The sequence below is a fragment of the Xiphophorus maculatus genome, chromosome 4 (genome assembly GCF_002775205.1).
Source record: "Xiphophorus maculatus strain JP 163 A chromosome 4, X_maculatus-5.0-male, whole genome shotgun sequence".
Lineage (NCBI taxonomy): Eukaryota > Metazoa > Chordata > Actinopteri > Cyprinodontiformes > Poeciliidae > Xiphophorus > Xiphophorus maculatus.
In genome coordinates this window covers 33,794,417-34,082,774 of record NC_036446.1, presented here as the reverse complement: position 1 = coordinate 34,082,774, position 288,358 = coordinate 33,794,417, and the positions used below count along the sequence as shown (strand labels likewise).

General features: G+C 39.1%; 13 protein-coding genes across 27 annotated transcripts; 5 read left to right on the top strand and 8 right to left on the bottom strand.

Moving 5' to 3' along the window:
* The first annotated feature begins 49,824 nt into the window (after positions 1-49,824).
* Positions 49,825-68,487, top strand: bnc1 (basonuclin 1). Of its 3 annotated transcripts, XR_002752671.1 has the most exons (6): positions 49,825-50,165; positions 56,119-56,221; positions 58,156-58,391; positions 61,728-63,811; positions 65,681-66,925; positions 67,053-68,487. XR_002752671.1 is itself a non-coding variant. In XM_014474377.2 (5 exons), exons 1-5 carry the CDS (start codon positions 50,151-50,153, stop codon positions 66,474-66,476), a joined length of 3,234 nt encoding a protein of 1,077 aa, XP_014329863.1. In that variant the 5' UTR covers positions 49,825-50,150; the 3' UTR covers positions 66,477-68,487. The 3 variants fall into 3 exon arrangements, 2 of the variants coding, with proteins under 2 accessions (XP_014329863.1, XP_023188630.1); XM_014474377.2 differs by having other exon boundaries at positions 65,681-68,487; XM_023332862.1 differs by lacking the exon at positions 49,825-50,165 and adding an exon at positions 50,176-52,426 and having other exon boundaries at positions 65,681-68,487.
* On the bottom strand, positions 58,271-76,627 carry rwdd3 (RWD domain containing 3). Its single transcript, XM_014474378.2, has 6 exons — positions 76,316-76,627; positions 74,229-74,461; positions 73,927-74,157; positions 72,042-72,160; positions 71,828-71,937; positions 58,271-58,358 (listed from the first exon to the last, which is right to left on the bottom strand). The coding sequence occupies exons 1-6, from the start codon at positions 76,398-76,400 to the stop codon at positions 58,339-58,341; spliced, it is 798 nt and encodes a 265-aa protein (XP_014329864.2). The 5' UTR covers positions 76,401-76,627; the 3' UTR covers positions 58,271-58,338.
* Positions 76,628-80,010: 3,383 nt separating this feature from the next.
* plekho2 (pleckstrin homology domain containing O2) lies at positions 80,011-96,229 on the top strand. 3 transcript variants are annotated; one of them, XM_023332903.1, is made up of 8 exons: positions 80,011-80,306; positions 87,574-87,681; positions 89,226-89,375; positions 89,490-89,612; positions 91,940-92,044; positions 92,877-92,975; positions 93,723-93,953; positions 94,083-96,229. In XM_023332903.1, the coding sequence occupies exons 1-8, from the start codon at positions 80,298-80,300 to the stop codon at positions 95,223-95,225; spliced, it is 1,968 nt and encodes a 655-aa protein (XP_023188671.1). In that variant the 5' UTR covers positions 80,011-80,297; the 3' UTR covers positions 95,226-96,229. The 3 variants fall into 3 exon arrangements, with proteins under 3 accessions (XP_023188671.1, XP_023188673.1, XP_023188674.1); XM_023332905.1 differs by lacking the exon at positions 87,574-87,681 and adding an exon at positions 84,081-84,357; XM_023332906.1 differs by lacking the exon at positions 87,574-87,681 and having other exon boundaries at positions 80,013-80,306.
* A 3,227-nt stretch (positions 96,230-99,456) lies between these two features.
* znf414 (zinc finger protein 414) lies at positions 99,457-106,319 on the top strand. 4 transcript variants are annotated; one of them, XM_023331818.1, is made up of 6 exons: positions 99,457-99,705; positions 100,609-100,630; positions 100,756-100,872; positions 103,479-103,584; positions 103,658-104,121; positions 105,731-106,319. In XM_023331818.1, exons 3-6 carry the CDS (start codon positions 100,839-100,841, stop codon positions 105,898-105,900), a joined length of 774 nt encoding a protein of 257 aa, XP_023187586.1. In that variant the 5' UTR covers positions 99,457-99,705; positions 100,609-100,630; positions 100,756-100,838; the 3' UTR covers positions 105,901-106,319. The 4 variants fall into 4 exon arrangements, with proteins under 4 accessions (XP_023187586.1, XP_005813724.1, XP_023187588.1 ...); XM_023331820.1 differs by lacking the exon at positions 99,457-99,705 and adding an exon at positions 99,720-100,487; XM_023331819.1 differs by lacking the exon at positions 99,457-99,705 and adding an exon at positions 99,720-100,507.
* A 2,373-nt stretch (positions 106,320-108,692) lies between these two features.
* Positions 108,693-122,255, bottom strand: mtch2 (mitochondrial carrier 2). Its single transcript, XM_005813665.3, has 13 exons — positions 122,017-122,255; positions 121,273-121,357; positions 118,095-118,201; positions 117,453-117,479; positions 116,537-116,593; positions 115,796-115,853; positions 115,650-115,701; positions 115,511-115,570; positions 111,323-111,416; positions 110,187-110,234; positions 110,038-110,105; positions 109,895-109,970; positions 108,693-109,073 (listed from the first exon to the last, which is right to left on the bottom strand). Exons 1-13 carry the CDS (start codon positions 122,182-122,184, stop codon positions 108,987-108,989), a joined length of 987 nt encoding a protein of 328 aa, XP_005813722.2. The 5' UTR covers positions 122,185-122,255; the 3' UTR covers positions 108,693-108,986.
* A 2,519-nt stretch (positions 122,256-124,774) lies between these two features.
* On the bottom strand, positions 124,775-129,336 carry LOC102231118 (high choriolytic enzyme 1-like). Its single transcript, XM_005813664.3, has 10 exons — positions 129,231-129,336; positions 129,051-129,081; positions 128,842-128,907; positions 128,543-128,695; positions 126,999-127,116; positions 126,715-126,893; positions 126,510-126,591; positions 125,564-125,688; positions 125,305-125,366; positions 124,775-124,943 (listed from the first exon to the last, which is right to left on the bottom strand). Exons 1-9 carry the CDS (start codon positions 129,276-129,278, stop codon positions 125,314-125,316), a joined length of 855 nt encoding a protein of 284 aa, XP_005813721.1. The 5' UTR covers positions 129,279-129,336; the 3' UTR covers positions 124,775-124,943; positions 125,305-125,313.
* A 6,260-nt stretch (positions 129,337-135,596) lies between these two features.
* LOC102230858 (low choriolytic enzyme-like) lies at positions 135,597-140,840 on the top strand. Of its 2 annotated transcripts, none has more exons than XM_023332629.1 (9): positions 135,597-135,779; positions 136,091-136,094; positions 136,180-136,257; positions 136,369-136,524; positions 136,640-136,760; positions 136,996-137,174; positions 137,977-138,058; positions 138,719-138,843; positions 140,364-140,840. In XM_023332629.1, coding segments are annotated over exons 1-9 (852 nt in total). In that variant the 5' UTR covers positions 135,597-135,674; the 3' UTR covers positions 140,366-140,840. The 2 variants fall into 2 exon arrangements, with proteins under 2 accessions (XP_023188397.1, XP_023188396.1); XM_023332628.1 differs by lacking the exon at positions 140,364-140,840 and adding an exon at positions 139,417-139,589 and having other exon boundaries at positions 135,598-135,779.
* Positions 140,841-141,172: 332 nt separating this feature from the next.
* fadd (Fas associated via death domain) lies at positions 141,173-144,064 on the bottom strand. Its single transcript, XM_005813662.3, has 2 exons — positions 143,287-144,064; positions 141,173-142,327 (listed from the first exon to the last, which is right to left on the bottom strand). Exons 1-2 carry the CDS (start codon positions 143,585-143,587, stop codon positions 142,038-142,040), a joined length of 591 nt encoding a protein of 196 aa, XP_005813719.1. The 5' UTR covers positions 143,588-144,064; the 3' UTR covers positions 141,173-142,037.
* A 400-nt stretch (positions 144,065-144,464) lies between these two features.
* On the bottom strand, positions 144,465-208,509 carry ano1 (anoctamin 1). Of its 7 annotated transcripts, none has more exons than XM_023331882.1 (26): positions 208,431-208,509; positions 198,652-198,806; positions 177,754-178,119; positions 175,278-175,376; positions 174,996-175,147; positions 172,662-172,716; positions 172,092-172,143; positions 170,453-170,508; positions 169,561-169,602; positions 167,667-167,731; positions 167,201-167,335; positions 164,870-165,030; positions 163,026-163,111; positions 162,182-162,193; positions 160,960-161,031; positions 159,913-159,987; positions 158,538-158,739; positions 157,989-158,100; positions 157,785-157,842; positions 157,107-157,207; positions 155,775-155,917; positions 153,870-154,022; positions 152,895-152,947; positions 152,534-152,709; positions 151,958-152,063; positions 144,465-147,099 (listed from the first exon to the last, which is right to left on the bottom strand). In XM_023331882.1, the coding sequence occupies exons 2-26, from the start codon at positions 198,742-198,744 to the stop codon at positions 146,866-146,868; spliced, it is 2,859 nt and encodes a 952-aa protein (XP_023187650.1). In that variant the 5' UTR covers positions 198,745-198,806; positions 208,431-208,509; the 3' UTR covers positions 144,465-146,865. The 7 variants fall into 7 exon arrangements, with proteins under 7 accessions (XP_023187650.1, XP_023187646.1, XP_023187648.1 ...); XM_023331878.1 differs by lacking the exon at positions 208,431-208,509 and adding an exon at positions 205,859-206,417; XM_023331880.1 differs by lacking the exon at positions 208,431-208,509 and adding an exon at positions 205,859-206,416 and having other exon boundaries at positions 177,754-178,101.
* Positions 208,510-218,977: 10,468 nt separating this feature from the next.
* Positions 218,978-226,393, top strand: LOC102238210 (apoptosis regulator BAX-like). Its single transcript, XM_005802684.2, has 6 exons — positions 218,978-219,223; positions 220,922-220,970; positions 222,186-222,347; positions 223,281-223,413; positions 224,257-224,361; positions 224,448-226,393. The coding sequence occupies exons 1-6, from the start codon at positions 219,157-219,159 to the stop codon at positions 224,541-224,543; spliced, it is 612 nt and encodes a 203-aa protein (XP_005802741.1). The 5' UTR covers positions 218,978-219,156; the 3' UTR covers positions 224,544-226,393.
* A 3,581-nt stretch (positions 226,394-229,974) lies between these two features.
* On the bottom strand, positions 229,975-235,374 carry fgf19 (fibroblast growth factor 19). Its single transcript, XM_005802683.2, has 3 exons — positions 235,109-235,374; positions 234,922-235,025; positions 229,975-230,756 (listed from the first exon to the last, which is right to left on the bottom strand). The coding sequence occupies exons 1-3, from the start codon at positions 235,311-235,313 to the stop codon at positions 230,442-230,444; spliced, it is 624 nt and encodes a 207-aa protein (XP_005802740.1). The 5' UTR covers positions 235,314-235,374; the 3' UTR covers positions 229,975-230,441.
* A 13,428-nt stretch (positions 235,375-248,802) lies between these two features.
* Positions 248,803-259,765, bottom strand: fgf4 (fibroblast growth factor 4). The gene is made up of 3 exons (XM_005802682.2): positions 259,422-259,765; positions 258,182-258,285; positions 248,803-249,091 (listed from the first exon to the last, which is right to left on the bottom strand). Exons 1-3 carry the CDS (start codon positions 259,705-259,707, stop codon positions 248,915-248,917), a joined length of 567 nt encoding a protein of 188 aa, XP_005802739.1. The 5' UTR covers positions 259,708-259,765; the 3' UTR covers positions 248,803-248,914.
* A 4,716-nt stretch (positions 259,766-264,481) lies between these two features.
* fgf3 (fibroblast growth factor 3) lies at positions 264,482-267,188 on the bottom strand. Its single transcript, XM_005802681.2, has 3 exons — positions 266,779-267,188; positions 266,062-266,165; positions 264,482-265,612 (listed from the first exon to the last, which is right to left on the bottom strand). The coding sequence occupies exons 1-3, from the start codon at positions 267,020-267,022 to the stop codon at positions 265,214-265,216; spliced, it is 747 nt and encodes a 248-aa protein (XP_005802738.1). The 5' UTR covers positions 267,023-267,188; the 3' UTR covers positions 264,482-265,213.
* Between the last annotated feature and the right edge of the window lie 21,170 nt (positions 267,189-288,358).

The following is a 288,358-nucleotide window of genomic DNA, read 5'->3' as shown; positions in this document are numbered from 1 at the left end:
GAGAAGGGGAAGGCATGCGGCAAAGGTCGTCGGGACCAGGAGTCGAACCTGCAACGTCCCCGTCGAGGACTAAGGCCTCCAAACGTAGGGTGTGCTAACCCCCTGCGCCACCACAGCACGCCCCCTGTGATCTGATTCTTGACTGAATGCTTGTTTAAATTTGAGCAAAAACTCTAATCTTCAAAGGAACAACCAAAATTGTAATGGGCAGAGGCCTGAAAGCAAGCCTCTACCCACTCCAAAGCTTTACCTGTGAGAAGTCCAATCATATATGAAATTCTAGAGCTGTCATGAGAGAAACAATGAGGAGAACAAACTGTTGAATATGAAGTCTAGATCTTGAGAGGTGAAGAAGTCATGTAACATAGAGGTCTTGACCTAACATTAAGCGAAACCATGCGGATGAGGGATGGTGGGATGGGACAGGTTGAAGAGACACAGTTCAGCCACTTTAAGTTCCTGTGCCAGCGGGATTAAAGTGAGGACGAGTGAACAGCTTGAGTCCAGCTTTTCAAAGTTATTTTATTTAGAGATATATTTTCTAATGGCTGCACTCTTTATTAATATTTGTCTGAATGGTTTACTTAGACTTAATATTTTTGTTTTGAGGTTCTGCAAACACAGAAGCCGAAGGAGGAAGCTTGGAACATTAATTTTTTTCCAAAAGACAAAATTTGTTAACAAAGTTGACCTTAGTTATTTAATTTTGTCGCTTTAATAATATTCACTTACTTGCTAAATTAATGTTAGCTTTGCTTTAGTGGTTATTTATCAATTGACTTATTTTGCATTGAAGTTTGATGCTTTGTTAAAGATTTTTTTGGTATTATTAAATTTACTTTTTTTGTTGTTGTTGAATTTTTGAAGACCTTTTGTCCTTGGTTATGTCTGGTCCCTTACAGTTGATGTAGGAAGAGTCAAACTATGGGGGGAATTTTTCTGCCATATTTCGAGAACATACATTTTCAGACTGAAAGCAGGATTTCATGTCTTCTGTTCTCAAAACTTTTAATACTTGTATATGGGGGAATTTTCTGCTGTTGAATGATGACAGAAAAATTCCTCCAGTTAAGTCTATTCTCAACCTATCATAGAAGGTAAGCAGAGTCAGTCCTGGCCAGTACTTGGATGGGAAACTCCTTGGAATTCAAGGTGATTTTGATCATGGTGAAAAAATATTCAAGGATAATGTAAACTGTAACTAATCATAATGTAAATTACGAGAAAAAATAGTAACACGATGTGGAGGCAAGAGCATCCACCACAAGAGGGATTGTTATTTTTTATTTGTATATTTATTTTTTATAAGTTGTGTAATGCTGTATAAGCAACCATTGGCCTACAGCATCTGGCATTCTTGCTCACTGGCAAAGCTGTTGTAGTCTGTATTTTGTTCTCCCTTCTCTCAGCCCTGGAGGACAACAACAGGTCTGTAAACCCAGTGGCAGCCGAACTATGCAGTGGGAGAGACTGAGCGCTGTGCTAAACAGGAGAAGAAAAGAAAAAAAAGAGTGTGTCGGTTTGCTGGGTGGGTTCAGCAGCTCTGAAGGTAGCTTACCTCTGGGAAGAGTATTGGTCTCAGCTTGACAGCCAACTCTGTAATTCCTCGTTGTGACCCCTGAGAGGCAGGGTCACAACAACATCACGGTCACACTGGCTGCTGTGGACCATCCTGGGGCGAGGTGGGGTTTGTTCTCCACACCCCACAGACACAATGTGAATCCAATTATCTGTTTTGTCTCTGGCCAGAATGTAATCCTACAGGCAGGATAGGAAAACCACGGCTAAACAAGTCTGCTTCCAGGCCAATCACAAAATTATCTTCAGAGATGAAGAGCAAAAGTTTTCATCAATTTTAATTTGATTTAATTCAATTGCAGTCATGTAACATTGACATTTTTCATTGTTTACATTATTGCACATAAATTTAAATCAACTACAAACTTATCCTTTTATTTGTTAATATATTCAACTGAGCTTAGTTGATTCTCTTTTATTTATGCAGTCACAAATCCCAACAAGTCATCTCAAAGCTGTCTGTAGGTGTAAGTCATTTACTTCCGGCTCATGTTCCACACAAAGACTAAAAGGCAAGTCGAATTTAATGCTTTCTTAAAATAAATCCAAATAATATCAATCAGTTTTCTAAAGAAGTCATCAAAATGCAATGAAAAGGACTTTTGCAGCAATTTGTCTCCTGAGTTAACAGCAGGGTACAGCAGAGAGGATCTGCTTCCTTTAAGCAGAAAGACAACTCCTAAGCCAAAAAGAAAATACATTCTTCTTTTAGATAACTGGCGCCCTATCTGTCTGTTAAATAATGATTATAAAATAATTGCTTTAGTGTTGGCCAAACATCTTAAAAATGTTTTAGATTATATTATTGATGAGACTCAGTCAGGATTTATGAAAGGACGTCACATATCCAACAATATAAGGTTGGTCCTAGATATAAAAGATTCTTCAGATTCATTTCTCGGCTTCAAGAAAAGCTTCTGATTCTCTAGAACGAGACTCTTTATTTTTAGCTTTAGAAAAATTTTGACTTGGTCCCTTCTTCATTAAAGCTTTTCAAACTCTTTATGCTAATGGCAACAGTGCTATAAAGTTAAAATCAGAAACTTCCCCTAGATTTCAGTTACATTGAGGCATCAGGCAGGGCTGCTCTGTTTCTCCGTATCTCTTCCTCCGAGCTGGCCAACTCTGTTCAACCCATTTTAGGGCGAGGCGCACACAAGGCATCAACATAGCAAATAGGAATAGCAGATGATACTACACTTTTTTTTGCATAACCGAACAAGTTCCTATAGCTTTTGATATTAATCAGTCCTTTTCCAGAGCCTCTGGTTTATATCTAAATGTCAATAAGAAGTTATTCCTATTAAGGATTGTGTTGTATCCTTGATGAGCAATATACCAAATAAGCACAATGTTGTACTTAGGAATCACCATCACCAAAAATGATAAAAGTAGATGTGTTGAAAACCTACCTCTTGCTATTAACAGAATAAGAACCTCTGGCTGCATAGAGATCTAACTGAGGGGAAGGACCAGGGCCGGCCCACACCTCCATGGGGCCCTAAGCAAAATTTGGTTTTGGGGGCCTCTAGTTCTGCTAACAATGTGAACTGGCTGCAATCAGCAGTCCAATCATTAGATCATTCACACACCTGCTATTAACTTATTTCAGTGCTGTTAACATTATATATGTATAATGTAGGATACATTTTATTGGCCAACTGATTTATCGACCAGTTGATTTCTGGGTGCCGATTTCCTTCATTTTGGGGGATCATGATGGGCCGATACTTACATGTGAATCCCATCTTATCCCTTAATCTTATCAGTCAGCAAAGGTTTAAAAATCAGCCTCTGTCCTCTTCTGCTGTACAGTGAGAGGTTTGACTAACAGACCGACCCACCAGGTAAGGTCTGAACGTTTGCAGTTAACAATATTTACAACATTGTTGCCAACTCAGTGATTTTCTTGCTATATTTAGCGACATTTCAGACAAAGAAAATTCATATCAGCCAAAATCAAAATCGGCAGGTCAGACTTTTTAAAGATCAGCAACCAGGGATCGGCCAGAAAACTGCAATAGGTGCAGCCCAACTTAAGATGGAATACATACACGGATATTCATGACATTCTTTGAATAATTACATTTTTCTTAAGTATAACTCCAAAAGCTAAAAATTTAATTTGTACCAGGAGACTTCACATTCTCAGGGAAGACCCTGAGAATGTGGATTGGTACTAGATTGATTCTGGGCCTTCAAATGATTTTAACAGAAGTTTCACATAACTTAGAAGTTGATGTAAAAATAATGTTTGTTTTAGCCACAAAATTATTATGTTCAGCAGGAAACAACATATCCCCAACTACAGCATAGAGTTGCTCATCGATGTAGCAGCTATGTAGCCTGACGTAAAACATTTTGCAAGACTATGTCAAACATTGAGAAGTTTTAATTATTGTTATCAAACATTATCAAACATGGCGTTTTGAAGCCAAAAACACCTCAGAAATATACAGAGCCAAGCAGGAGAATCAACTCATTTAAAGTTTAAACTCAGTTTCACACAAAGACTGGCTGTTGAACTGGACCATTCCTGGTCGCTATCAAGCGAATTTTCTATTAGCAGCTTACTAATCTTTTACATTACATTATGAAGGCACATTAAAACAAACCTTTATCTTGGCTTTTTTATATTCTCCCACTTTCATTTCTCTCTCCCTGAAGGATAAGTCCTTTTTTGAGACATTGTTTTGCTTACTTACGTTCTGACTGGAGCTTTGGACGTTTGGATGCGCCCTGCACATTGCAAGTCAGCTCATGTTGCCGGCGAAGTGTGCAGTACCTACCGTGGCCACCAGGGGCCCCCAAGAGCAATGTTTTTTCTTTTTATCCATAAAATAATGATTTCTACATGTTATCAAATATATATTATTGTAAAAACAAATCACCTCATAGTGAAATTGTGTGTTTTTGATATTATAATGACATAGAAATTATTACTTAAAACAAATATTAAAAAAATAAATCAGCTCAACTGAGTGGGCCCCTTAGTGGGCCCTAAGCGGCTGCTTAGTTTGCTTATGCCTTGGGCCGACCCTGGGAAGCACACTGCTCTGTAAGGCGGAAGGCCTCTCTAGTTTGGTTTATTTGGCCTCTTTCTGTATGTAGGCAACAATACTTTTACAACATCACTTGTAAAAGTATTGACCAGAAATTATTCAATATTCTTTGGATCACAAAATCCATTACATTAAAAAGTCTATTATCATTAGCCCAGATCATATGGGGGGGCTAAATTTACTGGACTTTTCCACTTTAAATAATATTCTAAAAGTCAGATGGATAAAACAATACCTGTCATGTCCCACCTTGTGTTGGAATTTCATTCCTAATTATATATTCTCTCAATTGGGTGGTCTTGATTTTCTCCTACTCTGTAACTTTAATCCTGAAAAAAATCCCAGCCAAACTGTTCACATTCCACAAACAGTGTTTGCTACTTTGGTTATTAAGCACAACTATTCTCCTTACAAATATATAATCTGGCATAATAAGGATATTTTATACAATAATAAATCACTCAACATTGACTCCTGAAAAAATACAATTCATTTAAGGCAGCTTTTTAATAATCAAGGGTCATTGTTCAGTTACAGTGAATTTCGGTCTCATTTTTATATTTCCGGTAACTGCTAAGGAATTTGTAGTGGTTCTTGATACCATTCCCCCTGGCTTCTGTGTCCACATTGTAAATAAATCACACATTTGTAAAGCTCAGTAACGCTATCAAGCAATGCTCACCAGTTGCCATGGAAACCCTTGCTACCTAAAATTTTGACTCGCCCAATGGTGAGTCAGAATTTTTATGTTTTGCTTTTGCATTTTGCACACAGGTTTGTGGTGCATTTCTGTCTTACAGAAAAACAGATAAAACTTCTGATATCTCACAAATGAGATATTAACATACATGGAAAAACTTTACAGAAACGTTATATTATGGCAGAAAACCAGTGGCAATCAGAACATTATTGTGAGGGAAAGCAAAACGTATTGCGAGAGAACGCAAAAGTTATGCGAGAGAACGCAAAAGTTATGCGAGGGAATGCAAATGTTCTGCGAGGTAACACAAAAGAAAAAAAAATCCTCCATGTCCCCTCGGGGGCTCTGTAGAGCAGAGATTTGATCTGTCAGAGAGAGGTTTTGAGCGAGAGGAGAAAGGTTTGAGAAAGCACAGAGAATATTTGAAAGAGAGCAGTTTTTAATACAAGCATTACAAGTTTTGAAAACAAGAGGAATGAAATCTTCATTTTGGCTGAAAATGTGTGATCTTGACTTATGGCAGTAAAATTCCCCCATACTCCATCAGCTGAGAGGACCAGAACAAAACTCAGACATGCAATGCACTACCGATAACTTAAAACAGGCAGAAAATCAAATAAAATTAACAACAATACAGCAACATTAAAATTGAAGTGAAAAATTAAGAACTGATGCTTGGTGCATCTTAGGCCCCAAATACATTTTACTTGTTAAGTTAGGAATTACAGAATCAGCAGCGATTCTTCGTTATACGTTCCAGCATGCAGCACAAAAACAAAAATTTTATTCCACATTTCATATGATTGGTTGAACATAAACAAAGTCAGCATAAATCCAGCCTTAGTTAATACATTTAGATTTTATTCAGTTACAGACTGAATCCATACATTTCAGAAAGTATTTATTTGGGACAAGTTAAAAGACGTTTTGGAGATTAACACATGCAGAGTTCTAAATATGGGTTTCAATAGTGTTAAAAAATAGTGAGTCCCTTATTGTTGCAGAAAAGGTGACTTAAGGTGCAATTATTGGCTTATTTATGTCTTGCATCCAAACATATTTTTGAAGCATTTTTTTTACATGTTCTCTGAACATGATATGCCTAACAGCAAAGTAAATATCACAAGCTCATGTTTCTGCATCTGCCTCTCTCCAGCCTTACTTATTGATTTTCCCCTTTTGAAAAATACATCTGAAAAAGCCCTAAGCTATCTGACACTGCTGAGGGCCCTGACAGACACTAGTTAAGCTCATGGTCCCCTCGGTTGTTTGGGAGACCCCAAGCAGCTCTGGCAGTGAGAGAGGTCAGGGGTCATTCTGTTAGGGTACAACCTACAGGTGCCCCTCCCCAACACCATTTTCTTCAAATAAGTCTCCAACTAACCCCTCTCCCCCATCACTATATGATATTGCAACATGAACGTGGCCAGAGCTATTACCAACTGTTACTACATCAGATAAGCACCACCTCTGTGTTTATGTTGTACTCTGTCTCCTCTTTCCTCCAGCTCATGTTCTTATCAGCTTATCTCTTCTCTGCTGGCTTCACAGCTGTGTTTCTGTCCGGTGGCTGGAGAAATGAGTAAAATGGAGCTCTTCTAATCACAACATGATTTACTGCAGCTCAAGGCTTTCTACTCCATTTCTGAAAAGCAGCACTGCAAAATTTGTCCCGACTAAATTCTTAAATTCTTTCATCCCACAAACCATTCATGAATGTTTTCAAAACTGACAAATTATGTGCACATTGACTGAGCTGACTGACTGAACTGTTGTACTGAAGGACTAACTGGATTATGTATTTTTCTTGAAATAAAAATTAAATGAGTTTTTAAGGTAAAAGGCCAGAAAACCACAGACTTTGAACATTAATTTTATTTTTATAAGAGTATACAATACATTTTTTTTCATTTATTGGTTGGTAACTGGTGTTGTTAAAACATATTTGCTTATCATTGTCCTGTGTGTTCCTAGAGCACAAGTAACACTATTACTGAGCTCACTGCTCATTCGGTTAAGTAGTGGTTACACTGGCATTATAAAGTTGGAAAAAACATTCAGAAGTGTTAGTGTTCTACCTCTGTAAACTTTACATATGTTTGTAGCTTTTGCCACAGCATGCCTCGCTGGGGTTTGGGGTTACATATTGACCTAGATGGCTACAGGTGGTTGATTTATATTTGACTGACATTACAGACACAGGTGAGTAACCAGGCAATCTGTCCAATGTCATTAAGCTGCTTTTTACATGACAGTGTCAGGTGTGCATTTATTGATATTTGAGGTTGGAAAGTCATGCATCACTGGTTATCTACTCTACATCTCATTTTTGAATTCAAACTAATTGCAATCTTTTGCAAATTCTGAAAAAAACTAAACAAACAAAAGAAAACCTGTTAGGTTGTAGGTGTGTAATAAGTTTGGTTACTATGCAATATACACCCTTCAGACCATGACTATTCTATTCTATTCTATTCTATTCTATTCTATTCTATTCTATTCTATTCTATTCTATTCTATTCTATTCTATTCTATAATCTTCTATGCCAATCAAGTATTTTTTTAACTTCTTGGTGACTAATTTCCTTTACTTTTGAATCCATGTTTCACTTTTAAGGTAATCCTTCTGCTTTGAGGCTTTCTCCTGCTTACCTAGAAAGCTGCCTTTAACTCCAGAGTTCTTCCCTTTTTCTTTTTCCATCATGTTTTAATTATTAGGAGAGATCTTTATTAGTAAAACAATGTGGAGAGACATTTTAGTACATAAATAGTAGTAACTATCCTGTGAACATCTAGTTGTATTTTTGGTCCTCTGGTTTTATCAGAATCAACTTTATTTGCCATGTTTCAGGCTATAAAAAAACGTTTGATATATATATATATATATATAAAAAATTCCCTTCTCACCCACCGCGGGTGGTTCTTATCCTCTGAGCTCGGGTCCTCTACCAGAGGCCTGGGAGCTTGAGGGTTCTGCGCAGTATCTTGGCTGTGCCAAGGACTGCACATTTCTGGACTGAGATGTCCTGGGATCTGTTGTTCCTGGGATCTGTTGTAGCCATTGGTCCAGTTTGGGGGTGACTGCCCCGAGGGCCCCGATGACCACAGGCACCACTGTGGTCTTCACCTTCCAGGCCCTCTCCAGTTCCTCCCTGAGGCCCTGGTATTTCTCTAGTTTCTCGTGCTCCTTTTTCCTGATGTTGCAGTCGCTTGGTATTGCTACATCTACCACAACGGCTTTCCTCTGTTGTTTATCCACTACGACAATGTCTGGTTGGTTCGCCATTACCATTTTGTCTGTCTGGATCTGGAAGTCCCACAGGATCTTAGCTCTGGCGTTCTCCGCCACCTTTGGGGGTGTTTCCCACTTTGATCTCGGGGTTTCCAGTCCATGTTCTGCACAGATGTTTCTGTACACTATGCCTGCAACTTGGTTATGTCGTTCCATGTACGCTTTCCCTGCCAGTATCTTGCACCCTGCTGTTATGTGCTGGACTGTCTCAGGGGCCTCCTTGCACAACCTGCATCTTGGGTCTTGTCTGGTGTGGTATATGTGGGCCTCTATTGCTCTGGTGTTTAGGGCCTGTTCCTGGGCGGCCAGGATGAGGGCCTCTCTGCTGTCCTTGAGTCCAGCTTTTCCCAGCCATTGGTAGGATTTACTGATATCAGCCACTTGGGTTATTTGCTGGTAGTACATCCCATGTAGGGGCTTGTCCTCCCATGATGTTATCTCGGGCACCTCAACCTCCGTTCCCTGTTGTCTGAGACATTCACTGAGCACATTGTCTGTTGAGGCTTTGTCCCTGATGTATTTATGGATCTTAGTTGTTTCGTCCTGGACTGTGGTTCTCACACTCACTAGTCCTCTGCCTCCTTCCTTGCGGCTCGTGTACAGTCTCAGGGTGCTGGATTTGGGATGGAACCCTCCATGCATTGTTAGTAGTTTTCTAGTCTTAATATCCGTGGCTTTTATCTCCTCCTTTGGCCAGCTAATTATTCCAGCAGGGTATCTGATTACTGGCAGGGCATAGCTGTTTATCGCACAGATTTTGTTCTTGCCATTGAGCTGGCTTCTCAGGACTTTCCTTATTCGTTGGAGGTATTTAGCTGTGGCTCCTTTCCTTGTGACCTCATCGAGGTTGCCATTTGCTTGTGGTATACCTAGGTACTTGTAACTGTCCTCTATGTCTGCTATTGTTCCTTCTGGGAGTGAGACCCCGTCTGTGTGGATGACCTTCCCCCTCTTGGTGATCAGCCGACCACACTTCTCTAGTCCGAATGACATCCCAATGTCCGTGCTGTAGATCCTGGTGGTGTGGATTAGTGAGTCGATGTCTCGCTCACTCTTGGCATATAGCTTGATGTCATCCATGTAGAGAAGGTGACTGATGTTGGCCCCATTTTTGAGTCGGTATCCGTAGCCAGTCTTGTTGATAATTTGGCTGAGGGGGTTCAGGCCTATGCAGAACAGTAGCGGGGACAGAGCATCTCCTTGGTATATGCCACATTTGATGGACACTTGTGCAAGTGGTTTGCAGTTGGCTTCAAGGGTGGTTTTCCACAGCCTCATCGAGTTTGCAATGAAGGCTCTCAGAGTCCTGTTGATGTTATACATCTCTAAGCATTCAATGATCCAAGTATGCGGCATTGAGTCATAGGCTTTCTTGTAATTAATCCAAGCCATGCACAGGTTGGTGTGTCGGGTTTTGCAGTCTCGGGCAACTGTGCGGTCTACGAGGAGTTGGTGTTTGGCTCCTCTGCTATTTACACCGATACCTTTCTGTGCCGTGCTCATGTGTTTATCCATGTGTTTGCTTATCTTGGCCGCTATGATGCCTGACATGAGCTTCCATGTTGTGGAGAGGCAGGTTATTAAACTAATATATTATTTAAAGCTGGCTGGATAGCTCAATATATATATATATATATATATATATATATATATATATATATATATATATATATATATATATATATATATATATATATATATATATATATATATATATATATATATATACACTGTATATATAGATATATATATAAACAGCCACAAAACAGTTTGTGGCTGTTTTTTGTTGCCACAAACATGGCAAATAAAGTTGATTCTGATAAAAACCGAGGATCCAAAGTACAGCCATGTGTTCACAGGATAGTTACTACTATTTATGTACTAAAGTGTCTATAGTACACTTTAGTATAATATATATACCGGTACATATATAAACGTATGTATATATATGTGCATAACCAGTTTATAAGTCAAACAGCTCTGAACAAAGAAAATTAGCCATTTTTCTTGATGCTGGTGAAAAAATTCCACAAAGCAATATTTTGGAATTTGATTCCTTTAATAAATAGAAAGCTATTTATAGAACTTGAATGGTACATTTCCTGACACCCCTGAATATGTTTCTCATGTGTTTCCCTTGAGTTTTTCCTCCAACAGCAAATGTTCATGTACACTAAGAGAGACAAGTGTTGAACAGTACACAATAACAGAACTCACGCACAGTTTCTGCCAGAGTCAAACCTGCATAGAACCCCTGTGCTCTCCCTAAATCTCAGAGGAAGTTCCCCCCTTCCTGAGCCTGTCATTTCTGGCACCTTTAGGTCATATGACTTATGAGCTCAAACAGGGCAGGCTGTGCAGCTTGTGTTTTTACAGCAACTAAGACTAAACATATGGCTGAGCTATGCCAATTGCTGTCCTAATGTACAGAAGAGAGACCAGCAACCATGTATGGTAGTTTCTTTATTGCAACTACATTCAGTTGCTCACCTCTTGTTGACACAACTTGCTTTTGTTTATTACTTTTGTCTAACATTAGGAAATAATAAATTAGGAATAAAATTGAGTATAAATAAAGGCAACGCAATGTAATTTTATTTATATTCCACCATTGAGACAGATGTGCTTTACTGAAACCAAAGAAAAGACAGAACTAAACAACAAAGCAGAAGCACAAGAGCAATACAAAAAACAAATTGGTGTTAAAATACAGATATTAAATCCATAAAAGAAAAAAATGTTTCAAAAAGGTCATTACTCACATAGTTTGATCAAAAGCTGTATAAAACACCAATGTTTTTAGTCCTGATTTTAAAGAGAAAACAGTTTCTGTACACCTCAGGTTTTCAGGTAGTTTCTTCCAGATCTCAGGAGTGTGTGAACTAAATGCCACATCACCCTGTTTAATTCTGGTCCTGGGAACATTGATGTATGTTGTTCAAAAGCTCTACAATGTAGTCTCAGTGCTGGGTGGTCTTAGGAAAACTTAACATAAATACTTCATATGGGAAACATTTCCCATGTCTTGCTTACTTACTTTTGGCATAAAGTCATTTAGCTGTGCTTGGGAAAATATCTTAGGTGAAATAATCTACCAATACAACAAGTACTTTTTCATCAATATCAAGGAATTATTGACTTAAAGCAATCTCTTAGTTCTTGCAGAACAGTTACTTTCAGTTAATTTTGTTTTATCCTATCATACCAGGATAGTTGCACTAGAAACTAGACAAAAATGCTTGGTAAGATTTTATGTTTTGCATTAAGCATTGGTACATTAAGCTTAATGTGCCAACGTAAATGCATTCCTTGCCAAGCCCAGGAATGCATTCACTAACACAGCAACAGCTGGTCCTGTTGTCGGCAACAGAATGTGAAGTACCAATTAAGCTTGGGAAGGCAGGAAAATGTTTCTTTACTCCAATAATCTTCTGTTTCACTTCCAGTGTTCTTCAATCCACTCATTCCACCTGAGTGAAGGAGGGAAGAGAGAGGAGCTTATCCATTTTTTTTTACCTACACGCTAAGGGCCTTGGCTATGTGTCAACAAGGGTGGGGGGAGTTGAGGTAATTGATGTTGCCTCTGTTAGGGGTTGGGCTTCAAGGCGCATGTCATATACTGTAAATCAGAGGAGATCAGCAAGCCAGCCAGAAAGTCAGATGACACCAAGCACATGTACAGAGCTGCTGACCCCCTCCCTTTGCTCACCACTCATCTAATACTGTCCTTTTCACTGACCCTTACCAGATGATCCCAGCTCACTTCATAAAGGATTCAACTATTCTAATAAATGAAATAATATAAATAGCCCACACATTTTTCAATGTGATTGTTTAGAAATGGCAATGTGCTGCATAGGTACCAAAATATAAGTGTGAAAATCAAGACTCAGTACATGGATGTCATGAGTGTGTGTGAGTGAACCCAAAATACTGCATCTGACTCTGTAAATAGTTTGTATAGTTTCCAGTTTATGGTGGTTTTTTGTCAGTTTTGCCCAAATAAAACGGACATTTTACTTTTTTCATATGTGAGAAACATGACATTTCACAGGCATTTGGCAAATGTGTTTTAGATAGAAAGTGTATGGTGGCCACAGTTGCAAACATGCAACAAACATCAAAACGAGATGCAAACAGGTGTATGATGCAAACTCCAAAACACACAAAAACAATAAACAAATGGAAACAAAACTGCTGCAACCACAATCAAAATGCTGCAAACACAAGAAAAGAAGCAAGAGGGAGAAGTGTTGCAAACAGCAAAAACAACAGCAAACTCGCTCCATAAAACGGAAGTGCTTCAGACCAGTAGGGGGAGTCAAACAAAAAAACAAGTCATATCGGACCAGACATTCAGCAAAAACAAGAAGTATAAGAGTTAAATGGAGGTGAGTACACTATTAATTTGTCATAAAAAGTGTTTAGGTGAGAAAGTAGTCCTCATCACCTCATCTATCCACTCATTTCATCCAAAATGAGGATTCTTTCAAATGTGCTCCAGAGTTTTTGGAGCAGCATAGCTCTGTTTTACCCGCTAACCGCCTTCTGATCTTGGCAAGTTACTCTGTCGTTTTCCGCTACCGATTGTCTATTTGTGACAGCTGTCTAACAAAATATAATATTCTTCTCTGGAGATTTCAATACTTCTGAAGTTGTTATGCTAAAGTTTGCCACAGTGTTTTCTTCTCATACTAATTACTTATAATCCCTTCCTTGGAATTTTTTTGCTACGTAAATTTGTAGTAAGAAAAATATTTTAACTTACCCCTATTTTGAAGGGGTAATGATCAAACATTACACTTTCACTCTTGCTTGTATATGTGTTCCATCTTCATGATTTATAAAAGGCGCATGTCATATACTGCAAAGTTAAAGTCTCCGGTGAGGAGACGCTTGACCTCGGGTATTACGGCTGTTGAGAATGCCGTAGAGAGCAGACATAGTGTATGAGTGCAGCTATCCCATGTTGTTACATCATTGGATTACTTATTTTTCACCAGTGTGGTGTATTAAAGAAGTGGTTGTTTTGTGTGTGTGTGTGATGCATCAGATTCTGTAGTTTGAGGAGGGGAGGTGGTGGTGACCCCATGATTGAGGTCCCAAGAAGGGATGCATGTGCCCGTCTGCCAGAGCCTGATTTATGTGTGATAATATCATAGAAAAGCAACATAGAAGCTGTGACATAAAGTGCCAGTTTGCATTTATTTCAGCCCAATTTCCTTTAAAGTTCTTTTTAATCTTTTTGCCAAAGTAATTGTCACAGACCTTTCGTGATCCATAAATTATGGATAGATTACATTATGCTTTGTAGTATTTTGAACTTGTGATTTTTGTAAGTTTAGTTTTTCTTACATTGTGCAACATATGTAAGGTGTGTGGAGGGTCTTAATATATGTTCTTTTTTGCTTAACGTGTGTGAGCCTGCAACATATAAGTGAATCCTTTGTTTATAAATGTTAGCTGCTTATTGTGCAGCCCTGCACCAAGGACTAGAGACCAGCTAGACAGATGAGTTCTCCCAGCATCTAAAACATTAATGCAGAAATGTGATTATCCATGCCATCACAGGCCTCTTGGTTCTTGCCTATTGATTTTCTTTCCGCTCCCCTCCCCCTAAAAAAAGCCAAGAGGGGAGTTTCTGCAGAGCTAGAGCACCTCTCCTCTCTCCAAGGCCTCCTTCAGCCCAGGCCTTCTCACCATTCCAGCCTTACTGATTTCTTCTGAGACTTTGCAGGGGCAATAGACTTCTGACGATAACCCAAGGTTCTGTAGGAATGGACTGGGAGATGGAGTATAGAACTAGTGGGGGGAGGCAAGGCTAAAGTCAGGCCTACAAGCTGCAGTGATCACAGAAGCCTGAATCGGCCTAATCAGTATGCCAGAGTGGAGAAGTGTACACTCCGGAGAGAAAAGCTATGTAATCAGAGACTAAAGTTGTTCAGGGTCTGGTCAGCTTGACTCTTCCTCTCCTCTCTGATTTCACTGACCTGGAGCACTTTGACTAAAGGGAGAAATGAGCATCTCTCATGGCTTAGCCCAGGGACATGGTCCATCCATGCGTATGTCTACGTCCACACTGCTGATCAGGGAGTTCTGCTGATGTTGCTTGGTAAAAGGCAACAAAAGCAACCCCATACTGAATTCAACCTATGATGCCGCAGAACCTGTTTTTTTGTAAAAAGAAGCCACAGACTGAAACCAATTTTTGTTTATCATAAACATAATCTTGTGTTTAGCTTAAAAGAAATAATAAAAAACAAATAAAAACAAAAATAAAATACTGATTTGCTTCCCCCCTGCACTCCAGAGCTGAAATTTTCACAATTGCTCCTATTTATTCTATAATATTACTTAGCCTTCTGTTCAGCCCTCAAAATATTTGACAATAACCAGTTACAGATGCATATAAAAAATTGAACGGTTTAATAAAAAAAATTATGAAAAAGTTTTTTTTTCTTATAAAGTGAAGCTCATATTTGTATAGATTCATTACACATGTAAAGTGAAATATGTCAAGCCTTGAATTTTTGTAGTTTTGCTCAATATGGCATTCGGAGTGTCTTTTGGACATCTGTCCAGTCAGCAGTCTTCGCCAGATTTGTTCTTACTGATCCAGACTGAGACCATTTAAAGGCTCAGGAAACGTTTGCAGGTGTTGTTCATTAATTAGCTGATCAGGGTGTGACACCATGAAATTACTTTATTAAACTTCTTAACAATTTTTACATTCTATGAACACTGAATTCTGAATTTTAGGTTTTATGTGTGGTGCACATGTAAACCAAACTCACTGCAAAGCAAAGTGTACTACAAATTTCACTTTGAAATAACCACAGTAGTTCAAAAACAACAACGTAGGGTAAACATGATGACTTTAAAGTTTCAACAACACAGTTTTGTTTTTTACAAACTTTTCCCTTTGCCACATTCCCCCCCACTCCAAGTCATTAAGCCAACCTTCATGTAATATTTCCTCTCTACTCTTCTCACACTTTTTGGATATTGACCAATAACTGATCAGTAAATTTCTTATGCTCAATACTCATAATTTAAAACCACAGCTTATGGACTGGATGTGATACAATATATTACTTTTATTTGTAACAAAATAAAAATTATAAAAACTTTCTTCTGTTTTTGGGATGGGCTTAAGCCCTTTATGCTTTAGAATCCAAACAGCTTCTAAATTCAGATCTATTAATCAGTGTCTCCTTTTGTTTTCTATGTTACAGTCTTACTTCATATTAATATGAGTAGTTCTTAATATTAAAATATCTATGACTTCTAATTGAACAGAAAAGATATTTTAAATAAAAATTAGAACAACACCCACACACTCATGTGTTGCACATTATTAAAAGTCTGATGCTTGAGTCACTGATTTTGTTATTCATTAATGCCAGCACTGACCCTACTGCTCATGTGGAATTCATTCATGCATCTGTTCATAGAGTGAATGTGCTTTAGAAGCATTCAGTGCGGAAAGGTTGCTTCACTGAGCACATCAATTATCTTGTTCCCTCATCTCATATATTCAATGAAAACCATCCAGCCAATATACAAAGAGTTCATTTTCAATGTGATCATTCTATAACATGTTTTGCATTAAATACACAGAAATGTTTACCTCAAACTTCTCAACATACATTTAATTAGCAATATTTTCTAAAAGTGTGAATTCAAAACACAAATCCTAGTAGAAGGCCAAACATGAAGAACAATCTATGGACTTTTCATTCTTAGATAAATTCATCAAGCTGTGATTTAAGTAAGTAATATTTCTGTGAAGACATGGCATCTAAATCAAGCTGGAGACTGTTCTAACTACCATGCCTCTGTAGCATACAGGAAGACTTCTTAATAAGCTCAAGTTTGATAGCTTAATGTGAGACTGAAGATAGCTCAATGGAAATGTTGGAATTGTCTCACATATAATCAGACTGTGTATGTGTGTTAAAATAGCTACTACTTTTCTCTAGAATGTGATGAAAATGCTAAAGGCTCTAACCTTTACACAACCATTATATCCTGACCTCTTCCGCAAGTATTCCTACATAGGAATTAATACAAAAAATTACTGATCAAGATTCAGATCAGAAATGAATGTCTGTGTGTCTAGGAGGGATTGAAGGACAGAAAGGAAGACAGCCATTGAAACTTATACAAAAGCATCAATGTCCTTGATCAACAGGTTTTTTAAAATCCAAATAGTTAAACCACTTGTCAATAAATGGAGATATTCTAAAAATGTTTTTTTCATTCTGCTTCTTCTTCCCTGTTCTTATCATTCACCTACACTTACCAAGCAATGCAGCATTTGCAGCCCACCTGTCCCTGCCAGACTCACTCACCTGTGCCATCTGCAATTTAAGCTCTTTCCAGCCACAGACGATCCTCCAGTTTATCTAAAGTTGTGTCAGTATATGTCCAACTTTCATTCCATGTCTGTTCTTGATCTTACATTCTCAACCTTGTTTTTGCACAAATAGGGCAATTACAAATGATAGCAGAGATATATAAACCTATTGAATTTGTTGGGAAAGTCTTATGGCTGCTGGGAGGAAGGATCTGCTGTAGCACTCATCTGTCACTGAAGGACCCATTAAATGAACTTAATGAAGCTTAGAAGATTTTGAGGTTCTGCACTGGCTCTAATTTCTTATGTGGTTTTATTAAGGTTGTGTTTACAGCTCAGACTAGTTTCTAAATAATTTCAATTGGACATTCATGTGGGATGCTCTTAGAATAGCATGACTTCCACAGTGAGTTCAGTTCCATTCTAGAGAGCAACAACTGAGTGGACACTGTGTTATCAGGAGCTGAGATATCAAGGTTTGCAGTCAGAATGCTTTCACTTTTAAATAATAAAACTGTTATTCTCACAATTATGTGCATTTATTAAGGACATGTAGCTCTTCATGTTTATAAGAAGGACTATGTGTAATTCATATAAACACACTCATCAAGCAAAACAAATGCTGGTTTAATAATAAAAAAAGGTGTGTGTGTAATATTACAACACTTTAAAGATTTTCAAGGATCCCGTGTTGTAATAGTTCAATAGTTCTTCTCCTGTATCTGCCTCCAATGGCGCTTTTATATCCTTAAGTAGAGTGAAAAACTCACAAACAGTTTAATCAGACCCCGCAAACAGCTGTAGTTGTAGCATGATGAGTGTGGAATCAGGATGTCTTCCACCCGTCCTGTAGGCAGGCCTTGGTCTTAATTGGTGTTTCATGTTTTTATGTGGAGCTCCACGTGGAGGGAAAGACGGTAGAGTCTTTTATTCTAATTCTTCCATAAGTTCTTCGTCTTTTCTGATTTGCTGATTTTATTAAGCTTATGCTTATTAGTTATTTCACTTAATTCTTAAACTAACTGTGTGTGTCTTAGTTACTTTTTGTTAAATTTGTGAGTAGATGTTTCCCTTCTACCTTCTCCCTTCTGTCTGTCTGGTCTGATTAGCCAGTATTTCAGCTCTTTGAGCACTTATGAGGGTTTCCTAAGATAAATCATGATTTAACATAGCTTGAGTCTAGTTTTCTTTTTTTGACCGCTTTTAAAGGCCCTGCAATAATTGTTTGAATTTTGTTACTTTGGGAATAAAACCAATTTTCTTTGAACAACTACTGCTGTGTCCTCATGTTTTACCAGCTCAGTCCCTCACACAGCCTCATCCAATTCATCCTTCATGAAAATAAATATTCAGTTAAAATTGTTGCTGTCAACAGGGTCACTACAAACACTAAAAATGATTATGTATTTTATTAAACTCTACATGAAAAAGCCAGTCTTATGTTCTTCTCTCATGTCATACTTCTTACTTTTACATCGACAAAATGTTTGAAGATTGTGTGACTGGAAATTAATATTGGATTACTTACACCTGTGGAAAATGCTGTAAATTATGTCAGTTTAATTCATAAACAGTCCACTGTAAATAACCATACATCTTATTTTATTGCTGTTATACTTGGACAAGGCAAAACTGCATCAGGTTTTTATCCAAGAAGTTGCCTGTCTTCGCCCTCTCTGAGGGTTTGAAAAACATCCTTGTTAGGCAAGAATCCCCACTGACCCCCAATGACTCTATCCATTAATTGGCCGTGCTGCATCCCTAAATGAAGCTTCTTTATCACGCATAATGATCCTGATGATTCCTCCACAGAAACAGTTGTATTTCTCTGACATGTACATTTCCTGATCCTTTGTCGGCTTGGACCTGCTGTGGACAGCCTCCAGTGTGTCACTGTGTCTATGAAGTAGTCTGCAATTACTCTTGGGTACCTGTTAATACATTTCCATCCACATTATGTGAAGAATAAATCAGTCAATACAACCATTAACTGCAACGCCATCCAGCTTTAGTTGATCATAAATATATTTAATCCACAGTGCGTTTGACCCTCTGCTATTGTACTGATGATGCCGGAGATGTCATGCAAGCCAGAGTTCCACTCCATCTAGATCATTGATGATGGTCATCAAATCTTGATGACCATCATCAATGCTTCCTGAGAAACAACAAAATCTCTTTCAAGGCCATGAAGATGTAACCGCCTATAGCCTTGTAGTTTACCAATACCAAGTCTTTTTCGGCATAGAAGCAATTTTTTCCAATTTTTTGCGTGTGGTTCTTTCTGCAAAACACAGTGTCATTTGCACAATAATTTCACCGGAAAAGATCTAAGCCAGAGTGACTTAAGAATGTATGCTCCAGCCTCCTGGATGAGGACTGCCAGCTACAGTCAAAATATATGCATTTTGGGGCTTTTTGAAGCTGAGTTCTACTCTTGGCTACTTCAAGAGGTACACAGGAAGGAAATTTTGCCATCACTGAAATACACAGAGCCAATCAATTGCTCCCAGACTGACTGTGGGGCAGCGGCCAGGAGCGGTTACTATTATCACTACCAGAAGAAGGAGCACCTCTTCAGAAGAGTATGGTGCAGGAGGAGTCTTCTACTTCTACTACTGTAAAGGAGTCTTTACAATGGTCTTCTACTACACTGCTCAAAAAAATAAAGGGAACACTTAAACAACACAATATAACTCCAAGTAAATCAAACTTCTGTGAAATCAAACTGTCCACTTAGGAAGCAACACTGATTGACAATCAATTTCACCTGCTGTTGTGCAAATGGAATAGACAACAGGTGGAAATTATTGGCAATTAGCAAGACACACTTAATAAAGGAGTGGTTCTGCAATTGGGACCACAGACCACTTCTCAGTACCTATGCTGTCTGGCTGATGTTTTGGTCAGTTTTGAATGTTGGTGGTGCTTTCACACTCGTGGTAGCATGAGACGGACTCCACAACCCACACAAGTGGCTCAGGTAGTGTAGCTCATCCAGGATGGCACATCAATGCGAGCTGTGGCAAGAAGGTTTGCTGTGTCTGTCAGCGTAGTGTCCGGAGGCTGGAGGCGCTACCAGGAGACAGGTCAGTACACCAGGAGACGTGGAGGAGGCCGTAGGAGCGCAACAACCCAGCAGCAGGAACGCTACCTCCGCCTTTGTGCAAGAAGGGACAGGAGGAGCACTGCCAGAGCCCTGCAAAATGACCTCCAGCAGGCCACAAATGTGCATGTGTCTGCACAAACGGTTAGAAACCGACTCCATGAGGATGGTATGAGGGCCCAACATCCACAGATGGGGGTTGTGCTCACAGCCCAACACCGTGCAGGACGCTTGGCATTTGCCAGAGAACACCAGGATTGGCAAATTCGCCACTGGCGCCTTGTGCTCTTCACAGATGAATGCAGGTTCACACTGAGCACATGTGACAGACGTGACAGAGTCTGGAGATGCCGTGGAGAGCGGTCTGCTGCCTGCAACATCCTTCAGCATGACCGGTTTGGCAATGGGTCAGTAATGGTGTGGGGTGGCATTTCTTTGGAGGGCCGCACAGCCCTCCATGTGCTCACCAGAGGTAGCCTGACTGCCATTAGGTACCGAGATGAGATCCTCAGACTCCTTGTGAGACCATATGCTGGTGCGGTTGGCCCTGGGTTCCTCCTAATGCAGGACAATGCTAGACCTCATGTGGCTGGAGTGTGTCAGCAGTTCCTGCACTTTGAAGGCATTGAAGCTATGGACTGGCCAGCCCGTTCCCCAGACCTGAATCCGATTGAGCACATCTGGGACATCATGTCTCGCTCCATCCACCAACAGACACCACACCACAGACTGTCCAGGAGTTGGCGGATGCTTTAGTCCACGTCTGGGAGGAGATCCCTCAGGAGACCATCCGCCACCTCATCAGGAGCATGCCCAGGCGTTGTAGGGAGGTCATACAGGCACGTGGAGGCCACACACAATACTGAGCCTCATTTTGACTTGTTTTATGGACATTACATTAAAGTTGGATCAGCGTGTAGTGTTATTTCACTTTAATTTTGTGTGTGGCTCCAAATCCAGGCCTCCATTGGTTAATAAATTTGATTTCCATTGATGATTTTTGTGTGATTTTGTTGTCAGCACATTCAACTTTGTACAGAACAAAGTATTCAATGAGAATATTTCTTTCATTCAGATCGAGGATGTGTTATTTGAGTGTTCCCTCTATTTTTTTGAGCAGTGTATTTAAGAAGGAGTTTAGGTTTTCCTGAGTTAGATTCTCTATCTAACTTTTTCTCCTTAAGTCTATATGTGCTATATATGTTTGTTTCCTGATTCAGCTTTTCAACTAATCTGATGCTTTTTAATACTTTTCAGTGGACCCACAGAGGTATGAAAGGTAATCAGAAAACAAGAAAACAGCAATTAAAAAGTTTTATTACAATGTAGGAAAGAACACAGCTCCTGAACTTTTCCAATAGTGCCATCACATATGTTCTGATCAAAAGGACACAGAACCTTTGGGTATCCTGCCACATTTCTGTTTGTCAGTGTGTGTGTTTCTGTATGTTTGTGCATATGTGCATGTGTGGTTGTGTAAAAATATATTTTTTATTTTATGATAGTATCTGTCATTCCCTAGTTGTGATAGATAGCTGTGGTGAAACTTCACCCCCACCACACAACCTCACCGGCCCCACTGTTGTACCTCTAGCAGTAGAGTCCTTCGGCTGTAATCAATGACATGTTAAGCTAGCAGGCTTTTGAAGTGAGGGGTTCCAGACTGGTGCTGTTGGGGTTAAAGGGCGGTTTGTGTGTGTGTGTGTGTGTGTGTGTGTGTGTGTGTGTGTGTGTGTGTGCGTGTGTGTGTGTGTGTGTGTGTGTGTGTGTGTGTGTATGAATATGAGTAGGGTATGTAGAGGGGCACAGGGGAGTCGAGGGGTATTGATGATGCGCGGAGATGGCACACAAGGGAAAACAGCAAGGGAGGATGGGATGAAGAGAATCCAGTTCCAGATCGTGATGTGTGTGTCTGTGTGTGTGTGTGTGGAGGGGGTGGGGGAGTGGTGGTGAGTGGTAGTGTTGTTGGTCAGACAGACAAGAAACAAAAGCCAGTATTTCGTCACAGAGATACTGGCAAGGTAGAGTGACTGATGGTTGCCTTATGGTTTACCCTAAATGGTCTGATGAATCACTTCAGCTTGTCACCAAACACAACTATTTTTACTTCTCTTTCTACTTCTGCAGCAACATTTGATCAACCTAAGAAATAGGTTCGTCATCTCCTCATCACTACCTCCAGTGTTTTCTGTGTTCATTTAGAGTTTTTTGTTCCTCGTTGGGTCCTCGTCAATGTCTAGTCCGTTCGTTGTCAGTGTGTCCATGTACCTACTGCTCGTTGTTTGGACTGAGCTTTCATCATTAAATTCACCATTTACCTTACCTGGGTCTGCTGCGTCTGCCTCACCGCACCGTTCCATGACATTCCTGTCAACAAACTCAAACAAATTTTCAAAATGAACCTTTTAGTAAAAGTGGACAAGTTCAGGAAGGAGGCTAGAAAATGGAGGACACTCACTCTCAATTATGGGCCACATAAATACTCTTCTTGCCTAAATTTTCTTCCTATATTTCTTAACAAATGCCTTTTTAAAAATCATTAGACTAATAATTTTGTCTAGTTTTGGTTTTAAAGCCCACCAAATTTCAAAAACCCATTTACATAACCAAGACAGACGGGCAGACTGGGATTACTATGCTTTCAAGACAACAAATGCAAGGGCCCTTTTTTTTTTAATTGGTTGGTGACTCCATAATTTGAACTCTCAGATTTATTACTGCCATCATTTCCAGCAGCTGCCTTCCCTGTTATTCTGGAAATTCTTCCAGGTTTGCTGTCAGAAATTTGGAGTGATCACTTGGGCAGTTGGGCCATGTGGGATTCTTTCATCACACAGAGCCCTTTTAGTCAGATTTTTGATTTTCCTAGAGGCAGTGGAATATGTGTTTTTATCTCTGGTCTGATTCCAACAGTAAGTGATCCATGCTCTCTCAATTCCAGATAGATTTTATCCAAATAAACATGGCCCTCAAATCTACAGTACATCCCAGTGGTCCACACCTATTTTATTATTTTTTTGGCTGTTTCATAATCTTAACTTTAACTTTCAGGGCCCTTCATGGTCAAGATCCTTCTAATTTTACTTATCTGGTAAAGCCAGATACTCCAACTCAAGCATTCAGGCACTCACACCAAAATGTAATCATTCTGCCAATGACCAGACAGAAAGCTTGAGGAAATTGTTCCTTCTGCACTACTACGTATACCTCAGCTGTAGAAATGAGCCTCCAGTCTTTAAAGTCTGGACTCCTTCAAAAAAAAAACAAAAAAAAACAAACAAAGACATTCTTATTCTAACGTGGATTTGAATCAGATCAGAATATTGTATTCTTTTAAATTATTGTTTTAATTTTTTTTTTGCCCTGTCCTCTTAGAGCACCTTGTAAAAGGTGTTATATAAAATGTAAAACCTTTCATGTGTTACACTTTATATAATGTAACACACAATTCAATAAGTAATTGAATAATTACTTATTCAATTTGTCCTAGTAACTATCTGGCTTATATACACCATAGTTAGCAAATCCATGTAGTTATTTTGTCTTGCAACTGGAAACTGATCTAGTTTGACAGAAAATTATCTTAAACTTCAAGGTTTGACTTCAAAGAACATACCATTTCACAAAAGATATCACAGAACATTCAAACTTTTTTGGTTTATGTATTGAAAACAGAATTTCACTATGAGATTGGATAAACTGATGCATTACTGTAGTGTCTGAAAACAGGTTATATCTCTATGTCTTAATAACACACCTAAGCTGGGGCCTTCGTGCGATAAGTAATGTAGTGTCTGGACACACAAAAGGGTTTTTTGTGAATAATCTGAAAAATGGGTCACAGCACAAAAGATGTTGCGTTTGAAAAATAAGTTTATCTATGGAGTTGGTCTTCCTAAATGCCCAAGAAAGATTTCAGAGACACAAAGAGAGAATATGGCCAGAACCCAAACAAGATATCAATGTGAAACAAGCAAATGTTACAACATGATACAGGATACCAGGGGGGACTTTATCTATTGGCTTTGTCCCTCCAACCGGTCTTCAAAGTTTGACTCACTAACTCTCTAAATTTGACTAATATCTGTCTATCTCCTCAAAAATATACTTCATTATATTTCACTATTTTTTCCTCCCCTCCAGGGGGTCTTTTGTGGGCTCTAGTGTCCCTTATGACAGTAGGCTGACAGGAAAGGGGAAAGACATGCGGCAAATCGCCGGGTCCAGGAATCGAACCCGCGACGGCCGCGTCGAGGACTCAAGGCCTCCAAACGTGGGTCGTGCTATCCCCTACGCCAGTGGTTCTCAAACTTTTTTCAGTGATGTGCCCCCTTAAAAATATATTTTTAGTCAAGTACCCCCTGACACGGGCAAAACATTTTTGGAATAAAAAAGAGGTACAGTGCTGTAAATACCCTGTAAATACTGAATATAAAATTCAGTGCATGAACACACATTTATATTTTATTGAACTTTTTACAAAATAATTTTTCCCAAGACTTATTATGAGGAGCCCACTGATTTTTTAAAGATATATTGAAAAGCTTCACGTACCCCCTGCAATACCTCCACGTACTCCCAGGGGTACGCGTACCCCCATTTGAGAACCACTGCCCTACGCCACCACGGCACGCCCCGTTTCACTATTTTTATTAAAATGAGAGTTTAAGCTAACTGACATGGTGGGACAACTATTTAAAGTCAGCTATAAGTAGAATGTAATTAGTTCTCTGAAATAGATAGCATTAACAAAAGTTAACCTTTAAAATGTATTGAATTCAGTATTCACACAAAATGAATCAAGTTGAAGAGCTTTTTTTTTTCTCCTTTCATTGTTTAATGATCTGAAGCAGCATCAGCATCACCAGCTTTCCCTGATGGAGCTTCTCAAAATGGATATTGATTGATTCTTCCTAAAGTGGTTGTGATAATGTGACAAGCAGCGGTCATTTCCAACTGAAATATCACTTTGGCCCTCCAGTGAAGCCTTTATCACAAGAGTATATGAGGCTTACTGGAAATGCTCTTCCGGCACTAGAGACCTGCCCGACCAATGAACTACTGGATCGTATAACACTCTGGAACTGTCTTAATGACTTTGTGGTGGCTCCAGAAAATGACTGTGACATGTCTTAGCACCAGAAAAAATGAGATAATGAATATCTGGGCAAGTGTAAGACCAATGGAGTTTAGATGTTTAGAAGAACATTTTCTACTCTATTTATCACAATTTTATATTCAAGAGTCAGCACCTGATAATTTGTAGGCTGAAGTACATTCCAAAGAATATTCATTATAATTAGAACTTTACATGTGAACCTAACAAAGTAGGTTTGATCAAGATATAGTGAAGTTGGGTCACCCATCCTGGATGAGCATCATCAGCTAGTTCATCTGTACTGTTAGGCATTTATGAAGAGTGGACATGCTCTTTAGCTGGTAGCAGTGGATCATATCAAGGCCAGGTCCAGTTTAACCTTTTGTACTTAAAAGATTTCTGCCACTATGAGTTTCGGAATTTTGAAGTAACTGTGGTCAACCCTTCGGTTCGCTAGCCATTGCCTGTTGGACTTATTTGATTCCTCCTTTCCTATGTGCTTCTCCAGGAGTGTTTAGTCTTGGCTCTGGGTGGGCCCATATTCATGTTGTTAATCTGCCACTGAGAATATCCTTTAGATGGTGAAAGAATGCCCTGTTTTTTCTCTTTGCTTCTGCTTTTCTAATGCACAACTTGAGTAAAGCAGCTAGAGCTATGATGGATTATTTGTCAGTCTCTAGAGCCACTCATACAGACAACTTTCTGTTATGTTTCGGGAATGCTTTGTGCCCACATTCAGAAACCTCTCAGGAGACAGTTGGAAAAAGCGAATAAAGTTTATTTTACAATAAAGAACAATGGATTGTGCATCATTGACAGGACACTAGAAACAAAGAGGTGGTGAGTAACTTCAGCAGGTTTGGAGGATGAGATTAGGAATGTACAGTTCAATGTAGTTCTTACTGATGATGAAATGGGTCCACCAAGGGGAGGAGAGTGGGTCTTGGGCTTGGATTTTTGTGTGGGGAAATGCTGAAGCCAAGAGCTGATAGTTCTTGGAGTGATCATGAAGGTGTAATAGATGGAGGGTGGACAGGTTTTCGTTGAGCCGATGTGAAGCAGGAGGAATGAAACGATGCCAGTCATGGAACTTGAGCAAAGACACTTTATTGAAGGTTTTGAGAGCATGAGAAGATGCCAGACAGACACACGGAACTTAATTCAGGAAGCCATGGAAAAAAACACCTTTAAGGGAAACCACAAGTATATGGTCACCAAAAGGGGCCAAAGAGTCTCAGAGGACACAAACGCAGATGGCTTGAAGTACCATTGAAGGCAAATACTCAGGCACCGGAAGACTGGCAGCAGGCTTGTCTAATACCCAGGCAGATGAAGCTGATAGATTGCAGTGCATTTGATCATCCACTATCCATTGGATCAGCAGCTCCCTGGATTCTTTTACGGTGTTTGGAAATGGAAAGTAGCTGAAGAAGCCCAGCTGGAGGTTGATGTGATGATTTATTGTGGGCACAGATGGGACAGGCAAGGACATATTCTCTGACGTCTTGCTGAATGGTTGGTCACCAGAAATGACGGTTAATTAGTGCAGTGGTGCGGCTTATTCCTGGATGTGCTGAAAATTTCGCTGAGTGAAACTAGTGAATAAGACGGGCTCTGGCTGAGGTGGGGATGTAAGTTCTGTTGCATGGACCAGTCTCAGGATCAGGTTCTGTTTGTAGGGGTTGGTTGACGACTTTTTCAGTCTCCCATGTAATGGAAGCAACGGTGCAGCTGGGTGGTTGATGGGAACTGGAATCTTTTCATATACAGTCTGGAAAGGACATCAAGTTTGAGATTCTTAGAACCTGGACGGTATGAAATGGAGAGATTAAACTGGGAGAAAAACAAGGACCAGAGGCACTGATGAGAGTTGAGGCACTTGGCAGATTGCAGATAAGACAGATTCTTATGATCAGTCCAGACCAACAGTGGTTTTAAACTTATGCACTTATAAGGAAGGAAAAATGGTAAGATTGAATAATGTACCAGTTTAATAAACCATACTGGTCAGTAAATAAACCAAGGGCAATGCACCAAGAACAAAGAACTGTTTACTTTCAGCCCAGTAGAACCATAGTACAAGAATGTATTCCACTCGTTAATTGGGTATTAATCACATCAAGTGCTACAACAAATAAATCCCACAACCCAAATAGATGTGTACAAGGAAACTTAGCACACTTAGTGAAACCTCACATTCACAGAACTACACACACACACACACACACACACACACACACACACACACACACACACACACACACACACACACACACACACACACGCACACACACACACACACACACACCCATGCCTACACACACACATATATATATATGTATATTTATTAAAAAAGTTACAAACAGGGCTGGCAAATTAATTTACCAACTTCATGTATTCAGTCTCTTACAGTCACAAAGCAGTCTGTTAGCTTAGTTAGCATATGTTCACAAAATAGCAGTCTGTTATTCCCGCCATCATCGGGAATGATGATGGCTAGAATAGCATCATCAACCACGAGGAATCGGTTACTCACCTCACCATGGATAAAACTGCTCCAACTCTGATTCAACAGTCCGTTCTGGCTCACGCGCATGGTTCAAGTCTGTGGCTCCAAAAACCAGGCAAAAACATCCTTGTGAAGTTTACAGTTTTAGCCAGGACACTACTGTTTTTTACTCCCCTTTCCAGCCGTGCTCCCATATTAGTATTTTTCTGTCAATATCGCTGTGGAGAAAAACACCTTTAAAGGAAACCACAACAGTCAAGTATATGGTCACCAAAGAAAAACACAGAGTTTCAGAACACACAAAGGCTGGTTGAAATACCATTGAAGGCAAATACTCAGACACTGGAGGGCTGGCAACAGGCTCCTCTTATAATCATGATCAGGTCATTATCAGCCTCTTTTGCTCGACGGCTAGTGTTTAATATTACTAACCATAGTAAATATTATGGTTATTAATGTATTAACAGAATTAATCAGCCTATCAATAACTACAGATAATCCCTCCATAGACCATGCTGATGTGAACGGCTTTGAATGGTCTGATGTTACACTAATTTTTCTTAGTTGAGTGGCATTCATCATCTGGTTCTATAGGACACTGTATGTCATCGGTGTGGGATGTGTCCAGAGGACTTCAATACCTCTCTATGAGACTTTTAGTCTCACTGTATCTCTGTTGCATACTATTGATGACACTCTGTGACACTCTAAGCACAGCAGCCACTTCCATCTGAGAACATTCTCTTTGAAATCTCTAAACAGCAAGCTGCTGTTGATGTCGTCTTGGCCTCATGATGCCAGAATGTGAACATCGTAATGAAGAGGACTGTTTGAAAACTAATTCTGACTAAACCAGAAAATGTTTTGGATTGATTCATGGCTCAAACACAAGTTGAGCAAAAACTACTGAAACATTGAACAGTAGGATATGTGGATTCAAAGGTTTATAGAAGGTCACATTGTATTTACCTGTAATGGCCATAGTGCATTTTATTGAAATTTCTCTGAGATTTCACCCAGAAGGCAAATATTCCTAACTATTAATGAATATAAATCTTGTCCCTGTGCTTAACATGCCGTACATTGTATACATTAAAATGAAAAGATAGAACTTTATACTGTATGTTGGCAAAACAGTTTTCATAGGAGGCAAATTATCTGTTTTCCTTGCTGTGTTGTGTTTATAATTGTTTTCAAAACCTGTGAAACAACATTATGTCCCAGCTTATTTAGACACCAATAGTCTAAGAGCCACTCTGCTGTAGACAGAAACAGGGACACATTGAGTGTGAGTGGGTCTTTGCATGTATATGCATGCGTCTCTCATTCTGCGCTATTCATTTCTGTGTGCTCTGAATGCTGATTGACGTATCTTTGGCTTTGTCAGCCCTTTGGCATAGGTGGAACAGGTGTGACTTTGCCACAGAGTGAAGCTCAGACAAGCCATATCATGGCACAATGAGGTCATTGTGCAACATGCACATTCCTACACAGGGCTCTTGGACTTTTACAGGCTGCAGGTAGCCATCTGTGTATGGGTGTGTGTGTGTGTGTGTGTAGCTGCAGGTGGGGGGGATTTGGATGGGATTCTTCAGTATGAAAGAGATGTTTGCTCACCAGCTGCAAGTCTCTACACTCTCGGAGGAACCTCCAAGGCTTACACACAGTTACAAACATTTTGCAGGGACTCTTCATCACTGCTAAATCAGATAAATTCTTTCAGGGGTTGATAGTTGTCGGGTTAAGTGGAGCTGGATGATTTTTCTCTGAACATGTTGCTTTCCTGATTTATTTGAATTGCTGAGTCATGCTTGATGAGGAATTCTTGTCTTTTCTTATGAAGGTACATTGAAGTAGATTGTTCTGAAATATAGTTGTATAAAACTCATAGTGCCATAATTTAATCAATTGAAGCAATGCAAATTTTTAAAGGTAAATTAAACTACGTCTTCTGACTCAGGCAACTAATTTAGTGTTTTCTGAGCAATTTAGTGTTTGCTCAGATCCTACTTGACACTCTAACCTTTGAATACTGAGAGACCATCAAGTCACTTTTCTATTCTTCCTCGTTTTCACCTTTCTATGTTTGGTTTCCATTTTTAGTAGGTGGGGTGGGCCATATGTGTGTCTGGATGAGTGTGTTGTGCGTTGCTATCCCCAGGGTTGGGTGTCTGGACTGGGTCCCTCTTAGCCGCTTCACAGCTTAACCAGCCTTGACTTGCTGTGTGGTGACATGTCTGCACTACGCTGACTGGATGACTGGGAGGAACTCTGCTCCGTGTGTGTGTGCGTGTGGGGGTGTGCGTGTGAATCAGGTTCTTATATCCTTGTGTGGGGGAATGTGTGGGGGTGTGCATGCGTGTGTGTAGATCAGAGTGGTGCACGGCTGCAGGCTGACTGCTAGGCTATGCTTGAAAGACTTCTGGCATGTGCTGGTGCCTGCATTTTTCACCCTTGACTGGAAGCATATGCTGAAGCACAATCAAGACAGTGTTAGACAGGCTTAGTGTGAGGGACCCAGACGGCTTCCTCCACATCTGGCAGTGCTTGGCCCTCCTTCCAGGTGAGTCACGTCCCATGGGAGGGTGGCTCTGCTGTGGCCCTCAGACCCACTGTGCATGGGCATCTGGAAATATCTGGATACTTCCCACAGTCACATCTTTCTCCACATGCTTTTTCAATTTCACCACCCCCACTACAGTCACCACCTCTTTCTCCTCCTTCATTGCCCTGAGCAACTCTTACTCCTGCTGTGTACCGATTACCCCCACCTCCTCAGTCCAGGGGACAAGGCTTTGTAAAACCTGAAAAGAGTTAAACAGTTAAAAAGACCACCCTAATCTCTAAAGTAGTGCACAGAAAAGAATGCCACAGACAGGGCATATTCACTGCCTGACCAAAAAAAAACATCATTACCAAAAAAAAAGCTCACACATAATCAGTAATACTTCAGCTTTGATTATGGGACGCATTTGCTGTGCTTCTAGAATGTCACAAGATTTATTTGTATCCTAGCAAAATGAAGTCACCCACTGGAAGGAAACCAACACACCCTAGGGAGACTCCCGCTGCCCATTATAACACTTTCATTCTACTGGCTAGAATGTCACCAGGTAACAGTACTTTTTGGGTTGAGAAAGAGCAGAAAAGAATTTGCAAATGAGCAGAGAGGTTTGGGAACGGAAGATTTGCACAAGAGGAGAAAATCTGAGCATGACCACAGAGATTAGAAAGCACAGGGAATGTTTGAAAGAGAGCAGACGTTTTGAGTACAAGTATTACAAGTTTTGGATAAAAGAAATTAAACTCTGCTTTCAAACTGAAAATGTGACTTACAGTATGTCAGTAAAATTCTCCCATAGTTATAGTTGGACTCACCTCTAGCCACAGCTTGGGCTCTGAAACATGTCATAGACTGATGGACTTTCTCATATAAGAGGGTTCACATAGTTTATGTGATACAAGGCCACTGTGTGCGGAAGGGTGGTTATCAAAGACACCTCCTCATCAGACCCATTGCAATCTTGCACCCTGCTGTTATGTGGTGGACTGTCTCAGGGGCCTCCTTGCACAACCTGCACCTTGGGTCTTGTCTGGTGTGGTATATGTGGGCCTCTATTGCTCTGGTGTTTAGGGCCTGTTCCTGGGCGGCCAGGATGAGGGCCTCTCTGCTGTCCTTGAGTCCAGCTTTTCCCAGCCATTGGTAGGATTTACTGATATCAGCCACTTGGGTTATTTGCTGGTAGTACATCCCATGTAGGGGCTTGTCCTCCCATGATGGTATCTCTGGCACCTCAACCTCCGTTCCCTGTTGTCTGAGACATTCACTGAGCACATTGTCTGTTGAGGCTTTGTCCCTGATGTATTTATGGATCTTAGTTGTTTCGTCCTGGACTGTGGTTCTCACACTCACTAGTCCTCTGCCTCCTTCCTTGCGGCTCGTGTACAGTCTCAGGGTGCTGGATTTGGGATGGAACCCTCCATGCATCGTTAGTAGTTTTCTAGTAGATAGATAGATAGCATTTATTGTCATTGAACAGAATTCAACGAAATTTCCATTGCAGCTCCCGTGCAAAAGGTCAAATATATACAGTATAAATAAGCAAACACACAATAATAATAATAACAATATATACAACTAAATTAACTAAAGGCACTCAACCACACCAAAGAAGTAGCAGCAGGTCCAATTATGGCAAAGTACAGATAATGTGACAGTGCAAAGTGCAGAACAATATGACTGTGTGGGGGTGGGGGATATGTATGTGTGACTGCGAGGTTATGATATGTGTGGGAGGGGGGGACGGCAGGGAGTAATGGCTCTGACGGCTGTGGGGAAGAAACTGTTTCTCAGTCTATTTGTTGTAGTCCGTATATTCCTGTGCCGCTTGCCTGATGGCAGCGGCACAAACAGTCTGTGGCCCGGGTGGCTGGAATCCATGGCTATGGATCCAGCTCTCTTCTTGACCCGGTCTGTGTAAATGGAGTCCAGGTCTGGGAGGGGGCATCCCACAATGCCTTGTGCTGTTCTCACCACCCGTGTCAGTTGTTTCCTCTCCAGTGCTGTGCAGCTACCATACCACACAGTCATGTTGAGGCAGAGGATGCTCTCGATCATCGCCCTGTAAAAGTTCACGAGCAGCCGTGAGGAAAGTCCAGCCCGTCTCAGTTTCCTGAGGAAGAAGAGCCTTTGTTGTGCTTTCTTCACCAGGTGGGAGGTGTTTGTGTTCCAGGAGAGGTCAGAAGTGATGTGGAGGCCCAGGAACTTGATGTTGTCTACACGTTCCACCACTTCTCCATCTATGAGAAGGGGAGTGTGAGCCGTCCTCCTGGACCTTCTGTAATCCACAATGACCTCCTTGGTCTTCCCTGTGTTCAGCACCAAGTTGTTGGCTGAACACCACTGAGTGAGCTGCAGAATCTCCTCTCTGTAGTGGGTCTCGTTGTTGTCTGAAATGAGACCCACTACTGTTGTGTCGTCCGCGTACTTCACGACTGTGTTGGTGGGGTGGATGGCCACGCAGTCGTGTGTAAACAGGGTGAAGAGAGCTGGGCTGAGCACACAGCCCTGCGGCGTGCCTGTGTTGAGGACCAGTGGGGACGATGTTGAGCCACTTATTCTCACCACCTGAGGCCTGTTGGTGAGGAAGTCTCTGATCCAGTGGCACAGTGAAGCGGGCAGCCCCACCTCGAGTAGCTTCAGCACCAGCTTGTCTGGGATGACGGTATTAAATGCTGAGCTGAAGTCTACAAATAGCATCCCGACGTAGGTGTTGGGATGCTGCAGATGGGTCAGGGCTGTGTGCAGAGTGATGGAGACAGCATCCTCTGTTGACCGGTTCGCTCTGTAGGCGAACTGAAGGCTGTCCAGGTTTGCGGGGATGAAGTCTCTGATGTACCTCAGAAGAATCCTCTCAAAGCACTTCATGATCACCGGGGTCAGAGCGACGGGCCGGTAATCGTTCAGGCTGGTGATGGACCTCTTCTTCTAGTCTTAATATCCGTGGCTTTTATCTCCTCCTTTGGCCAGCTAATTATTCCAGCAGGGTATCTGATTACTGGCAGGGCATAGCTGTTTATCGCACGGATTTTGTTCTTGCCATTGAGCTGGCTTCTCAGGACTTGCCTTATTCGTTGGAGGTATTTAGCTGTGGCTCCTTTCCTTGTGACCTCATCGAGGTTGCCATTTGCTTGTGGTATACCTAGGTACTTGTAACTGTCCTAGTGTACAGTATAGTGTACAGTGGCACAGTGTACAGAAACATCTGTGCAGAATATGGACTGGAAACCCCGAGATCAAAGTGGGAAACACCCCCAAAGGTGGCGGAAAACGCCAGAGGTAAGATCCTGTGGAACTTCCAGATCCAGACAGACAAAATGGTAATGGCGAACCAACCAGACATTGTCATAGTGGATAAACAACAGAGGAAAGCCGTTGTGGTAGATGTAGCAATACCAAGCGACTGCAACATCAGAAAAAAGGAGCACGAGAAACTAGAGAAATACCAGGGCCTCAGGGAGGAACTGGAGAGGGCCTGGAAGGTGAAGACCACAGTGGTGCCTGTGGTCATCGGGGCCCTCGGGGCAGTCACCCCCAAACTGGACCAATGGCTACAACAGATCCCAGGAACAACATCAGACATCTCAGTCCAGAAATGTGCAGTCCTTGGCACAGCCAAGATACTGTGCAGAACCCTCAAGCTCCCAGGCCTCTGGTAGAGGACCCGAGCTCAGAGGATAAGAACCACCCGCGGTGGGTGAGAAGGGAATTTTTATATATAGTTTAGAATTTTTTTCAGGTGAGGAACTGGGATCACCAAAATTTTTAAAATTAATTGACAAGTTTCCTCAGCTGGTGAAATGCCAAAAATGTTATTTTTAACAAAGACAACTATTTTTATTTGGAGTTATAAGCTGATAGAACAGAACAAATCTCTCTCTCCCAGTCCTTGTATTTCTTCATTTAGTTTCTCTGTCTTTGACTCCTGCATCTTTTTTCTGAGGGATCTTTATATGCCCAAACTCATATTGAGCTATGTAATGAAGGTCACCAGTTAATTCTAAGACATCTTATTTTACAATTAGTTGTATTTTTATCACCTCGTTACAATTTCTTCCACTTTCTCTGACTCAAATTTCAGCTGCTCCCTGTGCTCTCATTTTGTCTTTTGTTGTTCTGTTTGCTTGCTTCATAGTTAGAAACCAAGCTAAACCAAGATTTTATTAACAAAGATCAGTGCATACAAAATAAATCGATAGACACATAACGTATTACAGTAAAGTTCCCCTTCAGTGGCCAGTAGCTGGCGCTCTGCTCTTTTGTTCTAGCTTGTTGTTGTGTTTAATTTTTAATGCCAGCATGTTCTACTCTTCTACTGTCTGTAATGTTAGCTGCACCACCAGCTACCTTTACAACTCCTGTTGGGCACAACATGCTCATTAGCACTTTCTACCCTCTGTTATCATAATAACAGTCTGCACACAGCATTTATTGTCTTATTCATGTATATTTCTGAGAATAGGTAGTTTAAAACGGGGACTGTCCCAAGAAATTGAGGATGTCTGGTCATCCTAAGCTAGCTGACATGTGAGGATAACCTATTTATAGCCTGCTATAGTGATCTATAAATAGACAATAGGCTCAAAATACAAAGAATTAAATGTTGATGATATTAGGAAATGTAATATATATGCTGTGTCAGATGATTGTCTTGCAAAATAATCACAGTAAACCATCAATCTGGACATTTAACTTGATTAGTTGTCCTGGTTTTGTGAACGCAAACTGATGTGATATATGTTGTGTTATATGTTGTTTACCACTGTGCTTTCTTGGTTCTCTTTTTTCCCCCTGCACTCCTCTATTGTTATCGCCTTTCTCATTAAACTTCTTCCCAATGTCTCCCTTTCTTGTTTCTATTTTTCTTTTCTCCCCATCTCAGTGCAATGTGAAACAACCCCAAAGCAATTTCTAATAACATTTTATATATACATTTTATACATACACATATAAATATTTATATATGTGTATCTATATTTGTTATTTGAGTACTCTCTACACTTTCCTAACTTTGTAATTTCTCTTTTCTTTAAAGCCAAGCTTTGCTTCAAACAGTTGACTATATGCTTCTTAGGTGTGACACTGATATCGCTCCCAGTTAGAGGAAATTTTAAGTAATTTTGGACATAAGCACACACATTGAGGGTATAGTGTTAAGACCTCATATTGCTTTGTCCTTAGTGAAGTTCCTTTGATTCTGAAACTAAATACATTTAGATAAAAAAAAAACATGACTTGTGTCTGACATATCAGAAGATGAAAGTGGAACAGCTTTGACTTTTGAACCTCAGAAAAAAATGGTTAATTATGTCCTATCTGAATGTCTGCTGCAGAGGCTCAGCTGTGAAAAAGAGGAAGTGGAGATTGATCATGACACAAACAGATGTATGTTGCTGAAAAGCATGCCAGGGTTCATGTAAAACAGGTCTGTCGGGATCATTAACGAGATAAAAAAAATACACATCTTGCTCTGATTAATAATGGCTATCCCAGTGGACTTGTCATCCCCACCTCAACGAGTCATGCAGACATCATACATATGTGGGTACAGATTTTTGTTTTACATAAATGTGGTCCTATGAAACAACTGGTGAGTGGTGTTACAGCTGTTATGACTTCTATTAGAACCCAGAGTTTAATTTCTATTTGAATGAAGATCCAGAGTAAATAATATATTTCTTAGCGGAGGGAGTAACACACATAAAGCATTTCTCTGCCTCTCATTTCTGTGTTTTGCACATTCACCACATCATCACACACTGCACACACCTAGTCTGTTTTATAGGGAACGGTATTGTGTCACGTTTTAGTAGATTATAAAGTATAGTAAGACACCTAAAACTAAAAGCTGTTGTTCTGTGCTGCTTTTATAAATTCAAAGCTGAAGCCCTAATTGGTTTCTTTATAAAGGACATTAAACCACAAGAATTTAGAAAACAGATGAAGTCTAACATGTTCCTCTTTCATTTACTACATGTGTCAGATTCTGATGCTTGGATGCTTGTTCTTATATCTAGAATAAATACCTCCCAGCTTCCCAGCTTCTGGGCTCCACAAGACAGTGTGAGTATAACAGAAGAGTGAACAATTTATTATGCACTCCTGGGATCACCATTATCTCTTCTCTTTCAAGTTTGTAGGCTCTGGAACATATTTACCCTTGCTTTTAGTAAGGTGAACAAAGTCAAAAACTGGCTGTGGTGGGTCCTGCAATCCCTCCCTGAAATCTGTCTTGTTTTCTGAAAACTCTGAGGTCTTCTGTTCTGCAACACCAGCCTTCCTAATGAGGCACCGCCTTGCTCTTATGTAGAAATGATAGCCTAAGAGAAGATGTTATGAGCCATCTAAGCATTGATCAGTTGAGACTTGTAAAACAGCTTCCACGATCCAGTTTGCTACCTTGGAGTATTAATTTCACACTGTCTCACTAATACTGGAGCCAAGTTTTATTTGAAATAATACACTGCATAAAAGTATAATTCCTGAAGAATACTGTCAAATATTCTATCTTTTAAAATGAACAAGCTAAGGTTAATCAAAAATGTACAATGCATACACAATGAAAAATTTCATTTACAGTCTATAACACATACACATCTCCATTATGTGAGCTGTGTTCATATTTCTTGATTTTGAAGTCTGTAGGTTTTTACAGACTGAGGCCTGCACTGAGTGATCTGTACAAGGACAAAATACAAGGTGTAATACTTGTAAGGTATCATTGAGATAGTCTAGCAAATTAACGCTTGAATATGTCAGTTCTAAGACAAAGTTGTTTGGTCTTTTTTTTCTCTTTATGTTTTCAAAGGAGCATAAATTCAAGTTAAAGATCAGTAGAAAGTTCTTTTCTGAGCTGTGCAGCCCCCTTCCAGTCCTTCAGTCTGACCAGAATGGCAACCTGATACCTGGCGGCCCTGTAGTACTAAGGATCTGTTTTACAGCTTTATAGTATAATTTGATAAGTCATTTCAACTGAAAATAATTTTGTTAGAAAGTGACAATATACAACAAAGGTCCTGGCAAAAAGGGTAGTGTTAATATGTTTTAACTTGATATACTCAACAAAGTAATTGCATCAAATGGACATTAATGACATTGTCTTCTCATAAGAACACTTTCAAAATATGATGCTTTGACATTTTTAGTTTAAAAGTTTTTTTTATTGTTAACATGTTTCTCTTTTACTGTGATATTGAGGGATTTCTTTTTTCATCCCAAACTTTGTGAGTTACTTTAATTATAATTTAAAATATAAAGGAGCTTAGTTTAAACAACTAATAACCAGCACATAAACCCTCCCTATTTTCAGCACTTAAAATAACCTGGATATCAGTCCCTGACCCAAGATGAATGACTTGTTGTCTAATTGTTTCCCGACACAGGCTGCCATCGCATGCTTTAGGGTCCTCAGGCGCTTCTGGTTCTCAGCGCTGCAACAAATCCAGACAGCCTCAACACATTCATGTCACAACACAGGCACCATGGTGAGTCTGTAGTCTGTGCCTGACTGTGTTTCTACATGCAAAGCTTAGCAAGAGGTGGACGGATGAAAATTCTGTCACATATTTAGAAAAATGTATTTTATCTCATTTAGAGATGTAGCTTATGCTACATCTAAACTCCTTAAATTGAACCTGAGTGCCAACAGCCACTCAGCTCTCACTCTCAGTGGCTCCGCCCTACTCACAGCAGAATGTGTTTTCTTATTAGTAGCTCTGGTTACTTTGTTTCCAGTCACATGTGCAGTTTGAATCACATCATTATGTGAAAAAATTATGTGAAAAAAGAATAAAGGATAAAGTCTGTCTGTTCTAGTAACAGAAGAAATACGTAAAATTAGGCAAGAAAACTCGTTATGAAAAACACTGAATCCAAAGAGGATTAATCAACATAGAAACCATTCACATTTACCAAGTTTGGATAAAGTATGGGGCTGTAGTCAATAATAAATTAAGTGCCATTTGGGAGCCAAAAGAACCGGCTTTCTGAAAAGAACTGAACTTCACATCACTAATTTCCTGGGAAACCGATTGGACCAACTGATACCATCCATTTATTTGTTTGTATAGACCTGGTTTGCAAAAGTATGAACATTCAGAAAATGAAGTAGTCTTTTTTCAATCAGAGCTGTGTGTATTATTATTATTATTATTATTATTATTATTATTATTATTATTATTATTATTATTATTATTATTATTATTATTATTATTATTATTATTATTATTATTATTATTATTATTATTTATCAGAGAATTTCACTTAACTCATACTTAACTCATTAATTATCTCTCATGTTTAGATATATTACTTATGTCCAGTTCATCCATAATGTTCTGAAAGTGAAATAATGTAAACTTCAAACAAAGTCAGTGAGTTAACATACTGCAGGCACCAATGTCATATCATAAAAGGTTATACAGTTGTGTATGTTTTATTTAAGAATACTGAAAATCTTTTTAACACATCGATTTATTTATTTTGTTACTCACAGCTAAAATCATTTGGTGGATCCCGTAGATCAGAGTGAAAAGCAGCAGATCAAAGATGAACATTGCCAGGGGGTTCAGATGCAGTTTGTTTGGAGCAAAGTTTCAAGAAAAGTAGAAAGTCTAGCTGTGGTTAATTGGTGTGTTTAGGTCCGAGGTCATGAGGATAGCAAAAGGAACACACCACTATGCCCTGAGTGGCACATGGATACACAGCCACCACAGAGATGCTGCTATAACTAATCACAACTAAACACTGTGAAGACACGCACAGACCCAGTTTTCTTATCTTCCTCTCAGACTCTGCCGTCTTTCTGTGCTTCTTACCTCTGCTTTAAGTTCTTGTGGAGCCCAAAAGCCCAAGGGAGACCATAATGTGTCACAGCAGCAAAGGCATCTTTATGAACCTGTTGGCAAAATCCCATCCCACACCAGACCTGCAGCACTGGAGGGTTCAAAATCAAGTGAAAACCAAAAATTAGAAATACCAAGTCTTATCTTTTTTTTTATTCTGTGCACAAACATTAAGTTTATCACTAAAGTCCTGAATTGAAATACCACCAGAACAAGTGCCCATCAGGATTTGTATGAAAAAAAAACAGCAAAAGGAACTGTAATTACTGCGGAAAGAAGACACCGTACAATTTAAAACAAACTCAACATTCAGCATGCTGAGTACTCTTAGCAGGATTTCAATCTTTTACTGCAGCTCAAGTGCTGAATTTGGGACAACATAATGTCTAAATATTACTGTTAAAATGCAGTAAAAGATTGTTAAAAGCTCTGCTGATACTAAGACAGAAACAACAGTCAGTTTCTACTGTGTTGTAAACACATGCCATGTCTGTTCATGCCACAAACAGGCAGCAGACTACCAGCACTAAAGATGTGTTACTATTGGTAATAATGATACCAAAAGGCCCACGTGGTACTTAAAGGGATTGATAAATAGTGCCGCACGTGCTATTTTGAACTACTAATTCTGTGATGTCTGCTGTTAACCAGCTAAATTGTAAGTCTACATCAATTTTAAGCTGCCATCTTGGTAGTCCATCTTTAGATCCTATCAGTCAGTGTGATAGTGTTAATACAACGCTATCACAATACAAAGCAGTAGGGTGGATGATTTTACCACCACTACATAGTTTTAGTGTTGTTTCTTTTTCTTAATTACAAGGTTACCAATAACCTGTAATCTGTAACCAATAGGGTTACACATTACCCTATTTAAACAGCCTTTTATTATTTGTTTGCAGGTCAGTTTACTTTCAGTTACTGTTCAGTTGACCTCATTTTTCCCCAAATCTGTTATTTGTCATTTATTTTGCAATGACATTTGATGTTTTAACTCATTTTGGCATTATTAAACTGAATGTTTTTCAAATTTTTTAACACCTTTTGGCCTTGTTTAAGTCTGGTCTCTTACACACAGGTTCCATCTTGAAAATCTACTACAAGAGCTTGTAGTCTGTTATCTTTTTATTCATTGTTCCTGCACTGGAGAATTTGTCTCTGCCTTGCTGAGAGGTTCCAGAGGCTTTCTCCTGGCCTCTCTGGACCTCTGGGTCACTCGTTTGTCATTGCAACCTTTGACCCTTGTAGTTCAGCGTTCCAAGAGGAATGTTGAAGATGTTTACCTTCGGTGAGACTGATGGTGTCCAGGTGGCTTTTTGTCTCTTTTTTACCCCCTTCTTTTTGGTGAGCCTTGCTTCTCCCTCCTGTGTTTGGTGAAAAAGGATGGAGCATTTCCTATCGTAGTGTTTAGGTTTTTCACTTTTCAGTCAAAATACCCTGCTTGCAAAATACATAAATCTTCAAAATGACCATGAGCTCATTTATTTGCTAGAAGAAATCTCTACTGTTTTGACTGAAATCTAGTAGCAGAGAAAGCTATTGACTCCTTGTCTGGGTCTGGTAAGAACACATTCGTGCTAAGCTCCACTTCCCAGTCTGTTAGCAATCAGACATCCAGCTGAGTGACCTGGCTAGACATAGTGGGCATACAGTAACAGATAATGGCCCCCACTTCCAGCTTCCTCCACCCTCCACTTGAACATAGTGCCATCTATCACTATCGTGCTAGACCTCCACTGTGGCTCCTTGCTGGATCCTCGTCTACTGGAAACTCTTGGACCCCCCGCCCCCTTCCCCTCTCCCTCCACTGGCCCTCCCCCTTAAAAAGCCCATTAAACAGTGTTGTAATGCAAAAAGTAGGACTGAAGAGAGAGCTGGCCAGGTGTCGGGTGCGTCTGGGCTGAGCGTCTAATGCAGCCATTATGAGTGGCTGGTAGGGTGGGTGGATTATCATAAAAGCATCTCCCCTCCCTCTAATGTGAACATGCCTGATCAATACTAGACTCCTGGGAGAGGATGGAAAAGTGGATTGATAAAGTATGTGAGGAAGGGGGGCAGCTTTACTTATTAGCCAAGCGCTTTGTCACTACAGGCGGCAAGGCCCTGATGGGTGAGAACAGTGTACAAAAACATGAGAGGTGGCAATGGAGCATTTAGCTCGTATGGCATTTTGAATCAGAAGTGCTATTAACAGCCGAGCCATTTATTTTGAGCCCCAGTTCAATACAAATGTTGTTTTTTGGTTATGTGAGTATAAGATAGGTTTCAGGTTAGCATTCTTTATTATTACCTAGCATTATGAGAATAAAATTCATTATTACTGCTAATATAAACTCTGATTGTTATAAATTGGGGTGAGGTGTAAGAAATGCTTCTGGTTGGACAAAGTTTACACCATGTAAACAGTGTCCTAGCTTTTTTAGTTTCCAGTTCCACCTTTATAGCATCTATATTCCAAACACATTCTTTGGGAACATAATTGCACAATTTCAGCATCAGTTTTATTTGTCAATTAACTTATCTTGTTTCTTAAATTGATCAGTTTTTCTTCCAGGAGCCGATCATTTTCAACAAATCCATTTTCCATGATGGTCAGTGCTTTAGTAGATCTTTATCAATGCACACTTGATGACTGCTATAGCTAGGTAGAATATGCAGTTTATAGCACTTAAAACTATATGGTTGAAATCTGAACTTATTATAGTGATGGGAATTTCGTCTCTTTTCAGTGAGCCAGCTCTTCTGGCTCGACTCCCAAATAAGAGCTGGTTCTTTTGGCTCCCAAGTAAATCTTTCATCTATTATCAGCTGCAGCCCCATATATTAATGTAGCTTAGCAAATAGGAATGTTTTATATGATAAATCCTTTTGCATTCAATGTTCCTTGTATGAGAAGCCTTATACTTCCTTAATTTTAAATATTTGTTCTATGAAAGCAGACATTTATACTTTTGTTTATTTTAATAAAACTTTAAATTTTTTTAAAAAGCGAATGAACAAGACACTCCAAACAGACACATCCTGGAAACAAATGCAGGATGAGCCAAACATGTTGTCAGTTTCTTCCTGTTAATGGGGATTTATCCTCTCCACTGTCACCACATACATGCTTGGTATGAGGGATTGGTGTAAAGTCACCGACACAACGCAAGTGACTGTCAACGGGCACTAGATGCTTGCCCACAAGGAGTGAATAATAATAATACTAATACTACTAATAATACTACTACTACTAATAATAATAATAATAATAATAATAATAATAATAATAATAATAATAATTGTAATTATTATTATTATAACGGGCACATTCACATGCTGATGGTAGCCTGGGGCAGGCTGACAGAAGTGAGGCTATAATTTTGTGCCATCTGCGCTTATGTCCAACAACAGCAGTGACCAGGCCCAGGCCACTGCTGTAAATGTATTGATTGGAGGAAGGATTTGCAGTAATGCTGCTTTGTGCACCTAGGATACAGGAGTCTGTCCCTGAAGAAGCTCTCCTCTAGAGCAACAGCTTCATGGATGGGGTGGGAGACATTGTAAAGGAGTGATGTTATTTTGGCCATAGTCCGTCGGCCCCACCACCTGCAGTGAGTCCAGTAGCAGATGGTAGCTGATGTAACTGCAGATTCAAAGAAGGTCTTCAGGAGTGCCCCTTGTACTCCACAAGACTTCTGTGACGGCAGTGTAGACAGAACTAAAACAGAGTCCAATTGTCACTGAATCAGTGGATATTACAATATTTTATCACAAACTGATTCCAAAGAAGCTTTATAATATATCAGGGTTTATATCTGACAATAGCTTTGTTCATTTTTTAGCTTTCACGTGTGGTTACACACAAACTTTTTAAATATATGAATTACCAAGATTTGATCCTGAAGCTCATCTGATCAACTGGAAGTCCAAACGTAAAACATTTCCATACTGATTGTGTCTTAAAGCTTTAAAAAGTTTAAAGAAAGTATGTCAAATTTGACTTTATTTGAAAATGACGAGTGGAGCCTTAAGAGCAGGCAAAACACACCAGATTGTTTCCTGATGCAGAGTGGTAATCAGGTTCAGCATTTACAACCAAAGTTTCCCTCCAACATCTGTACTCTCGGTTCTAACACTGCTTTATCTAAGAGCTTAAGCAGTGTGCTAATTTATTTACTAGTGCTCTAAAAATATTTGTTGAATTTTAAGTGTTACCAAAATATCATTATTGTTTTGTTATTTAAAATTTAATGTGTTTGAGGGGTGAGGAGGAGCATCCTGGAAACATAGAACAGACACCATCAAACTATCAGACACCTGTCAAACACCTTCTACTACAGCATCTTAAGCCTCCTCAGAAGCAATAAGCCCGGCCTGAAACTTAAACCTCTCCCTAATTTCCTGTTAACTTATTCGTTAAGTCATTCCATCTGTACTGGGTGGAATGCTGTTATACGTTGATCACATCATTTGGCAGCAACATGTTATTTACTAGGAGTTTTCAGAGCTTGGTTCAGCCACTTTTAGAACCATTTGTGTTTCCTTAATGTATACACTGTTCATTTTACTCAGTATCTGAAAAGCAAAGAACTTACTATGATGAAGTGTGAGAATAGTGTGGTCTGCTAACATGTGAAGTGCACTCAGAGGCTAACACTGCTTTCACTAGTGCTGGGATTTGTTGAAAACCAATCTGTATGAAAGCACTGCACCACCCACACACACACACCTCTGACCTCCCTTCACACTGCATGGTGGAAGTGGACTCACTTTTTCTTGTAACAAGGTTTTCTGTTACCATCTCACAAACATACATCTGCATCTTATACATCACATATTATTTACAGAATCAAATAGATCAGTCTCATTATGTTCTGGCTTTCTAAAAACATCTCCAACATTTTTTATGAGGTTAAAACCTAATGGTTGCTTCTTGGTGTACAACATCTGCTCTTTGTGATTTATAGGAGCAGAGGGAGAGGGTCTGCACTGAAAAACTGCATGGAATGCCAAGGAAATTTCAAGCCATTTGCTGTGTTGGCCCGAGCCTGGTAAATATAGTTTATAAAGAATGGTGAGGTAATCACTGATCTTTTTCCCTCCGTTTACCATCAGTTAAAGTGAGGAAAGGCACTCCAACACCTAAACACCTTAACAGCCTATATGCACAGCCAGTCAACCAAAGTTTACCTCCAACATTTGTACTCTGGGTTCTAACACAGGATTTCCTCCTGGTTCTGCTCCTGATGGAAAAACTGTTTTTTTTTTTTTTTTTGTCCCCTTCAGGCCATGTCCAAAGGTTCTCTGACCAAATCGACTTGCTTCATCGCCATGCTTGCTAAGCAATCTTACCTGGCCATTTTGAGTCTTCTGCTGGGTGAGGCCTTCTCCCTTGAAGTGAGACAATATACTCTGGTTATTGGAATTTCTGATTAGAATCCCAAGATGACAAAGCAACAAAAGAAAGTGGTCCCTGGATTCTTTAAATTTCAAAATATGAACAGAAAACATAATCCCCTTTTCTTTTTATGTGACCTAAAACAAATGAGGAAAAACTTTAATTTAGATAATTTTCAAAATGAATGAATTCATGCTTTTGGCTTGTGAGTGCACTTGGTGTGTCTGTTTCCTTCTGTCTTTCAGTGGCAGGTTTCCACCTGAGCATGTGGCCTTGGCTCTGGGCTGCAGTCATACCTGAAAATAATCTTCTCATCTCCTTCTGAGTATTTTAGGAGCTACGTGACAGCCAGTAATAGTCAGCCTTTCCCAGTAGAATCAAACCTAAAGTCTGATTCATCTTTTGCAGTTTCATGTTCCCTATATTCTACATCTTTTCAGACCTGCTGAATTTCTGACCTGGTTCCTAGAGTCATCATTTAGCTGGTGAGGAAACCTTCTCTCCATACTCTCATGAGCTTAATGCCAGCTTTCCAATCTGTATAATTTCTGGCCCATATTCCATCCAGGAACACTGACCACACCTTACCTCCAGTTCTATTGGATTCCCTTCTTCCAAGCTGCTTCCACTCATTGAGTCAGTGAGTCAGCAGCATGTATTTTCTTCAAACATTTTCATCACTATTCTTGGCACTACACTAACTTCTCCCTCTCCTCCCTCCCAGTAGTTGTGATTTTTTGCATGTGGGTCAAACTGCAAATTTTACTGATTTTATCCATCCTAATTTAGATGAAGAAAATGGATGATGAAAAACATCCAAATTGTGTCTCTAGGAGACACGATTTCTTCTATACACCTTGACAGGCCTTCAAAAAGAAATCTAAGTTCACCTTTGTTTGAAAGCACATAATCCATTTTCTTCAGTATATGTGGAGAAAACAGCTTGGTGCAAATGTTGTACGTGTCCATATGTTAATTAAAACACAAACTTCTCTTGGACTCTTACAGCCAATGATCTCTCTTCTACCTTTTCATATGTAAGAGAGATAGAGCAGTGATGTAAACCAATGATAAGCAGCATTTAAATCAGTGATTCCCAAACATGGTCCTCCACCCTGCACTGCATGTTTTAGGTGTCTCCTTGCTTCCAAACACCTACCTTAAATGAATGGGTGACTAACAGACTTCTGCATCATTTGGGGGCTGCAGAGGAGGTCATGCAAACATTTGAATCAGGTGCTCTGGATCAGAGTAACACCTAAAACATAAAGAGTGGGGGTACTTGAGCACCATGTCTGGGAACCACTGGTTTAGACAACAGTTAAAGGGGGCATTGTCTTTCTTCGAATTTATGAACATACTCAATAAATTGTCCCACAGTGGCATGTAATGCAGTCTTCAAGATACCAACAAGCACTATTCAATCAGCCAGAGTTCTATAAAGTGAGACAAGGGAGAAGGCCACACCCAGCCACAGTCTCAAAATGGCCAGGTAAGATTGCATAGTGAGTATGGCAATGAAGCAAGTTGATTTGGTCAGAGAACCTTAGGAGACATGGCCTGAAGGGGACAAAACACCCACCAGTTTCTCAGAGCCAGGAGGAAATCATGTGTTCAGTTTATCTGTTACCACTGTGGGAGGCATTGGTTAGTTTCTGTACCACCGTATATGAACTATCGTAGGATGAGTTCAGCTTCAACTACCTTTTATATGCTCAGTTATGACTGATTTTCTAATTGTGTTTGGTAGTCAAAAACTCCTGAGAAAGAAATGATGAATAAACCATATTTGTAATGAAGAAAATGTATGTACTGCAAATGCTCATCAAACTTATTTCCATCTCCTATATATAAATGATGCTGTCATGCGTGTTATTGAGGATTATGACTAATTCTTTTATCCAACCTATGTACTACTTGCATGAAGCCATTAAGCATATGAAGCCATGGTGTTATCATGTTCTTTAATATTTTAACTAAGAAAATAAAATAAAACTAAATCAAAATTTCTCTCCATCATTGTTTACCAGAGCAAAGGCTGGTTCACATTTCAATTTTTATGACATTTTTGAGTTGTGAGGAAAACATTCAAATAACTAAATAATACACACACACCATAAATAATAACCCCAAAATTAGGCACCTGCATAATTTTTTTTCTCTTAATATTCTAAATACAAAAATAAAATCTAATTAAATGCATATTTCTCCTCATCATTTGTAAACCGTAACGCATTTTACAAACATCCCCTGCATTTCTCTATCTTTGGAAATATAGAAAAATTCCATGAAGTGCAGTTTAATTCTGTCTTTTCAGTGGTTGTTATAGCATTTTGAAGGTAAACCAGTGAAATAAAATATCATACAGTTATGACAGATCTGTTAAATAAAGGTCAGGAAAACTAACCTAGTGAAGACCTTACTTGGCTTCATCCCCAAAACAAAGTGTGAAGCTGTGTGTGTGTGTGTGTGTGTGTGTGTGTATTGCTTTCTGTTCATCTCTACAAGTACTCCGTCCACTTCTCCTGTGCCCTTCAGGAAGGCTAATGATAGATATGTAAGTAGGCAGCGTGACCTGTTCTGCTGCACATGGAGTTGATTTGCTGTGGTTTTAGTTGTAGCTTTCACCCTCAGCCCCCAAGGCACAAATACGTCTGTGGTACTCCCTCCCAGAGAGCAGCAATCTGACAAGCAGCACAGACCTAATCCAGGCCAGGTCTGGGGCTGTGTTTGGTATGCATCCCCTAGGTATGGAATAAATACAAGGCCAGTAAGTAGATCTGCTTGCATGAACAACCGCAGGGAGTGGAGGGCTTTCCAAACTTAAGATACACGCCTTGACGGGATATCTCTTATCCTCATATGTAACCTCATAACATTTAGGGCTTTTCACAAATAAGAACACCTTTGATCTCCTGTGGAAAGTAATGTAGTTTTAATGTCAGACTTTAAGGGCCATTAGCTGCATTTTTATCTGGTAGCAAGGCTACTTGGCAAATTTTTGAATGTGAATTCAAGGGGTGTAGCTACCCTTGAGGTGGGAAAAGCAGGCTTCTGATTGGAGAGTTTTGCTCTGAGGAAGAAGGTGGGTGGAGAAAGTGGATAAGTAAGTCTCTTTTCTACCTCACAGCACTTCAGCTGATTTATGTACCTCTGAGCAAGGCACTAAGCCTCCCCCAGTTGGCAAAAAAAGATATTAGACTTTTCAAAGCAAATATCTCCCTGTAAATGGGGTGTGTTTATTCTAAATGAGGAAAAGTCCTTTCAAATAATTTTTTCTCTTTTTTTTTTCAAGCATTTTTTTCTAAGATTTTCAGCTATAGTGGAATCCCCCAGCCCCCACTCCCTTCTTTTTTGCCTCCACAAGTAGAGCACATGAGACATACTTGTCCAAACTTGCTGTGTAATTTGTGGATTAGCAGTTGCCTCTAATGGTTGAAATCATCTGAGCTTTCCCTCTGCTGCTCAGGGGGAAAAAGGCAGAAAGGATGAGAAAACTGACCTGGAAACCCATCAATAAAAGGGAAGGACGTTACAGGAGATAAACTTATTATCTTTAACGTTGGGAACTTTTCAGGAAGCTTATTTTACTCCTTTCTTAAATAAGAAATTAAAACTATATCCTTGCTATTAAGGAATAAGGAATCAGACTCTAATATATTATATTACTTTAGTTTTACTTCAGAGCTTAGAGGAAGAAGAACATCAAATATTCAAGATAAATTATGATGTAATGAGTTAAGGTTCTGTTCAGGAAACAGAAACCGACTTTCCAAATTTTTTTTATGATAAAATATTGGTTACTTTCTGTTGGTGTTCCTGTTAAATTAAACCCTGACCTTGTTAAAGCTCAGTTCACTACACGTCTGCATTAAGGTGCATTTTCCTGTGCTGGTCACTGCAGAGTATTCAATACGAACAAAAGTGAACCAAAAAAAAACCGTCTTAATCCTTTAGTGTTTATGGTTGACCATGAACACTTAAATTTATCAAAGGGTCCACTACATTAGGATCGGGTTCTGGCCTCCATAGGCCCATCGGTCTGTAAAGATTAGGAAGATAGCAAAAAGGTCCTGAATAGATAACATAAACGAGTACATGCAGACCCCCTCTCCCCAATGTTTACACTAAGAAGTGCAGTATACTCCCAAGCAGACTGCTGTTTGTTGGTGTCAGGAGGAGCTACATTCATTCTGGTTGGTAGTATAAAAATTGTTTGATTCAGTTCAAAGTTCTCAGTTTCACTCAACATGTTCATGTCCAACAATACTTCCTGCTGCTCAGGTGAACTAAGATCCATCCTCCACACCACAACCCTGTCATCCAGATCCACAGTCTCTTTCCATTTTTAATTGCTCACTTTTTATTTGTGGAGGAATAATGATTCAATATTGAATTATATATTAATTCAGATAATTATACTATTATTACAGTTTGGTTTATGTGACATAAACATGCAGCTAGAATGTCATCATTTATGAATGTGCTCTGTAACATGTTCCACAATCATTCACTATAGCCCACCAAACAGAAAATCTAATTGTTGCCATGGATACTGTAGTTTTTTTATATATATATATATGAAAGATGTATTAGGATTTTTTTATCAGTTGTTTTTTTTTGTCTGTTGGTTTTTATTGTTAAACTTTTTTTTTTGACTCTCTAACAGTTGCTGACATCTTTTGGTTATACATGACAATATATGACAACATCATTTTCTCTGTCCCAAAAGCAGACTGGGCCGCTCCTGAGCTATAGTACACATTTTCGTAAAGATAAGAGATGGAGTGTGGGTAATGTGTGAAGTCCCCCTCTTGCTTAAAAATGCTCAGCACAGACACCTACACATTCCTGACGGCACAAGGCATAACTTGTTATGGAGGCTCTTCACAGAGCTGTGTTAAGGTGAACGTAGACACACACACTGGGCTGTGTGCATCGAGAGGGGCAGCGTTGATTTAGGGCATTACTCAGAGAGAGGGGGCAAGGGAGGGGGAATAGGAGGGTCTCCCCTGGCTGCATTAGGAGAGCCTCTAGCCTTTGTGATTCCTTTTGATCAAATCTCTGTGAAAGATGAGTGTCATGCCCTCTTCCAGCCAGCTGTGAGGGGACTGCCCTGTGACTCGGAGGGGGTAGACATGTCTGAGTCTGCGCGCGTGAAAGGACACACACACCTCTGTGCGTGTACAGTTGTGTGTGTATTCTGTGTAGGCTAGGGAGGGAGCAGGCAGCTCCTGAGGTGAGAATGCTGAGTGGGAGGATCTCATTCCAATCCCCTGTGCCCAGTTTCAACACACACACACACATGCACACACTAAACATCTCGAGTAGTTTAGTGGGAGTCCACTGCAACATTAGGGGCGAAACACAGAGAAGGCACATGTGCATCTGTGCTTCCAGAATAAAGCATAGTGACTTTTTTTTTTCTTTTGGGCAAGCGCATATGGCTGTGTATGAGTGTGTGTATGTGTGCGTGCATGAGGGTGTGTATGTTCTTATGAGAGAAGAAGGGAGCGAGTGTGTCTGTTGCTGAAGGAGAAGCTGCTGGAAGTGATAGCTCTTTTGCTTTCGTACTTGTGCGGACAGAGGAGTTGGAGGTAGTTCTTTTGTGGAACTCTCAGAGAATGGCAAACTCCTCCGTATCCTTGGAAACATCCCACTAAATGACAATGGCCGAGGTAAGAGACGAACTGCTTTTCATTTCCACTTTCTGTCAGTTCTGGCACCTCTCAATATGCCTGCACACATGATCAGGATTTGCTTGAGTTATAAACTGGAATGGTGTAGTCTGGACAGGTTTCAGGAGAAATCTAGGCATTTTGTATCAGATGATTTTATATCTGTCAGCGATTCTGAGGAGGTGTACTACTGCATATTATTCTGACATCAGTGTTGGAACTCAGTTTTGGTTCTTTACAAAGAACATTATTTATTAAAAACTTGTTCTTATGCCAACTTATCAAATATCAAATGCTTCCTTAAAATGATCAGCTTAATAGGGACTTCTCTAACTAGAAAAGAATAAAAAGAAGGAAGCATCTAATTGATGCAGCTCACTTTGAGGACTTTATTTTTAAAGTCTTTAAAAATTTTAAATTCTTTCTGTGTTAGATGCTCTTACTCTTGTAAAATTTTAGATACCAGAAAGAGACAAAAAAAATAAGATGAATAGTTATGTACAGATTGAGTTCAGCTCGCCGACATTTTGTTTAAAAAACTATTAAGTAACCAAAGATGACAGAAAGAAGAAGGACAATAATGTTCTTTTTTGTCTCTGACTAAATTTAATCTACTCTCTCTGCTCTGTATTTTCCATTCATTCATTCACTAAATGTGTAATACATGATTTTGTAGTTATGTATTTCTTTATTAGGGGAGTATGGCAATGTTCTACGGTTAGCACCAGTTCAGGTCAGTGTTTACAGACTTACTGCTGAAAAGGAATCTTTTTTGTAAGATAGAGGAGTGTAACACACAGACTTGTTACCTGTGTCTGGTCGTTATCCTCCAGATCGTCTCTCGGTCGGCCTTCAGTTGGGGAAGCAGAGCCACTTGACCTCCTGCTGCCTCCTGGCCTCTGAGCGCAGCCTTTTGGAATGTGTTTAAAATGTTTGAATGCAGACATAATACAACATCTCTGAGTTATCTGCATGTTAGTGAGACACTGCTTATGTGCATGTATGTTTGCTGACAGATTAGTGCATATCAGAACAAAGATTTTAGAAGAAAAGGTTGGAATAATCACTGAAAATAAAATATTCTTTGTTTGATTTCTCTGAAACACTTTTAATTCTTCAATTATAAATGTAAAATATTATAATTTAAATTCCAGATATGCTTCATTTGAAAAACATTTTGTTTAGAACTGTCATAAAGATATGATATTTTTTGATATGATATGCCAGATGAAAGTGAAGGAATACTTATCATTTTTCAGAATTTCTGTGATATTCCTTTGACCTCCAAAATCATAAAATCACAAGAAAACCAAAATGCATTCTGGTCACAAGGCTGGCTTTTCCACTTTGATGAGTGAAAGTTTAATTTTGCTCCAGTTCACATAATCGTTATATGTGCGTGAAATGTTGCCACAGCTGCCTCCCATCTTTTATTCCTGCTGTGCTCTCACTCTTTCCAGCTTTTATGTACTATTTTTAATATCACTATTTTCTAAAAATGAGTCTTCTCTTCCGCTGTACTCACATACACAAACGCAGACACACACACACACACAAGTCATAAAAGAGAGATAACTAGAGAAGGACTCAAACTTGTGGCCCTTGTTCATTCAGATGGAAATTATCCTTGCTTTGCGTTTTCTACATAGGTTCTGTTGGTGTGGATGAGCGAAGTGGCCGATGTCAGTGTGAACTTCATCAGCTACCTTAGCTTTGTGATGTTTCGTCTGAGAAGGGTGGTGGGGGCCTGGGAGCATATTTGCGCCAGCCTTTTACCCCCTTGAGCGTCTCCTTAAGCTGTGATCTGCCCCTGCTGGCCCCAGACTAACTTTGTAACACCCCCAAAACCCACACACTAAGCTCCACACTGTGTGTGTGTGTGGGGATGTGTGTGTGTGTGTGTGTGTGGGTGTGTGTATGTCCATTCGTTGCATATGCTCTACGCTGCCACCAAAAGGCTTGTAAGGATTTGTCAGCCAGATGTGACAAGATTGTCAAGAGGCAGGCGTGGAGAGGGGGAGATCTGATATTAATCAGAGCATAGCTGGAAGCCAAACTCTATCAGACTCAGTGTACTAACATGTTCCCCTCATTTACTCTCTCTCTGAGCCAAACACTCCCTCTGCGTTCCTAACAGCAAGCAACCAACACCAGAGAGCCATCCAAACTTTGGCTTGCTTCCTCCATCCTCACGCTCACATTTTTGTCTCCTTCAAACTTGTTTCTGTACAGAGGGCAGCGTTTTTCTCATGGATCTTCAGGTAAACCTGTGCTGTGTTTTGTCTGTTTTGGTTGTGGATCATGTAGAGATTGATTTGTGTGTGTCGGCTGGTGATTGACTGCAGGATGAGTTTGAAATAATGAGTTTTTCACGCTGTCTTTAGGCTGTATGGACTCTTAACAGACATAAATGCAGCCTGTCTCTACTTGCTGCTGCTCATGCTTTCACTGGTTTTGTCTTCTTCTCTTTGTTTTTCTTTTTTATCTTTTTGGCTACCATTACAGTATTAGATGACTTTTTTTCCTAATTTTTTATGTAGTTGTTATGCAGGTCAGAGACAGACAGGCTGCATGACTTTTTATGTATATAAATTAAAACGGTTGCAGTGAAGCAGAGGGTTTTTATTACTGCGTCCTAACTGTGACAAAAGTAGAACGAAATACAACTTGACTTCAGCTGCATCAGTACAATAAATTTCTGGTGGCAAGTTCCACTTCTCATTTAAAGGATGATAATAATGTTTCTGAAAGTATTTTTTCTTTCTTTTTTTAATCATATAATTATGTTTTATGCAGAAAAAATAGACATTTTCTCCACAAGATCATAATATGATGACTTGTAGGTGATTTAAATGACATTTTAAGTCTGACTAAAATGTAAACATTATTTAAAATTATTTAAATTTAAATATATAATTGATATTTTATACAGACTTTTTAACAGGACTTGGATGAGCTTTCTAACACATTCTAATACATAACATAACATGCTTTAGAAATTAACATTTTATATTTTATATTTATATTTTATATTTTCATTTTATATCATCACTCAAAACAGTTTGGTTTTATAATTTGTCGGGTTGCCTCCTCCTTCACAAGTAATCAGTTATATTGCAATTATAACTTGTTATGTATGGTAGAAATATGTAAAAATATCTAGAACTCTATATTAAGTTCCATGTTTTATACAAAAATCTGCAGCTGTACAAAATATCAAAACCTATTTTTAAAATATAATTAAATTTTTCTGTTGCATGTTTAATTGCCACTAGGTTGGCAGTAAATGTGTGTGGTTGTGTTAGTATTCCTGTTCCTCTGAACTGCCAGTTGCTCTGGGGTCATTTTTTCTTTGGCCTCATCACCTTTGTTTTCCCACAGAGACAAAGGTGTGAAGCTGCTGCTAATTGATTAGCGTTCCACCACATTATGCCAACAAGTTCCTGTCCGTTCCCCAGCGTTCTCTGTTTTATCTCGCTTTGCTCTCTAAAGCTGCTTACAGTGGTTTTAATAGACACATGCAGCTAGGGGTGGGTCATGAATACACCGGGACTTTTTATGCCATCCCTGCCTTTTCCACCTTTGACACTAGTTTTTAATCAACCATGTTCTCCGGCCATCCATCCGGCCGTCCGTCCTACACATTATGACCTGTGTGCAGTCTCTCAGAAAGGAAGCTTTTGCCTGCAACAAAGACACAACCACCAAAAACTTTAAGATTAGCAGCATAGAGGCAGAAAAATTCTGGATACTTTTTCATCTTAGATAAAAAGATAATTCTAAGCCTTTGGAGTGAAATCGGCCAATACTGAGTAACTTATTTCACATCAAAAAACTATGGAGACAAACACATTCATTAAGGTCAAGGCCATGACTCCACATAGCATGAAACACAAAACAAGTACTGACAAAATGGCGTTTTATTTCTCCACGTCTTGAACAGGATTTCAGTCTGAACACTTCTCAGTGTCCACTCGCTCACACACATACACACCCACGCCCACACCCCCACGTGCACACACACACGTAGACAGAAATAGGTGGTACACCCACTAGGATATTGCATGGACTAGGAATTATCGACTCTACTTGTACTTAACAGTGATACTTGGCCCAACCGTTCTACTTCTGCACTGTTGCGGTTTTTCCCTCATTCATCACAGATTTATTGCCATCACTGATTGTCGTTTGCTAAACAACCTGTAGACATGTCAGTGATTGGTAGTACAATCAGACATGTTTAAAGTGATCAAGGTGAATGGGAGTACGGGGGCGAAAAGAGGGGGGTTTCTGATGTACATCAGTGATGTAAAGAACACTGCACCATGCTAGCTTTGGCTGTGAGAGTGCTGAAGGACCTGCATCATTTTGTGCAATTAGCCTTCTTGTCATTGGCTTCATTGATGCATACGAACAGCTACGGCTTTGTTGTGACAATGGCAAAAAGAAAGAGACGGGGCAGGGCACTGGCTGCCATACATCATCCCTGTCTTCATCTTCTCTTTCTCCTTCTTTGTCTTCCTCTGCAAAGGAACTCATGAAATGAATCACTAATTAAGACAAAATAACTGCAAGCACACTGAATTATAATTTATGTGTGTGTATGTGGGCCTGTGTGTGTGTGTGGGAGTGCATAGCACCTGATTGAGATGTACATTGGGGGGAGCAGCAGCAGGGTGTGTGTGCAGCCACAGAGGGACAGGATTAGTCTAATTGGGCTGTGTTAGGTCTGGCCGCTCTGTAATGATGGGATTAAGGCTCTGTGAGATGAGAAAAGGTGTTTTTACACCTCAGCAGTTGGGCTGAGGAACCTCGGCTTTCCAGGCCCGACGCAAAAAGTGATGGTGAAAACAGCAACGCCAGCGGACATCTGACGACCGAAGGTTACTGGTGGTGTATCAAGGCCAGGCAGCTGCCACCAACTTCATCCCTGGTCAGTTTTATTCGCACTAATGATGAGAGGTTGGTGCAAGGTGAAATCATGTGCTTCCAGATTACAAAGACAAGCCTGGCTTCAATCACACAACCAAGTGACTGACTAAATGAAGAGGGGGCGGCTCGCAACCCATCACCCACACTTTACTCCTTCTCTGCCTGGCAAGAGAGATCCAGCAAGGAGCTAAGCATTCTGCTCATGTATACTAAAACTCAACTGATCATCTATTATAGATGCAGAGGGAGAGAGGTGCTGGAGTATAGCCATCCCAAGGTTTGCAGCATGAACCACTAAGACAAGCAGCTTTGATCTCAAGTATGATGATGCTATCTCTGTTCCTGGTCTGGCATATTTTTCTAATGCAAAAAATAAAACATATTTTATTTTTATTATTATTATTTTATTAGAATTCAATTCTGGAAAAGTTGCTTGCATTGGTCCAGCTACACAATGGCCTCATCGTTGTTATGCATATGCATCACTTTTATTTCTGTTTGTTTCAGTTCTGTCTGCATAGCTTTTCTGAGATAACTTCCTGAAATTTCAGCATTAACCATAAAACAGGTTGGCAGAAAGGTTGAAAGTCAGAATGCTCTGCATGTATGTTTGCGTGTCCAGGGGTCTGGTGTCTGCTTGTTGCTGCAGAGACTTCAGGTCCTGAAGAAATCCTGAAACAAGTCTTCTTCCGTCCTCAGAAAACTAAGAAATGAGCGACCCACAACAGGAAACCAAATGACCTGAAGCATTTATGTTCTTCTGTTAGTCAATCTGTTAGTCACTTACATATCACTTTGCAGAGTGAGAACCGCTACTGTCGCACACACACATACACACACATTTTATAGGAAAAGCAGGAAAGGACTTCTGTCATGTTTTATTCCTCCATCTTTATTTGTGTGCCTTCTGGATTCATTTTAAATCAATCAACAAAAAAGCAATAATGAAGTTTTTAGACAAAGACAAAAACATATTGATTTTGTATATCACCCTTTTTGTTGTCCTTGTTATAATTTACAGGCGATCTGCTGCACCTTGGTAAACTGTAACTGTGACAACTTCAAGCCTGGGAAGCTGAAGAGGAGGCAGTGTGAAAACTGCAAACATGGCTGGGTAGCACATGGTAAGAGCTGGAGCAAGTTCTCTCACCAGAACACATTCAATACACTTCTAATTTATAGTTTGGTTTTGTTTTCAGATCTATTTTGTTTTTTTAAGTGCCATCAGCTTGAATGACTTACTTAACACATCAGCAGGTAGAAACATTCACCATGAACCCAACATGAATGAAAGGACAAACTCTTTGAGAATACAATTTAACATTTAATATAATGCTGATGTAGAACTGTAGATAATTTAGTTAATGACTCTGAGCAAGAATTGGAAAGTAAACAAAAGTGACAGTAAAAGTTAGTGGAAACATGGGTTTGTTTCTGTTAATGCATTTTTCTTTTTAAATCCTTCGTTGTTTTGACTGTTCAGCCACAGTTTCATCAGAACTGATCATTTTTGGGCTTCATGTTTGGCACTTATGAGAAGTATTTGTGGGATTTTACTGGTAATATGTGACAACCCATACGTCTACTGTGCTAATATTATATGTGACATAATCTCATTAGATGCTGGATAGAACCATATGAATGTTGCTGTATTTTTAAAAATTACTCTACAGAACTCACCAACCATATAGTATTATGAAATTAATAGGTTTAAGGTTCAAACAGCCTGACTATAAAAAGATTATGAAAAAAGTAAAAAATCTATTGGGCTTGTTGATGAGAATGGATGAGATGTGTTGTTTAGCATTTACAGTGAGCTCAGAGCAGAGCAGTGTACAGAGAGAAACGATGGACATGGATGGATTATTTTTCTACTAAGATCTTTTGTCTTGATGAGAGCATCCAAGTATCAGCTTTCAATCAACCTAAATGTTAGATGGACTTCTGTAGTATTTCTGGACTGTCATAAACATAATGTGATGATGGAATCAGTTAGAATGGTTTGTTATGTTCTAGTTTGATTTAGTGCATAAAAATAGAAATAAATAAAATGACCAGCAGTCTAAGTACAGTTCCGTGTCATTCCTTGTCTTCTTTTCCTGAAACTGTTTGATGCTGTTCAGAATTACATGAAGTCAAAAGGACTAAAAGCAGGAGACGGCCTGATCTGGCATTCAAATCAACAATAAACCAAAAAACAAAAAACTTGTTTTTCATGCTGGTATAAAATTCTTTCATTTTGTGGACACAATTAAATAAGGTCCATTTAGAAGTGGTTGTTATTTTCAGGAAATTAAGAACTCCTTGTGGGAGATCCATTCACTCATTCATTGTTTCTACTTACTATAAAGACAGTAGCCTGGTAAAAACCAGCCCCTTGTGCTACACTTTGCTTCGTCCAGAGCAATTTCTATTTTCTTTTTGCTTCTTGTCCATATAAAGAATGATTTCTACATACATTATCAAATATATATTATTGTTTAAAAAATCACAATTTTATAATGAAATTGTGTGTTTTTGTTAATATAATCACAAAAAAATTATTACTACAAAAAAAAAAGGAAAATCAGTTCCAATTCCCCCGAGAGGCCCCTGAGTTTTAAGGGGCCGGCCCCATAGCTGAGACCATTTATCTGTCTTGATTCACACAGTACACTGTAGGATGTTGGAGCTTTGTTGATTTGTACAGTGATGCAAATCACTAAATTTAAAAACTGTAGTTTTTAAACATGCAGTTTTTCATGTTAACAAACTGTATTATCATTTTAACATTGTCTTGTTATCGATGTTTATTTTTCACTGGGGTTCGGAAATTATACAAAAAACTTCCTTAGTTATTCAGTGGCAAAGTAGAAATTTAATGTGTACCTTTAGTTCCTCTCTTAAATTCAATGAATTTACTTTTGCTTTGGCAGTTTATGTTTTGGTATGAACTGATTTCCCACCTCCAGACTTAAAATGTACTCTCTGTCTCTCTTTACTTTTATTTGATGACAGTATTTATTGCAGAACCATTTCATCCAGTCTAATCTAATAAAATCTGGTCCATTTTTTCCAGCCTTGAGCAAGCTGAAGGTGCACCATATGTTCCAGAGTAGCCAGGTGGAGATTGTGCATTCCAACGTAGTGTTTGATATCTGCAGCTTGATGCTGTACGGCACCCAAGCCATCCCGATCCGGCTCAAAATCCTCCTGGACCGCCTTTTCTCTGTCCTCAAACAGGAGGAGGTCATCCAGATCCTCAACGCATTGGACTGGACACTGCAGGATTACATCAGAGGATACGTGCTCCAGGTGAGACAACCTGTCCATGAAATCTGGAACTTGATTCATTCTGTCTGTCTGTCCAATAATGTTTCAGTTTTAACGAGGCCTGATGGATTTTAGCTGCGACTGTTCATGTGTTAAAAATTACTTTTTCACAGCCTTTAATTGGTGTGGATTGCTTTTGGTTTCTTCTCCATTAAAATAATTTGAACGGTTAAAACTGGGCTGAACAACTGCACACAGCAATGAGACGGTGTGTAACTCACAGCTGAACCTGAGTTTTCCCCTGAAAAATCAATTAATCAATAATCCTTATTTATTAAATAACTGGCTACCAACTGTAATACAATTGTAACTGTAATATAACTCTGTGTATTTGATGGAGCGCATTTTAATTTTTTTATTTTAAATCTTTTGATGTCTGTAGCAGACCAGGTTGCTGGTGAAGAGAGACTTTTAGAAAACTGAAAATGTTATCAGTGGAATTTGAATTTATGTTGGATAATTATTATGTTCCATTCTCAAGACTGTTTAACCAGAAACAGATACGTGTTGTTAAAATTTTGCAGTCCTGGAGGTGTTAGCTGTATTCAGGTTAGCAACCAGAAAGGATGGGAGCAGCTCTCGGCCTCAGGTTGTCTCTGGAGGGTCTGCAGACCGAGACGGCTGTGCGGAGCTGGAGAGGCTCTGAGACTCTGATCTTTTTCATTTAAGACGAAAAATCAGTCAAAATGACACCACTGAGAATATGTGAATGGATTATTCTCAGATGAATTCAGACAGACATATGTCATGTTCCCACTGAGGTTTGCTCTGATTAGCTGGACCAACTTGCTGCTATTTGTTTCTGTTAAAAATCCTGTCTTCAGCTGGTTTTATTGTACAATTTACTACCTTTAACTTGACAACAAAACAATGTGCTTTTGTGACATTTGGTACAACTAGAAAATCTTAAGTCATCTGTTTGGGTTTGTGTATGTTGTGATTCTAAAAATATATGATAATATAAAAACTAGGGCTACACCAATGATTTTAGTAATCGATTATTCTGATGCTTAATCAGATTTTTTAAAATGACACATTCTGCAAATTTTTCATTTAACCACTTCTTTATACAAGATTAGAAATATTTATTAATAGATTAACATATTTGCATGTGTATACTTGTTATTTATTTGTTGAATTTCTTACATCACTCTTAGATATATGTATCTTTCTATAAACTTTCTCTTGTATGTTCATATTTGTATTATTAATATTTAACACCTTAGATAGAGTACATTGTCAACTAACATGTAATTTCTCCTTGTCCTCAATAAAGTATATTCTATTCTATCCTATTCTATTAAAATGCAAATAAAGAAACATTTCCAATATTTTTCTAAATGAGAAGATAAATATTTTTATAGCTTAAAACGAAATGACAGCATTCTTTTAGTGAAGATTTGATCATTTTTTGCAAAGGATGCATCTGCAGGCTAAAAATTCTTCTGACATCAACATGAAAAGCTGAAACCTTCCTGCTTAATGTCATTACAGTGTAAGGCTGATCTGGTCAGTATCATTTTGGATGGTAGGGAATTTTTTAAACAGAATTTGAAATGAGTGAAACTATGATAAACGAGCTTTAGTTTAGTTTCACCCATTTCAAATTCTGTTTAAGATATATATATACTGTATGTATATATATATATATATATATATATATATATATATATATATATATATATATATATATATATATATATATATATGAGTCTGTTCTTTATACTCTGGTTAACTTTTGATCGATTACTAAATTAGTTAGGAGTCATCTCAGCTCCAATAAAAAAATATTAATAAAAAATATAAATAGTACATTAATAAATAATTAATACACAAGAATTCTGGCTTATGTATTGTGTCATCCACATTTCCAAAAACTAGTCTGCAGGTCTCCTTTCAAAGCTAAAAACTTCTTAAATGGCCAAATTATCATTATAAGAGCATACTGTAACATTTTGAACAGAACCATCACAACTAATTTTTTTCTTTATTGTTTTTCTTTATTTCTTCTTTGGTGTAGTCCGGTAGAGCAGAGTTTAAGATTACCTAGGAAAAACAACAACACTCATGCAGTTCATGCAGTCTAGAGTATTTAATGAGAGAGAAATTAAGAATACACATTTTCTGCTTAAAGTACAAATAATTTCCAGATGGACTGGATAGATTATATGGTTTGTCTGACACCTGAGAAGCATCAATGAGCAGCGTGAGGCCAGGTAGCAAATGAGACTGAAATCTTCCTGATAAATGGGGGTGGAGGGGGGGGAGGTGGAAAGCCTTTGGAGATGAAATGTAGCCACTGGTTGCAACAACTCCCTCGACCCCAGAAATATGGCACTGCCTGTTTATTGCTATGCTACCCTCACTTCAGACAAGTCTCCATACTGAGTAGATAGATTTGTAAATATTATGTCTTTTGCTCCAGAATTTGAGTGAAGCTGATGCCAAGCCGACCGAGAGCCAGCCTGCAGGCTCTGTGACAGCACAAGATCTCACTTCAATTTGTGCATCATCAAGAATTCAAGCTGGGCTGCATTTCATTTATGTTCGCTTATTTAATAGCAAATGTAGAGTCCGAATCCTCGACAGACACCCAACGAATGCTGTGTGATAAAATATTAATCCTGGTTATGGCATGAAGCTGCTCTTGACTTTCAAAGCCTCTCAGAGTCACATGTGATTAATGCTGGCCTGACCTGCTAGATCACTGAGACTGTGTCTGACACTCCATGCAGTAGAATGTGTATGCACAGTTATAGTTTTGCATGGATTTTGGAGTGTGTGTGTGTGTGTGTGTGTGTGTGTGTGTGTGTGTGTGTGTGCGCATGTGTGTGTGTGTGTGTGTGTGTGTGTGTGTGTGTGTGTGTGTGTGTGTGTGTGTGTGCGTGCGCGCGCGTGTGCGTGTGTGTGTGTGTGTGTGTGTGTGTGTGTGTGTGTGTGTGTGTGTGTGTGTGTGCACTGACATGGAGCAGTGTGCCAGTGAGGTGGTTTGCACTTCTTGCAGATTCAGAGCAGGTAAAAGTGAAGAACTAAATGAAGACAACAGACCTGAAGCAGGTTGTGTGATGAGGGCTCTCAGGGTTCTGCACCGCTCACTTCTATTCACACTTGTTCTGCTTCCTTCCTTCAGCCTTGCTGTCAATCTATTTTATAAGGTGTGTCATACAAGCTGCTCTGTGAATATGTATGAGCAACTCAACATACAGCTTTAATGTTGCTGATGAAATTGCTCTCTCTCCTTTTACTTTCTCATTCAATCTATGTCATGATAACATCCTCACACATTTCATGCACCTCATTTTTCTTCTCTGTCTGCAGGATGTTGCTGGTAAAGTGTTGGACCGGTGGGCCATCATGACCTTTGAGGAGGAGATTGCTACTCTGCAGCAGTTTCTGCGTTTTGGTGAAACCAAGTCTATAGTGGAGCTTATGGCTTTACAGGACAAGGAGGGGCAGGCGGTGTTGGTTCCCAGCACCCGCACAAACTCAGACATCCGCACCTTCATAGAGCGGAACACTCCTCGCTCCACTGCCAGTCTCTCCGCAACTAAGGTTGAAAAGATTAGCGGCAACAGCATGCACCACTTTGAGAACTTCATCAATAGCATGGCCTTCATGCTTCCATTCCAGCTGCTAAGCTCTGTGCCTGCACCATTCTTAGGCTCACCACCAGGGGCAATGCAACAACAGCACCAGCAGCACCAACAGCATCAACAGCACCAGCAGCACCCATGTGGTGCTTCAGTTGAGCAGCAGCTTCAGAGAAAAGATGATGTGAGAGACAATATTGGCAGGGACAACCCCCTCCATCTCTCACATCCTTCAGAGAGCAGCCTGCTAGGTTCTAGCTCCATCTCATATGCTTCTGATTTGGACCAAACCGGTGAAAGAACAACGGACACACATTCCACAACAGCAAAGATTGAAGCAGAAGACTTCTCCACCAGTGACAACTACTCAGATGGCTCATCGACACCATGCACGCCATCTATGACCTCTGATGTCCCACAGATGTCTCCTGAGGGGAAGCTGCGCTCTCTGGACAGGAATGGAAGCGGCAATGGAGGGGCATCGGGGGGTGGAGGCTCTCTGAAAAAAGGGCGTGTATTTTGCAACGCTTGTGAGAAAACATTTTATGACAAAGGCACACTGAAAATTCATTACAATGCAGTTCATCTGAAGATTAAACACAAGTGTACCATTGAGGGGTGCAACATGGTCTTCAGCTCACTGCGCAGTCGCAATAGGCACAGCGCTAACCCAAACCCCCGGCTACACATGCCCATGAACCGGAACAACAGAGACAAAGATTTACGAGGGAGCTTGTCTGCTGATGAAAGTTCACAAGGAGAAAAGAGAGCTGAATATAGCAATACAATTTCCATCTCTTCCTCGGAAAGCCATAAGTCTGCTCCCAGCTACATGGTGAGTCATGTGGACACTGCTCCTAAGCTCCACAATAGTTCTTTCTCCAGCATGGGCCAAACTGGCATCCTCTTCCCTAACTTGAAGACAGTACAGCCAGTCTTGCCTTTCTACCGAAGCCTGGTAACCCCAGCAGAACTCGCTAACACCCCAGGGACACTACCTTCTCTTCCAATTTTATCATCTTCTGTAACTGTCAAACCCATCACAGCTCCGGAACCTTGTATGACAGATCCTATACCAAAGAAAAAATCACGTAAGTCAAGTATGCCAATAAAAATAGAGAAGGAGGTAATAGAGCAGGATGAGGAGATGGATAAGGGAAGCCTCTCTGAGGAGGAGGTTCCTCTGAGATGTAGGGAAAAGGATGACTTTGAGGGTAACCATGAAGGAGAGCATATGTGCAATGAAAAATCTGAAGAGGCAAGAGAAGATTACATGGATAAAGAAAAGGAAAGGGATGGTAGCAAGTATCTGATAGACCAAACCTTTGCTGGAAATTCAATTGAAAGGAATGATGAACATGACAGACCAGAGCAAAAAGAAACGAGGGTCATCACTGTTTCACCATCCCTATTGGAAAAGAGGCCCATGGCTAGCAACAAAATCTCAGCTAGTAAAGAATCCACTTGCACTGAAGATAGAATTGACATAGGACATTCAGATTCATTGCAAATAGCTGACAAGATCCCAGAGCATAAATGGGATGAATCTGGGCACAGGCTGACCAATGGGCGTGGTCTCCTGTTGGATGAAAAGGAAGGACTTGACAGATGTGAAGAAGATTATGGGATCTCAGGACTGTCTCACCTTGAACCTGATGCTAACCCTCCACACCACTGTGAGATCTGCAGTAAGACCTTTAAAAACCCTTATAGTGTCAAGATTCACTACCAAAACATCCACTTGAAGGAGATGCACATGTGCACAGTGGATGGCTGCAATGCTGCCTTCCCGTCCCGAAGAAGCCGAGACAGGTGAAGTAGCTCTATGTTTTTCTTAGCCTCCCAACAAAAGAATTCAAATGGGTTCAGTTTTGGGGTTCTCATTTAGTTTTTTCCCTGTTCTTGTGCACAAAACACAATATTCCTTGCTGGTAGGCATAGGATTTGTTTATTTTTAATGTATTGCATTACATTATATTGTTTGGCTCTGTGGTCTACAGTTTCCTTCCAATTCTTAACAGTAGGTGAAAAGGTTAAGTACCACAGAAATATTTTCAAAATTACATAATAACGACAAAAGTTAATTTTATACAACATATGCATCTTTACTAAAGATTAGCTTATCTGCGTATGCTGAACAGTTGAACTTACAACAGCAAATTCTAGTTTCTGATACATAAAGCTAATCATCGACTGATCTGGGACCAGATCCAGTTTAGGTCCCAATGATCAGTTAACCCAGAAGGTCAACTGATCGTTGAAAAATACAATTTTAAATAGAAAGTGATGTCACAGCATAAGCAACCTGTCCTCAATGCACAAGAACAATAAAGCATTTAGGCACACCAAAGGGGACACACACATATTTCAAAGAAATGACTGACCAAATGTTCCACAAAACACAATTCTCTTCCTCATGTTCACTAAAAACCAGAGACAGCTCCTTTCCTGAACATTAAGACTCTGAGATTATGTTCCAAACTGCATTAGAGGGGTAATTGTGGTAGGTTAGCTTCACCCCCACCTACTGTTTTGTGTTAATACCTTTAACCTGCTCACAACCCATAAAGAACGAGTTGATTGTGGATTGAAAGGGCAATCTGAAGGGGCCTAAGAAAACTGTACACTCTGAAAATATTGCCTTGCACATGACTGGATGTACTTGGAGGTCCCAACCCTAACCCTAACCCCAGGTCTGTAAATCAGAAAATGACCGAAAAGTTCATTTATTTCAGCCACTCAATTCATTAAATGAACAATAGAAAAAATAATATTCATTTCTCACATATGGATGTATATTTATTTTCTGCTTTCAGCCTAGTAAAACACCACATTAAGATTAGAGTAATAGATCAGACCAATAAAAAACATTTTTAAAACTTATGTGGGCTTAAGAAAAAGTATGTCTAATATATGCTAAAAGGTTGTTATTTTAAAAGGTACGTTTAATCTGACAGACAGGCCTCATTAGAACACATCCATCCATCCAACCATTATATTACATGATTATCCCCAGTGGGGTTGCCCTATCTCCTGAGGTCAAAGGGCGAGAGGCAGGGTCACCCTGGACAGGTCACCAGTCCATTGCAGGGCAACACAGAGACAGACAGGACAAACAATCATGCACACATGCAAATCTAAAGAGAATTTAGGTAGACCAGTTAATATGACAGTCATATTTTGGTCTGTGGGAGGAAGCCAGAGTACCCAGCGAGAACCCACCATGCACAGGGAGAACACACAAACTTCATGCAGAAAGACCCCAGGCTGGGAATTGAACCCAGGACCTTCTTCCTGCAAGGCAGCAGTGCTACCAACTGCACCATTGTGCAGACTCCATTAGAATATATATTCTAGTGTATTGAACATGACTATATATGTGCAAATAAAAGAAAAACATTATGCCATATTGATATTACATATATTGAATTGTTTTTTTCATCTGGTAGTCAAATTAAATATGCTATACTTCTGTAATATGTGAAACATGTTATTAATCTACATCTATAAAATGTGATACATCCAGGATGTATCCTGCCTCTTACCCATCGCTGCAGATAGGCAGTGAAAAGAACTAAACTAAAGTAAACTAGTTCTGTTTCATCTGCACAGGGTTTAGTAAGGAAATATTCTCCAGCTGCTACAGAAACACCATAATGACGTTTATTTCTTCTTCTACAGACACAGTGCAAATCTGAATCTACATCATAAGCTGCTGACCAAAGACTCCCTCAGCCCAGCCGCCTCCCCCTACTCCCCATCACACTGCAGAGACAGAGACTCGGAAGGCCTGGAGCCTGGACAAAACCAGCAGGACAAAGACGCGCTGCACCGAGACCCAACCAGCCAGACCTCAGTCATCTTCCGAGGACACAACCGCATGGGACTGGTGTTTCCTATGAGCAAGGCACCTGCTGCACTTAGCAGTGCTGAGACATCCCCCCTACAAGAGTTGGAGGGATTAGGAGAAGCAGACAGAGGTGGAAATGGGAATGATGGAACGATCCTTGACCTGAGCACCTCAACCTCTCTCCTACCTTGTGGCAGCGGCAGCGCTCAGTCTTCCTGGGACTCAGATGAAGCTGAGAGTGATGAGGAGGCAGGGGATGAGGATGAGGAGGCCCTCCCCATAGAGGACAGCGATGAGAGCTGTGATGGGCTGGGTGTGAGGAGGCCAGAGGGTGAGGAGGGGGCAGCGGGGAGACACAGGAACACAGGCTGTAGCAGGAGCGGACAAAACAGACATCATGGGGGTGGGTCTCCCATCACATGCCACGTCTGCCAAAAGGTATACAGCAACAAAGGAACATTCCGCGCTCATTACAAGACAGTCCATCTGCGACTGCTTCACAAGTGCAAGGTCCCAGGATGTGACACATCCTTCTCCTCTGTACGGAGCAGAAACAGACACAGTCAGAATCCAAACCTACACAAGAACCTTTGTGTTACCTCAGGGGCCACCGCCGAACACGAATAAAGATCTGGGTTCAAATGGCAGCAAGCAGGTGATGGGGGCGGGGGGGCAGAGTGAAGACTTACTAATTAGCACTTTTTAAATATGAACACAATCCACCAAAATACTGTATGTTTGGAAAAAAAGGAAAAATCATGCAAAAAGAATATACAGTTAGAAATCCATGTGTTGTGTAAAATGAAACGACATTCCTGTCAGTGTTTACTCATTAAAGTACAATCAGTGTGTGTGTAAAGAATCGTCTACATTAATGTAAGTTGTCCTGTTGTAAAGTGGAACTGATCTCGTTCTGTTTTCTTTAACCCTGATGTTCCAGTTCAGACCACAGAAACATTTTCCCTTTTGTTCTCCCTGTGATGGCAGAATCAGGAAGCTGAATATTATGGATTTACTGAATACTGTCATCAGATAGATCCTACATATGGCGCTTAATTTATCAGAAAAATACTTCAGTAAGTACCATTATTTAAAAGTTCTAGTGTTGAGTGTGACCATATTTACTATTCTCTGATCTGATTTGATCTTTCCAGTTCTGTTTTATGCTGCCAATATTGACCAAAGATTTTCCTCCCTTCCTAGATGTGTGCAACATCCCGTTTCTGTTTTCTGACGGATATGCAGTATAAAAGGGGCTCACCACGGTCACTAATTAAGCCTGAGCACACAGGGCCTGATGAAATGCAAAAGTTTATTTACTTTATGATGAACAGCGGTAAAGTGTGACTGTGGAACAATAAAATTGAGAGAAAAAAATATCTAGAAAAATGGCCGAAGACTTAAAGACCTTCTCAGTTTCTGTGGCTTGCTTGTAAAGAAATGTGATCTTGGGGCTGTTGTTAGCAGAGCTGTTGCTCTCATATTGTTTGTGTTTAGGAGGAAGTTGACTGAGTGTAAAACCCACAGCCAGGCGCTGGTCTGGAGCCTGGAAGCATGTACTGTGAATGAGTCAAACACTGATAATAAATACGGGGAAAATAGCAGTCATTATTGACCAAACTTACACTATAAATAACAACTGTTGAACAAAATTGTTATTGAACTGGATATTATGTGAATAGAGTAAACTCTCTCAAGGAAGTTAAACATTTACTGTATCAAATAGGAACATTTCATGACTGTCTGTTCCTTTTTGAATAAAAAACAAGAACGTGTATTGTTCTGGTAGTTCAGCAGATTTGCTCTGTATCACAAATGTTTGTATTGTGTATTTAAATTCAACAGGTTAGATTGAGAAACCATTCTTTTCTTTACATTGATTTGTTTAAAAAATGAGAGAGCAAAAACAGTTCATTGTTAATAGATATTTCTTTTGGTTTATTGTCATAATATTTGTTTGCAGTTAAATAAAGAGCCATATGTTTGGAGGACTCCGTTTATTTTTTTTATTCATAAGATCCTAAAATCAAATACACACCACTGCCCATGTGCACACAGGCATGCATTCACACATGTCAAACACACACATTTAAAACATACTGTTTGACAAAATTAAAAGCGCTCCTCTTTGGGAGCCTTTTAATAGTTTTATATCACTTCTGTTTCTGTTAAACTTTTCCACAATCATTTGGTCATCTGTTTAATGAGTCTAAACTAGAAAATCAGTAGCATGATGCCTTAGGACACCAAACAACAGCCAGTCAGCAGTCCAATCACATTTGTTTGGCTATTTCATGAAAAATTGACCCTAAAGTTTCAATAGAACTTCAGGTGAAAAGAAACATTTCAACGTCCATGTCCTGCTTCTAGATATTGTACTAACAAAATGCTGGTAAACAAATACATTTTCCTATCAATTTGAAATCAACAGATTATAACAATAATGGTAAACATAATAATTTGTGGCATTAGGGGCTCTTATTGACAGCAATTAGAAAACAAGCAGAGAGAATGAGAAAAACTACAACTGATTGAAACCCCGGATAAACAGACACCGCCCTGCTGTTACACCATTCAGGGCCCCGTAGGTTTTATTTTTAACATCACTTTGAAATTTGCACTGTTGTTCATAGAATGTTTTTTTTACCCTTAAAAAAATCAAAAATATATTTGTTTGTTTTTATAATTGAAGATTAAATTATAAACCAGGGAACAGGGCAGTTCAGCTGAGACATTTTACAGCTTTCCGACTGTAAAATGTAAACTGACAAGAACAAGAGGAGGTTGTGATGTTCAATCTGACTGGCACTTTCTGAGCTTCTCCAGCAGCCCAGGTAAGGCAGATGTAAAATCTTCTTATTGCTCACACACAACTAACTTATGCAGCAACAAGACTTTGTTGTTTATTTTATTTTCCAGGACTAGAACATCCATTGGGTAATGGTTGGATTCTTTTTATTAGGCCAAAAACAAGCAAAGGCTAAAACAGAATTCCCAGTTTCAAATTTGAACTGCTGAAAAATGGCACACTTAATATAATCAAAAAGTTTGAAAAAAAGAGACAAAAACTCTCACTACCTCTCTTTACTGAAGAGGTGAATTAATCACTGCAATACTGCAAGGGAAGGTTAAAGTGCATGGATGCAAATGGACCAGTGACAGTGAAAGTATCTATGGGTCCACTTTGAAAGGCGGGGGGGGGACAAATCTGTTACACAACATTCCTGAGTATTGTACCATTATAGAGAGCTGAAAGCCTTGCATAACTCAACAATTCAACCTACCTAGCATATTTACTGTACATTAGTATAACCGCAAAGCTGTTCTTTATCACTTTAGAACAGAAAAAACCCCGTTCTGACAAGTGGCAGAAATCTAGTACCACTCAGAGACAGCACCATGTATTATTTCAGTCCCTCTGGTTCGCTGTATGTAGGCGACATTATTCAACAGAGAAGCAACATGATCTCTAAAGGTGGAACACTCACTTCCTCCTCACAGCTGCATTTGTATCTGGATTAAAAGGAACCTCTTTACTCACTTGTAGAAACTGTGAAAAGCTTTTTACATATTGCAGAAATAAACTTACTAAGCACAGGATGAAATGTGAAAATATTTTAGTTTTGTATGCATTAATTCTTTTCTGTCCATAAAAACTCTTAGCTTTTCAAATATTTGAAAAGTTCGTTTTATTTACAGGTCTTTCCCAATAATAGCATAATAGTTTTTATTTCTATTCTTACAGTGACACATAGTACCAAGAAAAAGACCAGCAGTACAGTTATTAACTTCAAAATTCCACTGGCAGATTAAACTAGGAGTTTTCCTTTTATTAATACTGTCCTGCCTGCTTAGTTGGGTCTGTTCTGCCTGGCAGGTCCTATAGGATCCAGGATGTGTGGGGTCTGCAAAGATAATAGCTGCACATTTCCTGACCCTTGACCTGAACAAGTCCTGGGTTGAGGGATTCTCAGCCCTGGTGAGCTTCCGGACAAACACCGGACTGACTGAATGATGGCTGTGCAGAAGATGAGCAGTAGCTCCTGTGGCAAGTTCTAAGGACCCGTAAAGAATCCTCAAAGTATTGTTGAGGATGGTAAAGGACAATTCTTCACTATCCTCTGGAGTGTTCTATCTATCTATCTATCTATCTATCTATCTATCTATCTATCTATCTATCTATCTATCTATCTATCTATCTATCTATATATATATATATATATATATATATATATATATATATATATATATATATATATATACAGTATATATATACTGTATATATATGGGGGGGGGGTGTGCGTGTGTGCATATATATAAGTGTAGGTCAAATTTATCTTGTACATGATAATACAGGTGCATTCACTTTGATAAGCAGTTCAAAAAAATTTTCTGTTTCCCCTTCATCGAACTGAACCACGATTAGATGGATCTGGAGACAGTGACAAATAGCATTACTACTCCCTCTACTGCTGACAAATTGTAATAACACCAGACACATAAAATGACTCCACCACTGGCTCAACTTCCCCTAATCATTCCTGGGCGAAACAATTTAGATTAATCCCTAATGAAGTTTCAACTGGGAAATTAAATTTCCACCAGCAGTCCATCAACATAAAAACAGCTTTAACAAGAAAGTTTTGGGAAAAAAATACAAATAAAAAAATAGACATAAAAGGAAAAGAAAACAATTCAAGCAAAAAGATCAAAGGAATATGTGAAGTATGACAGAACTCTTTCTAAAAAAGATTTTTTGGCACTACTGGTCTTACTTAAACAGAAAGTTCATATGAAATAGGATAGAGACATACAGCTGAGTTCAGGAGTATAGCCTTTTCACACAGTGCACATGGTTCACCAACAGCCATCCTGCACCACATAACAGCAGTTTTCACATTAGATCTTAATAACATAGATATAATATCTTTATGGGACAGATAAGGACAGATACACTATTGCCAAATGTATTGGCTCACCTGTCTTGACTCACATATGAGTTTAAGTGACATCCCATTCCTAATCCATATGGTTCAACATGACGTTGGTCCACCCTCTCCAGCTAAAACAGCTTCAACTCTTCTGGGAAGGCTGTGAATAAGGTTTAGGAGTCTATGGGGATTTTTGACCATTCTTCCAGAAGTGCATTTGTGAGGTCACATACTGATGTTGGACGAGAAGGCCTGGCTCTCAGTCGCCACTGTAATTAATCCCAAAGGTGTTCTATTGGGTTGAGGTCAGGACTCTGTGCAGGACAGTCAAGTTCATCCACACCAGACTCTCCATCCATGTCTTTATGGATCTTGCTTTGTCCTGTGGTGCACAGTCATGTTGGAAGAGGAAGGGGCCAGCTCCAAACTGCTCCCACAAAGTTGGGAGCATGGAATTGTCCAAAATGTCTTGGTATGCTGAAGCATTCAGAGTTCCTTTCACTGGAACTAAGGGGCCAAGCCAAGTTCCTAAAAAACAACCATAGACCATAATCCTCTCTCCACTAAACTTTACACTTGGCACAATGCAGTCAGACAAGTACCATTCTCTTGGCAATCACCAAACCCAGACTTGTAACCCACCAAGGACCATTTCTTTCTTTTCATGTCCATTGCATTTGAAATGAGCTCAAAGCTATTTCTAATCAACTTTTTTATAATTATATAAAACTCCACTTGTGAAGGTAAATCTATTGGGCCTTTCAGTAACACTCAAACAACAATTCTGACTTCTACAGTATCAGACAGAACACATTCAAAATGATAGAGGTTTGAAGAGGAGGGATGTTCTAATTCCCGTTTAATGGTAATGTCTTCAAATGTAACAAAGACTAGATTAGCAGGACAAAAGGTAGGACAAACGTTTAAAGCAATACAAACTTATTGATATAAAATGAACAGCTCAAATAAAAAGCAAATATTAGATGTAGGTCTGTGAATCCAATATAAATAGACATAAAAAGCAGATATGACAGTTCTTCTCCTAACCGCTTAATGTAGGCAGCATCTGTTGGTAAAGCTCAGCCAGGTTCAGCTCCTCAAAGACAGCAGTCAGCTCTGATAATGACTTGTAGTCCTTCACTATGAATCCCTGCAGACTGAGAGAAAGGAAGGCCATGAGAGAAGTGTAAATACTACTGAGACATTAAACACAGAGTCACAAACTATCTGGATTTCTCTGTTGCAGGTTTATGAGACGTACCTATGTTGACAGAGGGAGGAATATGGGGTCTCAGCAAGAACCTTCATCATCCTCTCTTTGCATTTCTTACCTGAAGAGTCCACATCCACCTTAACAGTCTTTAAATGGTGACAAAACTCCTGAAGAAAAGTTTTTGCAGTCAGAGTGGATATTGACATGGGGGAAAAGACGTCACTTTTAGACAAGTAAAAAAATATTTTTTTTCTGCCTCATCTTCAGATTAGTTTTTAAGATCATTTAATATATTAAATTCTTCCAGTTCTCATATTCTGTAGTCGCTGTAGACCCGTCACTGCCTTCCTTGACGGGTCACATGAGGACGATATTCTTCAAACATGGTGCTGTCATAGACATCTCTACTTTTGTCTCTATTCTTTGAAGGACATTGTTTGAGACACTTTTTCATTGTTCAGATGAAACTTTACAAATATTTCTTTGGGACTTCTCCCAAATTTTATTTCTCTCTCAGCTATTCTAAAGAAGCCATACTCAGTTTTTTCCCCCCACAACTTTACCAACATGAACCTGCTAACTAATTAATCTGCTAACTCAGCTCACTACCCGGCTAATAACTTGTTTATTATGTTTAGTTGTTTTCCACCCAGGTTTCCCTCAATGATTTTGCTTTCTGGTTGTAAACCATTGATCTCACTCTACATTACAAACTTAAATTGTTTGGAAATGGCATTGCTACCTTTTCTAACAACAGTTAGAAAAAGCAGTCCTTACTGCTCAGTGCTAACACACAACAACAGGGGCCTCATGCATAAAAGAGTGGGCAGTTTTCACAATAAAACTTGGCGTACGAAAAAATTTATGAAAATGCGGCGCACAAAGAAAATTGGATCCACAAAGTCGTGCGCACGCATGTGGCTGCACAACTTTCCTTTATAAATCCTAATATGAGGGAAATAGAGCGCAGCTGCTGGTCCGCCCTGTTGCCACCCTTAAATACATATGTAAATTAGTAAAAATACCCAGAAGTCTGCCACCACGTGAAGCAATGACCATGGCAACGTCCTTGTTTGTAGCAGTACAAGTATTTATAATAATAATAAATATATATTTTATTTAAAAGGTGCTTTTAGGTAACATAAGGTAACCTCACAAAGACAAAAATAATAAATTTTAAAGAAAAAAAATCCAAATTAAAAAAAGAAATAAAGAGATTGTGCAAATGCCTGTTAGAACAGTAGAACAGGGATTTCAAGAATGACAGCGTGGCAGAGAGTCCTTTGAGTGGGAAGGACTGTCTCTCTACTATTTATTTTATTCTAAATAGTAGAATCATGTACATAAGTTGTACATTTACAGAATAGAGAAGATTTCTGTCCATAAAGGCGCATTCAAAAAGCGGGCGGCTCAACTGAAGGATGACTGCAGCTGGACCGGTACTGGTACCGCATGACTCCATCTTTAAGTTCTGCTCGGAGCTCCAGGATGATCAGTCCAGGCAATCTAAACGCTAATAAACCATCATCAACATTTCCCAGGAGATCAATCTGATCTCTGATCAATCGCTCCCTCTGAATCCTGTGTGTATATTTTCTCAAACTTTGATGCAAAGTTAATTTTTATACAAGCCAACTTGTGCGTAAAATATGGCGCCACACATTTTTTGTGCGCACACACGCTTTATGCATGAGGCTCCAGGTCTGCAATCTCTCAACAATTTGGTTCTTTTAGAAAGGATCTCTCACTTCCAAATGCTGAATACCAGCACCTGGCTACTCAAATGATCTAGAATTGCTTCAGAAATTCAAAGCATAAGTTTAATTTTCTCCCACTGTTTCTCAGTTTATCTTTAATTTGTTGAATAAATAATATAATATGGCATAGTGTCAGTCTACATTTAAAGTCGATTCAGGAAAAAAATACCATGTACCTTGATGTTGGGTCTCTCCCCCAGCAGAATAATCAATGGATTGCGTCCTAGTAAAAGTCTACAGGTGAGCTGCAGCTGCTGGCTCCAGCGCTCCAGGAGTCCGATATATCGGTTTCGAGATCTGATGTGGTCAAGCAGCAGAACCGCTGTCCATTCCTGCTGGTTGTTTTTCTCTTCCCCTGTTCCGTCCTGTTCTTCTGTCTGGTCCTCCGTCTGTTCCACACATTCCTGCTGTGACCACAATACATCTGGACACTGTCGCTAAAAACATTCAGGTATTATTTACTTTTATGAGCCTTTACCTGCAAGTATTCCACCAGCTGGAGCAGCATTGGTTCTGGGGGAAGTTCTGCAGCTCGAGTCATCAGCTTCTGCCTGATGTTGTGACACTGAATCTTAGACAGGCCGGTGGTGGAGATAGAAATATGAGGAGGACAGGAAGGGTAGCTGGGGTCTAGATGGAACACTGCACTCACATTCAGCTTCCCGCCTCTCCCACCAGTGCAGTTGAGCTGGACCACCAGCCCATCCTGTGCTACAAAAAGACAAGGCTGTCAGACTTGGATTCTATTTTTTTATTTAACCTTTATTTTACCAAAATAAAAACCCATTGAGATTAAAAACCTCTTTGTAACAGAGTAAACGAGGAAACAACAAATACAACACAAAAAATACACAGAACATCAGCTTTGCTTTTCAATATAACGGCTTTGAAGAGAAAATGAAAAAAAAATGTGAAAACAGCTCAAAAATTAACATACATGCAACAATTTACTGCCACTATTGTAGACAAACAGGAAGAGCAGATACTTTTAGATTATAATAAATGCTCATATGGGAGAGTACTATTAGTATGCAATCTTTGAGTCAGATAATGATTTAAGGTTAAGAAATCATAGGTATCATGGAATATAATTTTTGTTGATATTTTTATATTTTTAAAAGAATATAATGTTGGAACGGTAGTCACCAATAACTAGTAATAACTCCAAGTTGGCGGTTTGGCTTTTTGCCAACCGCCAAACTGTTTAGTTACTTCAAATTAAAAAAAATAAATACATTTTTAAAAGTTAGCATTTTTGATAAAAATGTGGCCTATCCTTTCAGAACCTGCATTTTCCCTCATTACCATTTAATCTACCACAGCAGAATTCGTAAACGAATACATGTAATGAACACGTAATGCACTATTATTTACACTTCTGTTAGTGGGGCACATTGTGTTCCAAAATAAATATTTCTAAGTGTGTCCCTTTCATTTCTTGTACTTCAACAAATATTATTTAAAAAATATATCGTCAGCTTCTTTTGCAAATAGCCGTTTGCCAACCCACATTTTTCCCACTTCTACAACCTTCTCGAGTTGAGAATTAGCACTTTCAATTCGTGGCTCGTGCTGATTCTGCCTTTCTCGGGCGTGACGTGAAAGGCACACCCGAGTAACAACGTCAACCCGAACGAAGCAACTACCGACAGTATGGCAGGCCGTTTTAACATAACTTCTGTTTTACCCCCCAGATATCTGAAATTGGTTTATGATAATACTTAAATTAAGAAACCTCCAACTATATTTGTCTCTAACTAGACAAAATACCTATTTCTATTTCTCTAATTACATTCTGACTAGTCGAAATTGCGTCATATTTGCCATTGTTGCATGGAGACTTCAATTCAAGGTATATAATTAATAGCTGATTATCTGAAACATACATGTCAGATATCTACAATTAAATTATGACATAATGCATAAAGTCCAAGTAAATACAAGATATCTCGATTGTAGTTTTGACTAGTCATCATAATTCTAATTAAGGATATCTTGAAAGACACCATATAGATATCTTAAATGTATTTTTAGATAGGAGATACGGCAGGCCGTCCCTCCTACTTGGTTAAACCAAAATAGTCTTAAAGTCCATGAAGTTTTCTGTCTCTTCATATCCAACATTGCCCTTTCTACATTGTGCATATAATTTTGCGCAGAAAACATAAAATTATGCAGGCAACTGTTTGGGCAGCTCAGTGGCAGCACAAAGGGGTTTATACAGAATTCTTAATTCAAATATCTAAAATTGTACATTTATCTAGTCATAATTACGTTCGAGATGACTTAAATTGTAATTACGGACATGTGTCCCGTCAGATCCGGTGAAGTAATTGAGATATCTTGAAATTAATTTTGTATTTGAAGACATTTTGAGTTATTATTCTTACCACTCAGAGTGTAAATGCAGATATTTTAAATTCCTATTCCGGATAGTCAAAATGCAGTTTTGTGTAGTCAAAATAAATTTTTAGATATCTAGAATGTAATTAGGGATGATCAGACAAAACCGAATTTATGTTAAAACAGCCTGCCATACTATCAGAGCAAGAACAACCAACGTACCAGACTGTTGAACAATTTGGAACTCTCCGTCTCTGCAGTAAATGGACGATAAAACTGAAACTTCCTCAATAGCTGCGTCCGACATGATCAACGTTCACACGCTCTGTCGCCCTCAGCAGCTTCATAAATACCCCATATTTTAAAGCACTACATTCGATTGGTGAATTTTTAAAAAATTTTTTGCTCACGTTCGCTTCTCATTACTGTCCGGTTTAATGAATTGAGTTGTTTTAGTGTTTACTGGTAACCAGATTCCTTTAACTTTGGTGGCTGATGCTGGTTATGTTTATCCCTGACGTTGCAGAACCAAAGGACCCCAAATAGCTGTCCTCGGTGACGCCTTACTCTAAACGTAATACTACAGAATGGGCAATTGTAATATTGTGTGGGAAAAATGTCTTACAAAAGTCGGGGACGTACTGATTTAATATATTGATTTAATATCAATATATTCATTGAAGGAAATAAAAGACAACTCACCAGTTTGGATGTGTTTTAAATGCTAAATATCATTTGACAAAATTAACCATAAGTTTTGTTTGTTCTTAAATTACAAAGTAGATGAACACCGCATATTTATTCAGGGTCTAAAATATTTGATACTTTCATCAATCCATGCAAAGTAAATTGGGGTGTCTAATTGAATCAGGGCTTCTCTGTGTTGACTAAACGCCTGGAATATAGAGAAATAACCCTAACCTCCTTACATCAAACTTTTGCTACATGAAACATAGCCTTGTATCCAATGGGGAATTGCTTTGTCTGTTGTTTCAACATTGCCTCACAAACACACAAATTCAGTCCAGAACAATTCCAGTGGCTGTAAATAAGACTTTTTGAAGAGCACTTTTCAAAAACTTTCTTACATTTATATATACATTTCCAAGCCTTTAGAGTGTTTCTGTGCTGTTATGTTGGAGGTACTCAGTGTGATTAATATGCATCATGTTTTTTATTATTATTATTTTTTGCTTTTACTTGAGTAATATTATTATGAAGAGTTGCTACTGTTGCTTAAGTAAAATTTCTGGAATAACTTCACAGAGTGGAAAAACAAACATGTTTTAGGCAAAAATGCACCAGACATATACACACCTGCAGTTTATGTTCAAATGAGACTGTTTGCTATTATATTATAATTTAGTCTGTCTGATTGCATCAATTTAATGATCAGTTGCTCAGTACCTAAGTAGCTTGTTTTTTACCAAATACATTTTTACATAAAGTTCTTACTTGAGTAACTTCCTACTTGGTTGATTTTTATTTTTACTTGTTTGTTTTTTTGTTTGTTTGTTTTTTGTTTTTATTTTTATTTGGGGCAATCTGACAGAAGCGAGGTTGCCATTCACCATTGCCAACAGGTCCCCTGACCACTAGGCCTTCTGACCACCACCAGTAGACAAGGCAGGTGAAGTGTCTTCCCCAATGACACAACGCAGAAGTGGGTGTTGACCTGGCAACCCGCCAATTGCAGGGCAAATTCCTACTACAGTCACCATCATTATCCCAATAAAATGTATCTGTTCGCAGAGGCATACATATATATATATTTTATTATTCCTTTATTTAATCAGGTAAACCCCGTTGAGATCTAGATCTCATTTTCAAGAGGGATCTGAGCAAAAACTTTGCAATACATAGCAACCTGGTTGCAAGAAGCTTTTTACAAATACATTTGAAATGGTTCATATTGCTAAATTGTATCTCAGCCAAAACAAACTTCCTCCCTGCTTGTAAATTCAAGCAGAGGACCTGAAACCTTACAGTACAGAATCCCTGTTTCCCCATCACTGTGCCTGTTTGCTACATCCTAAATATTAATATGGAAAGATGCTTATTGAAATTCTGAGCATCACAAAAAAGCAATTTGAAAGAACTGCAGTAATAAAGAGAACTAAGTTTTACTCAGTTTAGAACAAAGGTGGGAGAGTACTCAAAAACTTTTCTCAAGTAAGAGCAGCACTGCTTCAACAGGCAGCTGTGGTTACTAACCAGTAGCCACCACCAAGCTACACAATAGCTTGGTGGTGGCATCAGCGTGTGAATGCGTGCGTGAATGACTGACTAGTGTGAAGTGCTTTGGGGTCCTTTGGAATTTATAAAATGCTGTACAAATACAAGCCATTTACAATTTTACTATTTTCTAACTTGGGGTTGGGGAAAGAGTGTTGTTTTTTCCTCAGGATGAGTCACAGACATTGTAGAGTAGTTTTTGACGCTAATAATTTAATCAGATTGTTAAGGAACATTCAAAGTGGTAATAACTGAAGTTGTGCATTAACTGTACATCGTTCCTCTTTAGGTCCAAACATAATAACTTCAGTTTTGTTTCTGATCAACTGACAAAAGTTATGGCACATCCAGACATTTATCTGTTCTAAGCATTTGATCTAACAATATTCTTTTATTGAAGGTTATGAAATTAAGTTCACCAGTTTAAGGTTTACCACTACTCTGAATAAGATTATAGGTATTATGCTGCATGCAAACATTTTCAGAAAATACATTTTCATAATAAATAATGAGTCTTTGAATGTAAAATGTTATTGGACCCATTGCAGTTCAGTGTGAAGAGTAGTTCTCTTCCAAACCAAATGCAGTGGGCTTGAATTTGAAACTTAGCCCCACACCACAAACTCTTTCATAAAGACATTATAAAAGGTTTGAACCAGTTAGGGAGGTTTGTCTGGGATCAGTGATATATAAAGTTGATTTTGTGGAGGACCATCTTAATTACTACCATCCTTCCAATAAATGTGAGGAAGAGGTTGCTATAGTGTTAAGTTATATTTGCAGTTCACAGAATTTCAGAGGGTGTGTTCAAGGTTTTCATTCCTGTGTACTTCTGTGATGGACTTCTCTGCATCCTGCCTATTTCCCTTTTTAAAAAGGACAAATTAAAAAAAATGTAATTCCAGGTTAATGGTTATTCTACTCATCACACATACGCTTTTGTATATTATTCACTTTAACCCATTTTTGGGGCTGAAAACCAAACACGGTATGTTAAGACAAATCCATAACCTGTTAAATTCACCTAGGCTGGATTTGTTCATATTTGTCCTAGGAGTTATAAAAATAAATTGGATGCTTTTAACCAACAGATCGATATATATCAAAAAAATATAAAAAGCATTTTTCATTAATCTTATTTCTACAGTCCATGAAGTAATCAAATAATTGTAGCTAACATTCCTATGTTGCTTTCAAGCTTTATTTTTATAATCTGCATTTTGTTCCATTTATGAAAGGATAACACCTGGTTATCACATGCTGGTCTCTGTAATATGTAAAAGCTGCATGTGTTTAAACGGAATAACTGATCGGTTAAGTAACTATCAATTTTTATATGTCAAGGCCAGTCAATCCTATCAGGAAGTTAATTAAACCAGAGCTAATAGCATCTCAGCTTATATTATTTTCTTCTATATTATCTTGATCTTATAGATATTATTAAAATACAGACTTCTATAAATAAATAAATATATAAGTAAATAAAACTTTTAGCTAGAATGCTCACTTCTAGTAAGCTATCTTTGAGAGGAGTGTTTTCTAGAAAGTCCCTGGTGGTTGGTGCTGTTGTTATGGCTGTTATCTGAAACAATCAAGCCGTCGTTCATTTAGATGAGAAAGGAAACAAGTCGCCTGTTAACGTGCTGCGATGGGACGGGGTGCCCTAGCAACCAGATACAGGCTGCTGGCCATGTTGCCCCTCCTCACAGATTCACGAGCGTAAAAACCGGACTTGAACCGGAAACCAAACTTCTTTCTTGAAACTTTTTTCTCCGAGGCAAAAGAGGAAAACCTTTGGTGTCAGACTGCACAGTTCCCCCTTTTCAGCATTTACGACTACTGCTGGAAATGTGTCAGCTGCTCACCAGCAGGCAACCGTTTCACAGCGTTTCTGAGCAGAACACTGAGAGCGACGTCGTGTGATTTTTGGGCTAGTCTGCAGCCACATAACGGACCCTGCTGCTTTATCATGGAAGATGTGAGTACTCGCCTCCTCTACCATGTAGTGATCTCTCTGCTTTAGCGTGTAATCATCCGGGCTGAGACTTTGACGCACTTTGGAGAGATTTGAAAGAATTTGTGTTGGGATGATAGACACCTCAAAAGTTAAACGCACGCACACACATCAGGGCGCGACCAACTTATAGCTGTAAAGTTGGGGCCCAGAGAAGTGAATTCTAATAGGAACCATGTATCCCAGTGTTGTTTGTAGTCGGCTGTTTCCTTTATTTAAACCGACTCACTTTGTGTCACAGAGGGAGCTGCCCACCTGTCAACCTGTTGCATCAGTTCACTGGTAAACTTCCAGACAGGCAGCAGGATCGGAGGAATGCCCGTTTAAAAAGGGAGCATTTTTACTGTGTCGCCGTGTGAGAATGGAAAAACTAGAATCTTTTGCACTTTCGGCTTGAGTTAAACTCCGATTGAGTTGGCATGCAAACTGCCATTTTCAAAGCCCAGCGATTTATTTCATCAGGTGAACTTAGGGGAAGTTTTGTTCCTGCACAAGATGGGGAACCTCGGTTACAGTTGGTGCCAAATACTTCCTAGATTACCCTTCATCAGACACCGTGATGATAAGCACATATATCCGGAAGAGTTGGACAAGTTTTTAAATAAAGCTCCGTGTTTTATTAGTGAACAGCCAAACTGAGATTTGATGTGTTTTGGGACGATATCTGCAGAAGAGCAGAGAACTTGTGGGTTTGTTCTGTTGAATAGAAACTGATGAGCTGCAGGCCACACAGCAACATGACATTTTGAGGAAGCAACTTATTAAAAACGGGAAGTCATGCAGAGACGTACTAGGTTCATTTAGCGTATGCAGTGGGCTGCTTTCATCCACTTTCATGTGCAGAACCACACCCTGAGATGAAAAGTACAGACAGAAACCAACTCCAACAGCATGGAGCTCCCACATTCAAACCCAGGCACAGTTCTTATTCAGCAACTATTTTCTGTTATGCACACTGCTGTGCTAGCAAGGACTGAATGGTGACAGTAACATTTTATCTTGTAGCTTAAAAGCCATTTGACAGAAATGAAAATATCAGCAAGAAAACTGGGAAAACTAGCCCCACCCTCATGTGACACCAGCATTTTGTTCTGATGAACTGATCAAATGATCACTAGTAGGCATAAACACCTCTATAAAAGGAGATGTTCTATTTAGAGCAGGTGTGTCCAAAGTGTGCCTAAGGGGCTATTTGTGTTCCTCAGAATGATAGTCCTGTGGAGAACAATTCAAGAACAGTTCAGATTTGGTGCTCTACAGCGAGGTGACAGACATACCTTTATTTTTAATTGGGGGAAAAATTTTAAATAAGGCCAGGTGTTTCAAAATACTTGTAATTAAGTAAGTATTTCCTAAAATGAAAACAAAAGCTATTCATCTATTATTAACCCTAGCTTTTGCTTTCAGTTTAATATGATATTAAATAAAACCCTTGGGCTCAAGCATGTAATAAACTTGGCAAAATAAAGCAAGTTTATTTACCTCAGAAAAAACAGGTAAATAAAGAAAAAAGAAAAATATTACAGTAAAATTTATTTTGTTCTTTAGTACATAAAGAAAAACAAACAAAAAGCTTTTTGCTTCACTATTTTGGCCTCTGTGGTAAAACCTTTGAAGAGCTTTGAGCATAGAGGCATAGACACGACATTTTGAAAGGCTGCCCTTCTTTCTGAGAAAAGCTATAAAGCCATTTCCAAACATTTTTGAGTTTTATATTCTAATATCAGGAAGATTATTTACAAGTTGGAAACATTCAAGATAGCTACAAATCTTCCTAGGAGTGGCTGTTCTAGAAAAGTTAAAGAAATGATTTTTAAAAAACCTTGAGGTTCCCTCTGAGAGGTTTCCACTCAGAGGGAACCTGAAGTTAATTACATGTGATGTAATTAACATTACATGTATCAAAAAATAACCGTTAACGATCAGAAAAAGCCTGAACCCGTATTTCTGCTCTGGTCTCTTTAAAAAGAACATGACAGCAGCACTGAGACACATGACATATTGAACAGTGAGGTTTGGACAGACGGTACCAGAGTAGGCAGACAATGCACATCAGTAAAAACACCTTGTGAAGCATGGAGGTGGAGGGCTGATGATCTGGGCCTGTTTGTGCAGAAACAGAACCTAACAGCTGAAACTCGGCCCAAACTGGGTTGATAGCTGGATAATAATCGAAAATACAGCAACACATTCCAAACAGAATGAATAAAAATCAAAATAGCAATCCAAAGTCCAACTTTGCTTGATTTGACATTTGACTACTCACAATGAGCCTGAATTGAAACTGTGTGAAAAGGAACTAGTGACAGGTATGTTGGTTCTGAAGAAGAGGAACATTGATTTGGAAGTGTGTTTTACCCAGAAGTTCTCATACATTTATTAATATCTTGGCTTCTCACTTTGAGACTGTTACGGTTTGAATGTTGGACTATTCATTCAGTGCATGTCTCCATAACACTTAATTGATCTTTGGAATGTGGCAAGTCTAACTGATACACTGTGGTGGTTCCCTTTCCCCCAACTCTGCTTTACTTTTTCCCACCAAACGCGATGCGACCCTTCCAGGCTGCTCTTTGTCTCGTCTCTGCAGCGCGCTGACCTGCAGTGCATGGTGTGACGTGTCTGCCTCACTCGTTAGAAAAGAGCCAACAGACTGCCACCCTATGTGTTGGCCAGAAAACAATTAACCCTCTCTTGGGATCAGCCTCTACCGCACAATGGAAGTGTGTGTGCAAGAGGTCTGACTGAGACTCTGCTTCCAGTTTCTGGGAAAAACAAGAGGATGAGCAACATGAACGATCTGTGTCAGAGTCTCTGATTCTAGTCCTGGGTTGAATGGTGCAGGCAAGGAATGCTTTAGTTCCTGTAATGTTTAGTTGATGGAGAGTTAAACACTGGAGTATGAATACACCAGTTAATTAGCGATACAAATGTCCCTTGATAATTTCTGAACAGTGATCAGCAGCTCAAATGCTGAAAACGCAGATCTCCTGGTAAAGATTTGTTAGAAAATACAAAATACTAAAAGAAACAGGTTTTGGATTGCTGTAGAATAATCAGACACTGAAAAACTTGTCATCTAAACCTCTAATTACAACGCTCTCATCCAGTGGGGGAAAATACATTGTGCAAAATCAGCTTTAAATAAAATCAGCAGTGAGACAGTTATTGCTAGTCCTGCACATAATACCTTTTTTAACCTCTTGTTTGGCTGTCTGACAGCCTTCTCCTGCAACATCTCCAAAAGTTGGAGCACACTTTTGGAGATGTTTTTAAGAAGTGTTTCTTAGATGCATTTATGGAGTAATGGTGAAACCAACATGTTGCTTTCTGCCCCAGTGCTTACCTATCTATAAATATTCGACAGATCAAATCAAGCTTGTTCCAATTTAGGCCAAGTCAACAAAAAATACTTATTATTAAACTCTGACAGGGAAAAGTTCTGTTTTTATTTATTTGTGCTTATAATATTGTTTGTAAAAGCAATATGTTGTGATAGTTGATTTAGAACCAAAAGGAGCTTCACAATATTGCATAGTACATTTTGCTAACAGAAGTTATTAAAATAAACACTTGCATTTTGACTGAATAATAGTGACCACTTGCATGTTCATGTTTAAATCTGGAAATTTTGCACGTGTACACAACGATGGAGGGCAAAAAGACTGTTCTTTTACATGCCATCCAAAGCCGCTCTGCCATGGTAGGACAATTCAGTGTGTTTTTGTGTTTTTTCAGTGCAGCCCCAGCTGAAAACCCACAGCTGTGAGGACAGAACCGAACCCAGAACCTTCTCTCTCTGAAGAACCTCAGGGATTATTAACACAATGTTTTGGAATATGATTGGATTTGAGCCTGTCAGCTTCCGGTGGCTCTCTTTCTGCTCCAGTAACTGAAGCTAGTGGTTATGATGTCATCCACTGGTTTTCATGTTCCTGAAGAACTCAGCATTGTACTGACCTTTGACACCTCTGAGTATAATCTCTGGGTCCTCTACTCTCCTATGCCAGTCAGAGTAAGTCTGACAACGTAGGTAACTTTTTAACCATATTTAGCTGTTTTTCTGATGCCATAAGCCTTTTGAAGGTTGGGAGGCAGAATGGACAGCTGAGTCTTAGTGAGCACATCAGATATTCTGTAACTCATCCAAGGTGGTTCAGCGGTGGTAAAGGGGTGTGTGTGTGTTGGGGGGGGAGGGGGGTTGGTGGAGTGACTGTCAAACGACCTTGAAATTATCAATGCAGGAAACCAACAAAGCAACAACAAGCTCACAGAAACCCTCCACTGAGCTTCTTTTCAGACAAAAACTTCATGACAGACAAACAGGAAAGAGTAAGAGTAGCACTACTTTAGCATAGTTTTGCTTAAGTAATTACTGATGTAAGAGTAAAAAAACGTATTTGGCAAATAGTCAACTCAAGTACTGAGTAAATGATCAAAACATCAGTTATTTAATGTTTAAAAATTACATCATCAGATAGAGCAAAATTATGTGGGAATTTTGGTATTTTCAGGACAGAAATACAAATAATTAATATAAATATTTACAAAATAATAAAATTATGCAAAATAAATATTTTTCCAAATCCAGTTCATTAAAAAAACCCAAACAAAACCTGCAGGTGTGTATCTGTCAGGTGAATCTTTGGTTAGAACAAGCTTGTTTTTCATTCAGTGAACTTAAGTAGAAAGGATAAGTACAGTATAGTAAAAATATTCCTAAAAGCAAATTTTCCCCCAAATAACTTACTCACATAAGTGTAACTGAGTAATTTTCAACTCTGCTGACAGGACATGCTACTGTTTGTCATTTAGACAGTTAGTGCTGGTTCCTATCAGCTGACTGAAAGTGTCTCTATCTGTCACCAACACAACATCATCCAGCCTCATTCATCCCATCTTTACATTCACTTCAATCAATCAATCAATCAAATTTTATTTGTATAGCACATTTCAGCAGCAAGGCATTTCAAAGTGCTTTACATTCACATCTCAGTCAGGTGACTAAAGAACTGCAGCCTTTACCAGAATGTTTGGGAGGGAGGATCAGTGCCCCCAGTGCACCGCTGCTCTTCTTAAATGTTTCTTCACTGATGTTGCACTGTTCCAAAAATAGATTTCCTTCCTGACTAGTTGATCTGTGACAAACCACAACACCAACTACCTGATGAGGTTAGTGCTTTTGCTTTGAATATTTTACCACGTCACAAAGTTTTACTGGTCAGGAAGAGGCCGAGGCCATATTTCACACACACACACGCCCCCACATGCACGCACACACACACGGTTTCATTGCGAATGAAAGGGGAATTTTTGATGATGCATTCTATTTCTTTATATTGTATGTGGGTCAAGCATGATTTCTGGTGACCTCAGTGTCTTTTCTCTGATTGGGAGCCATGTTCTTTCTCCCTGGAATTGTTTAGTATTTATTGCTGCACATTTGGCTACATTAATACACATCACTGACACAAAGCAGGAAGTTGATCTGAAAGATGAACTGTAACATCTCTACAAAACAGGAAGTCAATATAAAAAAATAAGTTTAGCATCTTCCCACTTTATGAATTTTCTATTGTGTTTCTACTAAAGAAATGCAGTCACTGGAACAGTGTTGTAACATATACAGTAGGTATAGTGTTTAAATCCTGCCTGACTGCCTCAGGTTTGCATGTTTTTTCTGTTCATGCATGGGTGCTGTTACTGTCATTTTGGGTTAATTGGTCAGACTTCTGTCAGGTGTCTGCCAGCAGGATTGCCGGTGCCGTTTATTTCTATGCTGGGCTGTAATAGGCTGGTCCAGGTGGTACCCTCCCTCTGTTCCTGCTGGAGGTCCACTCTATGTCATGATGGACACCCAGTGGCAAGTGTAATACATTCACCAGCTTTGTATTATTCTGCAGATCCTTATCTACAAACAGGCATCCAAGAAGTGATTGGTCAATGGTTTAAGATATTCTGTGTCCACTTGTTGAAATAAAACAACACCAGATGTGTGAACTTGATGATAACAGAAAATGGGTTGAAAAACAACACCCTACACATTTTTAAGTGTAGGGTTAGTTTATAGAAAATGATGAATTAATAGGCACTCTATTTCTGGTTATTAGCCATTAATTACAATCTCATTTTGCCATGTTTTTAGTGTATCTAAAATAGTGGATTGATGTAAAATCTGGTTCTTGAAGTAACCTGCATACCCATAAATTTAAAACGCATTGTTGTTGTTATTTATTTTCAGTTTTTACTGCATCTGAAGCTTTTGTCTGGCAGGAATTGTCAAAACTCCTGGATGACCAGCAGCTTTTGTTCCACATGATGTTATTAACATTTTACCAGCATTATTGGTGAGGCTTCTCAACACTTCAAGGCATTCTGGAGGGGAGTCTGCTGCAGTGAGCTGGGCAGGTCAGCAGGAGGATCAATGAGCTCCAGATGTTTGCTGACCTAAACCTTCATTAGAAACACATGTCCGCTGCTGAACCCTGCTCTCTGTTTGCTCCTCCTTTAGAAAGGGTTACACCCGTTAGATTTGCTTCACGGTTTCACTGCACAACTGCTTCGGCGCTCATTTTAGTACTCACCACAACACCACAGACAAGACAGAAAAACGTCTGTGGCTAGCTGTATATCTAGAGGTTGGTTAATGCTTGAGCGCAGAGTGGACTTCCTGTGTTTTGACCAAAAATGTGATGTGTGATATCACTTCTGAAGAGTTTTGGTAATCAACCAGAGTTTGACTAATGGTTGCTGTTTTGCACCACTGTGTTCGCTATGATGACTTAGTAGGTTGCATGGTCAGCATGTCCAGGACTGATGCAGTGTCCTTCCTTACTGACCGGAGGCTCTTCTGGATCCTCCAGCTCTAGTTTTGGGATGCCTCTCCTCCCTGCTTGGTGTCCCTCTCTGCTGCGGCTGCAATGCTGTTCACCACGCTGAGGAACACTCATACTTACAGTAAAAGTGGAAAATTGTAAGACGACCTAATGCCAAAAAGATATATACCCTTTGGAAGTTCCTAAAGGAGAAGCAAAGTCTGAAGATTCGCAGACATCTGCACCTACTGGTGGGGTAGTCATCAAAGAGAAGGAGTGTGTGGCTAAAATAGGAATTACATATATAAAATAACTGCACTGAATTAAATTGAATTAGAAATGCAGAAAATCTTTATCTACCTGTTATATGACCCAATGATCTGGTCAGAGAGCTCTTTGCTTCCTCATACTTCCAGCATTGTGGGTCGCTGTTGGTCAGCCAGCTCAGAGGCTCAGTCCACCAGTCTACATTCTGGCTGTTCTGTTTCTCCTTTGTGCTTCAGCATGAAAGTCCCAGTATCAGGGTGAGTCCTAAACTGTTTAAATATGGTTCCCAGAACCTTTCAAAATTTCAAGCCCATCTTATAATTCACTGTAATATCTAATCTACACCATAGCTCATTTGCCCTGAAGACTTAGATAGTGGTGTACAGGAGACACTACATTTAATTTCCTGAGAAGGTTTGTCAGCATGTGGCTAAACCACAGCATTGCATAGTTACTAACAGATATTTGCTGCTCACAAATACTTATGATAGCATTGCTTAATAAACATAGATGGAGATATAAAGCTAATAGAGTTCCAGACATTGGACCACATCAAGCCACTAACACAACTGTAGCTGTGTTCAGTTTGTCCACTCATTTCTTCTGTTATTTACCAGGTTGGAGTGAAACCATTAGCTAGTATTAAGCTGTCCTGCTCTAACTTGTCATCCAGAGTATTCTGACTGGAACTGTAGAGCTTAATATTTTTTACTTGTCCCGCTTGGATATAAAGGATCAGGGAGATTTTCGGGAAAATGTATTTTAACTAAACTCTATTTAAAGATACCCTGAATAGTATATATATATACATGGTGAACAACTCCATGGAGTTGTTTTCAAACTCCACTGAAGTGTATTTCACACTTCAGGTTGCAACAAAACACACTATAAGCCATCTTTACAGTGCAACACTTTTGGTGACTTCACTGCAATTCCAATAAAAGTTCACTGCAATTCCAGTGAAATTCCACTGTGGCTCCAGTAAAAGTGCACTGCAATTCCAGTGAAATTCCACTGCAATTCCAATAAAAGTTCACTGCAATTCCAGTGAAATTCCACTGTGGCTCCAGTAAAAGTGCACTGCAATTCCAGTGAAATTCCACTGCAATTCCAGTGAAATTCCACTGCAATTCCAGTGAAAGTTCACTGCGATTTCGCTGAAATTGCACTGTGGCTCTGGTGAAATTTCGCTGCGATTCCAGTGAAATTCCACTGCGGCTCCAGTGAAAGTTCACTGCATGTTCCAGTGAAAATCCAGTGAATTTACGGTGAATTCACTGGAAGGTGAATTAATTAAAACGTACAGTAAATGCACTGTGCATTTATCTATTTATCACTGTTCATCAGTGTCTTTTTGAATTTTGAAATTTATATATATTTATTCATATATATGAATCACATGTCACATCTGAAGTCATTTCCTCCATAATTTTGTTGTTTGCATTTGAAATCAAAATTGACATAAACAGTCTTAAACAATCTTGCCAATACATTTTTGGCATTAATCTGAGTTTAACTGTAACTCAATGCTCCAGGTGTATCAACAATGGTTTTAAATAATAGTTTCCATTTTCCAACATGCAGATCCTCCAGATTGGGTCTAGGAAATCCAAGAGGTTCATGCTTGAAATCTGGAGCAAACCAAAAATGCAGTTGTAAGAGGTTGATTTAATTGTGAAATATTCAGCTCTTTAGTCACACAACAGGAATAGAGTGCATTCTGCCTCTATGTTTAGCTGCATTTGCACTCTGCTAGTCATCTGATGTGTATGTGTGACTTCCTTCCTCTGTATCATTGCAGGGTACAAAGGAGGACACTGCCCAGCAAAATAAGCCAAAGTTCCTGAGTAAGGCTGGTTGGGTGAAGAAGGCCCATGGCCGCCTGCTGACGAGCTACAAAGACCGCTACCTCCATGTGGAGAAGACCGAGGTTGTGGTGTATGAAAATGAGGTACAATACAGCAGTGGCCTGCTTCAGTGTTGTCACATGACCCCAAAGATGTCATTATTCTTTGGGTGACCCTGCTCCAGATTGGTCCATACAGAACTTTACTTTGTGTTCCAGGATCTGCAGAACTGCCTGGAGCGGCTGGACTTGGAAAACTATGAAACATGCCATGAATTGAAGAGTACCTTCAAGAAGAAGCATAGACTGATTCTGATACGGTCTCCAAAGTCTGGAAACAAGGTGAGCTAAGACACACTTTAAGAGGATGTTCAATGGAAGAAAGACCGGTTCATTTATTTATTCAGAGCACCAGTTAACATGGTAATAAGTTCTTGCAGTGTGTAACATGTTGTGTAGGCCATTTTCATTGGGTGTGGCATATTTAAAGCATCCAGTTTGAATTCTGTTCCAAAACCTTAGGTGAGGAGATCTTGGTGGTGCCTCCATATTTACTTTTTAAGAAACTGATTCTATCTAGCAACTGGTCCTTAGTCCAGACATATTAAGAACACATGGAATTGTTGTCAAATTCCTGCAACTGCTTCAGTGTTGCTTCAATGTTGTGTAGGCCTCTTCACCAATAGTTGATGACGATCTGTATTGGTTCATGGTATTTAGTGTATCTAGAATGGTGATGAACTGAAGCATCATCAGTCAGCTGATAGTTGACTGTTAGAACAATAACAGTCAACTATTAGACAGAAACAACAATGATGTATTGTGATTTAAAATGAATGAGACAATTGTAATAACGGCAACAGTTTGTAAATTATGACATCGTTCAACATTTTATTTAATTAAATTAGAGATATAAAGTCTTTATATCTTTAAGTTATAAATGATTTAGAACTTAAAGATATAGTATTACAATAAATTATTGAACATTTGAATCATTCAACATATTAAAATGTTCAATTATTATTGGCTAAATATGTATACAATATGACACGTCATTTCTTCCAAGTCTAAATCAATTCTCAGTTCTTTTGCCCCAAGGTAGAGTTTAGTCTTTAAAGAAAATACATTTATTCTCATCTAATCAACAACATCAAGGTCACCTCTAACTCTGTCACTGTGTTTAAAACTTATTTAATTATATTATTTTGAAAATTCAACAAATTTAATTTTTACCCTATTGGAAATAGGCAAAATAAATCTAGAAAGATGATAAAACCTATGAATGTTTCATTTTTGAATTAATTCATTAATTTCTTTTTGTCTTTACGATAACCATTGTTCATCCCTGTTGTCATATTGTTCTCTCCTTTATTGTATATTGCACTACATATGGTTTGGAGAGTATTTTCCTCCTCACTGACCCGGCAAAGTTTTATGAAGTTTGGGAAAACATTTAACAAATCAACATTTAATTGATTTATTAAATGTTTGTTATGCAGGTTGAGAAGAGAGGAAGGGAAAGAACAGATAAAATGGAACAATCTGACACCACTGAATTATCTGTTGTCAAGCCAATCGCTGAGCTAAAGCTAGAAACACCTGCAGCCTCAGCTACACCTGGAGATACAGCTTCAACATCAAAACATAGCAAAACACAATGAAACAATAACCTGTTTTATCCTAAACTAATATTCTCTGCCCAGACACAACCTCTTACAGTGAACCCTTGTGATGAACAGGAGCACATTGAGATCAGTAGCTTCTCATGAACTCTTCACATGGCGTTTTCGTCAGGCAGTGGAAGGAAAAGTCTTTTAGGATTAGAGACAACCTGTCTTTTCTCAGAGAATATTTTCTGCCAAGATTCATCTGGCAGAAATGAAGCCAGTGTTTTTTCTTTGAAAATGCAGTGTTTTTACTCAGCCAGCAAGATCGAGATATTCTGGGTGCACACTCCCAGTGCAGCCAGTGGAGAACTGCAGGCAAAGAGAAAGACATTGCATATGACATCATTGTTCATGTGATTCCTCCTTCATGTTCTCTGTGTAGTTCAGTCCGTATTTCATCCCATGGCTCTACCCAACTATCCAAACTTGGCCGAATATCTGATTGACACAATCAGAATGTGTGTTGCTGCAAGTCTGACCCAATGGGCAGCTCCATATTGTCTGTTACCTCAAATAAATGTAAGTGGTATCAACCTGAATTAGCTTATGATCAATAAAAACAGTTGTTGTGGATAGAGGCTGCTGAAAATGCATTTTCCACAAATTAATGATGCTACTATGTAGTTTCTAATCACTGCTGGGTTACCTGCTCGGTAGATGAAGATGCAAAATTGGCAAATATCAAACTTAATACAGCTGGTTGTCTCATTTGTGTTCTTGCTAGAATACTGAAAGTGAGTGAATGCAACCAAGGCTTCTGTTGTTTCATCTGAATGATCAGGATGTGAAGAGCTACTTGGCTGCCTGTACCTTTCTCCAGGGTAACCCTTCTGTGTTGTAGGGCTGAATGGTGGCAGTAGAAAAACCCTCCTGGAAGTGTCCCAGCTGCAGCAGTGTGTTCCTTACATCATGCTGCTGTGCAGTTTCAATTCCCCTTCTAAGAAACAGTGGAATAGCTTTGGAATTAAATGTAAAGAGGTGCCTGCTTTATGCCACTGGCAGATCCATGATGTGAAGTTCCAGACTCAGACTGTAGAGGAGAAGGAGGCCTGGATCAAAGCACTCAGTGATTGCATCAGCCGAGCTAAAAACAAAGTCTTTGATGAGGTAAACAGAAATCTCTTGTGAGGGATGCTTATTTACAGTACCTCCATCTTTATCTTTTAGCTTTGCCTCCTAGCAATCTGTTCCCATCCCCACTTATCTGTAATCGCAGCTGATGGATGCATATCCTTCTCAACTACTCCATAAACACTATCTTCTTCATCTATTGCCCAGTCATCTCTAACTTGCCTCTCAAGCTGCTCCAACTGAGCTGTCTCTCACATCATTTCTAGTCCTGTTCATTTTGTCACCAAAGCATCTCCACTTCTGCCTTCTTTCTGTTAGTTAGAAACAGAAAGAAGGATACACTTTCCTAATCATAGTAAAATGTTATTTTTTGTATTGTGATATATAAAAAATACAAGTGTTGGAAATGGGTGTACAACAATAATAGAGAAAATAAAAAAGAAAAGGAGAAATAGGAGAAGAGTCCAGTATGGCACTTAGGTACTTCTAGTGTTGTTGATATGATAAAGGAAAAATGAAGGTAATGTTAAAATTACTGATCAAATAATATAGCATTACTACTGCTAAGTAATGTAAGAAAAGCTAACATTGTTATTGCTTTATTATTAGTTGATTTTTGTTTGTTTGTTTTTGTTTTGTTTTAGTAAAATGTTCTTGCACCAGTTCTTCTGTCACAAATATTTTGTCTCCATCCACTCCACCCTCACTACCCGTTCTTCTTCCACTCCGTTGACCCCTGCTGCTTAAACTCATCCACCATGCATCTTGTTGCTTCACTATCCCACTTCTCTGTTGCTCTTATTCACATATCTTTTTATTTACCTTCTATTTGTCTTCGAAAATTTAGAATTTGGCATGTTTATTATAGGTGAAAGTTGATGAAAGCAGCAATTTAGAGCATATTACCCGAACAAGACCTCAAGGAAACCGCAACCGGCGCCCACCAACCAGGATTCACATGAAAGAGGTATGGACTCGCACTGTAAAGATGGACTCTTTCATCAAAGTGCAAATTAAATTCTTGTTCTCCAGTGTTTTCTAGAATCATAAGACATAAATTAAAAAAAAGGTTTAGACCACATAGCTGGTCTCTGCCAAAAGGTTTGGCCCTGATCCTGCACATAGCTATTTAACATACTGAGAACATACCAAAGTCATGAATGCCATCCATCTATGCATTTTCTTACACCCTTATCCCAATGGGATGGGGAGGGGTGCTGGTGCCTATCGTTAGCGGTCAATGGGTGAGAGGCGGGGTACACCCTGGACAGGTTGCCAGTTTATCGCAGGGCAACACAGAGACAGACAGGACAAACAACCATGCACGCCCACACTCACATCTAAGGATAATTTATACAGTCATGTTTTTGGACTGTGGGAGGAAGCCGGAGTACCCGGAGAGAACCCACGCATGCACACGCAGAACATACAAACTCCATGCAGAAAGACCCTAGACCAGTAATCGAACCCAAGACCTTCTTGCTGTATGGCAACAGTACTACCAACTGTGCCACTGTGCAGCCCATTATATGTTTTGAATTCACAAGGACACTAAATCCATGAAAAAAACGTATCTCTACTCCTGAAACCGTTGAGGTATTCATTTGCCTGTTAATGTGATATTTCCTCCTGATATTTCACTCTTTGGAAATATTTATAGCACATAGTTTAGAATTTGCAGTGTTCTTAAAGCTTGTATTGTGTCCTGCTCTAGGTGGCAGAGGTGTCCTCCGATGGTCTCCTGCGTTTGGATCTTAATCTTGAGGATGCTGTGATGCCTAATGGGACAGATACTGCTAAAACAGACAGTACTGAAAGTCCTGAAACAGTGTTGACAACAGATGAGGAGAAGAAACCCATCAAACCTCCCATGCCTCCCACCAAGGAGGCTAAATCCAGTGTTGTACCTGAGAATGAGCCTAATAAAAAAGATGAAAAAGAAAAGGTTTGTTCATATGTTCCAAGCAGAAATACTATATACTATGTATCTATACCATATAATACTACTACATACAATTGTCTCAAAGTAAATTTGAATATAATGGTCTATAAAACCGATTTCATGTTTTTCAAGGTCGTGAAACCGCCAATGCCTCCATCAAAAGAATATAAACCCAGTGTTACACCTTGGGAGGTGATTTTACAAGATGAAACTACTGATGATAAGAAAAACACAAACCCACCACCAACACCTCCCAATAAGCCCAGCTCTGGTGGGTCATTGAGCAACCCTGTAGAAGTGTTACCAACCTCACCAAACCACCAACCCCCAACACCACCGTCCAAGGACATGAAACCTTCGCAAATGGTTGTGGAGCCCAAACAACAGACACAAGATACAGCTACTGAACAAAGTGAGGACGAAACAGCAATGATCAATGATGAGGTAGACCAGTCTGAGGAAACTGTCCAAAATCGTAAACCCAAAATGACCTCTAACAAACCCAAAGTTCTGGCAGAAGTTCTGTCAGCTGTCACTCAGCCAGAGGGATCACACTCCACTGCTTCTGATACCTCAGCACGTTCTCTTAAAGGAGAGGAGGCTTCACTGCAGAGCGTCCCCTCAGTAGTTGTCTGCACAGACAACCCACTCACTGAGACCCTCAACCTGAGTCCGCTTCTCCACCACCTGCCAGGAGAAAAAAAAAAGAAGGCCGAGGAGAAATCTGTAGACAGTGGTCAGCACTCTGACGATGAGAGTGAAGGCTCGGTGAGTGAAGACACGCTGGCAGCTTCCACGGCTGCTCTCCATGGAAGCCATGCTGGCCTGGATGTGTTGGATGGCACTGAAGATGAAAGGGAAATCTCTGTTAACTTAAGGCCATCAGCCAGTCTTCAGGTTAAACCAGATGTCACTCCCTGTCGGCGCTCAGAGCCTTTCCAGAAACCTCTCAAATCGTCAATCAAGGCCAGGTCTGCATCAATCGGAGATCTACTGTCCGACTCCCTGGGCTCCGGTCAGCTGAAAACCACCTGCAAAGCTGAAAATGAATGGAGCATATCACCCTTTCAAAATTCTGTAACAAAGCTTGAGACCGAAGTGGCTCTGGAGATGAAAAATACAAGTGAGCTCCTCAGTCAGGCTCAGGAGAGAAGTTACGCTGAGGTAATGCCGGAGGATCTGCTTGCTAAAGCTCTGGAGAAGCTCCAGAGGGCTGACTGCGTCCTCAGAGAGGTCAAGAAATTGAAAATTACAAAGAAGAGGATGAGCTGGTAAATAAGTAACAGCCAATCAACTAGGAATTAACTGATTGGACAGTTATTCTCTGGTCAAAGGATGCAAACCCAAAACATTTAAAAAGGATTAAGTTGGTTTGGGAGCATAAAACTCTGGTCTTTCTATGGAACTGAGATTGACCTGCATATTTTGCTGTTAGATATTGGCTGACAGTCTTCTGAAGTTGGGTTAAACTCATTCAGTCTACTTAGATATGAAATAAATAAGCCCTTATGGAAAAAAAACAAGTTAAAGATGGTTTTTACTGGATGTGTTAGTATTTTACTGAAGACAGTTTGGTAAACTAGCATAGGTCAGGTTGGAGGAAGTAGTCCTTTAGTGGGCAAATGTATCTCTTTTTTAACAGATAGAGCATCCCATGCAGCTTCTTATAATCAATACAGTACCATTCTTTGCACATTTACTGCTTCAGTTCATTTTGCTAAATCATAACCTGAAAGAAAAGAAGATTTCTTTTAACAGCAAATTAAGAAAAATGTTATGATTTCCTCTGGGAACCTTAGCTTTTCTTTCAGATACATACACTGTTTATTTGAGGGAGTGTATGATGTATATACTTGATCATTTTTCTGCAGCATATGTTTTATTGTTGATAGTGGAATTAAAATGCACCTATATAGCTCAGGAGTGTTCAGACTAACTACATGAATAATGCAAATAAAAATGTTTCTGTTTCACATAAAGGGATCAGTTTTTAACAGTAATATATATTTTTGTACTGGTATTGTACTTTGCACAGAGCAAAGCTCACTTTAACCCATTTTATAGTTTAGTCCTTCATAAAAATGAAATTTATGAACAATTTCTTCCATCATAATCTAAACAGATACATTTCTATTCAGTACATTCTTACCAGAAAACAATTTTAAATATGTCTCAACATATGTATGTAAGAATATTTTCTAATAATGGTTTTGTACACTGATTAAAAAAAACTTTTGATAATGCTGATGCTAATAAACCAGGAGAAGCATTTTTCCTTATGTCTTGTTCTTTAATTGAGCTGCACTGGAGTTTTCTGTGTGAAATTCAGTCAGTTGAATTTCAGTCTTTAGTTACTGTATCACATGCACAAAAAGAAAATAGATTTCTGCTTAAAGTGAGTGAAGATGCTCAGGTTGTAGCATCACGAACCATTGACTTGACTCTAGAATATTTGCTCTTACTGCCGTGTCCTGTAAGACATTCCTGCTTTAAGAACTACAAGCTGTCTGACCACTGTTCCAAATGTGACAACTTGCTGTTTGTGTTTTTCCATTTGGAATTAAGATGTAAAGAGTCAGTGGACCAGCATGGTCAACAGAGCCTTGTCCTCTAAGAGTGTAGCCTCATGTTGAATGTTGTCTCTTGATTTAATTAGACCCAGACTGAGACTCTGTTTATGAGTCTAACCTGCTCTGAGGTTAGAGTTTCTAGTTGGTTGATGGGAAGTTCTTCTGATTGTTCAAGAAGAAAAGCCTTCTTCAAGTTCACTTTACAACTGAGACATAAGAAAACCAGTTGAAGTGATGTTCCATAGGAATTATTATAAAAGTAAAATAAACTACGTTTTCTGTTTAAAGTGTGTAACTAGATGTTCCAAGGTGTTAAATGTTGCTGTTGGGGTTGAATTAGACAATCAGCCCTGAGTCAGCTCTAAAAGTCACAGACATGAAGTAGGAGGATGTGTAACAATTTTAAAAAGGCAAATTCAGTTTAGGCTTTTAGAAAAGTTGTTGAAGTTTGGAATAGGAAGGAAATCATCCGAATTATTAATTATTATTACTACAATCCATGCAAAATGCTCTTATATGAATCAAAAGATAGACTTGAAATCAACTTAATTGGAAAATATTTTGGTGTGTAAGTTTAATAAACACAACTCATTATGGGATGCTAATATTAATCAGAATGGAACAGTAATACATTAATAGACAATAAAAATATTACCTGTGTAAATGATGGGAGGAGCAAAGGAGTTAATATGGAAATGGGTATGGAATAAACAACTGATCAGTTGTCCTTGAACAATTGATCTCAGTCAGTTGTTCACAGGTAGAAATACAAAACTCAATTTAAGGGAATTTAAATGACAAATGTGTGATAATCCTTACATGTGGGAAAACAGAAATAAAATACCCATTAAAACAGAGAGAGAGAAAGAGATCATTTCACATCTGGGATCTGGACACACTGAGCTAAACGGGACTCTGTTCATTTTAAGGAAAGACACACATTTGTAAAGATACAATACAGAACAATTAGACTGATAGAAGTATGAGGAACAAATGAAACAATGGATTCAAAACCTAAACAGAAACCAGACAAAACTAGCTTTAATTGATTTAGTCATAAATCCTTTAAGAGATTAAAATTATTAGCAGAAAATATTTCCGTAACTTAGATTTAAGGGACTTCTATGACAATGTAGTCCAGCTGTAGGTGGTGGTAAGCCAAGCTGTTGTTTTCCCACTGCAGATAAACAGCAGGAAGAAGCAGCAGCAGCTGCTCACCATGTTTGTGGAAAAATTTATATTATTTATAGCATATGTGATTAATTGCACATATCAAGCTAAGCACAAAACAGAAAAGATTAAAATAATAGTAAGAGGAGCTGAAAAGTTTTTGGGGTTTAGGGAAAGATCTTTGGAAGATATTAATAAAAGGTTGGGATCAGATGGGATACCAGGAGCCCCCGGTGATAAAAACATATAATATTGCAGAAGTTTAATTGCAAACGACAGGAATTTAAAAGATATATAGATGGACTTGAAGAAAACCCAGAGATTATATGTATACAGAAAACGTGGCTAAAACCAAATCTAGATTTTGTTATAAAAGGATATAATAGTATAAGAAGGGACAGAGAAGAGGGAAGTGGAGGAGGGTGTGGGATTTTTGTAAAGCAGAGAATACAATATGAGATTTTAGGGAAAGTAGAACTGGAATATATTGTAGTTGAACTATGATGAGTAAAAGGAAAATCTAAGATAATTAATTTTTATAATCCATGTAAATTAATGACATTTGAAAAGATGGAGGAATTGATGGGCTATTTGAAAGGGAAAGCTATATGGTGTGGGGATTTGAATGCAAGTAGTACACTATTGGGTAAATGTAATGGTTAAGATGGACAAGTTATAGAAGAATTAATGGAAATGAAAAATCTTGTACTGCATGTATTAATGATGAGAGTGGAACAAGAATTAATATAAGAACATGAGTTAATAATTGATTTAACAATTGTTTCAAATTTTCTAGCTGTTGTTTGTGAGTGGTTCATTAATAAAAATTCAATAATAGGTAGTGATCATTACAACAAGAGTAGGATTAACTTAGGAGAAATAGATATGACAATGAATATAAATGATGTAAATTTTGAAATTTGTAAAGTAATAGTGGAAGCAGCTAAACATTCAATAAAGAAAGAAGATGTAAAAATGATAAGAAAATGGTACCATGGTGGACGAACAAATGTAAAGTTAAGAAATAAAGAATTTAAAGTACTAAAAGGTAATTCAATTTATAAGAATTTAATGGATTATAAAATAAATCATGCAATAGTAAGGAGAACTATTAAGAATGCAAAAAGAGAATACTGGAGGTTTTTTTGTTGTACATTAGGGAGAGAAACAAAAATTGAAAGAAATTGGAAAATAATTAAAATAATGAATTAGTTGCTAGTGGCTCCAAATTTGAGTCCCACAGCACTTCTACCAACGAGATCAATCTAGGCACATGCTATATAATAACCAATATAGGCATATTGCATATCCATGTAAATGGGCAAAAGCTCATCAAAATGATAACAATATCATATTGATATATAGAGAGATATATTTCTATATATGTATATAGATATACAGAGATACAGACAGACAGACAGAGATGGATGGATGGATGGATGGATGGATGGATGGATGGATGGATGGATGGATGGATTTATTAAGTATACGTATAGATCAGTGGGGCATCCTGCATGTTTAGTTCTCTCCCTGGTGGTATTAACAACCTCCTCAGCATCTCAGTGTTCTTAGGGCTTCTAATGAGCCATCATTGGATGCAGGGGCTACTAAAGCTACTGAACTAAAACATTCAGGATGCCGGGTGGCCCTCCAGCACCCACTTTGGGCACCACTGATATAGTATGAATTAAATCCTTGTGAATTACACTCCATAGCAGTAGGTGGCGGTAATGGTACTAAATGTTTTTTTGCCAACCGCCAATAAAAATAAATAAAGAAGAAGAAGCTGCAGCAGAAGAAGCTGTTTAACCATTTGTTGGGAAACATAGGGTTTATAGAACTTAATATTTTCTGTTCTGGGACTGAAAACTCGGAGTTTATCCCAGATCCGCGGTCTTCTTGTGGCATTCACCCCATCGTCTTTTTCTCGTTTTTCCTTCCAACTTCTTTTGTTGTCTCTGAAATGATGTCTCCAGGCGAAACTGTTATGCAGTCCTCTAAGAATGAAGACGGAGGTTTGTTATTTCACTTTACTCCAGACGGGTTTACTGTTCTGTTTTTGCTGCCTTCGGCCTAAACTTTGCTGTGCTTCAGTCGTTAGCAACGCAGCTAACTGACTAGCACAGAAACATGGGGAAATAAGTATTTGATACACCGAAGATTGATCAAGTTTCCTCTTGTAGGTGTGCAATGTTTCATCGCTTTCACCTCAACTTTAAGGGACGGTATCTAAAAAATTGCATTGTATGATTTTTAGATAATGTTTTTACATAATAATAAGTATTTGATCATCAAACAACCAGCAGGAGTTAACTGTCCTACCCTCCACTCATTACCTGGTATAAAAGACACATGTTACTAAGGTAACCATAACTCACTACTCCATCATGGGTTAAAATCCTACAGTGTATTTAAAGATTCCAAGCTCGTGTCCAGCCCCGTCTGAATTAAGATGAACATCTGGACAGACCAGATTAGGCTTGGAAAGGTCATGAGGTCAGATGAGACCAAAACAGAACTTTCTGGAATGAAGTCCACTCACTGTGTTTGGAGGAGGAAGAAGCATCCCAACTGTGAAGCAAGGGGGTGGAAGCATCATGCTTAGGGGCTGACTGTCTGTAAAGCAGGCAGGATGGCTGCAGTGTACTGAGGAGAGGCTGGACGGGTCATCTGTTCAGAAACAGAACATTTGGAGGGAACTAGCAACAGGCCCTGAAACCTGAGCAATCTGAAGATCAGTATGTAGGAGTGGACCAGAACCACAGGAGACATCTGACCTCTGACCTGGAAACAAAAGGTTCTGGAGCAAATATTAAGGTCCATTTATCTATTGTAGTAAATACATATTTCTTGCGATAAAATGCGAATTATTTAAAAATCCTACACTGATTTTAAAAATTTTTTTTTTTTTTTTGTAGATCCTGTCTCTTCAATGTTGAGGTGAAAATCAGACCTTTCATCTGTGGAAGTGGCTGTTCAGATACTTATTTTCCGACTGTATTGAGTTGAACTGTGCCAAACAGTCAGCTCACTTCACTACCTGTCTATTCTATTCTATTTGTCAGCGTTGGGAACCAGAAGACTTCTGTGTCCGATTCACGGCTGTAAGCGTGTTTACAAGGAGCAGAGCGCTCTGGAGAGTCACATCATGGACCACGAGAGCCCGGCTCAGTCCCTGCCTGGTGAGCCCACAGTCTGACTAACTCAGTTTCTTCTTCTTTTTCCAACAACTTAATTTGTTGTTAAACAATACAATTGCAAGTTTAAACAAAGAGAAAATGAAATAAGTGAAAGGTTAAGGAAGAACGAATAAAAAAAAAAATTTGTTCGTTCAGTATTCATAAGCATAGTGCTAGAGGTTTTCCATGAATTTCAGGTCCTCTATCATCTTGAAGATGTTAGACTTAGACTTAGACTTAGACTTAGACTGACTTTATTGTCATTTTGCATGCACAGGGTGTATACAGAACGAAATTTCGTTGCATACGGCTCAGGACAGTGTTTTGAGCTTCCAATGTTGTGAGGTTACTCCAGAATAAAATAAAATACAGTATAAAATATGAATATAAATCTAAATATAAAGTGCAGAAATGACAGTAAAATAGAAGTTATTTAGCTCTGTACATGTGCAAGGTATAAAGTGGAGACCAGATTTTGAGTGCAGTCCAGTTAAGAGTTCAGCAGTCTGATGGCAAGTGGGAAAAAGCTGTTTCGGAACCTGGTGGACCTGCACCGGATGCTGCGGAACCTCTTTCCAGAGGGCAGCAGGGAGAACAGTCCATGGTGGGGGTGTGAGGGGTCACTGATGATGTTTCGGCCTCGGGACACGCAGCGCTGGGATGAAATGTCCTGAATGGAGGGAAGGGGGGCCCCGATGATCCTCTCTGCTGTCCGCACCACTCTCCTCACGTTCTTCCAGTCGGAGGTGCTGCAGCCTCCACACCACACAGAGAGGCAGCTGGTCAGAATGCTCTCTGTGGTGCTTCTGTAGAACGTCTTGAGGATGGGCGGGGGCAGGTGTGCTCTTCTCATCCTCCGCAGGAAATACAAGTGTTTCTGTGCCCTCTTGACCAGAGACGTGGTGTTCACAGTCCAGGTGAGGTCATTTGTGATGTGCACCCCCAGGAATTTGGTGCTGCTGACCACCTCCACAGCCGAGCTGTTGATGAGCAGTGGAGCGTGGCTGGGCCGGTTCTTCCTGAAGTCGACGATCATCTCCTTCGTCTTGTCAACGTTCAGGATCAGGCTGTTGTCTCTGCACCAGTCCACCAGCTGCTCCACCTCCTCTCTGTAGTCCAGGTCGTTGTCGTCTCTGATGAGGCCCACCACCGTTGTGTCGTCCGTGAACTTCACGATGTGGTTGGTGGCGAACCTGGGGACGCAGTCGTGTGTCATCAGAGTGTACAGCAGAGGACTCAGGACGCAGCCCTGAGGGGAGCCTGTGCTGAGGGGTGATGACATCGGAGGTGTGTTGTCCGATCCGGACTGACTGAGGTCTGTCGGTGAGGAAGTCTAGCAGCCAGTTGCGCAGGGGGGTGCTGAAGCCCAGGTGTCCCAGTTTTCCTGCCAGATGCTGTGGGATGATTGTGTTGAACGCTGAGCTGAAGTCCAGGAACAACATCCGCACATGAGTGTTCTTCTCCTCCAGGTGAGCCAGGCTCAGGTGTAGGGCGGAGGAGATGGCATCCTCAGTGGAGCGGTTTCGGCGGTAGGCAAACTGGAACGGGTCGAATGTGGTCGAAGATATTCACAAGACTTTTTTTTTCATACGTTTTGTCAAAAAGAAAGTGCACAGTTCTTTGTGGAAGGCAATAAAGTTTGATGTAGATTGAAGAAATCTATTCTTGTGTATAATAAACATTCCTAGAATGACAAAGGTGTTAATTATCAGGCCATGTAGTTTTTTTTTGATAAAGCCATATACATTTTGTATTTCTAAATTTGGAATCTGTATGTATTTAGATAACCAGTAATGGAAATCTTCCCAACAGGCATTAGCAAACATACAATGATGAGCCCATTGTGGAGTGATTTCTGACGGGTGCAGATGATTTCCTTACAACTCTTCTCATTATGTTTCACTATGTTTTTCTGATAGATCATGTATTTTGAGGTTCCAGCATCTCTCCAACTCTGTTACATTTTCATTTTGTTCTTTATTTTCTTTGGTCAGTTGAGGTATTATTTTTCTCTTACAGTAGCTTTGCACTTTGTGATATTAGATGTATCATTTTCCGCTAGCTTAGCAATGCTAGCTACCATTGTGGAGGTTTTTGTCAACTCCTCCTCAAAATAGTCAATTCTTGCGGTCAGTTATTCAGTTGCTTCAACCAGGCTCTCATTTGACTTGTCCTGGGTTGTTTTCATGTTAATAGGTGGAGTTGATGGTTTGATTGGAGTAACGGGGATTTCTCCTCTAACCAGAGGGATTAGAAGTCTCCATTGATGCATAATCATGGTTTCCCAAACTAGCTTGATTTGAGGTTAGCTTAGCACCAGCTTTTCTGCTCACCATGTCTTGCTTCTCCTAGTCTAAGTAACTCTGGAGTAACTACTAATTGTTTGGGTTTTTTTGCACAAAGTGGAGGAACTTTCTTGAAGACACTCACCTTCCATTAGTCTAATGTATTAGTATTATTGGTATTATGTGCAAAATCTGGGGCAGTAGGGTGCAAGCTCATAAGAGGGCGTCTACTTGCTCAGCCATTTTGCGGTTCCTCTCTCCTGTGGTTCTGAATTGACCCAGGAAGTGTTCTCTGAGTGGCTGAAGGCTGTTTCCTCCCTCCAGGTAAGAAGCTGCTGTGCTCCACCAGCGGCTGTAGTGCCTCCTTCCCCAGCATGCAGAAACTGATGGAACACACCAGGCATCACTACAAGCCTAACATCTACTTCCAGTGAGTTGAGTCTAACAACTGACGTGTGGGGGTGTGTGTGTTGGAAATGACAGAGTGTTTTCTGTGTGCGAAGGTGTGAGAGCTGCCGCACCAAGCTGCGCTCCTACCGGGGCCTCCTGGCCCACCTGCACACCTGCTCCAAGGTGCCGAGGGCCAAACCAAAGGCTGCGGAGCCGGTGCCCCCCCTGCTGGCTGCTGTGGCTGCCTCCAACCCAGTCCCCAGGACCTCTGAGCTGGCCCCCCCACAGCTGGAGTCGGTGTCTCCACAGCAGGCTCCCATCCAGACCACATCAGTCCCCTCTGCTGTCCCTGTGCCGGACTCTGCTGACCCTCCTGTGCTTGGGCCCCCCATGTTGACTCTCCAGGAAGTCCCCCTTCCCCAGCGCGTTGAAGCCCCCCCACAGAGCCCTCTCAGGGATTCAGCCACTAAGCTGCCGGCCAGCTTCAGGCCCATAGCTCCCAAAGCGGCTGCAGACCCGGCTGCTCCAGGATCAGCTACTCACCCTGCCTCCGCTGCTGTCTGGAGGAAGAATCAAGGTGAGCCTGTCTCCATGGTAACAAACACAAAGCTACTGTGCTCAAAACACATGTTCTGTTTTGAGTGTCTAAAATAATTTTCTCTTCATTTTCCGTCTTAGATTAGTGCTGAAAGTTTTCAATAGTTCTCCAGTCATATGTCCAACAGTTAACTCCAACATTATTCACACCCTGGCAGATTAATGAGGTTTCTTTTGACTGGAAATAATCTGAATGTTTTGGTCTCACCAAGCCAGAGAGCTGAGCATTAGGGTGGTGGCCCAGAGGTGCTTCCAACTCATCTCCAAACATCATTTATCTAAACATCAGGAACTGGCAAAAATCTGCTCCGCTATTAGAACAAGGTGTGATGGCAGAAATGCAAAGAATGATTTTTTAAAATTGAATAAATAACTTTTAATATGCATAAAAAATGTACTAATGTAAAAAAATACTTTGAATAATTATTGTTCCCCTCACATTGTTATATTTTCAGAGATGCCTCTTATTAGCTACAAACTTCTTGGTTAAATGAAAATAACTTCTTTCCACTTCTGCCATGGGTGTGAATAATTAGGGCCTTAAAAGGAACCTATTGTACAAAATTCTCCTTCTGCATGTTTTTTGTCTCCATCTGTATTTGTACTGCCTGGAAACAGTCCAAGCGCAAAAAACACCCAACCGTGTTGTGGGTGCAAGTTAATGTTTTTTGGTGGCTGGAAAACAAGCTGTTTCAAAATCATCCCAATTATTAAGTCACTGCCCTGTTACCTGGCAACCCCAGCAGAGCCCAGGCCCTCAGCAAACCAAGCGGAGCCCGGCTCACTTCATTATTGGAAGACAAGCATGTTGACTCAGCTGGTTTTACTGCTGTACAGTGGCTGCTGGAAAAGAGGTGTTTTGTTGTTGACAACAGTGAAAGTGTTCTCCCAATCATGAAGAACAGATCTACATGGCTTCAGTTTATTTTTAAAATGTGTTTATATCAACATTTTGGAATGTTGGATTAGGAAACATTGATGCAAATGGCAAGAGTCAAAAATAACCTTCTCCGTTTTGCAAAAACTTTTACACTCTCTTGATCTGATTTCTGTTGTTCTGAAAGAGAGAATTCCTTAAAGGGGAGATGGAAAAAGTGAATGCTCCCATCCTGTTGGGTCTGTTGACAGTGTTCAGCCACATTGCCAAAGAAAACTAGTCACTTCACAACCTACTTTTTTGAAAACTAACTGCCGACAGTCAGTCCGACAGTCCACAGCAGGACTGAAGGAAGGTTCTGTCCCACCATTTGTTACAAAGCTGCAGGTGGAACATGACACACCATCCAGAAACCACTGCTGCGTGCTTGATGGTAGTGCAGGAGGCTAGGCAATCTATTTTTATGTGTATAAAGTGTAAAGATGTAGGGGGCATGGCCAGCAGCTGCTTATTTAAATACAAGTGACAGCTCACTAAAACGACTCATTCTGAAAGCTCAGAATAGGCAAAACTGAGCAGACTGAAATCTCATTATCTGAGAATGGTTTTGTACACAAACTGTAATGAACATGTCTTGTAGAGTATAGATCTATCCTAATCTGTTCAAGGAAGAATTATAGGTCATCTTTAACTGTTTGTCCTTTTGCCTCAGCTGTGTCGAGCCACAGACGTGTCCTTTGGGAGCACACCAGGGGGCGCTACACCTGTGTCCAGTGTGGTCACATCGTAACCAACCGCAAGGAAATGACTCAACATATCAACAGTCAGCACCATGGCAACAAGTCTGGAGAAGAAGCAGGAAGTTCTGTCCCCAAGTCTTAGCTCAGGTTTTCATCAGTTCTACAGCTGGGTGAGGAGAGGCGGGGCTAATCCAGACAAAAACCTAAACATCTGCCTGATCACCGTTCACATGGCTACGCTGACATCAGTCAGTGAATATTGACTAAATGTAATTCTTACTGCTTGAACTCCAAAAATTTACATTTAAGCAAACTGATATTTAGCATTAGATCTGATTCAATGTTAGTAATTGACTAATACATAATGCAACAACATATTGTGATCATTATTTTCCTGGTAATAAATAACATGTCTTGGTTTGGCTCCTAACTTCTACTTTTGGCAGTGCATTGTCTGGTGAAAGGAAGGTGTAATATACCTTTAAGAACATCTGCATGAGACAGATATTCTTATGTGAAAACATGTTTAAATACTGGCAGTAAAAACAGACTTAAAATCTGTTCCATGTTTATTATTCTTTGTCACTTTTCTTTCAAGTCATAATCAACATTGTGGTGTGTGAACCATGGCGGTACGTTCTGGTGTGTACTGCTGGTACTCATGTCTGTCTCCCATTATGATGCTTTAACTATACAGATCCACATGTTGGAGCAGCTCTATTCTTTCCTCTGGTTCTGGATGCAGTTTAGCTTGAGGGATTTTTTTTGTTTCCCTTGTATGTGTAAAAACAAGTTTATTTATGTTTTTTTACAATAATTAGAAGCTTTTTAGCACCTGAAAAGCTTAAAACCTGAGCTCTAACCTAGAGATACACTGATCTGATATTAATATAGAACTCCAGCTTCAGTTAGTGACTTTGTTTTGCACAACTTAGCTTGCTTATGATGCTCTGTACCAGAGGTGGTGCTAGATTTTGTTCCCATCATTTTGACTGACAGAGTCAAAAAGAGAATCCATCATATTCTATTTTGTCAAATTCTAATTGATGTTGACATAGGCTCTTTAGCCACAATTTCTATGCAGTTTAGTTAATATTCAACGAGCTGAACCGTGAATGCAGATCCCATCACACATGAAGCAGATGAACACATATTTTTCTCCTCAGTGTCAAAATACACTGACTGTGGTTCCATTAACTTATAAATGAAATTAAATGAATCCATTTAAATTATGAGCACTTCACCTGCTGTGGTCTGAACACACAGCCTCACAGCTTCCTCCTGGTTTGCATCTGGAGGAGAAATCTGCTCTAGTTTTCATGTGAATTTATTTAGCTCCACATTATTTTGTCTAAAAACTCCCTTCAGTTGAACGGTGTCTGAGCAGTTAAATTGCATTTATTGTAATGGCATGGCTTCATATCACTCAAGCACCTTTGAAAATATTAATGGAAGCTTAAAGGTCAAAACGTCAACCAGCTTCTCACCCCCGTATTACCCCAACTGAACAAAATTGGTGTCAAACATTGTGATACATTTGTGCTGGTATGTGCAGTAAAACATTTCATTTGTGCTGCTATTGTTTCCAGAGGTCAACCACTCCGCACTCCTTTTTCCAAAATGAAACAAATTTGGTGTCAAATTGTTTGTGTAGCAAAAGTTTCTGTTTGTGCTGCTTTTGATTTGAAGATATTGATGATCTCTGGAAACTTTTTTATAAATATCTTTAAAATGATAGTGGCACAAAGTCTTACTGCACAAACCAACACAAATGTTTGACACCAATTTTGTTAGATTTGGACAACTTCTCCCAGGTTTTGTTTGAGTGGCCTTAGGAGTTAATGTTGCCATGGTGAGCATTGCTCATGTCATTACTCGGCTTTAAAAATGTGATTTATTTGCGGTGTGGACACAGTGTTTTATGTGTATAAAGTGTGAGTGTAAACATTTTATACACATGTTTACACTCACACTTCAAATCTCCAAACAGAAAAAATAATTTCCAGATTTGACAAGTTGTTTTTTTCAGAAAAAGTTGCTAAAAATGCCTGGAAAGTCACTAAATATGGCAAAAAAGTTCAAGTTAGAAACAGTGCTTCTTTTATGGTGACCACAGCCCTGACACTCAGAGGGCCTTTCAGTGTCTCCTCACTCCGCCCACTTTGCTAGAATTTTTCAACATTTTTCTCAGGCGGGGTTAAGCTTCACACAGGACTTTAACTTGCAGCTTTATTTATTTAAACTGCCACTTTGCTGTGACAGTATGGTATGAAACAATTTGTGGGAAAAAAAAAATATCAAGTTCCTCTCCCTTCTCCCAATCAAGAGCCAAGAGGAGGGTCTTATTGCTGTCAATCACACTCATGTACAGGGCTCATCCCTCCTTCACCTCCTCTGCCCTCACACCTTTGCTCCCTGCTATGCTGCAGCTTCTCCCTGACAGCAGAGCCTGCCATGAAGGCTCAGGCTAGTTACCATGGCCACAGATGATGGCAGAGTAACAGTCTTCCTGTTTGGCAAGTTGTTTCTCGCCATTAGCACATTTAGCGGTGAGAATCTGTGATTGGCTGACAGCATTAAGACACTCCTGGCTCTGATTGGTTATTTTTGGTCAGGGCGCCATGGGAACGGTACATTTCTTAGCTCAGGCAGGAGGTGAAGGAGCTTGGTCTTTCCACAGATTGTCTGTCTCATACCAAACTGTCATGACATGGTGACAGTTTTAAACAAGCAAACATTTTTTTTTTTTTTTTATAAAAGTCACATATTGCAGTTTTAAAGGTCTCACCTTGGGAGATTAATAATAATCTGGCTCTAATGTCCCAAGTTTATTGAGGATAGGAATGTTTTGGAGTGGAACATTCAGTCTGCTGTGTTCAGAGGCTCCTCCAGCACTCATTAGCTAACATGTAATTATTTACTGTACAGAACAGCTGAAGTCAAAAAAGGGTTTTATTTGGGTCAATCAGAAGAAATTTATACAAGCACCTGACTACAGAGTTAAGTTTTTCTCTCCATCCGTCCACAATCAGCCTTTAGAAACATCACTTAAATAAAGGTTGGTCAAAATGAACGACATTACTTCAGATGGTGAGAGGCGGGTAAAGCAAAGACCCACAGTAAACAAAGCAAGATTAAGTGCCAACAGTTGGGCGTCCTGATTAGACAATGTTTTTTATTTTTACAGTTTGTTTCATTTTATTATTACAACTATGTGAAACGGGGTTTTCAAAAAAATCTCTTCTCATCAACAACGTACTTCTTTCCAGCAGGAAGCTTCCGGAAAAACAGGCTGTTGCCTCTGCCCAGATTCCCCTGAAAGAGAGAGCAGAGAGATGATTCTGCTCATCGGGTCAGAACCAAACAGGAGGAAAGCTTTCTTTCCAGCAGAATGTGGAGGCTGAATGTTTTAACGATGGCTAGCAAATTTTGCTGGACAATAAATTATACCAGAAGTGATGGTGTTAAATGATATTGTCGATTTGAGACTATTTTCAATTAATATAATGGTAATGACATAATAAAGCAAGAACACATTCTCAGCAATCAGTAAACTAGTGAATGTTTAACAATGGAACTGGAAGACATTTTAAATATCCAAAATAAATAAAACAACAGAATCAACAAAATGAATTATAAAGTGTCTGTAACTGTCCTTTTTTTTTTTAAAAAAAAAGGCTAATTGAGACTAAACACCAAACTGGAGAATTTGTCATCCAGTTTTTGGTAGATGCAAATGAAAATTATTGAGCTCTGCGATTCATTTTTTTACTGCTTGTTGCGACAGGCCTAGAGATGGATACATGGAGCAGCTGATCATGGCTTGCCATGATTATTATTTGGATGTGGTGGGAGCATTCTGGGTATTTATACTACTTTACATATGTGTTCAGTGCAGTCCATGCAGCTGTGCTCTCTTTCATGTAAATCGGAATAGGTGCAGAGAATTATATATATACAGTATATATAGATCTATAGATATATATATAGATCTAAAGATCTAGATATATCTACATCTATCTATCTATATACATATTCTTTCTTGTGAGCTGCACATTTCAAAAGTTGTTGAGTGCGGCGCCCTCTGTGATGCAAGGGCCCCCAGCTGCTGCTGCATGTTGTGTTACAGCTCTTACCTCCCTGCTCAGGTGCTTCCAGCAGTCCACCCAGGTGGGGTATACAGACGCATAGGGCGGCATGCCTCCAGCCAGCCTGACAGGACGACACATCAGCATCTCATCTGATCGGAGATATTTCAGCAGCTAAGTTGCCAACTTACCCGCAGTTATTGACAGCCATCAGGTGGGACACCAGAACAAAGGGGTAGGTGAGCATACTTGCGAAGAACTGGAAGGCAGAAGAACACACACATGCACATTACACTCTGCATATGCTGCAGGCATGTTCTGCAATGTGTGTTATACTCACCCCGGTCACCGCCTGAGAGCAGTTCCTGATCTCTCCTGTGTGACTCATCTGGAAAACACAACAACTGGGTGATGACTTAAAGAACCACCTCAGCTGATAGCAGCTCCATGTGGAACCGACACGGCTGCTCTCAGTGCAACGCTGCACTCCATTGGACGTACATCAACAACATGTTTTCTTGCTCATGTCTGTTCAGAGTGCTAAATGACCAACTAACTACTAAAACCTGAAGCAGGTTTTATGAAGCTCTCCAAATCCAAGATTAGAGCTCAGATGTTTGGATTATAGAGACAGACACGCCTGTAGAACTACAGCTCTGTTCAAACTAAACCAACAGTCTGCCTTCATGTTCCACCAGACCTCTAACTGGACAAATGTCCATCATATTATCCAGGACGAGGAACATGTTGACAGGAAGTGATGACTTTTTGTTTTTATCTGTCAGGAATAAACATAGGATCTGCTTTCAAATTAGGAATATCAAATTTGTTTATGACTTTATATTAATATGCAGCACTAAAGGAGAACGTTTCATTTCCACTGACTTTAACTAGGCCTGTAATGATACATTTTGCTGGATGATAAATTGTCCCAGATGTTATTGCAATAAATGGTAATATTGTTTTGAGATCATTTTAAGTAATATAATGGTAATGCAAGAACACATTCTCAGAGGTCAATAAACATTTTAACAGGGGAACTGGAAGACATTCTAAAATATCCAAAATAAATAAACTAAATTAAATGAGTTGTAAAGTCTCTAAACAAAATTGTACCAGACTGGAGACTTTAGTCATCCAGTTTTTGGTAGAAACAATAACAAAAAAATCATGCAAATGGAATTTATTGAGTTTGCTTAAATTTCATGTGACATCATGTGATTTATTTATTGCTTATTGCAACAGGCCTCAATTTAACTAACGTACAAGCTTTTTCTAGAAAGAGAGCCAGAAAAACAGCTTTGACTACTTGCCGAAGGTTTAAGTTAAAGGTCCTTATAATGAATTATTTGTGTATTTGTGAGTAGGATCTCTAGCTTGTAATCAGGCCCTTCGGTGGCCTTAACCTCTCCAACAGCAGTAAACGCAGCATGTGATTCTGTAGATAATGTGCTGATGCGATGCAGAGCAGCCTACCGAGTCATCGATGGCGTAAGTGTTGATGACATGAGCCAGGAGGTTGCAGATCCATAAGGACAAGACGTCAGCCAGCAGGCGAGGGACCAGACCACTGAGGACACATTCAATGTACATTTCAACTGAAATTACATTTACACCATCTCAAAGCACATATTAACAAATTTAATAAATGGAGCTATTCAACGTAAACGCTCATCAAACCTGCTCAAGTGTACATATGAGCTGAGTTAGTTCTGTAACGGTCCACTAAAGTACTGGTTCGGTCCACTTCAATCAGGTGAAACGGACAGAAAGTGGATTCTATAAAATTGATTGGAGATTAGGTCTGAGCTTTTATTTTTCAAAAGAGCTAAGCAAGTTTACTGATGGATTCTACAACAATAAAACCACTTCAATGTCTGTGTTTAAGGATTGTTGACTCACTTTGAAAATAAAAAAGGTTGTAAATCACTTTGGAGTTGTTCTGATATGCTAAAGTGTACCAGGTGTTCTTGAATGCCCCATAAAACCACGATGCCTTCTAGGTTCCAAAACCAAACATTTACAACAAGGGTTGTGGGTGGTAACAGGTGATTTGATTCTTGCACTAACTGCCGACTTGATTGTTTGAAAAAAAATATGTGCTTTATTTCTTGTAAAAATATCTACAAAATTATTATTAAAAATCTCTTACAACTTAGTTGAAAACAAAAGTTAACTTAATCTGACATTTCACGTTCAAAAAGTGGTTAAAAAAAAAAAAAATCATGTTACAAAAACCTCCCATCATCACACCGGACATTTGCCCAAATGTTAAACCTCCAAAAAACACCTGGTGTGTTCTTAATTACTCAAATTAATGGGAGGGTCTAACAGTTACCAAAGTAATCCAAACAATTCCAAATATAAAAATTAATTACAGATTTTAGTTCTAAACTAACGTAAACATATTCTAACTGCCCAAAGAAGAAAACTAAAAATTGGTAGAAATTACAATTCACAAAATTTAACATAAATGGCCACAACATCCCAGCCCCTAATTCATGTACAAGAATTACATCTAATATCTGCATAAGTGGCCATTACCAAATGCAATATTAATATTAACATGAGCAGACTTAGCTCTTCAATAACTTTCCATTATCAAAATATTAATTTAAAAACATCAACTTATGCAGTAGTCCATGTTATACATAGATGTTTTTGTAGTCCATATGTCCTCTTTGATAAAAAAATAAAAAAGCAAAAACAGTCAATGCTCCATGACTTCAAGTTCTTCTTGTCCATGGTGTGTGTGTGTTTATAAAACAGTGTATGTAGCAGAATGAGATGTTCAGCATGTCAGTAAATGAGTATCAGTGTAAATGTAGAGCTAGAGGTTCCAGAACTTGGCTCAGTTGGAGGCAAATATTTGTTGTTCTCTATACAGCATATATATTTGTTGATCGGCTATTGTTGTTGTCTTTGACACACCATATAGTCTCTGATTATCTTTCTAGCTGCTAAATTAGCATGAGGGCTCCAGTACTGACATCAAAGGGTAGAAAGCATCGGACTTCTCCCTCTGTGTCCAACCTTTTCATGCATATGTTGAAGAATGAGCTTTGAAACATGGTTTTCATTAGGCAAAATTGCAAGATGATTTGTTTCTTCAGGTATTGCTGCTTTGCTCAGTCTGCCACCCTCTCTCAACACACCATCAGTAACAACAGGATCAAGCTTGTACAGAAGACTTGACTTCTTCACTGCACTGGAGCTCAGGGCAGCCATTTCATCGCCATAATGTTTTCTCTGCATAAAGCTCACTATGGTTCAATTTGGACTTCAGCTGATCTTGGCTACTGATCTTGACTCTTCAGCAGTAAGAGCCATTAGGAGCTGAGAAGCCGCTCCTAACACACGTTTCAACAGTACACACTGTTAAAACGTGTACTCACACAGTTCTGGTTCGGCCCACCTTGCTGGCTCCACTGTAGCTGCATGAGAACCCTTAATGTTCCCAGACAGAGGTTAGTGACAGCAGGAAGTTCTCTCTGGTTTGTTTTGGTGTCACGTCTTAAACCTTCCCTACAGAATGTTGCATCGCTGCTCGTGGTTCCCCGCGTTAACCTTCAGCTGGTGTTCAGGTAAAAAACGACACTGATCAGGTCCCAATGCACAGTGTGCACCCTATTCCCCTATGCCCCTCTGTGAAGTGTGGATCCAGTCGAAGTGCCCATAAGGGTTCGAATTTAAAAGCGTGCAAAAATGTGAGAACTGGGACAGTACGCCTGTGTCGTAACTCCAACATCCAAAATGGCAGGTCTGGTTATTGTTTAGGCATTTATGCTGCTAAAAAGTACAACTACAACAAAACAAATTGTTTTAAATGTACAGTAAAGGTATTTTTGCTTTCCTAAGTCATTGTTGGAGGTATTTGTTGGAGCTCTACATTTACACATAGCTATTTGTTGGAGCTATGTGTTTTGTTATGACTTGTTGAATACAGAAAATTCTATATAATCACACATGTTCAGTAGAGTGAAACCAAAATTATTTCAATACTTTACTTTTGAAAACTGATTTTATTCTATTTTTTGCAACAGACAGCTTGCTCTGTGAACTTTGCCATATTTCGAAGATGGCAAAAAAATACACATTAAAATGTACAAATATTCAATTTAACTGTCTGCCATTTGACTAACGTCCTAACAAAGATCAAGTTAAGGACAAACATACAACATAATCAAAAATAAAAAGACTAATTTAACTAAAATATCCTTTTTAAAATAAACTATGAATGTTGTGATTTTATAGACCAAAAATGTTACAAGAAATTCACCAGGAACTCTGACATCAGTTTTCTTCTCCTGTGAGAAAAAACTTTTTTTTTTAAATCATGATGATATCTCTGAAGAAAATAAGAACCAAAAACCTTTTTATTCCACTCTCACAAAAAACTTATGTTAATTTCATAATTATGTATAAAGTTTTTCATATGACTTTCTGCAAAGAAATTCAAAATGACTATCAATTCCTGTGTGTTTTGTGACTGAGATTTTGAGACAATACACCTTTTTTTAATTGCAACTTCATTATTATTTTTAAAAAGATTTTCAAAAGTGGATATTGTACAAGAAATCCATTCTATCTTTAAGTTTTAATGTAATAAAATGTGGTTTTCTGGCAGGGGATGAAGAATTAAATTATGATATTAATGTAATCCTCTGGTTAAATTTTTATTCACAAATGCTGCTTTCTAAAAATCACCTCTATTTCTAAAGTGAAATAATTTTATTTAAGAGAGTGCTTAAACATTGCATCACAAAAGCCCAATCTATATATCAATATGTTAATATCTTAATTTAAGATCTGAAATTTGCCTTGCATTTGTAACATTTTGTTTGACTTTCCTCAGTTAGTTTGTCACTATTCTTTATTCTTTATTCTGGATGTCCCAACACATTTCAACATGAACGCACATTTGAAGGACATAAGGAGGAACGAGGGTGCGAGTATTTGGACAGGGCCACTGGGCAGGGTTGTACCGTTTTACCTCTGACCTGGTCAAAGGTCAACTGCAGATCAGATTATTTATTGATCACAGCAGTGTTAGTGCAGCACTGCAAAAATGATCAGTTTATATCAGTTCGGATGCAAAAATCGGTATCTTGAATAATCTTGTTTTAGTATAGATGATCTAAACATCAATTATTCTGACAACCTTACCATGAAGTGATCATATCATGAGTAGCTGATTGGACATTCTAACAAAAATTCAAAGTAAAAAACAGATTTCATGTCCCACATCAGGTGAACTCTGTGCTAAAACAACCATAACTTCACATTGTGATCCCTTTTTCAATCCAAACTGTTCACAATGTTGGATTGTGAACAGTTTGAATTGCTCACAACCAAAACTAAATTGTGTTATGATATTCATCTCAACATCTGCCTGTTGAGATGAATATGTAGAAAACATGTTGACGGTGTGGTTGGGAGGAGGGCAGGGGGCACTGAGACCACCAGGTCACTTTTCTTCCATTCCTGGCTATCCAGAAAGAGTTTGCATTCCACTTTTAAATGAACTCTAGTGTTGGTATGAGTACAATGTGTTCAGACTACAATAGATAAAATGAAATAATAAATAAAATAAGTGAGATAAAAGACCTCTGCATTAAGGATGGGTCAAATATTTGAGGGTTTACCAAGCAACGTAAAACTTACGCAAAGAAGCCCCAAATGCCTTCTTCTCTGTAGATCGTAACAATGGAGTCAAGCATGCCGCTGAAACCAGAAGGAACACATGATCATGGAGAAACATCTTCTTATTATGACTGTTTCCGTATGAAAAATCTGACATTACCTGTATTTTGTCTCTCTCCCAATGAACTGAACCATACACCTCAGAGTGATCACTGGAAGAAACGGCCAGTCAGGTCAGCTCAACATACAGACTAGTCCTCAATCTTATGGGCATTAAGCTGGTTCCAGCAGAGAAACAGGACCTACCGTGAAACGGGTGTGTGACGATGGTGGCACACGATCGAGCAATCATCTCTTTGGTAGTCTGTGGACAATTCAGGGCAAAAACACTAGGCTAATTACTGGAGAACGTCACTACAGTAAACACTGCTACTGTAAATTATTTCACAAAGAATACTTAAAAAAAACAGCTAGAGCATCACCTTGCAGAAGCTAATGTAGAGTCTGAACTCCCAGACGTCAGTCAACAAAATGTTCAGAGGAGAGGTTCAACCAAACACACTGCCTCCGCTGGTAACACGCCAAGATCAGGCCAAAATAATCGAACATGTTGAATATGAATATTTTAGATCAAAGCGGTCCTGATGTCCTACAGACTGGACCAGATCAGTCTTAACACACCATACACAGCAGGATTATCGTTACCATTAACTTAAGCCATAATCTTAGAATGCCAAACGTTTTAAAATTGTCAGAATGGGGAAATTGTGACAAAAAAGATTCTGCAGTATCAACTAGGCTTTAGTGACTCTGCTGAGCCTGATGGTAAATGAGTGAATCACTGCTGCTGGTCAGCGGTCAACCTGACCATATAGACTGATGTCTAGTGAGGTGGAAACAGAGGAGTTGTTATGGAGATGATTGCCTCTCAGTGAGTGGCTCCTTCATATTTTGACCATCAATGTTGTAAACTATGAGCTGGGCTATAATTAAAACTAAACTGAGTCAGTTAAATGAAGAGCTTGGACAGAACAATACAAGTCTTACCTCTTCAGCAACACTTTTCAGAGCGTTCTCATCTGCTTTCGGCTTGCTACCTGGAAGCTGTACGTCACACACACGTTCACACACACAAACACAACACACCAAGCATTATTGTTATGCAGGGAAGAATATGTAATGACATATGATCAGCAATAAGTGTTAACATCCAGGTAAAGCACATGTTCTACTGGGATTCATGTATATTAGAAGCACTTTGAAACTGGTTCACCTCCAGGTTTATCACCACTGTGACCTCTACTCACAGCATGGATGTGTCTGGAAATGCACCATTAATACAATGACATCTCATTTATCTCAGAGGGAAAATGTATCATCCAAGTATCTTCAAAGAGTGGTTGTGGATGGTGATGCTGTGGGCTGGAAGGATCTCCAAATTTGATGAAGTCTCTCACTGAAGACTACTGCTGTATCTCAGTCTCATGACCTTCATGTCATGCTAACAGCTCAATATCCAGGCAACAGAGTTGATGTTAAATAGAAACATGTCCAGGATGACGCCATTAGTTGCTTCCTTTTCACCTCCTCTGGGGGTGGGGTCAGAGTTCAGGTATAATTTGAACTTTTGAGCTGTTAATCAGCTGCTCCCAGTTGTATAACCCATACATTATTGTCATGGTTACACATCATAATAACGGCCCTGAACCAGAAGTCAGAACAGAAATCCTTCCAGCTGAACAGCATGGGTAACCAGAGGGAGTAACTGTCCAAACATTCAATGATTCCACCAGGCACATAAGAACAAATGTCATAGAGCTGCTCTAACATGTTGCCACCATCAGAGGCATAAACTCCAAAAAGTGAATATTGTTATTATTGCTTCATAATAATCAACACTGCAGGTGAACTTATAAGTCTTTGGTTAATTTAAAGCTAGTCAGTGAAAGCAGGGCAGTCTTACCTGAAGTGAGCTCTTTTTCTGACATATCTAGAAGAACATGAAATATCATTAACACCACTAAAGATTAAAAATTACAGCTTTTTCCAACCTAGTAAAGTGTGGCATTAGTAATTTCAGCAGATGAAAGATGAGTGACAGAAAAGGCTGAATTGCTGTTAGGTCTGTCGTAATAAATCTAGTAATTGCATAATAAAATAAAACTAGCTCAATAATTTCCATTTGCCTAATTTATTGTTCGTCTTTTCTCTCTTAATTTCTACCAAAAACTGGGTAGCAAAAGTCTTCAGTCTGGTGTTGTGGTCTCAACTAGCCCTTTTCTTGAAAAACAATTTTGTTTCCAAAGACCTTATAACTTATTTTATTTTTCAGGTATTTATTCATTTTGGATATTTAACATGTCTTCCAGTGCTAAGCGTTCATTTGAATTTAAAGTTTATTGATCTTTGAAAATGTGTTCTTGCACCGTTTTGCCCTTACAATTATAGAATTTAAAAATGCTCTCAAAATAACAATATATTGTTTATCGCATTAACTTCTGTCTGGCACAATTTATCAGCAAAATGTGTTATGGTGACAGGCTGCAGTTTAAGGTTTAGATGACCAGAATGAGTTTTACTGTGCAGCTGAAGTCTTCAGGCCTACCTGTCGAGCTGTGCTGTGAACAACGGTGCCTATGGCTCCGGCACACAGCCTGGGAGCAAGTCCATTGTAGAGTCCAGCCTTCCCATCTATCTTAATAATGTGCTTAGCTGCAATATAGAGAAAATGACAATATAATAGATTAGAAAACACATCAGACATGTGCAGAAACCTTAATGTGAAAACATGAACACGACTGAGCTTTAAAAATTATGAAATGTAAACTTTAGTAAATAAACAGAAAATCTAATTTCTGATAATTTTATTAAGCTATAGTCCTGCTGCGCTTAGAACAGGGCCACATCTATTACTCGATATGTTTAGGGACGTAATTATGGATATATGTCAGTTAATTGGAATATGGCCTCTGATCAGGCTCATTTATCAGAATAAAAACTTGAATGTAATTTATGTGAATTTTATATAATACAGCAACATAAAGCAAAGAATAGCTGTGAAATAGAGAGAAATGGCTGGTTTGCAAACCTAAATCTTGTCATGAATTTCTCTCCAGCTCATGGAGTTGTTACGTTACAGAACCAGCTCCAGCAGCTGATCAGGTGTTACTTTGACTCGCATTTCCCCATCAGATACTGATTCCCCTCTGTTAAACTGGGGTGACGGGACCTGATGGGTGAATTTTAGTCATCAGGATGCGTTCCCCCAGTTTAACACAGGGAGAACTGCATAGGTGTGTGTGAACGTGACATGGATGATAGAGATATACATGTATGTACACACATATATACACACACACTCCCATATATATCCACACATTCACATATACAGACATACAGTACAGACCAAACATTTGGACACACCTTTTAATTCAATGAGTTTCCTTTATTTTCATGACTATTGACATTGTAGATTCACACTGAAGGCATCAAAACTCTGAATAACACATGTGGAAATATGCACTAAACAAAAAAGTGTAAAACAACTGAAAATACCCCTTATATTCTAGTTTCTTCAAAGTAGCAACCTTTTGCTGTGATTACTGCTTTGCACACACTCTGCATTTTCTTGATGAGCTTCAACAGGTCGTCACCTGAAATGGTTTTCACTTCATAGGTCAACCTGCCCTGTTAGGTTAATAAGTGGGATTTATTGCCTTATAAATAGTCATGAAAATAAAGAAAACCCATTGAATTAGAAGGTGTGTCCAAACCTTCGGTCTGTACTGTATATACACACATGCCCTCAAAATTACTCTATATACATCTATTAATGTCAAAACCGCCAGCAACAAAAGTGAGTACACCCCTTATTGACAGTTCCTACAGTGTGGTCACCATTATTTCCCAAAACTGCCTTATCTCTCCTGGGCATGGAGTTCACCAGAGCTCAAAAGTTCACCAGAGCCAGTGGCTCCCAGGCTGTGTGCCACTGGAATGATTTTCCACTCCTCCATGATGACATCACAGAGCTGACTTCAAGGCTTTGCGCTCCTCCACCTTCTGCTTGAGGATGCCCCAAAGATGTTCCATTGGGTTTAGGTCTGGAGAGATGCTTAGCTAGTCCATCACCTTTACCCTCAGCCTCTTCAGTAAAGCAGTGATCATCTTAGAGATGTGTTTGGGATCATTATCTTGCTGGAACGCTGCCCTGTGACCCAGTTTCCTGAGGGAGGGGATCAGGCTCTGCTTCTATATTTCACGGTACAGATTGGAGTTCATGAAATGTAACTCCCTAACACCTGCTGCACTCATGCAGCCCCAGACCATGGGATTCCCATCACCATGCTTGACTGTAGGCATCACACACTTAACTTTGTACTCCTTACTTGATTGCCGCCACACATGCTGGAGACCAAACAAATTAATCTTGGTCTCATCAGAACATAGGACAGGGTTCCAGTAATTCATGTCTTCAGCAAACTGTTTGCAGGCTTTCTTGTGTACAGACTTCGGAAGAGGCTTTCTTCTGGGGTGACAGCCATGCAGACCAATTTGATGTAGTATGTAGCGTATGGTCTGAGCACTGACAGGCTGACCCTCCACCTTTTTAATCTCTGCAGCAATGCTGACAGCATTCTTGTGCCTATCTTTCAAACACAGAATTTGGATGTGATGGACGTGCACTGAGCTTCTTTGGACAACCAACGCTAGGTTTGTTCCAACTGGACCCTGCTCTTTTAAAACACTGGTGATCTTGGCCACTGTGCTGCAGCTCAGTTTCAGGGTGTTGGCAAACCTCTTGTAGCCTTGGCCTTGGCCATCTTCGTGTAGCACAACAATTTGTCTTTTTTTTTTTATCGCCCCGCAAGGGGGCTCTAGTGTCCCTTTTTCAAAGTAGGCTGACAGGAAAGGAGGAAGGAGAGGGGAAAGACATGCTGTAAACGTCGTCGGGTCCGGGAGTCGAACCCGCGACAGCCGCGTAGAGGCTACGTTGCCTCTGAATGTGGGTCGCGCTAACCCCTCCGCACGCCCCACAATTTGTCTTTTAAGATCCTCAGAGAGTTATTTGCCATGAGTTGCCATGTTGGAACTTTCAGTGACCAGTATAAAAGATTGTGAGAACTGTACTACAAAACCGAACACATCTTCTCTCTATGCACATCTTAAACCTAGTAACATTAACAAGTCACATGATATTTTGGAGGGAAAATGACAAGCAGTGTTCAGTTTGGACATTTAGGGGTGTACTCACTTTTGTTTCCGGTGGTTTAGATATATGGGTGTATTTAGTATATAGTTATTTTGAGGGAAGAATAAATTTACACTGTTATATAAGCTGCACAGACTACTTTTCATTATGTCAAAGTGTCATTTTGTCAGCGCTGTCCCATGAAAAAGATATATTTAAATATCTGCAGGAATGTCAGGGGTGTATATATATATATATATATATATATGTACACACACGGTGTCAGTTCTCTGGATAAGAGCGCGTGCTTCTTATGAGCGCTGAACAAGCGTATTTTGCCTCCTGGGCGGTGAGGAGCGGCGAGGAGACGCTGGGGAAACAGTATCCAACCCTCCAGACAGAACGTCACCGTACTCACATTCAGGCTGATTAAATGAAGAACGTCTGAGCAGAAATGTTCAGAAATTCACCTGGAGAAACACCTGAGCACTCACCGGCTTTGTAATAAGCGCTAAGACACATGATTATATAATTATACTGATAAGTCTTCAGAGTCAGTGTAATAAAGGTGAAAGGGAGTAGACAGGCTTACCATAAGCAAACAAACCCGGAAGCTGTTGGACCTGTCGGCCGAACAGGTTCCTGCCCAGAGTGGGAGGCAGCGGCTCATGTCCGACCTGCGGACAGGAAGTAGACTGTGATTAGCTGGTACACACTTCCTTCTTTTAGTCTCCCAACCTGTTGACATGTTGCTTCAATATTACGTTCACTCCACAAAAACACTAGAACCGTGTGAGGTTGGTTCGGTTCTTCCTCACTGAATCCAACTCTGGTTAGTTGACGGACATGTCCCTGCTGGGGGACAGCAGGACAACACGACGGCCAGGTTAGCTGTCAAAGCTAGTTCTCCAGTGTTCGCAGGTTTGTTCTAAAACAAACGGTCCTACCGACCGTTCACTCGTTTGTCTGTCCCTCCCTTCCACCAGAACCTAAACGAAGCAGAGGAACTCCGAACCCGACCCACGGTCTCCGGGGTTCCGCAGAGAACACCGAGTTTGACAACAGAAGGTCACGCGGACACCACAGGAGCAGAGCTGGAGCTTCTCCTGGACACCTTCCATCATGTTAGCTTCAGCATAACCAACAGTTATTTTATTAAATCCTCACAGATCAGCTTTTACACGACGAAGCTCATTTCCAACTGCAGAAGACATATTTAGCTGCGTTATTAGATCGAGGAGCCGGTTCGCTCTTCGGATCGCCAGGCTCTGAGGCGGAGCTTCTACTGAAAGACCATGTTGGACCGACAACTGGTCATTGAACATGTCCCACTTACCTGGATGAGGACTTTAATGTACATCACAGGGTGAGACAGGACGGTGAGCCCTGATCCCAGCAGGACCTGTCCGCATGTATCCGCCATTTTTGAATAGACGGGATACTCTCTTCTTACTTTTGGAACACTAATAGCAATTATTTTATCGAAGAATTGTGCTACCGCCATCTAGTGTTTAGAAGTGACAGGACGCCCTGCAGTGGGAGGAGAAGGCCTTTTCACTGGGCTTCGAGACAGAAATTGCTTCACAAATATGAATCTAAAAATTAAGGTGATAGGATGTGTATTGCTTTACATGTTTCGGAATTATGTATAAAAGTAAATAAAATAATAAATAATGAAACAAAGTTGAAATGCTAACTTTGTTGCATTCTATAGCACTCCAACAGATGGAGAAAGTAAGAGCACTTAGATATTCAGAGTGCAGTTTGTCATTAACTAATTAAGTGTATTACAAATACACTTTTTCAGAGAGTAGATTACACATTCTGATAGAAATTAATTATTGTTTCAAATTCAAACGATTCATGTTTCTGTTATGTTTTTATGATTCCCTGCACACATTAAAAGGAAATGAAACTGCATGCAGATGATGCATGGGTTTCCCCACAACAACAAAAAGTAAACAAATAAAAAATATGGTTGCAAAAGGTTTCTGTAGATAAAACATCATTTGACCAAACACTATATTTTTGTTGTAAAACCCAAAGTAAACTTCCTTAATTAAACAAATAATCTAAAGCAAACATTGTAAAATTATTATTTCCCAATAGTTTACAACATTTTTATTTGATGACACATCTTGCTCGTGAAAAGAAAACATTTATCTTTAAGGAATATGTTGAGAGTATTCATATTTAGTTAACAGGTTTTCTTAATGGTGTGCTTATACAGCAAACGTTCTTTTAGTTTTAGTTCTAATGCAATTGGATATCTACTTGGCATAAACGCGTTTTAGAAACACACTACACTACTTTTTCCACAGTAGGTGTTGTTCACAAGCAGAACCTGAACTTGAATGCAACACTTCTGCCAACACTTCTCCTTACTGAGTAAAAGAGAGCATGCAGCAGGAATCTACTAAAGAGCCTATTTTAAAATTTTGATACTTAGAAAATATATTTTCTAAGTTAAGTAATTTCCTTACAGAAATAGAAACAGAATGTCTTCTATTATACAGAACATGTAGTTAAACTGAGAATGTCTATGGGGGAAGCGGTTTTCCCTGTTGTCACATGTGGATAAGCTCCTCTGTAACATCTTGACATTTTCAACATAAAAAGATGGTGGCATTTGGTACAGACAGCATGATGGACTGCTTGTTCATACATGCAACAAGAAAGATTGATTTTGATCAGAATACATGGCCCTGACAGCCCAGATCAGCTCTGGCCACTTGGTGGGACAGGTAAACAAAAAGAAACTGATAAATTACAGACACATTTGAAGCAAGAAAGTATTGCTTTTCTTTTCTAACATGGGCTGTATTTTTGGTAGAGTCTACCAAATTATATGTTTATTCAACCACATATACCCAGGTCTATGTTCAGGTGTTTCAGAAACAAACCCATATTTCTCTATGACCGGACTAAGTGTGTTGCAGCAGCTCTGTGTGTGTCTGACCACAAAAGAAATAAATTACATTAAAAAATACTGAAAATTAGCTAATGAATATCATATATTGAGATTGAAATGTGTTTGAACAGAATCATTTAAAAATGAACTAATGAAAGTCCTGGAGAAAAAATATGAAACCTCAGAAAAGACTGACGATAATGTGACTACATGAAGATGTTAAACTGAGGTGGGTCCTATAGTTAGCGCCACAGATGTCATAAAGCTTCTGTGAGAATGTTCTCTGGTAAGACATGAGAAAACTGGAGCTTTTTGACACAACTACTCTTTGTTCATAGGAGTTACCAAGAAAAGAACTCCACTCCTATTCTGTAAGGTTTGGTTATGGCCTGTGGCTGCTTTGCCCCAGAGCATAAACCATCACATGGTGATGGGCCTTGTGATGGCAAATGCATATTACTACAACTGCAAGGACACTTACAAAGAAAATATGAATGAAAAATGGTTTTTTTTGTAACTTTAATATTAGACATATGTTTTCTTCACAAGAATGCTTATTTAAAAACAATAAAAATTCTCGTCCACACTTTAACAAGTAACCCTATTGCCCCCTCCCCTCCATGTGATTGGGAATGTTATTGGTGACTGTCAACCAATGTCATACATCTCTGTTTCTATAATACTCATGTATTCAAATATTCTTGTATTCACTGTGACGTATTCATGTCACGTTTCCCCACTTTACTCTGCAGAGCAGTTTCTTTACCAAGTCGTTTATTCTCTTCTTACTTTAGTACAAATATTACAACCTAAACCATATTCTCCTGCTTTTAACACTGTTTCTTATAGCATAATTACAAGTCTTTCTATTTTGTGACAATTTGCACAAACTTCAACATAAGAGTCTTCAGTTCTATGAAAAAAAACTAGTACTTATCAAAGCCTAAGCTAAAATAGTTATTGATAGTGATTATTTAAACTTCTAATCGTACCAAATGTCACATTCTCACAGATCTGAGTTGAGCTTTCGGATCAGTTCCACCTTGAGGCTTATCACTGATACCATTTCCTATGTTTGATCACCTGTGTTCGTCAGAGTTGATATGGGCCACATACAGAAGACACATTGCTGAATCTGATGTTGTATTTTGAGTGAAAGAAATAAGCACAGTGAACATTTAGGTCGCTTTGACTAGTTTTATTAATATTTGCATTGCATCAAGCTGGAAAGCATCCGTTCTTGTGTATTTGTGGTAAAATGACAGTGACAGTTCAGTCGTTTTAATTTCTCACTAGGTCAACAAAGAAGCCAATAAAAGCAAGCAGCTTCCTCTGTATGTCTGCTACTCGTCCTGTAGGGTTACAGAAAAAGATGCAATGAAAAGAATAGTTATCACCAGAATAATTTAAAAGCTAAGTTCAAGGACACACACAACAGTTTTAAATCATATGGTGTGTGAAACTAACAACTAACATCACCTACAGTCTCTGCAGAGATAAAATAAGACATTTCTGTAGGTCAATGCTGATGAAGCAACATACGTTTTTAGCTTGTATATTTTGGATGTGCAAAAAATATTCCTTCATGTATCATCAGTAAAATGTTGTATAATATTCTTAGAATTGCTCGTGTACAGTTATTGTAAAATATCACATGTTGTGTGTGACTGAGAATGTTATAGGTACCGCTGTGTAATGAAACATTGAGCTTACTTTGAACTCTCAGAGGAACTGCATTCCCAACGCAAATCGTTTATTCTTAAGAACAGTTGAATCTGCAATGAAATAAAAGAGACATCAGTAAAAGCTGATAGATTTTCTGTCATAAAACCCACTGGACTGACTGATCACTCCACAGTTTTAACTTGTAAGATTCGGGCCAAGCGGCTCATTAGGGATTAAAAACGACCTCTGGTATTTTGTTCCCTTCGTCCAGGAAAGGTGAAGGCAAGATTTTGGAAGAAATACTCACTGCATTGGTAGAGGCGATTCACCCGGAGGATGTCATTCTGACTCATCTCAGTGGCTCTTCCAATCTCTACGTTTGGGTCGGGGATGGGAACAATGGTTGGCTCTCTGTTCCTAGAGAAGGCAAACCTGCCAGAATAGAACCAGAAATTTTATTTCTCTTCTCAGCCACTTTATTGAATCACTTCTTGCTTCTATTGTGCAGCATGAAGGTTAGAGGTCTAAACTAAAGTGAAGAATGGTGTGGTACTGAGGAGGTTTAGACTTCTTCAGGCAGTTGGAGAACAAAAAATAAATAAAAAATACAGAAATAAAAGAACTTAATATTGGATAACCTGTTCTCCATCTTTGAGAAGACAACCATAAAAATATTCCTACTCTCGCTCTAGCTCTTTGTTCAGGCAGTCTGGCTTTCTGCTGCTGCTGACAATGTTTGCAGCACAAGTCTTGAACAGGTTAAGAAAAAGTGTCAGCTGAGTGACAGGCCAAGACCTAGCTAGTCCTACACACACAAGTCACTCACTACTACTACCCCCTAGCATTTTATTCAGAGGAAACTGAAGAAAATGAAATCAGTGATCAAGAAGAAACAACAATTTCAATGTGTTGTTTCTCAGGATGAATGTACAGAGCAGGCTAGCTCATCATAAACACCGCATACTGACATACAAGCATGTACAACCATTCAGGGTTTCATGTAGAACTGTGTTCAAATAATTTATGAAGATTATATAAAAATGATGGTACTTCGACAAAAAAAAAAACCCAGCTTAGGAACATTCTCTCCTGAAGAATCCCACTCTTCCAAAGGTTCTTGTAGGGCCAAAGTGACATTTAGATCTTATATTTGATTTTACAAAGTTGTCATTTCCCTGAACAAAGAATCCAACCAGCAAGCTAAGACAAGATGAAAACCTTTCAGAGGTTAGGATAATGAATGCAGGCATTACCTTCCATAGTGCATGACAGAGTTGTAGTCATAGGGAGTGCCAAGGTTATTGGTGTCGATTTTCCTGAAGTTATGCTCCTGTCCTGTAGGTGGGGAACATAACTCTATGATTCCTCTGAATTATATATTTAGACAAGTTAAGTTAAAAAATTCTTATTCCATATTTATTTGAACACAGTTATAAAGGAGTGTGTACGGCGGCTCACCACGGATGACGTTCTCCAGAAGGATGCGGACATGGCTATCCCTGTCCGAGCGGGTCTGTTCATGGTTGAAGCCCAGAGCGTGTAACAGCTCATGCTGGACGATCTGGTGGAAAACACACCCGTTGCGACTCAGCGACACCACCTGACCGCCACCAATACGGCCAACAAAAGACCAGCACCTGGATTGATACAACATGACTACATCACACCACAAACAACTATCTGCCAGCTGACCTGGTGAAGTGGGAGAGCACTGCATTGGTTTTATGGTGCGTGGTTGTTACCCAGAGCGGGATTGGATGTCCACAAAGTCTCTTTCCCTTTGGCGGAGCCTGAAGCGGAGGCAAGTAGAGCCATGAAATGACTCCAGACCTCTCACGATGATGCTTCTTTCTCTTTGAGCTTGGAAAAAATATGACAGGAAACATTACTGCTGTAACTGTAACAATTAATTGTGTGCAAGGATATGTGTTGTTGTCATTACTCTGTATGCTCTCGGGAGCAAGCAAAGGGGCTGTGGATGTGAAGCTTCCTACAGCCCTGAAGCAAAACACACTGCTGAGCTACGATCAGCTATCAGGAGTTTAGATAAAACTGTAAAAGAAAGAAAACTCAGGCTGCTGGCTCCTCTCTGTTGGACATGCAGGTACCAAGTTCAGGTAAGCTACATTCTATGTCCCAAAGACCATAAACATTTCATATTGAGATATGATGAAAAGTTATAAAGTAGTGTAGAGTATATGCTTACTGTTCTAGGATTATGTTTAAATGTTTAAGGCTTTTAAATTCTTGAGTCATTATTATTTTAATCAGATTGCTTTTTATTGATATAATGTGTTAAAATGTGTTGATTAGGCCAGATAGGTTGTCTCCCTCTGGTAGTTGCAACAGAAAAGTTCCTGTTTCTTTTATCTACACACTCATATACACATGTTACATTACACAAGTAGAAAAGCAGAATTCAGTTGCTGAAGCACTGAAGACAGAAACGCCCTTTTAGGGCGTAGCTTAGTTTAGATGCCTAATAGGAGTTGAATCCTATTGTTTGGTGCCACAACATGTTTGTTACCTTATTGATGCACATCAGTGGTCCAGCACTGAAATGCTGGACCACTGAAACTATTTATCTGTTCTTATTATACATTGTATTGTATATTTTTCGGTAATAAATTGTATTGTTGATTCTAACTTTGTTTTCTTGGTTATTCGAGACAATCTCTCCCAAAAGATAGTCCAGGTGGAACATTACTCAATAACTTGAAGCCATGTTGGGATTATGAGCTGTTTCAAACTGTATGCTGTTATATTTGTGTCACCAACCTGAGTGTGCAATGACGTGAATGCACATGTAAACAAGCTAATAAATCTTTCTCCACTCTGACAAACTCCTGCTCTTACTGTTCTGTTCTCCCAACGTAACCACCAGCCAATCACAGACAGATCTTTTTCTTCCAATTAGAGTATTTCTAGCTATTACTGCATATGCTTAGATGGAAAACAACCAATCACTACCAGCAAATCAAAACTGCAGCAGCAAGCAGCAGGAATGATAAAACAGAACAGTATGATTTATGAAAAACACCATAAAACATGATCAAATGAACACTTCTGTGGCCTTAACATATTCATTACATTTTAACTAATATGTTTCAGTTTCTTGAGCTACATGTGAAATATATTTTATAATTTTACAGTAGACTTTTAGAGATAGACTGAGTCAAATATCTCCTGCCCTCTCCCCCGCCTCTTGCTTGAGCATTGACAGCGACAATCCACTCCCAGTCCACTCACACTCCCACACTTTTGAAGAGTTTGCTACATCACTCACAGAACTGGTTGGAAATACTGTACGGAATGTAGACGTTGCCGTCCTGGTCTTTATTCCACAGGCAGCCTCGAGCAGTGCAGGGATCAGCATTCTGTAGACCCGTTGGCACGGCAATGTCTCCAAACATCACCAGAGGGTCATCCAAGTTCTCCCCTGTCAAATATAAGAAGAGGAAAGGTCATTGTGTACTTCCTGTCATCAGATTTGATATAAAGGCTAGCAGGTTTGATGTATTGTTAGTATGTAGAGGTGCTTATATTCAAATCTTTTACAGCATAAGTTCTAGATGACATGCATACCCAGGTTAGTATTGGCCTTTTCCAGCAGGGTGGAGACACTGAAGTCATCGTCCTCAATGTTGTTGCCTGTGAAACAAAACACAGATTCAGGGAAGTAAGGGAATGAGTAGTTGTGATTACAACAAAACATATGAACTAATCAAGAATTAAAATGTCATTAAAGATAATGTTTTAAGAGACATATTTACACAATACAAGTCAAGTCTTACCAGCGTTGTCATCAGTCTTTACAAATAAAGGCTGCAAAAAAGCAGTCAATTAGTCTGAGACAGTGTAAGTCAAACACAAAATAATCCACAATTTTTTCTAGTTTTAGTAGAAGTCATTTTTTCAGCAGAGTGAACTAATTGTTACAGCAAAGCCTTATAATAATTAGACTCTAATCTCACCTGTGATGTGGACAGAAACCCACAGAGGAGAGCAGTTAGGAGCATCATGGCTGTTGGATTAGCAGTGACTCACTCAACACTCAAGCAAAGAGCTGGAGCTTAGGCCTATATATATATGGGAAAGCCAACTTATTCTGATCCTAAAATGGGAAACTGCTCAATAAAGACAGTTATTACTCAACAGGTTCTGTGGTATCAGTAAACTGTGACACACTTTGCAGTTTTGATGAAATTTCCTCTTGTCTTCTCAAAACACCAAACACAGCCCCCAAAATACAACCCATGACTGCTTTCCAATGCAAACGTAGTGGGACTCAATGAATCTTTTGATAAAACATTATAAGTGGCAGACCCAAAAAATTTGACATGGGGGTCTAAAGAGTGGCAAGATATTTTGGCATGGTGGACCTCTTGATGTAACAAGCCAAGTAATTTAAAGTGAAAATCCCTTAAATGGAACTGACAAAATATCCATAAAAACATTGAAAAAGTATGTATTGTTTCTTCAAAGAAAATGAAGACAAGTCTTAAATATAAATGTATCTCATCTCCCAAAATAAAAAAGCCTCACCACTTCTTTTACCTCCTTGTGAATACTCTCTCTTCCCATTTCAGCATCCAAACATCCCAGAACCTCATTCTGAGTGTTGTACTCATGAGCATCAGGTTTGATCTAAGAACTCATGAAATTGATCTTGTTCTGTGAGGTTTTTTTCCATCACATTGAGAAAAGTTTTGAGTAGCTATCAAAAGATACATTTCTGCCTGAGTTTTCATGTAATACTGCTTTTTAACCACTTGGTATTTATTTCAATCTTCCTTCATTCTAAGTACAGATGTATTTTTCATAGCCATACATTTGCTCTCACTCTGTCTTCTCATGACCTTCACATGTCATCTGCAATGGTGGGTAGTGACTGTAGTTACTTTATCTAAATTTCTTGAGTAACTCTTTGAAAAAACATACCTTTAGTAGCAGTATAGTACAGCAATGTACTTATTAAATTCTACTTCAAAATGATCTGCTGACACGTTGGAAAAGGCTACTGTTGTGTTCAAGTTGTGCTAACAGCTGGAGCTACTCAAGCCTAAAATATACCTGAGTGAATTTGGCTCCTGCACAGTTGATTGATACTAAATTTGTTTGACTTTGTAAATGTCTGGGTGAGTGTGGATGGGGGGTAGGTTGACTGGAAATATTTATTAATACCTTTTAAATTATAGTGGCACAAACGAAATTATGTGCTGCACAAACCTGCACAAACGTTTGACACCAGTATGAGAGCTCAGTGGTGCAGCATCACTTTCTCTGAAGAAAACTGAATGAGGCTTCTAGATGAAGACTCCTCGGTTGTCCCTGATGCTGTGAGTCATTTAGAATATTATAAGTAGGCCTTCACACAGCTAGGAGTAACACTGAGCCAATCAAGACTGGTGTTTGGTTATTACCCTTTACCTGCCTGCTTTACTGACTGGTTTCTAGTCGACTCACCAGCTTCCTTTCAGTCTTTGTTACATGAGTTAAAAGTTGTTACTGAGATTAAGTGACAGACCAGGAGTACAGGTTAAGTCTCTTGTCTGAGGGCACCAGGCTGCATCAAGTCTAAAGTCTTTTAATTTTTTTGAGCTAAAACAAAGTATTTTATTTTTGTGAAACAGTGAAGAGTTTTTCCTCTTCACTGTTATCACATGTGTGCTGCGTTAGGGATTATTGCAAAGTCAAATATTTGATGCAATGAGCCAATTTTCCTGAGATATATCAAAATTTAACAGTAATTTTGCAATAAGATGTGAACCTGACTACAGTTGGATTTAACAATGCACAATTAGAGTTCTAGTATTATGAAGTAATGAATATTTTAGGAAAAAGACTTTAGCTGAACCATTAAAACTTATGGCTTCAGCTTATCGTTTTAACAGGTGGAATCCAAACACCTTCGTCCCATTTCACCTGCAAATATTCTGGGGTTTTTTCTTCCATGTAATAAACCCAGAATGCCTGCTTAATGGAAAGGAGTTATCCTGAATAACATCAAGTTTCCTCTCTTTTCCATCTCATCTTCATCATTCAGCTCTGTGAACCAAATTAGAATCAAACTGAATTCCATATTCCATATAATTGGTCATGTCTTGGCCCAGAGGTTTGTCTTGTGAACTTTTTAAGACATCTGTTGTGAATTTGAGCTTTAAAATAACACAATTCAACTGAAATGAATTGTTTTATATGGACCAGACATTATTCTTTCTGCATATATGTCCTGGTGTGAAAATTTACTCAAGTTCTTTTTGGTTAAAAGTGGGGTTGAAGATTTGTAACAGTTTCTTAGTATTTCCATTGCATTACTTCTTTAAAATGTGGGAACAGTTGCACTATCTATTCCTTGCACCTACATTACAAAATAACATGTTGAAAGCTTTCTCTAGAAAACCACTGTCTCAAAGAAAATGTTTTGTGCATTCATAATGGTGTAGTCCTGACTTTCTCCCTGCACTGGGACCGGGCCCCTCTCCAAGCCATTCCACAATCTTCTTCTACATTCCACCCCCCACCAACACAGCATGCTGCAAAGCCTCTGCACTACATCACCTGCAATCATTTGTCTGCAGTCACTTTTAAAAACAAGGAATCCACATGTTTAAAATCATAGTGACTTTTCTCTTATCCCCACGGGATAAAACTTTCACACAATAAAATAAAGTATATTGAAACCTATGCAAAATTAGTTTTGAGAACTATTGTAGAGAGTAGCTATCGTATTGTATTGTAGAGACAAATAACAAAGATAAATCATTACTCGAGACTCGGTTTTTGTTTGTTTTATTGGGGCCAATGTGAAGGGTTCGTCTAGCGGACCTGCTTCATACACAAAATCCATAGTCAAACACATCTTTAGGAGCACAACTCTCACATAGAGCAGGGTGCATCTACACTAGAGCCTGTCTGCTTTACATGTGTCTAGAGTTCTCAACCAATCCAAGTTGTTTGGCTGAAACAGATTTCTTGGCTCACTTCATGGTGGACAGATATGAAAGTTTCCAGGAATCTTTAACACCGGTTTCCTATCAGCCTAAATCAGGGGTGGGCAACTCCAGGCCTGCAACTTTTAGATGTATCTCTACTTCAACACACCTGATTCAAATAATGAGGTCATTAGCAGGACTCTGGAGAACTTGACTGCACTTAGGAGGTGATTCAACTATTGGATTCAAGTGTGTTGGATCAGGGAGACAGTCAAGAGTTGCAGGACACTGGCCCTCGAGGACCAGGATTGCCCACCCCTGGCCTAAATACTTAAAACACAACAATTTTTTTCCACATCTTAGCAAATCCTGAATTTCTTATTGACTTTTCAGGTCAAAGTGACCCAGTGCATGTATAAACATTTCTCTCTTGAAAATGTTTGCATTGTTTTTGGCTAATAATGTATTTATTAACAAATAACAACAAGGTCCTGATATAATTCAAACTGGATATAATTATTGATACTTGTTGCATAACCGTAGCAACAAGGTATTGTTTCACAACTGGTAAAAACTGATTGGCATCTCAAAAGCTCTAATGAAACATGAATTATGACCCCAAACCCCAGAGCAGGTGAAAATGAGACTTCATGGATACAAAGCAGGACCAGAGAGAGAGGAGGAAGTTCAAACCATCTCTTCCATCATGATGATCAAAGATCATATCACAGACTCCAGCATCTCTCTGCCGACTTTTTTCTGAAAGCAAAAGAGGTGGATTAGCAGAGCTGCCAAGGACTATGGCAAATCATCTCTGTTGCCTGGATACTGAACTGTTAATGTGATATTAAGGTCAGGTAAGCATTTTGTTTTCTGTACCATGAAGCTTTTGCCAAGGAAGAAATTATATAATTCTATTGCACATTGCATACTTTATGTGTACAGTCCCCCAATAGTAAAGGATAAGATCTGATGACAGTTCAGTTCATTTATATGATGCCAGTTAAATAATCTGGTATTCAGAAAAACCAGAATACATCCAAATAAAAGCAGAAACATAAAATTATAATTTTATTTATTCTAAGTCAATAAGTGAGTCCAATAAATATCCAGTTCAGTATCATCCTCCTCAATCAAATAAAGTTACATACTATGTCAACTATTTAATACAATTATCCATTCAAATCAGTCAGCTGCAATATAACAACAAACTGAACGATACCTCACTTAAGCCCAAACTCTACATGATGTGCAACATAAAATAAGTTTAACTGATGATGTGCAGAGCTTTAATTTCTAGAAATATCCCAGAAAAAATGTCAGATACCAAAATGTTGATTGATTGGTTAAAGTTTTTCATGCTTGCTTTCTGATAGTGAAAATCTAGAGATACATTTTCAAGAAAAATATACTTATTGTAAAACAAAGCTAAATATAAGAGAATAAAATACATATGACATTTTTGAATTTATTCAAAACAAAAAATATTGATGAGCGCCAAAACAAATGACTTAATGATTACATGTTTGGCAATGTGATTCATTTGTAGAGCTTAGTGCAATAACCAATTCACAGGCAATAGGTTCTGGTGTTCTGAAAATGTCTGCTGCAACAACTTCTCATAACACAGCAAGCAGAAACAGAGGTATAATGTTTGTATGTTGTAACAAAAAGGAGGAAGAGTCTGTTGCAGAAGTCTGGTGTGTGCAATGTTTTCTGGAGTCACATTGTTGTGTAAAACTCATAATTTTATCAAATAAATCAACCGGCTTCAAAACCATAAATCTAAATCAAGGCATGAAGCAAACAAACATGGTTGGACTATGTAGAACAAACACTTTAAAAAGAAAAAAAAGACAATGCAATGGAAATATTTTCCTGCCATTCTGTTATACTGAATCACTGAAACAGATCCTACTATTACATGCAGCACATTACATATTTTTGCATACTTTTTCAAAATGTTCTAAAATAAAACCTTTTTTGAATTAACATTTAACGTGAATCTTTTTTTTAATTATTAGCTCATCTGTTAAATAAATTATAAACATTTATAATATATATAATTTTAAACATCTGATTCTCTGTTGCAGAAAACAGGGCTTATCAGTCTGGAACATTCAGTTCAACACAGCTCTGAATGACGGACCCACCCACACAAACCCACCCACCCACTGTGAAACAGCCAGACCAAACCATATGCTGTTAGTATGTGCTTGTTTGAGTCATTAGAAAGTAGACACAAGTGGTATGATAAAGAATTTTTCTGAAAAATTAAACTTAAAAAACAAACAGAAGCATCAGTCAAGTTTATTTGTATCACACATTTAAGCAACAAGGCAGTTCAAAGTGCTTTACATAGTAAAGACACAAAAATATAAAGTTATATAACAATACTAAGTCATAGAACTATGCATAGAACATAATATTTACATATAGATAAGCACAAAACTATTAATACGCCTGGCTGATTAAAATGCTAAATTGTTTATGTTTTATGAAGAAGTTTGTTTTTGATAGGAAATCAAGATAAAAAAGTGATGGAAAGTATGGATCATTTTGGGGGAAAAAAGAGATGTTAGTTTTAATTTACAGTTGATACAAAAATGATGTGTCAAAAATGATTGATACCTTTCTTTAATGTCAATAATTCCATTGACATGCTATATACGTAAAATGTGCCAACATACTTCTTTATTTCCCCTTCCTATAATCCATCTGTGGATGTTTCCGTATGCTTTCATGATTTATCTTTGTGTGTTTGGGGTAATTTTTAGTTCACACACACACCCACATCCCCCCCCCACACACACACATATGTATTTTTCCCAACCCTCACAGACTGGGGTCTGTCTGTGAGGAAATCTAGCAGCCAGTTTCACAGGGGGGTGTTGAGCCCAAGGGGAGCTGGTTTGCTGGGGGATGATTGTGCTGAACCGTGAGCTGAAGCCCAAAGAGCGACATGAGTGTTCTTCTGCTCCAGGTGTTTCAGGCTCAGGTGCCGTGTGGTGGAAACAGCGTCCTCTGTGCAGCAGTTGGTATCATCACAGTATCACCACATCTGACAGAAGTAAAACAGAAAAAAAGGAATAACTGAAAGAGTCCATCAAATAAAACTGTCTTTCAGTAACTTCTGATGAGAAGTTTAAAAAAGGTGCTGCAGAGGCTGTGTAAACAGCAATAATCAGCCATTAGTCAGTGACGAATGGAGGGTCAGATGTTCCACACTGACGGCCTGTTTCTGGAAACACCTGTGCAAATAACCCCAGATGAAATCCCAGAAACTTCAGCTTACTCTGATAAAGGGGTGCTGCAATGTTTGCACTTTTACTCGAATGTTTATTTGTGTTTAGCTGGATGGTGAGTATAAAACGTCTCCCTTGCTGGCAGAGAGTTATTGGCTCTTGGGTAAGATCCACAAATCCAACAGCAACATGCCTCTGTGTACCGCTGACAGCTCGCATACACAGAAGCAGCAGTTGCATGTTTTATGGCCATCTTTTTATCTCTCACAGGTCTGTTGCAACCATGCAGGTTTTCTCTTGGTCTTTTGTGGTTCTGGTGCTTCTGTCTTCCTCCTGGGCTGAGGTAAACATGTCCAGTGCTGGCAGAACTGGAAATTGTTGCTCTGTAGTAGATTAGAAAGGTTAATATACGTGACAATCTTCCTAATGCCAGGAAGAATTCTTGACATTTAAATTTTTAAAACAACAAAATATATTTTAATAAATACATAAAACACTTATTAAAATATTTTGGATGTAGATGTGTTAATAAAATTATTAAAACACAACTTTTTCAGCTGATTGTACAAAAGCTAGTTTCAACAGCGGAATGTCTCTGTTATGCATGTATAACAATCCTTTTCTTCTTTTTTGTGCTGTGGTGACTGAGGACAGGAAGGTAGGTTAGAAATTAGCAACACTCTTTTCCCGTTTTTAAAGCTGAAAGAATCTTGAGCGGTATCTAAATGTTTTATTTTGTACAGAGATTGCTACCTTGGAGGTGGACACCTCCCAGGAGCTGTCTGTTGGTGAGCTGCTGGAGAGAGCCAACAGAGACCGCAGTAGGTCAACACTCCAGTCAACAATGCTCACATTTATCTGTTGCACAAATATCCACTCCAAGGAAAAACCTGGTCATGATGATGTAAGCTGTAGCTGTGTGTGTCTGGCAGCTCCTGACTTTGATGAACCAACCCTCATCGGAGGAGACATTGCTGTACGGTCTGAAGCGGACAGAAACGCTGACCCTTGCACCTCCAATGGTTGCCTCTGGTTGAAATACACTGATGGGAAGGTCTACATCCCCTACTACATCGCCAACCATTACTGTAAGCAGCAGCACATTGGTTTTCCCACTGAACTGAGAACACAAAGATGAACAGCTGATCTGAATCCACCTATACCTGATGGATCTGGAATTTCAATGTTTCCTGATGGTGACAGCTGACAGAGAGAGAGAGATTATTGTTCGTGGGCTGGATTCATTTTCCACAGTCTCCTGCATCCGCTTCAGGCCCTACCAGAATGGTGACCATGAATGGTTGAGCATTGAATCTAGGAATGGGTGTGTCTCATTTTTTGCTTTTTTCCACATTAAATGCTAGTTCAGAGTGGTAATTCTAAATGCTGAGCTAAAATCCACACTTTCAGATGAGCTAAAGACTGGCTAATCAGCCTAGTGGTTGGGGTCCACAGGGCTGGTATAAAACTGATTGGTTAGTCAAAATCAGGTTTGCTGCATTGTTGGATGTTGGATGCTTCTGTTGCAACGGACTTCTGAACTGAGTATGTGGTTGCAGCTGCTACTCCTATGTGGGCCGTGTGGGTGGAGGTCAGACGGTGTCTCTAAGCAGCCAGGGCTGCCTGTACCACAGCACCGTCCAGCATGAGCTGCTGCATGCCCTGGGCTTCAACCATGAGCAGACCCGCTCCGACAGGGACAACCACATCCTGGTGCACTGGGACAACATCATTGAAGGTGACACACTTCCATCATCCACCACCCATCATTGGTTCATGAGAGCTTGGTTGTTACTTGGTAGTCCTCTGGTTGAAATACACTGATGGGACAATACTTTAAAGATTGTTGAGATGAGCTCTACAATCTTTTTATTTCACTTCACCTTGACTGTGACTGAGTGAGGTCTCTGTAAAGGTTTTTTAGCTCCATTGCCCCCCTGTGCACCAACTGGAAGCGCCCTGCACCTAATCCCTGATCAGTCTGAGATATTGAAACCAGTGGAACTAAATTGATTTGCTACCAAGGAAAGGTTTTCAGGATGTATGAAGACAAACTAGAAAACTAACCTGTTCTCCAGTTTTCACCAGCGGGTGGCAGATTAGAACACGGGGTGCAATTCAACCTGATGTCCTTTAACTATATTTTTAACTATGTTTGCTTGCATTATGCTACAATTAATCATAACCTGTGTGTAGATGTATATTTTCATAAAATCTAAATGTTTAAATTTGTAAACCTCCACATTGTTAATGAGTCTTATGGGAAAAACATGGAGCAAACATGAAAGTAATGACTGTTCTTAGACACTGTTACTATGAATGCAGAAGTCTTCATTTAGCAGAACAAGTTTTAAAGCAGGATGATGTAAAGAAGTGGCTGTGCTGCTGCAGAGGCGCAGCATGCTCAGTATTCATACTATTTTTTTTCTCTCTGAACTTCAAACCGATCCATAGTTTGGACCGTACCAGTTCTACACCGAGGCACAGAGACCCGTTTCAGTCAAACCTAAAACAACGCATTTCTCCTTTATTCTCTTTAGGCATGGAGTACAACTTCTATAAGATTAACACTCTGAACCAGGGAACTCCTTATGATTACAACTCTGTCATGCAATATGAGAGGTAAAGAAACAATTTGCTTTTTTATTAAATATGCTTAAAATATTTCCCTTCACCAGTCTTGCTTCATTTGTGCTGTATTTGGTGATATTTGGTGAATTTTGATTCTTTAATTGTAGATTTTAAATCAGCAGGTTATTTTTTCCAATTCAAATTTATTTCATCAAGGATGGCACATTAACCATGTTACATGTGAGAAACAGAGCAACCATTGTTGTGTACATAGGTTTTCTAGCCACAGGTTGATGTTGTCCTTGGCTGGATCTTTAATGAAAAAAAAATATAAAAACATTAGAAATTCCTGCCATATTCACACACATTACACTACGCTGAATTTCTGCTACTATAAACTAGAACAACATGAAAATGCATACTAGAGAAAGCTAATTCTCCACAGCAAAGTAGGCTAGAATACATCAGTGTAGCAGCTGATTCAAGGCCTAATCGAAGAGACCTTGAAAACAGCTGAAGTTTCTGCAAAACTTCAGCTGTGACCTACAAAAGTCTGTGTAGGGTTGACATCTAACTTTGACTTAGGCATTGGTAAGAAGACTCATGGCTGAGCTGTAGCATTTTAGCCTTGATGATGTTACTACCCACTAAAGAGATGAGTGAGAGTGTTGGGCATGATCACCTGTCTGTGTGGAACCTGCCTCTCTTCAGGTATGCCTTCTCCAAGAACAACCTTCCCACCATGGAGCCCATTCCTGACAGCAACGTGTCCTTTGGCAAGGCCACGCAGATGAGCCAGAATGATATTGACAGGCTGAACAGACTCTACAATTGTTGTAAGTGTAATAAATTGTACACTATTACCAGTATATCATTCTCACTGTACTCTAGGTGGGGAAGAAAAAAGTGTATCTTCCTCAGTTTGACACATGAGATGAAGAAGCCTGTCCACTCTCAGCTTAGCTTAGAACTTTTATAAAGCTGTTCTTTAGGGGTTTTAAACTGACATCAAACCAGATGATAACTAAACATTAGACTTTTGTTTATTTGTTGAGGCTTTGGTGGAGAGGGTGAGAATGGATGATCTAAAAATAATCAAATATGAGGGTCTCCTGCATCGTTTGACCAAACCTAACAAATAGTTTACACACATCTCAAGCCTGCCATCTAATGTCAACAACAATAACAGTCACCTGTTCGATTTGTGTTGAGGTCATTCTGACCCTTAGAAATGTAGTAACCACAACAAAGAGGTGGCAGAAGTGTTTTACCACCTTGGGCTGCTGTTTCCTTCCTATACTGTTAACATTAGCGTCTAACTGAGCAGCTACTGATGGCCAGAGACCAGTCGGCCTACATTTATCATTGGTTCAACAAAACTCCATCACTAAAGTGAATTTGTTTTGCAGAAACTTCAGCTGTGTCCTACAAAGCTGTTGACATGAGAACACGCCAAGGAAAGAGGCATGGATTTGTGCGCTTTGGTTGCCAACTCCAAAAGTATTAAATGCTGATGTGAATGCAAAGCAAAATGAGAAGAAATAAAATACTTGAAATAAAAATAAAGTTTCATTCAAAATGATTAGAGCTGTTGAAGCATTCTTCACAACCTGATAATAATGAAGTTTCTATTTAGCGCAGAAGGTTTCATTGAATACTCAGTCGTTGAGGTGAGAAGCTAACATCCCTTCATTGTGGGATTTAATGTCATTAAATCTGGACTTTTAATCAGAGATTTGACACATTTTCTAGAGTGATCAAAATTATACATTGGCTGAAATATACAGTATATCTTCACATAAATAAGCATTAGTAAACCTTTAGAACAGAGGAATCAAACTCCGGATCTTGATGACCAATGTTTTAATGCATTCCTGCTTTCCTGCTCCTGATAACTGCAAAACCCTCAGCATACAGTCGACCTCTGGAGTCCTGCTAATAACCCAATAATGGGATTCATTTGACAATAAATAATCACTGATAGAGATCAAATAATTACAATAATAATATAGTATAATAAAAGCCAAAGACAACATGGCCAAAACAATAATTAGCTGTTTTCTAACTAGCAAGAAACTGGAACTACCAACAGACTGTGGCTACATTAAGATCACAAAGTTCAGTTTATTTTATTAGGATTTATTTTTAGGAAAACATAGAGTAGTACATAAATATGAAACAATAATGCACAGAATTATTGTTTTAAGTAATCTGAAAAGTGTGGCATGTATTTGCATTCAGCCTGAAGGAGTTGATGTTTGGTGAAACCATGTGTTATTGCAATAACAGCTGAAAGTCTTCAGGTTTATGTCTTGAAGCTCTGTTCTGTAATCAAGGCTCTCCGTTTCATTTCCAGGATTGCCTTTTATTCGGTTCCATCCATCTTCCCAGCAGCTCTGAGTAGCTGCACCATCTCTGCTGACAAAAAGCATCACCACAGGATGATGCTGCCACCACCATCACCATGGTATTCAGGGGGATTTCTGCATCTAGGCCAAAATGTTCACTAGTTGGTTGTACTGAAATGTATTAGTTGTTAAAAAAGGGGACATGAAAACATATTCATGCCATTTAAAATGTACATTTTTAAATTTACTGTAGCAGTGTGCCAAAAGGTGGAAATATTCACAGAACTCACAGCAGAGATAAAAGAACTCTATTTCATATTAGGTCAATCTAGAGGTCATGTCCAGTCAGAATGTCATGAGTTGTTAGTGTGTTTAGTCTGAATTGCAGATTTCACTCTAAGAAAACCTGGACTTGCATAATTAAATATACTATATATATATAAAATTATCTTGTTCATTAAAGGGCTGTTTCAGTTATTAGGGAATCTGGTGTATGCTTCATTATCTGGGCTTGTATTCTAAGACTAACAATAGCTTCTACTTTTAGCTCTACGATGAAAATTCTTAGAATTTTTGAAGAACTTCAGCTTGCCAAGATAAAAGCTATTCACAGAGCATCTTAGGCCTTATGAGAGCTACTAACAAGACAAAATGTTAAGAGTAGAGGGGAGGATCTTTAGTTAACCTAAAAAGGAACAATGTGACAAATGACAATGATGATGTAAATGTAAGGTGGGATCAAACATATTGATGCTGGGCAGCAATTCATTTCATTTTACGTTGTTACATTATCATGACTCAATTTTTGTAAATTCAGTCTAGATTGTGTGATCGGTAAATTATCAACTGCTGAGTGGCTGCAGTTTTTTTTTTTTTATTTCATTTTGTTTTGTGTATCAACCAAACACAGTCCCTAGAAGACAATGACACACCTAGCAAAAGGGTCAGAAACACCTAGCAACTGGGTCAACCATGCCTAGCAACAAGATCAACCACTCCTTCCTCATTACAATTGCATTTTTTTGTTAACTCCTCTCCTAGTGTCTCTTGGCAGCTGACTGAATCTGTCTGAAGCTGTGAGTCCTTTGCAGAAATTTTTAGGCTAAGATCGCAGCTCTCTGGGAGGACTAAAAATCTTTGAGAAAACGAATCCAGGAGTCCAAAATGTAAAAGAGGTGGTCTGAATTGTCGTTTGAACTGGGGATTCTTCAAAACACAGTTGGATATTTCTGAAATCTTTATTAAATTAGTGAAACAAAAGCATTTCAATGCTTTTTGGCCATTTGGAAAGGAAAAATCATCCATCTTTACATCCAGTTTGTTGTTGATGACGTCTCATAGGGAACATTTCTCTGAACTGATCTAAACTGATGAATTATGTTGCTGAATGGGGATGCAAATTTACAACAATATAAATATTTGTATTTTTGTTCCTATCCTTTTTGGAAATCAAGAAATTAATTTATGTTTATGTAAAAACGGTAATAATGTTTTTACATAAACCATCTACCTAACAGCGCCCTCTGGTGTTCCAGTAAATGAAGGTGCAACACTGGTGTATAGTAAACATTAGACAACTGTAAGGAAGCAGATGTTTACAAAAATCATTTTGTTAATTTCTTCAAACATAATCTGTTTCATAAAGTCCCAGGTTTCCTCCGTGCTTCTAAGGTGATACTGGTCTAATCTGAGCTGGATAATCCCTTCTGTTTAAGTTTCTCCTGGATTTTATCAGCAGTTAAATTGAGCTGACAGTCCCTCAGAGCTGCTATCAGCTCCTTTGTTTGGGCTTCAGGTCCTCTAATCTTCCTCCACTCCTTCAGCAGCTCCATGGCGGTCTCCTCCAGATCGGTGGGATGCCGTGTGGCGATGGACTCCAGCTTGGTCTCCCCCAGTCGTAGTTTGCGGCCTAGTTTGCGCCAGTTCCTCCCCAGATTGTCTCTGATCACCTCCGTGGCGATGTCCAGTTTGTCTTGAGGGACAAGAATAATATTAATGCTAATATTGATTAATAGTTGATTACAGTATACTCCAAATGCTGTATTATGGGTAGAAGTAGGAACTTTGAACAACCAATTCAGAAGACACATTAAAGCTCTGTAGTTGATTTTACACAAACTATTTTAGAGATACATTAATATGACAGTAACACCTACGTATTATTTTTTTCCTTACTTTGTTGTAGCGTTACTACAAATTCCTTCCCAGTTTATGTCTTTATATTTCCACATTTTACTCCAATGGAAAGCAATACTTAGACTACAGCTTCAAATAAAGTCCAAACCAATTTGCAAATGTTATAATGATTATGTTCTCTAATTAAATCCAATGTATTTGTTGCCATCCAACCAAACCTGTACAGATCCGATAATTTAGTTACTATCGGATCTGTACCATGTTCAGATCCGATACCGACACTCTTCCTGCATGATTCAACCCAACTTGGACAGATTTCCTTGATTATGAGAACAATTTTCTTTAGATCATCACAGTGGACTAAAACACAGTTTTATAGTTGTAATGTAATCTGTCTTGAGACACACTGACAGACATGTCATTGTCTGGCACATATAAAGGGTCTTACGCTGAATTTAACAACATTAACTTGGTGTTAACATGACTTCAGTAAGGAAATCCCAGGAAGGTTCCTTTAAGTTCTAGTTTAGTGTTTTTTTTTCCAGATAACACACTGTCAAGATTTTATTCCTGCTACGTCATTCTGTGGTAAAAATGATTCATATACTGGACAATAAAGTCAGTCACATGAAAAAGGTTTTATGTTTTTTGCTTTAACTTAAAAGGCATTTTCTGATAAATGTTCTTTAGCAGCCCAGCTACCTAACAGCGCCCTCTGGTGTTACAGTAAATGAAGGTGCAACACCGGCCCTGACCAGGACAGAAAGTGAAACCGCGCTCTCCAAGTGTCTTTACCTCTCTCGGTGTCGCTCAAGCTGTATTTGGGGTCTTCTTGCTGGACCTCCCAGTTGCTTAGCTTCTCGGACAGATCATCTCGCTGGACCTGCCGCAGAAGCTGGCATAGATAGTCTGCGTTGTCCTGTCCTAGTTGGCCTCTTTCTGTCAGAATCTCAAACAGTTGGTGTCCTGTTTTGATCCTTTCCAACTTTTGTTTCCCAATGTGGTCTCGAACTAGAAACTTGAGTTGTTCTAGGTTTTCCGCTTTGAGCTTATTTGAAATGTCCAGCAGAACGGAGTTAAAGTTTGAAGCGCTCATGTCTCCGCCGCCGAACTGGAGCTCCTGACGGAGGTCGTTTCCTTTCACTTCCGCCTGGTGGTTGGTTCAGGTTCAGGGATGGGCGTTCCTCTCCAAGCTGGAGCCTTTTCTGCCTAATCACTCCGACTACTTTTTATTGGAAGCATTTTTAATAATTTAGTCAATGTTTTGCCTCTTATAGAGAGAAAAACTTTTTTTTTTCTGTTTATATGTCTGAATAAGGAGACAATAAAGTAGGCCCTTCAAAGTCACATCTAATACCTGAATATACTTGTCTTAAAACAGTAGCTTCCCTGAAAATAGAAAACCTTTTACCATCTAAAATAGTAAACTGAAATCTATGTGATTGAAATGGTTGAACAAGCACTTTCTGTGAACTACACCACATAAGTAAACTGATTTGAGTTTTGGTTGGCTAAAGGTTGAGAGGTCACACTGCATACATGTACATGTTCTGTACAGTAAATAATGTTTTTCTAGTGTTTGTGACTTGATGACATTTGTTAATTGAAGTGAATAAACTGATTGACAATCAATGATTTGTTAACCATCCTGGTTTTTGTCTGGGAATCTTAGTTCCAAGTTTTCTTTTGTGGATTTCAAACAATCAATTTTGTAAAAAACCTTTTCCAATAATGGCACAATGATGAGCTTTGATTAGATATTGCCATAAACAAGATGTTTATGGCTTGGTGTTCAGCTTCAAAACCTTGGAAGTCAGAAGACCTTATTGCCATCATCATAACTCACCTGTCAGAGTTGCGAACCAATTTTGGCAAAACTGTTTATGAAAATGTTTAACTATAGACATACCAAGAAAATAGAATTGATCATATGAATAAAGCCACAATCAGGAAAAAGTTCACAAACCTCAACATTGGGAATTGAACCATGGTTTATTTGCACATCCTAAATATGACCAAACAAGAAAGACAATACATGAGACAAAGTTGTTGGTTTCACATGCAGACACACTCACCCCTGTTGAAAAAGAGCTTCGGCACACACTAAAACAGACAATCATTTCACAACAACTGTTCAATACAACCAGTGAGAGACAAGGAAAAGGACATGGGGCAGGGTTGAATCTGACCAGAAGCACTTGTGTTTAACGAGGCTCTTAGATACTGTTCCTGTTCATACTATCACTGTATAACGGCCTCAAAATATGTAAACATGTAGGAAAAAGACAAGAAGAATATTTCATTAAAAAGGTTGGAACACTTCTTCTGACCAGATGTTTGAAAACGATGTGCTTGTCCAGGTTTTTCTACACAGCAAACAGTTCATCTGATGGTTTCTTCTTGAATCTTAACACCAAGTGAGAAGAATAAAAGTTTGTTATGTCACGAGTCCCTTTAATAAGTGGAATGTCATGCTAATCTAATCAAAAAGACATTTCTATGTCAAATGCATTTTACATAATTTGATAAAAAAAACTAATACATTCCATCAGTCTGAGGTGGGAGCTGAAATAAGAACAGGTTGAATCCCTCAGTTAGAAATTGGTCTGACAGTACACACTGACTCTATTCCACTTCCACTCTTCAATGCAATTTCCAGTCACTTCCACATTTTGCTTTAGCAGTTAAGAAAACAAAACTATTCTGTCTTTGAGAAAGTACAGGTAAAAGGATACAGAGTATAGTCAAATCAAAAATTCTTTTAAGTAGTGAAAATAAGGCAAGATAATGATAAAGCCCTGCTTCATCAGGGTTCACTGGTATACAGTGGCACATTGGATGGGAGGACAATAAGTTAATCTGGTAACTGTTTCAATCCCAGTTTGTAGATTATAAGGCAGAGTTAGTTCTGGTGATCCTCGCTTTGCGTTCAGACTGAAGGCCATCGGACAAGAAGAGTTGCAACAGCATAACATTTTTATGGTACAATCAACCTTTTGGTTATGTATAATATTGGTTTACTTTACACACACGTTTAATATCATCACAAAGCCAAATATCATTTTAACACCATTTCAAATACATTAAGAATTTTTAGCTTCAAAACACTCAGATGTTTTTCAGTTGAAATTCCAGTTTCTCTGCAGTCTTAAAGATGGATTCTATTTTTAGCTTTATGTTACAAAAGTCTTAAAGGTGAGCAAATGGAAAATCCATTTAACAAAGTTAAATCTAAAAAAGTTAACTGTGTTTTTTCCAATATACAGTTCTTCCATAATTTTATTTTCAATAAATCTTTACTAATGTTGAAGGTAGGAAATTGGCCATAAAACACAGCCATCTTATGCGAGTGTGTTTAGTCTTTGGAGAAGCTTGATTTTCTTTTGCTTTTATTGTTTTCTAGAAAGTCTTTGAATCTTAATAGAGAAAACTCTTGACTAACTTCTGATATTATTTCTTTTGTCTGAAATTCTACACCCAAAGTTAGCAACGTTAAAGGTCCTGAAGTCATTCGTTTTGTGCTCTTCAAGTAAAACAATCACAAACAAGCAGAATATTAATGATGCATCATATGGTTTCTCACTGTCTGCTAAATTGCTTATGATAAATGTTAAAAACACTAATTATTATAAACTTGTTGCTCTCTACAGACTAAAGTTAATCAGGCATTAAAACTATTCACAACTATCTCAGTATTGATGGTTCCTTTTCTTCTGGTACATACGTATAATCTACAGCTGTACTTGAATCCCAACAACACAAAGTGATTGTAACATATGAGTAATTATTGAAGGAAAAGATGCCAAGAGCCATTTGATACCAGCTTCTAATTCTGAAATCAATGCGCATGTGCCTGTACATGCTGAATATTTTATAAAGTAAGTCAATAAATACCTGTGTTTGTACATATATGTGCAACAAAGAAGTTGGATACATATCAGGATATCTCCTTTGGAACCATTCCCCAGAAATAAGATAAGGAAAAAGATGATAATTGTTTGGACGGAGTTTCAGATTGTCTTCAAAATGAAAGGAGTTGGTCCCATGGCAGAGGTGGCATGGCTTCATCCGAGTAAACATGAACTCGGCCCCGCAGTGACCCTTAATGGCTTGTTCCTCTACTACATCTAATGAATAAGTTTGGCAGATTTGTGCATCGGCAACAGGACGTCATTTACAGAGTTCTTTGTCAGTAACTGAGGATGTGTGATTTGAATAACATCTAAGATGGAACATTCTGGGAAACAATCCAGGGACAGAATTGTGACAGGAACACATCAGGGATATTTTAAAATTCCCAGTCAATGGAAATGCAACAGAAGCCTTGCTGATGATAAGAAGGAAGCCATGCTTTAAGGACTCGTTTGTGAAACGTTACCAGCCAGCTCTAGCATGGAAAGAGGGGCGTGAATGGAGCTGATGGGGGCTGGCATTACCCGACGAGGGGCTGTTGTAGCCGTCATGGTTGTAGTTGTCTCGTCTTCTCCCCTCTTCTTTCATGAAATGGTCCAACATGAGGAGCTTCTCCTTGTGGATCTGGAAGCTGATGTCCTTGGGGATGTCTGGGATGAGCCAGTCCACAAAGTCGCTCATGAGCATCACCACGTTCTGCATAAACACAGACACCAAAGTTTACATCACTGAAGATATATCAGGTTTCTTAGCGAGACCCAATATCAAAGCTGCCACAGACTACATGAGGGACAAATAAAGTCAACGTGAAAGTTCTGAAATGAACATTTTAGCAAATATGTTCTAAGTTAGACTGGCTGACCTGATGACCCTCTGAAGGGCTTTTCTCTCTGCGACTGTTGCGGTGACACATCAAAGTTTTTATAATAATGTTTGTTCCTAATGAATTCATTCTATCTGTTCATTTTTACAGGCCTTATATGTCTAAGGTTCCAGAGCTTGATATATAAGCCAACAAAAAATGAACCCAAACTTAAACTGTTTTCAATCACCCATTAATAAGCTCATGGATCATTATAGTAAAATCTATTCATTAAACTTATGCTTAATTCCTTTTTATTACAAAGGTTTAAAGAAGAAAGCAAACACACCAAAGCAGACATAAATGGTAATAAAATGTGATATATATTATGTAGCCATCAGTCTTTTAACAGCTGAAGAATTATGAGTATTTGAAGAGGGAACATTTAGATACTGTAGTATGATGTGTAATACATTTTTGCAAAACAAAAAAACTGCACTGCACTCTTTCCTTCACAAGTGCAGTTTATGATCATAGAGGCCCATTTGGGTCCAATTTATGGACAAAATATTGAGTTTTTTAAATTTGTTGGATTTCATTGCTCAAATTTACCTGAAGGACTTCAAAGTGTAAAACTGTTCTTCTACTTTCAGTAAAAGCCTACGTCTTCTCCTGCAGCACAATCATGTGTTTAATTTTTTTATGTCATTCAAAAAATACTTGCTTAAAAAACAAATTTTTCTTAAAAAATTTAAACTTGAGCCATGTTTTTGTAAAGATTATTGCTGCTGTCCCAAGAACACATTTTATTCATCTTTGTCTTTACTGCATTTTTTCATTTCTTACTGTTTTAAAGCTGTTCACAGCTTTTCTATCCAGATCATTTCATGTTAACACCAGGTGTCATTTGGAAGATACTCCTGATTTAAAAAGCTAAAACCAACCATTACATCATCCAGAAGGGAGTGTGTTTGTGTGAGTTATATGATGAATGAAGTGAGATAACTGTATGACTGTAATATCAGTATTAATAGACATAGACAGTTTATTATCATTCAATTGTTTAAAAATGTACAAATTGAAAGAAATTTCATTGCAAGGCTCTAATAATAAATAAATAATAATAAAAGTAGCCTATTAATATAAATATATATAGTAAAAGATTAAACTAATGTCAGTTTAGTAGTCTTAAGGCATGATGGATGAAGCTATTATAGAATCTGATTATTCTGCATTTGAAGGTGCTGGAACTTTTTCCAGAGGTCAGTAGGGAGAACAGACCATGCCGAGGGTAGAAGGGATCTTTTGTAATTGCCTGAGCCCTGGACAGGTGGCGACTGTGATCGGTGTCAAGGATGGAAGGAAGATCAGTGTCAATGATTTTCTTAGCTGTCCTCACCACTCTCTCTACACATTGCCAGTCACAGGTGTTTTATGCTCAAAACCATGCAGGGATGCAGCTGCTGGTGGGTATACTCTCTATTGTTCCTTGGTAGAAAGTGGTGAGGATGGGAGGAGGAAGGTTTTCTCTTCTCATCTGACATAAAAAGTGCAGACGCTTTCTTCACCAGACCAGAGGTTTGGAGGGACCAGGTCAAAGCGCCAGAGATCTGTATGTCCTGACCTGCTCCACTGCAGAATCATTGATAAGAAGGGGTGTGACTTGGCTGATTTTTCCTGAAATCAACAACAATTTCTTTTATTTTGCTGACATTCAGGATTAGATGGTTTGCATCAGCCCACCAGATGTGTCACCTCCTCTCTGTAGGCCAGTTCGTTATTGTCCTTAATGAGACCCACCACTGTTGCATCACCTGCATACTTAATGATGTGGTTCCTAATGGGTCATCAGGGTGAAGAGCAGTGGGATCAGTACACCACCCTGGGGGAGCCAGTGCTGAGGGATATGACCCTTGAAGTATTTTTCCCAACCCTCGCAGACTGGGGTCTGTCTGTGAGGAAATCTAGCAGCCAGTTTCACAGAGGGGTTTGCGGTATGTAAACTGGAGCGGATCAAAAGAGGGGGGAAGTTTTGAGATGATGTGATCTTTCACCAGCCTCTCAAAACACTTTATCATGATGGGAGTGAGTGCAACAGGGCAATAGTCGTTCAGTGATGAAATCGTGGATTTTTTGGGAATTGGAATGATGATGGCCGTCTTGAAGCAGAATGGAATGACAGCAGAGCTTCATGAGGCAGCTGGCTCACATGCCAGTGAGGATGTGAGCCAGCTGGTCAACACAGTTCTTGAGAACCAGACCTTGTATGTTATCAAGACTCAACATGCACAAAGCATGTTGAGTCTTCTCAAGGTCCTCAAAACATCAGCTGTCTCCAGCTGAGTATCTGTTCACCTGGTTGAGGAGTGGATTTTCTCACAGTAGTGTAGTTGAGGGCTTCAAAATGACCAAAGTGCATTCAGAAAGTCTGCACCATCCTCACAAGACAAAGGAGCAGCCTCGTAGTCTGTGATTCTCCTGATGACTTGCCACATGCGCCTGGTGTTTGCTGATTCAATGAAAAATTGCTGAATTTTCTGAGCACAGGTACGTTTTGCAACTCTGATGGCACGGTTTAAATTGGCTTTGGCTGACCTGAGCATCTCTCTGTCTCCACATTTAAAAGTTTTGTGCCTTCTGCATCTTATGAACCTCTTTTGTCATCCAGGGTTTCTAATTTGCCCTTGTGGCGATGCTCTTAGTCACAGAGACATCCTCCATGCACTTCAGAATGTTCTCAGACACTGATTTGGCATACTACTCAACATGAGTGTGACTGTTTGCAGTTGCAGCTTCCCTGAACATATCCCAGTCTGTGCATTCAAAACAGTCCTGTAATGCTGACACGGATCCTGCAGGCCAGACTCTCACCTGCTTCTCAAGAGGTTTTCCTCTGATGAGCAGGGGCTTATATGCAGGAATTAACATTACAGAAAGATGGTCTGATGAGCCAACGTGGGGAAGGGTGCATATTTGTGTAGGCTCTATCCAGTATATTTGATCCTTGAAACAAGGCGGCCTTTTGCGGCTGGATTTACAATGGAGATGAAAGTTGAGGCAGAGTAAGGTGGAAACAGCAATAGTTTATTCTTGCAGAACACAGCAGCGAGAATAATACTACAGGTGACACTGCATCCTTAAACAGTCCCAGCTGTGAAGGACCAAACCACCTTTGCATAAATGCACTAACACTTGCTCAAATTTTACAAACCAGTAGCTCCTTGCTCTGAGTCACAATTATCCTCCCTTCACAGGCAATCACCTCACTACTCAATGAGGAGCTGCTTTGAGCCCAGAACAAAACGATACAATCTCTAACAATACTCCATAAATATAGTTAAAATTTCTTGTGTGCAAATTGTTATTGATGTGCTTAAAATGCAGCACAAAATAAAGTGCTTGTTAATAAAGCGCAAAAAATGCTCTTAAAGTGCCATACAGTGACTTAAGTAAAAATAGTTCCAGATAGAAAACCTCTTCATTTCATGTCCTCCTTACAGCTGACCACTCAGCAAAAGAAGCTATGAATTTCCGGTACCGGCCCAACAAACCATGAAATCCTCTCACCTTCTTCTTTGTGGTTGGAACTGGGAAGGACTGGATTGTGTCCATCTTCCCCAATTGAGGCTTTATCTTTCCAAAACCAATGACAAAACCCAAATACTCCACTTCTCTCTGGACTCTCTTGGGTTTAATAGTCAGTCCAGGAAGTCTGATGTGGTGTAGCACCTCCTGTAGATGAATCAGATGGTCCTCCCAGGACAGGGTATACACCAGCTGTTATTAGTGTAGATGCAAACACCGCCCCCTCTGGTTTTACCACTGACCAAATGGAATGTTGTCATTGTCACAATGTTGATGGCATCATCAGAAATGAAGGAGTTTAGCCATGTCTCAGAATTATGGCACAGCAGTTACTCATCTTACAATTTGATGTTTTATCCAGCTTTGGTTCTCCAGAGTCTGAATGTTAGCGAGCAAGATAGGTGGAAGTAAGGTTCTCCAAGGGTTACACTTTAGCTTCACTGTTAGTCCTCCCTGGCTGCCGTGCTTGCAGAGTCTCCTCCAGGTGCAGAGCTGGCTGGTTGTGGCATTCACTGCTTCGTTGGCCACTGGGTCTGGCTGGCATAACAGTCCGAGGCTGTCCAGAGTTTCAGTGTCCACTGTCTGTAGTACGCAGGATATGCATAGATTTACGATACACTGACGATCATATATTACCCTACCATTATTATGCCGGAGGTTTTCTGTAGTATTAGTCGGTATAAATGTCTCTTCATGCCTTAAGTTCAATGTTTTCAGGAGCTGCTGCAGCCGCAACTAAACAGGGCGCCGCCATGGCAACAAGAATAGTGAGAATAGATTTAAGAAATGTAAAAAATAGTACAATTTACCAATAAAAATGTTTAACTTTTATCCTTTAGCTGGGTTTCTTTTCACTGTGAGGTTTTTCCTCTAAAAAGAGTCTCAGTCTGGAATCTGGGTGGATTCTGCACCACCATGTTCATCCCACTCTGCTCATTAAAAAGATAAGGAAATCTGCAATGTTCTGGTGACCTCTACAGTCTGCAGCCTGAGAAGGCTTTTCTAATACATTCAATTCAATCATTCTGTGTTCTTTGGAAGCTGTAAACACTTTGTGATTGACCGGTTTGATTTGCTGACATTAAATATGAATGATATTAGTGAGGACATTGGCTTTTTGAAAGCCTGCTGCATATGCACTGATGGCATTATTCATGTGTTCCAAACCTGGAAGACGATAACGAAGGCGAGGCGGACGGCCAGAATGGCCCAGAACTCCTTGGACAGTTCGTACGGTGTGTTGGACCAGGGAGGCTCTCTGTAATCCTTATACCTACACAAGCAAACACACAGAGTGAATTACTGAAGGTTTCACACCCTGTTTGAAGGTTTTGGAGTCTCTTTGGAGACTCAACTTTCCTTGCAGCAAAATGAAAACCATAAAGCAGAAACAATCACTACAACAAGTTAAAGAAAACTTCAGGGATAATGATCAGTACAAATATTGGTTTAACGTGATCAGAAAATAACAAGGGCATTTTGAATTTATCGAAATAATAATCTGAGTAATGGAAGACTTTCCATCTGTTGACAGGTTCTGAATCTCATTCCTCAAACTCTTCATGAAGTGAGTGAATAGGGGAACAGGGAATGTTTCTGTTAGATCAGGTCATTTACTCTCAGTAATACTGTCAGTCAGGTTCTTATAACACTGAACACCCTCCACTGGTTCTCCTTTAAAACCAACTAGAGGTGGGGAACTGGACTTCTGTCTAAAATAAGGTGGATATTGTGAGACCTTACCTGCAGACCTTTACATCAAACTTAGGGATACTTGGTTCTGTACCCTTCTGAAAGTCACTGACGTTGAAATATGACAGCGTGTGGTTGACAAAGCCATGCATAGTCCCATCAGGACTGTAGGTGTACTGATAGACGAGTCGAGGGACAAAGTCAGACGTGAAGGCGATGACAAAAGCCTGGGAAAGAGAAACACTTTGTAGCTACTTTGCTGTTTCAATGAGCAGCCTCCATTAACACCGCAAAGAGTTTGATGACAAGATTCATTTCTATGAGAACCATCATATGCATCGCAGGAAAGCTTTATCCAAATTAAATCCAACGTGCAGCATAAACTTCACCAATAAAGAGAAGTAAGACTTACATTAACAATGACAGCCACCTTGCTGAGGCCCCTCAGCAGGTTGTACCAAATACCTGGAGAAAGTAAGAACCGTTATTCAGCTGCGAACAGCACACGCAGAAAACTCACAACTAGACGGTGGAAGTACCCTCTACATCAGAGTGAAGAATGAACATGATGCTAGAAAGCTGGGGAATTTAGGATCCTATTTCAACTATTTTATCATTTTAATAACCCTTCAGAAAATTAGTATTACCCCTAGAATTCCACGTAATTCAAAATGAGTAAAACTTTTTTTTATTTCCCTCAAACGGAAATTAAGTGTTCTCATAATTCATATCATCTTTATGATCCTTGATTATTTTTACTATGCTGTAATTTTTACTTTTAGTAGAGTAATTTAATTATGAGTATCGCTGCACTCATATGAGCAAAACTTCTGGTTGGGTAATATATGACAACACAGACTGACTTTACTCAGGTTTTCATCAGACATCAGATGAACTAATCGCCAGGATGAATGGTGAAGCTTCATGGCATTACAAAGTCAGTCAATTTCAGAAATGGATATGCACATCAATATTTCAGTCAAATTTCTAGATAAGAAGATATCTAATGTTTTGTCATTGCAGATGACACAGCAGAGCTCCCTGACTGTTAAATGCTTTCTGAACTCAGTGGTCCACAAACATAAACTATGACATCCAGTAGATGGACACTTGGACTGTTTCAGTTAATTGTCTGCCCTCCAGAAATCAATGTTACATAAGATGTGTTGGTGTTAGTTTTTTTTTTTTTATCTATAAAGAATTTTTGAACCCTTAGCAGCTCACTCTCAATCTGTCCGATCTGCTTAAACAAACATGCATATAAGACCAGATATGTTTCTGATGGACTGTATTTAATATTACAGTCAAACTGCATATTCAACATGAACCCCTGTTAGCACTGACTGGATTTCCCGCCTCATAGTCAGCTGATGTTTCAGAAACGTACCAATGTCCTTGGCTTTGGCTGCAATAGGCCTCCGCAGCTCCAACACAAACTTCTTGGCATCCAGTCGGATTTCGATGATGTTATTCAGAAGAGCAAAGAGCGGCGCCAGAGGGAAGGAGGCCACGAAGAGCGTCACCATGCCAAACTGGATAACTGAGGAGACAAATGATGGGTGAAAAGGATGAAATGTCCAAAATGTCATTTTGAGGTATTACTCCAACACTGCAGACAGGAAGTGGAAGAGACGGGTACTGCGGGCCACAGGCCTGTCAGCAGCAATCTGGGTAACATGCAAACTATAGAAAAAGGACACAAATGTCATCAGGTCTGAAATCATTAGATAAAGTAAACCTGAAAGTTCTGTTTGACAGATTCTGTTTACTGTAAAAACAAAAAAGTGAATATTCACATCTATAAACAAGGAGGATATTTTTAGAATGAACAAAAGGATTACGACTTCAGACATCCTGGGGATTATTTCATCTTAATCCCGCTCAATCTGAACAACACTGGATAGAAAAAACAAGCAGCTAAAAAGCTCCACTTTAATCTCACATTAATTTCCCATCTAACCTGGAAAAAAGCCTCAATAATGTGACTGTGAGGCTGATTCAGTGTAAAACAGCAACTGGTGTCGATTTATGCTGTGATTTTGTTTTTAGGTAGAGGAAATCTGAGCATATGTTCTATGTTCCTATATACTGCAAAGTTTTCCTGCATGGATTATTACTGTCAGAGACAATGAAAAAAGAAGAGGCCCCAGCATTGAAACAATGACATAACTGAGTCTCACTCCAGCTCTTAAGAGTCTGATTTAAAGAGATGGATCCAAGGTTGACTGTACTGTCTCTTTAAGGTGTCTTGATCTCAAGGTTTTGAACCGGTGGGTTGTCAGAAACATTTAGCTAAATGTTGATTATGGAAAGTGTCTTCACAGCAGAACCAGTCCAGTACTCCAGCAGAAACATCTGCCTGCAGAAGACCTTCTTCACAAAAATGTTGATGCTCCAGTTTCCTGTAGACTTGACTCCTTCTAGCTGCTGACTGAAAGGTGTTATGTTAAACTTTCTTATTTTAAATATGAAACACAAATGATCAGTAACTCTGGATTCATTGAACAACTTCCAAGTGGAAACTATATTGATGCTCTGGAATATTTAGTCCAACACATTTAATGTTAAAACTGAACATTTACATATACTGTATAAAAACAGAACAGCACCGGGAGGGTAGTTCGCCCAGGGCACCAAACAGGCTAGGACCGCCTCTGAATGGATGGCATGATGAAAAAAAAAACATAATGTGGAAAAACTGAAACAAATTCTCAAGCCATTTTTCTGATGGATTGTATTTAATGTTAGCCAGAAAGTTAAAGTCTAGGAACGAATGGGTTAAAAACGTCAACAGATTTTGTAAATGGAAATTGGAATTAAAGAACAACAAAATGAATAAATCGTAGTAGTCATAGAGCCCTGATCAGTCTCATTAAAATTTGTCAGATGAGCTGAAAACTGATTTGTGAGCAAGTTGGTCTCCAAACTTAACCCAGTTCTTCCAGTTCCATCCGGAGGAAAGGGCAGAACCCAGCAAATACCTTCTGGAAGGAAACCCAAAAGGTTTGAGCAAAGTCATCCAGCTCAGAGGCAAGGCTAACAAATACCAAGGAAATGTTTGTAAACGTCTCACTCTGAAGAAATAAGAAGATTTTGCGTTTGAGACTAGACAATATGATGATTAGATCAGATTCAATATTTACTTTGACTACAAGTTCAGATAAAGAAATTTAATGAAACACAATCAGCTTTTCTGCTCTGGCTTGAGCAAACAAAAAAGACTTTAGATACATTTTGATCTAAATAAAGACATGTAAAATATAAAATTGCAAAAATATATATATATACTCACTCATCTCCATGTACTCAGGATTGATGCCAACAAAAGGACCCAGGACATGATCTTTCTCATAGCACTTCAGAGTTTTGTGGAGCTCCTCTTCTTGCTTGGAGGTCAGTTCTGACTTCCTTTTCCGGAGAAGTTTCTTTAGCTTCCTGAACAAAACATGGTAGAAGTTCAACACTTCTCCTAAGGCTGGAGGCCAACAGTCTGAGGATGCATAGGGAGAGCTAAGGAAGAGGTCAGAGCTTTTAAAGGTGACCAGATGGTACACAACTTTCCCAATAACAGACTGGTTCCAGCAGATTTTTTGCATGGCATATCTAACAGGTAATTCCTATATTACACATTAAATATGACATATTACATATGTAATTCCTGAGTAGGAATTATGGACTACATCTTTTGTCAAACCAATGAAAACCAGCTGCATGAATATCTTACTCATGAAATCACTTATAAAACCCCACATTTCATCACAGGAGTGAGTCGTTTCACAAAGCAGAAAAAGAAAAATGTCAGAATCAAACTCTGGGGATTATGTTGACTGATGGTGGCCATAAAGAAATAAATCAAATTAAAATCTGAGGAGGACATTGCTTTCTAATGGAGCATAGAGGAAACAGGAGGAAAGAAACTGGAATCAAATTTGATCAGATTTGGTCTTATGTCAAATGTGAATATTGACAGCATGTGTATGCAGTTATATATCTGTCAGATTTTGTAATCTTTGTTGGTTGAAAATTTAGAATATTGAAAAGTTATCAGCTAACTTCGTTCAAGTAGTGTTTTACTAAGGGAGGTCTAACTGTGAGTCTGAAAACACTCAGTCTGATCAGACCTCAGTAGAAAAGAGGAGCAGATGTGCTTAAATATTATTGCCTAATTCCTCCTGCCACATGATGATCTGCCATTTGGCAAGGCACTTAATCTGCCAATCTGCACATCCATGTATGATGGTGTGCACATGTTTGAGTGACTTCCCAATGAAAGCTTTTGAAACTTGTTTTAATTGTTCCCCAGAGAAATAAAGAAACGACAAAGAATCTAAAAATATCCCAGGAGAAAACAATGTGCTTTGATGACTGTGGACACATTTCATGTTTTGTCTGCAGGTTGTCAGCTAGTTTTCATTTAGCGTGAGTCAAATTATTTTTATGGATTTGCTTTTGCAATTATCCTGAATACTGGTGTCTGAAAAGCAGACATTCAAATGACTTCTGTAAGTACAGCTGAGTAGGTGTGCGTAATGTATTCTGTGATTTGCTCAGCCCACACACTGTGACCTGGGAGGATGTGCTGTTATGCTGGTGTTCAGTGCGTCTCAGGTAGAAGTGTACTCACGGTATGCCAATCTCAAAGAGGTTGTTCTGGATGAGCTGCTTGCCCAGCATGGTGATGCACAGCTGTATGCACAGCTCCATGAGACAGCCTGCATGAGCACACTGAGCAAAGGGACGAGTCAGAACCAAACAGCAGAGAAAAACTTTATCTCACAGTGAATCATGAAGGCAGAGAAGCAAACAAAGCAACAGTGATCCAGTCTCCTCAGGGGGGCTGATTAGTCCCACACAGGAAGCTCCTTACTTTTTTATTGCTTCTATAATAACTCATTTTACGCAACATATTTTTGAAGATTTCTGAAGATTTTTTTTTGTCTTCTGGTCAAAAAAGCTGTCTTCTAATTTCTTTCCCCCATCATTGATTTTTAGAAAGGCAATAAAAATGTAAAAAATTCAACAGGGTGAATACTTTTTGTCCACACTGTAAGTTCAAAGTCCTTTGTGGTTTTATCAAGTTTAGCCTAAAGTCATTAAATTGGTAACACAAGTCTAAAGCAGGCATGAGTCACATGACTCCACTCCACACCTCACTGAGTACTGATAAAACTGTTGTTCATCTAATTCATGAGACTCAAGAGATAAAACCTGCAACCGCAGGAAGGAGATGAAGAACAAATCTGATTGTTACTCCATTTAGTATAAACATTACCACACACACCATGTGGATAAAGTGAATTACCTCCTCCATCCTGTAGGAGCCAACCACATACAGATACTTTCCAGGTCTCCCAACCAGTCTGTGGACAAAACAAGCATCCATCAGACACTTTAGGATGAATAGGGAATCCAGTCTGGTGTTGATGCTGTAATGCTTTAAGTTGAATTAAACCACCACTTAGAGATAGGAGCCCAAACAAGGAAGCATGAGAGGGTGGTGTTTTACCTTCCTCTGAAGAAAGCCAGGTAGACGATGGGTGTGAAGGCGTTGACGAACTTCAAGATGAATGTTTTGAAAATGAGGCGTTCCTCAAAACTCTTGTCTGTCTTTGGAACCTCTGGAAAAAAGGATCACATTGGACTGGATAACAACACATTCAGCTGGAATTTAGAATGCTTTACAGTGATATTATTTTTTTTAATATTAGCAATAAAAGTCATTCAATGACTTTTCTGACATGCTACCATGATTTTCTAAGACAGAACAAACAGCACTTCAGATAAGCTGACAATGTCTCAACTTGTTGACCAAGCTTTGAATGATCAGTGATCATCTGTCCAGAGGACCTCCAATAATTCAAGTCACATATTTCCATATTTTATGTGCCACACTAAAGTTTAACTAATGGCTTGTGGATTTTTTCCAAGAATCAGAAATAAAAAAATAAAAACACACAGAATATAGAGAGCAAACATAATGTACTATATTTAATGGATGGAGTCATGTTTCCAGTTTACTCCCAGTAAACCGTAATGGTTCCTGAAGGCTGCTCACCCAGAGTGGTGAGCCAGCGGGCGATGAGAGCGTAGATCTCATCCAGGATGATGATGACGACAAGGTTGATGATGGCGGCGGTGGTTTTCACGGTGGCTCGGATGTTGGAGCGTGCAGCAGGGTAGGTGCTCAGGTGCAGCGCAGTCTTGATGCTGATCCGGTACAGGATGACCCCAAAGGTGATCACAAGGGTTACAAAAATCTGAAAGGAAGGAGGGAGACAAATCAATGACAACCAGAAATCATTGGAGATGACCGATTCTAGCCTCAGCAATCTTGGAGGGTAACTAGGTATCTGACAGTGTAATACAGTTTTAACATGCTTCACAACCCAATAGAATATCATAGGTTATTTCTGTGCATCACTCATGTAAAATATTTTCTGAGTTTTATGGAAAAAAACTGAATGACTTCTGAAAAATTCACAATACTTGTTTTACCCTCGGACACCATGTATAATAATTAATTATGCATGCTGTTTTTTTTTAGTTTCTGATAACTATGTGTATGTATGAATTGAAATGATTTTTTGTTTGTCGTGAATTGGAGCTATATAGAGTAGATGAAGTGAACTGAATTTAATATACATACATAGAGAGCAGCAGCTCAGTGATTCTGCTACATATCAACCTGTTATATTCTGTTGCTGAAGGTTATCAGTGAATGCAGCTCAAACAGGCTGATACCAGCAGAAAACATGAATTACTAAGGCACTACAATAATAATTACACTTAAGCACCTTAAAATTAGGAAAATGCTGAATGTTTTTCATGTTCATAAGGTCGAGACCCCTTTAATGGAGTTCCACACAGACCCCAGGCGCAGTTTTATATCTCCAACTTTATACTGATCAGCTGTAACTGAACATGCAGTTCAACCCCAAACCTCTGATCCACCTAAAGAATGGAGGTTTATATGAATAACTAAATTAATTCATGTGAATTGACTGCAATGCTAGAGTGATTAATAAGAATAGCATAAAAAGTTTTCAACGAACCATTTTCTAAATAAAATGTAAATAAAAACAAAACTATTTTGAGATACTGCTTTCAGACACTTTTATATTTTCCTAATAGAAGAAAACATTCTTAGTTGAATACAAATAATTTTAAAATTAATCTTCTAGGAGTGCAAACAATTTTGAGCTTAACTATAAATAATGACAGATTGTAATTATGTGTTGTTCTCATTGGAAGACACTAAACTTAAGTTGAGCCAAAACATGAAACAGTTTCTTCCATTTCTGCTTAATATTTAAACTGTATACATATCCTCTAAATGTTAGGACTTCCATGTTTTGTTGAAAACCCATCTGAATGATTTGTTTTCTGGTTTGTCTTGAAGTAGTGGATGAATGTGGAAGACTGAGTCTCACCATAAAGCCCATCATGACCACAGTGGTCAGGTAAGCTGGCATTCTGTCTGTACACGTTAGCTTCACTTTCTCATCCTAAAACACACAAAAGCAAACACAGACATGCATGAGCAAAAGAACAGAAAGTATGAATACATAAAATCTCTTCACTGTGTGTTGGACCTGTGTGTTTGTCATGTTTTCTGTTCTCAGCAGCTCCTTTCAGAATGGCCCAACAGTTGCACACATCAGGCAACATAAATGTGTGCATGCTGCAGCTCCAGCTGCAGTGGAGCAGAGCTAATGCCACCCCGAGCCATCATGTCACATCTAAGCCCACAGAACGAGGTCAGGGTGCTGGGGCCACTGTGTGCGTTCATTTAGGGAAGGAAGATGTAACCTTGGCGAAGAGCTGAGGGCTGCTAACCAACTGCCTCAGCTGTCGGCCTACCATGTGTTAACATGAGTCTCTTTACTCGCCGCATCACTTCCTGCTTAAGAATAAGCTGCTGCTAAACATCATTACATGTGTCTGAGCTGCTAGAGAATAACTGGTCCTTATTGTGCTGTTTATTGTGATCATATTAATACATCATGAGGAAAACTGGGTAATTATTAAAAGTTCCCATTGATGATTTCTGCAGCTAAAAGAGGCCTCATGTTTTAGATGGATTTTTTTCTGACTGAACCAAAAAGTCAACAATATAATAATCAAAAAAAATAATTCAAAGTTAAAAGATACTTTATTAATCCCAGAGGGAAAATAAATGATCCTTCAAAAAGGTTGCAGTGCTGATGGCTGAGCAAAGGAAGGATCTCCTGTAACAGTCTGTATTACAGCAAATCTGAAGAAGCCTCTGACTGAAGACACTTTACTGTTGTATGACAGTCCATAATTTTCTTGATTCAATATCAGTACTTTCTTAGATTTCCTATTTTCAAGGAGTGAAACTCCTTGCTGTTGTCTCCACTAGTCAGAAGGTGTGCTTATGGACAAACATCACTAAAGTGATTTTCCAGAGGGGATCCGCTTCATCAGACTCCTCCAGAGTCTGACCTCAGTCCTACCTTTGGGCCTTCTTGATCTTGTCTCATGGTCTTTTCTGCGACCCGCAGCTCATACTCAGCTCTGTTGTGGTCCTGCAAGAGACAGAAGTTAGCCTGCTACATTTAATCAGATTGAAATTTACTGAGCAAGCGTAAGATGAATGTCCTGGAAGGACTGTCAACTGGGGAAAGGAATGTTAAGAAGCATGTGAGCTTTGGAAATGAGCATCATAAGCAATGTGTGTTTGAGGCTTCGCTTGTAAAAGAGAACAGTGCAGCATCAGGGATAAAGAGGAGCACATCCAAAATAAAGCTGCAGCTACAGCTAACTGATGGGAACTAAATGTAAAAAAGTTGCATACTGCAGCTTTAATGCAACATTATTGATCTGAGATTTGATCTGTGATTTTCACTGTCAGCATCAACGTCCGTGGTGAGATTGATATGTATTCCAGCAGCTTAGAGGATGGAAGTAAAACTCAACTCTGTTTAAGTTTAATGTTTGCCTGGTCTTTTCCATCCCCTACCGTGTCTTCTGATTACTGCAACTTTTTGTTTTTTTGTTTAAAGGTGGAAGCAGATGTTGGACATTCTTCTTACCACATGAGCACTATTGTTCACCAACATGGGATGACTACACAACTTCAATTTTTTAGGTATTTGGTTGGACAAAATAAAATCATCAACCTTGTTGTCAATAAATGTTATCGGCTTGGTCATTACCAGTGGCACCCATGACAAACCTGGAAAGGGAAGCGGGACGACCAGACTTAGGAGAAGTTTGCGGAATTCCTCATTAGGATCCAACATGTGGTTCTATGTGAGCCAGCAGAGCTTTACTCATCATGACTTTCCTTGGATGACTAAAATAACCTGCGGAAATCCAACACAAGCACCTAGAAACGGTACAGTTAGCTGGTTCCTTAGTAGATCAAGATACCTTTCTGGTCATTTGAGACATTTCAGTGCTAATAAGAAACTGTTGATCTAAAAACCAAAGTGATGGAAAAAGGCACAAAGAAGAGCAAGAGTCTGCACAAAGTCGTGAGTAGCAAGAGGCCCAGCTGCAGCGTGAGCCTCAGAGGAACACCCAGGAGCCACGGCTGAAACTCTACAGGGCCAGAAAACAGGGGCCAGCCCAAGCAGACGGTTAGGCTCCCAAGAGCCAGAGGGGGGTAAGGTAACAGCAGCTGCTTACAAAGAGGCACAGATTAAAAATAAATAAAGGGAATACGATCCAAACCTTATAGTGCTCCTGTGAATTACAACACATACACACACACACACAGAAACACAAGTCAGTGTCTGCAGATGAAACTGTTCTAAAGTTCAGAAAATGCAGCGCTGCAGGCACAATCTGAGCCAGAACATCACTGAGCATTTACAGAACATTTATAGAAGAGTGACATTTTCACCTGTTAGAACTCAAACATCTTGTTACTGCTTTGAAAAAAATCTACATGAATATCTTGGAGGTTTTCATGTTGAGAGTCAGTTTGACTCTTCATGTCAGAACATCTCTAGAGAAATCTACTGCTGGGCATTCTGTAATCTTAGCGTTTCTACTGACACCAATTCATTTATTCTAATATTAAGATTTATTTAAACTTTTATGAGAACAACATTAAAAAATGTTTTATGTATTTATAAGCATGAATATATTAAAACATTTTCATTCAAGTTCAGTTCTGTCCTCTTGTCTCATGTCCTTCCAGTTTGCCAGTTCATGTCTCACCACACTCAGTTGTTGTTATCACAATCAGTAACAACAGAGTGAAGGCTGGCTCTAATTGGCTAAAGAACCATGAACATGAAATTAAAGCTATTTATTAAACAGAAAAATTGATTCAACAGAAAATGAGTGGTTGTTATGCAATTATTTCATAAGTTAATATCAAACTTTATTTAAGGGGTGAAAGAGTCATTATTTGCTATAAAAGTTTTGGTTTAGATGAATGAAAATTCTTTGACAGACTCAGGGTATCTTTCAATTCTATTTTCCATAAAAAATGCTCATGTTTTCAGCCATTTGCATAAATTTCCCTCATCGTGTAGGACAGGTTAGCAACTTCTCCGGGTAATCTCACCTCCTCTTCCATTCCATAATCCGTCAGGTCCCAGACGTAGTTGAGCCGCATCTGGCGCCTCTTCCAGTGCTCCATGAAGAGAACAGCTGCAGAGGCGAGCAGCAGCACAACACAGTCACTACACACTTCACTCCAGCTGAACATCATAATATTATCAGCATTCTGAACATAGTTTGAACATCTGAGTTTTTCAACGACATGTGAAGGACATGTTACTGTCATGATAAACACGGACTGTGTAAATGAAATGAAATGAAACTATATTTTGAACATGATAGAAGTATAAAATCATACACAAGAACAAGGAATGCAAAAGACATATTTTTGTACCACAGTACAAAAACATGCTCAAAAAGGAGTAGGAAGAAGTAAGAAACTTATGAACTGCTAGTCCCTAAATTCATACAATATTTTCAGATGGACCCTCATTAATAAATCCAATCAAAACGTAAAAACAAACAGGTTAATTAATTTTCCATTTTATTTGGGTTTACATGTCTAAATATATACAGTACAGACCAAAAGTTTGGACACACCTTCTAATTCAATGGGTTTTCTTTATTTTCATGACTATTTATAAGGCAATAAATCCCACTTATTAACCTGACAGGGCAGGTTGACCTATGAAGTGAAAACCATTTCAGGTGACGACCTGTTGAAGCTCATCAAGAAAATGCAGAGTGTGTGCAAAGTAGTAATCACAGCAAAAGGTTGCTACTTTGAAGAAACTAGAATATAAGGGGTATTTTCAGTTGTTTTACACTTTTGTTTAGTGCATATTTCCACATGTGTTATTCATAGTTTTGATGCCTTCAGTGTGAATCTACAATGTCAATAGTAATGAAAATAAAGGAAACTCATTGAATTAAAAGGTGTGTCCAAACCTTTGGTCTGTACTGTACATCCATACCAACACACTCATATGCGTGTGTGTACCCACACATCCATACCCACAGAAATATGTGTAAACTAACTCACACATATTTTTTTATCTTGTGAAAATTACCTCTTTATATTTCCTTTTAAATTGTATTACATTTTGACTTTGTTATAATTCCTCATTTAATTTAACGTAATTTAACCCCATGAATTGAAATACAAAAGCTCTTTCTTGTTGTTCATAAACTACTAAATCTTTGTCTTCCAACTAAAACTGATTTTTAAGCTGAGTGAAATGACACTAAAGAAGAGATCTCTGGTGGGCCATCCAGCCAATCATTTCTTAAAGTTCATTTTGACCTGAACTGACTAAGAATCTGTATGCATGTTTCAGATTTCTGGACGTCTGACCCGAACCCCCCACCCCCCCAAACACACACACACACCCACACCCCACCCTCAAAAACAAAAAACAACACAAAAACCATATTTGTCAATATTGCAATTTCCCAGCGAACTTAACTGAGGTTCATTACCATGTCCAGCTGGAGCTCCAGTTCTGTTCTGATTTATTCACATGTTTGCTGCAGTTTAAGTGTAAAGATCAGATGCAGGTTTTGTTATTTAGCTCCATAATTAATCTGGAGCAAGAGGCCAGCTCCAGATTGCTGCAGTGCTGAGACACTGTCAGACACCAGCTTCATATGAACACAACACTTCTGCAGTCTGAAGCCCTGCTGCTGCCAACAGATGGCTGGGAGATTTGGCAGGACATCAGAGGAGGGCAGTCTGTGTGTTGGCCTTATGGATTTGTTTTGGAAATTTCTCCTAATCAGGACTCAAGTTGCAGCTAAAGGTCTTCTCTAATCTTACCTTCAATCATAGAAAAAAAAGGATTTTTTTTCATAACATGCCTGCGGATGCAGATGAGTTATAATTTGCACCATTTATCTGTGCACACTTACCCCAAAGAGCCATGAAGATGGAGAAGAAGACTGTTGCTGGATTGTCAAACAGGTGGCTGGCTCTGGCTGTGCCACACGCCGTCTCCAGCTTCCAGTAGCTGCAGACACTGTCACACAGCGGACACATGGTGATGTTGTTCCTGGGATCACAGATCTCCATGCTGACAAACAGACGGAGAACCTGGATTACTGAATGGTCATCAAAAGGGTATGCTTCATTAACGCTGAGGGGACGATGGTGAGGGAGGAGAGGTTTTGTTAATGCTGTCTTTACACTTCATAGTCTCAGTTTGATAGGAGACCAAAGTTGTAACATTTGTTCCATTTCCAGCTGCTGTGGTTCTCTTTCATGTTGCACTGAGCAAACTGCTCCCCCCTCGCCTGCGGGGGTGCTGCACCAAGAACCACTGAAGGAAACCACATGATCACCTCAGAAGAAGACACTGAGTGCAACTTCTTCACAAAATGTAGAGTGGCATCAAATTTTAATGGTTGGAGGAGTTCTCTTTTGTCTTTGGTAAAAGAAAAGGAGTCATAGACTCGTGTTCATTTTGGCTGTATTTACCCAGAATGCCCTGCTCTGTAGTCCACTTCTGCTTGGTGTTCACATATGCATTTGACCCACATCACAGTTCACTTCCACTGAGCCGAGATCGAGGTTTGTAGCCCAGAAATCACTTGTTTGTTCTGCGTCAGAGTTCAGTAACACATTCTCACCTTCCCAAATGAACCGGTTCTAAATAAACAAACTAGTTTGATTAACGCAAACTAAAGAGGTCTGGTGTGAATGAAACCTAAAAATCAAACTGGTGTTTCTTCTCACATGAAACATTAGTGGTTATTTACAACAGGTGTGGTCCTCTGCTTAAGGAAGGACAAAAAGGCTTCATGTTTGCATGGAACCAGTCTCTCTAACTGGAAACTGGAGTGGCGAACCAGTTCAGCATTAAGAGCCACATTAAGCTCATCATCACTGTAAATAGCCTAACAGCAATTTCAAGATTAGCTTTATACCACATTGCAGTGGTATAAAGAAACTGTGTTTTTTCTAGTCCCTAAGGTTTTTATTTTGAAGTGTCTGTAGGTGTGGCCTGTACTCTGTATCAATTCTTTCATATGTCAGTAAGAACTGAACAATGTTTAAGTGTAGTAAGAAGTTATTCATGCAGAAAACTTATAAGCTCCCTCTGCCAAGCTGGCCGAGCTGGGAGTGTCTCAAGCAGGACATTTTTAAAACATGTAGGACAATTTACTTGTGTGTCTCAGATTTGGATGTATTTAGTTGTGGGTTGTGGTGTCCTCTTTAAAAACGTCCTGGTAACATCCCTGCTTCTTAAGAAGGCATTTAATTTAAACACCAATATTCAAACATTAATACCTTTAAATATTTTGAATATGACACACTAAATTAAAACTCACTCAAAGGTTATACACAATGGGTCTGACGCACATTTATTATAACGATAATAAATATTGTCATTAATTTAAACTCTGAGGAGTCATTGTTTCTTTTCACTTTTGTTCTGTCTTTTTTTTCTTGATAAATTGCTCCAATCTGAAATCCATGAACTTGCCACTCTGTGCGTCACCGTGGTGCACACGGCATTGACGGTGCCATGTGATCAGAACCGGTATCTGTGCTACCTCGACAGATTTTCCTGCCATATGGGTAGCACAGATAGTTAGAACACTGGTAGGTTATGCACATTAAGTTGGTTTTGGTTGTGTTGCCTTCAAAGAGTATGGGAAATTTCAGTATTGCCACAGAATCACATTTTTAATCACCTTTTTTTTAAAAAAGAAAAAGAGCCAGCAGTAAACGGTAGGAACACAGAGCTGCCCAGGAGCTCTTATTGGAGCACACCCTCCCAGTCCTGCAGGAGCTCCCTCACTGTGTGTGTTTTCTGAAACCTTAATTCTCCCATTAAGGCCAGTTCACAGCATTGCCCAACATTAGCCAACATGATCTGGTCATGCATGTTAGCAAGTGACTGTGTGGCAACAGAGCACAGAGCTGAGCTCCATATTTTTCCAGGGTTTGGTCTAAGCTCGGTGCATGCTGAGACGGACTCTAGTCTGCAAGATGTTTTCACTGAGTTGGCTCTCTTTGCATAGCCACACCTTACCATGTGGGACTGCTTGAGGCTGAAAATCACTTCATTAGAACTACTGAACTAAGACCAACAATATGAAAAACTTACATTCTGGGAGTTTTTATTCACCATTGGAATGGATTATATGAATGAAGAACAAACAATGAAAGTAGACAAAAAGCAAGATCGGCAAAGTGTTTTTAACATTAATACGGCATTTTATGCATGTGCTGTGTACCTAGGTATGTTATCATCAACTGTGGCGCAGCCGTAAAGGAACACAATGACTCCAACGATGGCAGCTGGGATGAGCATCTGGGTATAAACTCCTAACCAGGCGAAGTAGAGGCCAACTTTTTCTCCGAAGTACTTCCTGTTGGAAGAAACATGAATGCTTAAAGGCCTGGGGTCATCTGCGACTTTAGAGAGTCAGATATTAAAAATTTGTCCTTTTCATTTTTTTTTGGAGTCCAACAACCTTTCTTTGCTGACTCAACATGTCTCTGACTGGAACAGCTTCATCACTACGTGTAACTGGTCAGACTGGTGCTACAGTCTGGCTCTTCTTCAGCTCCATAAATAAATGGAGACTCCTATCAGATCTAGTCCTGACTCTCATTGGCCAGAGACTGGATGTTTCCAGAAAACCTGAGCTTACAGGGACATGATCCAGTACTTAGTGGGTTCATTCAGAAGGTTCTGACCTGATCAGTCCAATAGGTTGATACTTGTAGAAAACACTGTAGCTGGCCCATTCCTCGAACAATAACTGTGAAGAGAAGTCAGAGTCAGTGATTACTGTCAGGTTTCTACAGATGTGAAGAGTCGAGCCGACCAAATAAAGAACTGGATGGCAAACAAGCACAATGATCATTTCTTGAACATATTTGTTAGTGAAGACAATAAAACCAGACAGACTAATGCAAACATGTCCATTCAAACGGATGTGAGTTACTTTTTGTTTTGATCTCATACAGTCTTTCTGGTCTTGGTCTACATCGGTACGATTTAGGAAATGCTTCTTTAAAACAATGTCTGTATGGATTTTACAGACATTTTATTTCTAAACTGTCTTTCTAACCATAACTAATTTAATCATAGTAATTATTACAACTCATAGTTGATTCACAAGTGTCATCAGTTATAGCTACTGAGTTCTGACCTGAATGCATCAGAGCTGCCCTCATCACGCTCTGATGGAAGCTTTCTGCAGTAAAACATCCTAACACAAGAATCCTGCAGAACTCCATCCTGTCCTCATGCTGCACAGAAGAGAGCAGCTGGCAGCGGCAGTGCTCTGTGTGCATGTTCTGATCCCACTACTGGTAGGCGAATATCACAAATCACTTGGAGGGGCCAGTGGAACATTTTCACACATACTGTAATTACACCCTCCATCTACAGGCAACGCAACAAGCAACAAATAAAGTCGTTTTATGAGCTAGCAGCAGCCCAGTGAAGAGCCTAGATGGCAGGCTGAGCGCGACACCCAACTAACAAGAACTCTCCACACTCCTGTTTCCACTCTCCATCTAAAGGTCCATGAGAGAATGAAGCCGACTAGAGCTGCTTTTCTGATCCTCCAGAACATAAGAGGGCTTATTAAGCTGTTACCTTAGTGACTCACATCCCACAATATAATTATGGATGTAGAGTGGAATCAAGGATGGATGTGACTTCAAAAGCATGAACTCTGATTTCCAACTGCATGTTTCTATAGGAGGAGGAACAGACCCAGACATGTCCAGATGGTCACAGTGACGGTTATGTCAGGATCTGTTCCGTATCTGTGTTTATTTTGAGTTTCTGTGTCTCTTAGTCTCCGTATTATATTGTCTCCCCTTGATTGTTCCCAGGTGTTTCTTGTCTCCTTGATTACCCTCTGTGTATTTAACCCCACCTGTGTTCTTTGTTCCTCGTCGGGTCCTCATCATGTTTGTCCAGTACCTGCTGTCACTACCTGCGAGCTTCTGCATCCGCTCCTTTGTGCTGCCTGGACTTTGTATGTTTTTGGATTTTTGGACTACTTTCGTTATTAAACCATCTTATTCATCTTACCCTGGGTCTGCTGCCTCTGCCTCACCACCCAAATCATGACAGGTTAGCTGGAGAGATCAGTTTCTAATTAATCTCTTAAGACTATTCTATCAGAAGGGTACTGAATGTATATAAAGTCACAAAAGGCACATTACATAGTGCCGAACAACGATCTGGAGTTTCATCTATCATCAAATTGGTTTCAGGAAAATCAATCAGGAAAAAAGTAACTCCATCCTGGCAGGAGAGGCTGGCTGATCCAATGTTAAGTATCAAGGACTTAGACCGGCAGGAGATAAAGAGCAAGATGCCCAGCTTGATATTCCATGAGAGGTATGTTGGTCCTGCTCTTAAATCCCAGGTGTGACTGACCCTAAACTGAACTTTTACCTCCGATAGAGTAGGGATGAGAAGTTCAAAATGATGTTCCTAAAAAAAGCCTCTGACATGGTTTATGTGGACCAACTCATAAAGGCTGCTGTTAGCAGGGTTTCCATGGCAGAATGGTATCAGTATGGTTACAGCTGGGGTTAGACTAACTAATAGAGTTGCTCCACTTACCTTCCTGTCATTGGGCTCTGCAGTAACCCCCTCAATGTCTCCCTGTAAGACAAATGGAGATGTGTTTACTAACCCTAATCATGAAGAATACAAGATTAGATCGATTTTATTGTTCCAAAGGAAATTTGTCTTCACTGCAGACACTGACTGCTGCATAATCCAAAAACCATAATCATCATATTACATTCACTTAAAACCACTTCTGTAATAGTTCCACAACTTTAGAAATAAATAGAAACTTAAAGAAACAGCAGTATAGGTTAAAATCTTGAACATCATTACCTACAGTCACATGGAGGTAAGGATGTTAAAGACCTGCACAAATGAAAAGAAGCTCTTAAAGTTTAAGTTTTTCTTTGTCTGATCTGGCTTATTCCATTAATGAAGTCAAGAACACTGAACAGACTTTCTCTGAGTTCAATAGAATGAAGACACTTTGTTCAGACTCAGGAGTTATTCAGCACCGCAGGACAAGCCTGCACATGGTTTGAAAGAATAAAGTTTGAAAGAATCGGGATGCAGGAAGTTGTGTGTGTGTGTCTGAATTTCCTGCTATATCTGGGTGAGCTTTGTGTCACAGCTATCATGATGGTTGCGAAGAGGAAACTATGGTTGTCCAATATTTTTACTGCATCAGATTTTGCAGATCAACATATTTCTTAGATCACTTTAATATCAGATGGATCTGTTCCAAGCTCGCCATGAACTGGTTGGCTGCTTTGTGTCATATCAAAATGTTGGACTTAAATGGCTACAAATCAAACAAGCGATGGTAAAAATGATCTTTCTTCCAGAATTATTTTTGCTGTGGCTGTGCCAACAGATGGCTGGAGGCCTGCAGGAGGGAGGAGGCCCACCAACATGAAAGGAGAAAGATGAAGTTGATACTCACATCATGCAGTGGATAAGCAGATGTGTAGACACCGTTGGCTAGCAGACTGGTGATCCCTATAAGGAGGAATAATCACCAGGATTAAAATGAGACACTCCCAGAGCAGCAACACCCAGAGAAAGAGCTGAGAGAAAACCCTTCAACAGCCTGGCCAGGGTGGCATACCATGTTTATAGGGGTATAAAACGTATAGTTGTTTCTTTTTATAATAATAGTAAGGAAAAATGACAAAAAATATATGAGAAATGAAAGGTATTTTTTGTTGTTTCTGCTCTAAACCACGAGTCATGTTTAATGATTTGGGTTTCTGACAGTCCTAATGTCGTCCTGCCTCAGCTAACAGAGTAATGAATACATGATCCAAATCAAAAACTTACATCAATGCAATTTACTGCAGAAAAATATAAGCACATAATGTTAAAAAATAAAATGTGTTTGTCTTCATGATGAAACCCACTGTGGAAGAGTTCTGCTAAATCCATTAACAACCTAACCGGGCTTGAAATTGCTGACTGCTTGTGTTATTAATGATAACCTTTAAGAAGAGTGCAACCATTATCCCTTTGTATTAAAACAGATTCACAAAAAGGTAAGTACATTTTAAGTGAAAGAAAGGTCTTTTGGATCATCTAAACGTTGAGGTGAGAGGTTCAGATGCAGTGAAGAGTTTTCAGGACATTGATGGATGTGCAACAAGCACAGTGACTATCTCCTTCTGGAAGTGTGAAATGAAGACTTTGAGGCAATGGCTTTGTGACACAAGGACAGCAAAGAAGACACTTCTGGTTAAAGAAAATATCAAGGACAAACTGGAATTCTGCAGGAAAATATGAACACAGTCCTGGAGCTGTTATTTTCACTGATGAATTCTCCTTGCGATTGTTTGGAAAACAATTTTTTCCCAGATCCATAGCAACACACAGTTCTATGTAGTGGGCACACATGGAAGCCTCCTCCTATAACCCATATGTGCAGCTGGGTCTTAACCTTGAAAGAAATGGCATCACTACCCATCATCCAAGAGTAACTTTTTTCCAACAATACTGGTAATGATCTTTGTGTTTTCCAGCACAATTGAACTTCATATCAAGTCAAAACTGACAAAACAAACCAACAAAAAACTGAAATTTTGAATCAGGAGTCAGAAAATTTCAAACATCATAGAGAACCAGTGGCTGTTTGTTAAAAGTACATAAAGAGACAAGATAAGATGGGTCCAGGTTGGGTCTACATTGGCGACATTCAGTAAAGTTTCTAAAATAAGCGTCAACACTGAAGATATTGACTCTTCACATAAATTAGATGAGTTTGATAAAAATATTTGCAGTGTATGAAATGTTTTATCTCTTCTTTTGGCCATTAAAACATATAAACAAACTTATTACTGTATCAAAGGGGAAAAAAACAATTACATATGCATTTGACGTAGTGCCTGCCAAGTGCCAACACTTTAGTGTCCATGTTAAGTCATGTTAAGTCCACATGTTAAGACCTTTTAATATTAATACCAAGTAAAAATGACAAAAAGATGAGAAATAAGAAGTAAGATATTTGATGTTTTTGAAATGTAATGTCTGTTGTTTCTGCTCATCATCTAAACCTGAAGAAAGTTCCATATTAAGTTGTGTGCTGCCTTTACCAAAGGAGTAGTTGGGTCTGGTCCATCGTATCCTCTTCAGTACTTCATAGACCTGGGAATCCAAGAACAGACATCATTAAAATATGAAAACTAAGCATGTTTGAAAATGTATACTACAACATGATTGGAGGGAATGTTTATTTGCTTGTTAGATAACAAAATGAAAATAATGCAAAGGGAAAATGGATGCAGAGAGACTGCAGAGTTTCAGAGCGGCAGCAAAAACAATTCCACTGAGTCTAATTCATGCGCTCATGAGCGCCTCCATCCAATACTGACTTCAATCACATTATCTAGTCATTAGTGAAGCTCTGGGCAGTTCTGTGGAGGTGTATATATTGGTATGTGTGTGTGTAAAGAAAGAGAGTCAATGTGGAGGCGAAGAACCAGCATAGAACAGAATACAGAGATCGCTCCTCTGCCTGAAACCAAGACGTTCAACTGAGACAAAAGCACACTGAGCTAGAGGAAGCATGTTCATCTGCTTATGAAAGATGGTTTACAGTTATTATTTTAAACAGATTGTTGTCTAGTGATCCCCTCCAACATTGATCTTACTGAAATACTCACAATGGAGCTTCTTGTCTTGCTGTCAAAGAACTTGTCTCTGTCAGAGAGGTCAAAACTGGGCAAAAGAAGAAAAACAGACAGTTTTATTTAAAGATGCAGGAATGGAAAAAATAAATATTCACAGACCAGTGGAGAAATAAGATATAAAGCTGTAAAAGTAAAAAAATGGGCTGGAGATGCCAGAGTTAGAAAGGAAGCTGACATGCATTATAAATCAATTATTATTAACTCAACCATAATGATGTGCATCAGTATTATGTTTCATTTCTAATTTCTACACACAAGCAGGACAAAATAGAAGAGAAAAATGATGATATGGTTTTCTATATGAAACATATGTTCATAGGATATAAAAACTGAAACAGGGCAACGTTTATAGGAATTACATTTGGTATAACAGAAAATGTATCAGTAACTGATGACCTCTGCAGGCTGTTTATGTCCCAAACCCTTAAAAGAGCGTCCCATTTCTCATGATTTAACCACTGTGGGTGCATGCTTATACTGACAAAAATGCTCCAGCTTACTGGTTAAATACTTAATCCAGTTGAGCTGTACGCTAGCAAAAACATGAATGACAAGTGCAGGATGTAGAGTAAAGATGAACGTTAGGTTCTGTCCATACAGCACCAGTAACGGTTCAGACGCCATCACCTGTCTGCATGTCAGGCCTCAAACTGTTAGACCAAACTGGGATCATGTGCAACAAACTAACATAAACTGTTGCTTAGTTATAATGTACAGAATAACAGAGTTCAGGTGGGAGAACTTGACAACTATAGCTGCACATTCCACCTGGCATTCATGACCAAATGGTCATGAAAGTCTGAAGAGATCCTTCTTGCAGTTAGCATCAAGCCAAGTAGAAGAACAGCAAACAAGAGAAAAGTGAAAGCAGCATTAATAGAGATACTGGATACTACACACTTCAACTTATCAGATGGAAATCCATTCAAATGGATGGGGTATGAACATTATTCCAAATGCACTCAGATGCCAGACAAATGTTGTTCTAAGACATGCTTTTATGTTTGGAAGATTGCTTTAGAGATCCATTTACAAAAAATAAAATGTAAAAAAAAACTGGATTGGATGTTTTCTGCTGAGTGTTCACACAAAACTGAACTATAACCAAAAATACAACAAACAAGCAAAGCTGATAGATCAACAAGAAGTTCTTGTAAATTGTCAGTCATCATCCGATGACTGACAATTTAATTTTGAAGTTCTGGTTCTGACAGGTTGTCTAAACTGAACCTAAAAAAGCTCTATTCATTCTTGATTGGGGACACTTTAACGACAGCGTGAACACTTTTAGACAAGAGGCGCTGGCTGCACAAGAACCAAATCTAAAACAACTTCACAATCTAGGAGAAGAAAAACAAAAACACAAAAATAAAAAGGGTGATTGCTTTGAAAACCTCACTAAACGAGCTTTTGTGATCAGGCTTTATCTCAGAGATCCACCCCAGATCGTTTTCAGAACAGATGAGATGTGGAAGCTGTGGAGGGAGATCTGCTAGCTGTTAGTCAGAGCATAAATTTAGCTACTTGCTGCCCACTCGCTCCTCCATACATCCCAGCAGGCTGAGGGGAAGACATGTTCTGATGCAAACACTGGATGTGAAAACCAGCTGACTGGTTGGGACCAAAGAGAGTGTCCATGAAGTCATGAGTCTCAAAGTTCAGAATCCATCCCATGTCTGCTTAGACTGCGACGTTAAAACCTCAGTCACTGTTCAGAGGATGTAGATGACCTCAATGAGTCAGACTTGTGTTTGTTTGCGTGCAGTAAGCTGAGGGATGGGGGCGAGGGGCTTTCACATTACCAAGACTGAATCACTCTGCATCGTTCCTGGCATCCTCAGCCTGCAGGCTGGCTGGCATTTCTTTCCATCACATTGTTAATGTTTTTACCACATTGCGTTTAATAATTAAATATATTTGCTTATTCCAATCTCCTAGTTGTAATATTAGCTGTTCCCTACATCATGTTCTCTTGAAGGTATCCTGTCTATCAGGAAAACATGCACAGTTAGGTTCCCCTGCTGTTTACATGAACTGCACTTCAGGGTCAATGTCCAGTTTTCATTCTGCTTTGCAGCTTGAAACTGTAGGGCACAACTTATATTAGGTTCACAATTCAGATCAAACAGCTTGAGAGTCAAGGAACCAAAGCTCAGACCAGGTATAATAATCAGAACCTGATCTCATCCCATAGTGCTTTCATTTCTGCTTTTAAATATAAAAGTTCATTAAAATGATTCATCATCAAAGTGACTTTTTTTTGGAGTGTGCCTTTAGAAATAAATAAAGAAAAGAGATTTTACTCACAGGTGCTGCTTCTCCTTTGAAAAAGGAAGGGAGAGCGATTTGGCATCTCCGGGCCGTTTGGGACCCACTTTTGGGTGGAGAGGATCAGTGACTTTGTGAATGAACAGTCGGATTTTCTCCACCAGGTTGCTGCCTTGTTTCACTTCATAAACCTGCGGAAAGACGATTGTTGCTGTTGAAGGGAGTTGTTGTTCTCCACTGATAGAATTAATATGGAACTGATGGTTAAAAAAAACTTCAGATGAAATTTTGAATGCAATTAGTGGATGTTGGGTTGAATACCTGCTTTGTTGGCATCTTGAGCTTCATGATCTCAGCCTCTCGACACAAAACGGCCCAGGGAGCATGGATCTTTAAGAAGCCAATTCCGGCGATTTTACCCTGAGACACAGGAGATTAGACAGAACAGAGTGTGATTCTGTGTGCTCCAACCTGCCCATCTAATCAATGATCATAATAATAATCCAGTGACTTATATATTTACTATTTAGTTCCTTTCAAACTATACCGAAACAGACATGGCGATGAAGAGGCTGCATCAGTGATGAAACTGTTGGGTTCAAAACCTTTTCACACTCAGGGGCTTAAAGGGACTTTAATGACTCTGTTAAACCAATAAATGCCACATTTATTATCAAAGAAGTTGAAATTTGAATCCCCATAGTAAAATATTGAACCAGGTTTAATAATAATACGTTTTTAAAATTTTTTAGTCAAACTCTTGACTAAAATGAGCCTTGATCTCCTTTTTTTCTGGCTCATTGTCATCATAGATGATTTTCCCAACATCCTGAATGATAAAACTTTCTTTTATAAACACATAAATAATGGCCTTCATTTTTATTCACATTTGTTATGCCTAACAGTTTGTTATAGACCATTTCCTGCTTCAATGTGTCTTTAATCCTTTATTAAATTTTAGCAATAAATGTTAAATGTATCTTTGAAAAATTTACTAATTTTTCAAATTGTGGCAGGATTTCTGGAGGAAAAAAATACAAAATGAACACTCTGCTTCTAAAAGCATCAGATCAGTTCTTCAGTTTGATGAAAATCATCTGCATCTATTTGAGTAAAACACTCGTCTGTCTCACTACCTGTAAATGGCCTGCAGCCTGTAATGTTATATAAAAGCACTAACACAGTCAGACGTACTTCAAGCCCCTCAGTTCTGACCTCTGACCTCTGACCTGTCTGGTGAAGAGATGGAGAACTGCTATGTGTGCAATCTGTGAAAAAAAAACATTTTCTAGGAGATAAGTGATGAATAATAAAACAGTTCTGCACTGAAACTCTATAACAAATGCAAACATCACTGTATAGAGTAAAAATACCAATTTTATATGATAAGGAATGCAAAGGATTTGATAGAAAAACTGAACCTGTATAAACCCAAAAATATAAAGTCCTATCAGCTTTATTTTAATTTATAAGAAATACGAGGGTGTAAGAAGTTCTATAATAACAATAATAATTGCTTATGTACTTGGAAAGAAATCCCATTGCTTGCTTTCCATACAGCAAGAGGTCTGTCCAGATCACAGACTTTACCATAAGATGATTATACAGTCTCAGGCTTTTTACTGTGACTTCTGAAGACAGGCTGCATATCACTGCAAGTCGCTAAAAGCCTTTCCCAGAAGTCGATTTTGAACAAAGACGGCCCTGTTGCAAAGGGTCACTCATGCCGATTTTAATGCTGTTTGACAGGAAGACGATTCAACTCCATTCATCTTTTGCACAGAAATTTTCTGAAAATCTTTACACTCTGCATTAATAGGTACAAACCACCTTGGATCCATGACTCCATTCATGCAGCACACTTCTTATTCTAGGTAATATGTATAAGAAAAAAGGCTTCAAATATCAACCTCAGTTCATCAGTCAACAGCTACTCAGATGTCCTGCATTTCCGATCCTCTTCCCGTCATGGTGGATTTCTGCTTTTCAGTTAGGATAATCATTACTGATGTTCAGCTACTAATTCTTATGTTTGTTTTTGGAAACTCGTTTCCTAATATTTTGATATTAGATACTGTTAACATTGTTGAAGGTTCAAGTTTGTCTTTGATTCCCTTGCGTAAAATAGCCTATGACAAGATATATTAATCTTGACAAGACAGCACACACTTTTTGCAGCAACAAATGACTCATTGCAAAATCTTAGAAATATCAATTGGAGTAATTCTGAAATACAAAACATTTTTTCTACTCAGAATTCCACAACAAAGCTGCTAGCAGCATCCATGTCTTTGTGGTACCAGAGTGTTTATTCCATCCTGAGGAAGCAGCAGCAGGTGATAAATCTGATCTATAGAGCATATGTTGCCCATGATGAAAACAGTCCCGAAGGCCAATTTATACTGAAGAAAATTGGAATGCAGACATGATCATCATTATGTTATACTCATCGAAGTGTGTGTCTGGCAGCAGCAGGCCTCCTTACACTGCAAAAACACAAAATCTTACCAAGTATTTCTATCCAGTTTCTAGTGCAAATATCCTTGGACACATGAAAAAAGACAAAACTAACATAAAAGTAACTTTTCAGCAAGATATACGAACTTGTTTCAAGTAAATAATTTTTTAACATAAATTTTTAAAAAACTTCTAATTCCACTGGTAGATTTGTTCACTTACGACAAGACATTTTTCTCATAGGTGAAAAAAATCTACCAGTGGAACAAGTACTTCATCTAAAAACATAAAAAATATCTTTAAAATATGTGCCATTACATAAAAGCTGAACCACTCTCACCCCTTCATCCTTCTCCAGCTCCAGTCCCATCTCTTGAAGGTTTTGCTCAAACTCCTCCCGCTTCAAGCGCTTGTCATCCTCATGATAATTAGCCTGTTGTTCTGTGGCTGCAACTTCTGGGTCTTCCTTTGGCTGCAGCGGCGCTCGGCTGCTCCTGGAGCACAGGCTGTGCCGAAGCCAATGGAATAAGCCGTTGTCACTCAGCTTGGATGACTGGCGTCGGACGGCGCTGGGCTTCTGGATGCCGTAGGTCAGAACATAGTCCACACGCCGCTGTCCATCAGAGAAGTACGGACCAAGGGGCAGATGCAGGAGCGAGCCATCGCTCGCATAGAGAGTTTTCATTGGCTGGATAGAGGACAGAGGCTGAATATCAGAGACACATTCAGCAAAAGTGTTATTTAATAACAAGAAAGCAAAACAAGTTAACAGCCATCAGACTCACAAACATACCTTCATTTTGATCTCACACAAACATGAAATAGGAAGAGATTTTTCCTGCACAGAGTTCCTCAAAATTCATATAATACTCTCTTCCTAATTTTTTTAACTTCTCTAAATCAGCTACATTTTCAGCAACTGTTGACAGTTGGAAAAAACCTTCAAACAAAATCTGAATTGCCCAGCTGATGTAGACTGCACAAGATGATTTCAGGTTTCAATAAAATTCTAGTAAATACTTCAAAACAAACACCAGCATGACATATCATGCAAAATTCCCTTTTTTAGCCTTTAAATATATATTTTGTATACTTTAAGTGTCTAGGAGTATAAGAAATATGCATTTATTCTTTCCTGGTAGATTAAAGTTTATCATTATAAACTTAATGGGTAATATTTTTCAGTCTGTTTATTCTCTATTGCCTATAATGTTTTTTTCTTTATATCACCCATTTGCTGTGGAACTGCTAAACAAGGACATGGCTAATCTGGCTAATCAGTTTTGTGAATCTGCTATTTTTTATCCAAGTTCAGTTATGCTAAAGTTGCAAGTAAACAAGTCAAAATGTTTGATGGTCCATTTTGCTACAGTACTCAGCAAATGGAAGGCTGCAAGGCCTGTAAATAATATGTTTTAAACATGTTCCTGTTAAGTAGTTCCCTTAACAGTTTTAGCTTAAATTATAAAGAAGCGGAAAAATCTTTTGGAATGGAGGGAAATAAAACCGATTTCGACATGGTTCTTAACTTTGTCTATTGTTTCATCTGAACAATCATGTATATTCTCTATGTGGTAAACTGAAGGATGTTGTTATTTGGAGTTCTCTGGTTGAACAGACTGGTAATGAGACTGGTATCTCATTACCAGTATAATTCCTTTCAAACGAAAACACAACATGATTTAGAAGTGACAGATGCAGTACAGGGTGACTTTGATGAGCTCCAGGGTGAGCTCATCAAGATGGGTGATGCATCACTGGATCACCTGAAACTATGCGGAACATCTTGGTTTGTTAAAAACTGATGGCCTTTAGGAAAAAGAAATTCTCCTAATTCAAATTCTTAAAATTTTAGACTAACTTTTAGAAGTCAACTCATGACAGTAGATTTAAATAGGGTGATACCAAACCCTCATAAAATTATTGAAAATCAACATTATGTTTTTTTTTATTAAAAGAAATCAGTGTTCAGACTCCATAAAAGAAGGTTAATTAGCAGACAAACCCTGTTCATCAAATTCATGGATTAACTTTCAAGTATTAAAAGTTTTGATTAAAGTTTTATTAGCTTGAGGCTTTGGTGAACTGTTATGTGTAACGCAAATGCAAACTGTTGCAAGCAGTTTCCAATGTCTGTTGATGCCATCATTATGAAATGAGAATAATTACAGTAGGAAACATTCAAGGTAGCTTGTTGGCTCATTTTATAATCACAGGACCTGTGAACCTAACAACTAACCTCTCTGTATACTGCTAAGGAAAATGATTATTTAATGCTAAAAATACACTTAATCTTACGACATGTGTAAAGGGATAGCCAACACTTTAGTTGGAACAGTTTTCTGTGGAGCATGGGGGAAGCAGGGCCTTTTCTTCCCTATTGACACAACAGAGCAATAAATTTGCATTCCAATGGGAGTGGGGGCTACGCAGGTGTCTGTGAAATCTCATCTTAGGACGTTTGGCGCCAGGGATCTTCCGTATCAGGCAGAGATGACCACAGGGTAGTCCGCCCTCTGCTTAGATAAAAAACAGACACCTTTGCTATAAATCAGGAAGTCCCAACTTTCTTTGGGGGCCTGAGGGAGTTCTAATTGGTCGAAGAGCAGAACGCCTTGACTGCATATATTAAATAGGGAAACACCTTTTTCATTTAAAAAGTACAGGTCAGCAAGCAAACGGAGAGTTTTTTTTCATCTTTTCTCCACGTGGGCGCCTTTGTCTGTCTTATGTGTTTTCGTGTTGTCTGTTTCATGTTGTCTGTATAAAATGTATATCTCTGTACCTCTGCAGCTCTGTTAACGGATTCATGCGGTGCTTAGTATGAATTAAACTATGTGATCTGTGACGTCATTGTGCCTGCCGTCTCCTTGCCAGCTGTGACGAGATCCGTTTGCGACCCGGCTAACAGGAGAGGAGAGCCATGCTTTTTCCAAAAGTTTAAGCTAACCTAATAACTTTCCTTCTTAACAATTTGGGGGCTCGTTCGGTTGCGGATTTTGAGCGGGCGGCTCTGTCACGCGTTGGCCTGGTTCGGCTCGGTGAGGTGAGAGACTTTTCATTATTCTTTTGTTGTTTGCACCGCCGTGTGCTGGGAAAAAGGCGAGCTGGATTGTTGTGGCTGTATCCAGCCGCGCGGAGTTTTCGGAGCTGCAGAGATAGATAGATTATGTCTTTAAAATAGCCAGTGAATTACTGATTGGATTGCAATACACAGGAAACAAGAGGATCGTGGCGGTTCCGGACATAGGATTTGCTACCCTATTGTCAAAAAGGCTGGGTTTTTCTTCATTATTGTTCTTTTGCCCTGAGGATTTAGTCTTGTACCTCTAAATTGAAAGGAAATTGTGTATTAAAATTTAGTTTGAGTGTGTGGTACACTTTGAATAGTCTGAGGTAGACTGTTACGGTAAAATAGCCTGGGGTAGGCTTTAGATTTTGAGAAATAGTAATCAAGTATTAGTGTGTGGTACACTAGATAGGTCTGAGGTAGGCCGACGGATAGAATTTGTGGTAAATTCTTATTATAGTTTGTGGTAAACTTTGAGTGTGTGGTACACTAGATAGGTCTGGGGTAGACCGACGGATAGAATTTGTGGTAAATTCTTATTATAAGCTTGCGGTAAGCTTTGAGGTTGCATTTTTATTTTTAGCTGGCGCCTTCTTTGTATTTTTGTTTTCCTTCTCCTCTTGTCTTTCTAATTTGTCTATCATTCTGTTTAGTGTTATCTGTATTTGTCTGTTTGTGGTGTTTTTGAAGCTAGCGGCTCTTCTGGGTGAAGTGTGCGTGCAGAGCTCTGCGTGTGTATCTGCGTGTAACAAGGTAGCCGTTCGCGGTAGGATTTTACAGTGACGATGAAGCGTTGAGGCAGAGTCAGGTGGAAAACAGCAGTTGTTTTATTCTTCACATCACATCAACCAACAACTTCACAGGTGAAAACTGCAGTCTTAAATAGTCCCAGCTGTGACGGATCAAACCACCTTTAATTCACAGGGGAATCTCAATTCATCAATATCCAGTTATTTAATTAAAATACCTTTTACTAAATATAAACATTTCTATTTACTTTTTATAAATATTTTATGTTTTATCATTACACCAGATGAAACACCACAAAACCCATAAACAATTCCCCCCCCCACACACTTTTCAATGGCCTCTCCCAGAGACTATATATGGTGTCTGGACCCCCGGGGCAGCATTTGTCCAAACACCCTGGAGAGGACACAGAAAAGACAGGTGAGTCACTCTACATTAGCACTCCACACCCAACAGATTATGCACAACACATTTGCTCAGTTTTACCCACTAGTAGCTCATTGCTCTGCGTAACAATTATCCTCCCTCCACAGGCAACCACCTCACTCGTCAATGAGGAGCAGCTGTGCAGAGCCCAGAACAAAAGGCTACATGCTAATGTCTAAAAATACAATTAAAACGTCTTGTGTGCAAATTGTTACTGATGTGCAAATCTATGATTAAAGTGCAGTGCTAAATAAAGTGCTTGTTAATAAAGTGCAAAAATACTTTAAAATGCAATACAGTGATTTCAGTAAAATAGTCCCAGTAATGAAGATCTCTTCATTACATTTCCTCCCTCCTCTCTTAAAAGCACAGTACCTCAGTCCTCTGACACTCTGGATAAACAGTCAGCAACCACATTAGTCTTCCCTGGCTTGTACTGGACTGTGAAGTCAAATGGCTGCAGTGACAAGTACCATCCAGCGATACGGGCGTTGGCATCCCTCATTCGTCTCAACCACTGGAGGGCACGATGGTCCGTCTCTAGAATAAAGTGACGTCCCAAAAGATAATACCTCAGGGCCTCAATAGCCCACTTCATGGCCAAGCACTCCTTTTCCACTGTTGAATATCTTGTCTCCCTGTCAAGCAGCTTTCGACTCAGAAACACCACAGGTCTTCTTTCACCGTCCACCTCTTGTAGAAGGACAGCTCCAAGTCCCACTCCCGAAGCATCTGTTTGTAAGATGAATGGCTTAGTGAAGTCTGGTGTGTGCAAAACAGGATGAGTACATACCGCTTGCTTGAGATCTTTGAAGGCTCGATCACAATCTTCTGTCCAGCACACTTTGTTGGGGGCTGCACCCTTTGTTAGATGGTTCAGTACAGCTGCTCGTTCGGCAAAAGAAGGTATGAATTTCCGGTACCAGCCCACCAAACCAAGAAATCCTCTCACCTTCTTCTTTGTAGTTGGAACCGGGAAGGAATGGATTGCGTCCATCTTCCCCACTTGAGGCTTTATTTTCCCAAATCCAATGACAAAACCTAAGTACTCCACCTCTCTCTGGGCTACATTACACTTCTTTGGGTTAACAGTCAGTCCAGCCAGCCTGATGCGGTGTAGGACCTCCTGCAGGTGAATCAGATGCTCCTCCCAGGACTGGCTATACACCACAACATCGTCTAAATATGCTGCAGAAAATGCTGAAACATCTCTCAGTACATGATCCATCAAACGTTGGAATGTTGCTGGCGCACCCTGCAGCCCAAATGGCATGACTCTAAATTGGTACATACCAAAAGGAGTTTTAAAGGCGGTCAGCTCTCTTGCCTCTGGTGCCAACGCCACTTGCCAGTATCCTTTGCACAGATCCAGCGTTGTGATGTAGCTTGCTGAACCGACTTTCTCCAGTAGGTCGTCCACCCTGGGCATCGGGTACGGGTCAAAGTTGGACACAGCATTTAAATATCTAAAATCTATGCAAAATCTCAGGGAGCCATCTTTCTTCGGTACCAACACAATCGGGCTGCACCACTCACTACTAGACTCTTCAATTATACCCAAATCCCGCATCAGCTTTATTTCTTTTTCCAGTACTGGAACCAACCGCTCTGGTATGCGATAGCTCTTTTGACGACTCGGTGCATCTTCTTTCAGCCGAATCTTGTGTTGAACCAGTGATGTAAATCCTGGAACTTCTTGAAAGAGCTGAGGGTCCAAGAGAGGTTTGATTTTGTCCTGCTTAGTAGGGGACAGATGAGAAATGTCAACCAAAGCACAGTCTGACATGCTTGTTGGAAAAAATTTTTCAGTCACCTCCTCATCCTCAACTGCTCTCACAAATAACTCCTGGTGCACAGGCTCCTGTCGGCTGTGGAACTCTTTCAACAAGTTGACATGAAAGGTCTGATGCTTTTTAGCTCTTTCCGGCATGTACAGTTCATAAACCACTTTACTCACTTGTTTGGTGATCTCATATGGTCCATGCCATTTTGTCAGCAGCTTGTTGTCGCTGGTAGGAAGCAGTAACAGAACCTTCTGTCCTGGCAAGAAGACTCTGTCTCTGGCCTTCTGATCGTACCATGTCTTTTGATGTTGTTGAGCTGCTTTCATGTTGTCCTGTGCAAAAGATGCCATTTCCTGCAAACGCTCTCTCATGTTGATGACGTATGCTGCAATGTTTTCCCCCTCTGGCTTAGCGTCTTCCCAACAGTCCTTCAGTAGATCCAGCGGACCTCTCACTTGACGCCCATACAATAGTTCGAAGGGTGAGAAACCTGTGGACACTTGTGGTACCTCGCGGTAAGCAAATAACAGGTACGGCAGCCATTGGTCCCAGTCAGCACCTGTGTCAGAGACAAACTTGCGCAGCATATTTTTGAGAGTCTGATTATATCTTTCCACTAGCCCGTCCGTTTGGGGGTGGTAAGGGGTGGTCTTAAGTCCCTTAATTCCTAATAATTTATAAACCTGCTGCAATAGTTTGGACAAAAAGTTTGTCCCACAATCTGTGAGAATTTCTCTTGGTATTCCTACTCTAGAGAAAAACTGCAGGAGACAATTAGCAACATGTCGGGCTTTAATGGATCTGAGAGGAAAAGCTTCAGGGTACCGTGTAGCATAGTCACAAATCACCAATATATAACGGTAACCTGTCGAGCTCCTTTCTAATGGGCCCACAATATCCATGCCGAGCCTTTCAAAAGGTGTTTCAATAATTGGCAGCGGTTGTAGCCGGGCTCGTGCTACTCCTCTGCCTGAAGTCAACTGACATTTTTCACAGGAACTACAAAATTTAGAAATCTGGGTATACATTCCTGGCCAAACAAACCGGCTACTGATTCTACTCAGCGTTTTATGAAAAGCCATATGACCTGCCCACGGAATTGAGTGGCCCAGCTCCATAACTTTGTGCCTGAACTGTTGTGGAAGGGCTAATGTTTCACACTGTCCCTTCTTCTGATATAAAATACCTCCTTTGATTATGTACACCGCATCTTCCAGGAAGTCTAACCGGCGCTGATTAGTTCCTCCCAATCCAGTTACTTTTTCAAACCAAGGTTTTAAAGTAGGATCATCTCTCTGTAGTGCACCCAAATCTGAGGGAATGTCAAACTCAAACAAGTTATTTGGCTTAGACAACTGTTCTATCCCTTCATCACCTGAGCCTTTGAATTTCTCCCTTCTTTTCTGAGCTTTTGACTTTTTAGTTTTTCCTAGCCTTGTTTCCAGAGACTCCCCAAAAAAGGGCAGCTCTTCCAACACCTCCTTTGAACTTTGAGCTCTTGTGACTACATTGCAAGGTTTCAATGGTTCTACTGGTGTATCAGATATAGGACATAAATCCCCTTCATCTCTGTTGGTAAGCACTTGTGGTTCATAGTCTGACTGGTGAATAAGGTCAAAGAGAGTGGGAATATCATTACCAAGTATAACTGAGTATGGCAAAGAGGGAACTACAGCTACTTGTACCAGGTATGTTTGACCTCCCACTGTCAAATACACCTCAGCACTAGGGTAGACATGTTCATCTCCATGTACACAGCTTATTTTAACCCCCACCCCACTTAGCTTTTCTTCTGAGAGTAAGCTAGCACGCACTAGAGACTGGAAGCACCCAGAATCAAGCAAAGCTTCTTCTTTCTGCCCATTAACTAGAACAGAAACAGTGCACACTTTCTTTTCTACAGCCTCAATAGCTGGTCTTGGAACTGAACACAAAAGTGATGGCTTTGATTTAAGGGTGGGGCAGAAGTGTTGTGTATGGCCAAAGTTATTACAGTTGTAACATCTAATATCTTTGACTGAAGACTTGGGAAATGACTTTTTAACATTGGGAGGTCTTTGGGAAGGGAACTGCTTTGAACTAGAAACATTTCTAGTCTGACTTTGACCAGAGCCCTGTTCACCCCCAGTGGACTTACTTGATAGGGCATAGTGAGTCTCTCGGCCAAAATAGGTGCTCTTGCTCCCCTTCCTGGCTGATGTGAAGACCTCCGCAAGAGTAGCTGCTTCTTTTGCCGTCTTCGGGTCACGCTCACGTATCCAGATCTCCAACTCTGGACTAACCATTCTTAGAAACTGCTCCAGAATTATCTGCTCAGATATTTCTTGCACAGTAGATTTATCAGGTTTAATCCATCTTGAAAACAAGTCTTTCAATCGCACATAAAGTTCACGTGGCGTCTCACCTGGTTCACTCTTCAGGCATCTGAAGCGGCGTCGATAAGTGTCAGCAGTGATTTCATATTTTGCCAGAATTGCCTCTTTCACGTTGTCATAGTTCTCAGAGTCAGCCATATCCATTAGAACATAGGCTGTGCGGGCCTTGCCTGTCAGCAGAGGAACAAGACGGACCGCCCACTCATCTCTAGACCAACGACACACCTGGGCCATCCTCTCGAACGTCATCAGAAAATGCTCAATGTCGTCATCCGTGGATAAGGGAAGAAATCTTGGTTCAATTATGGACCTGGAACCATGAGCTACCTGGACATCACCACCATCTGATTCTTCTTCATGTGCTTCAGCTGTTGTGGGTTGAACATGTGCTTCTGATACATCAGGTCTTTCAAGTACAGCATGCACTTGAAGCTGCATTTGTTGAAATTGATGCTGTATGCTTTTCCACCTTTGCTCCTGGCGGGAAAAATCTTTATCAATCTTCAGGTCTCTAGCCGTTTGAGACCGCATAATAGCTTTCACCAACACTGTCAGTTCCTCCAACTTATCTTCAGGGTTGGTCGCTGCCATGGTCACCATTTCAGAGGAAGCTCCAGCTCCTTCATCAGGCTCTCCCTCTTGGCCTAGCTTTTTACCACCTCTGGTCATCATCTTCTCACTGTGGCATGAATGGCACACTTCTGACACCACTTGTAACAAGGTAGCCGTTCGCGGTAGGATTTTACAGTGACGATGAAGCGTTGAGGCAGAGTCAGGTGGAAAACAGCAGTTGTTTTATTCTTCACATCACATCAACCAACAACTTCACAGGTGAAAACTGCAGTCTTAAATAGTCCCAGCTGTGACGGATCAAACCACCTTTAATTCACAGGGGAATCTCAATTCATCAATATCCAGTTATTTAATTAAAATACCTTTTACTAAATATAAACATTTCTATTTACTTTTTATAAATATTTTATGTTTTATCATTACACCAGATGAAACACCACAAAACCCATAAACAATTCCCCCCCCCACACACTTTTCAATGGCCTCTCCCAGAGACTATATATGGTGTCTGGACCCCCGGGGCAGCATTTGTCCAAACACCCTGGAGAGGACACAGAAAAGACAGGTGAGTCACTCTACATTAGCACTCCACACCCAACAGATTATGCACAACACATTTGCTCAGTTTTACCCACTAGTAGCTCATTGCTCTGCGTAACAATTATCCTCCCTCCACAGGCAACCACCTCACTCGTCAATGAGGAGCAGCTGTGCAGAGCCCAGAACAAAAGGCTACATGCTAATGTCTAAAAATACAATTAAAACGTCTTGTGTGCAAATTGTTACTGATGTGCAAATCTATGATTAAAGTGCAGTGCTAAATAAAGTGCTTGTTAATAAAGTGCAAAAATACTTTAAAATGCAATACAGTGATTTCAGTAAAATAGTCCCAGTAATGAAGATCTCTTCATTACACTGCGTGTGTATCTGCGTGTGTATTTGCGTGTGTATCTGTGTGAGTATGTGTGTGTGTGGCCGTGTGTGTGCGCGTGCGCGAGTTCGGGCAGGCTGTGTGTTTGAGCAGAGTATTAAGTTGTTTGGATAGCGCTGTTTGTGTGAATTTGGGTTGCTTTTGCTCCGTTTTATTGTAAAGTTATTATGGACGCTGAGTTGCGACACGTGCTATACGCTATTTTATGGTCGGGGTTCGTCTTAACGGGGAAAGTAGAACGATGGCGAAAACGTGGTCGTTTAGTTTACAAAATAAATAAATAAAAATAAACATAACAGTTAAGTAAATTAAACTGGTACCAGACAACAAAATTATTGGTTGTGGTTTGATTTTAACATAACTTTGAGATGTCTCTTTTTAAACGTGCACGGGGAATTAAAAGGTTCCTGACGATTGGGGTTTAAAATTAATTAAATTGACATATGGAAATATGTTAATAAAACATTGGACAATTCCTGAAGCTTCAGTAAATTTGATATAAATTACAGAAAATTTGATAAAATTACAGTACAACTTTGATAAAATGATGACTGACTGAAAACTCTGACTGACTATAAAACCTGGCCAGATGTGTGTGTTTTGTGTTTTCTGTAACATGTTTTGTGTTTTTGTATTGTGTTGCAATTCATGTTGGTGTGAGAGAGTGTGTGATTGGAGATAAAATACCACTGGGTATTTCATGTCATATAAAATACAGAGCAATTTTTTAGTGTTGTTTTATGGTGCAAAATTTCTAGTTTTTACAAACATCCTCTGTGTTAAATTGGACTAAATTATTAAAATTAAACATTAACAGCAGTGTGACCTGCAGTGTACAGTTTGGAAGGTGATTAAAGGATAGAATTTTGATAAAATAAATCATCTGAACAAATTGAAAATAACTTATGGGTTCTAAGGTTAAATAAATGAATAAATAAATAAATAAAATAAGAAAGAATAAGCCAAGAAAATGAGGTCACAGAGGATTCTAGAAATGCTGTCTTGGCAAATTAATAGTTAAATACATAAATATGGTGAATGGGTGAATAGATAAATACATAACTGATTAGGTACAGCAATGAAATAAATTAAATAAAAATTTATATAGACTTGAGAACTAAATAGTGGATATAATGTTAATTATTCCTTCTAAGGCTGTGAAGGTAGTAGGAAAATGGAATAACATACAATGAGTAAAATAGGACTTTTTTCATGAGTTGAGGATAAGAAAAAACGAAGATTTTTAGAGAAACAGGCTCTAACTGTAAGAGGTAATTGTTCAGATAACAACAAACTGCAATATGCAACTGACTCTAGATATTTTCACAATCAGTCTTTTTCAAACAGACCAAAACTTTAAGATAGATAAAATATTGTTAAATCTACAGGACTTACGGATAATTGGACAGGATAAATTAGAAGTCACTCTCTTGTTAAATAGAAATTGGTTAAATATAGAAAAGTTTGCTAAAATTTACAAGATTTGTTGTTGAAGGATAACATTAAGTTTGAAATAACTTATTGGTTAATAAAAAACATTATATGGAATTATTGTAGAGAATCAATATTAAACTGTAATAAGAGATGATTAAATAGTGCCTGTAGACAGACGAGGGGGCTGCAAATAACATAAGAAAATTAAGGAAAATAAATAAATAGCACAAAACAAGAAGAAGCGACAAGTATGTTTATTTAGACATGAGACTAATGGAGCCCAAGGAGGAGTTTCAACCCCCACTTACAGAAGTTCATCACGGGAGAACAAGCAGCTGTGAGGCAAATCATTGTCTCTCCCATCATTAAAGTACCTTCTGACAAACTCTCTGAATAAAACTTACAATTTTTGTAATGGTACGACAAAAGGGTTTTTAAGTTCAAATTTTACAATTAAAGGAGACTAAAACATATCTGATGCTTTCACTGACAAAGCCTACTAATAAATTTAAAGAATTGGGAGTTCTTCCTGAAATCCTTATTGGCTCTTTTTCCTGCCATACAAATAGTTCCTCCGAGAGGTGAAAAGGGGGTTTTATGGTGGGCTTAGGAATTTGTTTTATGGTCTGACAATGGAGTTTGCTCAGACTGGTGTAGTGACTTTCAAATTTAAATTGTGAAATCTAAAAGTACAAAAGGATTTAATTTTTCTTTTTTCCTAAGGAACATAGAGATTGGCTGTTTAAATTTTAGGGTATTGTTTCACATTATAGATTATAGGAAGGAGTAGAGAGTCTTTTCTCATCACATAAGACAGGATGTTTGATGCAGTTTGGTTTCCTAGCTTTAGTGAAACATTTTCTCTTTAACGTGGATAGTTTACACAAGCAAATACATAGTGAGTAAGGAATAATGTGGAAAATGTTAAATATAAGTTTTTAACATACAAACACTGAGTCTGTGACGGCTGTCCTGACTGTCACACACTGACACTCTTGGTAATGATTTTCTGTTTTCCTCTCATATTACTTTATATATTGAGTAGTGAGTGGTTTAGATTTTATCTTTAAATTTGTTTTCAGTAGTCTGACTTTTTATTTAGCTATTTGTGTCAGTTCTTTGTCTATTTGTTAAATATAACAAATTACTTTCTTTCTTTTGAGTCACCAGTTTCCTCTTGACCCGTTCGAAAGGGGAGGGGGAAATTTGGTCTTTAGTTTAATTTCTTTCATTTGTAGATTTAGTGATATACTGACCAGTATTTTAGGATTTTGTGTTTAATTACCCCTTAGTGTGTTAATGGTCTGATCAGCCGTTATCTAAGTTCCCCTCATGTCTTGTTAGGTCAGTTTGTGCTTACGTCGTTCTGTTATTACCGGTGTTGTTTTTTGTTATGTTGATTTCAGTAGGGGCCCAATTTATTATTTTTGGATTTTCTTTGTTAACTGTGTTTGAATTTTTTTTCTTCAACGTCTCTCTGGTTCGTTTATGCAAAACCTTCGCAGAGTCTTAATTGGTACACACGTTTTGTCAAACACTGCTGAAAATGTTTGAGAAGTTTTCTACAACGAATTATTTGATAATCATGAGAGTAAAATTGAATACTGAGTTTTAAAACTGTAATAAGAAATGTTTTTTGAAAATAGCAATCTTGAAGGTTTAAAGCATGCTATAATAAATTGTTCTGTTTGTTTTGAAATGTTTGCCTGTTAGGACGGGGGCAGCATTGAATATGGGTGGATTTTCTCAGCTAAAATAATAACCCTGTTTCATCAACATCGTTATTTCACATGCTAGAAATAGTGATACATTAGCCAGTAATGTATCAAAGGGGGAGAAGATGCATGGGTTCATCTTTTATAATACTTAAACAAATTTTTGAAGAACATGTCTGATCTGTGCTACACATAAAAGTGAAAGGAAAATATTCTCTGGTAATATATGTGCTTATTTTAAATAGGTTTGAGTTGTTCTCCATTAAAAGATTTTCTGACAATGGGCTAACATATTTTGAGAAAATAGATAAATTTATAGTGATAATGAAGCATATTTTGGTTAATTAACTTGGGAAAATAATTATAGAAATTAAAATATTATTGTGTTAGCCATTTTCAGAACATTAATTTAATGGAGCATGAATGTTTTAAGAAATGTTTTGAAGAATCTGTTCTTGATTAAAGTTATCACTAATCAGTAAAAGTACACAGGCGGGATTATAATGATTTTTCTAAACTTGATTTTGATTTTTTGATTTACATCCATTTAAAACGATTTTGAATAAAACTTTAAATTCGACGACAAGTAAAAGCCGAGGTAAAAATTGGTATATTTTGAAAATGTTTGGTTTTGTTAAGGCATACATTTACATTATAATTTCTCCAGGTCTAACTCTTTTGAATTTTGTTTAAGGAACGCATGTAAAATGATTTAGATAAATAACCAATAAGATCTAGTTTGTTCTATAAAAGTAATTTAAATGGGACAGTTTAATTCACAGCGATTTTCATTTTTGATGGTAAATGTAAGCTTTACAACTACATTTTTAGGTTTTTGTGTTTGTTTTGTTTCGTTTGTTTGATCCTATTTTTACAAGATTGGTTTAAGAAAAGATCTGCATTTGTTTAACATTCTGGGAAAACGTTACTTTGGAAACATGTCTTTTGAAGCAAATGATTACAGGGTTTTGGTATTTTTCATCGGTTGGAGCTATAGTATATAATAATAGCAACGTACATTGAAGGGATCACATCCACCATTTGATGAGCAGAATTGGACAGACTAGGAGATAAGGTTTCAAGTGATGTGTTGCTCATGGTTTTACACGCAGACTGCCCTGGAGTTCCGAGCTCCAGGTGGGACTTTGGACTCTGTCACACAAGCTGTTGTCATGCGAGGCGGGGGTGGGGCTGCTTGGAGAAGCGGCTTCACACTTATTTCGAAGATAGCAGCCACAGAGTCACGAGCGGTGGAGGATTCACTCTGACACGGGGTGACTTTAAGATGTTTGTGTTGAATACACAAAATGAATGATGCTTTTGGAAAATCTGATCTCTGTTTGTCGTTTCAGTTTGCAGCCATTTTCCTGGTGCCCTGTGGATGTGATCTCATTCAAAATCTGCGTTCTTTTGATAAAAAGGATTAAAATAATTTCCCTGGATGGAAGATAACAAAACAAATTTATTTTTAGGTGAAACCATCGTTTGATTATGCTGACGGTAATGAAGGTGATATTAAAGAATGTTGTAATTGTGTTTCTGATGCTAATGAAATTCATGTTGCAACGAAATGTCTGTTTAATAACCTGTGACAGGTCGCTTCACGAGATTTAGTTTCCTCACGAGGAGATTTCATTTTCTCCTTGACATCTCTCTGTGATATTGGCATAATAATCCAATTTTCAGTGAGCAACGGACGCTCAGGTGGAAGCCTGAGGTTTTCGACCGAAGAAGATCAAGCTGCAAGAGGATCATCATAAACTTTTATTGCGTGTTTTTTTCGTTAGTTGTGAACTCTGAAAAGGACTGTCGTTTTGTTTTTTGCGCGCATTTTTTGAACAATTCCTGACGAAGACTTCATATTTTTTTGAGAGACTGTCGATGGACATTTAAAAAAAAAAAAAAAAAAAAAAAACAGAAAAGACGTGCAGCAGATTGTAATTTTGTGTGTTTCTTGTTTCGACGGTTTGTAATTTTGTGATGCATGTTGTCTTTGAAGTTGCAGAGCATTTCTTACTAGTTTTTATATGTATGTCCCTGCTTTATTTTTTATTGTATACTTTGGGTTTTTGGTTTGTCTTGTGTTTTGGTTGTATTGTGATACTTTTGTTTGTGATTTTACATTTTTAAGGATAAGTCTTTCTACACCTTGGGTTCTGTTTCAAAGGGGGATTGTATGTAATTAGGGTACGTCACTCTTTTGTCTTTTTATTTTTCGGTTTTTTCGTTTTTTCATACATAGTTTTGGTTCGGTATTAGAAGGCTTACTCAATTTTTATTGAGGTCTTTTTAAAAAGACCTCAAAAGGGGGATTGCTAAGGAAAATGATTATTTAATGCTAAAAATACACTTAATCTTACGACATGTGTAAAGGGATAGCCAACACTTTAGTTGGAACAGTTTTCTGTGGAGCATGGGGGAAGCAGGGCCTTTTCTTCCCTATTGACACAACAGAGCAATAAATTTGCATTCCAATGGGAGTGGGGGCTACGCAGGTGTCTGTGAAATCTCATCTTAGGACGTTTGGCGCCAGGGATCTTCCGTATCAGGCAGAGATGACCACGGGGTAGTCCGCCCTCTGCTTAGATAAAAAACAGACACCTTTGCTATAAATCAGGAAGTCCCAACTTTCTTTGGGGGCCTGAGGGAGTTCTAATTGGTCGAAGAGCAGAACGCCTTGACTGCATATATTAAATAGGGAAACACCTTTTTCATTTAAAAAGTACAGGTCAGCAAGCAAACGGAGAGTTTTTTTTCATCTTTTCTCCACGTGGGCGCCTTTGTCTGTCTTATGTGTTTTCGTGTTGTCTGTTTCATGTTGTCTGTATAAAATGTATATCTCTGTACCTCTGCAGCTCTGTTAACGGATTCATGCGGTGCTTAGTATGATTAAACTATGTGATCTGTGACGTCATTGTGCCTGCCGTCTCCTTGCCAGCTGTGACGAGATCCGTTTGCGACCCGGCTAACAGGAGAGGAGAGCCATGCTTTTTCCAAAAGTTTAAGCTAACCTAATAACTTTCCTTCTTAACAATACCAAGTTATTCTAGACTCAAACAGTTAAAGTACAGTTATTTATTTGATAGCTGACTGTTTGCACAAATTTCCACCAAAGCAGTTTTTTGGGGGGTGAGAGCTTAACGGGTGTAAAGGGTTTCCAGGTTAGAGTCATTTCTCTCTAAAGTGAAGACAGACAGTTTGGCAAAACATTCTTCAGCTGCTGTCAGTATGTGACTTTGCCTGGTAAGTGTGTGCCAGGTACGAAGGAGTGCAACTCTATTTGGAAACCTGTTGGAACTATGCAGTTTAAAACCCTTACATTGATGTTACTACCTTCTTTGCTGCACTGTAGAAAAAAAAAGCACAGAGTGAGAAACAAGATTTGTGAGGATCCCACAGTCAGCCAGCCGATAGCTGCCAGTGATGCTGAAGTTGGTGTGTTTCAAAACGACGCTTCAGGGTTGCTTCAGATTTTGTTGAGATAGAACAGAATTTAATCTTCTCGGCTACAAAATCTGAAACACTTAAAATGATCCAAACAGAACAGGCTCATGCACTCATGTTCCTTACGACAATGTTTTACAAAAACAACACAAAAGGGAGCATTTTCATTTTCAATAGTCCTAATTCTAGAGAATTAGGACCACCCAAGAGTTAACAAGCATGAGAACTTCAATGTAGTGACTTGTTAAAACTAAACTGAATCATCATACAGACTCCAAATTCTTTAAAACTATTTTGTTTCTAAACATCAACTCCATTCATGTAAAATAAAATGGGGATTCTTAGCTTTCCCAAATGTGTAGACTTGTGATCCTAACACTGAGCATCATCTCATCTTGTTTTGATAGATGCATTATTTGGTTAGAAACTGAAGCGCAGCAGTTAAACTCAAAGCCTCATTAATGGTGGCTTACCCAAACTAAATCTAGCCTAGCAAAATGATCAAAGATGATTTTGATTTGCGCCATGTTTCATATTAGGGCTCTGTTTGTGCACAAAAATAAGGTAGAATGATAAAATAATAATGATTATTTTAGACAACAGACAATATCTCACAAAATGTTAATAATTTCAGGAACTCTGATCCGGAAGGGCACAGCCTTCTGGGGGATGTAGGCAGAAGAAAGGCTTTAGCCGCACAACCTTTCACAGCCAGCCAGGAAAAGTATGTGGCATCAATTAACTCTCGCTCATTGGTTACCTAGCAACAACTTGTTGAGCAACAAGTAGCAGTTTTATGTTGTCCCCAACATACTTTGTCATATTTCACTCCTTGTTGGTCTGTGTGAACTGGAGGCGGACTTCAGCAGGTCACATGTGCACAAAGGTCAACAAAGGTCAACCTGTACGAACGCATAATCGGTGACACACTGACTTACAGGAAACTGCTCGGCAATAAACATTGTTTAGTATGCGACACTGAACTGATAATGTTCAGTCAGCACAACCAGTCGCAAGGACACGTAGTGCAACTTCCGCTCTGTGTGTAGCACTAGCAGCTGATGTGGTGGCTGCCCTGGTGGAGAAGAACTGGGCAAAGCACAAACATGCTCATCACACATGCTAGTATCCATTCAGATTGTGAGAAATGAAGGAATTTCTCACAAGAAATGTAGGCAAACTGTACACCTGACTATAAAATCTCAACCCTCAGACAGTGCACACAGGGACTGCACAGTTCACAGAATACACACACTGCTCCTGAGTCTGAGGGAACAGTTCCATGTTTCACCACCATCCCTAATAACTGCTTAAGAGGAAATTGTGGACCAAAGAGGAAAGGCCACGTCAGCAGTTTGACAGTAGTTTGGTTATTCAAAACAAAACAATTAATCAATAATAATCATTTGACTGATATAAAATGCTTATATCACGGTCCATTTTTCAACCATATCACCCGGCCCTAGTCCAAAAGTCAGAAATGTTTCCTGCCGTAAAGTGATGATGGGTTTTCATTAGAAGTCCTCCACAGGTGAGTCAGTATGTTTGAGGCTGAGGAACTCAGGTGGTGGATCTGCAATAAAATCTAAACCAGCATTGAAAGAGCAGACATTATGATGACCGAAAAAAAAAATACTTCTTTGAGACCCAAACTTCCTGCTGTTGTGTTTTTGTAATTACCATTATTACCCGATGAGAAGCTTGTGTGCATGTCCTGCATTTGTATGATGTAAACAGATTCACACGCATATTCAGCCCTTTCTAAACAGGAAGTAGTCATAGCTGCGAAGGTCACAGGCCACATCTCACAGGGGAGATGAGGATCTTGTGGTGTATGCAACACACACCAATAGGAGAGCCTTTCTCACCGAGCTGTTGGGAAATGAGCCTCTCCTATCCTTCAGGCTTCCACACACACACAACCGCCCCCACATATGTGAACAACACACACAAACAAATGCTTCTGAGCCACCATCAGTTCAGCAGTTTCCGGCTCCCTGCTGCATTAAAAACCCCTCTGAAATAACGTGGAAGCTGCAGCTGTCATGGTATGCATATGAAATCAGAACATTTTCACAAGGAGCTGATGTATGCATCCGGCTCAGTAACACTGTCAATACGTCTGCCAAACATAACAAGTCAAAACAAACAGCTAATGGGATGTGTTTGTAGGCTCACAGCTGTCCACTTAGGAAGCATGTTAACAGGACCTGAGAGTGTGTGTCAGTTCTAACAGAACATGTTGCTCAGAGCACATTTAGAGAACACATGTTCTCTAAATAATGACCAGTAATGACCCAATTTTCTATCATCACAAGTGTGTTCTGATTTCCCACTAAACCCACCTGCTTTCTGTACTGAAATTAATTTGATAATGATGCATTACCCTGAGTGTGTGTATGATTTGATGCGATCCAAACACTGAAGAGTTAGGATGCTAGAAAGTACTAGAGTTCTATGGTAGTCAAAAAATGATTGAATTATTGGCCTAAAATTTCAATCTCAATTCATCAAGATGGCAAAAACACCTTATTGTGAAAAAGTCCCTCTCTAAGAGAGGAACACGTTGCAGAGCACACCTGAAACAATGATCCTTAAAAATAACACCCAAACCAAATGCTACATGTGAAGTAAGACAAATGTCTTTCTGTAAGTTTAACTAGGAGAGGGATATCTCTGATCTCCTGTTGAACCTAAGACCCAAAATGAAGGCTCTGCTGAAGGCAAAGGTTGTTCCAAGTAGCGCTAGCAAAATGTACCTAATAAAGAGGCTGGTGATTGTACTCATCAAAGCTGTGTGTGTTTTTTAAAATCCCTGATTATTAAAGCTCCCTCTGGCCTGATCTGTGCATCACTCAGACATCGGGGTTTTCAACATCATCATCATCATTTCATATCATATCATACTATAATCATAGCTGCTGTTACCCATTGTCCCTCTCTTGCTGCAGCAGACTGAATAAATAATTCATAAGAAATTTACAAGTTTCAAAGGCTTCTGTAATTACACACATCAACTTTATACAAATGATGCCTTAACAATGAAAAGTCTGTTTATGTAATTCTGTAATTCTGACATTCTGAATGTATCAATACTGAGTAAATAAACAGTATGTGGTGCCAGTCTGAGTGGCTTGTTTATTTCTCCTGTGCCTTTAGAAACGTTTATGCATTAATTTTATTTTTATCTATTGAATTGTGTATTTTTGACAGAAAAAATGTTGGATATATTGAATGAAAGACGAATAAGGCCACAAAAAGACAAAAAAGCATTCTGAGATTAAAATCTGAATTTTCATTTTCCCCAGTGACTAATGCTCTTCCATTGTGTTCCACCTCACATGATGCAGATAATAAATATTTTGTCTTTGTCATTTTCCACAGATTTTTAATAAATCCAATAATTGTACTCCTTGTTGATGAAACAAATCTGCTTTGTACCAAACCCCTGCAAGGCACTTAGACGACCTTGATAGAAATTTAAAATGTTAGAAATCTTAACCATTAAACTTCGGTCTTGGTCTTTCTGGATCTCCGTGCTGCGTACATTAAGATCATCTGGCATCAAACCGGCTCAGGTTAAGTTTGACAAAATGGGACTACTTTTTGTCAACGGGTGATCAATGGCTAAATCAATGGCTCATCAAAGCTCCTTGCAGTTTTAAAAATATGTTACTTTATGTTTAGAATTTTACATCTCCTGTAGTTGCAGCTGTGTGTTTATGGGGCTCGGAAAATGACACCATTTCAGGAGCCTGATGCTTACAGAAAAAGAAGAAATAATACAAGTTAGCCTCCATTACAAAGAGGAAGCTACATGTCATTACAATAGTTCTTCTTGTGGTATATTTTAGCTTGAAATATGAGGGCTAGTTGAATATTTGCAATTTGGATTACATTCCTCTACCAAGAAAACTCTAATAACTGACTAGTTTCCCCTTGTTCTCCCACTATTCAATATATGAATGTTCAATGGTCTATTTGTCACTATTGATACGTGGAGACTTTGTAATGAGGTACAAACTACCACACTTTACAACAGTTCATTCATCAAACAGACAATAATGATTATTTTAAAACAGCTGCTGCAAATGTGACCATGTCATGTTAGATAATCCAAAAATCTCAGTGACAGATGTGCCATTTTATCTGGTACAGTAAGCCTCTTTTTTCAGGATCAAAAATACTCATGTCTAACATTGAAATGTCACACCCAGCAAGCTGAAAAGAAAGCTGCCTTCATTTTAGTTGAGCAGGTTTACAGCTGGAAACAAGCCTTCCCTTTGAGCCTGGAACCAGTGAATTCCCAGCTGTATAATTCCTAGTTTCCACCAATAGTAACAGTAAACTACAGAAAAATCCTAAAGGTGTCTTATACCATGAGCTCAAGTTTAGTTTCATCCTGGCACTAATGTGCAAAGCAGATTGTATCATAGACAGATTTTGTATCAATATACAGGGCAGGAAAAATTAAATATTAAAGAAACTAATTTGTAGCAGTGCACAGCGATGCGTGTCGAATGACTTTGACATCAATCATTATTAAATCCGTTTTCATTCTAATTATCTCACACCCTCTAAGCCTATCAAGCCCCGAAGACGGTTCTGTTGACCAGAACTTTACACCTGCAGTCCAACACAAGACGAAATCCTAACCTGATAGACTTCCCTTCTAGATGAGTCTGAAACCTTCCAGAGTTAAACTCCTGGCCTAGAGGATTCCAGAAGAGTCTTACCACAGACTTATCATTTGTGGTCTTCCCATTGAAGTCTCCATCCAGGTTTTTGTCCTCACCAGGGACTGGTAGGTAGTTCTCACTCCTCATCATTACTGTACCTTCCTCCTGCTGAGAGCTTTCTCCGGGCTCAAAAGAGGAGATGGATGGAGAACCTAGCAGAAGAAAAAACAATGAATTTAGAAATAATAAAAATAATTGTGCAGGTGCAGAAGACAAGAAGTCAAATCGTAGCTTCCTGTTCTCCTCAGTTAAAGGCAGAAAAAAAATCCTCCACAAACCAAAATGTGACATAAATATGATATTTTACCCATTTTCACCAAAAGAAGTCTTGATTTGTAAATAAGCATGGTGTACAAGGATAAATAGTAGAAAAATGGTGTGTAATGTGGTTTTGCGAAACCACAGACAATGAAGTAGAAGGTATGATGGGCCAACTGGTGGTGTTGTAGCTAATAGCTAATAGGTGGATATCCAAAGCTATCCAGCTGAAAGTTGCTGCTGACATTTTTTACTCCTTAAATCCCTAATGAATAAGTACTTCTCTTCCCCCTGCAACTATCACTGTCTTCTTTCAGCAGGATAATGATCTCTGCCACATAATAAAGAGGCTTTAAAATGGTTTGATGAACAGACTAATGAGTTTGGGGTGTTGTCTCAGTTTCAAATCATCCAGATTTCAACCTAATCATGCATCTGCTGACCGATGAAGTCTAATCCCAACACTAATAGGCCAAATGCTTTACATCAGATGCCACAGCAAATCTGTAGAGGTTTATGCTTTGATAAATCAGTTGTGCTCATTTTGATAAATCAGTTGTGCTCATTGGCTAGGTTGGGGCTATCCTAATAATTCCATGCCTTAGTAGTCCATGCTCTCAATGCATGTCTGAACAGATATGGCACAACAAGCTTGGATTAGATGAATTACATTGTCTCAAGAAGATCCCAACCTCCCGTTACAATCAGAGTATTTTCTGCACCTTACTCACAGAAGCTGTGTATCCCAGACCCCAACCTGGGATAAATTCTGGAAACGATTCCATACCTGACCATTTGGAAGACTCAGATGTGTGGAAGCATTAGGAAATTTCCACATTATTTGCTAACATCATCTGTCTGGCTGATGATGTTAGCACAGTTGGACATGATTTTGCTAATACCATCTAATACCAATTTAGAGTATTCAATTAACCTAACAAATTCTGAACAAATGAAACCTTCCTACTTGCTGTAATACAGACTGTCACACAGCCATCAGTATCTACAGTAACTCTGGGCTTTCTTGTGTTTTCTCTCCCTGGTGATGATTCTTGACTGTCGTCATTAAGATCTAAAGTTGTGCTCAATCATGTACCAAATAAATGTAAATTCCATTCAATTTAATGCCAAATACTTTTTCTTCCAGAGTCATTGAAGGTATCAGAGGCAGTTTAAAACAGAACCAGCTTCTCCATCAGCTGCTTCTTAAAGCCACCGGCTCTGATGCTGCTGCCCCAACATGATGGACATAATGTTTCATGGAAAAAATCCCTGCAGTAAAAAGAAGACATCTGACTCAGTTTTGGGAGCCACTGGCATTTTTGCATTATTTTTGCACTGAAACAGACTTCCTAATAACTTATTGTTATTACCTCACAAATTTTCAGGCTCAACTAAAATTACAATGTTTTTCAAGGGGGAACCTGCGAATGAAGAAGCTGCTCATAATGGGGTGATGCCAACGTCCTCTTTTTTGTTAAAGTTATGCAACAATTTAAACAGTCACTAAGAGCCAAAGGCTGTTAGGTATCCAATAGCTAACATATTCAAAAATGGAATATGAGTGATAAGAGTGAGAAAGCAGATATATTCATCTCTATCAATAAAATAAATTATGTACAACTGTAACTGTCATATGCTCAAGAACATTGCTAAGTAAATTGACCAGAACATCCTAATACCATGCACCAGTTGATAGAAGTGAGCTGCGGCTCCATCCCAAAGCCTGCAGTCTCTCTCCATCTTACTGTACTCTCTACACTGAAGATCCTTCAACAGGTCTATTAGGCAAAGGGTCTGGAAGAGTCTTATAGGATCTCCACTTCACCACAGGTCACAGGGAGGTCACACTCAATACTACAACCAATCAATCCAGCCATCATGCAGATATTGGAGAAAGACAGGAAGGCAGAGTAGCCAGAAGAGAATCTCCACCACTGATGCCCATCATTGTGTTTACTTACTGGACAGACAGCAAAAAAACACATAGGGACTAAAAAACTGGAAATAAGTCTTGTCACTTAGATAAAGATGCACATAAAATGATTCAATCTCCAACGCTAATTAAGTTTATTAGTCATATTTTAACTTGTTTGGGTGTTTTCAGTTACACAAAAACACTTAAAAATAGTTAAGAAAGCCTATAATAATTTATTTATTTTTTTTGGCATTAGTGGCCTTTATTAGATAGGACAGCCTTGTTGAGGTCTGTAGCCTCTGTATATGGGGCGCTGCTCTCATCTTTGCGACATGTGACGCTCTATAACTGTCATTTTTTCCAAATCAACGCTAAATTCAGTTTGAAAAAAATAAATAACTATCTGACATAAGACCTCTTTAGAAGGAAAAAGATATTCAAAGGAAGAAAGAGGTCTTATGCCACCTGATGCAACCAACAAGGTGAAAGATCTGAAAAGGATGTTCCTAGTAGGAAACTTGGGGCATGACGTCTGTACCCACCACTGAGGTTTTCTTTTCCAAAGTAAAACATAAACTAAGTGCTGAAGTGCTTGTTGTTCAAACTCCAGCACCTACTGACCCACAAGCATAAAAAGAACAGCTAGCTTGAATTTTCCTTTTTGTAAAATACTTTGAGACGAGATTTGTTGTGAATTGGCGCTATATAATTTAATTTCTACGGTTGTGAACAAATTCAATTCAATTTAGTCAGAAAGAATAGAGGATCCTGAAATTATGAAGCATTTGTTCTTTTTGTTTACAATTTTTTGGATGAGGTGTTGAATGTGTGGACAGTGTTTCCTCTGGAGTGTTCCCTCCTGGATCCTGTGCAGCCTGAAGGATTTTTGTTTTTACTTTCTGAGTAAAAAAAGTAAAGCAAAACATTTGATGTGTAAATATAACAACAGTGTATCATTTTTACAGCTGGGAGCAGTTGATCATCATCTCAAAAGCTTAGATTAAGCCTGAACTTTGACCCCAAATCCTAAAGGAGTTGAATTTGAGGCTTCATGGAAACAGAGCAGGACCAGAGAGAGAGACGAAGGAAGTTCAGAGCAACTCTAACTTCCATCATGATGATCAAGGATCATATCCCAGTCTCTCAGCATGTCACAACATACAGCAACAGTCTTCAGTTAGAGGCCTTCTCATTTTGTTGCAATACTGACTGCTACTGGAGATCCTTCCTTTCCACAAGGTCACCATCCACAGGGACTCCGAAGATACATGAATATGAATTTCAACAATATTTAACTTCTCTTTGGAATAAAGTATTTTTGTACTAAATTTTAATATTGGTTGTATGAAGCTGCTGTGTTGCAAGCAGCTGCATGTTTGTATTGTGTCAAGTAGCCTAACTTGCACTGGGGTTGGAATAGTTTTTGGTGCTGCTGCACCTGAAATATTCTCCCTTTGTCAGAAGAAATGTTCAAGTTAGCAAAGGTTTTGCTTTTGAGATATGAGCAAGTGAGAAATTTTACTCTGACCGCTTTGGAGGTTTTTCGTTTAAGGCAACTGCTATTTAATGACAATAAAATACTAAGTAGATACTAAAAGTGGGAATAAAGGCACAAAAATATATTATTTTTAAGTTTATGCTCTTTGCAGCTCTGTTTAGGGTTACAGTATTTTTTTAAGCTAACGTCCCTTGATGTGTCCTGTGTCACTTGAGACAGGATTCTGCCTGGTAGGATCTGTGCAGCAACAATGACAATGCTTAATCTGATTCAAATTCCTGAGAAGACAGACTTGATGTCACATGGCAAATTTGATCATGTTTACTGAAGCAGCCTTTATGTGCTGCATGTCATTTTCCACATCAATAATACCACAACAGATCTCTTTGGTTTTTCAGGTTGAATCGTTCTTATGTAATATTTGGTTAACTTTCTGTATATTTTACCAGATTATAAATGAACTGGTATAACAGATGAATAAGCTGCTGTGCTTCTGTAAGGGATGGGCAATAAATCAACAACAATATGTATCGCAATAGACATATGATGAATATCAATAGATAATACATCTGATAGAATTTTAAATAATTTCCCAGATTTCCGATCCAGAATCACACAGCATTGTGGGGGATGTAGGCAGAGGAAAGACTTCAGCCGCTCAACCTCTAACAACCAGCTAAGAAAGATTGGTGGCAATAACTAAATCACTCACTCTTTGGTTACCTAGCAACAACCTGCTGAATAAGCAGCAGCAGTTTCGGGTTTTGCCACCGCGCCTCATGACTGCTTAAAAATAAAAAACTACAACAGTGTGGAGTTAAAACTGTGGATAAAACACGAAAACCATGCCACCAGTTTGACAGTATTTCAGATATTTAAAATAAAAGACTAATCAACAATTATTGCTTTCAACCAATATGAAATGTTTATGTTGTGATTTCAGCCATATTGTCCATCCCTATTATCTATTAAATATGGTTGGTTTAAATATCTAAATATGATATAATAAAATGAAATAAAATGTTTTATGGACATATGATTTGGGGTTGTATTAAATGCAGATAAAGTTTTGATGGACCATCAAACCAGAAATTACAGTCTGGATGATTTTTGACTGTTTAATCTAAGAAAAGGAAATTATTGCCACAATATTCAGACATAATGAGAATATGTTTGATTTTTCAAGCAAATTGTACCAGAAGTTACTGTGTATAGCATTTCAACATGTGACACAGACGCATTTCAATCATTCCATGCAGTCTGCGTCACTCATACTTCCTTCCATCTCTAACATCATCCAAAGCAACAAAATGCTGCTGGTTTCATGCTATCTCCCAGACATCATGGCAGATTCGTAGAGACGCAGCAACCAGTTTGCATTTTACGTTCACTCACATCAGGAAGAATGAGGAGTTAGCAGCTATCATGGTCAAGCCATCAGATAACACACTGGCTCCATTTACCTGAACTACAATAACCAGGTAATTTGATGATACAAGTCCTGATCACTATAGGTTTAAAAAAAATCATCAAGCAAAGACATAAATCTGTTCCTTCCTTGTTGCTCTGATAAGTAAATACAACCAGTGCTCTGCCTGCTAAGTATCTCTACCATGAAGACGTCATGCTGCAGAGATTCTTCTGCACTGGTCAGGAACACAGAGTCCGAATGGAGGAGACTGGACAGAAAGAACCCAGGATGAGAGAGGGATCGCTGTGGGCTGGTGGAAACGGGAAGAGGGTATCTGCAGGACCAGACTCTGACCACAGTGGGCGTTTCTGCTTTGCAATGTGCCACAAAGTTACTTTCACATCCCAGCATCATCCAGACAGCCGCCTGAGACGGAGCCCATAGTGAAACCAGAAGTTTACATATGCAGGATAAAAACACACATCCTCCTTCATCTCCTCACTGTCTGAAGTTAAATAAGAATAAACTTATCTGGCTCCAGGTCAGTTAGAATCACCAAAATGATTTCTATTTGTAAATGACACTACAATGCTATGAGAATATGTCAGAGATTTATTTATTATAGGAATGAATTTGAACAGGATAACTTGGGTCAACTCTTCTGGGTTTTCTCCCAGACACAAATTCTCTCTAGCCTGAGATCAGGGCTTTGTGACGGCTACAACAAAACATTGTTATCCTGAAGAGGAATTAGAAGTTCGACCTGAGCATCAACTTCCTGACTGATGTCTTTAGATGTTACTTCAATATTTCTACATAATATTCCTTCCTCATGATCTATTTTATGAAGTGGACCAGTTCCTCCAGCAGCTAAACGGTCCCACAGCATGATGCTGCCACACTTCGCAGTTAGCATAGTGTTCCCAGGCCAACAGTCTGTCAGTAAGAACATGTTTCACTGTCCTAACAGCTTCAGCAGCATCTTCACAAGGTCTTTGGCTTTTGTGCTGCGATCGAGTTCCAAAGTTTCAAGTTCTAGATCAGAACCCGTCAGACGTTCCCAAAGCATCATCATCATCATCATCATCTGGGCTCTTTGTTGGAAGAGACAAGGATAATTCTGGATATAAACTGATGACGTTAATAACTTAATCTGACGTATTCTCATTATTGTGGCATTTACCAAATAGAAACAATTTTGCTGATTCTAACTGACCTACAACAAAATAACTGATTTAACTTTAGACCGTGAGGAAAATGTGTATGTGTATTTTTATTGGGTCTATGTAAACTGCACAGCAGCATAGGGTGTGAAAAATAAAATCAGACCAAACCAAAAACCTGCCTGCATCAAATCACTTCAACCTCTGGTCTGCATAACAACAAGGTAATAAAGTTATTTACTCATGAAAATATGTGGCCTGTCATTCAAAGCCATACATTCGCTCCAAACATGAAGAATAATGCTGAAGACAGGTGGGTAATGAGAGCTCTATTGTTTCCCTTCAGGACTAACACCTGCAGCTGAACTGAACTGAATTCAGGTCCAGCTACGGGGGAAGGAGTTTTAGATTCTTGCTGGTACAATGACAAAAATTGTTAGTAACTTGTTTTATATTTTCTCTCTGTATCTCTAAAAGCAAAGTGCAAACCATCCATCCATCTTCTTCCACTTCATCAGGTGGTGGGGTGTCAGCCTCAGCTGGGAGGCTCAGACTTCCCTCTTCCCAGCCACTTGTTCCAGCTCCTCCAGGGGAATCCCCAGGTGTTCCCAGGCCAGCTGAGAGTAAGCCGGTTGTTGGTCAGACATTATCTTTCGGACATACTTACTTTCACCCCTGGTTCCAGCAGACAAACCACAGAGTTTAGACCAAACAGTGACTAGACCATTACAATATGATGGGAGTTGGGCAGTTTTGCAGCAGAAGCATTAACTGAATGTTATTAATACTCAATAGAAGAAATGAGCAACGACTTGTAAAAACATGAACAAGTTGACCTCGTGGCTGCTCTGATGCAAAAAGCTTAAGCTTTGTCTAGAATCAGACAAATGGACTTTAAGGTCAGAAATAAGCGCCTGATTTTTTTTCTCTCAGCAAATGAAGGGAAATCATCTTACCGAATTCCTGACTACTGCCATGGTGGGACAAGCCCCCAACCTGTTCCTCTTGCTGCTCCATTGGGATTAGGGGGACTGGCTGGAGAGAAGACTCCCCAGCAGATCAGCGGAGCTCCGGCTCTCTGCAGCAGCATCCACTCCTCACAGCCAGCACAGTCAGCGCTGCAGCGTGGAGAGGCTGCACGGAGAGCTTCCCATCTCTTCGGGAGCTCGGAGCGGAGACAACCGAGGAACCAGTTGCTGCTTGATTTTACCACAAGCTCCAATTAATGACAGAGAGGCAGCATCTAAACACAACAGGCTGCATTTCTCCAGGAGACGGTCAGTGGGAATGATGCGCGGCTCAGGAAAACGCGCCCGGATGGCATTATCTGTCAGGATGCGGGCATTCCGGGCTAACACGCCTCCTAACCGCATGGAAGAACGCTGTTCTTTAAATCGACATTTGCTGCGCACCGACTCTGCGCTGGGGGAAGCGCCGAAAATCGTGCCGAAACTCTCTTAAAACGTGTTGCATTCAATTCCCAAGGGAGAAATGAGGAACGACGGAGCTGTGAGGCTCCCAACGTCTCAGTTCATGTGAAACTGTTCACACGTCAGCTAATGTTTTCTCCCAAGAGCGGGGAATGTCCCTCTACATTTCCTGAGTTATTCATTTTAAAATAAATTCATGTCAAATAAAGAAGTAGAGAGCAGATGGCAGCATAAAGGAACTCTTTCACTGAGCAATAAATCTCCATCACTAAATCTGCTCACTCCTATTAGATCACTTAATATCCCTGTCAGCCAACACAGATCCAAACAGTTTCACAGCATTTGGTGTGAATCTGTTTGACTGCTTCCTCCCATCCTGGTCAATGAGAAACCTGAGCAGCACTGTGATCAGACACAAGATCCAGGAAGACTTGAACTTCTCACTGTTTTATTTCATTTAATAACTTCCAACTGATAGAAAACAACAGGCTTCCTCCTGTTATTAAAAAATACAATACGGCGTTGAAGTGGTTGGGGTAATATTGTAAGTAGTTTAATATATTGACTCAACATGCCATGGTAGTTTTTTGGACTGGAATGCTGATAAAACCCTTAGTGAACCCCTGATGCTGGGAGCAGCCGTAACCAGTCACAGCATCAACCTACACAAACTCAAATGTAAAAAAAATAATGACTGAATCACCTCAGAGCTAGCATAAAGTTCATAGCATCTTCCTTAGAAAAGCCTGCTCCTCTTTTCTGTCTCCTGTTTTACTGGGAGCACCGTGAAAAACAAAGCAGAGATCAGTAAAATAAGACAATACACATCTAGGCTACAGTCCACTGGTTGTAATTGTAATTATTCAACTTACAATTATTCAATGGAAGTTGAATAATTAGAAGTTGTGGATTCTTCTCAGGCTGAAGACATTTTCTAAGCATTTGAGTTTAAATGTAAACTTCAAATTCCTCTAAGGAATAATTGCAGAATGTTTTACTCTGAGGGTCGAAGGACTGGCTCTTCCCCCAGGGCTGAAGCAAGCTGAGTGCATGGAAAGCAGGACCAGACGCTCTTCATCAGCTGCTACAGACATTAAATCTAACCTTACAATACATAAAACCGTTTAAAGGTCAGATGTATCTTTCATAGACATACTGATCAACTGAAACTCTTTTCATCAGTCACATTCACGCACTGCTACTTAGATCAGAGGCAATCTGGGGTTGCAACTTATTGATGTGTTGGAAGGAAGCTGGAATCAACCCTCAATTTTACAATTCCAGTGGTAACTCTTCCTATTGAGCCACAGTTGCCTGCAACTGGACTGATTATATAAACCAAGCAGCAACCAACCCCCTGCTGGTTAAAATACCCCAACTCTGGGACAGGATTACATGGGGACAGGAAATCGATGGACATCATGTTCTGTATTGTAGAATCCTCTCACTGATACAAACCAGATATCACTCTATGAAGTGAAGAGAGTTGAAGGAAGAATTTCTGAGCTGCTATCAAAATTATTGCTTTCCCCACAGAATCCCTGCTTATCATTATTATTCAAATTTACCAGTAATCACAGTTTAACAGAGAGCTGGTTTGGATTTTCTCTCTCTCTCTTTGACAGACAGAACGTTCTTTCCTAAAAACCTTATCCAGTCACATGAAAAGGAAACAAGACGCTCTAGCGAACTGTGAGAGGAGAGACAATCTACTGAAGACTGGGGTCGTAAGCCTGGTTTCCTATTGCGCATAAAGGCAGCTTGAGCTGTAGCAGTGTTGCGCCAGCAGGGGCCGCCCACCGGCGCTCAGAGCGCAGCAGAGCGCTCGCATGATGGTGGATCCAAAGCTCCAACACCTGCTCAGCTCAGTGACCGCGTCCCACAAAACCACCAGCATGTACAGTCGCTTCATTTACACGGCAATAGCGGCATGCGTGACACAATCAGTGCGCAGCACAGACAATCCAAAAAACGTTTCAAAAAAATAATTAACTAGCAGGATAAAGTAAGGAGTCTGGCCAGCTGACACGATTATCTAAAACACAATAAGAAGGTAAAAGAGAGAGAAAAGAGAAGAAAAGAAACTCCAGATATTTACCTTCAGTCTTCAGGTGCGCTGAAGCTCTTTGCTGAAGGTGAACGCAGGACTCCTCCTCTCACCTGTGCTCACCTGTTCATAGACAAGGTGGAAGAGGAAGCACTTATGGTATCCACAGGAAAGACTCCGCCCACTCGCCTGCCCAGGTTAGCACCGTCAGGTCATTAGGTGATCATGTTAGAGGTTGGGGTACAGGGCCGGGGCTGCTGGATGACCGGAAGCCAGGAAAAATACTTTTATAAACCCAAACCAGCTCATAAAGGATTATTGGTCTGGCAGCAGTTATTGTTTTTCTTTTGGGAAACTGGAATTATCTGATCTGATCTGAGAAACAGACACATGCCTCCCACCACACTACCTGATAATCACAACACAGCCGCATTGCAACAGTCCGACATTCCCAAGACAACATGTGTGGACTTGTAGTAGACTGCTGGGTAATTACCAGCTGGAAAAAGCACCACTAGAGGCATTCAGTGGGACAAAGAATTTGAGAGCAAACTTTGGTCCTGTGGTTCTGTCAGAACAGCTTCAGCAGGTAAAGGTCAGGAGGAAAACATTATTATTCGAGCAACAGCATTTTTACATCCCCTTCCATTTAGATGTAACTAAAATCAGGTTTTAAATCTGGATTTAAAGAAGACAATGATGAACAATAAAACAAATATACAATATTATCCATCTATCCATTCATGTCTCTGGGGGGCTGAGGGTTTTATCGTAAACCAGGCTTACGACCCCAGTCTTCAGTAGATTGTCTCTCCTCACAGTTCGCTAGAGCGTCTTGTTTCCTTTTCATGTGACTGGATAAGGTACACTCAATTGGTTCGGGGTCTAAAGTTGGAACATTTTCAGCTGCTGTGGTTCTCTTTCACTCTGGATTAAACCAAACCAACCAAACCCTTTGAGCAATCTGTTCCCACTCTAACCTGCGGTGGCGCTGCACCAAGAACAAATGAAGGAATTTACATTAAAAAAAGACACTGAGTGCAACTTCCTTCTTCATTAAATGTGAACAAAAATGAAGCGGTGTCAGATTGTAGCGGTTGGAGGATTTCACTTTTGTCTTTGGCATTTCTCCAGCTACCACTAGACTCTCACATTTGTTTTGGTTGTATTTACCCAGAATCCCCTACGTCAGGGGTGGGCAATCCTGGTCCTCGAGGGCCAGTGTCCTGCAACTCGTAGATGTCTCCCTGGTTCAACACACTTGAATCCAACAGCTGAATCACCCCCCAAGTGAAGTCAAGTTCTCCAGAGTCCTGCTAATGACCTCATTATTTGACTCAGGAATGTTGAAGTAGAGACACATCTAGAAGTTGCAGGAGACCGGCCCTCGAGGCCTGGAGTTGCCCACCCCTGCCCTAGGTTGTAGTCCATTTCCTGCTTTTGGAGTGGTCTCTGGTCTACTTGGCATTTGCATTGGTATTCGAAATGCCGATGCACTTCAACTGAACCAAGACCGAGTTCGATTGCGCATCCACATCTCCACCAACAAACTAGACTTTCTAGGCAAACAACTAGAGTTCAGTTAAAGTAGACTAAACATGGCTGATGTGAATTCACCCTATGACTCCATGACCTCCTCAGTCTCCGTGAGCTTACATCGGAAATGTTCAGCTTTATTGAGAATTTGCCTTGAAAGCTCCCGTCTGGAGCCATGGGCTGCCATTACGTCTACCAATACTCAGAGGCTGCTGGCCGCCAGTGGGTGGGTGTCAAATGACTGTGGAATTTTACATGTAAGGACCAGAGAAAGACTGTAAGGAAGGGGTTACCTGTGTGAACAGGCGTGTCCAAATGCATGCCTGTCTGAGCAAACAAACATGGGTACCAGAGCGGCATTGGTCAATCCATCACAGACAGACTGCATTTCAGAAAGCAAGCAAACCTGACTTATACTATCAGTGGAGGTTCTGTGTAAGCACCTGCTTTAAAGCCTGTTGGCTGTTTGCCGTCTCATGCTCTGCAGGGTTTAAATTGTGCTGTTTCCAAAAACTAAGTCTTAAGTTGGCTTTACTATGTGGCAAAACTAAATGTTAGCAAGTGGCTGAATGAAATCCTTTCCAGATTTGCAATCAAAAGTAAGAGCAGGGAACACAAAGGTATATTTGAATAAACAACTCAGGAAACAATGTGTTTCTCAGCAACATCTAGATTTTCATAGCCTTGGGTGTAGATTTACAGAGACCACACCTTAAGACTCATTCTGCAGATCAGAAAAGAAGGAATTTCTCACTAAACTATAATGAAAAGAAACCCACTGATTTTGTAATGTGTTAGATTTTGTCTGACAAGTAGAAAAAAATAGGCCACCAAAATGAAATGCACCTCATTAATGCAATGTTATGTAATGTTGTTCCTGCCTCCGTATAAATCTGATAAGGACTTTCAATTTTGTCTGTGGAAGTTATTCTGATTATCCAAAGGACAGTCAACCCAGCAGGCTTAGCATCATTCATGTTAGCCCGCATTCAGTGTAGGGAACAACATTGTCATAAAACCTTTTAGTGTTGTTTTTGTTGAACGGCTAATATTACAGGAAAAACTGTGGATTTTTTTGTTCTAATCACCTTTTCCACTTTAACCTGTGATAGACTTTGATCGTGATTCACTGATTCAAAAGGATCAGCTTCAAGTACTCAATAGTTCTCTGATGCTGATCTGTTTTTAAACTTGATTGCTGCACATTTTTAAAATTTATTTTCACTTCCAAGAGATTTGCTTTTAAATTTAATTGCACAGCTTATTTGTCACCATAAACAAGGTAATTGAATGCGCTTTACATCATAAAAACACAAAAATACAAAGTCATAAAAGACACCACGCAGTCAGTAAACATTACATTTTGTCAAGAGCAATCAAATGCAAATATATATTGGTCAATGTTCCATTAATTATGGTCAAAAATCAATTCCAAACAGCTGGGTTTTTAGCCTTGATTTGAAGGAATTCAGTGTTTCAGCTGTTATGCAGTTTTCTTGAAGTTTGTTCCAGATTTGTGGATCTTAGAAGCTGAAAGCTGCTTCTCCATATTTTTTTTGTTTCTGAGATTGCAGAGCAGACCAGAACCAGAAGACCTGAGAGGCCTGGAAGTTTGAAACAACACCAGCAGATCTTTAATGTATTTTGGTGATAAGTCGTTCATTGATTTATGAACAGTATTTAAAAGTCTATTTTTTGAGCTACAGGGAGCCAGTGGAAGGACTGTAGAACTGGGTAATGTGCTCCATCTTCCTGATTTTAGTGAGAACATCAGCAGCAGCGTTCTGGATCAGCTGCAGCTGGAGGATTAATTTTTTGATCACTGTTGCAGTAATCAATGCAACTAAAGATATATACATGGACGTATCGCTGTAGCCACTGGTCTGTCCCCTTTTGAGATCTCCCTTGGTTACCGACCTCTTCTCTTCCCAGCAGATAAAAAAGACATTTCAATCATCTTGGTCCATCATCACTTATGTCACTGCAAGCAATAGTGTTTCTGCACTCCTACAAACAGCTGAACAAAGCAGCCATTTCACTGACTCTAAATGCACCCCAGCACCCAGTACTCACCTGGACAGAAGGCTTGGCTCCTTTCAAGTATATCTCCATGAAACTCGCTCTGCGATCCATTGGTCCATACATCATTGAATCTGTTATCAGCTCCACAGCTGTCTGTCTGCCTTCCAGTCTCTGTGATGATGACTTTGTGGAAAATAGAAGGATGGATCGGCTGTCTCAGAAATGAAAAATGTCTGACAGTTTCTCAGCCATCAAGCTTAATCTTGATGGCTTAAAAGAATGTGTAAAATGAGCCAATATGTCCCAATAATGTGACACCTGATGCTCTGACATGAGTTGGGAGTTCCATGTTTATAAATTGTTATGAGGACCTTCTTAGTAATAGTTACCATTATGTTTTATGACGAACATAGTGATTCTGTGAATCATCACTTGTGGGATGTTCCCTACTGAGACCAGAGTGATGTCTTTCAGAAAGTAGCATGAGGTGATCAGTACATGACACAAATACAACACAACAATGGAGGACATGGATGCTACATTGAAGTCACTCATTGTCCTTAAAAACTTAAGATACATTTAGTTTCTGTTGCCAGTTTTTACAAACAGTGGGTTGGATTATTTTAAGACTGTTTCTCTCATTCATGATGCTTTGGAAGTGATTGCTGTCACAGAGGAAAATACATTTTTGATCTCCTCTTTTGCTGCTTAGATTCCTCTTAAGGGTGAGCTGCTTTTATATGTTTGTAAAAATTGGCAGTTAGGGAAGAAATAAACAGACTGTACTATAAAGAAAGCAATGTTCTGAGCGCAAGCATTATGAAGGTACAAAATCTTTCTCTCAAATTGAAAATGGTATTTGGCATTTTAATTCCTGCATTTGTAGTTGCATGAACTCTGTAGAAATTTGAGTAATTTGGTGGACACATGGAAACGAAACTAAACAAAAGTAGCAATCTTGTATTGATCTAATACCAATACTCATCTTGGTATTGATAGTTTCAATATTTAGATCAATCTTCTGACCACACCACTATGCTCCTCTCGTTCTGGTACTGAAGGATGACTCAATTAAGAGTCATCCTTAATTGTCTGTGCAGATAAGTCAGCTTAGGTCACACAATTTCATTATGTTTGAGATTGTCTATTTCAGAGTGTTTTGTTGTGCTTTGCAAGATTTTTATCTATCAAACTGCTTGGGTGCAAAAATGCTGCTAGGGGTTGTGGTATAGGCAGTGTTATACATTTTACATTGTATATTGTGTTGGAAAAAAAATGAATTTGTTGGAAAATAATTTGGCTAATTTCCAGATTACTCTAAAATAAATGTGTTTTTCTGCTCTTATTTATAATACTCTGTATTACTCTATGCAAATATTTTACTGTTTAACATTGTGGTAGTTTTTTTAATTTATTTTTTTATAGTTTGACTTAGTTTTAGCTGAGTTTTACAAGCTTAGTGAGTTTGTTAATTCAACTATTTTAACTGGAAAGTTGAATTCTTTTGTTAATGAACTCTTGTACACTTTAGAAAAATTATTTGTGTTTGTTCCACACATGTGGTCCTTTATTGTTCAAAACTGTCAGGGCTGGTCTTATGCCTTCATCTATCATTTTAAGACTTTCTCGGACAGGCATTCAAAAACAATAACCGAGACTGGACTATTTGGCTTTTATTTTATGATAATCAAGTGATGCCCTGACTTGAATGTTGCAATGTAAATCACTAATGTTGCTGTATTTGCCTTCAGCAAATAATAATAGTTATTCATATCCAAAGTTGTTGTTGCGCAACACTAAATATTGTAAATAAACTTCTTATCTTTACCACTCATCTCCTGAGCAATGATTCTTCATTCGAGTAAAGAAACTATCACTCATAGCAATTATCAAAATGAATTAAACACATACAAAAGATGAGATCATTATTAATAGATAGGTTTACATACTCTGCTTATTCTATTCATAACATTTGTCATATTTCTAGGCTGTTAAATTTCATAGTCAATAATCCATCCAACTATTGCTTATATCCACATATATACATCTACAGGGTAGGACTACATGTCTCCAGGAATTATTGGCCTAGAGGTGTGGTACTCCTAGACCATTACTAATTTCCAATAAAAATATTAATTTTAGCACACATTTTCTATATTTAGCATCAGTGTGAACAGGATCACTGTCAAATGATGTCCCTTGCACAAAATAACTCTGTTTCCCATGCACCAAACAACCCGTTTCCTGTTGTCCCCACACTCCCCCAAACTCCCCGTATCACTCCCCCTCTTTCTGTATCTTTTCTTTCCTCTCTCTCACGGACATGCACCCCCACATGCACCCCCACACGCACGCACACACACACACACACACACACGCACACACACACACACACACTTCCTGTCATGACAAGGCTTAAATTAAAAAAGCCTGTTAGCTTGGACCCCTCCACAGCTAGGAGTATGATTCGGGGCATTTTCTCACAGCCTTATGCAGACAGACAAACACTGACTTAATAGATGAGATAGAACTTGACTGATTTTATAAACATGTTAACATTCAGCCATAAAAAACTGTTTATCTTTAGTAAGAACTGGTGACATATTAGTATTTTCTACCTGCTATATCAGAGTTGAATTGTATTGAAATAGAAATATTTGTTATTTTTTATCCAAGTATTTAACTAATGAGCCTTACCATTTTCATCTGGTTTTAAAACCAGCAATGTCAGAAATATTTTCCGTCTCACTCTCCTGTCAGGTAGTTTTGTCACCTGGTTTAATATCCTCATGAAACCTCAGAGTAGCATGGTGGAAGCTTGTTGTCACAAACACTCTGGCATAAAGCTACAAAATATCGCTTTGATAACTGTACTAAACCTATACTGTTCTTTATGTTGTCTTAAGAACTACAACTTGAAATTAGTCAAATAAAACATAAAAAAATGGTATTTGACCTACATATGTCACTCCAAGGTTAAGTAAGAAGGTAAGGTTACTTATGAATCAAAAAGACGACGCCCTTAAAACAACACTGAAGAGTAGAAAGGAACATGACTAACATCTGTTCGTCGTGTTGCAAAATAAAGTCACACAAGAGTTCATAAAGGCAAAAGCAACCTTTTTTATTGATGATATTAACAATTCAAAAGGAAACAATACAGAGATCTGAATTAACAGAGTAATCAACAATTTAAAAGATCCCAATAAAACTAAATATAAATCTCAAATTACATAATAATGCTGCTTGAGTTGCTTAGCATACAGTCAGTACTTCATAAATTCAATAAAAAGCCTCAAAATGTGAATGAATAATTATTGAGAAACATCATAATTTACCTTTCAAGAGCTGATGTGTTCTTAAACAGAAACAATAATTTCAACTTTAAGTGAGACAAGAGACTTAAGCCAAGGCAAAATAGGTAAACTTCAGACTGAAAGGTCCTAATCAGCAAAATCAAAGAAACCTGAAAATCTAACCTCTATGGACATTTACTGTTAAAAAAGACAGGAAATACACACCTCAGATAACTGGACTCACAAACTAAGTGCAGCTTAAAAGACCTCAACCAGAAGGCTTTCAATAACAAGTCAAAAAACTTTTAAAGACACGTTGCTAGAGGGAGGAGTCAGGAGCAGACAGCCAGTTTTAGGCATTGAGCTCAAATGGCTCCTAAGATTACTGTCTGTAAACATGAACTTATTTCACCTCAGCCAGAACACACAGGAAGAAGAATTGTCTTTTCATTGTCAGAAAAGTTTCACGAGTTGGTGGGAGAAATCACCTCATCAAAACCAACGTGCCACTAAAAGTCTGTCAAATTTCGACAGTTAGGTCTGAGAATGTTGTTATGGATATTTGATCCTGTGTCTTTTCTCTGTCTCTTTTATCTGGTCACATGCTTACATAGCCATAACATTTAAGACAGGCTACAGTCTTCTATGTTACACATAACAAAAACTGATTAAGAAGGCCGACATCTCTGAGAGAGGGAGCAGAATGAGGAGACAAGAGCAGAACTCATATATAATCTTTGCTTCACTTGGTGTCATTCTTAAGATGGGCTAAGTGGAGCCCAGCACTGGACACTGAATGTCACTTTGTATCTGTTCCATCTGTATGACTTATAATATTTGATCATATTCAGCATTAAAGCCTTAACCAAAGCTAATGATTTCTCCAGGTAATGAGTTTGAGGGGTATTGCCTCAAGAACTATTAAATATAATGTAACATGCCAACATGACAAATTTTTGAAGAAACATTGTTTTGTAGATGATGCTGTAATATTTACCTTTTGATTAATTAGTTTTAGCTGAACAAGAATATAGTAAAATCATTTCCCTGATGCATTTGGGTTTTTGAAACAGACCCTGTTTTCATCACACATCTCACCCGTATCTCAGTTGATGAGAGCACTTACGTCATTGTTGCTGTGTCGAGTTTCACTCAGTTATTTTCTACATGTAACATGCAAGTGACAGCTGGCTTTAATAGCAATCTCTGCCAAGTGGAAAACTACCACCATGTAAGAACAGACTTGTTTATTCAAAACTGAGGAGGAAACCTGACAGGCAGGTTTTAACAGTATGGGTGTTGGAATGCCGCCTTGTGTGTCTTGATGATTGAAACTGAACACTGCCATCAAGTGGAGACTTATAGATTCCACATGAAGACGCACACAACAGAACCTAAACGTCACTGTTCCTATTTTCCTTTGTGCTGCTGTCCAGCAGCTTTTATGATTATATGACTGAGTAAATTGTTCTGCTGTAGGATTCTTTTCATTAAAAAAAACATTAGTTTTATGCACATTGGATGTAAAATACATGTTTCCTGTAGAATCACTGCAGCAACAATAACCCTACTATTAACACATTTGCTAAGATGACTGCAATCTTCTGGTACAACATCTCTTTCTTCAATTTCTCTTGAACATCCACTTCTGAACCATCATTCACCCTTGTCTTCAACTCACTTCAGAAGTGTTCTTCAGAACTGATACGTGAAACTGCAGTGGAGTAGCTGATATTAACACTTACATAATCATTTTTGGAGCTTGAATCTTCGAAGAGGCTTCAGGAGGTTGATGCTGACGACTGGCGATTCATCCGCAACCATACTGGTACTAATATATAGAAAAAGGCAATAAAAGGATTAAAACATGTATGCATGTATACATGCAAAATGTATATAAGACACAACAGCAGGAATAATGCTTTCAACATGAAAAAGCCTTTTACAGTTTTTCAAAAGAAAAAAAATGATCAGAAAGGTTGATAAATATGACCAATATTCATGTAAACGTTCAACATCAGGAAAAAATATACTCCAGATTATTACGGATCTGTTCGTTGGCCAAGAATTTGACTGAATGTTCACAGGCTCGATTTTTTTTCAACACTTATACTCCTCAAACATTTGGCATGCTAAGCTAAATATGCTAACACCGAGCCGTGAGGCGAACGTGATGTCAGTCATACAGCTTGATCTCAACTCAAAATAATAGTTAAAAACCATCTCAGAAAAAATGACTTACCAAGCGCAGTGAATAACTCAGACATGTGGAAAGTAAATTGTCCTGAAATAATTTGGCTCCTTTGGCTTCGCTTCACTTCGGTGGGAACTTGTGGTTCTGGGTCAGTGAATGAACTCCTTCAGTGTTACAGCCTCTGTAGGAGTTCAGAGTTAAGAAGTCAAGAGTTACTGATTCCATTTTAACACCTCTAGATTTGATACGCAAACACTTTGTTTTAACACTGGATTTTAACTACTACTAATAATATACACCCCAGAGTTACATAAACAGAATGTGACTCTATTAGAGTAAAATTAACTCTGCTGTTGCATAAAGTCTACTAACACCAAAACATTTAACACTTTTGAATTTGCTGTGTGTGGGGAAACATAAAAATACTCTGTGCATGACTCATTTGTATTGATTTTAATCAGCTTGTCAATTGACCCAGAAACATTATTGCTGTACCTCATAAACTAATATAACAGGAGGGTTACGTGTAAAATATGTTATTAAAACAATTTAAAGCTGGTGGTGGTCAGATGGGTTGGTGGTGCTGGTGCATGGCAGCCTCACTTCTGTCAGAAACTGGCTGTCCTGAGGTTAGGGGCTCAAGACAGCCCTGAGAGGAGCCAGTGTTCAAAGAAATGGCACTGAAGGTTATTACCCACACGGACAGACTGAGTTCTGTCTGTGAGAAAGTCCAGCAGCCAGTTGCACAGTGGAGTGTTGAAGCCCAGTTTGCATACCAGATCCTGGGTCCAAAAACAGCATCCGTACATGGGTGTTTCTTTTCTCTGGCATCTTCAGTCGGGCAGTTAGGTTTGTATGCAAACTCGAATGGGTCAAATGACGGAGGCAGTATAGAGATGTTGTGGTCCTTAATCACCCTCTCAAAGCACTTCATAATGATAAATGTTAATGCAACGGGGTGAAAGTCTTTTAAGATGTGGTGGTATGGTTTACCTCATACCAATATGTTAAGAAATTAGGAATATTTGTCAGTACTGATGTTGATTATTTAACTGAAGACTTTCAGGACATAGGCCAAGAGTTTCTTAGAAATCAAATTATGGTCACCCTTGTCAAACCACTTCTGAACTATTGCTCAACGATCTTAACTTCCATTTCTTTATATATTATCAAGTCAAACTCTCATCCATTTTCGAATGCTAGGGAGCCAATTCAAGCTCTCTCAAGAAATATTATGTCATAATAAGATATCTCTTAATTGTACGATACCTAGGTCATAATTGTGAGATAATATCTTATTATTAAGAGATATATGTTTTTTTCGGAGTGGCAAATATGGGCTTCCGTCGTTTCTGCTCATCACTTAAGGCATTGAGACAAAATGCTGCAAATGGTGAACAACAGAAATTCACGAGCTGGATTAATTGTTCAATCGAGACGTAACTTTAACTCTCATAAACTCTGTTTAATTATAACACTAAACCGGTTTGCTGTGACCAGCGGGTTTTTGCCTGGCGTGCTCACACCCTAACTGAAGTGGTTCGTGGATAAGGGAGGCGTGGTTCCGCTGACCCGGTGCTTCCGCGTTACTTCCGTGGAAAGAGGGAAAATAAAGCATTCAACATAGTGGGTTTACACAGACTACAGTGGATTATTCCCTCCATGTTCGGTCCTGAGCTGTAGACTAAGCGTCTAAAACCCAGTTAGAGCCGAAAGAAGAGTTGTAGTCATGGCGGACCGAGAGGTCGGGGAACTAGAAGACGAGGTGGAACCGCAAGGCGCTGAGGGCGGAGGAGGTACGTGGAGCCATGTCTGGTTCATCCAGGAGAGACAGCGGCCTAAGGCTACTTTACCTCATACGGAACTAAACACACAGACTGAATGTCGTCTAGTAATCTTCAGTTGTCTGTTTTTCCTCTATGTTTTGTTTCGGACTTTAGTTAACCAACTTGTCCTAAACTTCCTTATCCGGAGTGTTTCAGGCCTTCAGTGAGCCGCGTTTTACCAGGTTGTGGCAGAAACTATTCACACTGGCAGAAAGTCCTGGAACTTTAATCCGACATGCTTAAGAATAGATTCTAACAGTCAAATTCTAGGAAAGATGTGCGGGTTGGAATATTATGAACAATATGTTCTGCTATTTTATTGAGCCCAAATAGAAATAGCTGTAACTCATAAGGTCTTTCAAAGAGTTGTAGATAAAACTCTTTGAGTTGTATCTGCCCACAGCCCACTGGCTGGTGGACAGGTGATCTGGTGGATTTTTGATCCACAGATCATTTTTTGCCTCTTTGCTCTGCCAGGTTTCAGGAAAAGACCAGAACTCCTCAGTGTAAATTACCTTGAGAAATAATGAGATTTGGTTATGTACAATAACAGGCTTTAATGCTGAAAAATGATCAAATGTTACAAGCCACACATATCATATAAATAGAACAGATACTTTAACCGTCCAGCTCTGGGCCACACTCAGCTCACCTTATGGATGTAACCAAGTGAGGTAAAGATTGTAGCGAGTTTAGCTTTTATTCTTCTCTGCAATCTGTACCCTCCCTAAAGGATAGTCTAATCAGTTTCAGTCTGTTTATGTGTGACTGCCAGCAGTCACACATAAACATGTAAGCTGCAGCGTGTGCGTGTAAGCAGTTGAATGAGGCTAAAAGAGAGAGGAACAGAGAAACAGAGAGGAAAAGAAAAAACCTACAAGGGTCTTCTGTAGCAGTCTGTATTACAGCGAAGCATCTGAGTGAAGGTAGTGGCATTTTTTTTGTCAACCAGTCTTATGATGAGGACACTCCAGGGGGAAGGAGAGGGGTTGTCCATAATTTTCTTGACGTTAAGGCACCAGATCTGCATAACAGTCACCTGAGGATTTAACTGGGATCATGAGCCTGCCTGATACCTGGAAAAAAAACAAAAACACTTTGGCTCTGGTCTAGATCAAAATCTGCCAAAAATGAAATATGACTTCTAGATTTCTGCCACACCTGGCCCAAGTGCAGAATTGAGCAGCTGTGAGCCATGTTGTTTTTTTTTTTCAACAACGAGCAGATAGTTTGTCTTCTTTATCTAATCTGCAAGCCAACCATGCAATAAAGGCAAAGAAGATAGGCAAAATATTTAAATCGAGTCATACATCAGATCCATGAAGTTGTTTGTGGGAAACTACATAGAAATTGATGTGAAAGCCAAAAGGTCTGAGGAGTTCTAAATTGCTGTTTGGAAAAAATAAATCGGTCACTTTGGGGGATAGGAGTTTAATCATTTTGTTTTTCAATATTGTCAGTGTGGCTTCATTAATCTATCCCACTCAAACATATTTTGCCTGCACAAAATTAATTTATGGAACATTCAGCAGACAGATATAATTTGTGCCATCTTTTTTGGCTTTAGACCCAGAGCATCTAGATGTAATGGTGCTGCACCATAATGTAATGAGGGCTGGAATTATTAAGTTCTTTCCATATTAATGATTATTGACATGATTCTTTCAGATGTCTTTGACGACCCCATCTTGGAGCAGGGCGTGGTGGTGCTCAGAGGGTGAGTCTCATTCTAGGCATACTTCCTCAATGTTTGTTTTTATTCCTGGGAACATTTTATCCACCTTTTTCTGGGTGTGTTTCCACTGTGGGTTCTAGAAGTCTGCTAACAAAAATCTGCTAACAAATGTACAGAACAGAACCAGAACCAAACTCGGTTACCAAATTTTCTCCTCAGTTATATCTAAAGCTTCAACTGGACTCTGGTTCCTGCAGAGGGATATGCTATGACATATGACATGAGATCATATGTATTAACATATGATCTGATGTTATGACGCCTCTCTCAGGAACATGGCGTCTATAAATACTCACTGGTCTGACTTGTTTCTTCCTGCTCTGGCTGTTTGTTGAGGATGCCTCTGAGTAGAGTGAAATTGAAAATGTAAATTGAACCATACATTTTATTTTCTCACTCTCCAGCTTTATCCACATCCACTTCATTCACACTAACTCGACAATATATTCACGTTTGAAGCAGCAAGTCCCAACTTGAATTTGATAGACAGTCAGTGGAGGGAACTAAATATGAGATTAAGTATGATTTCTCAATAGACTCCATGTGTTTGTGGTCAGAAGGCCTCCCTGCCACCACCCTCATGAAGCAGTGGCGGAGCTGGACTCTGGTTTAGAATCCTGCACTGGGATGTTTCTGCATGTGTCCTCTGGCCTAACGCATGCAGGTTAGGTTGATACATTTAGTTTCTCTACATTGCAAACGTCTCTCAAAGTTATGGATAACGTTAAGATCATTCAGTGAGCAGCTGTTGTATGGACCGAAATGCCTTGTTGATATCTAACAAAAGTTTGATTCTTTTGTCTTTGGTTAAAAATTAACCATAAACACAACATTTTAATGAAACGAGAAAAGTTGTCTGATTTCTGTAGAAAATGATCTAAACATTACACAGAGCTCCCAGTTTAAAAAAAAGATAAAAAAAAACAAAAACATGCAATGTCCTAAACTGTTCAGATTGAGTATCTTTGCCATGTTTTGTTGAGCCAATCTTAGTAAAATGGCCAGCATGACTATGCTTTTGTACTACTAAACTGAATACAAAAAATGTAGTAGATTAAAGATGAGTATATTTTATCCTTAAGATTTAGTAAAGGCCTCAGTCACAGGAATAAAAATTGAACCCTACATTTTATTTTCCCATTTATTTGCATAAACTGTGTGTTGACCCTGTTTGCCAATGGGTGGTATGTGTTCCAGGTACGTGATAGAGCGTATAAGCACGGAGGATCCTGGTCGCCATGTCAACTCTGTGGATCTGGGAGGAAGGCCACATGAACAAGATGATCCAGAAGTAAAAGAAGTGGTGGATCAGTTGCTAAAAATAGCAGACGAACTGAACAGAAATGTAGAGTTCCAGCGGTAAGCACTGCACTGAGTACAGAACCAACTTATTGCATCAGTATAGCACTGACTGACAACAACTGCTGCCTCAAGGCACTTTACGAAGCAGATCTAATTTATTTAAAGAAATATTTAGTCAAGTCAGTCTAATCATAAACACATTTAAATCTAATGCATACTTCTGTGAAAAAGTGTTTGCTCCCTTCCATATTTTCTAAACTCAAACCTATTTAAATGTCAGATGGTTTTTAAATGAAGGTGTTTATTGTTCAGAGAGAACAAAAATCTCATCTGAACACTTAGGACAATTTATTGAATATGAGTGTATATTGTCTTTTTGCTCATGCCTCAAAAAAAATTAACTCTTATGAAATCAAAATCAACGTAGCCGACTTTGAACTTGTCTGTAGAATTGGGTTGAATCCATCTTAAGGTATCTTGAGGCATTTGTTTGAGAATTGATGCTGCCAGTGGCAGTGGCCACTGGAAGGGTTGCCTTTTCAAACCACCACTCCACCCATCTCAGGTATTGTGTTCTAGGGCAAGACACTTCACACGCTATGCCTGCTGGTGGTGCCGATGATTCAGTGTTCCTTCTGTGAGTCTGCCCCAGGGCAGCAGTGCATACACTGTAGACTAGCCTTTTCATGCCTGAGTTATTATTCTTAAAGTCAGAATTTTTTTCAAAAGTGTTTCTAATTCCCTTAAGACATAAAAAAGGTGGACAACATGCATGTACGTTTTTAGGTTAAATAAAATGATGCAAGGTTGATTATTGTACTTTGTTCAGATTTTTCCCTGGAATCTTGCCCTTTATTGATGGGTGATTTTGTGTGTGTGTGTATGTGTGTGTGCGGGGGTGCGCGTGTGTGAGTTTCAGTGTGCGGATTGTTCTGTGCTGTTTGCCATACCTAATAATCCTGTTTTTCTCTGAATTTTTCCTCCTCCCAGACTGATCAACCAGGTTCAGGGAAACTGTGCGAAGGAAGTCTTCATGATGGTGGCCAGGAGCATCTTCATTGATGGCATTAACTGGGGCCGGGTGGTGGCGCTCTTCCATCTGGCTTATAGACTCATATACAGGGTAACTGATCTAGTCCATTCATTTCTGTGTCTGACTAATAGCTAACACAGTCTAGCTGAGATTTTCTCAAAATCCAGGGAAAAGTCTGATTAAAGGCCCATGATAGGAGAGATTTGTTAGATAATATATTTAATATATATAAGTGAAGCTAATCCAAAAATGACTAGAATGCAGGATATTGCTGCACTAACACTGGTATCGGCTAACGTCAGTTGTTTTTAACATGTCAATCAGTTCGATAGATAAAACTGGACTGATATTAACAGTCGAGTTTTATCTGGGTTTCTGGAAGTGAGAAGAAGAGGATGGCCATGTGACAGTGATGCAGCAAAGGTTTGTGGGAGTTTAGCTGAAGCATTGCAGCAGTGGTGAAGTCAGTGGTGTGGTCGTTTTTTTCAAGGTGTCAAAAGGATAGTGAAATAAATGTATACAATATCAGTTATCAGCCAAAACAGCAACATTAATAACAGACCACAATCTTGGTAAAATTGACACATGAATACAGAATGTTTCTAGTTTAGTTCATATTCTCCACAAGGAGGCAGCAGTTAGCAGCAGAGATGTCAATGAACTATTCAGAAGGAATGTTTGTCTGTATTTTATCATTCCCATGTTGCACAAAAAGAATAAGAGTCTTCGCATTGTTATTTAGCTTTTGTTTATTTGCTGTATTGTCAGCCACTCCTGAGATCTGAACCCTCCAGCAGGACGCTCTCAGGGTGGGAAAACCAGGCACTTAAAGCAGTGTCTCATTCATAACAAAACTCCCAACATTGTATTTGATGTGTAGGTCAGACAGAAACATAAAGCCTGCTCTGACCCATTCAGCTGTTTCTTTTCCAGGCCCTCACCACCAATCATCTGGAGAACATCAGGATGGTGATCAGCTGGGTCCTGCAGGTCATCAGGGAGCTGCTGTACCCCTGGCTGGTGCAGCAGGGGGGTTGGGTGAGTGACTGCTGCCTCTGACATCATCATAAAGTGTTGCTTTAATAGGCCAGAGCCTCTAACCTGCTTCCTCCTGATGCTTCCAGGTTGGTGTCATCCAAAGCTTTCCTTGGAGGAACGCAGCCATTGTTGCTTCAATTGTTGTCGTAGCAACATTTGTTTACTACAGAATGAAACACTGAGACCTCCAGCTCTCTGCAGGACACTGATGAGGACACTTCCTGGGGCTTTTACAATCATTTTTATCCAGCAGCCAATAGGAGGCTAGCTGCTTTAAACTGAGAACAATCCTCTCCTTCTTCAAGTCTCTCTGACTAAAACTGACTTTCCTTGTCAGCATCACTCTCTTCTGTTTTCCTTCACCAGCAACTCTTTGGAGCTACACCAGCAGATTTTATAGCTGCCATGCTGGAGGCAGCTTAACCTGTCAGATGTGATGTTAGTTATCACTGAATGGACTCTGAGCTCTGAGTCAGATAAGGGTTTGGTTCTTAGAGGACTCAAAGGAACCTGTAAGTGTCAGGAAAGTGCCTTAAAGCGATGCTGGCTCTGACTGTGAGCGGTAGGGATGACTCATCGTCCTACAGCCAGAGGGTCTCTGTCGGTGCAGCAGGGCGCTTTACCTGCTGCTCAGTTTGTTTTGTCAGGAGCTGGAAGAAACACCAAAGATTAGTGCTGAAAATCTCGGGGATCTTTTTTAATTATCTTTTTTTTAATGAAGATGTTTTATTCATGAACAGAACCCATGTAAGCTTTGGGTATGAGCCAAAGCGGTCCCAGGTCCTCTGCAGATCCGTCTTCTGCTGACACTCCAGACATGTTTTCTGTTGCAGATAAGATCCTAAACGTTTAATGCAGGAGTTGATCGGAGAATTGAACGGCAAACACAGATCGTTTCACCATGGAGTCCAGTGGAAGGACAGGATCTGGGCTCATGTGCTGATTTTAGTTTTAACTGCAGCCTGCAGCAGAAATAATGTTCAGTGATTGGAGGATTCCTGCTAACTGCCTCACTGGAACCTTAACCTGCCAGGTTACCACACAGCCCTTTGAAAATGCCAGGCTTTATGACAGGAGGATGCTAAAGGACTGCAGCAAGCACGTTACATAAACGTGCACAATGTTAACTTTATTGAACCACCTTTTGATTCCAACCCTGTAGGCTGGGCCATATGGATTTCAAGTTTTGTCACAATATTTAATTGTGCTATTGTGAGAATGATAAAAGTTGTGATAAAACCTAATTATTATTATTATGTCTTTCTTAGGTAACTATCTGTATTAGCAGTCACAGCCCCACAAGCACAAATATTCTGTCCTATTACATTTGTAATAGGACGCTAGTCATAGAATCAATCAGTCAATCAATTTATTTATTTATAAAGCACCTTTCATACTAAAAGCAGCTCAACGGGCTGCATAAATGAATAAAAATAAACCCACAAATAAAAAAACCATTAGCCTCCCCCACATGGAAAAACTCAACTGTCTGGAAAATGTATAAAGGTTAATAAAGAAGCATGATTTGTATCACTAGACTGCACACAGTAACTGGATTTAATCATTTAAATTTTTTATGTTTATTTATATTCATTGAAAAAACAGTGGAGAAATTAGTAAAACATTTGGGGGCTTTAAACATCAAATGGAATTTATCATGACAATAAATCAAAATTCTTATGATTTTTACAAAAATGAAAAGTTGGTTCAACAAAGTCTTGCACAAGAAATGTCACATTAAGTCATAAACGGGTATTATCACATACTGTAAGGAAGTTTTATTTGATGCTTTTTTTGTACCTGGATCTTCATCCAGGTACAAGGTGAACTGTTCTGTGAACTTTTTAGATAACACCGGTGTCAGGCAGTGGTGTCCCAACTTTGTCACATGGGCCAAAATCATCAAGTATTCTTCTTTAACAAAACCTAAAACAACCAAAATGAACGAGCATACAAAAGGTTTTGGATCCAGTTGGAACAAACAACTTGCTGTATTGCAGTCAATTGATTTAATAAAATTGGGTTGACCAGATTTAGCATTGGGTAAATGTGGCCTTGTTTACTATGCAATTAAAGACAATGCAAAATTTATGATTTATTAAAAACAAAACAAAAAAAACTCAACTAAATTGAAGCATTTAAATTAGTTGGAAATATCAATAAAAAATAAAATAACTCCAAACAGTCCTGGCTCTGCAAGCAGTCCCTGGAATCAGCAAGGCAATAACTAACGTTATTACCCAGCAACAAATCAGCACCAGGCAGTCACCAAACCCCTAGAACCACTGATACAAGCGAGGCTGGCCTGTAGCTCAGCATCTTGGTGCCAACAGTCCACAGCTTAGTTGCTCAATATCACAGCAAAGTCTTTCTCTTTTTCCGTTTGTCTCACTTTGCCCTGAAATTAGGGGTGCACTGATTTATTAGAGCCGATTTCCTTAATTTTGGGAGATCAGTGATTGGCCAATTTTTACATGTGATGCTGCTCTTATCCACCGATCTTATCTACCTCAACAAAGGTCTAGAAATCAACCACTGTCTTCAGCTCTCATGCAGCCCTGTCTGCACGTTTACAGTTAACAATTATGCAACTTTCTTGCTGTATTTAGCAACATTTCAGACAAAAAAACATTGGTATCGGCTGAAATTAGAATTTGCAGGTCAGGCTTTTTAAAAGATCGGTGAACGGCCAGAAAACTGCAATTGGTGCAGCCCTCACTGAAATGTTTCAGAGAACAATCTGAATCCTGAGAGGCTTCCAGCATGATATAAAGCATGTAGCTGAAAAATGAAATCAGCAGATGATTACTTGGGTTTACATCAGTGTATATTGCTATTTTATGCAAAACACTTACTTCTATTTCCACCGCGTTTCTTCAAGCAACCTTTTTTTTTTTCATTTCTGCACCAGTTCAAACCCACACGCAGACCATGGGATGTCTATGATTTGATTTGATGGAATGGCCTGTCCTCGGGACCCACAGCAGGGGGCGACAGTGTTCCATGTGATTGTCTGAAGGTCAGCAGCCCTGGAGGACGTCCTCATAGTGCTAGACTGCACAAGCTGGGTCTGGAATACTGAAGGGGTGACGTTGTGGCTTGCATGGGGTCAGGTAGTGGGGTGTGCAAATGTCTCAGCTACAACGTGATGTGATCATATAAAGGCATCATTGAGGGCCTTTTACCAACATGGAAGGCTGCTGCTTGATGTGGCCTGGTGAGCTGCAGTCACCTTCAGACTTTTGGATGGTTTTGACCAGTGCTCCTCAAACCCCGGCTTTGAGGTTCGGTGTCCTCATCTTTTAGATGTGTCCCTGGTGTAACACCTGAATTAATATACTGAATTACTTCTTCAGTATATAGTCAAGTTCTCCAGGGTCCTGCTGATGACCTCATTATTTGACTTGGTGTGTCGAAGCAGAGACATCGGCCCTCGAGGCCTGGAGACCCCTGGTCCAGACTGACTGCTTTACAACATGTAGTTGTTTCTCCCATGAAGCCACAGATCCATTCCTACCTGCTCTGCATGTGGCTCACTTGCATCCAGTCAGATTTCATTTCCTGAATGTTTCACTGTTGGAAAGTTTAAAATATTTATATGTGTATTTAAGTACATTGGGGGTAGAGGTGTAATGAATAGTTTTATCTTTAATACTATGAAGGAAAATGTTATTTGATCAAATTATAAGGATTTAGCCTGTACTGGGATGAGTGGCTTATGTGGCCCTCTAGTGGCCCCTAGCTAACCTGGAGTCTGTTTTCTTCCTTTGGACTTTTCCGTATTCTTCCAACCAGATTGAAGCTTTGAAAAGTTTCTTCCATTCTATTTAGTGGTGAGTTTGGTTGCAATGTTACCTAATATGAAATAATTTGATAATTCTATAAATAAATATAACATGCACTGTGAATCTTGAGTCTAGATTAATGGAATATTTCTGTAGTCACAGATTTAATGCATTTATTTATTTACTAATATCAGCATATCAGCTATGGTATAAATGTCAACAGGTTTCTTTAAAGAAAATGAATTTTTTGTCAGCCTATAAAAACCTGCAGTGTGTTTTTTCCCAGTAGCTGTGTTACTTCCAAATCTGTAGCAATAGACCTAAACTATCAACTTTAGGTCTACAGTATATCATGTGTGTTGTAATGATATGCTTAAAACTAAAATCAGAAATGTTAATTTTGGGAGCCTTCTGGGGAATAAATTCATGTTAAAATTAATGGAATGTACAGAATCATATTGTGTTACAGGTCTAGTGTTGCGGTTAATGCCAGATGAAGTGCATTCCTCTGATTGCCTCATTATAAGACCTAAGCTTACCTACATATTTAATAAGTGAACCTTTTGTCTTCAAAGTCAATGTTAGAAGCAGGAAGATTAGATGATCAGCATAATTAATCACAAGTGTGCCCAGGCAAATCTCTTCTAGAGCTTAGTGAATAATGAAATATTGTAGAAGACTCTCAAGCTTTCTATTCTCACCTTAATAGTGTGTTTGTAAGTTGGATTGAAGCTTAAGTGCCTCTCTGCTTTCATCCAACCTCGTTTCTGTTTCTATTGTGCTCAGTGATGAAGTCATGAAGTAAAAGTCCTGATAATTGTTTGATATTTAGCAGAGCCAGTTCAGATGACTTAGTGTAGATAATTCTTCCTAATTCTGCATTCGATTTTTTTAGAGGTGCTATTTCTGTTTGTCATTTGGACATGGATGACAAACTCTAAAATGCTATTTATAAAAAATAAAAAAGATATTTTTTTATTTTTGAATTAATCCTTATTTTAGGGCTAATTAGTCATATAGAACAAACTCCTTGTTAGACAGTTATTTTTTCAAGTTTACTAAAGTATCTTCACTAGAAACATCAAAAGTACTTGGTATGATTCTGTTTTTGCACTATGTAACCACTGCCATTGGTATGATGTGCAGCAGGGAAAACACTGTTATGTTTATGTGGCATCACAACTTAGTGAAGGGTAAAGATAAATATTTTCATTGCCCTTCTCTTAATATTAAATTAGCTAATAATGTAATAATGACAGATTTGGTTTCTTAGTTTCTTGTGTGTTTTTTAATTATAATTTTCCTCATGTGTTCAACACTTATTGATGAACACATGAAGGATGAACACTTGGCTTTGTCTTGATTTTTTTGCATATCTGGATTGCTTTGGTTGATGTCAGCGTCTGGGTTGGATTTCATCTTAAAAGGAGAAATAAATTTACTGTCGTGTTCAATATTTATTCAACCAGTTGTTATTCTGTTGGTTGTAATCTAAAATCAAATGTTGTAATATAATGAAAATGCTTAGAAATTCTTATTTAAATATGTTTTTTTAATGTCACAAAGTACTGTCACATCAGCTTACAATGTTTAATTTCAACAATTTATTTTGAAACATGTTTAAACACTTTCACTTTTGAACATGTGCACACATCCAGTACAAATGGAGGTAAACACTAAAATGTAAGACTAACATCATTTAAATAACTAAATAAATACAAGTATTGCAAAACAATACTTTTGTCTGGAGAACTTACTAACTCTTGGTATGATTGTGGTTCTGGTTTTGAAAGGACCAGAACCCCAAAAGATGCATTTTTCCTTCTGTGTAGTTAATAGAAGCATTTTATCAAAAAAACCACCAGATATATCATTGACTCTCTAACATCAGCGGGTGACTTATCACACATAGCACTGAAACTATCAGATGAATGTTGTGCAAGTCTTTTCCTTTGCCAGCCGTCCACTAACGCAGCGGTTTATCAGTGCACTTTAGTCACTGTTTCAGAGCAAACATACTTCATGTGGAAAAAGCTTTTGGAAGGATGGAAAACTGAGAACACCTCCCATGTTTGTTGAGTGGGTGTAAATGCAGGTTGGAGGGTTGAACTCCCTCCAGGTGTCGGCCTCCACTCTGCATGCCTCGCTGCATCTCCGGCTGGACAGCCACGCCACCAACATTTCTATGTGCTGACCAGTCGCAACTCCTGTCTGTCCATGAGTTTACAACATGCAGGAAGTAGTGCTTGGGTGTCCCTGAGCACATCCCTTCACAGCTGTTTCGGACCGGCCGCTTCATCTCTTATGGAAGCTGGGACTGTGAATTATATGAGAGAGCTTGCCAAAGGAGGCCACCATGTCCACAGTCTGTTGTACTTTCTCTGGACTGAGCTGATCAGGAACATCCGGCTCTGTGGGGACGGCCTGCTGAAGGGTGTTTAACCTGGGAAGAAAGCGGGCCAGAGCTGGAACACCACGGTCTGAGCCGCTGTGTCTTTGCTGGTTGTTTCCCAAACTGAGGAGGGCTCCATGGCTATCAGAGGTGTAGACGTTGTAGCCGTCTGCCTGGATCTGTTCTCTGAAGGTGCAGTCAGCTCTGCTGTATGTTTCCTGGAAAAGATCAGAGATATTCTGATGTGAGCTTATCCAAACATGTTGAGTTTACATCCAAACGTATGTTGTGTTGTTTGACACAAAAGATCTGTTAGGTAATACATTTACTTGGAATTCTGGAATTTCACAAGATCTTTCTTGATCTGCACTAATTAAAGTTCATAGTTGTTTTTTTTTCATTTTTATTTCTGTGTTTTTTATTCATTTTATTTTTTAGTTTCAACTGAGAAGAGTTACACAATAAGGTAGAGATTAGGAGCTTCCTGAATAGATGTACTGTATCTGTCACTGGCTCTGTTGTATTATATGAAAATATATGATCAATAATCTGTTTACAGGCCTTATGTGTGTATGTATATATATATATATATATATATATATATATATATATATATATATATATATATATATATGACATTAGCTCCCTTTATAGAAATGAAACAAGAGCAGAAACAAAATCACTTATATGGTCCTCTAGGTTCTTCGATGGTTGTTGACTTTGGCGAAAGACAGCAAGCCAGAGGCCAAGGTTGTTGTTGCTGCTGCAGGGCCTTTCATTAAGCTTTTTACTTTTCAAACACATCCTACCCCACGCCGTACTGGACAAAGGTTGATGAACCTGTGGACTGTTTGAATGGCTAAGTAGACTGTTGTGTTTTACAAATATGAAAGCTGATTGACAACATGAGAGAGGACAGCTTGGGTCAGCAGATATCTCTCTGGAACTTTATTTGTCAATGTTCCAACACTGTACCTTTACCACTTTTATACAAATTAGTAAAGTATCAGTAAAAACTGGTTCTGAGGCAGTGCTTCCCTTTGCCGGCTCATTTCACACCACATGTATTATTATTATTATTATTATTATTATTATTATTATTATTATTATTATTTCCTACTTCATCCATTTCTTAAATTAATGCAAACAAAATAAATATTTTTTGGTTTCTGATTTGGTGGGGATTTTTTTCAACTGATTGGAAATAAAAGGTGTTCAAGTATTATATGCTATAAATATGCATATTCATAACATTATCTGAGAAAGTTCAGGACGACAGACCTCAACTCTAGATGCCTTCCAACTGGTAGACATTACTTACTGGAATCACATAATCCCATTTCCTTGCAGGGGATGCCAGTATTATCAAAATTGATGGAAATAATTGATAATCAAAGTAAAATGAATTGAGGCTTGGATGGCATGAAACGTTTTTTGTTAAACAGCACCAAAACTGCAAAAAATCTGAACAAATATCTCAAACATTTAGTTGTTTAATTTGAGCTAAAATAGTGTAGAGATCATTTTTATAAAATAAGTTGCAATAAGCATTGTCATAATATATTTAATTTACCGTTTGAGTCATATTGTGTATCTTGGTGTGATATTAAGTTCAGCTTTCTGTCATTAATTTTCAAGTTGGCAAACGAAATGTGACGTTGTTAGAGCTGCTCCTCTCCTATGTGCCGTTTACACATGGAAGCTGAAATCTCGAAGGAAATCAGGGATTCCACTGAATTCAGAACTACCTTACTACTATATTATATTATATTATATTATATTATATTATATTATATTCAACATTGTTTTTGTGTTTAAAAGATATTCATAATTTCAGTAATTTAAACATTTTGTTTCTCATTTTGTTTATAGACATAATCAAACAACCTCTACTTCTGTTCCTTCATTGATAGAGTGCATCAGAGAGGCTGGAGTCGCCTGGTTCTGATAATTGTAGTTAGCCTGGCCATTTTCTCAGGACAAAATCAGCAATGAGCAAATTCAACAATATTTCCTGAGAAGCAACTAGGTCTGCAATACCAACCGAGGTACAGCAGAGCCAGTACCTCGGTTGGCTCTGCAAAATCAAAAGGTTTTGCTTTAAAACCTTTTGCTTTTAAAGGTTTCTCTGTTTCATGTATAAAGGGAACACACCATGAGTCTCTCACTCAGGCAGGCGAGTCACCGCCTCTCAGCAGTTGAACTATAATTGAATCTGTAGACTGTAAAAGCCTCAAAGTAAAAAAATAAAAATAAAACCAATTCAAGCAAATTTTATATGAGAACTGGTGATGCTGCTGTGAAAGGCAGTAAATAATGGATACTTCAGAGGGATTTAGGCAGTCAGGATTTCATGACACAAACATTCTAGCCTTTGCACCTGAAATGCAACATCAACTGCACAGTAGACAGGGATCAGTAAAATGCCTGAGGAGTGACCATGGGCCAACTACTACTTCATATATCTAGTAAAAATTTAAACTGGCCATATTGGTTGAAATGTTGTTGTTTATTGTTGGATTGTACTTTGTAAAGTACAGACCAAGCACATTGTGAGGTTTGGAAAGCTTAAATATATCGGGCAATTTGCTACTGTATCTGACTTGATCGGCTGTGTTTCGAATGTTTCTTGTCATAATGTGGTGAAAAACAAGTACTGTATGTAAGCAATGGAAAGTTTTATTAAATAGATTAAAATACAAATTTCATTTGTGAAGGAGAAGTGAAAGTAGCATCAAGAAAATGTGCAGAACTGAAAAATTACTCAAAAATGACAGTTTCGTTAAAGAGTTAAACTTATGTTAGATTGTACTAAGTTAAACTCCCTGAAAGGCAATTTAATTCAGTTAAATGAGAAGACCCATTTTCCAAGTTGAAACAAATTTTAGTTTCTTGTCACTTTAAATGTCATGTGCAATAAAAAATAGATTAAAACATTTTAAAATTATTTTCTCTCCTTGTGGAACATTCTTTTTCTCAAGGATTAAAAAAATTGCAATGTGCAAAATTTGATGAATTCTGTATTTTTATCAAGTTTTTCTCACTGTAAAAGTACATTGCTTTCATTTCTACACCAAACAACTAAAACACAACTAAAATGTCTAGGTCTTTTATTTATTTATTTATTTTCATGCCATTTTTGTTTATTTTTTTCCTTCTCATTCAACACACGGAAAAAAAACTTTACTGTAGCAAAAATAACAGACTTTTTCCTTTTCCTGTGTGATGGATGAGAAAAAAAGACTTTGTAAATTATACAACCAAAGATTTTTTTCACTCGCTCTTCAGGACTTAAGCAAGAAATAGAAAGACTTTGACAAACCACATTTCCCAAATGTCATTCAGGCTTTAAGTGACCCCCCCCCCCCCCGACAACTCTAGAAAAAAACTGATTTTTTGCTTTAGAAATGAAAAAATATATATTTTTATCGTCAGAAATGCTTAATTGAAAAACACAATTGATAAAATCTTGCACACTGTAATTTTTTTTATCCTCCCCAACAGTAAAAATATGTTCCACATGGAGAAAAAAAACGTAAAAATATTCTAAAGATGTTTCTTTTCTTTCGCAGACTTTTTTTTAAAGCTGTATTTGACTCTAGTGGCCTTTATTTGAAGGTAGTCCGACAGGAAAGAGGGAAATGAGAGATATGGGGAAGACATGCGGCAAATGTCGCCAGGCCGGGAATCGAACCTGGGAGTAGCACCTCAAGGGCAAAAGCACAACATGGATCATGCTTTTGCCCCTGCGCCACCAGGCACAGACTTTTAAATTGGAGAATAAAAGAAAATTTGACTAGACAGAAAATGGGTCTTCAAAAACCTTTTCCCTCTTTCCTTTCTGGGTTTCCATGGCAAGAGTTACCTTGGACACCTATGGCCCAATTTCAACCAAGATGGTCTCAATTTGAGCCTGGGTCATGGCTGTCACCATATATGGCATAGATGTTACAAATCACTTCATCAGAGGTTACTTTAAGTATTATGGTGGTCATTGGTGGCAGAATTTGTAAAGAAAGAGCCAGTGGGTGGAGGGCTGAGTTGAGTCAGACACCACTCCACTGAGTCGATGCAGTTACTCAAGGTCAAATGAAAAGTGTAGATAGGGGCGACAGTTAGTTTCAGGACACTTTGCCACTTGGGTCATAGATGACGTTTGAGTGACATAGGAGAGCCGAAGTTCAAGTAATTGCAACCAAAAAGGGGATAACTTTGAACTCTGCTGACATCTCTCCTTTACTGTTTCTGTCAGCTATAATTATCTGTTTGGTTCATTTTGTTAATGCTGTATTTAAAATTTAGTTTATAGTGATTTAATTAATTCCTAACAGACAGACAGATGGACAGATTGACTACTCTTATAACTTTTACTGAAGAGCTTACAGTTGAGTACAATCTGCCGTCGCTCTCCATGCAGAGGAAGCGTGTGGTTGCCACTCCTTTGATCACAACACGTCCGGGGCCAACAGGTTGGATCTCCAGCAGGCCTGCAGTTCAAATGTTCATGTGTGAAAAACCTTTGAATCTGTAATCGGCTGCTGCTACAAATCGTGCAAATGTTTAGACTTACTGTAAAGAGTTTGATCTGCGGAACCGTGGATTTGTCCATCCTCACTGATCAGTAGGTGCAGTCCTGGCTTGGCTGCATACAGATGCCGGTGCCGGACCACCTGGCCCCAGCCATGGGTGACAAGTGGCCCCTGGTCCATCATTGGCATGCAAAATACTCCCAGAGTAAAAAGTTCACCAGCAATGCATAGAATGAACACAAACATGGCTTGTCAAATTCCCGCACAGTCCTGGGCCTCTGCTTTCCTCAGCTGGTAGTGGAGTAGTTTATCAGTTTCATCCTAACGCAACCCTTTTAAATGGAGTCCTTATCAGCTCCTGATAACCCTCTTTCCCAAAGGCAGTTCTCAGAAGCAGTCCACAACACACCCCTGCACGTCATCCAACTGAATGTGAGCTCTGGCTCGGCCCCCGACCAGCCCCAAAGCCAACCTGTCTCGCCTCAGAACTCATTCACAAACTTTTAGAAAAAGGTAAATACATTAAAAAATACAGTTAACTACATGTTCAAAACATTTCATCTTTTACACGTAAATTCTTAAAAGTACATTTTTGCAACTGACATAAGTTTTCAATTTTACCCATAATACTTTTATTTTATTGTTTTAAAAAAAATGACTTTATTTTGAATATTTCAGATCAAGTTCATAGAATAAGTAAACAAAGATGCACCTTTGAGTTTTTAATATGCAGTCCAGACACACAATACTCTTTCTGTTCATATGCATGTTATCAGTCATAACGCTGTGACAAGTGAAAAGAAGAACCTAATATGATAGTTGGAGTGATAGTTGGTTGATTTTTTTAGAAGTTCTGCTGTAACTAAAAATCTATGCTAGATAAAAATCATACTGATAAAAATTTCTTGTTAAATTTTAAACAGTAGTATGTTTTTTCTTTTCTTTTCTTTTGTCTTTACTTTTTTTGCTTTTATTGCCCAGTAAACTATTTTAATAAACTATCAGTGATTCTTGACTAATTTCTGTCAGTCATGACAAAAACAGTCATGACTGACAGCTCCTTCCTAATGAAGAGGATGGAGCGACATGATGCCTTCTCCTACAGGGGCCTCCAGGGGGCTCCACAGGACAGCGGATGCTCTGAGGCACACACGTTATAGAGCGCTTCACAGTTCACAACATAAATGAGAACAATTATAAAACAACAGAGGACATTGTCAAGACTCCCCATAGTTCATGAAAAACAGGCTGCAGAATGAATATGATCAGTCTGGGTTCTGCTTGGAAACGATCTCCAACAAAGTGTTCTGATTAGATGACCTCAGACAACAGGAGGTGTACAGTCCAATGAAGTCAGCAAATCAGAAAGCAGACTATCCATGTAAAGGCTTAAAGCTTAAGATAAAAATTTAAAATGATACTTAGCCTTTTGGTCAAGCTTTTCATTAATGAGTACAGTTTTTGAGCCCGACAGGGCTTCAGTGATAAGTCAAACAATCATACTGAATAGACTAGATGTTATCAATAAGTTCTTCTATTTCAAAAACTCTATCATACAGATTATTCGTCTGACATTCCAAGTGTTTATGATTCTGAATTATAATGATTTTTTGCTTAATCATGACAGCTTTAATTTTCCTGCAAAATCTGTAAACTCTGCTGCAAAACATTCTCTTTCAGTTGTTAGCAGATTCTTTCCTCCAAGAGAACAAGACTTTCTATGAAAGTTTTTCAGTCAAAGAATAGTCAAGACCTATCAAATGTAAGCAATGCTGAGGTCCATGGAAAAGTCAAGAACACTGAAAACATGAGGACGAAGGTTCCGGCCAGATGAGATCACATACAGGCCATTTTTATTTAGATGAAGGCACCTATAATGGCCCAGTCAAAGTCCAGATTTGAATCCAGTTTAGAATTTGTTGTATGGCTTGAACATTTGGTATGAACTGGCTGAGCCTGAGATATTTTGCAGATAGGATGGGCAAAAAGACAATAGACCTTAGATGACTCAGAGGGGCTTGAATCTCTTTGTTACTGAAACCTCGTGCTATTTCCCTCCTAATTTACAGTGTTTGTGTTTGAGTTTCAGATGAAATCCCCAAAACAACATTGAATGTTTTACCATGAGTAGTGACAGTTCAAATAGTAAAAATAGGTTTTGCAAGACTCTCTAAATACTCTATGTTCTGCAAAATATACCAAGTGAGAGTAAAAGTTTAACATTTCTACTGTACCTTTGCTTTTTACCTGTTTATGAAGAGAAACGAGACCCTGCAATCTGAAGATGTTTTTATTGCAATAAAGTAAAGAGCTGCATATCTGTATTACTGCTCCCTTGTTATTGTGCCTTCTAACAGGCTGCACTGTGCCTATAGAATCCATGTGTTTTCTGCTGAGGATCCCATTGCATAATTATGTACCAAAGTGCTTTCAAAAGCAGCAAAATTGCCAATTTTTATTTGTGGACAGGTTAAAGTCTACAGATTGGTTGGAATCCAAGCTGTGTGCTGAGACTGGGTCATTCCACACTCCAACAACAGGCTTCTTTCCTCTGTTATCACATTCTGGCCTGAACTTCCGCTGTGCTGCCTTCAATTTACATACAAGTTAAAGTATAATCTGAGCAAATATCACCATTCACCAAAATGCCCTCTTAGGCTCACTTCTCTAAATTTCACATTAAATAGGTCTTTATGTGGTCAGACTGATCCACTTTTAGAGAACACACTTTTCTGTGTTATGGTACAGAAATGACTCTGGCTGCATCAGCTAATGACATAGTTTGTATTTATATATATATATATAAAAAAAACTCTAACATGAATTCAGCTTCTGCCAGCAGCACTGTTATAGAAGCGTTAAGCAGCCTGTAACCCATGGCGGTTTGTTAACTCCTCCTGACAGTCAAAGTGTTTTCTCCCTGCATCACACGTTCTTGTAGTTCATTCTCCTCTTGGCTCCGTTTCAGGTTTTTCTGACCACAGCCCTCTTATTAAGACTTATTTCTTACTTGAAGCAGCTTTTTTGTTTCCTGTCCATGAACAGTCATGGAGGGTATCGGAAAACCAGAGTTTTCCATGCTGTAAGATTGTGTTGTCTTAGAGTTTTACTTGAACTAATGACTGTTCTGGTGTGGTCTGAACACACAATCCCAGAATATGTGCACCAGTATAATAAATTTTAAAAATATCTCTTCAAGAAAACAATAACTATTTGTTTGACTTGTCCAACATCTTCCCTGCTTTATTACCAGGTCCTTATAGCTATAGATCGCTGCATGATTTCCGCCACTAGATGGCTCCTGAAGGCATGTGAGTGGCACATGGGAGAAGCCATGCAGTGCAACCCTTTTGAAGCCATTTACAAAGTTCTGCTTGTTGCTTTTGTCAGATTAAACTTTAGCTCCACATAAACACTGATTGCTGCCTCACTTCTCTGTTGAACCTGTTGAGGCAGGCCAGCTTTACTCATCATTAGTGTGATGGTTACTCTTTGGACTCCAAATACCTATACCTACAGATGCTCATCTTAGCAGAAGAATGCATTTCACCACATGCATCCAGCTATAGATCCCCAGACAGACAACTGCAATCCAGCTGTGGTTTTATTTTTTATTTTATTTTTTTGCTTTTTGTCACTGGACATGTTCCTCTCATAATTCCGTTTAAAGACAAACTTTAACGTCTGAACTGTAGAACTCAGTGGCTGCAAAATAAATACAGTAGTAAAGTAAGGAGTGTCAGACACAAAATCAGTTATTTTGAAAATTGCTAAAGTTTGCTGATTTTGGTTGATACATTTAAACAGTTATTTAATTTGATAACAAAACCAGAATAAGTCTGTTTGGTAAGACTTTATTTGAAGGGGTGTGCACAAGACTGACATGACACTGCCATAAACAAAATATAGCACCTGTCAGGAACATCAAGAAGTCTTCAGGGATATTTATGACTGTTGTCATTAGATGTCATTTGGTGACTAATGACACTTTTAATACAAAGTTGACATTTTTTAAAAATGTCTTTGTTACATTAACCAAGTATTCTCTTCTGTCATAAATATGTCATAACAGGTATTAATGATCAAATTAAGTTATGTAAAGTTATGTATCTTTGTCTATAATTATTACTGTGTCATTTAATGTGAGTTTTAAATGTGACAATTATGAGACCATTATAATTGTTGTGCTTCTGCATAATAACAATAAAAGCTTTCTGATTATGTTAGTCTAATAATTATGTATATTATGTGTTTTGTTATATTATATTCAGTGGAATGTGCTTTGGTCTTGTATTAATTGTCTAGCAGGTTTCTTTGTCATTTAAAGGGTCTTTCAAATAAATAAGTCATATTCCATGGAATGTGGAGTTTTTGATCAATTTGCAAAAAACTTCAACAGTCGCAATGTCATCCATGAAACAGCCAGTATTCTTGATGAAGTTAAACACCACATATGTCATTTTTTTAGAGACATTCAGAATTTGTTTTTATTTTATCTGATGCTCTTGAGCATGTTCAGCCATCACACTACTTCAATCACAATCTCTATCATTGTCTTAGCTTTCTTGCTTTAAGGAAGATTGTTTTTCTCCCAAGTAAAAAAATAGTTTACTTGTGATGTGACCTGCTTCAGCTGCAGCCAAATGTAGGGACCAAAATAAATATGTACAGAAGCTATGTGGACACCTGTCCTGGTCTGGCCAAGGCCACAGTGAAACACAAATACCAACAAAGCTTCAGGCAGCAGACTTTGAATTTTAGTCTGGGCCCAGATATTTAAATGGTTCCATAAGAAAAAAAAATCTATAGATAAATTGTTGGATCCTGGATCCTGGACTGAAGGAAACCCTCCTAAAAGCAGCTTCATCTGTCCCTGGCCTGCTTTCACTCATTAGGTTCTTCTGGAAGTTTCTGCCTGTTAAAGTGAGTTGCTTCTTCAGGATGGATGCTAAGTATTTAATGCAGTTTTCTCAGTTACCTACACACAGTTTCATTTCTGTATGATCGATGAAATCTGACAGTGTTGTATCATAACTGGACTGTATGGGGTTGAATATAAATTAGAGTCTGTGAGTCTGGCCATTAAATAGGACGGAATACAGAGTTCCTGACATAAAAAAGGAAGAATATACATTTAGGTGTGGTTGTGTGTGTATGTGTGTCTATTGCAGTGTTTCCCAACCCTGGTCCCCAAGGCACACTGTCCTACATGTTTTAGAGGTTTCCTTGGTTTAATGTGCCTGATTCAACTGATTGCAGTTCAACAAACTCATGTTAATCAGTCATCAATTGAAATCAGCTGGACTGAAGCAAGGAAATACCTAAAACATGCAGGGCAGTGTGCCTTGAGGACCAGGGTTGGGAAACACTGGTCTATTGGACTCTATAAAAATTAGAATTCAACTTTATTGTCATTGCACTGTCACAAGTACAAGCAACGAGATGTAGTAACTATATATATAACAAACTGCCTTTAGATGTTCTTTAAATGATTTTGAACATTTCTTTCCTTCAGTAGATAGAACAAAGCATGATTGACCTGAGAACACATAAACAAAGTCTCTCTCCTACGTTTTTAAGGGGAAGACCTCCATGAGTCTAGATTTGTGCTGCTGATGATTGGATCAGTTCTTATTCTGGTTCGTTGCATGTTTGGAAAATGAATCCCTGCTGTGCAGCTGGAAAGATTTTGTTTTTTATGTGTCTCTCATGTTGCTAAGCTCACCAGTTCACTGCACAATACTCCAGTCCTGAAAGGCTGGTGTCCTGCAATTTGTAGAAGTCTCTCTGCTTCTGCACACCTGGCTCTGATTAGCTTAATAACAGAGCTCTGTGGAGCGCCACTCCACGCTATGGAGGAAGTTTCACCACTTAATTCCAGTGTGTAGGACAAGGGACACATCTAAAGGTGGCAGGACTCTGGCACTCGAGAAATGCAGTTGGAGATCACTGTTAACACAGGATGGTGCTAAAAAATCTCAGATCAGTAGATCCAATGCAGCTGTGAGGATTGTAAATTCACCAATCACACTTGACTCTGCTCCAGCTGTTATGATGCTGCTTGGTTTTTAAGACACTGACCTGTTTCACAGCAGCAAATTGCTCTTTACACTAAAGTCTAAAATTATTAATGTAGGCTTAAAATAGTCTTTTAAATCTAACTTGTTGCATTTGACTGGAAGCAATAATATGAGTAGTCTGTGGAGGGACATAAAGATTAGGAAGAAGTAAAGGAGGCCTTCCAAACTCAAACAATCAGAGCTCTTCACAGGAGAGAATGAAAATATTAAAGACAAAACCCAACAAAAAAAACAAACAAACAAAACAAAACAAAATCATGGAAAAGCTGTTAAGCAATCAGTTTGATTGCTGTAATGACAATTAATATTTTTCTGTTGAGAAGGGATACATTGGCTTTATACCATTTTTAAATAAAATGGATGAATTAATACTTTCAGATTTAAATAAATTTAGATAAATAATTAATTTCCAAAGTGATACCATGTCTGCATTATTTAACTATATTAGAGATCTAATTATTTGAGATTTCTGTCCCATTTATAATCACAACTTTGTGATTGTAAAAATAATTTTATGTCTACCGGTTTAGACGTAAAATTCTTTTCATCAAAAATTTTTTAATATTAATGCAAGGATCTCTGTAAAAAACAGTGTTTAAAATGATTTATACCATTCCCAATATTGAATGTGCCTTTATTGGTTTCCCAGCAACAACATGCTTTGTTTACTTTGATGAAACTGCTGAGCAGCTTTTAACCTCACTGCTGTTATTTGAGCGACGTTTTCTGCAGTGGGATTCATGTGTTTGGGGTTGGACGGCGTCTTTGCTGTCACTCCAGTCTTCAGTTTTTAGATGAATTCTGTGTCTGAATCAGGACAGAAATCTGGAACCAAAATGCTGCTTCCAGGTAGAACAAACATGTTGGTCAAGTTCTCAGTATGGGATTGTAGATCGTTGGTGGCACACTGCCTCTGACCTGTATTTCCAGTGCAAACAAGATGAAAGATGAGTTCATAAAACACTGTTCACATAAACTGCTATATCATTTTTGAGACTAGAAGAATGTTAAGAGGGCAGAAGTCTGATTTGATCTTGTGTTGGCTCCATCAAATCAGAGGCCAGACAGCTATCTACTGCAGGTAAGATATAAGCTGCTGTATGAATGTTATAAAAGTAGCTTTTGTAAAACATTTCTGAAGTATTGTTTTAGTTGATGAAGAAATGTTTTTAAAATAGTTAAAACTTCTCCATCAAACATACTGTGCATCATAAAAACTGGATTTGAAAGCTGGAAATGATTATCTCTCTAAATTAGACGAACAGCTCCAGTCCAAGGCTGCTCACACTAACTTTAAGTCTGCTGATTTTTAAACAAGCAAGTTGTAGTTGCAAGATAAAATATAAAAACTATGAGTATGAATCTTAAACACTGGCCATCTGCATGTGACACTTACTGCCAGCCACACCTGAGACAATAAGTCTTAATTTGAAATTATCTTCATTGTTTACAAAATTAGTACATTTTGTGCAGCAACTCAAGGACAACTCAGTCCAACATTCTGAGCAAGATACAAGAAACAATCACACAAACTATTAGGAGAAATATGTTTTAATTATCAGCAACCCTTGAGGTATGCGTTAGCCATGTGCACAGCACATGTAAAGGTACATTTAGAGACCTGTATAAAACTACAGGACAACTTATAGAATACAAATAGAAGATACAAAATTACTGTAAGACCACTTGAGATTAAGAATCAGTTTTCATCACTTTCCCTGAATGAAATTTGAAAAGCATACAGTAGGCAACATAACATTATACAGTTCACAGACATGAAGAAACAATGTGAAAAGAAAAATTCAGCCATTTTACTACACTTCACTCCTGATGCATCACCACATTAAAAGGTTCACTTTCAGGGATTCATAAAATTAGAATAAAACGTGTAATTCTTTTCTACTAAGTCACTCTAACTTTTTACGTAAAAAGTTGCTTCCTCATTTCTCTATGGCTATGATTTGGCTAGTTTATTCATTTTAACATTTCTTTCACTACTGTTAAATTCAAAATAAGATTTTATTTTTGACCAGAGACCTTTCAGGTGGAAGACTCAGATGTCTGGATATATGAGTAGAACCTGTTGGTAGGGCAGAAATGATGTGATGTGGCTGAAGTGATTCTGTCACTAGCCACACTCAGTGGAGCCTGTGGCTCTTTTTGCTAAAGGTGGGCTTTGCCATTTGCAGCCTGCAGATTTAGGAGCTGGTCTGCTGTGCTGAGGCTGCAGCTGGATAACCAAATGATCAGGTGGGATAAAGGGCTGGCCCACGGTCACTGGAGTGCATACAGGTAAACATGCTGCATGTCATGCAAAGCAGGGAGACTGCTGAGCAGCGAGCCCAGCTGTGAGCACCAGACACAGCATATGTGTACATATGCTGTTTGTACACAGCATATGTCCTTGAATACTGTGCTGTAGCAGGAGGTGTTTCAGGAGCTGCACACTGTAACTTTAGCACTTGTTTTGAAAGCTGAACTTATGTTTCACAGTTAGCCTGCAGAGTTCAGATCACTCTGGATTTCCACGGCGGGTCGCAGGATTGGCCTTAAGTCACTACAGAAACAGTTTGCATGAGATTTGTTTAAGCTATTTGCACCTGAATAGCTAGCGTGTGCATGCAGCGTGGCTGCCTGCTCTCCTAATTTATTATCACTACTAGCTACTACTAGCAGAGGGGAAAGCACCGTCGTCCCCAACAAGAGCCAGACTGCTACTATTAGCACCATTATTATGGAATGTTGAAATGGAGGTTCCAAATGTCTTTCCCAAAAAAGACACAAAAACAGAGAAAATAAAACACTACCTCACGGCAACTGCTGTTATTAAATATTGACTGAAAACTTTGATCACACAAAGATGAGCAAATCAAGAACCCTAAGCTTTCAGACAACTATTCCAAATCAGCTCTGTTCATTTCAAACTGCCAGCCCTTTTTAGCACCTTCACTTACAAAATATATACAGAAAAACATTGAGTTACAGAGTCTAGCATATAATACGGTTCAACAGCTGTCTGTAAATTTTTCTTGCATGATTATTTTTTCTAAAAGTATATCGCGGGGTAAAGATAGCCGGAACGTGACAAGGCACAACTAGGACAACATCGCCACCAGAGCCGGCGCGGCCTGCAGTAAACCTCTAGGACTCAGAGAGACAGAGACAAATGCTAGAAGGAGGGAGGGTAGACGACGCAAACGTACAGTAATCAGAAGTAGGTCAGGACAGCAGCTTACACTGGAAGTAAAAGCAAAGACTGGGATGAAGTGTTGGTTTAGTAAAATCCAAAGTCTTACAAGCACAGGTGGAAATATTTTGTTCCTAAACTGGGCAACTGCTTGCATCTCACAAAGAATATATATTAGTGAATGTTTTCTAACAATGAGGACAGTTACAACAATTACTTGAAGATGTCTTATAGATCAGTCCTTCAGGTTGGAAATGGGAAAACAGATATCTTGGCTTCCATGTAAATGTCATGTTAGTTAATGTTAATGTGCTTCTTTCCAACTTCTTTATAAAATGGAATAGAATATAATATACTTTACTGATCCCCAAGGGGAAATTGCTTAGGTGTTTAAATATATTAAGTATATTAAATATATTATAACATATTAATATATTGAGTATATTAATAAATCATAACATATACAAATATATATATATATATATATATATATATATATATATATATATATATATATATATATATATATATATATATATATATATATATATATATCAGATTAATCAATCAAACTAAATTAATTGATTATAAGTGGTTGTGTTTCATCAAAAACTCTTTTCTTTCTAAGAATGTCCTAAATGCTTTTCGTTTGTTATGTAAGCATAGCTACAGAAATGAACCCTCTGCTGTTACACCTCAGAGCCACCAGAGGAGCAGTCAGAGTTAAACTGGTGAGCAGGTGTGAAGTGGAGGTCAAATCAGCAGCATGTTTCTGCAGATTTCTGCTGTTTGGAACAGATTTATTGCCACTGACTGTAAATAGTCGGATGTTTGTACTAAACACATTTTGTACATTTTTTTAAACTATAAAATTGAATTCTGCATTCTTTTGGAACAAAGTGCTATTTTTATTAACTACGCAGTAATTTATGTTATAATTTTAGCGTCCCTATCTATCCATCTATAGATATATACAAATATAGATATATGCACACCTCTGACACCTCTATGTTAATGACCACAAAAGCCCACAGTCCTCCATGAAAAACTTGTAATTGACAAAAGTGATAATAAATGGAAATTTACTGAAAACTGCAGGAACATTTATGACAAATTGAGGAGAAGGATAATGACAGCAACTGAGGAGCCCAGAACAACCTCCAAAGAAATCAAAGGTCACCTCCAAGGTCAAGGTACATCAGTGTCAAATCCGTCATTGTTTGAATCAAAGTGGACTTGATATGAGATGACCAAGAAGGAAATCATAGCATAAAAATGAGACTGGAATTTCCCACAATGCATGCTGACAAGCCACAACGTTTCTGAGAGAATGTCCTCAATAAGACGGGAGAAAACTGGAACTGGCTCATCAGCTCTTTGCCAAGAAAAGAACTCTGGGAAACATGGAGGAGGCTGTGTTATGCTCTGGGGCTTCTTTGACTTGAGTCTGTGCAGGTTTGAGGAAATCCCAAGATTATCAAGGCATTCTGGAGAGAAATGTGGTGCCTAGTGTTAGAAAGCTTGCTCATGGGTCTTCCAACAGGATAATGACCCAAAACACACAGCTGCCCAAGATGTTCCAATGTTTCCAGATCCAATGTCCAATGTTTTGCCTAGAGCAAAACATTGGACTATACTGAACTGGCCTTTTATGAGCCCTGATCTAAATCCTGTTGAACATCTGTGGAGCTGAAACATCTGGAGAAGGCTTTCCCTTCAACTGGAGGACATTGGAGCGGTTTGTCCATGAGGAATGGACCAGGATACCTATAGTCAGGTGTAGAAGTCTCACTGATAGTTAAAGAAATGGTTTGATTGCAGTGATATCCCTCAATAGGTTGAGCAACAAAATATTAAGTTTCAGGTACCATCAGTTTTATTCTGGTCTGTTTCATTTGTTGAATTTCATATCAAAAGGAATGTCTGATTTTCACTGGTTAATTTTTAGAACATTTTTATTTACTATTACTTTTGTCAGTTTCAAGTTATTTTGGTAACCACTGTGGGCTTTCCCTTCATTAACAGAGTGCTACCAACAATGCTCTGTGTGTGTGTGCATGGGGGTGTCTATATTTATATGAGAATTAGAGGTGTTAGGATGGAAGAGACAATGTGCCAGCCCACATTATAAGTTCTAAATGAACTTCATATTTATAAATCATTCCTTTCGCATGACAAGCTCTTATGGAAAGTTAAGCACAACAAACCAAGTTTGCACATTTTTCCAGTCGGCAAAGTTGTTCTAATGATACAGAACAACTTTTCCTGTTTGACAGCTGCCTGACAATAATGCATTACTTGAAATAAGAATAGTCTTATCCCAGGTCAAGGCTATTACTTGACTGTTGCATTTCAGCTCTTTGACCTTGCCTATAAACTCCCAAATTTTCCACTTAAATCATGTCAAAGAGGATTCCACTCCCTACTGTTGGACGCAGAGCTCTGACTAAGACTGACAGCAGAAAAGTTCAGAGTTCACCCCTCTGGCAGTGCTATAAACAGACACAGTGGAGGCTGTGGGGTTAACTCTCCCCTCCTCCTCTCTTGTCCATTTCCCTCTTTCTTCTCTGTCCCTCTCTCTCAGTAACATGATACTATTTCAATTAGGCTCCAGAGCCACACATGCTCCTTTTCGCCCAACTTGAGCCTGGTACTGGTGCTATGCTGGATAGAAAACTTTTCCACTTTCAGAGCTTTAACGCTATTCCCCTCTCAGAGAGAGTCATGTCATTACATCACAGTAAAAAGTTGCTGCAGCTCCTGATTTATGATATTTCAATCTCCCTCTAATCTTTCTTACAAGAAACTTATGAAACATACTGTATGTAGCTTTAATTAAAAAAATGAGTTTTTTATATATTTGTCAAAACTGTCACCATGTCGTGACAGTTAATATGAGAAATATGAAATATGAGAAAAATCAAACTGCTCTGCTTCTCCCTGTGATCCTACGGTCATCTGCAGAAACACAATGATAGGTCAGAAACAACCAATCACAGCTGGAGGAGGAGCTTAGTGCTGTCAATAAATCTTGTGTGCTCACTGCTCACACCCTCCCCTTTGCTTTCTGCTACACTACAGCTGGTTCACCACAACGGAGCCTGTCATGAATTCTCAGGCTAGTTAGCATGGCCACCAAACACAGCAGCCTAACAGATTTCCTTTAATGGAAAGTTGTTTTTCTGCCAACTTAAGCAGAAAGTTGGCAGAAAAATGCTGCTTATGGACTTACATCCATAAGCAGCATGGACAGCATTGACAGCAATAAGACCCTCTTCCAGGCTCTGAGTGGTGCAGCTCTAATTTTTACAAGATTCAAAGGCCTGGTATATTTGATGCTTCCATATCATATCTAGTCAGAGGCTCTGCTGACAGCAGGGCCCAAATAAACAGTAAGCTTCTGTAAAATTACTGCAGCAAAGATTAAAAACAAATATGGTGCATTGATACTAAGAGATGTCTGCATGGGACAGTAGAGTTTTTAAAACGAGAAAAATAATGTTGATTATTTGGTTAGCATTATTGAGCTTATATGAGCTTATCTAATTCAGTTATAGTCAGTAATAGTGCAGGTGCTATATTATAATAAAACTCTCAAAAAGAGGAATTGCTGTAGGTATGTGTCACCAGGATGGGGTCGTCTTTCTGATGCTATCAGGCTATAGAAAAGAGAATTAATGGTAAATAAGAGGACATGCTGTCTCTGATGCTGCCACATGAATCCATCTAAAATCTAAGTTTAAGGAAATGTCTCCAGAACACCTCCAGGTCCTCCTCAGGTGAAATGGAGAAGCATAAGGTTTGAAGTGTTGGGCAATAAACACCACATTCTCACACAAAGACACACATCTTATTTCTGTTCTGAGAAGATTCTGATTCAAACCAAACCCAATTGAACAATGTCATCCATATAAACCCGCTGAGATATCAGGTAATCAGGTTCACTGTTCTATTTCCCCAAACAGAAATGGGCCTTTTCCCAAATTCTACATGGAGCAAAAAAAAAGGAAATTAACAGAACTTCTTTAACTGAAACCTTTACATCAAGACTGAGAGAACGAGAGATGACTTCCTTAAATTGTGACTGTGTAGTAATTATTTGTATGGCATTGTGTAATTAATGCCATACATTTGTTACTCTGCTGCCTCTTGACCAGAACTTCCTTGAAAAAGAGGTTTTTAATCTCAATGAGACTTTTCTAGTTAAATAAAGGTAAAATAAAAGAAAAAAGAAAAAAAAGGTAATTTTTCCATCTGTGCAAAGAATACATCAAAAGACAGGGTTTCATTCAGTAGCAGCAAATGTCTGATAAATAAGAAATGAAAACATAAATAAAATGTCTAGAATATTGACTGTCCCTCAGTGAAAAGAAATCCACTCCTATAAAAATACAAAACAGATGTTAAACATAAATAAAAAACTGAATATGTACAAAGTAAAATATCAAATATGATACACTTACAAAAGTTTTGGAGTGAAAGTGCATCACAGCTTGGAGAAAACCCCCCTACCCTCTGGCTCTCTCCTGATTGGCTCCCTCCTTCTTCCCATATTGTCTTGAAGTAGATTTATCAGCTCACTAGATTCTTGGCAAGAAATGTGTCACTGTCATCGCTGGTGACACTCTGTTTCCTCTTTTTGTTTTGCCATTCTTACTCAAGCCCATGAACATCCTTGGGTAGGCGGCCGATTCATAAGCATTGTAGTTGTTGGCGAGGAGCTTCTCTCTGAACTTGCACTCGTTGCTGTAGTGTAACTGCAAGAGAAAAGAGATTCTTTTGAAAACGTTAATTGTTTAAAGACAGAAATAAAACAATGATGTCAGGAAATTTTTGTAGGGGAATTTCAAATCTGCATTGTTCACTGTGATTTCTATCAAACAATTGTGTTATTTTTGACTGCAGGGTTATTATTGTGCATTCAGCTTCATTTTACACAAAAAATCCGATTGTGAAATGATGAATGGTGTAAGTGAAACAGAACACTGGACTCTGAGTGTGCTGTGCTTTTGTCCCCAGTTTGAGGAACAATAGCTTCTTGACCTGCATTCACCATCATGCAACTAAATTTAGGTATTAATTTATATTTAGCTGTTATCTTTAATAACTAAACTCTAACAGTACCAAACCTTTCAGTATTATGAAACTGGACAAAGACGACGAGATCCTCGAATTAATCTGTGGTGTTGTCTTTGACTAGCTTGTGACATTCAGCAGGTGTAAACTCTTAAAAAGCTGGAGCGGGTGTTTGTCTGGAGCTCCTGGTTTTGTCTAAATGTTCACTTAAAGGCAGATGATGTAAAATAACAATGGTATCACACATGACAATCCCAAACTTTAACATATTTATTGGGATCTTATGTGAAAGATCATCACAGGACAAGACATACTTGTGAGGTGAAGGAATGTCTCAGTTAAGAATGAAAAACAAGCATCAATATGAATCAAGTCTGCAGAGTCTTTGACCCAAAATAATCTGAAATGAGACATTTACATGAGGAAAGATCTAGTTTCTTCTGTTTAAGACCCGCAAATGTCAAATTCTGCTCCCAAGACCTTGGTTTATATATCAGTGCAGAAGAATTCATTTTTCTTTAACATTTTAGTTAGCATGTCAGGATACACTGTATTTTAATATGAATCTAGAGTTCCCCATATTTGACTTAGAATGAAAAAGATCATTTTCAGCAAATTTGACAAAAACCTAAAAATTGTGGTGATTATTTGTTTTCGTTCTCCAAAGTCAACACTTTACATCACATTTCATTGAAATTCCAGCGGCAGGTTTTTGGGATATGTTTCGAGCTGCGGACATCTTAAGACTGAAACAACTGTCTATTTCTCTAAACAGAATAAAGTTCAATTAGGAATTAATGAAAGACAGGCTTTGTCTTGAGTGTTTCCAGTAACATGCATTATTAGTATTCAGCCTCATATAGAGTTTTGAATGTTTCATTTTGATCTCATTGTGGCCTCATACACTTCACCGGATGCTTTTGCATGCAGCGACATGTGAAAAAGTTCCAAGGACATGAATATCTGATATGAATATGTGATTCCTTAGTTTTTGAACAGTGGAACAGATATATAGAAACTGTAGTGTACTTGTGAAGAATGTACTGCTGGTACAACCTGTTTTAGTGCCTTTGCTGCTGTGAAGCAGTGATATTTTCTCCTTAAGAATGCCAAATGTTTAGCAGGCGGACCTATGGAGGTATTTTTGGTGCAAAGGTATTTGTGCCTTGTAACTTTGAAGTTGAAGTCAGAGATGAAAAACCTATAGGAGTTTGTAATCATCTTCAAATTCTTAAGAACCAGTATACACATTTTATTCTTTGAGTCGCACTTTAAAAAAAATCTTACAGCTTACAGTTTTCCCCCAAATGATCTAAAACAAATGGTTGCAAACAGATCCACATACCTGTGTCTTGATTATTTCTTTATCAAACATAACCAAACCTACTGTTACACCTTCATGAATTCTTCAGTACAGATACACACATTCCTTTCTAGAAGTCACAAAATATAAAAGTCCTGCTCGAACATTTTCTCAGTCCAGTACATTTGGAACTAAACTAATTCAAACACATGTATTAGCATCTTCACACAGGCACATTTTTTAATTACAATTTGAAGTGAATGCAACTACACAAAACTGCTGTTGCGAATCACAATCCTGCTTTACAAACCACACTGCCTTTCTTTGCAAGCTTCAGTTTTGTACTGTGTATCTTGCCGAAAGTGAAGCAAAGTAATATGCTGGGTAGTAATATGAGTGTCCTCTGCATTACGGGCAGGGAGCACCTGTACTGCAGGGGGCGCTGCTGAACTCGGTAGTAAAACAAACCAGAAATGCCACCATTCTTACACCGTGTTCCAAATTATTATGCAAGTGATATTTTCTCAGATTTTCTTAAATGGTCAATGCAAATGATGGTCAGTATAATTTTCAAGTCATGAACTATTACAGTATAAATCAAATTTGACTGAACAAAGCTCCCATGAGAACAGGATTGTTTTCAAAAATAAAAAACTCAAAATTTGCTGTTCCAAATTATTATCCACAGCAGATTTTCTAAACATTTTATGGATTATAAAGAACTGCAAACGGTCATTCTTAGAATGTGAAGCATTAACTGGTCAGATGTGCTAAAATCAAAAGCTATTTCAATCAAAAACATCTTAACAGACCGAGTTACATGTTAACATAGGACCTTCTTTGATATCACCTGCACAATTCTTGCATCCATTGAACTTGTGAGTTTGTGGAAAGTTTCTGCTTGAATTTCTTTGCAGGATGTCAGAAAACCTTCCCAGAGCTGCTGTTTTGATATGAACTGCATTCCACCCTCAGATCTTCTGCTTGAGGAAACTCCAAAGGTTCTCAATAGGGTTGAGGTCAGAGGAGGATGGTGACCACACCATGAGTTTCTCCCCTTTTATGCCCATAGCAGCCAATGACACAGTGGTATTCCTTGCAGCATTCATTGTCATGCATGAAGATGATTTTGCTACAGAAGGTGCGGCTCTTCTTGTTGAACCATGAAAGAAAGTGATCAGTCAGAAAGTCCATATACTTTGCTGAGGTCATTTTCACACCTTCAGGGACTCTGAAGGGGTCAACCAGCTGTCTCTCTCTCTCTCTCTCTCTCTCTCTCTCTCTCTCTCCCCATGATTTCGGCCCAGAAAATGACTCCACCACCTCCTTGCTGACGTCACAGTCGTGTTGGGACGTGGTGGTCATCCACCACTAATCCACTACTGCGTCCATCTGGACCATCCAGGGTTGCACAGCAGTCATCAGTGAACAAGTCTGTTTGAAAATGAATCTTCATGTACGGCTGGGCCCACTGCGACCGTTTCTGCTTGTGAGCTCTGGTTAGGGGCCCAATAGTAGGTTCATGCACCGCAAGCCTCTTGAGGATCCTCCACCTTGAGGTTCCAGCAGCTTCAAATAACTGTTTGCTGCTTTGTAAGGGCATTTTAACAGCTGCTCTCTTAATCCAATGAATTTGTCTAACAGAAACCTTCCTCATTTTGTCTTTATCTGTACAAACTCATCTTTGTTCTGAATCAGCCACAAATCTCTTCACAGTACGATAACGCTTCGCTTCAGTTTTCGTTAAATATTTAATGTTTTCATATCTTGTCATACGGCACTACACTATCTGATGATTTTCATCTAGCAGAGAAATCCTTTCTCTTTCCCATATTGCTTGAAACCTGTGGCCTGTTTAATAATCTGGAACATCCTTCTTAAGTAGATTTCCTTTAATTGAGGTCACCAGACAAACTAATCAACCGACAAAGCTCTCTGAAATGAATTATAGTGATTCAAAGAGCCCTGACACACAATACCATCTATAAATTTAATAGCACAACAAAAAATGTAATCTTTGACACTTAAATCCAATTTGCATAATAATTTGGAACACGGTGTAGAACCGTGGGCCTGAATATTGTTGTTGAGAACTTTGGACATGCAGGACATACTAAATCACCAAAACAGTCTACTAACCCCTAAAGATGTGTAAATTAAAACCACCTGTGCTAAATTTGCTTTATAGTTTAGTTTATTTATACAGAATGTAGAGGCCTCTGGGAACTGAATAAATGGGGAAAAACAAAGCTAAAGTTTGCTTCACACTCAAGAAATGATTAAAGAAACATTCCACTTGGGTTATTTACCAAAACATCTGCTGACATTCCATATTTTAATATCTTCATTAATAAAAAAGAAAACTGGAATTTTGACAGAAAAGCTCTTTATTTAGACTGTTTGTAACTAAATTAATGTTGAACCCTTTTGTTACTGCAAATTATGTCCATTTTCTCTGACAACCCCACAGAAATATTGAATAACTGCCTAATACTGACGTTAGAACTTGTTTTGTACAAAAATATTCACTCTACAACCACAAAATCAAGACAAATTCACGCTGTCTATGTATAATTTTGGTCGCAGCATTGTTAACCACCATGATGTTTCTCTTTAATTAAGTGTTGCTTGAGTTTAAGCACATTAGCATAGAAACATCTATACTGTATTGTTTTTTTTTATTTACTAAAGTTTAGTTCACATGACACAATTTAATTTTAGAATTGTAGGCCGATTTTCAAAACCTAAGAGATAAAAAACTCGGGTTTGATCGTACCGTGTGTGTGGTGTCCAGCCACATGACAGGAGCAACACACCACACACGAACCAGTTTCACTCACCAACATTCACATTGGCAGCATCTGCACTTCTAACACGAACATATAAACTTATGACATGTTTGTTATTCTATTTCTACCCGTAGTCATAGAAAAACAATTAATTATGGATTTTAAAAATTCTGATCATTTCCATGTCAATACAAAATAGAAAAGAAAACATCTGAAAGCATGAAATCTGTTATGCCTTTTATGACTTGACTCGTGGTTCAATTCAGCTTTAAAACCTGAAAATAACATTTCTATGCCTAGATGTTTACATACATTTGCTAAGTATTGAGGCAAGTTATCTTCTAAACTGGACGACTTGGGTCGACCCTTCTGGGTTTCCTTCCAGAAGCTTCTCCCAGTAGTTTGCAGGAGTTCTGGTCCATTCCTTCTGACAGAACCGGTGGATCTGGGTTAGGTCTATAGGCCACCTCACTCACACACACAAATTCTCTCTAGGAGTGGGATCTGTGACGGCCAGAGCATTGACTTTGTTATCACATTTTATATCCCATTTTGGCTGCTGAAGGTCACAGTTCATCTGGAGCCCATTTTGACTAAATCTTTAACTTCCAGTTGACGTCTTTAGATGTTGCTACAATATTTTCCACATAATGCTCTTTCCTCATGACATCATATATTTAATAAAGGGGATCAGTTCGTCACACAGCAAAACAACCACAGAGCATGTCCAAATAGTTCCACTTTAGTTTCATCAGATCACAGGACATGTCTATAAATGAACAGGATATGTATCTGTGTCCCAGATTTGCAAACTTCATTCTGTCTTTCTTGTGCTTCATTTGCAGTAATGGCCTCCTGCTCTCTGGCCTTTCAGCCGTGTCGCTGCAGAACATGTTTCTCTGTGAATAACATCTCTGACTCACCGGCTTCAGCAGCATCTTCACAAGGTCTATAACTTCAGTTCTGGGACTGATTCACACATTTCAGACAAGAAGCATCTCCATCCTGAACGTTATGACCGTTGGACTTTCCCATCATGACTAGGACTGAACAGGTGAACTCCACCTGTGAGCAGTTGGATGAACCAGACTGGAGCAGCTCCAGGATTCTCTTCCTGACATCTGGGCTGATTTCTGCTGCTGACCTTCCCATCATGTCCAACCATAAAGCAGAGTGAGCCTCTAATTAACTCAAATGTGTCAGTTAGCCTATCAGAAGTTCCCAAAGCCATGACATCATCATCTGGGCTTTTCCTCACTGTTTAAAGAGACAGGAATCATAATGGATGCAAACTTCTGATTTTAAAGACATTAATAAATCTCTGTTATATTCTGTCTCTCATTACATTTAGCAAGAAGAAATAATTCTAACTGACAAAAGAAGTTTGGTATGATTTAACTTCAGAAAGTGAAAACAGGTGGATACGTCCTTATTTAGAATAGATACACTTCTGATTTCAACTGCTAATGACACACCCAGACTCAACTTGAGGGATAGAAAAACATAAGACTTATTAATTCTGAGTGGAAATTTGTAGGGTTTGATTTAAACAGACTTGGAAACAACATGCAGAATGCTCAGGCTCTGTTTAGATGTTACTGCAGCTTTAGAAGCTTTAAAAACAGCAGCTATTAAACCACTGATAAAATCTAATCTGGACAAGTTACAACTTCAGAGTTACAGGCCAATTTCCAACCTTCCATTCATCAGCAACATTATTGAAAAAGCTGTTTCAACAGTTAAATAGTTTTTTAACAATGACCAAAGACTTTAATGCCTTTCAGTTTGGTTTTTGTGGCATGTTCAATGTGATCCACATCAATACCAGACTGTGGAAGAACCACAGTGTAAATGCAGTGTTTAACACTGTTGACCATGACATATCATTGAAGTGATTGGAGAGCTGGGTCAGACTTTCTCCTACAGTACTTGACTGGTTTGAGTCTCACCTAAGGAACAGGAACATCTTTGTGTCACTAGGTAACAACTGCTAACTCAACAGAGATATGAAGCAATCATATTCAGGATTCCCCAAGGTTCCATCTTGGAGGGGCGTCTTATTCAATATTTGCATGCTCTCACAAGCTCAGATCATTACCAGTAATAAGTTGCCGTGACTACGCTGATGATACACAGCTCTACATCACAATGTCACCAGATAACAATGAACCCATTTGACCTTCTATCACCTGAAGAACATTTTCAGGTGTTCTCCCTAAAACAAGAAAATAAAACACATTACCACAGTTTTAAAGTCCTTACATTGACTCCCTGGAGCTCAGAGGACAGATTTTAAAATATTTTTGTTAGCACCACAATACATTAAAGACCTATTGTTGTATCAACCTTCCAGATCTCTCAGGTCTCCTGGTTCTGGTTCTGGTTCTGCATCCCCAGAACCAGAACCAAACATGGAGAAGATACAGTCAGTATTTATGCTCCACAAATCTGGAACAAACTTCCAGAAAACTGAAACACTGAGTTTGTTGTCTTTCCGTTTAAACATGTAATCTATTTTGTGTAATCTACTTGTATTGCTGCTTAAATTGTGCTATGCAAATAGAATTGCCCCGTCTTGCTTTGCCTTGAAGCAGAACACTCCTTAGATGCTAAGTATCCTCTGACAAAGCTCTACTATGAGTTCAGTGACAAACCAAAAAGTGGGGAACATTTCTACCTGTTTGTCTGTCTGTTTGGTTTTTGTTCCCAGGTTCCTACAGTAGAAACAACAGGAAGGGAAAGATTGCCCCAGAAAACTATCCTGGTTCTTGAAAAGGTTCCAGCAGCAAAAAAACCCACCCACCCTCTGACCAGGATGATGGGAACAGGGTCTAAAAGGCATGCAAATGATTTTGGTTTTTTAATCAGATCAGATATTTCAATGTTAGATTAAAGCTCAAAGATTAAATTAAATAGAGTGAGAGAAAGGGAGAGAGAACAACCTTTAGAATTGGGAAACAGGAATGGTAGGTGGTCGCATGAGTTATAGCTTTTCAAAAGTTTTGGGGACCTTTGAGGCTGCAGCTGAAATCAGAGCTTCAAGAATCACTAGACAGAGATGCATGCAGGATGTGGGCTATAAAACTGTTTCTATTGTGGAGTTAAGTCACTCCTGAACCAGAGAAAACGTGCCAAGAAGTAAATGAGTCCCAAGTTATTCATCCATCCATCCATCCATTTTCTGTTCACCCTTTGTCCCTAATGGGGTCGGGAGGGTTGCTGGTGCCTATCTCCAGCTACGTTCCAGGCGGGAGGCGGGGTACACCCTGGACAGGTCGCCAGTCTGTCGCAGAGCAACACAAAGACATACAGGACAAACAACCATTCACACACACACCCCTAGGGAGAATTTAGATAGACCAATTAACCTAATAGTCATGTTTTTGGACTGTGGGAGGAAGCCGGAGTACCCGGAGAGAACCCACGCATGCACAGGGAGAACATGCAAACTCCATGCAGAAAGAACCCGGCCGGGAATCGAACCCAGGACCTTCTTGCTGCAAGGCAACAGTGCTACCAACTGCGCCACTGTGCAGCCCCTCCAAGTTATTCAATCAAATGAAAATAAATATTCCATTTGTTTTGGATATCAACGCGCATAGAGGAAAAATGCAGAGAACAGAATTCAAGTTTCTGAAGAGTGTGACGTTTCAGTCAGTGATCCCCTGGGGGTCAGGTCATGTGTTCTCGCTGGGGCAACGTTGCCACGGCGATCTATGGGTGATTTCTGAGCACTTCATTCTTCCTTCTGTCAAAAGTTTAATTGAGATTCTGACTTCCTTTTTCATCTTTACTTGGGACCGGCCCACACTGCCTAAGACACAAACACCTGATTTAATTTGCTCATCATCGTGTTAATGTTCCCTCAGAGAATCAGAGTCACACTCTTTAGTGGCTGAGCACACAAACAAGAAACTTCACTTTGGTTTCATTTTTCACAAAAAGTACAGACATAGAGTCTGTACATTAGAGAGACAGCCTGGGCCACTTACATGGGCAACAGATAGTGATCGATGTATGTATGGGTGTGTATACTGTGTGAGAGTTGAGAGAGCAGCTAGGTGAAAAGAGGTGAAAAGGCTGTAGTGTAAAAGAGTTTTAAGTCATGATCATGAACAGAAAAGCACCATATAAGTTAATACTATACAGCTTAAAGTAATCTGAGCCTTCTTGATACCTTAGTAGAAATGCTAAAATACATAACCATATCAAATTTATTGACACCCACCTGCTAGAATAAATGGAGAATGTAACTGTTCACCAGAAAACATTTGCAAGTCTTCCCATTCTACTACAACATGCAACAAAAGTTTTTTGTATGTTCCAACAAACTACCATTGAGATTTTAGGGAAAGAAAACAAAATGATTTTCTTTGAGACATTGAAGTTTAGTTTAACACCAAGGTGTTATTTCTGCTGTTGCTTGTTTGTTATTGACTCTAATATACCCATTTCATTTCCTTAATATGGAACTGCACACATTCTCACCAGCATATCATCAAGATATCATCATATCATCAAGATATCAGTTTAGTGGAAACAACATTATTTGAATTCATGACATCTAAAATATTGGCTAGCCTGCAAACACAGCTGGTTGTTAAAGCAGTAACAAAATATCTGTTACAGAAGACAACAGAACATGTAGGAGAACTGAATACAGATCCATAAACACTCACAGATCCATAAAGTTTTCCTCTTCGGTTCATGGCCACAAAGAGCCCACTGTGAACACCCAGCAGAGTAACCACCCCTCTCTCCACAGGAGAGATCTGCAGCAGACCTTCAGAAACATAAAAAATGCATGTTGAAACCGACCGGCAAGAGGAAAATATGTCTTCTCACAATTCTAGCTTTTTATCTGTCAGCGAACAGAGTCATCACACTCTGTTTTTCAAGTTAAGAAAACATTTGGGCATTATTCAGCTCCACAAGCAGTTCAACAATTTAAAAAAAGCTCATCTGTTCATTTTTTGATAGTAATTTAAAACTATCAAGTGTCTAAATTAAGTTTGGAAACCAATTAAGCAAAATGTCATTTACCAGTTTTTTGTGTTTTTGTTCCGTTTGTTTTATAGACATGAAATTGGTTTGCTTCAGTACAAGAATGTCAAGACTGCCTTGTAAACTAAACCAGAGGAGAGCTGGTGATTCTTTGGAGAAGGTGTATGAACCGTACAGAAACAAATGTGAGGTTTAACATGTAATGTTCTGCTGTGGCCTCACGCTGCATGGAGAAGTTTCTGAGATTTGTATCAGATGCTTTTCTGAGATTTTATGTCTTGGCTTTAAAATGAACAAAGTTGTAAGAATAACCTGACAGCTCCACGCTTGTCTTTTTAACATTTTGGGTCCACAAGTTATAGCAGCAATGAAAAATATCAGTGTTCATTATTTACACAGCGGGTTTCCAGTCCAACAACCCGTAAATATAAAGTGGTGCATAAGTATGGCTGCGCTGGAGCGCGGGGGTTAATCTGTCCTCACAGCCGGGCCTGTCCTAACTTTAGGGTTCTGGCTGGCTGCAGGCCCGGATTACAGCAAGCTCTGGTTACACGTCAGGCGCAAAAGCTTGCGCATATTTGTGCTGATTTGCAGAACCGAAGAGGGACTCCAGATGTTTTGAAGCGCCGTGGATCAACATGAGCAGAGCAACGTCGCCTCTTGGTGATCCAGAGGCCTGGATCAGGTGGAAAGAGCTGAGGTGTTGTTAAGGATTCAAACCTGGGTAAGACGGATGAGTTGCGGTGAGTTAGTTCCTATAGTTTACATTCTAGTATCCCTAAGGCGACTGAAAACATTTTTTCATTTATTTAGTAAAAGCTCATCTTCTCTATGGACTTTGGTTAAAAAGCTACGATACAGGTGTCGGAATGGATCAATTCGGGCCAATGAATAATAATGATAAAAGCCACTTACTGTAACGATTCTCGCTGTGTACTCCTGTTATTCTGCCGTCGGGTAACACTTGTATATGAAAACCAATCCCCACGTTGCAGTAGAGGCGCCGCAACCGTTTAATGCCTAGGAGGTAGTCTCCGTCCCGACTGATCTCCTCCCGCTTTTCCCCCGGGATCCGTGCCAGAGAGCGGGAGTAGAGGGCCTCCCAGCGCTCCGCTGTCCCGTTCAAACCGGCGGCGCATCCCGCGAGGGCCGTAACCAGGTTCAAAACTAGGACGGTCCTCAGGGCCGACAAAGAACCCATGCCAGGTTTGACTCGGAAAGCAGCCTCCAGTGTGCGCTCTCCCAGTGAGGTGACAGTACAACACAGGCGAAGCAGCGGCGCGACACAGAGAAGCGTGTAAAAGTTGCGCTCATTCCCAGACCGACAGGCGCACTGACTTCAGCGCCGGGGCGACATTGATCTGCACGGACGCTGGGCAGCCATGCCTCTATATTTATACCTGCAGACACATTACATCACAGCTCGACACTTAAAAGAAATCTACAAACTAACACACTCACTTTACCAAACAGAATAGGCCGCTTTGTTGTGACCAAATAATAGAGAACTTATCTCGGGGAAAAGTTCAGACTTTTTGGAAAATATACTAATAAAGGCTTTATTATAATAGAAAACAAGTCTTTGTGCGAGACGTTCATTATCAGCAACAGAATATCCTAATTTATGTATTGAAGGATGTAAAATAGGAAACAGTCAAGTTAACAGACCGTGTTGCCTAGACAGGAGACAGATCTATAAATGAACAATAACAGGAAAAAACACAGGTCCAATTCAGCTAAATGAAAAAAGCAGCACTTAAGACTGGTGGAGGGGAAATCATGTCCCAAGCCCTTCCACTGAACAATGGTTAGACTAAATAGAGCCTGTTAAGCATGTTAAGTACTGCCACTGTCACCAAGCCTTATTTCAGCCCATAGCTGTGTATTAATAGGATTCATTTATTATATTAAAATTAATTTTGGTAATACAAGTAAACGAATCTCAGTCCAAGAGACTCTTTTGTTCTACAGGCTCTACTCTACATCTGTGTGTGGGGTGGGGGTGGGGGCGTGTGTGTGTGTGTGTGTCTTTCCTTTTTTTGTGGTGATTCATAATGCAAGTCAGTTTTTTCTATCAATGTTAAATTTATGATTTTCTGCAACTCAGACAAAACAACTTCCGGTCCCCTTAGGCTTACTCCACTCCACCTCGTAAACACACATACACACGCCTGCACCCCCCCCCCCCCCCCCCCTCCCACACACATCCAAACAACTGCATATTGATCATCCCCTGTTCTCGGACTAATTATTTTACAGCACTGACCTTAATATTTCATCCTCAACAGTCTTTCTTATGAAATTATGTGTCGCTGTCTCTTTTTCGATTATCTTACAGTTTGATTTAAGCCAGTAGAGCCACCAGCTCTATATATTTAGTCATATCCAATAAATGAAAATATTATTGACAGATTAATTGTAATTTGATTCACTTCAGAGACACATGAAGAAAATTAAGAAGTCAGCCTTCTGAAGAACATTTCCAGGATTAGAGGACTAATGTCCCAACAAGACCTAGAGAAACTCATGGTTTATCTTTGGTTGCATTGATTACTGCAGCAGTGTTTTCACAGGTCTGATTAAAAAATCAGACAACTGCAGCTGATCCAGAACTCTGCTGATTTCAGCCATGACATGTGAGAGCTTGTATGTTTGTTGCTTGCTTGTTGTTTTCATCATGTAAAGCATGTTGATCTGCCTTGTGCTGAGGATACCAGGTAACCTTACCTTACCTAAAGTGAAATACATTAAATAGACAAATTCCCCACAAACGGATTGTTTCAAGTCTATGGTAATTATTATATTTTTTTGCTTACATATTACCAAAACATGACATTTAACATTAAAAATTTATGTGAGACCAGCATTCTTTTTTCACATGTGGGCTTATGAAAATATGTTTAATATCTGCTTAAAAATCATTATTTTCAAAAAGTTATTTTATTCTTATAAACAGGCCTAATCAGAACACATATTCTATTTTACTATGACAGAGGAGCGGGTACGTTCTCTGATCTCTGCTCCGGCTCTGTCTTTCTCCTCAGTGACCAATCATGAACTGTTTTCTAAGATTCACATTTGACTGCTCTGAAAGGTATGACTGCATTGTTTCTTTGCAGGCTACAAAACTGTGTGAACACAAATGTTTTAGATTGTCATGAGGTGCCTCAGCATTGGTTATGTTGGCCTAGAAATACCAGTAAACCAACCAGGAAGCCAGTGCAGAGGTCCAAAAGAAAACAGGCTAAAGCGAGGCCCAGTTTTTCAGGGCCTGAAGAGCGGGAACCATTCACACTCATAACATGGAGCACTGATGCAGCGTTAATCCTCAAGAACAAGCATTTGGTCAAACCTCTGAGCTCAGCTGATGGGTTGCTTGACCGCTCATGTTCAAAATGCAGGTCGCTGGACAATAGAGCGCTGGAATAGTTACTACTGGGCTTTGTCATGTCAAGGAAAGGGGATGACACGCCATAAAACTCTCTGGAGAAGTTTGGATCTTTTGTTTGCTGTCACACCTGGCTGAAAATCCATCAGTCCTCTAAGGGGTTATATCAGATATGCAGGCAGTCACAAATACCTCCTTGGTAAATGATGGAGCCCCAGCTATGTGAGAGTAATGTGGCTCGTTCCATTTTCAGGACTTTCAAGACATTTTTGAGCAGCGTAGACAGGCAGGGCCGTCGCTGTCCATGGTTCTGCAAACTCTTTTATTCACAATGAAATAAAGTGGGTTAAGATATCCAACATTCAGCCAAGCAAAGATTTGTAAGTTATGTCCAGCTTTATTTTCTGTTTATGTTGCACTAACGTCATTATGGTTTCAGGTTGCAGGTACGCAATGAATTATGCCAAGGGTTAGGGGTTTTGGATTTCACAGGGTGGCAGCTGCAATTTGGAGCTTAAAATGTCTCAGCATTCAGTGCATGCATTCATTCACTCTCCTGTTTGTTCATCACAAAAAAGGAAGCCTATACAAGGCAGATTTAAGACAACTGGCTTTGGAATTTAGGTTTGTTCAAATGTTAATATTTCAGAACAACTGTGAAAGAGTCACGATAAAGATTGAAATGTATTATTTTCCAAAGCTGGACTTGGATGAATTTAATATGTTGATATTGAAAAGAAAAATTCCATAGCGCATTACTGTTGCATTTATGTTGAAATTCTGGCCATGGCATTTTTATTTTATAAAAGACAAGAGTTGTGTGTCTGTAAACCGTTTTTGGTAAATGTTGACCAAATTCACTGTAGATCGAGCTCTTATTTAATTACTCTATGCCGAGTTGAAAACCAATTTAAAATAGAAAAGGTAAAAAGTAAATTAATAAACTAAGAAAAACGTAAAATCACAGAATGAAATGAAAGACGTGATGGTTTCCACCTGTAGAGGTCACTGTTTCCAAATCAATGGTTCCATTCTCAATAGCTGCTCAGCATTTCAGGTTCAGGATGAGGTTCTGTGCTTTCAGATGGGATTTCTGATCAAACATGTGGGTCATTATTTGAAAGCAAAACAATTTTTGTAGATGTAAAATAATGATCATGATGAGAATAGTTGTTAGTCAGGTTGACAGGACTGTTGCAAGAAAACTATTTCAATCAGTGATCTCTTTTTCACGTTGACATTTCAATAGAATAAAAAAACTAATTTAAGGAATGACTGGTTGGTTTAATGTCGCTCATCTGGTCAAACTAAGAAATTTGCTGAAGCTCCCAAAGTGACTAACTTTCTGCTTAGAGAGCCTGTCCATTCACTTTATGTCAATTCATTTCTCTTTGAGATCTTTCAGCTCAGAGTTAGCTTACTAGTTATTAGTCATTATAAATGTAATAAATTTTACTCTGAAGGATTTACTCTGCTAATATGATGAAAGAAGACATCATGTAGGAAGAGATTCAGAAGATAAATGCCAGTGAAACAGATGGCTTTCGGACACAGGCCACAAAAGGCCCTAACCTCTCTCAAGTGCTGCATTCCTGCAGAGTAATACTAGAGTGTGGCATTCATAACAAGGTGCAGCAAGGTGTAACACTTTGTATGATACCGTTTCTGCTTTCAGGAGGGCCAGCCTTGTTTATCGACTGCAGCTTTTGGTCGGCTTTTCAAAAAACTGCCTTAAAGTCTCAGGCGGCATCGCTTCCCAGGCCCCCCCTGGGAGGAACTTTTGTTCTGGCCAGGAAGCCTCCCCTGCCTGCAGGTATAGGATGACAAGGCTTTATATGCCGCTGCCTATAGATGGGAAAGAGGCAGGGCAAAACCTGAACTTCAAATGAGTCGTGCTGCTGCTTGTGGTGAATTTAACACTGATGACTGCAGATTGTACTCAGCCGTCTAACGCTGACAGAGCGGCTGCAGGAGGAGGCGGATATTAGCAGGAAAGATGGACTTCCTCCTCATTTGGCCATAAGACAGCAGCAGACTTCTACATTAGACTAAATTGACAATTTAGCCACAGGTATTAGTTTGTCTTCATTTTCAGTTTCAAATATATAATCACTGTAATGATGACTCCTTTAATCTAATGAACTTTTGCTTTTTGAATGCCTCAACATTTTGCCTACAATCACTACAATCTGGTAGCCAGAAGTCATCAGTGTGTGAATGTACCATATGAGATTTTAATGGGATTTATTGACCATTATAAATAAAATCAGTAATAATAATTAAAGTAATTATTATTACTTTTAATAATAATTAAAAGTAATTATTATTACTAGTAATAATAATAATAATATAGTTATTATTATTATTATTATAATAACTTTAAAGCTTATGCTAGAAAAGTAGCATTTTCACCAGAAACACAATAAAGTATTATTGACTTCTAATTTTAACAGGGGAAGAATATCGGAATCAGTGCTTACGACACACTAGAGGAAGACTACACACACACTCACACACAGTTGGTTTTTTCTTCTTTGGGTCAGTACCATTATGTTATTTTATGTTGGAACCAGGCAGCAAGTGAAAACTGAAACAACATCCATGTTGATAAAATGCAGAAATAGTCTTATCAATAACTTACAACTCAGACAGCAAATAAATATTCATATCATTTGTGAAATATACAAAGTACTTCTCTCAGTTAACACACAGTAGACTATCACATTGTAAGAACATTGCAGATGCTTGTGCCTCAAGCTGATTTCCTTATTCTTCTTAATGTGAATCTGACAAAAAGTGCTTCTCCATGTACAGTCCCCTCTTCAGCTTAATGATTAATAGCACTTAACAATCGGGAAATAGTACTTGGATTCTGACAAACATAAAGCTTATATGCTGCTGTACAGGCCAGCTGAACATATGCTCTGAGGGTAGTTGATGGATGAGGCTTGTACATACAAAATAGGATGGATATTACAACAATCTTATTACATTTGTTTACATGACAGTTACATTTGTAAGAAATCGGACGTCAGTTATCAGAGGATTATACAGCAGTGGAGTTGTAGGCCAGAGTCTCCAGAGAGCGGCAGGTTTTACAAAGGCATAAAAACCAGAAACACTTTGGTGGCCTTTGAGTTCCCCTTCCTTATTGACTTCCCTTTATCTCTGTACACCAACAAGAACTTCCATCAATCCAGAATTTGGGATCCAAGACATTTTCTCACATCCTTCCTTGCAGTCAAGCTGCAGTATGTGCCGAGATCAAGGATCCGTGTAGATGAGTCGTAGCAGAGGGAGATGAAATCCAACCTCACCTCTAAAAGTCTGCTGAGTCATCAGGCTGTCGACCTCGACCTTTCCTATCACGATGCCGACGTCTCCGGCGTTCACCACGCCGCCCCTGCTGATGATGCGTGTGCTGGGCACCTTGAATGTCCCTCAGCTTCCTCACCATCTCATGGTCCTTGTTGCCCAGCACCCGAGGCAAGAAGAGTGAGGCTTTATCAGTGCTCCGAGTTTTAAAGCCTCGCCGCGGCCGCCCTTTCCCGTTGATGGAGATGTACCATTGCCTCCTGACAGTGGCCCGACGCTTGCTGCTGCTGCTGCCTGTTCCCGGTGGCAGGGGCTGCTCTGTGAAGTGTTGTCGTGATGCATAGGTGTTGTACCCCAACTCATGGATCCGTTCCACAAATTCACACTCCTTGTTGAAAACCTCCTGGGGAAAGGAAGATGGGAAAAGGAGTGACCAAGATGTCAGTTTTTGGAGGATTAACCATGTTTTTGATTTCCTCCTTTAAGGTTTCTTAAGAAATAAAAAGTTGGCTGCAAATAAAACAAACTCACGCAGTTTAACTTCATTTAATACTAAATGTTTCAACTTGTGTGAAAACAGTTTTGAACTGTTGTCCTAAATGTGTTGGACACAGTGACTGGAGTGACAGAAAGCTGAACAGTGTGAATATTTATTTGTCTTAACTAATAAAATGGGAAATTTGCATTTTTAAGAATTGCCGTTCATATCTGTATGTTATAATCATCTGTGTTTCCCAGAACTGGTAGAGCGGAAATAAATTAACCACCTACATTTGGTGTAAAACACAAAGTTGTGGTTCATGATCTCTGGGACATAAACAGTAGAAAGACAGGCTGTAATTGTGTACTGACCGAGGCGTACAGCCTTCCTTTATCGTTCATGGCCAGATATTTGCCTGAGAAAAGCCCTTTTATGGCCACGACACCCACATCCACTGCTGTGATCTCCATGATGCCTGCAGAGAAACAGAAATATTAAAGGTAAACTTGAAGTCATATTTTCATACCTAGAAGTGCAGCTCTTCCGTTTACATGAAACATAAATAAGCAACGAACTATTTTTCTTCTGTGCTGTTAAAATGAATTTCTTGCGGCAGCCTCATTATGGGGGTCCGTTCCGTTTAATGACACATTGCGCACCGCAGAGAGGCTTCAACAGGCTCTCATTAGATAAATACATCCGCTTTATGCTAATGCTGCGGCCCGGACCCGGAGGTCGACCTGCATGTCGGCAGATTTCAGCCTGAGCGAGGAGCTCCGAGTGGCCCCGAACGTACTCCATACATCACTTAGTTGGATCACTAAATCACACGAATCATTTTTGTGAGTAATGCAGACTGAAATCTAAAATACACAAAGAAAGCAAGAAAAAATAGAAAGTACGCAAGAAAGAAAGAGATGAAGAAAGAGGGCGTTTAAATTTAGCCCGATAAAATGTTACTCTTAATTTCCTCCAAATCTTGAAGTTCTTCCCACACGTGAGCCCAGGTCTCCTCGGGTTTGTAATGATCCACTTAAGCTTCTAAAAGTTCTGTCTTGTTGTAAAAACAGAAAAAAAAAGCTACTCACTGAACGGATTATTCTCCTCCAGTGATCCATCAATCTTCCCGTTAGGATGGATCTGTAGATGATATTTGGTAGCGCAGTAAAGTTTCCTGCGCCTCGGCGCTCCTCCGAGGTGCTCATACACTCCTCCGCGCCCCCCGGCGTCTCTCCGCTGCCGGGGGTCACAACCCTGGCTAGGCGAGCAACGGGCCCGGGGCCAAACGGGATCCAGCAGGCTCGCCAACACCAGCAGAGGAATCATCAGCATTGTGGCATGGTCGGCGGGGAACAATTGTTGCAAAAATTCGAATAATACCCGGCCAGCCCTCCGGGTCCCATGAACGTGTCGGGCCCCTAAAGCTGGAGAACTCCAGCCCCAGTGTACATCCAAACCCCACGGGCAGCTCTGACAGCACAGCCGGCCCCCGGGTTGGGATCCTCCTTGCCTCTCCTGCAGGAAAGCCCTCGTTTGAAGCTGACTGAGAGCCTCGCCTCAGACTGAGCGCAGATATAAAAGAAGCTTGTGGCGACAATAGGCTGAACTTCGACCAATTGATACAAAGGAGAGGGGAGGCAAAAGGTATTAGCCCTGTGTGAAGTGAGAGACAGCGGCATGGATAAAATTACATAGTGGCAACGTGCGAAACAGCTCTCCTCTATGAACTCCTCTTCTGAAATATCCTAAAAGAGCAAATTAGACATCCCAAATTATACAGGCGGTCTGAGCCTGCGCCAGCCACAGCAGCAGGTGAGGAAGAACTCAGCTGCTGGAACCTTCTTTCATCTCAAAAGTCAACAAAATGAAAAGTGAACCTTTGTGTCTCTTGGGTCTTTTCAAAGTCAGCTATCCTCAGCTTTACTCCTAGGAGCTCAGAATGTTGAACCTGATGCACTTGTTCATCCTAAGCAGAGTAGAGGCATCTGCTGTTGATACTTGATGTACAGAATCCGATCCACAGCTTCCAGAAGTGAAGAACCCACAGCTTTGTCAAGATTCCTGTCTTCTTTGCTCCTTAATATTTATAGGCTCCTCCTGACCTGTTACCTTTTACTGCCATTATTAAAGACCGTTTCTGGGAAGAAAAGACAAATTTGTTTTGTGTCACAAGGTTCCCTGTCTGCTCCTCACTCTGCAGAACCTCCTCCCCAAGCCTCAGTCGTTATCCTCACCAACAGCATCTCCCAGACTTTTCCCAACCCAATGCCCCAGCTCTGGCTAGGCAGCAGCCGGTGGGCGGAAGAGCAGCAGGCTAAATGACTACTGCCTAAATTGCTTCCATCTTGGTCACATTATGGTTTGCATTCTGGTAATTAGCACCATCTTCTACAAATCTCTCTGCCCTTTGGCGCTACTCCACTGCTGCTATAAAGGCCTCTGCTGAGAATCCCCCAGAGAGCAGACGGTTAATTTGTCTTCCCCTCCCATACATCACCCAGCTAGTTGCCTCTGTCACTTAATTTATCCTGATGATCAGGAAAAAATCTGCTCTTTTAATTACAAATGAGCTTTATGCCTCCAAAGCCCCTCACAAGTCAGACAACACACCAAAACATCAGCCAGGCAGTGTGTATCAGTGGTTGTTCTGGTGGCCATTTCTAAGCGAGATGGCCTTGATGTGGTCAAATGCTGAAAAGGGTGGAACCTCAGATGTGGTGTGCTGTTTCTCTCAGAAACTATTTTAATTATGCTCCCCTCCACGCCGCCCACAAAGCCTCCCAGCAATAGGCCAGGCAAGCGCTCTCAATTTGTGAAGCACACACTCACGTGTATGTCTTCCTTTTTAACATCAGAAAGAGTGTGTGCGGGGGTGTGCGTGTGTGTGTTATACGACAAAGATTAAGAGGAGGATAAGACCTTAAACACCGCTTGTAATCAGGTTTACAACAAAACAGCAACTTTAGCTCCACTTTGACATTTGCCATCATACAGTCAAAAAGCTGTCATAGAATGAAAGCCAACTGAAAAATCCTCTGTCTTTTTCTCAGGCCTTTGGACTGTTGCATTAAGACCACCATGCCATGAGTGAGATGTTGAAACACACCAGGGGGGCATGTAAAGCTGACAGACAGGAAATCATAAAAAAGGCAGAGCTGCTGTCAAAGGGATGTGAAGACTACAACCAGAGCTGCTGGGTAGTTTTTCAGGTTGTTGAAGTCGATCCATTATCATTTCCCTCTGGTGGTTCTAGAAAGACTAAAAGGCCAACATTAATATGACATGATGACATGCACCCAGAACATGGAAAATAAATTGTTACCAATTTATGAATACCATCATTTATTAAAGGCTGTCCACTATCCAGTAAACTCTGGTGACATTATATTTAGTGCGACTTCAACACAATAATTTTAATGAGCATTTAGCAATATTGGGGGTTAAAAGCAAAAATGAGACAAGTGCATTTTGAAAACACGTGAGCACGTTGCGCTGTGCCTCAGCGTGTGAGGAGATGATCTGAGCAGCTGTTTGATTCCCTGACCTGGATACCGATTTCCCAACCTTTCAAATTGTTTGCCAAAGACAAATCAGCTCTGTTTGGGATCTTTGTCCTGCTACCTTCACAATACAAAGTTGACTAATTGGCCCTTCATTGAAGCCAGGAGCCATTCGACTTCACATTACACTGCACACTTGCATCCAGACCACCTCCCAAACAGAGATCACATCCTATCACGTCTCCAGTTCACGTTGGGGACGTTTGAAGCTGCGCTCACAAGAAAGTAGATTTTTTTTTTAATGCTTTAAAACATCCAATTCATCCAGCTTAACTGTTTCAAACCATTTCCTTTGTCATTACACTCTTGAAAAATGAATCAATACCAAACCACATGAAGTGCTCTGACACAAACCCAAAGAGCATACATTTTAACTTTTTCTCCTTTTTTCTCTAATCATGAATGAAAGCGAGGATTTTTTAGAGCTCCTTTTTTAATTGACCTCCCCAAAATTCTCCCCCACCACCAGCTCTCAAAACCCTCTTAGCACAAAAGGGTTTCTTTTCTGCAATAATACAAATGTTATTAGCAAGGCCCTTTTCTTGGCTCCCTCTTTTAATGGAGGGAAAAGGAGGTACCAGTAATCCAGAGCAAATCAAAATGACCTTTGAACCCTTTCTGCTGTACTTTTTCTCATGGGCAGATTTCTTTAGTGAGGCGGTGATCAGAGGGCTGAATCCAGCCGCTGCCTCTCGTCTCCTGACAAATCGCTGCAGAGCCTCTTTTGTCCCCAGGACTTTGATCTCACCTGCTTGTCAGACTCTTCAGAAAGAAGTCTAGTACAGTTCCAGCACATAGCAAACAAATCAGCAACTATTTTAGCACCCCTCCACACACACACACACACACACACACACACACACACACACACACACACACGCACGCACGCACGCACGCACGCACGCACGCACACACACACACACACACACACACACACACACACACACACACACACACACACACACACCTCCCTGACCCCCTTGTGTTTGCTGTCCGCTTTCTTTCCCTCACCCTTCTTCAGTTTGTCAAACTGGTCTGTTGGTTTTCTTATAAGTTTGCCTGTTTTAAACAATTCAGATTTATTTCCTAGTTTTAGTTTCTGTTTCTGGACAGTGTGGTTGGCACTGGGACATTTCAACAAAAGGCCTGTGGTTTGAGCCTCAGCTGGGGCCTTTCTGTGTGGACTTAACATGTTGTCCCCGTGCACATGAAGGTTTCCTACAGGAAATCCGTCTTGTTCCCACAGTTCAAGAGCAAGCATGTTAGGTTAATTGGTGATTCTAAATTGCCCTTAGGAGAGAGCTTGTGCTCGCAGGATTGTTTTTCTCACGTCTTTGTGTTGCCTCAGTAATAGACTACCCTTCAAAGCTGCAAGTTCATGGACTCAAAGCTATTTAAAGTTTGCCAGAGCTTCTCTTTACTGAGCCCAAGACAAACTGTCAAAAACATTTAGGCATCAATAGAAATCTTTATCTAGAAAACTTAGCACCTTTCATTTTTCCACCACATTTTAATGTTTTTTAGAGAGTGAAGCCATCTTTCTTTCTATTTAATGAGAGGGAGGATGTTTCTCCAAGGGCGATGCTAGCAGTGAGAAAAAATTGTTCCAGGCTCTTAGTTCAGTCAAGACACGTGTTGATATGATTGCACTTGACATAACCTAAGCAGACCTCTCAGCAACAAAGTGAGACAGTGTTGAGGCTCCACTATTCTGGTCTTTCTACATTAATGCTTTGGAAAGTGATGGAAGGTCGCCAAATTCATTTGTTGTACTGTACCAGTGTACTGGTCGTAAGGGAATCAATGTTTCCTGAGGGCAGGAAACAACTTACACCACATCCCAGCCCCTCGTTCAATAGACCTTGAAAAGGAGCGGTACTGATTATGGAAATGAAACATGGAGCGGGTGACACAGTAAGATTGTCATAATTTTAGTGAATGGAAGGTATTTTAAACTTTTAATTAAATCTCAAATAACTTAAGAATAGCAGAACTCAGGGGAGTGACCCCAAGAGGTTTCTTTAGGTAAAAATCTGTGAGGGTTCAAGGTTCTGTGGAAGCAGGTCCAAGCCTGCACTGGCCTGGAGAGTGGGCAGACATGTGGGTAAAGTGGACCTGGCTCAGCATTATCACCAGCATTTTCTTTAGATAGATAGATAGATAGATAGATAGATAGATAGATAGATAGATAGATAGATAGATAGATAGATAGATAGATAGATAGATAGATAGATAGATAGATAGATAGATAGATAGATAGATAGATAGATAGATAGATAGATAGATAGATAGATAGATAGATAGATAGATAGATAGATAGATAGATAGATAGATAGATAGATAGATAGATCTTTATTGTCATTGTCACAAGAACAACGAAATTCAAAAGGTGCCATCAGTCAGTGCACATGCCCAAAAACAAAAATTAACTGTCTCACAATTCACACACAATGCAAGAATCAACAAACAACTGGCAAAAAAAAAAAAAAAAGGTTCTGGCAGTCAGGTTTCCAGGTGGGTCATCTGGGAGAGCAAAAACACGGAAACAATATTAGAAGAGAAGTAAATGCTCAGTTGGGTTTTTGCTATGCCAAGAAACCAAAGTTTCACCATGGTGATGAAAACTGTGTGAAGGCGGAGCTTAAACATCAGTCTATGATGAGTGATAGACGTCAGTGTGAAAACAGGATCCAGAAGCACAAAAGAGAGTTTCTGCCGTCTGCTTCACCTACAAGACTCTGGAGCCTTCCAAAGCTGCCGCAGCCTCATTGGTCAAACGTAACAGATGTAAATGTCTTCAGGTTGATATCGAGAGGCCACACACCCCACACTCATCATATATGCATAAAAGGATTTTGTGTCTCTGGTTAGTGGTTGATATGATATGTGTCTCAATACACTGCCAACAATTTGATTCAATCACATGAAAAGGAAAAAACAAAATGATACAATTTGCTTTTCTATCAGAATGCAGATTAAGTCATTTTTTTATTAACAGAGTGATTCAATGCAAATAAACTGGATTTGACTGTTTATTTTGAGAGATAAGGCACACATCTGGGTGAGGATCAGTTCTACTCACTGTGATGTTTCAGGCCATGTAAAGCAAGAAAGCTCTGATCTAATACTGCAGAAAGACATTATTGCATTGGTAGAGTTTCATTGGGAGCAGATTTATCCCCTTTAAATAATTTTGTTCATTTGCAGTTCTGTATGTAGATTGTACCAGTGGACCAGAACTTTTTGATTCTTTTTTCTGTGACTACTTCCTGTTCATCAGCCTCGGTCAGGAGATGGCTGATTGAGCAAAGCCAGGTTTTAGTGGAAATTTCCTCCTGTGAAACTGTCTACTGTCATCACATGCTTTCTCAGGATGAGGCAACTGCTTCATGACATGATCAATTCAACTGAATTCATCATTATAAACAAGATTGAGAGGATTGTTTCTAAATGGATCTTAATATATGATTGCACTGAAATGTTGTGAACTGGACTGATAATTGTGCATCAGATAAAATATGAAACTGTTTGTCTTGCAAAGTGTCTTGATTCATGTTGGGAAGTGGTGCAGTACAAATACCATGGAAACATAGCCAGGCTGAATTTGTACTGTACTGTGCTGACTATACTCAGTTAGACCATAATTATAATAATGACAATATAGTTACCTTTTCATAAATGAAACAGTTTTTTTTGTGTGAACTGGACACACACACGCCTATCAGTTAATATCAGCTTTGTTGGATATTTCTTTGGGAGCTTTACTGAAATTACCTGATGCTGTCCCAGTTATCATACTATTCAAACAACGGTTGGCTTCAAGAACAAAACGGTGCAGAGGATAGAACATTTCATCTCTGGTGTATGACTGGAGTCAACACTGCAATATTTGAAGAGCTGAATTTTAAGAAACTGTCACGGACAACGGTCGTCCTCCTGCAGATGGGAGTCAAACAAAATAGTTTGTCCTGTGAGTTCATTGGAGATGAAATTGGTTTTAATGCAGAAAAGAAGAAATGTGAGTGAGGCTGAAATGAAAGATGGCTGGAAGGTTAAAGCATCTTCATAAGTTGATTCCATTTGCTCTTTAAAAAGAACTATAATCTATGTACCAATTTTGTCCTTTTCTCTTTCTTAAATACTTTCTCTTCCTTGCCTCTCTCTCTTTCTCGCACTGTCAGTCTTTGTCTCTCTTTCACTTGCTTTCCCTCTGTAACCAGATAAGTCTGTCCTATACTTCTACAGCTCTTTGATTGTTAGCTGCAGGTTTCAGATGCCCGTAGAGTGGCTGCACCTTCCAACAGGCAAATGATTGTGGAAGGATGAAACTTTAGAGGGCATCAATGGCTGTGGCAGAAACACACAAGTTCTCTCTCTCTCACACACGCACACACACACGCAAACACCCCCCTCCTCCCACACACAAAAAGCATCACACCTACTCTTGAGCACCAGCAGCAAATTGTGGCTCAGTGACCAAAGCCTCTGACCCTGTCATCATATTTTTAATTCCTAATAATGTAAAACGAAAACTGAGAGGTTAAAAAAAGTATGTAAGTTAACGGACAATTATTCAAACTTCCACCACCATCAACACTTTGGCAGACAAAACCAACTACAATAAGCGCACCATCTTCTTCAAGCCATATAGTCCAAGTCTACTCTAAAATAACAAAAGTAAGTTAGGAGGTAAAACACCTTGTTACCATGGCGCAGCTAGCAGCCTCCCAGCTGAGAGACAAATAACTGTGATGAAAACACATGAAGGACTCTGAATGTTTTTTATGACACTGCTACAGCAGTGGGTTTGTGTTCTGATCCTTTTTGGATTGTGATTCTTATTTAGGTTTTGCTATTTTTAGTTAATTATTGTGTTGTGATTATTTCCTGTGTTCTGCTAGCTGCACATTTTGCTTTATTTATGTCAGCGTTAATCTTTTCTCCTTTTGATTTTATATCTTTTGGTATTTTAGTTTGTCTGATTCTGTGTTCCTGTGCTGGTCTTCTTCCCTCAGCCTCCCTTCTCAGCACTCTACCACAGTTATTCTGCATTCACCTGCATGTACAAAAATGTTTAGAGTGTGATTAACAGGAAATTCCTGTACACTGGGGTCAGTACACACTTCAGCCAGTTTTACATCATCATAGACTGAGAGCATGCTGACCAAGAGAGTAGCTTCTGCTCCAAACCCCGTCTGCAGCTGACCGCATAGGCAAGAAAAATCAGACTTTTTACAGCAATGATAAGAAATATACTTGTAGTGGTCAAGGTGAGAGTTTAAAACCAAACACTGGAGCACTTAATGAGCATGTTGCTGGCACCATCATTCCCTGAGGGTGTTTTGATGCTAGGGAACAAGAACTGGTACATTGTATGAGGAGATGTTCAACCTCAGCTCAAACACCTGAATGGCAAAGAGCTAAAAATAATCCCAGTAACATCAGAAGTGTTTGGAGGTTTTGGAATAGATATAGCAGGCTGGCATTGAACTGACAGAGTAACCTTCCTAAAATTGTCAAACTTGAAAAAAAGAAATGGGACATTTTTAAAAACTGTCATTTCATAATAATTTGCAAAATGCTTTCTGTAAGATAATACTACCCTTGAATACAGAAAGGGTCAAACAAATCATCAGAATTAGTGGGACATTCATGCCCATGATAATTTCATGTACATTTCAGAAACAGCAGCATATGGCCTGTGTCCTCCTTTTCATCAGGATGGAACTGGACTAACATCTGGAGTGTTTGATGGATGGGTGGAAGCTCCCTGTGTGTGACAGTGATGAAGCATCTGCCACAAGAAGCTCATTTGAAACTCAATGTTTTTCCATTTCCCTGTTTACCCCGAGACTATTGACAAACTGTGGGTTCTCTGCAGGGGGGACTGGGTGAAAAAGCTCTGTCTAATGGAGAAGAAGATGGATGAGATGGCTTTGGATAAATGCTTTGGTTGTGACAGATTCATGCTGTCACTGCAGGTGAGTGTAAATGAATTATTCCTGGCATAAATTCTTTTAGGAATGAACACAACTGATTTACTGAAAAAGTGGATGTCTTTTCTATAAGGTTTTCCTTAAATGTTTGTAGCTTTTATAGCTGATTCACTGCCAAACACAGTGAGTTATTCCATCACTCAGTGAGCTGGCTGACCAGATGACAGAGCTCTGTCTTTAAGGCACTTCAGGGAACTGATCTGTTTTCTTTAGTCTTTCAGCGGACATGCTGCAGCTATGTTAATGCCTCTCTCAGGGCTCTGCACTTCAAGGAATCTCCCATAGCTTGTATTTCACCATGAAAGTTATCACACTTCTCTAGAACAGTCTAAAAAACCCGCTTAAAAAATGTCAACATCTTTTAAAGCAAATAAAATTCACTTTTCATCTTTGTTGTGATGAGGTTGGAATGCATTTTTAACACTGTTGTAGTTAAATGTGCAGCTTCTGGGTTCCTGAGAGGACAGAATGAAGGAAAACAGGTTCCAAAGGAGGTACATAAGGGAATTTGAGGTCAGTGAAGGCTGAGGGGGGATTCAAAGCAGTTGGGCGGAAAGGGGGTAACAATGAGTCTGCAGAGAGGAGGGAGTTAGCGTGGGAAGCAAGAACTAATCGCCCTCGAAGTTGGAACAGGTTTTTCTATCTCTTGGACCAAAGTTCCTAACAGCCACATGGACTTTTCTAAAATGAATCCTTTGAAGACAGGCTTTCATGGGTCTAGACTCTTATTGAAAGGAAATGTGTTGTACAAAAGTAGTTAATTAGTTAATGTTTTCATATCTCATCCTAGTTCTAGAAATGGAATTATCTGGTGAAGCAGTCAATGCAGAAGAGTTTTTCAGGATTCAGTCATTTATTAATCACAAGGTGTCTCTGCTTGCAGCAGAGATCTAAAACACTTTGGCACCAGTACACACAGACACACACATGTAATAAGTCAAGAGTAAAGGTGCTGAGACCTGAATTAGCCCATTGTTTTTGTCTATAGACAGTATATTCGCTTACTATTTATTTTATATCCTTTTTTTTACTGTCAATGTCAAATTTATTTATATAGCACTTTTAAAACCTGGTTAAAACTCCACCAAAGTGCTGTACAAAAATGATAACACAATAGAATAAATTGATGAAAATAACATCAATAAAAATAAAAATAAAACATCACAACAGAAAAGTTACAGCTTCCATTAAATGGCAACGAATAAAAATTAGTTTTAAGAAGCAATTTAAAATGACAGAGTCTGTGGGTAGATCTAATCCGGAAAGGTAACTAATTCTAGAATAATCCGTAGAATTATCAGTCTGCCTTTTAAAGTGGTTATTGTGTTAACAAACACATGTAAGCAACAACCAAACAGGTATTTCCCTTTCACATGTGTATTAATGATTAGATTCTATTCAAATCAGTTTATTTCTGTTCACAACAAATGTCATTTCAAGACTTTTTACAAACATCATTTTAATTCAGTCACATCCCAGTTATCAAACAGTACGGTGCGCTCAGTTAATCATTCAAAGTGGTTGCATTGAGTCACTGACTCCTCTTGGATGAGCACATATGGTTTGCATTGTGTCTTTGACTTATGATTATATTAGTAAAAATTGGATGCTTGCAATATATTGAAATGACCTTTAACTACTTTAGTTTTTTTCTCTAGATAACCATGTGGATCAGTTTGTCTGGATGTTCTGACCACTGACATTTCCAGATAACTAAATAAATATTAAAAGTGTTTCATAATGTGAAAACTGTAAAGTTGTTTAAAATGAATTCCCAAATTTTCAAATCTGGGTCTAGGGATTAAACATGACTAAGCATTATGGACCTTTTAACCTTGCGCAGTATAGATGGCTTTCTTTCAGGGTGAATGGACTTAAAACCACCAAATCAATTCAACTCTGTGACTGTGGAAGTCAAATTGCTGTTTTACTCTCTGAAGAGAGAGACTTGACGATAAGTGTGTGTTGCTGGCCAACATGGTGCACAGTCATCACAGAGATGTGTCAGCAGATAGATGCCACACTCATGTTAATGAGGTCTACATGCACCGTGCAGCATGGTGGGCGTCTTAATAAAAAGCAGACTGGCGTGTGTGTGTGTGTGTGTGTGTGTGTGTGCGCGTGTGTGTGTGTGTGTGTGTGTGTGTGTGTGTGTGTGTGTGTGTGTGTGTGCGTGTTCAGTGAGTTGCATACTTCAGAGAGGAGGTGTGACACACCATAATGCTTTTCATTCCCCAATAAACACATAGTACTTCCTGTTGCCAGACTTGCTCCAAACAGGAAGCATGGGGTTGAAGTTGCCTGTACTTCTCTGATTTAAGGATTATTAGTGCGGATCAACACAATTAAACAGAAGGTAAAAAGGTGACTGTTCCCCCACAGTGATTTTGGGTTATTTAGTTACAGTAGCATTGTGGTTCTACGCCCTGTTCTGTACTGCTGGAGGATAATATCAGTTTTGGTTTCTCCACCACTCCACCTTTCCTATGAAACGTTCAGGACAGGCTGATAGATACTAAAGGTTAGCTATTCCTACCTGGATTTCTAAATGACTTTTCAGGGACACAAAACTATTCAGCTGAATACATCCTAAATGTTATGAAGAAGCTTTAGGAAGCTTTGTTTTTAAAACTTTCAAGAGCAATTAAAATATTTCCAGTGCTGCTGCCTCACAGCATTATCTGTCACAAGTAAGAGAAGGGAACAAGATAACTTGGCACCTAATGTTGACACATGAAATTCATGCACAAGCAAAATGGTATTTAATTTAAAATAATGTCTGAGAGGGATGGAGTTCACTTCTTGGCTGCTGAATAATAAGATGACTTAAATTAGTAGTAATCAAATTGCTGTCAACAATCACTTTTAGTAAGTTACTTTGAGTTGAAAAGTCTCTCCAACTCACTCTACTGAAGCTGGGTTAAGTTAGAAAAAATAAGCTTTTGATAATTGTGCTTTTTTCTGTGTTTGACTTGATACTGCATAAATCTGTTGGTACAAATGTTTTATTTGATTTTTATTTTTATTTACAGTACAGTTTATATACAGTAATTTATCTCACTTGACTCATAAAGAGAAATTAATTCCAGCGTTTTCATGAACATAAACACGTTCAGATAAAACAACATTGGAACAAGTCTCCATGCATTATTTTATCTTAAGCTAGGCTGTTAGCACTATGCTAGCTCTAGCTGCCAATGATAACACTCTGTGCTTGTCAACTTATAATTGTGGATATCACCACCGTTAACTAACCTAATGAATTTTCTTGGGTCATTAACACAAATAATTGCATTTTTTTTACATACAAAAGTCCCAAGCTGGAACCTTTGTGTTTCTGGTGTTCCTGTAAATCTGATGCAGAAGTGACACCTGCAAACGACAGTGATGGTCGAGAGTGAGAATGAATTCATCTCTATTGAATATTTAATCAGAGAGAATATTTTTTTGTATATCTTATGTATTTTGTATATTGGTCAGAGGGCCTGGTGGCACCGGTGTATTGCAGCCTCACCTCTATCAGACGGCCCCAGGGCAGCTGAGGCTACTGTCCAGTAACCTGCCACCGTCAGCATGTGGGGGTGTGCGTGAATGGGTGAATTCCTGTAGTGTAAAGCTCTTTGGGGTCCTCTGGGCTTGTTAAAGCACTATAAAGGGAATGACCATTTACTATTTTCAAATATTTGATGTCAGTTTCTGTGAAGTGGGAGAGAGCAGTGCTACAGTGGTGCAGGGGTAAATGCTGCTACAGGTTCGAGTCTCAGTCTGATGACCTTTGCCACATGTATTGCCAACTATCCAGTTTGACCACCAAATAAAGGCAACTAAAGCTTTAATAAAAAGAAAAGGGAGGACACGGATTCATTCAAGAAAATTGTCTTTTAATGTAACTGAGCTTGAAAAATGAGTAAGTAGTAAATTGTAGGTATTTAGTATTTCTAAGCAGGCTTTATGCTGTTTATCAAACAGTCCACACAAGTTAAAAAATGTAATTTAACATGACACATGACGAATAAGTTGCATGAACTTAATTTTTTTGTTAGTTCTACTACTTTATTTAATACTGTTGTGCTGATGCAGCTATGAAATATTTTTCTTACCATCCCAGCCCTAAACACAAACATGGATTATTGTATCTGTAATTCTGACAATTATCTCGTGTCTTTTTAAAATGTCTCCACTATTGTTTATTACCCATTACTAAAACCTTCTGGTGAATGGAATGCTAAAATCAAAAAGATCAATCATTTTTGGTTTGGAATAATTTGGTCAACAGAAATGTAAATCATGAAGTAGTTGATTAGAGCAAATTAAATTCCATTAAACACTAACCCAGTATCAGGAAATACAGATGTGTGGCCCAGAATCCCTCGATATAAAAGAGTTATTTCTTTTCTGCACTAAAATATCCAAGAACAGAGTTGTTTGTGTGATGATTTCACCTGGTAAGAATATGGACTTATTTAGCTTACCTTTTCTTACAAGTGAGACATCAATTCACATAAATGTCAGTGACGAATGCTTGACTCCTCCCAGTGTATGCTGAGATCAAATAGGAAATCATGATGAAAGCACAAACAACTTACAAGAAGCAAGTAGGATAGTCTAAAATGGAGTGCATGTAACAAGAAGTGAGATCAAGTCTTTATTCTCAAGTCTGAAGTCAAGACAGCCAAATCAAATCATAAATATGAAACTTACAACTTAAAGTCCTTTCAAGTCTTTTGTTAACAATATTGCAATGAAATATTAAATACAAAAAGTAAATGATATGTTCTTTTTTGAATGTGTATTTATCTCAAGTCATAATGAAACGCGCAATACAACTTACACAGTATAAAATAGTAATTCTAAAATTGGGCCTTTATGTTGTACAGTTCATTTAAACTTAGCCACAACTTTACCAGATGACAGTCTTACTTTAAAATTAGATTTTCCAGAATATAGAGTCAGAAAAAATGTAATGGCAGAACTCCATGTTCAGACTTAAAGTAAGGTATTTTATTTATATAGCACATTTTCAGCAACAAGGCAATACAAAGTGCTTAAAACACTGACTGATTTAAACAGTACATTTATTCTCAATATTATTTCCAGGGTCTGATTGAACTGAACCAGTAAATGATGGTCAGTTGCTTCAACCACTTCCAATTTCTTTATTCAACCACTTTGGCTGGTGCGGTCCTTAGTTTTCTGGTAATCACTTTATGGCTTTTTGAGCTTCTCACAGTATTGTTTTGGTTATCATTTGTTTTCATCAGGATCCATTAATAGAGTCACTTTAGTCACACAACCAATGACAGATTTCTGGCCCTACTCAGTTCACTTGGAATCCCAAAATACTAAGAATGAGCCTGGTACCAGTTAACCATTATTGTTGGAAAATCCTAATTACCAAGTAGAGCAGTCTTACTTTAAAGTCAAGTCATGTTTAGTAATGGAGCCAGCTCTAATCTTAAGGCTTAAGAAAAAACATTACTCAAATTGCAAACTTCTTTACTACTGCATTCTTGGATAAGTCGGATGCTATTGAAGCTGTTTTAATACAAATGGATTGGTGAGAATTACAATTTAATTACATATGTCCTACTTCTAAAGCATTGGGCTATTCCTGCCAGGTTAGATCCTGTTTAAACTGGTAAGTTAGAGGTTGTTACCAGGCCTGTTTGACAGTATCTCTCCTCAGGTAACCCTCCCTCTCTCTTGGTCAAACACCACACATTAACTCTGGCATTAACAGCAGTAATAGTCTGCCAGCATCTCTCCTGCCATTTGTTGGCCCCTTTGTTGTGATAGCTACTTAGAATATCAAAGCTGGTAGGGCCTTCAATGAGACATCTGAAAACTGAGAAACGCTGGTTTTATGTGTCCATGCAGCACAATCCAACATCCCCCCCCAATCAGCATGTCATTCATACACTCTCTCCATCTCTGCTTTGCCTCAGCTCGCTCACTCTTTGCAAGTATCTGCAGTTGCAAAGAGGAGAGAGTAAAGGAGTAAAGCAGGCTTAGGGTGTGACAATGATAGCTGACATGTTTGGGGCCAGAACAATAAGTGGAGTCAGAAAAATCAAAGGCTTTAAAGACAGAGAACCAGGTCAAAGACATTGCCCTGCATTGTGTGTGTGCGTGTACGTGTGTGTGTGTGTGTGTGTGTGTGTGTGTGTGTGTGTGTGTGTGTGTGTGTGTGTGTGTGTGTGTGTGTGCTCTGTCAGGATGTCAGCAGGGAATCCCCCCATCAAACTTTAGGACTTCAATTTGCCACCTCATTACTAACATTCTGCCTACAAGGAGTGTGATGTGAATCCATTTTTTGTGCCCATGCTCACTCTCCGCACCGACAGCAAAACAAATAAAATAAAATAAAATAAAAATAATAATAATATATAATAAACATATATATATATGTTTCTTCTGAATATGCAGCATACATGCCGCTAAATTATGGAGTCATACATGGTGGCAGTGAAAGCTATCCATGTCAAAGTGGAACACTTTGGTTAATTTTGCTGTCATTAAGCCTGCATATTTCCTAGGCTTATTCATACTGCTTCTGGTCACTCTAACTCTAGAACTTTAATATTGGTTGAGAATAAATTATTTAAAAGTCAAATGAGAAAGTCTTTCAAAAATCTTATACATCTGTTCTTTGTGAGTTCTTGTCAAAAAGAAGAAATCTATATAATAACATAGTCACTAAACATGACTATGTTATTATGCTATCCATTATTTTCAATCCTGTTATGTAAGAACAAACATATAATGCCAGAAGAAATGCATCCTAGTACATTAATCAAAACATTACAGTTTTTTTGTCTTTTTGTTATTGAGACAATATATTTTAAATAGAGATGATACAACATTGTTTATACTATGGGTATGAATGCAGAGATGCCTTATTGAACACATTGTCGCCATCTTGGATGAGGTGGTGGAGTGATGGAGGTCCATAACTTATGTGGAACTGTTTCAACATTTTTACAGTACAAACTGGATCTATCGGCGTTATCTTTCACAGGTAAGAATGAAAGAAAACATGTACGTGTATTTGTCTATAATAATGTAATTTTACAATTTCCAAACATTTCTACATTTCTGTTTTTTTTCTGTCAAGATAGAATGCTGAGTGTACATTCTTGATTTCTACTATTTTGGGGGTTGTTCGTTTTTTGTTTATTTTGTGTTGTTTTTGTTGCATTAATGTCTTCAGTGGCTGTGTGGGAAATGTAACTTGTTACTTAAAATCTTTTTAATTTTTTTTATTTTAGCAAAAGACAGCTGTGAAACAGAGTGAAAAATTTAAAGGGGTCTGAATAATTTCATATTCATGTCTGTGCTAACAGTCATAGCAAACATATCACAACATAACCTAGAAATAGTTTCCATATGAGTGTATTTGGAAGCAGGCTATAACTTCTTTGCTCCTCTGAAAAGTGTCTGTTTTAAATGCTAACCTGCCTCTGTTCTATAAAAACTTGGGTTAAGGCCAAGAATGAGGAGCATGGGAGGAAATGGGATTTAGCATAAATTGTGTAGGGCTTGAGTGTCCACATTCATAGTTGTTTGTCGTCCTTGTCCTTGTTGGCCAGGTGATGGACTGTATCTCTCCAGGGTGTACCTCACTCTATTAACTGACTATTAACCCTCCCTATGAACCCAAAACAGGCATAAGCTGATATCAGAAATGCATAAATGTAAATGTGTCCTGAGCTCCATAGCGTTCACCAATTTCCAAGGGGGTCAAGGACAACCCACCGTAATCCCCAGCGTCTTTTCATGGGTCATCTTTCCAAGCTTCAGTGTGGGTTAAAAACATCCGTAGGGCTCAATGAGAGGACTTCACGACCCTTCAATCGACGCTGGCCTCCAGAAACTCAGCCACCACTCAGTCCTGCAGGCGTCAAGCTCCTCTGGCTGAAAGGCCGCTCTCCAGATCTTCGTCGTGGATCCCTCCAGTCGCACAACTGACCTCTAGACTTTAGGGTCCTCCATCACCGCCAGCCTCTAGACTCTTGTTTTGTATGGACTTATTTAGAACTCTAGTCTTGCTTTTATTTTTCTTTTTTGCATTGTATCCACCAACAAACACCACTCAGAATTAGCCAGTAAATCTTTGTGTTTCAGTCATTTGTATTTTCATACCTATTTGTGTTTTTAGCCTAAAATTCAGGAGCTTGTGAACCACTACTGCATTGAAACACATTTGTGATTCAACACAGTTAGACAATACCAGAAATTATTTCATTTCTGAAACATCTACTGTAGATTGAACCGTGGACAAGGAGACATGTGAGTCTTTTAGACTCATTGATTTTCTGGTTCATTTACTCATGTTATCCAACAGTCTGGTGTATTTGTCTGAGTGTGAGAGAATGAAAGAACAAAAGGTAGAAAAACTTGCATCCAGTTACAGGTGGTGGCATCTCAATAGGTCTAAAGACGAAAGAACTGCCTTTGAATGCTACATGAAAAGGCAGGGAGGGATGAAATATCTGATGATACCGTCATTTCTCTGATGGCAACCATCCATACAAATAGGAAGCTATGTAAGGAATCTCCTCTCCTTCTTTCTCTTTCTCCTTCATGCCTTTGTGTAGTCTGTCTATCTCAGTGAAGCAAGGAGGGCTGTTCTTCTGTGGTTTGATGCGCTCACTCTCCCATGCCACTGGGGTGTTAGGAGTCTTGTACGACAAGACTGATGACACCAAGCGGGGCGCCACTCTTTCTGTGTGCGTGTGTGTATGCGTGTGTGTGTGTTTTAAAGTGTGAGGGGTGTAACATGTCAAACCTATTCATCATTTGTCAGTGCCATCTGCTGATCAATTAGGGGAGAACAAGGGAACCAGTGACTCCATGTTGCTGCTCCTCCACAGGGCCACACACACGCACACACACACGCACACACACACCCACACCCACCCACCCACCCACACACACAGGTGCTGGTCTGTTTGATTAAAAGAAGACTTTAATAGTATTTCACTATTTCATAATTTTATCATGATTATATTTTTGTTATATAATCACATATATGTTGTCAGCATGTTCAAAGTATTTTAAACAAAAAAAAAACTGTATAGAAAATACATAAAAAAGTTCAAGTGAAGAAAAAAATAAGTGTGACAAAATTACCAATAATTTTAGGCAGCAAATCAATGATAAGCACATTAACATAAACTAAATAGACACATAAATAATGCAGCTGCAGGTCATTTCTTAAAAGGGAAAAAAAACATTATCAAAGCTCAGTGAAGCTTAAAAACGTCAAGCACCTAAAGTGTTTCATCCAAGCAACAAATCCCAACAACATTTATAATTACTTTTCTGCTTTTGGTTGCAAGTTTTCATCAAGAGAAGTTCTCATAATTTTATGTTCATCAAATTTGATTGCTGGTTTTGGTACTTCAATGTCTAACTCAAAAATGCAAATAGGTGATCTGAAATATTTTTTAATACAAAATAAAATCAAAATGTTTTTTGTGTAAGCTTAAATTGAAGCATTGTTTTGTTAAGGGAAAACGTTGCAACATCTCAACAGTGTTTTCTTCACTGTGTTGTGTATAAAACATTGTCAGTAGGATTTATTTTTCATGCTCAAAACAATAAATAATAATCACAATTCAATCTTTGAGATTCTTGCTGGTGACTTTCCTTCTTGGAATTGTGTTACTTCAACCAGAACAGAAAATCCAGTTTTTCTAGCAGCAGCACATGATGTCTTTCCTTTCCTGAGGCCTATAGAAGCACCAAGGGAACATGTTGGCTTTTTTGTGTCATTTATCATGGCAGGTGTCTCTGACAGTAGAGATAAGTCATCTTACAACCTGGAAAAGTTCTAAGGATTTTAAATTATGTCCTAAATTAAAAGATGATGGAATTTAATTTATTTCTTAAATAATTAAGTCTTTTTTATCAAAAAGTTGAACAAAGTCATAAGCCTCAATTAAATGTGTATTTTTTTTAATGATCTTGTTAAATAACCACTGATAAAACATACTGTATTTATCTGAAATTTGATCTTTTATTTTGCATGAAAAGCCATTTAGAAATACTGTGACAATTGTGGAAACTGCTTCCCCTTCATGTGATCTTATGATGTCACGACAAAGTCCGTTTATAATGGTAACTCTACCCAACTCAAAGAACAAGTTCACATTGCTAAGCCTACCGTTTCCTTTTTGATTCTGCCTGTAGTTTACAGGTTATCTCACCAAGGAACCAGCTGTTTCTGGAGATGGTCGACGGTGCGTTTGTCATCAAAGAGCCTTCAGCGCCTGCTCTGCTGCTGTGCCCCACACCTGCCTGTGGTTTGGCATTAGGCCTGGCCTTCCAGTTTCCTTGCAGTGGGATCAGTGGCAGGTAAAAGCTTTGAACTTTGCTGCAGGTGGAACAACTTTGAACCTTCACAAAGTGTCGCTTACCAAAAGAGCACGTCTGTTCACATGTAAATAAGACTGAGCCTTTCACAAAAAAATCCCACAGAAAGACACAGTTCACAGACAATGACATAAGCAAACCTAACCATGTTCATTCACTGCATTCCTCTGTGTAAGAGACATTCGTAAAACATGACATTCTGAAAGTCTCTGCTGAGAGGCAACAAATAAAGACAATTTTTGCACTTCCATGATGTATGAGCAAAATAGGTTAGTGTAATGAAAGTTACCTTTTTATTTGTTCTGTAGAGAAACAAAAAAAAAAAAACAATTTGGATTTGAAGCAGCAAAATTGCTGCTTCAAATCCCAAACAACATTAATAATTGTTGTACTACAATTAGAAATGTTGTATAACAAAAATTACATTTTTAACTCATTTTTATTTAAGTTAAGTCTGTAATATTAATTTTTAACTGTGTGATTTTGGTTCTTACAACTTTCAAACATTTCTCCTTTTATTATAAATTATGTTTGTGAGACTAAATAAGAAACACAAAATTATATTATTTTGTTCAACTTAGGAAAACTGGTTTCCATTTCCAGTCCATCACAGAGAGACACACAGGACAGATGAGAATGCACACACACTCCAACCTGGGGACGGACTAAAGATACCAATTACCTAACAGTCACTGTTTTGGACTGTGGGAGGCTGGACGCGTGTTGTGATCTAGAATTAGCATGGCATGGCAGACAAGGATATGTGAGTATGGGGAATTTTACTGCCATAAGTCAAGAGCAGTTGAAAGTTTCCAACCGAAACTTTCCAACAGTTTTGGTTGGAAAGCAAGATTTCATCTTTGTTCTCAAAACTTGCAATGCTTGCACTCAAAACTTCTGCTCTCTTTCAAATGTTCTCTCTGATCTCTCAAATCTTTGTGCTCATGCTCATATTTTCTCCTCACACTCAAAACTTCTCTCTGCACAGATTAAATCTCCGCTCGCAACCCTCTCCACTTGCTTGCGCATTCTTTTCTGCTCTCCCTCGAAAGAAAAAGTACAGTCGCCTGGCAACCTCTCAGTCAATAGAATGAAAGTGCTATACTGGGTGGTGGAAGAATCCGTGCGTCTTTCTAGTGGGTGTGTGTCTAGATAGATAGGTATGACTCTATAGTATAGAGTCTATACCAATCTAGAGAGACAGATATTAATAGAAAAACCATTAAACAGATAAAAATCAACAGCCATTATTTTGAAATCATTCCGTGACTCTTCAAAGTATAACTAAACTCTGAAAGCTAAACCCCATCCATGGTTAATTTGGAAAAAATTCAGCAAATGTGGTGGAGCCAAGAAAAACAGCCAAGTGAGAGAATGTGCAAACCACAGAGGGATGGGTGTGAGTGTGATCATGACAAAAGAAGCACTATTGTCAATGTATCTACTTTGTTTTTACTTTTATCGATTTTTCAGACTCCTCTATGACTTTTTTTTTCAAAACAATAACTAATAATAAATTTAACAACTCTTATTCTTTGTTGTTGGAGACCTTTATGGCGACAGCGCTCTGCAGCCTGTCGGTCCTGAGTCTGCAGCAAGCGGCCATTAGCCACTATTAGCTTCTCCAGCCTCCTCAGCACAGCAGTCAGTCTGACACAGTCAACACCAAACCTTCACAGTCAGAGCAGAGCAGACTGGTTTCACTCTGTGTACACATTGAAAATAATTCACACAAATAAACCTGAGTAATGCTATCGATCAATGCTCGCCAGTCGCCATGGCAACCCTTATTACTGCAAATTCTGATTCGCCATTGGGCAGGTGGGGGAGTAGAGGTAGGTAAGGAGAGAGTGCCTTTATACCCAAACAGGGGCTGTGACGAAGTTGTACCAAGCTGTACTATTGAAAATTAAACTGTGTAAGAAAGCCAGCAGTTAGACACTTAGGCAAAAAAATGCAGAACTAAAAGAATTGAACAAACATGTCAAAATTAGCATAGAAACCAAGATTGAACCCTAAGCTTTTCAGACAGTTTATCAGGAAAAAAGTTGATTTGGGGGTTAGTTTTACTTTAAGTTGTATCACAGAGCAAAAAGCTGACATTGTTTCTCCCTGCATCAGTGGGCGGCGCAGAAAAGCAGGCGCTACTACAATTGATGGTAAACACACAGGCACGCCCACTAGAAGGAAACACTTTCATTATATGGGCTGAGACGGTTGCCAGGTAACGGTACTTTTTGTTTTGAGAGACAGCAGACAAGAATTTGCAAGCGAGCAGAGAGGTTTGCAAGTGGAGATTTCATCGACGCAAAGAGAAGTTTTGAGAGAACGAAGAAAGGTTTGAGAAAGCACAGTGAATATTTGAAAGAGCACAGGAACTGCTTTTAAATTGAAAATGTGTGCTCTGGACTTATGGCAGTAAAATTCCCCCATATTTGTGCCACTCAATATTTTTATAAGAAAACAAAAATTTTGAATCATTCATTGAGACTTGAGCTCATGCTTCACACATGAATGTTTGCTCATATTAATATGCAGATGTACAATAATCTCAGCAATGTGACACAAATAAAAATCTCATATCCTACTTTAAACTGAAGCAGTGAAAGTTATTTGATCTGTGCTGTAGCTCCTCTCTCAATAGTAAACTTGCTTTTAGCAGAACTTTGTTGCAAAAGCAACAAAGAAGTCTGAGTCAGAGTATAAGGCAGCAGATAGTCTGCCTTTGTGTGTTT

Coding starts and splice junctions, on each gene's coding strand:
- bnc1 (XM_014474377.2), top strand. Junction 56,222..58,155: donor ACATGGCTGGGTAGCACATG/GTAAGAGCTGGA, acceptor CATTTTTTCCAG/CCTTGAGCAAGCTGAAGGTG. Junction 63,812..65,680: donor TCCCGAAGAAGCCGAGACAG/GTGAAGTAGCTC, acceptor CTTCTTCTACAG/ACACAGTGCAAATCTGAATC.
- rwdd3 (XM_014474378.2), bottom strand. CDS start 76,400: ATGTCGGACGCAGCTATTGAGGAAGTTTCAGTTTTATCGTCCATTTAC. Junction 74,462..76,315: donor CCAAATTGTTCAACAGTCTG/GTACGTTGGTTG, acceptor GTCTTTTTGTAG/CACAGGATGGGCTGGTGGTC. Junction 71,938..72,041: donor TCCTCCCTCTGTCAACATAG/GTACGTCTCATA, acceptor CCTTTCTCTCAG/TCTGCAGGGATTCATAGTGA.
- plekho2 (XM_023332903.1), top strand. Junction 89,376..89,489: donor TTGTGGTGTATGAAAATGAG/GTACAATACAGC, acceptor TTTGTGTTCCAG/GATCTGCAGAACTGCCTGGA. Junction 89,613..91,939: donor CTCCAAAGTCTGGAAACAAG/GTGAGCTAAGAC, acceptor TGCCACTGGCAG/ATCCATGATGTGAAGTTCCA.
- znf414 (XM_005813667.3), top strand. CDS start 99,654: ATGATGTCTCCAGGCGAAACTGTTATGCAGTCCTCTAAGAATGAAGAC. Junction 103,585..103,657: donor AAGCCTAACATCTACTTCCA/GTGAGTTGAGTC, acceptor CTGTGTGCGAAG/GTGTGAGAGCTGCCGCACCA. Junction 104,122..105,730: donor TGTCTGGAGGAAGAATCAAG/GTGAGCCTGTCT, acceptor CTTTTGCCTCAG/CTGTGTCGAGCCACAGACGT.
- mtch2 (XM_005813665.3), bottom strand. CDS start 122,184: ATGGCGGTAGCACAATTCTTCGATAAAATAATTGCTATTAGTGTTCCA. Junction 115,702..115,795: donor CGTCACACACCCGTTTCACG/GTAGGTCCTGTT, acceptor CGTTTCTTCCAG/TGATCACTCTGAGGTGTATG. Junction 110,235..111,322: donor CTTACGCCATCGATGACTCG/GTAGGCTGCTCT, acceptor TGTGTTTTCCAG/ATGAGTCACACAGGAGAGAT.
- LOC102231118 (XM_005813664.3), bottom strand. CDS start 129,278: ATGATGCTCCTAACTGCTCTCCTCTGTGGGTTTCTGTCCACATCACAG. Junction 128,908..129,050: donor AAAGACTGATGACAACGCTG/GTAAGACTTGAC, acceptor TTTGTTTCACAG/GCAACAACATTGAGGACGAT. Junction 126,592..126,714: donor TCTGGAGAACGTCATCCGTG/GTGAGCCGCCGT, acceptor CCCCACCTACAG/GACAGGAGCATAACTTCAGG.
- LOC102230858 (XM_023332629.1), top strand. CDS start 135,675: ATGTTTTATGGCCATCTTTTTATCTCTCACAGGTCTGTTGCAACCATG. Junction 136,525..136,639: donor CTACATCGCCAACCATTACT/GTAAGCAGCAGC, acceptor TGATGGTGACAG/CTGACAGAGAGAGAGAGATT. Junction 138,059..138,718: donor TCTGTCATGCAATATGAGAG/GTAAAGAAACAA, acceptor GCCTCTCTTCAG/GTATGCCTTCTCCAAGAACA.
- fadd (XM_005813662.3), bottom strand. CDS start 143,587: ATGAGCGCTTCAAACTTTAACTCCGTTCTGCTGGACATTTCAAATAAG. Junction 142,328..143,286: donor CTTGAGCGACACCGAGAGAG/GTAAAGACACTT, acceptor TTGTCCCTCAAG/ACAAACTGGACATCGCCACG.
- ano1 (XM_023331878.1), bottom strand. CDS start 205,919: ATGGAGCAGCAAGAGGAACAGGTTGGGGGCTTGTCCCACCATGGCAGT. Junction 175,377..177,753: donor AGCTGGAGAAGGATGAAGGG/GTGAGAGTGGTT, acceptor CCTGTGTCTCAG/GGTAAAATCGCCGGAATTGG. Junction 158,740..159,912: donor TGGTCATGATGGGCTTTATG/GTGAGACTCAGT, acceptor CCTTCCTTTCAG/ATTTTTGTAACCCTTGTGAT.
- LOC102238210 (XM_005802684.2), top strand. CDS start 219,157: ATGGCGGACCGAGAGGTCGGGGAACTAGAAGACGAGGTGGAACCGCAA. Junction 220,971..222,185: donor GGCGTGGTGGTGCTCAGAGG/GTGAGTCTCATT, acceptor TATGTGTTCCAG/GTACGTGATAGAGCGTATAA. Junction 224,362..224,447: donor TGGTGCAGCAGGGGGGTTGG/GTGAGTGACTGC, acceptor TGATGCTTCCAG/GTTGGTGTCATCCAAAGCTT.
- fgf19 (XM_005802683.2), bottom strand. CDS start 235,313: ATGTTTGTGTTCATTCTATGCATTGCTGGTGAACTTTTTACTCTGGGA. Junction 235,026..235,108: donor CGCAGATCAAACTCTTTACA/GTAAGTCTAAAC, acceptor TTTGAACTGCAG/GCCTGCTGGAGATCCAACCT. Junction 230,757..234,921: donor ACGGCAGATTGTACTCAACT/GTAAGCTCTTCA, acceptor GATCTTTTCCAG/GAAACATACAGCAGAGCTGA.
- fgf4 (XM_005802682.2), bottom strand. CDS start 259,707: ATGGGTTCTTTGTCGGCCCTGAGGACCGTCCTAGTTTTGAACCTGGTT. Junction 258,286..259,421: donor ACACAGCGAGAATCGTTACA/GTAAGTGGCTTT, acceptor ATGTTTCTGAAG/GTCTGCTGCAGATCTCTCCT. Junction 249,092..258,181: donor GAGGAAAACTTTATGGATCT/GTGAGTGTTTAT, acceptor TTTCTCTTGCAG/TTACACTACAGCAACGAGTG.
- fgf3 (XM_005802681.2), bottom strand. CDS start 267,022: ATGCTGATGATTCCTCTGCTGGTGTTGGCGAGCCTGCTGGATCCCGTT. Junction 266,166..266,778: donor GGAGGAGAATAATCCGTTCA/GTGAGTAGCTTT, acceptor GTTTCTCTGCAG/GCATCATGGAGATCACAGCA. Junction 265,613..266,061: donor AAGGAAGGCTGTACGCCTCG/GTCAGTACACAA, acceptor TCCTTTCCCCAG/GAGGTTTTCAACAAGGAGTG.